The sequence below is a fragment of the Drosophila gunungcola genome, assembly GCF_025200985.1.
Source record: "Drosophila gunungcola strain Sukarami chromosome 3L unlocalized genomic scaffold, Dgunungcola_SK_2 000002F, whole genome shotgun sequence".
Taxonomy (NCBI): domain Eukaryota; kingdom Metazoa; phylum Arthropoda; class Insecta; order Diptera; family Drosophilidae; genus Drosophila; species Drosophila gunungcola.
In genome coordinates this window covers 7,229,287-7,444,052 of record NW_026453178.1, presented here as the reverse complement: position 1 = coordinate 7,444,052, position 214,766 = coordinate 7,229,287, and the positions used below count along the sequence as shown (strand labels likewise).

Genomic DNA, 214,766 nt, shown 5'->3' with positions numbered 1-214,766 from the left:
TGATTTTCTTGTATGTTTTAAAATGTTGAATGAATATTTTGTAACAATTTTGGAAGAAAAAATACGTTTTGTAAATCTTTTAACATTCATAATAGAATAATATGTTTTCTTAAAGCTATTAATGAATTAATAAATATATTTTGCTTTTGAATAACTCGCAGAAATATTGATAGTTCATTTTGAATTATCTTTAAATTATTTTATTTAAAATAAAGATTTAACATTTTTTCACTGTGCAAAACCCTTTCACATACACACACTTACACCCAAGTACAAAGGCAGGGCCTTATCGGCAGTTGCAAATACCGTTCGCGTTTTGCCTTCTTGTTGGACCTCGCTATGCAACGCTTAGCAATTCGACTATGCCATATTTCACAATCGCACCAACAGAGCAGTATTGGGTAGAAAGGTATTGAAAGGAATTAAAAAATTGCTTAGACGTTGGATTGGTTTCACTCTAGAAAAAAACAGATATATATATATATATTAAAGGAGGTTCTAATAATATATGTTTATTAAAAAAAAAATGTAATAAAATATATTAATTGGTTTAATTTATATTTTAAAACTTATGATCATATAAAAAAACTAACTACACTAAATAAGATGTTTCTTTATCTTTAAAATCTTCTTTGTTGTAAGAATATTCGATCTTTGTTTAATTTTGGGATAGTTTTCAAGAAACAAATTAGTAAATGGAACATTTTTAAAAATTGATATATATTATTTTAAATTGCTTTGTTCTCTGTACTGTACATTTGAATTGTTAAAATGCTCCTTTCGAATTTAAGTAAGAGGTTGTTATAACTGCTTACGCACTACTCCAAACAATTATGCCCGCGGCCCAGCAAAGAGTATGAAAAGGCAGAAAATTTCCGGGCTTAACCTCGATGCGAGATGCCAGGACACGACTTGGCATTTTTGCATAAAAAATTTGCAATGCGTTGCCGAGACGGAGGAGAAGGCGGATGCCTCGGCATTTCCCGCATCTTCTCGGCTGCAGCTCAGTTCGAGTTTGAGTTCCAGCTGCATCTCCAGCTTGTTTATGGCATTGGCATGTATGACAGTTGCATTCAATCAATATGCAGGCAGATAGAGGGCGAGGTGCATCCATCCACATCCACTCGATGGGAGAACGGGGTTGAATTGGGCCCGATTCTGAGGATCTGCGGGAATACTGACTCGGATGTCGGTCCAAGCGCCTCGGTTCTATGCATTTCGAACTCCAGACTTTTCTGCTGGCGGCTGAGACTCAGCCTGCCGGATTGTCATTCGCATTCACGTTTCGCATTGGAAATTGCATATTCAGTTTGACAGGGATGTGAAATTTGTCGTTTTGAGGTATAGACTTTGAAAGTTTTTCATCACAGCTGGTAAAATATTCAATATTCTTTAATGTTTCAAAGGAATCTGAATTTTTTATTTAGTAAAAAAACATAAATTTTGTTGGCTGCAAATGAATATTAGTTATATTGTAAAGAAACTAGATTTTTAAATTGTATGCGAATGATTATTATTCTGAATATTCTGTTCTATTTACTCTGCCATAAGTAAAATCAAAATTTATTTTATTTTGATATATTGGTAAATTTAAGAAATTCAAAATTAAAATAAATTGTTTAATTGCTGTTGTATATGGCTCTACGTTTGCCCCTTAGCCTTCAAATCAATGGAAGTTAGTATTTGGGCATCACTATTGCTCGAACCAGAGCAATACCTCGCATTGTATCTGGGCATTCCTTTCGATTCTTTGTGATGGAATTTATCAATATGCATTCCATCGTCGTTTGCCCAGCGACTTTGCATACTTGCGAGTTCCACCTTCCGCAGCGTTACGAATATTATTAATTTCTTTGGTCCTTTTTTGAAGAGTTTTCCGGTGCCATCCCTTTTCGTGTCGTATGGGGCGTGTCGGTGCTTAATGTTTGTCCAGCGCCACACGCTTGTAATGTCTCCTTTAGTCGCCATCGTTGTCTCTCCATTACTACTTTTTTTTTGTCATTTTTCGATCTGTTTTTTTCTCTTAGGTCACTTGACATTGTGTCCCGCATTAGCCCGCCCACGAAACACTTGACACTTCAAGTGTGAGTGGAGCAATGTTTGAAATACAATAAAAGTAAGACTTCAAATGCCAAGACTCTCAAGGTCAAGGTGAAGTGAACAGAGTTCTTTTTCAAATGGACACCAAGCGGGGAATGCGACCATGGACCAAGGGGCTGGGATTGTGGATATATTTGAGGTTGTAAAATAATTTTCCACAGAATTTAAGGATTTAATTGGAACTGGGAGTTCCCAAAGGCAAAGGAAAATGGCAAAAAGGAAAAAGACAAGACTTTATATTTTTTCTAAGGAACACTTATCATAACAATACAAAAAGGGAGGGAACTTAGTCCCGAAAAAACAAAGGTTCATATATGCCAAAATAGAAATGTCGGTCGATTTAAATTGCAGTTAATATTTATCCTTTAAATAATAGTAATAGTTGTGCGATTCAAGTAAGCCTAAACACACTTATGTATATTTATAAAATGTTTATAAGCTCCCAAATAATTGTCGGTTCTTCCACCGCAATCGAACCACTTAGGTTGGAACCTGCTGTAACGGCAAACAAAAAAATCAAAATCGTGTTTTTTAGAATTGCCTACACATTGACCATATTATCAAATACAGTTTGTAATCTTTTCTGTAATAAAAAAAATTAATCTATTTGTGATTTAATGAACCTAACTAATAGTTTAAGAGTATACTTACCCTACCCTCCACAGAATTTCCTGTTTCCCCTCCCCGTCTTAACCCTATTGTGCCGTCCTGTTTCTCATCTCTGGCTTTTCCTTTATTTGGCTGCGTTAAAAGCTTTTTTAAGCCGCTTTCATCAGATCTTTTATGGAGACCCACCTCATTTCTCGGGTTACGTATGGTACAACTCTTTTGTTTACTTAGGCATCCCTCTCATCTACCCCTATAACCCAAAGTCAAAGCCAAAGCAGCCCCTAGTGCCCGGCCCACTGCCTCGTACATGTCATTACAAACAAATGCCACATCCTCGGGCTGAGGCCATTTGAGGTCTATAAATAAACCCAACAATGGTCCCGTCTAACAGATTTCCACCTCCTTTTGCCACACCCCCCTTTTCCCAGCCCCCTTTTTCCCGGTAGAAAGCGTTAACGTAAAAGATTAAATTCGTTACATGAGCAAAGCCCACGACAAAAAAAAAACAACGCACAGAAAAGAAAATAATGGGTAAACATGATGTGCCACGCCCCCTTGGGCTGAGATTCCTGGAAATTTCTTTTTTCTTGGTTGGCGAAAAGTTTCCCACGTCTCTCAAATTTTTCTTCTTATTGTTTTTCCGCGTCAATTTCCTATTTGTATTTGTGACAATTTCTTTTCGCTTTGCGCCGTTTCCTTGGCTTTATTGCTTTTCTTTTACTTTCTATTACACTTGATTCTTCTCTCAGTTTTTTTCTTCAGTTTTTGTTTTCCTCATTTTCAATGAGCTTTTGTTTGACTTTCCGACTTGCCTTGACTTGTAGTTTTTTGTTGCCTTCTGTGTAGGAGTGTTTTTTTGGAAACAAAAGGTGAAAGTTTCAGATGCTATTTGCTTGGAATCTTTTTGCCATAATTTCTTATTTCTTATTTCTGTTTTTTTTTTGCTTTTTCGAGTTTGAGTTGAGATTTTGATTGGCATTAAAAGTGTTATATGAGCTACGCATAAGTTTTAATAGCCTTGTGGGACCCGTCAGCGCCATATGAAGACGCCGGCTCCGTGGCGTATAATTTGGGTTTTTACCTCCGCCGATTTCCCATTTCCATTTGACTGTCTCGTTCTTGTAATTGCTCGCTATCCCCCGATCTCCATCGCTCTGTCTGTGTGACAAAGTTTCGTTTTGATGCTCGGACTTTAGTGTCGGCAGTAAAATACTTAGTCCTAGTGGCTATGTGCAAGTGTGCATTGAGAGAAAATAATTAGAAACGTAAAAACAAATCAAAAACAAATCAGATATTCTAAATTTTTGAGTGAGTGATTTAACTTTTAACACTTATAATTTTATTTTTGTAATTTTTTTGATTTGTTGCCAATTTAACTAAAAAATACAAAAATCAAAAGGATAACCTCAGTGGGCTTTTACCACATATGAATATTCATTTAAAAAATAATTGAGAAATTGTAAGTTCAATATAAATTTATAACATTATGGCAATTCCATATAAGTTACTTAGGGATACCCATTTTTATATGAATATATGTATTTTTTCTGCTGGTTTGTTGTAGACAAATTTGATTAAATATTTAGAATGTTGCAGCACATAATGTTATTTCCAGAATAAATTGCATATACTAAAGCCAAGTAATTCCATTTAGAATGAAAGCAATACATTCATTAACATCCTTAAAATCATATCTTTTTGCCGAAAAATATAGCGTATTTTCTCCCAGTGTAGTGGTTGAGTCTGGTATGGAAACGCTTGTTTTTACACTCTTTGCTTCATGTTTATTGTTATGCCATCGCCATCAACCATCAGTCGTAGCTCCATCATCATCAGCGGAATTGTCATGGCCCTTGGCGGTATTCAATCAAAGCCCAAATGGCCTGGATTAGTGAGAGAATTCTGGTCGTGCACTTTGTGCACGGTTTCATGTCCTTTTAATTGCTTCAAAATAGCTGATTTCATGAGCTTTCTCAGTTAAAGTCAGGTGATAAAAGCGGATGGAAATGAAATTATATTAATTGATTAATCCAAGCGGTTGGAATGCCAGCAGCAATTGAATTGCTTCAAATAGTCTGAGAAGACAAAAAATATCATAACTTACTAATTTTTCATGTTCTTCGTCCTAATAATTTGTATCACACAAGTTTCGCAATTTATATAATTAAAAAACAAGCTTTTTAATTTAAGGTTTCCTTTTCCAAATAAACTCTATATGTATGCTAGTTAAAACGGCTAAGACTTTTTCAGGAGTACAAACTAAAAGGCTCTAAATCCAGATGATAAATGTGCATTTGACTTTTCATTTCACACAATCAACAAATTTAACTTTAAATGCTTTCTGCCAGGTAACATTTATCAAAAGTTTTATTTCGTTCTACCCAGACCCTTCGTCATGCTCAACTATCCCTTACAGACCTTAACCCAACTAAACAATGCACAATTTAAACGAGCAACAGCTTCGTGTTAAGCAAACAATTTGCTACTCATCGTTCTAGTTTCTTTGCGGTTCAAGCAAAACTTGTAAGTATTTTGAATACTCTTCAAAAAGTGGGCCTTACCGGTTTCTTCAACAATAATTTGCAAATTTTTAATTGCGTACCCCAAAACAATTAATTCTTTTAATTTTATTATAATTGGTTGTGTTCTGAAAAATTCCCAAAAATTTGGTCAATAGTTTAGGGTTTTCCATTTCATCTTTAAGTACAAACATTGAAAAAAAGGGTATTTTACTCTTCAACTTTTCCGTTCTGACGATTTTCAAGATTTCTTGCCTTGTTTGAAAATCTAGCCACAACAGAGCGAAAGTAACTGTAAATCTCACTTTGAATATTTCATGAGTTAAGTTTTCATTTTATTGTTTCCACAAAATATTCCTCGCCATTCTATTTTCGTTCCATTTTACTCAATACGCATCTTGCAATTGTTTTCGCTGCTTGTTTTCAGACAGCAGAAAAAATATTACTGCAAAATTTCAAATGCAATTTTCTGCACTTTAAAGTGTTCTTTTTTTTCTCTGACATTTCTGTATTTCTGGGCAAGGATCTTTGAGTAGTTTTTATTGTTTGTTTTGCCAGTGCAGACACGTACGACGAGGAGGAGCTCTCGAATGAAGTTGAGTCACATGACTGGCAAAAGTTTGCCATTTCTGCATTTTCATACTTTTTTGGTAGCTTCTTTTCTATGTGTTTTTCTTTTATTATATGATTGCCATAAGTTTTTGTCGCGCTTGATTTGCTTTGTGATGATGTGATTGCAAATATATAAACACGTTTAATGGCTGGAAATCTAATAATATTTGGCTTGAAGTTTTTCTCATTTTGTCCTGTGAGTTATAAGCTAGTTTATTATAATGATACCTATTATTTGTAATTTCCACTTCATACACTATATAAAATAGGAAATAATGATTATTTTATGTCACAATAAATTTTATAAAGATTTCTAGGACATACGAAGACTAGTAGTCGAATATCATTTTCTTCCACGATATAATATCAATTACATAATGGCTTAATGTGAACACAAAGTGTACACAAAAATTATATTTCGAAAAGAATTAAGAAAGAATTTTGTATTCAATTTTAGATTTAAAATATTCTGTTTCGCGGAACAAACACGGTTTCCCGAAACAAAAATGGCCCGAATGTTTCTTATTCGTTTATCAAGAAAGTGGGCTACAAAATGGTGTAAGTGCTACCTTACTAACTTACAAAAATCGTTTTAAGCAATTAATTAAAACAAGCAAAATGTTTTAAAAATTGTCTCGTACGAAGTGGAATGTCCTAGAAACCAATTTTAATAATTGATTGAAAGTGACCTGCCTTCTCATTCCTTATCTTAGATGCAAATTTCAAAGTCCGTCACACCGGAAATCCATCAAGAAATGTTACTAGGCCGCCCAGCGCTCCTCCGCCCACTCTAAGCTCACTTGCCAGCAAAAGGCACCCACAGCCTTACTTATACGTGTGGAGGAGTCCCCCCTTCTGAAAATGCATTTCCCTTAGACGTATCCTTTCATTAAGGGGATCCTGTGAGAGGACGAGTCGCCTTCGTTAGCTTTGACCGCAACAGGCAACAAATCAAGTTAATTGTGTGTGGAAACGTCAGAGGCCAAACCATGTGACACTTCCTCGGCTTTGAAAGTTTTTGGCCAGAATTTGCATACGAGCCGAGTGAGGAGATGATGGCCGGAAGAGCAAGATGGCTCTATATATTTTACATCATTTAAAAGCAGCTCAAATGGCAATATGCTTCTGCTCGTGCAGCTTCTTCTGAGAAAACAAACATCCGCCCCATGGGCATTTAATTAGTGTCACTTCTTCTTCGGGCTTCTTCCGATTGCTTTAGTTTGAAGGAAAGGTTTGGCGGAAGGGGGCGGAAGGAAGCGGAAGTATTGCCAGCAACAAGTACGTTTAATTACACACACGAAAGTTGATGTCGTTTTTTTCCACTCACTTCCTTTTTAGCGAAACTTCTCCTCTAACTCGAGTCAACTTTTTTATATTTCTTTGGCGCTGGCAAAAATTTTATTTGCCAATTTACTCTGCTCTTGATTCTGTACTTCCCATTTTTCATCCCCTTTCCCTTTCAGCCACTCTCGACATTTGGAATACGAAACAACACTCGCGTGACCCAGGGCAAATTTAATTTGAATGAAGCAGCAGCAATGTCAGCAGTGAGCACATTACGCATACGCCGCGTTGTTCGCTGGATAGTGGTAAAGTGGGAAAGTGGCGGCATCGCAGTTGTCTTCCAGCAGCTGCTGGCAGCTGTTACTCCACTCAACCAACTTGCTGGCGTTTTAGCCAAACACAAGCGAATAATAATAACAATATTATGCTTTGTCTGAGTCGCGCCTCTTGAAATTTTAATGACTAAATGTCACATTAACAGCCGAAATGGATTTCCACAATACGACAGTGCTGCGAAATGTTAGTCCCGCGAGCAAAGCGAGACAGAGCTGCTCTGTTACCTGCGTACACTGCGCGAAAAAACGATTAAGTCACAAGTCAATATAATGATAGTTGATTCCTAAGGTTTGGTTGTTTTTAATGTTTATTGGTTTACGCCCAAAGTAAAACTGTTAAAATTAATTCTGAGAAAAAGACTAGGTTCGCAAAAGAGGGTAGAAATAGAAATAATTGAATATATATATTTTTATCTAATATTATTTAATTAAAATTATGCCTTGATTAAAGTAGAATATTTTGAGAAACAATACAAATTATAAAGTAAGTGTTTTAATTTATAAAGGGCTCTTAAATATATTGTTTTTATAATCACATTTGGCTATCTTATTTATTTTATTTTTTAAGAAAGGCAGAAAACATCAAAATTTACAAATATAAATAAAAGAAATTTATATTATTTTCAATAAATAACTCAAGTTAAGCAATTACGTCAAATTTGTTCTTCCTGTATCAACCGTCATCAATCTGTTGCTGTTGTTGCTGGTAATGTTACCGCTGGCTGCTCCTCCGCATGTCATGTGGCATCATCTCCACCTGGCGGAGCCCTTCCTCCTCCATTTGTTCATTTACCTCAGTCCATCAGACAAAGCTTATTTCGCGCTCGACTGCTTGACGCGGCTTGGCCCAACAGAGTTACTGACTGACTGAACGAATGACTGGCTGAATGACTGACTGACTGACTGAAGAAATAACTGACTGACTGAAGGAATAACTGACTGACTGAAGGAATGTCTGACTGACTCTCGGATACACCTGCTCACACCAGGTCTACATACATACCTTTGTGCCTTCGTTATTATTTCTCCTCCATCGCCCTCGCCTCGCACTCACATGTATGAGCAATCAAATTGGCGTTGCACGTAGCAAGTTAAATCTGGAACATAACTGCGGGTAATATGAGGGGAAAAGATCCCTTCCAAAGGATGAGAGGACCGGAACAGAAGAGTCTACCTGCAGCATTTGATTTCATTTTGATTGATATTGCTTGCTCGCTGATATTTTAAGCTGATTATATTCAGAGCATGCCTTGTGCGATTTCACTGCTGACAAAACATCAATTAATTGAGATTACTGAGGAAAATAACTTTAATTTTATAATTTTATCACCCCATAAAACTCTTCCATATTCCATTTCCTAAGCAATTGACTTTCATTCTGCTAACAAATGCTCCAATACACTCCACACCTGAACAGAACATTCCTCACTTTACCACTTGCCCCTGAGCTCATTATCCTTAGGTGACTACTGATTGGAAAGCCAACCAACCGCAGTGCAGAAAAACCCCAGTGAGCTCCATTAGCAATCGTTATCTTCAGAGATGGCCAAGCGAATTCCCATTAACTGCATTTCAGTGGAATGTCAACTGGATTTTTCTCGTACCCGTTTTCCACATGGCTCGCTGCTGATGTGACTGCCTGGTTTTTTTTTTTGTTTTTCCTTTTCTTTTTTTTTGCCCGAGTGTATCCTTTTTGGATGAAAGGATTATCCAAGCTGCTGCTGCCGATGTCCTTCGCCCGCCATCGCATAAGTTGTGCAAATATATACACATGCAATGACTTACAACTGATTTAATATGATAATTGGAAAGTGAGTCAAAAGATAAAGAGAGCCCCCACGCACTCAACTTTGCCGCCCTAAGTGCCACCTTGGATGTCGCTTTAAATGCTGTGACTGGATCCTGAATGAATCACTCGCTGCCATTTAGCATTCATGCAGGAGAACTTGAAAGGATTCACAGCCAACGCCCCAACTCTCATCAACCGACTGGGGCGATGCGCTTTTTTTCCATTTTCAACTGCCTCAATTAGGCTGCTTCCCACACACACACAAACATGGCACACACCATAGCCCCAAGTCAAACTCAAATTTAACCCAACCAACTTAACATAACCAACAAACCAACTCGAGTCTAGCCAAAAAGTGCTAAAGAAAGAAAAAGTTTGTATAAAATGCTTGTTATAAAATTTAATGAAACCGCACACGAGCGGGGAGCGCGTATTTTTGAATACCTAACGTTCGAGGGTAAAGTTGGGTGTATTTGTTTTAGGAAACTGGGTGACTTATATTTTAGAATATTAAAACAACAACAGGTCATAAAAATCTCAACATACTTTCCGTGTCAAATTTTGTATACATTTACATACATATACATTTCATAATAAGTGCTTAATAAATCATATGTTCATTAAAAAATTTCAAATTTGTAAACTTGTTTGTATTATAGGTATTTATTTTATATAATTTTGTGACGAATTGTTTACCCACAAGTTGAAAAAATGTATGATTTTTTAAAGGTGTTTATCTATATTATGGAATATTTATAAAAATGTATAATTTTAAGTGTATAACTTGCGCTGCATAATCTTTAATTTAGCGATAAAACTTGACCTTGGATGCAGGTTAATAAATCAAATATTTTTAAACTTCGAGTAAAATTAGAGTAGAGTATTTGGTCAGTCTCCATATGGAATGGGATGGGAAAACCCTCCTTGTTGCTCTTTTGCTGACGCTGGCCCACTTTGTGGCTTTCATTTTTCGGCAAGCCAGCGCAACCATCTTAATGGTTTATGAATTTGCTTATCACGTATTTTTCTGGCAGGCCATATACGCGGTCGCTTTTCGCCAAATTAAATGGGTCGTACGTGTTTGCATAAAAGAGCTGAAATTTCGTTGAGTGAGTGGGTTGGCTTGCGTTCGCTTTCCTTCACAAACCCTGCAGCCCTACGTTATGGTGGTTCTTCATTAGCCAATCGGTCTATTCGGCCAAGGGGAACCAGATGGAGCTGGCAAACAAATATTCCCCACTTGGCTCCGTTTGTTTTAATATTCCTTGAGTGTTCGGTCGCCATGTAAAATTTATTCGCTGAAAAGAATCCCCCTTTCCCCTTCCCAAATAACAAGTACACAAAAAAGTTAAAGTTTAGAGCTAAAGTTTTCCATTTAACGCTTGCTTGACCAACAAATTCACTTTCATCCATGAATGTCGCCGCCATTTCGCTTTGATGATTCGAATGCGGGTGTGAACACAACCAAGAGATTTCTGATTAAAGTACCCCCATTATGTTTGGGTATCCCTGCTGGATTAGGCGAAAATAGTTGGTTAAACTGACAGAAAGTTATTTCAATGAGAAAGTCCCGAAGGGAGCACCTTTGGAAAATTAATTTACTACTGATTATTATGGTAACATACAAAAAGAAATATATTATTATTTGTTATTTTATTATTTTATATTATTTTAACTAATATTTCTTGGATTGACACAAGCACAATCTTATTTGTTTATGAACAAAAACCACAAATGTATTCTCGGATATTTTTGTGCTAAAAGTAAATAGGGTTGTTTTATTTCCAATGAGATTCTATTTCAGCAGCACTATAGGTCACTGTTTGCATGTTTTTTAAATAATTTAACGACTTTCGATTGAGTTTCTGGAACCTCCTCGTTCGACCCAAGCCAATCAATTACTAAATCCGATAAAAATAAAAAATGTCTTCTTATTTGTCTTAGCTTTTCCGGTTTTTCTTTGCATTTTTCTCCCCAAAGATTTGCCATCTTTTCTAATCAGTTTGATGCAAGCCAAGGAGCAAAAACCGAATCTGGCTCATTAGTAAGTCAACCAGACCGCCAACAAATTGTCTACTTTAGTTCGTCCCACAGCTTCCTGTGGATTGGTGGGTGGTATGGCCATTTTGCAATGGCACGTGCTCGGGAAAACGAGTGAAAATTTCTCAAATAGTTAGCAGTCTTTGCACTTGACTTTATGGAGCAGCTCCAACTGTTTGTGGGTGTGTCAAGCTGTCAGCCAGTCCATCTGTCAGCTGGTCATTTAGCCAATCTGTCAGTGGGTCAGTTGTTTCGTCTGCCAGTGGCTCGTCTTGCCCAATAATCAGATTGACTGGGGGGCGGAGGGGGGCCGAACTGTTTCAAATCCTAAGTCAACACAAAAACACAGAGTAAACCATTTTGGCATTTTCATTTGTGAATCGAAAATGCCCTAAAAAACTCGTCCTTAAGTGATATTCGGGTGTCACAAGCTGAAAGTATTATGATACATACATAAATGTATATCTGCTGACTCGTTTTGCAGCTTTTACTTTTCCATTAGTGCAGAAATTTTGTTGAATGCATCCCCAAGGTAACCTTTGACTCACATTTCCTGTACACCAGCCCCTGCTTTCATGCCCATCCCCCCTGGCTGGGATTTTAAAATCCATTTGAAGATATTTGCTCAATAGCTGCAGTGTATGGGAACATAGGAAAAACGAAAGATATATATGGAGAACCCAGAGAGAGAGCGTCGCATTATGAGACGACAAAAATTGAAAACTAAAGTGGCACTTGTGCGTCCTCCTCGGGGACCAAGGGTGAGGGCTTGATGGGGCGGACTCAGAGTGGTTGGGTTTCGGGAATGGTCGACCAAAATCCAACCAGAAAAGGCAAGCTCGTTAGCATTCACTTGACTTGGCCGGGACTTGGCTCCATTTCTTTCGGTCCTGGCAGTGTTTTGGTTTGCGCATTTCTCGAGTTTGTTGTTCATTATAAGTGCTAGTCATTGGCGGGTGCTGAAATGCAAGGCGTGGGAAAGTTTTCAGATTGACAATTTTTGGGAGCAAAGGTTTTTTCATACGTGGTGAAAATTGCGTTTCGACTTTGCTTACTTTCGGTTTTCATATATATATTTTAAAATGATTTAAGTTTGATAAGGGGTTTTAAATTTAAATCAAAACTAATTCATTTAGAGTAATTGATAGCGCTATGTTAATTAATGTCAATATTTTTAAATAGTGAGCCTTACATAAGAATTTTTCAAAGATTTAATTTGTATGTAATACATAATCTTAACACTTAAATTAAAGTCAAGATTTTTAACCGAGCCTAAATTTATACAGAATGTAACCTCAACTTATTAATTTATTTAAATATTTAATTAACAAAGTATTAACCTGCAGTTTTAAATTAAACTGCAGACTATTTGCAATCAATTTATTGATTTCTATATCAACACCTTGTGAGTATCATTTAAATATATTTTTTGTATTCTCCATTTACAAACATTTTTTAAAGTTCAACTACATAATTTTTGCTCATACTATAATCAAGCAATCAAGCCATCAACAAATCAATTAATTATTATGTTCAGTACCCACTGATTTCAACTTTTCAAAAGTTAATGCGTTGTCATTATTGCCCATTTCATTCAATGAATTTAATGGGTGCGTGGAAAAGAAAAGAAATTCCTAGTTGTTACATTTTTCCCTTTTTTGGTTTGGGTTTGGTGATACTCGAGTGGCTCTTGTAGCACGCACGCCATTTTTCAGAGCAAATAACGAGGCAAATTTGGATAAACGATAGGTTGGCTGGCAAAAAAAGGGGAAACATTTGTGCCCTTAGGCACAAAGAATTGTGGCAACCGTGGCTCCGATGGAAAATCCAAATCCATCTCAATAGGCAGCTGATGGAAGGATTTTCCGGCAACGGCAATGGCATTGGCAATAGCAACCGAAAATGTTCACGTTTTGAGCTTTTCCATACAGGGAAATGATGCACGCTGATTGATTGACAATAAGCGTAAAATGCCAGCTAAGACAAATGCGATGGATGGCTGAGTGGATGGCTCCTACCCACATATGAGATGATGCAGTCTGACAAATATGATTAAATCGTGCCGCGGAAATGCCAAAGGCATTGGTCTTTGATTTGCATTTTGTTCTATTTCGGATTGCTTTTTCAGCCAGTCAAATTGATTAATTGGAAGCGACACAATGACTCTTACACTTATTCCGTTGCGGGCTTTTGAATTTTTTTTTTTTTTAGAATCCGGATCCGAATTCAAATCGATGATAAATGAAGTGAAACGTGCCGAGACTGGCTGTCCGCAAAGCATTATGCAAAAGTTCTTGCCCACTGCCATTGGCCATTTCATTGTGGAAAATGATGCGTGAGCAATTTTCCAAAATGTTGAATTAAATGGAAAATGCCATCTCGTCATTGGGCAGACGACATTTTCTTGCGGTTTGGCCTTTTGTCTTTTCAGTTAAATCGAACAATGGCAATCGAAGCGTATTGCATAAATTTTGATTACGTGATTTTTTGGGGGCACAGAAATTAAACCAAACACATTTATGAAAAAGTGATGTAAGTGGAATTTTAGTGTGACACAAAAATTACGCAAATTGTATTTTAAGTATGCAATAGGAGGCTTAAAATTAGTTGTAAATTTCAATTGGCTTAAGGTTTTTCTTTTTTTCTTCCGTAATTATTTTTCTTATGTTTGCAAAATCTACCTTTGAATGAATTTCTGCAAAGTTAATTAAAAACTGTAGTTGTTTTTAAGGTCGAAATAGTGGAATAGTTGATAGTTAATTTTGCAACTCAAATCAATATTCCATTCTTTAAGCTTTACATTCTAAGCTTTAAAACCGAAAAACTATAATTTTCACTTCTTTTTGAAACTTAAAAAAATGTAATAAATATCATTAATTTAAATTATGAGTGAAATTAGTTACTTTGTGTTTAAGGGTAATTTATTTGCATAAAGTTTTTAATTTATTAAGTCCTATGCAAACATTGGTAGCAGCACAATCACATAACAAAGCTAGGCCAAATTTTTACAGAACTCCTAATCTGTCTTTGAGTATTTCGTTGAGTGCTTAGCCACCCACGGGGCGTATGCGTAATGCACTGTTGGCAGCGGCTAAGCTGCTTCGCTGCTTGCCGCACTAATTGCTTTAAGCACATAATTATACAGTCATCCAGCACATGACAACACACACACACACATAAACACAAACACAAGCAAACACCGAGATGCATACACGGCGTATGCGTAATATGCTAATTTATCATACTTTTTATGACACTCTCCCCTCTCTCACGAAAAACTTTATGGCAGGGCAAAACATGAAAAATGCAAAAATGTAAAACAGTCGCCGACCCCGGCACCTATGCGTGGCTATAAATTTGCCTGTTTCGCCCGAGACTCGGCACTCGAGTCCTTTTTCGGGACCCGCTTCTCATTCTTCTCCCACAGCTACACTGAAACAAAAGGCGCGGGGTGCGCCACACATACATGATGAAAAAAACATAAAAATTGCTGAAACGAAACCTCGTTTTGGACTCTTGAGTTGAAAATTTGAAAATTAAATGAAGTCAGTGACTGTGTCAGTGACGGAAATGAGTTTGCTCCTCACCAAGGACCACAGCTCCCCTCGAAAATACACACACAAAACAGTTAACGTTGCATGAAGTCGGCACTCGGAGTATTTATGACTTTAGAAGTTGTATGTTGAATGAATTCATTAGCATTTGGCATTTGCATGGACGGACAGATAGAGACGGAGCCCCAGGGACCTCCCCGAGCATCTCCTTCCCTCATCCCATCAATCATCAACTAAAATGTTGAGCGATAAATTCATCGAGTTCAATAGGCAGTCGGTCGGAGGAGAGCCGGTTATATGTGTTTGGCAGTAAACTAACTGCTCAAGTGTTGCACTTGATTGACCAAATTGAATTATGCTTTGTGGCTGCAACTCGGAGTTGTGCTCTTCGATTCTGATGGCTCCGAATCCCATAGTTTCCCATTCAAGGCGGTCCTGAGTGCAGATTCATATTAAAGTGCACATGCAGAATTATGGATTGTCTATGGAAAATAGTACTTTAAGTGAAAGTGTGCAATCTGCATACACTGAATCTTAAATGGGTTATTTATTTAAATTTAAACTAACAATCTGAAATACATTTTTAACAAAATTAAACAAACAAATTTATTTTTTGTGTTTTTTTTTTAGTAAAAGTTGATGTTGTTCTTTTTCTACAAGTTACTATTACTAGAATAAGCAACTTATATTACTGTGAGTTACAGTACATAACATTATATTTTCATGTTGTTTAAAATTTTGAATATCATATCGCAATTTTTTTAAAATACTATACATTATGTACCAAATAAGTTTATATTGTTAATTATATTTTTTAAGAATTTCATTTCATTTAATTTTTTATAATTTTTTTTTTCTGAAAAAGCTGATTATATAAATAGAGTCGCTTCTTGTAAAAGAAACGGGCAATTTAAATTTTTTTTATCATTTTCTGTTTTGGTTAAACGTTTTACGTTGTAAGTGCTTCCCCAATTTCAGCTTTTGTTTTAATTGTTTGAGTGGGGAAATCAATTTATTTTACATTAACCCTCTTTAACATAATTTATAAGTTAGCCCTTTGTAATGTTTTTCTTGTTTAATCGAATTAAAATTTTTAAAAAAATATCCAACGAAGTTTGACTAAAGATTCCTTTAAGAATCTTCAGACTTTTTGAGACATTTTAAGACACAAAGAAGGGCAAAAGGAAATTAATTCGCTTGAATGCTTGGCTAATAGACAAACAACATTTTCCGCAATTTTTGTCAGTTGAAAATTGGAACAAAATGTAGAAATTGTTTGATGTTATTTGCCTTTTTGAATCTGATTCTGTCCGAAGTTTTGCCGTCTCATTCGTTGGAAGCTATCCGTCTCTATCTGTCACTCTTTTTGCAGGGGTCTGTTTACTGGCGACTTTATTTTCGGTATTTACTTGCGCACAAGCAAACGCAATTTGCTTTTATTGAGTGCAAATATTTGTTTAAACTTTTGCAATTTAATTTACAGGCATTCACAGACCGGAGTCAGTTTAACTCACTTTGGTTAAATATTATATCATTTAATTTCAGTTTATTCCGCTTCGTTTGGCCATAGCTGGCATCGTCTCAAATCCATTTTAAATGCATATATGTTTTTCTGAGTGAGGAAAATAATTTGAGTTCGAACACTCGAATGGCTTTGATACATTTTTAATCAGGCGGCACTCGAAGTTTGTTGTGCTTTTGTAACTTGTCTTGCAACAAAGTGTTGACCGACTGGAAAATCGGAGGTACTTTCCTTACAAATAACTCAAACATTTTTAGAAATAAAAGCCTAAGTAAACTTTTAGGTGTTGGTTAATTTAAATGCGATTTTCGGAAACATCATCAGATTCTTGTATATTCCAGTTGAATTTGCACAAAATGCAAACGTTTGGCTTTCATATAAATTACCAAATTGTATGTCAGATAATATGCAAATATTTAACCTTTCATGTAAAGTTTTGTTTTTTTGTTTTTTTGTTTTCTCCCAAATTTCAGACTACTACCTGCATTTCAAAGTTAAATTTGAATAACATGAGCAGGGAAAAGTCTTGCCTACTTTTCGGGGAAATTAGTTAAGTACCTTTTGCGCATAATTAACCTCTCAAAAATTGAAAGTTTCATTATGCTACTCTTGCTTGAGTTATCAACACTTTTCAGGATCCTTCTCAACACTGCTTAGCTATTCAAGGGCACCTTTCAGCTGCTGCCGCCCATAATAAAACATTTCCGCATCCGCGGCCGTCGAGCAAGTTGCTAAGCCGATTCAACCGCAGCTGCTTCAGTTGCTATATAGTACTATACTGCCACTCCTCCGGCCCTTGATGCTGCCCCCACAGCTCACTTTGCTACTTGCTCCTTGCTCCTTGCTCCTTTAACTAAGCCCAAACTCAGCTTGAGTTGCTCAACAGCCGCGTCACATTTTGCTAATTGCCAAGCGGCAGCAGCGGCACAAACTTCGACAAGGGCACGACAACTTTGCGCCCTCTCTTTCTTCTGCTTTCGCCACTTCTTGTCCCCAAAACACTTAAAAATATTCACTATACTCCCAAAATAAAAATTTGGCAAGATTTTGCCCCCAAAAGTAAACAATATATGCTTAATTTTAAAAACCAAAAAAAAATGGTTTCAAAGGGCGACGAATATTTCATTTTGTTCAATTTTTTTCTTATTATGTAATTTTTTAAATCTTTGCTCACATTTTTAATTTTAAACATAAGTCGAGATTTCAAAATGTTTCTTTCAGTGCTTTACCTTTAAATTAATGAAATCATAACGTAGCCGGGGTGCTCTTGGCTGGGGTAAAACTGTTTCCAGGTTGCCCTTACAATTTAATTGCTAATTTTTTCTATTTTCGCTGTTGCTCCCCTCACCTTGAGCCGTGCTTGATTGCTGTTTTTGTGTTTGGCGGCAGCGGATGGCAGAAGGAGGATGCATATTTTTAAATTCCATTAGCCCGGGGCCCTGCTCGTGCTAGCTAAATTCAATTTGCATTAGCTGGCAGCGTCCAGAGCTGAGCTTGGCTCTTACCAGGCTCTGCCCGATATCCAGATAAAGTTGCATTAGCCTTGAAGAAACTGCCTCCGATGCGAAACATACCTCAAGTTGCATATGTGCAGGCTGTTGCAGTGGCACTTGCAGTTGCACTCGATTAGGCTCAACTGGGCACAAATCTAGCTAATTGCCAGGCCTCGTCTAAGCGCCATAATTGCTTATTACACGGAAAACTAACTCACAAATCCCAGCCAGCACTAGCCCCTCAACTTCATTGTCAATTTGCCTTCATGGTCAACAAAGGCATTGCTGCACTGGCAAAAATTGAACAGGACTGCGGTTTCAGTTTAAGTGTCGATTAATATCTAACGTTAACGGAAATATGCTTTTGTTAGTTATTGCGGCTATGGCTTACGTCCTTAGTTAACATATTATATCGATACATCAATCAACATCAATTTTAAACTACGTTGAGTCACACACAGGACTCATTGTAGGGTAAAAAAATTCAGAATTGAACACAGGTGAAATGGATTTTTTTCCTCTGCCCAAGATAGCAACAGTTTTTGTTGCAGTTACAGCAATGGCAGCAGCAATTGCCATTCGGGCACTCGCCCAGAGGCATTTTGATTGCATTAAGCGGGTGCCAGGGATAAAAGCAAAAAATACTGCCATGCAAAAGGGAGTGGATAACTAAGGGACTAGCTTGTTTATCACGGCACTCTATAAAAAGCCATTTATAGAAGCTAAGCCTTAGTTCCAAGGAGAGTAGCTTAGTTTGGTTTATTTAAGACTATTACAACAAATATTTTATTAGTTTAAATATTTACCTTTCGATACATATCCTAACAACAGACTATCTAAAGTTTTTTGAGAAATCATATTTAATCAATGTTATTCCTTTTTTTCCTAGAGTAAAACCACTAAAGATTACATTCTGTAAAATGTTTAAAGATATGAACTCTTTGAAAACCAAATAAAATTGTGAAGAAATGTAAATACGCTGTGAAAACGCATGCTGCGTGATTCGCTGTAAACGGTTATTTTTAAAATATTTCCCACAACCAAAAGAAATCATGCAAAGGGAAAAAATCAGTTAATTAATTAAGTATATTTACACACAACATACAAAAGGGAAACTGCCAGATATAAGGGGAGAGTGGGGAAAAGTAAGGCAGGGCCATTGGCATTGCCTTTTACACTTTTCCCTTTACGCTTTGTTGTTGTGCTCTCATCCTTTTTTTCAGCTTTTTTCGTTTTTTTTTTTGTATTTTTTATTCAGAAGCAACAATTGAGGTTAAGTGATTGTTGAGCGTGTAAGTGGCGCTCGTTAGCCGCTGACAAGACGTGTTCATCAGCATGTGGCCCACACCGACAGACACCCACACTCAACCAGTCAAACAGACTCGCACACAGACGCATTCGCCAAAGGATATTCCTGAAGTCGACTAACGACTGGCAGTTAGAGTTGGATAAAAAAACCAAAAATAATTCAAAAGAGCCACTGCGACCGCCATTTAAATCGGTAATTTTTCATTTGACATCCCGAAAAGCTGAACACTTTTTACCTCATTTTCCACTCTCTATCAAGCTCTCTCGGACCACAGGTAACATCTACCCGAACAATCGGCCAAAATGTTGTGCAATTAATTTGCAGCTGGGTGGTCCTCTCTTTTCCCTGAACGGCAAATTAATTTAAACGCCTCCTCGGTAGGTGCTGAAATCGGTGAATTTATAATTAAATTAAAATGGTATGGCAATATGGAAAAGGTTAAATGAAAGGCTGCGTACTCAATTTAATTTATTTGAATTTATTTAAAAAATAACGCTACTAGTATAAAACTTATAAAATTGAAGTAAGTCATTAGACTTTATGTTTTCTTACGTATTTTTATAAATTGTATTTTAATTTAAACTAATTGTCTTGTTTTATATAAAAATGTTAACAAATTAAAGTTTTCCTAAATTAAGTTTTAATTTCTATTAAAATGTATTTGCTTAAAAAATGTTTTTGCTTTTAGATTACAAATTATGTCAGTTGAGTCCCAAAAAAACATTTAAAGTTTTTAAAATTGTTTAAACCCAGTATGATAAAATTTACTTCGATTCTTAAATATTTTTACCGACTTTAGTATTGCCAATAGTGAGGCTCTTTATTTTCGTAACTACCACTTATGGAATAATAAAAACATCTTGATTAAAGTGTGCATTCTATTTATCGTAGCGTTTCTCCTTGCTCCCATTAAGTTTATCTCGTTTCGGTGCTTCAGTTGTAGATAATTCATCATACGAATTACTCAACCCATTTCGCAAACTGTCAATCTCGGCAGCACGAACACCTACAACTCGCCTGCTCCTCCTCCTCCTTCTTCCGCCCCCAGTAGCCACGCCCACAACCAAGGCTGCATGTGTGGCTGTGTTTACACCCGGTACTCGGATATTTATATGGGGATGTTGTATTTTGAAAATGCTTGACATAATATCACAAAAAATTTAAATTTGTTAACCTTTGCTACACTTACTTATATAAGTATCTACTTGTTAAGTTTTTAATGAAGTCTTTTGATTAAATTAAACCAAAGTTAATTAGTTCGATTGATTAATGAAATATTTTTAAAATCTTGAGCTAAATTTTTATTTTGTGACAGTGAACTGATTTTCATATTGATCAACTTACAAATTTGATACCACAATTTAAGTTTGATTTAACATTAATGTTTTTTCTTCTAAATATTAATAGTTAATATTGCCTTTTTTAAGATTTATAGAACAGGTATATCTAGTTCGACTTTAGTGTTCCCTTAAGTTTCCTTTTGCCAACAAGCTGTTCTCATTTTTATGGCCTGACATGTTTTTTTGCTCTTGTTGCTACTGGCAGCCACAATCCACACCCCTTTGGATTTTTCCCGCCATTTTTCTCTCTGGTTACCTACACAACGCCATGTGTCTTCGCATACCCCCTTTTCCGCTCCGTTTCTTTTATTATTTTTTGTACATTTTCAACTGTAATCACATCATTTTACATCATATTTCATACTTCATCTTGTTTCGAGTGGATGCAAAAAGAAAAGTGGGACGAAAAGGTAGTTCCAAAGGAAGGATCCCGTCAGATGCTGCCCCTTTTCCGGGTTTCCTGTGCCATATTTCTAACTCCCTTTAGGTGAATGCGAAGAACCCAACATCTCACATCCGCAGCTGAGGTTGGACGTAATCACAAATACTTGTTCAGGGCGAGCAGGAAATTACTTTAATCAGCGGCCCAGTGGAGCACAAAGTGGCGATAGGATACGAGGAAATGCCAGTAGTATTTTTGCAAATGAAAAATTAAAATGATTTCATCAAATTATAGGTATTTATATTAAAACTATGTTAAAAAAGCAAAGTAAATTTCTTAAACTTAATCGTATTAAAAAATTGTCTACTTTTATTCCCACACATTACTTAATTTTCCGAAAAATGGCTTTGTTTACAGACATCCAATTTTGAAGTAGAATAACTTTAAAGTCTTGTGGCTTTAGCCGTTACGAATCTGCGTAAAAAAATTGTTTGGTAATTTTGAGTTGATTTTTTGTTTATTTTAGGGGTTACATCACCCTTTCTAGATTTCCCAAAAATGGCTTTGCCGAAAGTCAACAAATAAATGCAGTTCTAATTCCATACATTTTTTTTTAGACATCCTATTTCGAAAGGGTATACCTTTATAGTCTTGTGGCTTACGCCTCTACCAATCTGCGCTAAAAAATTTGTTTGTACTTTCGGATCGATTTTTCGTAATTTTTATGATGTAACCCCTTTCTAAAAATGGCTTTGTCGAAAAGTCAACAAATAAATGCAGTTCTACTTCCATAACTTTTTTTTTAGACATCCGATTTTGAAAGGGTATACCTTTATAGTCTTGTGGCTTACGCCTCTACAAATCTGCGTTAAAAAATTGGTTTGTACTTTCGGATCGATTTTTCGTAATTTTTATGATGTAACCTCTTTCTAAAAATGGTTTTGTCGAAAAGTCAATAAATACCTGCAGTTCTAATTCCATAACTTTTTTTTTAGACATCCGATTCTGGAAGGGTATACCTTTATAGTCTTGTGGCTTAAGCATCTACAAATCTGCGTTAAAAAATTGGTTGGTACTTTCGGATCGATTTTTCGTAGTTTTTATGATGTAACCCCTTTCTATATATCCCAAAAATGGCTTTAGCGAAAAGTCAACAAATACCTGCAGTTCTATTTCCAAAACTTTTTTTTTAGACATCCGATTTTGAAAGGGTATACCTTTATAGTCTTGTGGCTTAAGCATCTACAAATCTGCGTTAAAAAATTGGTTGGTACTTTCGGATCGATTTTTCGTAGTTTTTATGATGTAACCCCTTTCTATATATCCCAAAAATGGCTTTAGCGAAAAGTCAACAAATACCTGCAGTTCTATTTCCAAAACTTTTTTTTTAGACATCCGATTTTGAAAGGGTATACCTTTATAGTCTTGTGGCTTAAGCATCTACAAATCTGCGTTAAAAAATTGGTTTGTACTTGCGGATCAAAATTTTGTAAATGGCTTGCCGAAAAGTCAAAAAAGTCAATTCCATAACTTTTTTTTCAGACATCCGATTTTGAAAGGGTATACCTTTAAGATCTTGTGGACTAAGTCTCTACAAATCTGCGTTAAATAGTTTGTTTGTACTTGTGGATCGATGTTTTGTATTTTTTATGATGTAACTCCTATTTGAAATTTTTAACCATTACTATGTTCAACAGAATTTAATTAGAGAAATTAAATTTTTTTCATTTATTTTTTAATATTTTAATAAGTACCTTTCATATGATATATCATATAATAACACTTTTTCATATGTATTATCCGATAAAAGGTATTTATCCGTAGATTAAAAGAGCGTTTTCCGATAATAAGAGTTATGTTACAACTGGTATAAAAAAAGCATACAATAATTCTTAATCATTATTAAAAATAAAAGTTAATTAAAGTAAAAGTAATTTAACAACTTTCATTTCTAAAATCAAAAGTTTAATCTTAAATCGTGATTTTTATTTTACGATCCCTGGTCGAAACTCTTAACTTTCTTAGCAGTTTGACAATATCCATTCAGTTCACTATAATTCCTTGTTAACTAGTCGCAAATACGTCAATCAATTAAATAAAATACTTTAATATGGCAGTCTATTAAAAGTCATAAAACCAATCAAAGGACAATGCGAAACAACATTTTGGCAGGCAATTTTATTAACAACAACCACCGGAGAAAGTTTTGGACTTGAACTTTTGCATAATTTCCACTTGAACGGTCACAAAAGAGCGGAACAAAACCTTCGAGGCCAAACATTTAACGACGCATAAAATTTATAAATATTGGAAAGGGATTGAGGCGTCCCCTAGATGGGTCAATCTGGCATAATTTTGCATAATTAATGCAAATTGCAATTTTTATGTATTTGTATTGGACGAATCCTCTGGATTTTCTCGGATTTCTGCTTTTATGACCCTTAAATCTGATTTTTTTTTGCTTTTTCGCTGAGTACACCAATTGGAAATTACAATGTAAATTAACTGGATGTAAAAGTTTTCCTGCATCTCAAGCTGTTTGCTGCATACTTGATCAGATGAATTAGGACTCGGTTCGCTCGACTTGAGTTCCCTTGAGTTTAACTCAGTTCGGTGGACTGGGACTCCGGACTGCCGACTTCGAATAGAAATTGATTTCTGGCCACGGCCCAAATCTCCACCCAACGACGGAAACTGGCAAGAGGCGGAAACATTCGCGTCAACATACACTCCTACACATTGGCAACAGTTTGGCACGCATATCGGATGCGAATCGGGTAAACCGGGAAATTTAGTTTCGAAATTGGGCCGACAGAATGACAGCCGGGAAAGCTGCGTGCCAGTCCCCTAAACACGACAGGCGGAGAAAAACAATGCAGCATTAAAAACTCATCATCCGGCCACGTTCACCATGAGGAAAAATGCCATGCAATGGGAAATCGTTCTACGGAAAAGCAAAGAAAAACTGTGGAAAATACAGCGAAAAATCTGCTGCCACCGCCGCTGCCGGCTATCGCAGGTTGACTGACATTTGGAATGCAGCAGTGGAGCTTCGTTTTCCTTGTCCTGCCGCCTCGGGGCCCACTTAAGTGGTAAGGATAACAGCCAACTGTTGTTGGCAGCCGGCGCTGGGACAATGAACTCTCCAGCCGCCACTTGAACCTAGGTAAACCGATCTAGACGACACCGGCCCGATTTTTCCGCTGCCGGGATAATTGAAGTTTGACGGCAGACCCACAATTGCATTGGCATTTTTAATGAGGAACAAATTGACTTGCAATTTTAAAATAACAGTTAAGCCTGATAGCCGTAAGATTCGCTAAAAAGACTTAACTAGATATTTGGAAATAACATTGTATATTTAAACGGATATATTTGTGTCTATATCTAATCTTCTTACTACTTTGGAGAGAATACTTAAACCAAAACGACTAGATGCATTTATTTTAATGGCATCTTATTTGTGTCGAGATTAAATCGAAATACTTTCTATTTAGTACCAGACTTTTTTTATAAATCTCGAATAAGTAACGTTATGATTATATAATTTCCCCCCTTTTAACACTATCTACTTAATATTCAGCAAATGTCAGCGAGCTTCCGAATTGATTTTAAATCACTTGAAAATCGTTGGTGGTGCTGTCAACCTTGGAAAATAAGAGTATCCGATAGTGCAACGACTAATTATCCCTTAATTAATTTCCGCATTTTTCCCAATATCCCATTTCAAGTGAAATCAGCCAATGCATTTAACATCCTTTCCGAGGGACTATCATGGTGTACTGATGATGGGTTCGGAAAGGGACATCGTCGAACAAATCAAACAGTTCGGGCACGCCATAGCATCATAATTCGCAGGACTATATGCAGCTGGCATGCCAACCAGTGATTACATATAGCCCTACGCCACTCATTAAGTTGGAATTGCCCCAAACCTTGGGGTAAATATATACATATATATAGATTTCCCCATAATCGTATGTGCGGCGGCTCTTCAGTTTCCATTCGAGTGCAGTCGGAAAATTAATTGCTTTGCACTCGAGTGTACAACTTTCGCTCGTGTTGACATTAATCAATGACAATTTGGCATGGCCAGGCGCGTCTTCGAGTTGGCAGGAGCAGAAAGCCGGACAACAGCCACTCGAAAGTGTCAATATCAAATGAATTGCAATTAAGCACAATCCATCAGGACACGAGTGAATGGGTGGAGGTGCGAAAAAAGTTTGTCACCCTCTGGTAATGCCAATTAATGATTACCCAGTTGCAATCGCACAATCTTGAGCCACTTAAACACTCTGGGCGTTGACAATTAAAATGTTCCCACATTTCGTCGTCCTCCTCTTTCATTATACAAAAAGTCCTGCACCGCTTGAAAGTGGGTCAAAAAACTCTGTAGGGGACTGTCCTAACATTTAAATACTTAGTAATTTTCTTTAAAGTAGTAAACGTTTTTAATTTGCTTTATTGTATTGTCAGTATTTATACTTGGATCCTTATAACTCTTCGTGCAAACAACTGGTCAAATGTATAGCGAAGTGTCCGAAAAAAAAATACTTTTATGAAGCTATGAATTTCGCAGGAATCCACATCCCTTCTCCGTTTACCTGCCTAAAATAGATCAGACTTTAATTGTAAAATCTTCATCTAGGTAATTGTTGTTTTAAATTAAGTAACTTATTTTGTAACATTTAAAAAAAAATAATTTTAGATAAATATTTTTTATTGGCATATAATTTGACTCCGATATACCCTTGAACACTAGTAGGTTCGAGTATGTATTTCATAATTTAATTTTCACCAGGACGTCAGAACACAATATACCTTTAAACTCCACCAATACCGTGTGTAAAGAGGACAGCGGACGTCATGGGGTTGTCCCGTTCTGCCTGCCGGAAACGGAAATGATAAGCTAGTGTCAACTTGCCAACTGCCTTTTCAGCTTCCTCTGCCCTGCGAATGTGTGTTGTGGTTTTATTTCTGTAGAATTTAATTAGAAAAGTTGGCTGAGCCTGGTCAGGTGCATGACCCACCCCACCCCCCTTCGCCACCCTTCACCTCACGAGCTGCTGAAGACGCCTCATTTACTCTTTTGGCAGAAAAGTCGAAGCCACTTTTGATAAGTGCGTGTTGAGAAAAAGTTGCTCAAATTTCCAGCGCCACCGAAAACGTGACAAAAACTTGTCAATGCATGTAAGAGTCGGGGTGTTGGGGAAAGTGAAGAGGAGGTCCACCAGTGGAGCTCCAACAGAGCGTGTCGAGTATGCAAAATAGGATGGGTTGCACGGACAGCGACAAATGTCCGACATTAGCTGGAGAGCCATTGCAAAAAAAGTTGGCATAATATCATAGTTTTGGGCCCGATAAGCGAAATACTCTTAAGGCTCTTATGTGTATTTCAAATCGTAATAACAGGTAAATTTGTACTCTATATGAGTTTTTAATGGTTTTTTATTTATCCTTTCAAAATAAAAAAGCTCAACTGCTTTAGAAAAAATTAACTCAATAAATCTAAGCCAAAATTGACGTAACAGATGGTAACAGCCTTAATTCATTAAAACAATTCATATTTATGCATAGAACACTTCTCCCTTTTTAGCATTCAGAGCATTTATGCATTTAAAAAGTCTTTTAATTAAAATGTAAAGCTTAAATAGTGTTAAAAAAATATTTGTATACGAAATCTAAAAATAAGATTTTGGTTTGTATTTAACATTTAACATTTACACAAATTAAATTTGAATATTATTAATTCTTATTTCTTTAAAACCTCATTACCTTTAATCAACAACAAAAATTAAGTTTGAACTGGTTTTCAGATACTTACTTCTAAATAAAATCACAGGACCCTCGAAAAGGGTATATTCTCGATGTGGAAGAGAAAACTTCGAGCAGGACAAAGTAGAGGAGCAAGTTCGCTGCTGGTAACCTCGTTTATTATGTCATCGGGACAGCGAGCGGTGAAACCATTTCGAGGGCGTCAGTGTTGCTCCCAACACAGGTGATTGGGCAGGTGTGCAAAAAAGGGGGCGGATGGGTGGATGGGCTGATGGGTCGATGGGTGTTTGGGTGGATGGGCGGATGAACAGAGATACGTGCCCGGGGCAGAGGCGTAAAAGTGTGGGCAGGACCAAACCGCGCGAGCGAAAAGTTTCCCATGTAGAATGTAGTTGGAGACCCACTGGAATGCAGCGGGCCGCAACGGGGTCTGCAACTTGCCGAGGATCGGGTGTGCCGGAATCGTAACTGTAAACTTATGCAACTGGGCAACTGAGCTTGTTTAGATTTATAAGCTGCCACTGTCCTTGGATGGACGGTGGGTGATGGGTGGTGCAAGGTAGCTGGTGAGTTTTCCCTGGTCGCTGGTAAAATACATTGAAGGTAAAAGTTGAGTACGGAGTTGATGTTTCCTATCAACGGGCAGCAGATACTGAAGTTTCGCTCTTTACAAGAGGTCCAAACGGAGAATTCGTTTTGTAAGAAAAAGCTAACACAAGATATAAATGTTTACATTAGTACATCTACTAATAGTGAAAGTATTTATAGACTGCAAACTACAAGCCAGGCGTTCGTAATACTGTCAAATTGTTATTTCATAAAATATATTTAGATACCAATCAGTGCCGAATTGCATATTATGACAATAAATAAGCTAGAGGATGTCTGATAAAAATCCAAACGGGTGATTTCTAATCAATTTATGAACAAAGAGATGCAAGCTATAACACATTTTAATCTCTTCCGGTATCTGACAGTTACAAAAACATTTTTCCTAAATTGTTAGTGAAGGTAAGAAAACTCATAGGCCTTCCCCTCCCAATCAAAAGATAGCTAAATCAAGAGCGACGAGAGTCCGAATGCTCGTTGCAAAGAGGTAGCACAATCATCTGAAGGAATGACGGTCTTGGATGACCATATCATTGATGAGTGCGTGGATTTGCCAGAAGGACGCTTGCCGCGTTGGTGGTTCGGCGGCTTCTCCTCCGTCTGTGTGGCCTTCGCGGTGGCCCCAATAGACATCGTGAAAACTCACATGCAGATACAGAAGAAAAAGTGTACTATTCTAGCAACAGTGACCAACATTTACAAGATGAGGGGTAAGTGGTTGGAAAAAGATTCCACATGGTAATTTAAACGATTCCAAAAGGTTCCCTAGTTTAAAACAACTTTTAGCATTAGCACCAGAAATATGGCAATTTGTTATTTCTATATCAAATTACACAAAGACCGATCCAAGCGAAGTACTATAGTCTCTAGTAAATAAAACAAGTTTATAAACCCAATAAAAACAATAATGTTATATCAGAAAGAAGTTTATATATATATATTTCCTTTCTTGAGATATCTATTTTTAAATCGGCTTTTGATGATCCTCAAGAACTCTTATACGGATCAGTACATTTATTTTTGCATTTACTTGAATTTCTCGATTGCAGGTTTCCTGGGCTTCTACGATGGCTTTTCGGCTGCCATTCTGCGACAGATGACCTGCATCAACATCCGCTTCGTTGTCTATGAGGCTGGCAAGAATATGCAACTTGTAGAGGATAATTCATATCTTGGTAAAATTATCCTGGGCTGCGCGGCTGGTGTTTGTGGATCGGTGTGTGGAATACCCACCGACCTGCTTAATGTCCGGATGCAGACCGATGTAAAGAGCCAGCCGGACGAGCGACGCAAGTATTTTTAACTGACTTCCGAACAATCGCCATCAATCTTAGGGTTTCTTTCACCTCGATTCCAGCTATAAGCACGTCTTTGATGGCCTCGTTCGCATACCCAAGGAGGAGGGCTGGATGGCTCTCTACAAAGGTGGATCGGTAGCAGTCCTAAAGGCAGCTCTGGGAACTTGCAGTCAAATTGCTTTATACGACATTGTAAGTCTTGATCTTGAATATCTCCTTTATTAATTCCGATCCAAAGTCAAGCAATATTTAAACAAATTTGTATCTCCTTTCTTTCAAGATCAAAACGGAAGTGCGAAGAAATACTTCTGTAAAAGACGGTATACCTCTGCATTTTCTGACTTCGCTGGCAACGTCGATCATTTCGTCTGCAATCACCCATCCCTTGGACGTGGTGAAGACCTTACTGATGAACTCTAGACCCGGCGAATTTCGCAGCACCTTCCACGCGACCAGGTACATGATGCGATTCGGCCTCATCGGACCCTACCGAGGATTAGTCCCAGCGATGGTGCGAAAGGCACCGGCCACCACTCTGCTATTTGTATTGTACGAACAGTTGAGGCTTCACTTCGGAATATGCTCCCTGGGAGGGGATAAAGTTAACGGGAATTAGGAATTAGGTAGGGTTTCGCTTATGCGGAGAGTACTGCGCACCCGGAAAACAAAAATAGCCCCGTGAAATGTTTAATAAGTTTTTTTTACTATAAACAAAAATATATAAAAAGTTGTTCTCACTTTAATATAAAGAAATGAAAATAAAAAATCAGCTTTCTAGAAACAGAGCTCTGTGAACATATTGTGTTCGCCAGATCATTGACCCAAAGAACCTTTTTCTTCCGATGAGCGAAACATCAACCACAACTGGTCGCATTATAAATTGATTACAACTCGCAACGTGACTAATGAACATTAATTTGTCCAACTCCTTGACAAGAAGGACGCAGTTGTGCCAGCAAAGTTGGGGCTAAATGCCAGCACGTGCTGTGTGTGTAGTTCTAGTTTGGATGCCGACGCCACGATGACAACTAGGCGTATGAGCAACAATGCCAGGACAGCGATGGCGGAGTCCACCATCGTGGCATACATCCTTCCAGCGCCATTTGTGTGGGTGTCGTGTCACGTAAAAGTCGGTAAATGTTGCACGTATGGACGGCGTTGTTGGGTGGGTTGTCGCTGAACATATGGAGGACACTCTGGCTATTACTACACACGCACACACTCTCGGCTACCCTTTAATCGTGATTGCAATCATTGTGGAAATTGAATTTGTAAGTAGGCAATTTTAGGACGACAGGAACGCGCAAAAATAAGAATAATGCGACGCAATGAAACTGAATTAGAGCTGAACAACCTTAGTATTTATGTATACCCCTCCTTTTCATTCCCCCTTCAGTAAAAAAAATGTTGCTTATTATTGTGATCTACTTAATAATCTTTCGTTATATACATCAACATCAAGGAATGTTATAAGGATAAGAAAATTTACTTTTGCGCATTTTCATTTGTAAATATTTTTCTTTTGTTTTTAAAAATTAAGGCACAATCTAAGTAAACATTTAATCTCTATTTTTACAAATTTTTCCGATAGTAACATCAAAAAGCTATAATCTATAAATTAAAAGGCTCTTCATAAATTTGCGTAAAAGGTAGCCAATTTTTTTGCGAGTGTTTAGCCATGACTCATCAGTTGGCCCAAATAAACACTTACAACGGGACTCTCACGATTTGCATAAATGCTTGGGGCTAGGTTTATGACTGAATTGCGATTGCATCGACGATGAGTTGTGCCCCACTGGCGGAAGACAAGGCTGAGGGGTCTAAGGTTGTGGATTCGTTGTTTTCCGTGTTGCTTGGCAGGTTATTAGTGGCTCGGGCTGCAAATTTTGTTTGCCATTAAAATCATTTGCATAGGTTGTATTTATGCAGCCGCTTTGTTAGTGGCAAGCTCGCATCGTATTGCATTATTAAATATAACGCATACGCACTGTTGACCCGTTTTTGGTGTAGGTTTTGCGGGGCGCTTCGTGTATGTGCAATCAATGTGGAATTGAATGCTTTATGGAATGCATGCACCGTTTATTTGAGCGATTTTGTTTTGCAAATAAACACTAGTACGAGGCCAGGAGTCAAGAAGTGACCAATTATTTGACCAGTGGACAGGATGCCATTGAGGTCAAAGGTTTGAGTATGTGGGTTGGGGTAAAATTGTTTGAGTTGTCTCTGGATCTCAGAGCTCAGTGATGTTGACACTTGGCTATGTTAAATTTTGATAACAAACTTGACTGGATAATTAAAGAAATACGACTTAACACTAAATCGTAATTACGTAAGCTGTTTGTTATTTTGCAATATTTTATAAAATTAAAGGGACAAAATTATGAAGTCGGTCTTTGATTATATGTATGAATTAGAAATTGAAAAATAAATGAAAAATTGGTCTGCCAAATAGTCTTGTTTTGCATCCCTTACTATACATTTAAAAAAATAATATAAAAACAGTCCGTTTAATACTTAATAATTTGTTCCTCATTTATGTTCCACAATTTTGCATCTAGATCTTAAAAACGAATGTACAACTTCTTCGTCGTACGTGCTAGCCTTTATTTTCTTCGATTTGATAGTATCCAAATTGAACACGAATTTGCTCGAAACTCAAAAACGTAATGATCGTATTGGGCACCATTCGCAGGAGGCAGGGCACCATGCCGCGAAAATATCCTCGTGGCCCGAAGCGCAACATATAGGCATAGATACTTAACAATCCTCTCGAGTTCACCATCTTGAGGGTCCTCAAGTTCTCTATGGGTTTGATGATTGGGACGCAGATACAAGCAGCCGTTGTGGAACTAATCAGGTGCAAAATGGTGTTGTCGTGCTTGAGTTTTAAAAATTCCATGTAGATTTCCTTGGCCTGTAAAAAGGGATTATTGATAAATAACTTAAATACATTAATTATTTTCCTTATTAAAGAAAACCAAACCAAATAGCTTTTAAGCCTTTAAAATAGTTCTACATTATTGACTGCCAAAAAGAAGGACACCATTTTTTTTGGCTCTATTTTTTAAAATAGAAAAATTATTTAAAAACCTTTATTTAAATGATTTTTACCTGATCGTAGGCTGCAACCTGGCCGATTGTAATGAAGCCCGACCGAACCAAAGAGAGGAAAGATCCCCTGTAGAGCGCCTTCCAGCCTTCGTCCCTGGTTACCCGGTACAGTCCGTGGAATACGTGTCGGTAGTTCCACCGCTTTTCACTGGGCAGAGCGCGGTTGACCTGCATCCGGGTGTTGACCAACTCCGTGGGTATGCCCACCACCCCCGCCACACATCCCGCCACTCCAGCGACGAGCACCTTGTCCAGCCAGTCGAATGGATCGTCCATCTGTTCCTTGCCCAATTCGTACAGGTGAAAACGAAGGGATGTGTATGTCAGCTGTCTGAGCAACTGGGCACATAGACCGTCGTACAGTGAAAAGAAACCTTAAAAGGAATTTGTCGTATTTAAAACAGGAAACAAATACTATAGTCGATGTTTAGATTTAAGATTTCAGATTCGTTGAGCCCCCTTATTACCATAAGTCTTGATGGCGTGTCGCAGACTGGAAGCCATACTCCTATCCTTTTTGATGCTCACCATTCGCGACTCGATCAAGTCCAAAGGTGCCGTAAAACACTGTGCGATAGCCGCCGCCACTCCGCCGCTCCACCAACGTGGAATTATCCTGGAATCGTAAAGTAGAACCTCGTTTAAAAGACCTCAATAAAACTCACTCCGGTTCGATCTTTGCGTCATTGGAGGCTCCGAATAGAATTGCCAGCTTGCTGATTGTTCTTCTATCTGCCACTTTTTCGAACGAATACCTCTCGCTGTTCTTATGTCCATTAATATTGTTTTTGGAACTTTTTCGAATCGCATTAATTTGACAGAAAAGTGAATGTATGTATACTTTTGAATATTTGGCCGAAAAAAGTACTGCGTTTTTTAATAACGGTGGTCATCTAACTGGCAAAACTACTTTAACTACGTTTATTTGACTTAAAAATAACAGTGTCGCGATGATTTGTACATCATTTTGTAATTTATTTAGTAACTTTAAATTTGATGCGGCTAAAACAAGAAAAGTATTTTTGGGTTTGAGAAACCACACAATTTAGGCTGGGGTAGGACAAAAAGTATCTTAGTTATCTTTGTGTTTCACTAAACTTGATTTTATTTGCCATAGAGAAAGCAAAGCACATATTTTTAAGAAATCTGTTTGATTTTGAATATTTATGTAAATTTGTTATCAATTTCTTGATTTATTCAATTGCAATAATAATGGCGAGGTTAATACCCAGAGCATTCACCAACTTCAGGAACTCCTCCTGTTGAATCCAGCTGCCATTAATATGAGTACTCACCATTTCCTAATTGCTGTCCGGAAGTCCGAACTAATTGAGCCAGCTCCTCCTTTTTCCTGCTGCCTGTGCTCCAAATTTCTACGCCGCGTTCAGTGAAGGAGTGACATTCACATCCACATCCACGCAGGTGATGCAACGTTGTTGAGTAATTTGGCATAGTTTGGTGGCTTCGAATTCGACACTCCCCCCATTTAAGACTGCAGAACTTTCTGAAATCCTCCGTTGCTCGCACAGTTGTCATGGCATTATCACGGCCATTAGGCATCAGCCAGCGATGTGAGTGAGTACCACCTTGCAGTTCGAAATTGGTTGCAACTTTCGGACATATTAGAGGCAGAGCCGCGGGGCGCTGCAGAAAGTTGTTTTTGGTGGGTCCGGAAGTTAGGAGACTCGTGGCAAGCATTACGGACAAGTTGAGTGGCTTTCAAATTGTAGATCAATCCTTAAATTTAAAAGTTGCCCACAATAGTTAGGTATTTCAAATCGTTTTATTTGTCAGCTTGACGAATTGTCACAGAAAGATGCTTAATATTAAAGATGTTTACTACGTATTCCATTTATGTTCATTAGAAGTAAAAATGTATAAAAATTAAATTATCATAACAGATTAAACTAAGCAAAGTTGTCAATAGAAAATAAAATTTAAAAGAAACATTACTTTTTACTTTCAAATAATGACAAATTTATATTAAATATTGATGTTTGGATATAATAATATACATATATTTAATTTGTACCTTTCGTTTCGACTAGTAAAATCATATTTTTGCTTTATAAAAAGCTATTTTCGAACGAAGTAAGAAGTCTGTGAATTGTCATTTAAATTTCATGAACTAATAAAAAAAATAGATTTTCACAGTAAATAAAGCGTGATTGACCGTGCGAAACACGCGTCAATATTCAACCAATGTAAATGTGATAAATTATTAACCAACTGTAATATTTATGGCACACTTTTCAGAGCAGAAAATGGTTTGCTCATTAGGCGTCGAAAACGCAGCGCCATCAATCAAGCGCTCAATCAATCAATTTGCCATTTATTTTACTGCCAGCAATTTCAGTGCACATCGCCAAATTGCATTAAAAAAAAACAACAACTACTACAAAAACTGCTTGCGCACAAATTTATTTATTTGAATTTTTATGAGCGCGCAATAAAAAATTGATTCATAAATTTCTACAGCGCAAATAAACTAACACAGTAACCCATTCAATATTCTATCCTTCCACAGATATATCTCAGTTTATAGTTAGTCGTTACTGTAGGGGATGGGCAGTGGGAGGGGCAGTTAAACTTACGCAGCCCCTACTCATTCACACACTTTTGCCTGTGCTGGCGAAATATTTCTCCTTCTTTATTTCACTTCGGAATTGTTCTTTTCTTGTTTTTATTTCATTGAGCTTTTCAATTTGCGCTTAATGTGAAATAATATATCACGTATGCACTTGCTCACTCTCCGACTAACTCGCTCTGCAAATTTACTTTTGCAAATTTAATGCTACTCTTTCCTTGAAAGTTTTTGAAATACGCGTCAATTTGATATGCCTCAACATCGACGGCATATTTGGCCCTGCTCCGACTTTTTGTTTTTACCCTACAATTTTTCTATTGGCACATATTATTCTGTAAGCCTCTCTCTGAACCCCGAAGTCGCCTCGGCTTTTCTGTTTGCAAGTATCTTAGGTTATTAGAAAAGTTTGCGGAGTGACTATGAGGCTACAAAAAGTTGCCAGTCGAAGAAAATTGCATATTCAAGTTGTTTAGGCCATTTCGGACAACCGATAAAGGCAAAGCTAGAGCCTGATCTTGGGCGGATCGTTTTGCACTTTAACAGAGCTTAAAATTTTAAAACAAATAATTGATTGGTCAAAGCTAGGCTGTGTTTGGTAATAATTGACTAACTAACTTTTAATGGAAATTGAAATTATTTATGTATATGTTGGTTTTTTAAAAGATAAGTACACACAAATAAAAGTATATTTTTTACGTATACATAAATATTTCCAATTGAGCACTTACTACTTTTTTATTAAAGAATATTATCAAATAAAATTCTTACTGTTTTATCATCGTTATAATTATTGTTTGGAAATACTTTTTTCTTGATAGCTTACCGTTATTTTGTAAGATTAATCAAAGAAAAATTAAAGTTGAAATGTTAAAGTACCAATGTCGATATTCATGTTAAAATGAATTTGTATTAGACATTCCTGTTTTGAAAACAAGTCGTAAGGGAGGATTTAATTATGCAACAAGGTTTTTTGCATTTTGCAGTTGCAGCGCATGCAACAGTCTGTAAAAGTGCGGCCCAGATATCCTGACCGCAAGTCCCTGCTAAGCCCCATCACTTACCGCCCTCATCTGCTGGCAAACTTTCGCCAAGTATAACAAACAAGAGCTTGCAACGGCTGTCGATGCCGCTCCGCACCGCTCCAACCACATGTAATGCAGCTGCAAGCCGACAAACTTGGCTAACTCAGTCGGGAAAGCAATGAAAGCAGGGAAAGCAGGGAAAAGTGTGACAAAGGCGGCGGGGATTGGGGAGTGTCGGAAGATTCTATCAAGTTTTACCCCCGTTTTTTTTGTCTGCTTTGCCTTTGGTGGCTTGTCTGGTCGCTTTACTCCTGCTGCATTTTTTTTTGGCCAATTTTCATGTTGAACTTTTTTGGGAAATGTTTTTGGCCAAAATATCAACATTGGAACAACTTCAGACAGGGATCACAGGTGGCAAGTGCAAATGACCCAGCCAAGTCCGGGGAAAGAGGTGCGGGTCAGGGGTTAAAGGGTTACAGGTCCTTGGTGGTACGACAATCAACTGGTCAAAGCTGTCGCAGGAGTCGCTCAAAGGATCAGACCCCAAACCAGTCACGAATTGAAGCAACCGGAGCTCTCGCAAAGTGCTACCAAAATTCTAAATTCCATTTTACGATAAAACAGCTTGGCAGAAAACCAAAAAGGAAAAAAATTACACAACAAACTAAAAAGCAATGAAAAACATGGCGAAAGATTGATAGTACCGGCAAGCCAAGTTGGCCCTTGGTCCGAAAAAGGCCAGCTTTTTAGCCTTCTCGAGCGTCTGGGCAACATGTGCCGAAATAATAATAACAATACAAACACCCAGTACAAACAGCTGCATATTCACTGCAGTTGTTGGCCAAACAAACTCTTCGATACCGAAATGAGATACCACTTATTCGAATATTCTGAAAGGGGCAATGTTTTTATGACTATAAAGTTTTAGGTTTTGACTTTACATATATGTTGTTTTACTTTTAAGAACATTTTATCATATTGTTTTCTACGTAAACATTTTAGAATACAACAAAAATACATTGTCAATGTAAATATGATATTTAGTTTAAAGTAGGAGACAGAATTTAATTTAATTGCTTTTAGTAAGCGATTAAAACCTAAATTGCTTAATATGATTTTCCTTATTAAAATACTTTACTTACTATGCTATTACTTTTTGGCAGTTCTCTAGCACTAACAAGCATAGAAAACAAAAGTTCAAATCTATTTAACATCGGCTTATTATAACCAAAATAATTTTTTTAAATAAAAATTTTAAATCAATTATCTAACGACCCTGGCATATTTTCAACCCAACCAACAGGCCTTTTTATGATATATTGAAAAATTTGTTCAGTACCCTAGACCTAAATCGGAATACCTCTCATAAATATTAACAATTAACTTCAGTTCCTTCCAGCCCCATACGATCAGGACATCCGCAAGCCCGAAAAAAAGCATACAAGCCCGGATATTCCAAAAAAGCCCAGACAAGCGCTCGAACCCCGTGGCTCTGGGCATTCAACGCCGACAACGTGGCGTATGCGCAATTATAAGGCCACCGCGGCAAGGCGAGACATGCAGAAAACTCGTGGCAGGAGTTAAGAATTCGAACCAGCTCTCCGGGCAAGTCGTGCCTTAAGTTCCGCTGGGTTATTTAAAGTTCGCGTTATTAATAAATGCCTCAGTGGGGCAGTCGCTTCGCCTTGCTTTGGCCCGATATGCAGAGCTTGATTAGTGCGGGGCCTGACTTATGGGTTCTCCATCGGTTTCTGCTACTGGGTAGGCCCCGACTTCCTGCAAATTACTGAGAGTTTTGCTGGGCGCAAAGTTTTGCGCGTTATCGTGGAAAGTTTAATGGAACTATGTCGTGCCGTGCAGCACCCCCAAAACAGTCGGTACAACCCAGACAGGCCAACCACCCACTTTGCCTCGAAACACTAACACCCGTGGGTGCAATGCATTTGCGATGGCGGAAAACGAGGAGTTAGGCGTCCGTGTTAAGCCTAGACGGTTTTCTCAGCAGGGTTTCCACTAATTGCCGAGGACACCCACACATTTGACAGATTTGTTAGCCAAAAATTAGAACGAAAATTGGGTAGTGCAGCTAATGAATTAATTATTGTGGGAGAGAATAGAACAAGAAAATTAAGCTGATGCGGAATTTCATTAGTAAGGAAATAGTTTAGAACTTTAAAAATTTTAATTAAATATTATTTCGATGTTTTTAAGCAGTTCAACCTTTGTATTAACAATCGAACCCCATTTTTAAAGAGGAGTATACTAATATTAGCAAATTTAATAAATATGATATATTTGTCAAAGAATTGGCGAATTGGTTTTTGGACTCTTGGCTTATGGTACTTTGTACTATTATTAGTAAATCACCTTACGAAATACAAATTTAAATACAAACATGAAAATTAAAATATTTTCAAGATCCTCAATTTAAACTTTGCAAGGTATTGTTTCAGCAGGAATTTGTATATGTTATCATAAAAGTTTAATATAAATAAATTTTTATAGAACGATTAGTTCCAAGTATTGTTACGGTCTGATGACCACTGACCAGCAATTACCCTAGGCTTATGCCAATAATGACGATGCCGCTCCGATTGTTGCCTGTCATCCGGGGTCACAGGGCCAAGAATCCCAGAACTCACTGTCCCATCAAAGCAATTTGACCCACAATCAATGGTTTATGGCTAGCCAGGGGGCGTGGCCAGTGGCGGGTCATGTCATCGGATGAAGAGCTCGATTGATGATTGACAGTGGGCGGGGGGAGTGGCAGGAAACTATTGACTCTCCACTGTCTGTTTGTAATTATCGGAATATCTGAAATGGTTTTCCGTTGCCTGCAGTTAATGCGCCTTAAATTGTTGCCCCAGGCTGTGAACAACTTCCTTAAAAAGCATTTAAAATGTTGAAAATGCTTATGCAGGGGAAGGCGTTTTTTTCGCCCCATTTTCTGTTTACAGACATTTAGCAAAGTTTTCCCTTTCAGTCCCTGATATGCAACTTAATTACTCTGTATTTTCCACATTTGTTTTCCTTTAGTTCCGCACAAACAGGGAAGCTTACTTACTGTACGTAAATAAAACTTCTATAATTAATGTTTGCCCCGCGTTCTCCGTGTTACATTCGTTGCCTTCATTAGTATCTTATATCCAAACGGTCGATGTATAATCTCACTTGATAGTTGATGGACAATCCGGGTAAGCCTGGCAAATAGGGTATACAACACAACACAAAAAAAAAAATTAATTGAGAATTTTAAAATCTATTTTTGTAAACGCCTATTTACAATTTCAATTAAATTTATCCCGTATCGTAACTTTGAAAGTGATATTATACGGAATCCCCTTTAATGCAGAGTCCCCTTTACTACTAATTTATTGCCAGAAAAAAAAGAGTACCTTAAAAGGAAGGACTCCCCTTTGGTTTACCTGCTCCACTATCGCTGCATATCGCATTGCCAGTTAATTTGATTGACATTTATCCGTTTTATTTTAGTGAGTGTGTTTTTATCCAAGACCCTACGACCATATCAATGGCGCGGTGGTGGCGTGTGTCTTTGGCCGGGCTCTTTCGCTTGGTCTACACTTGACACAGTGTTTGCACTTTGCGCTGATTTAATCTCTGCGTTGCCTTTGGCAGTGGGCTTGAGAATGGGCGGGTCCGGGACTGTCTGGGCCCGATTGTGGGATCTGGATAGCATGGCTAAATGCCCGCCCTTTCCCCGGAGCTCAATTGGGCGCGTGATAAAGAGCAGGAAAAGATGGAGCACAGTCTGGAAAAAATAAAATGGGTGAAATAAATCCAACTGTTTGCCTTTGGTCTCTAGGTGTCTTCATGGCAGTTTCCATTTGAAGAGTGCAGGCGGCAAGAAAAAAAGCAAGGGGAAAAATTATTGAACATCTGATGCAGTTATGATAATGTCAAAGCATTTCCACTCAAGTGACAGTTCGGCTAGATTTCGATTATGACAGGCAAATGGAAGAGTTATTGCAAATTAATGCAAACCCCTCGAGAGGGCTGACATCGATTTGGGTCAGTAGTTGTTGAAGGTGCAAAGCAAGTTTACGTCTTTAATGGGCAAACTTTCCGGCTTAGTTGAAATATTTAATGGCTCTTGTGGGTGCAAGAAAATATTTCAAGCATTGAAAAAATGCTCAAATAAACATGCTCACTAAATTATTTCTATTCAATACCATCTATTAAATCATAAAAGCACAATGGAATGATTTAGAGAATTCCTTTTTATTTTCACTAGGCAACACAGCTTACAACCCACGCAAACAATGTCTTTTTTATATTGTACACAAATGGTTATGTTTTATTTTCGGGGCTGACCAACTTGCGTGGTCCAAACAATATTTATAATAATTTACAGAATTTATGTGCAAACTTTTTTTATGTGTTTGTGCCACAGACGCAGTTAATTTGCCAAAGTTTTGCGGCTTGTTCGGCGGTCAATTGTGTAATTTGTGTAGAATTTAAATCTACAAGCTTAGGGGTGGCTGCTTGCTCCACCCAGTGCATTTTACACCTGAACACTTTAATATAAAGACCTGATAAGGACCTTATAATTATAGGTGTTAGAAATCCCGTACTTGCCTTTGTTATATTCTTAAAATATAAGCCGCACACAGTGTTTAATTTTCGGCTAAAAATTACACATAAATAGATGAATATATAAAAACACATAAATATGTGAATATATACAAAACTGTACTGTATTAGCTGCTAACAAAGCTGTGATAAAATATAAAAAGATAAATAAATTTAAATGTAACACAAGGATATAAAATTGATATTGATTGAAATGCAGAATATAAATTAATTTAACAAGATATTATAAATTTTAGCCCACACCCCTTAAAGTTTCAGAACCAATAAAAAACTGTGATACCTGGATGTATATGCAGCTTTGGATATGTGCCAGTCCAGGCAAATTGGAGTTTACGTATACTCTCAGTTTTAGGCGGGTGGACTTGGGGGCGTGGCTGTGGCCATAAAAGGCCTGGCCTATAATTTAAGCCGGCAACGTGTTATCAGACTTAATATGTAATACATTCTGGTGGTCAGTCGGGATTGGTATGGGTATTCGAAAGCGTCGAGTGCTGCACAAAGTTGGTCAAAACAATGCATCCCCGCGCCCCATTGTTTCGGATTTAACCCTATCCTACGCTCGAGTGTTTGTGTGCTCGCCCGATTTGGCCCTTTGTTTTGGCTTTTGTTTTTGAAATGCACATAAAATGCGTTTTGCTTTTGTCCTCTGTGTTCCAATGCAAGCGTTTGAGACTCATATTTTATTGATAGGCGGCAGGGTGTTCTCTGGACTTGGGTGAATAATTCCAGTACATTCCGCATTTTGTGGTTCAGCGAAACGACCAAATGAGCTCTATCAGGGAAACTCAATTTAATCCGCTTAGGTACATTTTATCCCTGAAGAACCACAACAATTCAGTAGTTTAGATAATTTTTGAAACTGTTAGTAGTAAAATAATGGTATTCATTTTGTTCCTATTAGGTTCTATAAGCTGTCCTTATCTAAGCGAAAAAAAGGCGAAAATCTGAACTTATGTCTGGAAGTGCGGTAGTATTACCTTCTTAGCAGTGTAATTATAATAACACAAACTGTAAAAACTTATCTGTCCAATTCGTTAAATGGTTGCTAAATATCTGCATTCAAATTAATTTAAAAAAATTTGAATTGATGCGATATTAAGAGCAAAGCTTTTAGGAAAAGTTTAAATATAACATTATTGTAAAGCACTATTATTTTGTAATAACAAAAGGCTGCATATGAAGTTTTCTGGTTTTGCTGTTCACCTATCAGGAAGTCATTCTAAAAAGTGATCTTTATGATGTTGCGTCGTACAGTGAAGCATAGTATGAGGGCCAGATCCCAGCTGGCTGCCTCTAGAAATTTAGAATCAACCTCATTCACTCATCAGCTTGATTCGGAATGGGAAACAGCAAAACCTATTTCGGAAATTCCCGGACCGACACGGTGAGAATTATTTCGTGGATACCAGAAGGGCGGACAATACCATCAATTTTAACAATTTTGAGCGACTTAAGGACGAGCTTCAACTAAGTAGCAACTAGTTCAAATAAGTTTGAACCTCACAAAATTATGATGAATGATGTTTAATGCTATTTAAACCATACAAAAATACCTACCATACCTACCCTAGTTTTTATTTAGAAAACATACATAAACAGATTAAACTGTAAGGTAACCTAAATGTTTTATATGTTTTTGGTTAACAGTGAACTTAAGAAGTAACGGTAAAATTTAAAAATTTAACAGCACAAATTTCAGCGCCTAACAGCACGAGATTCAGAGGGACAGCTGTTATGTGGGTAATCCCCACGCCTGGTCACACCAATTCTGACAAACCGAATGATTCACCAATAAAAACAACGTAAATTTATCAAATTCACCTGCTCAGGTTGCAAACCAACTGCCAGAAACTCTTTCGGTTCTTCATTCGCTATAATAAATCCATCAAGCTGGGTAACGACATGTCTACGAGTAATATGGAAAGTAAGTGGAGTAGAGCGATGACGCCAGACAAAGAATTAGCAATCACCCACACCTCTTTTTTTTTATTTCTTGCTTCCATAGAACATCTTTTCAATCTAAAGTTTGCTGTAAAAGAGCTGGAGCGCAACTCCAAGAAATGCGAGAAGGAGGAAAAGCTGGAGAAGGTGAAGGCCAAGAAGGCGATCCAGAAGGGCAACATGGACGTTGCCCGCATCCACGCAGAGAACGCCATTCGCCAGAAGAACCAGGCGGTTAACTACCTCCGGATGAGCGCCCGCGTGGATGCGGTGGCCAGCAGGGTCCAGTCCGCTCTCACCACCCGCAAGGTCACCGGCTCCATGGCCGGCGTGGTCAAGGCCATGGACGCGGCCATGAAGGGCATGAACCTGGAGAAGATCTCCTCTCTGATGGAGAAGTTCGAGTCGCAGTTCGAGGACCTTGACGTCCAGAGCTCCGTGATGGAGGGCACAATGTCCGACACTGTCACCACCTCTGTGCCCCAGGGCGATGTCGACAACCTGCTGCAGCAAGTGGCCGACGAGGCTGGCTTGGAGCTCAACATGGAGCTACCCAGCGGAGTGCAAAGCCAGACGGTTGGAGCCTCGACGGCCGTGTCCCAGGAGCAGGACGAGCTCACCCAGCGACTGGCTCGCCTTCGTCAGGCGGAATAGATCAAGCGAAGCCCTGCACGTTGAATTTCTCTGTTTTAGCAATTAAGTATACATCCAAAATATAATAAGTTTAAATCCAGTGAATCATAATTCTTCGATGTTGCATGCTTCACAATAAGGAGCTGATAGGTAACCTAGAAGGTTTTCACAAAAAATCTTTTGAAAACTGCCTAAGTGTAGTATTTCTTGTCAGCTCCGTTTAGCTATTAAACTACTGCTTAAAATATAAAGGGACTTTAACGAATCTCTCCAGGTTTTATATATCAGTTAGCTTACAATTGTAATGTGATTTTTTTCATTAAATGATTTCTTTGTTTCTACATTGATTGTTCTACAAATGCTAAGAACCAAAATAAAAAATAACACAGGACAAAATTGAAGTGTCATTAAAAGTCCTTATTTCAAGGAATTACTATAGATGTTTGATAACCATATTTTAAAGGCTAGATCCCAAATACATTTATTTAAAGTCGTTAAAGTTATTTTGCTTTGTTCGTTTACCAAAAATTTAATAAATATGACCATTTTTATAATGCCTACAAATTATCAAAGTAGAACATTTTAAATAATATTTTTGCTGTATATGTTTCAAGTTTTTTGTTTTTATTTTTCTTAGTAAAATAGTAAATGTATGTGCCTTGACTCTTAAAAATAGAAAAATAGAGAATCGCTAGATTTCAGGTCCCCAGTTGAGGTTGTGCATGTGGAGGCGGGATGATTGGATTGAGATTGGTCGGTGGCTGCTTGGCGCGTTGCTTTCGGGGTTTACGAGCCGTGGGAGGATTGGACCCAGGTGCTGATCCGGGGACTCCCGTTCCGTCCGTGTCCTGTTTGTTTTTGGGCTTGGGACCCCGGCGTTTCTGCTCCGTTTTTCCTTTGGGGTGAGGTGCCACCATTGGAACTGAGCGCCAATTGTCTCCGTGTTTGTCCAGTCGCCTTTTGAGCAGCTCTACATCGTGATTGCGCCGTCTAACTATCTTTTTGATTCCGTTTACCCTGAGAAATGAGTAATGCACATGTTTGTTTACCTTCCACAAAGCACAGATTTAACAACCCACCTCATTACACAACGCTCATTTTCCGCCTGGATTCTCTGGCATTTGTCGTACAGCTTTTCCACTAGCTGTTTGTACATGAGTGTTTTTTTATTAAGCAACATTTTATTTAAAAACTGGCTAATCTTAATTTATTTACGGACCCAAAGCCATGATTCAGTGTGACCAGATGGGGACACAGCGCAGTGAAGCCAGCGCTGCCACATTTTGCTTACCTGAAACAGAACTAGTTCCTTATTTCAAATTGGCAGCGGATAAAATTATAATAATAATTATTATAATAAAATATAATAATTATAATAAATTATAAATTGTTTGTGAGAGGATCGGTACCTTGAAGAGTTAGCTTATTTCAAATTATTATACATAATTGCATTGTGGAATTATTATCAAAAAGAAAAGTTATTAAGCTAATAGTTTTATAATCCATTATTGAAAGAAATTAAAGGGAATTTTGACATTTATACAAAACTTTTTACAAAAAATTGAAATCTAAGCTCTTTGGAACTAGTTTCCCCAGATGTTACCTCGCACCCATCTGGCAACTTTCAAATTTTGCAGACAGCCGTGTAGAATAAACAATTCCACAACTTTAACTTATTTCACCAACAACAACCGGCATGCCAAACAAATCTTCCAAAGCAGACGGGAAGTAACCACCTCATATTGCATTTGCACCAACTATTATGTCAGCGAATGCAAACGCAATCATCATGCCAACAACAACAACGCAGGGAGCCCAGGGATCGGGAAATCAGATTCCCACAACCAGCACTTCCATAGTAAACAACTTCCGGGAGCTGATCAAGGAGCCGAAGAATCTCGACGAGGCGGCCAACTACCTGTACCAAACACTGCTCGATGATGCCGTAGCCGGGATCTTCATCGAGACACATCACCTGCGCAAGTCGGGCAACCTGGCCGCCTTGGACGGAGTGCCGGAGGACTCGACGTACCGCATCTGCGAGATGCCCAACCTGGACATATTCGGCATCTCGACGGCCAAGAAGCCGATGGACTGCACCTGTCCCAACTGTGATCGCCTGGTGGCCGCCGCCCGCTTCGCTCCCCACCTCGAGAAGTGCATGGGCATGGGCCGGATTTCGTCGCGAATCGCCTCCCGCCGCCTGGCCACCAAAGAGGGTGCCACCTCCGCCCACCTGCACTCGGCCGGAAACGCCGGTGGCACCGACGACGAGGACGATGTGGACTGGTCGTCCGATAAGCGCCGGAAGAAATCGACCCAGAACTCCCGCAACAATGGCTCAAAAAAGAACAATGGCAAAACCTTTTAGCTCGTTGTAAAATATATAAGCGGAGTGTAATTTGCCATAAAATAAGACATCTAAGTCGGCCTGAATTGCATTTTATATATTGATCATTCGGCTATAGAAATTGGGCACTTATCGTTCTCTGCTGGGCATTCGTAGTCCACATTACCTACATCTATTTAGATTCTCTAAAAGAATGAAGCACTCATGATTTCTGAGTTTCTGTCAGAGCTTTATTCGCGATAAGATTCTGCCTGGCACATTTATATGAATACACTCTTATGTAAATTTAATCCATAGACCTATGGATTATCAGTTTGCGAAGACCCGTACGTAATCGATCTTCAGAGAGGGTTGCTTCCACGTTGGCAGCCACTGTTCTTGGGCCTGATGAAACTGGAGCTTCGCTTGGGGATGGTAATTGGCCCAAGGCTTTTCATAACTGGAGGTGCGCAGATTGTCCACAAAGTCGCCAAAACCGCCCACAGAGAGACCCAATGATATGTAGAACTATGTGGAGGGGATTTAAATAAAATTGGTTTATAATATATGTTCTTTTACTTACCATCCTGTCGAATGGGGCCATGGGACCGCCCTGCTTCCATCTGGGATTCAGTTCCAGTTCCGTAAATCCGTTTATCATCTCCCCATAGATCTGCCCGTCCACCGAGAACAGCAGTCTATTACTGCTCCAGTCCAAGCTGTAGGTGTGAAAGTCATCGCCAAAATGGGATTTCCTCCGCTGACTCAGCCACAAATCCTCCCGTTGATGAGAGTCCGTGGAGAGTACGGGTCCACCGTAAAGCGACCTACCATCCACCAGCTTTCCTCGGGGCATCCTGAGCACGGAGTTACCCCTGGCCAAGGCCACTCGCAGTTGCCCGGACTCGTAGCCCGATTGTCCATACCACTCTGTCAAGGGTTCCAGCAGCAGAAGAGGTACAATCCAATCTCCTTTCGGCACCTTGGCCCTTATCTCAATACGTCCGTATTGAAAGGCAAAGGTTTCCTTGGTGCTGACACGAGGTGTTACAATGGGTGGCATTATTCCACTGGGTCCACTGCCCGTCGAGTGCAGCACACACTCCTTGAGTCGGTTGTGGGTTCCCGTGCAGCGCTCCGAAAGGTCGAGTCTGGAGTTGGCTATGGACAAGTCAGGCCGATAGCTGGACCAAAGAAGAGGCTCTATCACAAGGGAGCCATCTTGAACTTTAGCTTTTCCATCATACAAGACGAATTCCGCATCCTTAGAATCCAGGGGCAAACGAACATCGTGAATCCATAAAGATTCATTTAGCTGATCGAAGGTCTCTTCAAACAGGAGTTTTCCCTTGCAGATTGGAACACCAATTTGTGGTGAAACCTGCGTTTCAGAAGGTTCACAGACGGAGGGAGCTGAAGATTCCGAAACACTCCGTTCGGTGCTCAGTTGGTTGTCATCGGAAAAGTCCTCATCATTGGGTGAGCATCCTCGGGGTCGATAGTTTCCAGCTAGATTGCAGACAGTCAGGGGCTGCACCAGAGACTGGTATACGGCCTTCTCGTGCTGCACACTCGTCCAAAGATATAGGATGTCTTGGGCCCTCAGAGGCCCCGAACTAAAGTTGCTAATCCATCGGCCGTTCTGGGGCTCTGTTAATCTCACGTTATACTGTCCCTCGTTGATGAAAGATGTGAAATTCCGATTGCGGTTTACATTAAATGCCACCACTCTAACGCCTTCCTCGTCTAAGTACATATACAAAAAGAAAAGAAACCACAATTATTAGACAAGTTTACGGTAAACAAAATAAAGCTTGACTTTTGAGCATTAATTGTTTTTTTTTTTCAGAACACACAAGCATAATAAGCTAGCACTTATTAACCTGGAATGGAAACGATGAATCCATTTTCTTGAAGCTCCACCTTTGGCTCCGGTATCTTGTAGGAATTGATGTATCCAAGACCAATTAGAAGGACTATTCCAAGGCACAATCCTGGCATTCTAAGTCCTCGATCTCAGCACTTGTCTCCAAGAATCCGAAGCTTCTGACTCAGCCTGTGTCTCTATCTCACTGGCAGACCGGTTTTTGTTTCTGTTTCTGCCGCTGGTGCTGGGCGATTATTATTTGTTTACTTTTAGTTGGCCCGGACAATCGCGTTTCGGCGAATGCAAATTCGTATTCATATCAGCTCCGGCTGCGATCTGGCTTCTCTGGAAATTAAACATTTTATAAGCTGCTAATAGACCCCGAAACCTTAGTTTTAACAACGCTCATCTCAGGGATCCCCCTTCGATTGAAAGCTTTTAACAGCTGATGCGATAACAAAAGCTCGTCTTACACTGTTAAACGCAATTGGTCCTGCATACTTATTAAAATCCATTTTTATTGAACGACACAAATGGTCTTTGTAATAAAATGTTACAAACAATAATGGTTTAGGCTAATACATATGTTTTTTCTAGATTTTCTTTAACACATTGAATAAACTGTTTATTTTATAAAATTATTCCTTACCTTTATCGGAATCTTTCATTTTTTAAAAGTGATTATGTAGTTTTATTACAGAAAATATTTTTTTAAGTACATTTAATAATTTGATATGAGCGTAGATGCGATCAAGGGGAGCTTCAATCGGGCAAGCTTTCAAGATCAAGATTTTCAATCGGATGCTGCAGTTTCACCGCAGAGCTTCTAAGAATAGAACGTTAATCGGATTCTAGTTAGTACATATATTAAGAGTAATTAAAACTGCGACATGAGCTGCAAAACGCTCTCTTGCTTGTTATTGCTTATTTCAAGCTATGCTATTTTGGGTTTTAAGATACCTAGCATTGATTTTGAAATGCTAGAAGAACAAGGATTCGAGGTGTCCATACCAGGTAAGGAATAAATCATATTTGTCTTTGAATTTCTAACACCTTAATTGGTATTATGTTTTAGTTAACTTAGTCATATGGAAAAAGCTCGTACGGGTAATTCCTTAAAACAAACGAGTTACATTTTTAAATAGCACTTTGGTTTTTTTTTAATTATACCTGATATTGACACGGACTGAATTAAATATTTTTGATAAAATTGAAACTTTTAAAACAAAATACAATTTTTAAATGATGGCAAAGCAATAAGATTTTTATGCAAATAATGGTTAAATCGGATTAATCTCTCATACAAATGATAGCCTCTCAAGATTAAAATGTATAAATACATTGGGATGAAAGACCACTTTTAAGAAACATAATGTGTAAGATCTTCTCTTCTTAACTTTCCAGATGAACCTGGCATTCAGAGGGTGTTCTACATGCTTCAAGTAGACGACACCTGTCCGGCCCTAATGGACTATATTACGGAGGCAGTTAATGGGAGCTGGGTTTCCAGGCAAAAGATGAGTCTCCAGAACAACGACAAGCTGCAGATCTCATTGCTGGTGCAGTTTAATGAGGAAATCTTCGAGAAGAGTGAAACTAAGGTGATCCTCAACAAGCGGTTACTGACCACCAGGGATTTCAGCTCGCGGAGCATTAGTTTTCCCTCGGGAGAGGGTGAGTGTCAGGCATTCCTGGCTCCCCAACAGCAAACCAAACGCTGCAAACCCGCCCAAACGATTGTGAGCAATGGCCGCCGAGCCTGCCAGGGTGAACTCATCTTCGAGGACAACTTTTCGGAGGCACAACTGAACAAGAGTACCTGGAAGCACGATATTCGGTATACAAAATCTGGCAAATTCATAGGTAATGTCTAATTAAAATGATTGCGTTTCTAGGCAGCGCATGTACCACGTGGAGGAGGAGCTTGTGGCCTTCGACGATGCCGTTAGAAACTCCTTTGTAAAAGAGGGCGAACTGCACATAGTTCCCATAGTAGCAAGTGAGGTAACCGAGGGCAGTTTCAAGCTGGGTGATCGCTGTACGGCCGTAGAAAGTCCGGATCAGGAGTGCAATATTGCCCAGGGCAGCTTCTATAGCATCAAGCCCCCAGTTTTCTCCGCTCAAATTCATACCAGAGACTCGTTTAGTTTTAAATTTGGCAAGATCGTGGTGCGAGCCAAGCTACCCAAGGGGGATTGGCTTTTTCCCTGTAAGTAGGTTTTAAATTTTTCCTAATACATGTATTTTTATGTGGGTTAATTTTGCTTCTTTGTTATTTTAAGATTTGATGCTCCAACCTGTTTCCACTTATGCGGAGACCCACTATGCCAAGCAGTTGCGTAAGTATCATTTGAAGTCTAAATTAATAAGAAAAGAATAAGTAAATTCTGGTATTGGAATACAGTTTTTCGTTAGAATTATAGTTAATAAAAGATTAACACATTGGCTCGTACATTGTTGATAGGTACTCTAATTAAAAAAATGTTTTTGTATCCCAACTCTATTTACAAATTTCAGGAATTGCCTACGCCCGAGGAAACGCTTTTTTGCGCACTAAAAAAGGAGAAGACATTTCAGGGAGTCATCTGTATGGCGGTGGAGTTGTTTGGCATCATGGAAACGCCGTTCAGTTTCTCAAGGATAAAGTGAGCAAGACCCATTATGGCGATGGTTTCCACAACTACACTATGATCTGGCAAAGGGATAAAATAACCCTGATGGTGGATGAGGAGGTTTATGGAGAGCTGTATGATGGATTGCCGTTCTTCAACGAGAAGTGCTTTATCATATTTGGAGTAACAGTGGGAGGATTTCTCAATTTTGATGATAGCATATTGGAAAAGGATGTAAAGCCCTATAAAAACAGGGAGCCCCGCGCCGCACTGTCTTTTTGGCAACACCGCGATGCTTGGGCACCCACTTGGGGCAGGCAGAGCGCCATGATTATAGACTATGTCAGGGTTTACGCAGAGTAATTTTGTATTTTGACACAGCAAATGTTTATTGCTGCTAAGTATATGAAGTAAATGTCAGTTAAGAAGATTAATTGTCTTTGATTCCTGAAACTGTTAAAAGGTATAAGTATATTTTCATTAACAACAAAAGCCAATTCAATGAAAGTGTAAAACAAACTGGTCTTTCATTTTGGAAACGTATTTTTTTTTTTAAATGTTATATCAGCTGAAATTATATTAGAAGATATTTTTGAGGCACTTCCGATTAACTATATACTTAAAGAATATATAAATATAATCATTCTTCAGTTTTTTAAAAATTGTTGGTCACTTTGATTTTTTGGAAATCGCTTTCCATCGACGATATTTTATTCGCGCGAGTCGCTTACCGCTATACAAGACAAATATCCAATTTTCTCGATTTTAGGTTTTGTATTATTTACAAAAAAAGAAAAATCCAATCACATTTTTTTTCAAATGTAATTTCTTAAGAAATGGTGGGTCCTTAAAAATTTGAATTTCCCGCCATCGTTCTTGAATATATCCCCGACTTTTCTTGCTAGTTTTGTGCTTACCCTTTTTGGTATCGATGTTATTGGTGGAAACTAGAGTATTTGAAATGAAATAAAAAATGTTCAACAAAACATTATCATCGATATTTTTTCTCCTTAATGGAGCTGTTTTTTCGGTTGACCACGGGTAAATATCGATAGTCTCTGCCAAATATCGATAGACCGATATTTTGACAAATCTATGTTGTATCGATGTTTCTCCACCTCCATTTTTTCCCCGAGACAAGCGAACTGAACGAAACAGAGCAGCGTTTAAACATCATTCCCCATTTCGAGCTAAAAACGTCGTTGAGCCAACCAGGAAGATCACAACGGCGCACCATGCCTTCGGCTGCCAATTCTGCTAATGCTACCACCACCGCTACCGCTGCCGCTGCGACTGCCCCCAACAACAACAGCAGCGCTAGCAAGGAGAAGCGCTCCTCAATCAGTTCGCTGGGCGGATCGGGAGCGGGGGCTGCTGGAGCCGCTATCAATGGCCAGAACAACAACAGCGGCAGCATCGGCGGCAATTTGAATGCGGCGGAGGGCAGCCAAACGGACCTGGCCAACAGCAACAACAACAATGCGAGCAATGGAAACGCTGCCAAGTCAAAGGCAACCGCTCCGGAGCTCTATAATCCGCTTAAGCAGATGCTGGTCACCATCGAGCACAAGATCCGGAATCTGGAGAAGCGCAAGGTCAGTATGGAAGAGGGAATCGCTGCGAAATAGGGCCATCTGAAACGCACAAAGGATCTCTTCTTCGGCAGCATGGCCCACCATTTTTATTTTCATTCTCTCCGTGTTGCTTTGTTTCGTTTTGCGCGCACCCCTCATCCCCCTGACTCTCCCCTTGCCATAAGTTTTCGGGGCTGGCAGATTTTTCGCGACGCCATGTTTTCTAGAGCACGGCGTTGCCGGATCGCAAACAGCGGCCGGCATGTCACATAGAACAAATTGCAAAAAAAAAAAATATATTAGCGTTTAGATTCTTTCGTTTGATTTTTTTAACCAGGCCCAGACTGAGTGATTAAATCAATTGCGTTTATTGACAATGTTGATTCTTGAAAGTTCTTGGCTTGAACAGCTGAGTGGGCAGTCAGTGTGGCAACTTCAGCGTCTGGTTCAAAATGATAAAGTTATTTTGTTGCCTTATACAATTTTTTTTGATTTGGTTTTATACTTCCGGAGTTCTCTTACCTCACAATTATGACTCAAGTACAATGTGTTCCAACTTATCAAAATACAGTTAAGTCCCAAAAGCAACAGTCATGGGAAAAATTGGGTTGAATTTAATTTGAACTTTTGCTCTTTCTATTGTTATTTATCTATTGAATTTCCTCATTTATTTAATTACTGTCAAGTAGTAAAACTTCGTAATCGAAGAACTCTAAACCGCATTGAGTTTATTTTTACTCTGCCTAATAATTTGGTCCCATAAATAGGCCTTAAACAAAAATACTGTAACCAGCCGTAATTTTTAAAAATTTGTGCATTCTCGAAAATTGGCTGAGAGATTTTGTCTGTACAAGTATTTATTTCCACAGATAAGCTTAAAAATTAATATGAATTTCCAAAAAAAAGGGTTTTGGTCCTGTGGAATTGACGGCAACAGTTTCAGGCATAAAAAAAGTTATTAAATGTATTAATGATTTACATTATAACCAAATTAATTCGTTAATCTCGCTAATATTAACAGACCAAGCTGGAGTCCTATCGCGCCATTCAGAGCGGCGGCAAGGAACTGAGTGGCGACCAGGCTTCGGCCGTGGCCAAATACGACGCGGTCTTGGCCAATCTGGAATTCGCACGCGAGATGTCCAAGCATATTCAGCAGCAGTCCAAGGAGGCCGAAAAAGAGCAGAAAAAGCAGGCGCGCAAGGTAAGCTCCTGACTTTATATCTTCTGCTGATACTAAAGCTATAAATTTCTATCAAAGGATAATTTGGCAAAAGCGATTGCTGAGACGATCAAGATTCGTGAAGTTCTGATTATGCAGAATGTGATCAACTGCTTCAACGACGAACAAGTGCGCAACGATTTTCTGGCCGGTGAGAACGGAGCGACAAAGTTGGACAGCAGCGATTTGGATGTGCTGGAGAAGTTGTAAGTTTCCCTTCCTCAAAGTATTTGATGCGTTCTATTAAAATATTATTTACTATTGTATTTTTTTAATGGCCCAACCATTGTTTAACAAAATTCAAGATTAACTGTAATGATTGATTTTTTGCAGCTGCATTGAGTCGCAAACCCGGCGCCCGGAAACCGCCGACGATGTTAGCTTCATTACCACTGCCCAAAAGTCTGCTGAACTGTTTTCGTCTACCATCAATGCGCGTCCCAAGTCTTTTGGCGAAATGACCTTCGAGAAGTTGCGTGCCCTCTTCCAGAAGATTCAGGACTGCGGCTACTTGGACAAGTACTACCTGGTGCCTCTGGCCGAGAACGCGGTGGCCAACAGCACGGACAGTGGCACCGGAAGCGGCGATGGCGAGGGCGGGGACTTGTTGAACGATGGCTCTGGCGAACTGGACACGGAACTGCCATCGGAGCCATCGGCTCGCAATTCGTTGGAGGAGGGGCTGGACAAGTTGCATCTGGGCGTGCAAACGGAACTGGAGCAGCATCAACAGCACCAGCAACAACAGGAGCGTCCGGGACATCATCTGTTGGAGCAGCAGCACCAACGTGCTCCTTCTCTGGATCATCAGCAGCAGACCTTAGTGGTGCAGCAACAACAGCAGCAGCAGCCGCCACCACCACCACAACAACAGGTGTACCAAGCACCTCCTCCGGCTAGAGGAACCACCACGCCAGTGCATGTTCTGTACGCTCCAGCGCCGCCTCCCCAGCAGCAGCCGCAACAGCCGCCGCCGCATCCTCACCAGCTGTTGAGTAGTCCCGTGAATCTCCAGGCCTTGCAGACGGGAGCCGCAGCTCCTCCACCGCAGCAGCAACAACAGCAGCAGCCGCATCCAACTCACTTCGCACCCAATGTGCGGGCCGTGGAGCAGAATTACTTTAAGCAGCCGCCGCCTCATCCGCAGGCTCCAGGACTGCAGGCACAACCAACGCCACAGCAGCAGCAATTTATGCAGCAGCTGCGTCCCTTGGCGGAGGTCTTGGGCACAGGAAGCTTCCACTTTCTGCAGGACAGCGAATTGGACAATCCTGAGGCCTTGGCCCCACCGCCTCCGACCAATCAGGGACTGGTATTCGAGCAACAGCCGCCGCAGCCCAACCATGTCGAAGAACCACCTCAGGCCATACAAACGCTGACGTTCACCAATCAATCGTTTCCATCGCAGCAGCCCAAACCCCAGCAGCAGGCTCCTGCACAGCAGCAGCTCTTCTCCCCGGTTCTGATCCACGAACAACGCCAGCAGCAGCCGCAACCCATGCTGATAATGCCGCGCTTGCCGACCCAACAGCCTCAGCAGCCAGCTCCTCAGGGCATTGGAATGCAGCCGGGCGATGTAACCTCAGTTTTTCCGTACGAAGTTGCTGCGGTTACCTATGAGCAGCAGATCCAGCAGCAGCTGAAGCAGCAACAACAACAGCAGCAGCAGCAACAACAGCAGCAGCAGCAACAACAACAGCAGCAGCAACAACAACAGCAGCAACAACAACACATCAGCAGCAGCAGCAGTTGGAGGAGCCTTCGCCTGTGAACACCTCTTCCAGTGTTGGTGCCGGTGGCGATGTGGAGAACAATGAATGGCATACCCGTAACAATGATACGAATGCTGCAGCCACAGCTGCGCTTACGAATGTGCTGAAGGGCGAGGCCACGCCCCCGGCACCGCCCACCAAGTGGAGCTCGGAGATGAATGCCATGAGCAGCGCTGCTTCGAATGGCAGTAGCAACACGAGCCACAAACAGGAGTGGGCGACGCCCAGGGACCACAGCGCTGGTGGCTATGCGGACAACGATGGCAACAACCACTGGAACAACTCTCAAGGGGAGGGCCGTCGCAACTCTGGCAACTACCAGCGACGCGGTGGAGATCGGGATAACCGGGACCGTGATCAGGGCGGGCGAGGCGATGAGCGGCGCAATGGCGGTGACAGAGGCAACTACCGGTCGCGCCAATACGGCAACTCCTCGAACCCGAACGGACGCAATTCAGGCAACAGCGGCGTGTACTTCCGGAACAATGAGTCCGGAAACGGTGGAGGCAACAGCTACTACCAGAATGGCGGTGGCGGCGGTGGCACGTACAACAAGGAGTCGCGCTACGAGAACTCTGGCGGTGGAGGAGGAAGCTATCGGGGCCAGCGCGGGGGTAACCAGCAGAGAAACGTTAATGGTTCGTACGGCGGCGGCAGGCCCATGGGCGATCGTGGGCGTGGCGGAGCGGGCAACCAGGGCGGTGGTGGCTATATAAACCGACAGAACCAGTCACAGCGCATGCCTCTTGGACTGGAGAATAAAAACTGAGAAAACAATACGTATTAACCGCAAACAAAAAACATACAATTCATGCAAACCATACACACACAAAACCAACCCATAAAGAAAACAAAAGGAAACCAATCATCCACATGCAAGTAATGGCCACGTAGACGTACAATTATCGTTACGTATAAAACTCTCAAGCAGAAGAAATGGAGATCTACCAACAAGAATCCTTTATAACGCAACTAGGGGAACGAAAATGAGCCAACAGCAAAACCGACTCGCGCGCATTTTTGAATACAGTTTATAATTGTTTCCCTTGATTTTGGTTTATTTGATAATGTATTAATAATAAAACAAAATAGTTGTTAGAAACAAAAAGGATTTACAACTATATACAGGAAAGTAAACGCTCTAAGGGTTTCTAAAACTCCCAGGCAGGATAAGAATTCGGCGAAAGAACACAAACGAAAGATGGGCTAAACGACAGAACTAGGATCAGCCAATCCTCGCCCGACTTAACTATATCCCTGTTTGGATGCGTTAATAAACACAGATGTCGAGAGAAAGAAAATAAAAAGTATTTATACGTCTTAGCAATTAAATAACGATTCTGAAATATACAAATTAATTACTATTACCTATATATATAAACGAAGGATAAATATATTTATAGTTTGTGCTCTTACTGTCATGCTCTATCCCATTTCAACACCTTTTCTTTTGTTTTGCCAAACTTTTACCCACAAACAAAGAAAGCAAAAATACAAAAACCACGCAAGAAAATAATAGTTGTAATTAATAATGCGTGAATGAAAAGGCGTGCACACTAACAGTGCATTATAAATGAAATGAAAACTATGTATTTGCAAAATAGTACATACATTAAACAAAATTATATAAACTACTTGTTTTCTTTAAATATTTTAAAGGGTAATTGGATAATTTTTGGAAAAATTGGAAAGATTAACAAGTATATAAATTCCACATTCTATCAATTTGAAATAAAATTAGATTTAGATCTGATTAAAAGGTATGCAAATAAAACCCAGACATCCCCTTATATAAAAATAAAGTTCTTTTTTTATTTAAAAGGTTTTTCTATTATTTGTCCTTCCCTGGATCCATTTTCTTGGACTCCATTGCTCCTCCATCGCAGAGAAACCAAAGGCCAGCAAGAATTAGTGTAATACCAATTCCAGATAATGCTGTAAGTGGTTCGTGGTATACAAGAGCTCCTAAAATAAACTATATAACACAAATTAATCATTGTTTATAACTGATTAACCAAACTAACCGATAAGACATAGTTAGAGGCGGCAGTTAAAACAACGCAGGTTAAAGTTTGATCAGTCATTTGAAGGGCTTTCAAAAAACATCGCAAGTTACTAACATTGCAGACTATCATAAGAAGTAGTGGTAGGCCATGCACTAATGCAATATCTACAACGATAAATAGTTAAAAACAGTTTTCTTTGTAAAACAAACAAACTTGCCCAAATAAGACGAGTTGGAAATAGTTCCAGAAGTGTTCAGTAATTTCTGAGCTCTGAGGTGGCTGGGAAGTTTTCCAAAAAAGCTCCCCCCAGCGGCAAAGGACCCAGCCACCAAGCTATAACGGTATTTTGCAAGCGACTCCATTTATTTTAAATTAAAAGAGATGTAAACAAATAAATTAACAACACAATTTTTGCGCTGTCAATAAACATTAGGCCAATAGATCAGCTGATATGTAAAATTACAAGCGTTGCCAGCTTGTGTATAGAAAATTATTATGTTCAGAAATAATCCACTAGATGGCGTTTACCCTTGGCGCCTACTCAAGTAAAACATTTTGTGTAGAATTTTTTCGTATTTCATTTGTTTATTTTACAAAACTCAGCTAATGCCTTGACATTTAAATCGAAAAAGTCTCATTTGCTAATTGCGCGTTGTGTTTTTGCATTTTATCTCTTAATCTTTTGGAATTGTGTATATATACAAACATAGTTGCTACATAAATAATACAAAATTTCTTGTATCTCTCAACAAAACAAAACTCACTTAATGCAGAGCAGAATAATTTCATTCAAAAATAGATCCAGTGAAACTGGGCCAAATCGTAATGCTGACTGGCTTAAACATCTTTTTAATTCAAACATTTAGACACTTATATGGGGAATTGCTCGAGTGCTTTGCATTTCGTTTCATTGCTTTGCTTTACTTTGCTGTCACGTTTTAACTACAATTTCGCTATCGTATATTTATTTAAATATTTCATACTTGTAGCATAATACTTTGCCTGTTTCGGTTTTAAGACTCACACACTGAACCACAATTATTCTCAATGCACTGCAAGCAAATCTATTAAGTTAATATAAATATTTTTTGATGTTTTTGTTTTATGGTTTTGATTTTTCTTTTACATATAAACTAAGGTAAACTGCTCACATTTACTATACGTATTTTTTTTTTATAATATTTAAAATGTATACATATGGTTGTATATTTGTATAAATTTGTATCGTATAATCTGTTTTGTGTGTGTAGTGTAGTGTAGTGTTTGCTAGGAAAATGCAACGACTTTGAGCCGTTCTGGGAGCTCACAGAATTGAACCCCATTCTTAAACCAACAAGCATTTGTGTTTTTAACATTGAACAATTCACTCACTGAATTCGGTTAATCTATAAAAAAAGACACTTTTTTCATTGCCATTCAAACAATGGTCTATCCCTCTGACAGATGTGGTTGCTTTGATACCCTGTTATTCTACAATAGTTGTTAGTAAATTATATTTAGCTTCTACATCAGGACGCAGCATTTGCGACTGGAACTGGTGCTATCGGTGACCACATCCCCGGTGATTCCGCTGAACTTGTTCAGCGAACTGCCCGCCGGCGATGATGCCTCGAAGTCGGATAGTATGCTGCCCGAACCCATGTGACCCATATGACCCATTGGTTGCGTCGAGATCGGTGCTGATCCATTGTTGTTGTTGTTGCTGGTGCTAAGGTTGTTGTTGTTGTTGTTGCTGCCAGTGCTGCTGCCGCCGGCTCCTAAAACAGAACCATTAGTTGTAGTTGCAGTAGCAGCTGCAATTTGATGGGCATTGCTAGTTGTTTGGGATGACAATTCGAAGTTATTGAGTACATTGGCGGTGCGTGAAAGCGAGCGTTGCTTCTTCAAATTAGCCAATGTGGCACTATAGCCATCTAATGCAACAAGCTGCTGCTGCTGCTGTTGATGCTGCTGGTGTTGCTGCAACAGCAATACATGTTGCTGCTGCTGCTGATGTTGCTGCTGCTGCTGCTGTTGATGTTGCTGATGGTGCGTGCCATTGGTGTCTGGATGTTGGTGTTTTTTGGCAAGGCGGTGGGTGTGTGTGTGTTTTTTTTTTTGTTTATTTGGGTGGTGCGATGGTGGTGTAATTGTTGTTTTTATTGTTGATGATGATGCGGGCAGGCAGACGACACAGAACGGGCGAAACGAGGCACAACAACAACAACAAAAAATAGAATGAAACAGAAACAAGCAAATGTTATTTTACTTTTCATCTCTTTTTCCCAGAGAGTTAAGTTTGCAAATACCCTTTGACCAGTTGGGTGTAATGGGTTATGTCAAATGGATGTTACATGCAAGTTTGTTACGATAGATGTCAACCATGCTTTCTGTCATTTTAGTACTTAAATAGACCTTAGTTACCTCACATGGACAGCTATCTACCAAAACAATACAAATCAATAACTTGTTAGAGGACAAAAGGCTTCAATACCATTATACATTTTCAAAGTGCTATACTATCAGGTTTTCTTTGAGTAAGAAATATTTAAGCCATTGAGAATATCAGGCTTTAAGTCCCATAACCTGTTATAATATTTTTAACTTATATTTCTCCGTTAAACGAAAAAGAACATATTTTTAGGTTTAACAATCATTAACATATTATGTTTAATCTAGTAAAATTTTAAAATAAATCAAACGCAAAATCAAGAGAACATTCAACAAATAAAGAAAATAAATTTTTGACGTATATACTGCTATCGGTTTCTGTACATAATAGAGGCATTTAAGAATATACAAATTGATGAAACTTTTTGATTCGAAGTGTTGCAGTATTACAAAATATTACAATCTAGAGTGAACAAATGTAAAGTTAATTATAATTAATAATTTTATTCCAATCGAACTATTTTTAAAACTTCTTCCCTAATTGCTTTCTAAAACACAAAACCATGCCCTGCAGGGCAAACCCCATTCGCTATTCTACTCATGCTGTAAGCTGTGTTTGCTTGTTGGAAGTATTTTCATTTCCATTTTAGTAGAGTCGTTAAATAAACATTAAACATTGACATTGACACGGGGACAGAATGGCGCTTAAGCAGGACTCTCCGTGATACGTTGACGCTCCTTGGGAGCCGCATTGTGTGGTCGGAGGTGGGTTGATGGGACCAATGAGTGAGTGGGTGGCTTTGGTGGCAGGGAGGAAGCGGAAGCAAGCCTAAACGTGGCCAGTGGTTGACTCACCCACGAGGACGGTGACCTGGACATTGATCTTGCCGTTGGCAGCCTCCTTGGACGATTGGATCTGGACGGCCTCGGCACTGGCCGCCGTTCCCTTCTCGGTGAGGATGACGGCCGCCGCCGAGGTGGCCCGCTGCATCTCACCGACGGCGCCGGCGGCTTTCAGGCGGAGCAGCTCGTCGTTTTCCCGGCCATCCGGAGGACGACGCGACTGGTAGGAATGTGTGGCGGTGGCCGCCAGTGCGGCGGAGGATGCCGTCATGGCATTGTCCAGCGCATCGGCGGACTTGGAGTGCGGCAGTAGCTGGCCATTCGAACTGCCCGTCGAGGGTCGCTTCTCGCCGTTGTTGTTCCCGTAACCATAGCCATTGGTCAGGGGATCGCCGCCCGAGGAGGGAGCCTCCGAATCCGTCGCCTCCTGGGCCTGCAGACGCAGTCGCGTCTCCTCGACGGCATCCTTTTTGGTTGTCAGCGTTTTGTCCCGCAAACTAGTACGTCGCACTGATTGGGCTCTATGGGATTTACTGGCTTGTTAGTGTTCCTTTGATGGCCCTTCAAGGACTATATATATATATACCTTGTGTTGTTGCTCTGTGAGCGTCGAACGCGCCGTCGTTGCGCCTCGGCCAGTCGTTTGCTCTCCTGCTCCGTCTTCAGCTGCTCGATGCGCTCCCTGATCTCGGGGTCTTCACAGATATCTACAAAAGTATGACCAGGATTATTCATAAATTATAACAATTATTTAAATATATTTAATTTATGAATTTTAGCCTATTAAAAACTGCACTTCTAAATCCATACCCCAAAACAACTGAATAAAAATGGCTTTATTTCAATAGTTCATTTTCCAAATATTTCCTTATGAAATAGGCCTTTTAATGTGATCCAAATTGAAAAACAGATTATAGAGGTGTTAATTAAAAGTTCGTACAGTTTTTACTGATTTTCAAATAGAAGAGCCCAATCAAACTACTAGCTTTTTATTATTGATGCTCATTTAAAAAATGTATACATTATTTTTCTACCAAATGTTTATTTCACTTTAAAGTTTTTTGAAAGAATACAAAGAGCGTGAAAATCTAGTTTTTTAATAAACTCACAAAATTGTTGAGCACTCCTAAACCTGTTTATCATGGTAGACGTAGTCTAGTTGCATTCCGGAAATTTAAATATTCAACAATTTATGGCCCAATTTCATATTCATGTGTATTTTTCTGCACAAGAATATCCGTTGCTTTAGTGCCGCAACCTGTTCGCTATTCTCACCTGAGGGCGTCTCATCGTCCTTGTTGCGAACATTTAAGTCAGCACCACATTGGGCCAGCATCTCCAGCACCTCCAGCTGGAAGAAGAGTAATATTGCAAATTATTTTTCCATTGCTCACATTTTATTTGACCTCACTTACATGTCCCCAGCAGGCGGCGGCATGAACCGGAGTCCACAGATCCTTGTCCATGGCATCCACGTTGACATGCTGTTCCAACAAAAACTCAACGACACGGACATATCCATTGGCAGCAGCTATGTGAAGCTGGACAATTGAAACAAATTAAAAGTTATGCACACGAAAAAGTTGCGAGTTCAGTGACATATATATATATATATATTTGAGAGCAAATAACAAATTCTTTGATAAAATATTGGCAATCCCATTTATTAATAAGAAATTATTAGCATAGAAATGATTTATTTTTAATTTATAAAGTAAAATTTCATAGAAAGCTGGAATCATGTGTCGAATCAACCTATTAAAACTTGAGAAAGTGTTTATTAATAAGTTTTTTTCCGTTACTCATGAAATATTTAAAAAATGACACAGCCAATTTTAATTTATATTTTCTAGGGAAAAGTTGACTTTTTACATGAAAAGTTTCAAAAATTGTTACTCATGAAATATTTAAAAAATGACACAGCCAATTTTAATTTATATTTTCTAGGGAAAAGTTGACTTTTTACATTAAAAGTTTCAAAAATTGTTACTAGCATGGTTTGTTATTTCATAAGCTTGTATTATGAAATAAAGTTTTTTGAATATTTGACGTTTAACTAGTTAAATAACTTTAAAAACGTTAAGTTTTTTTTTTGTATTAAATTTGACACATTTTAGATTTTATTACAATTTCTTTGCAATGCAGACTCATAATAATGTACAAAATGAGGTAACTTACGGGTGTGGCGCACTGGTAGTCCGGCTCCTCCAAATCCCCTCCGGTGCGGACCAGTTCCATGAGGTCGCGCAGCATTATGCGCTCCGTGGAGGAGCGCGTCTCGTCGATCAGCTCCTGGGTAACGCCCCGTTGCGCCATCTCGCCCTCGATGAAGTCCAGCGTGTTCTCATCGTCGCACAGGTCGTAGGGCATGTTGCCGTCGGTGTTGACGGCCAGCAGATTGGCGCCGTTCCGGATGAGGATGCGCACCAGCTCGAGGTGGCCGCAGGTGGCAGCCGCATGCAGCGGCGTCCACTTATCACTGTCCTGCGCATCCACATTCGCACCGTACTCCAGCAGTAGCTGCAGCATCTCCACGTTGTTGTCAATGCACGCCTGATGCATCGCCGTCAGTCCGTCCTCGTTGGCCGCATCCGGCGTGATTCCGTGCTGCAGCAGGGCCGCCACCTCGGGCATGTCGTTCCGGGAGGCAGCCTCGAGGAGCACCACGCTGTTCTCGAAGGATATGTGCCGCCTGCCGCTCAGCGTACCCGAACCGTTGGCGTGCCGGAAGTGGTGCGTCGTATCCCCGTTGCCGTTCATCAGCGCGTTGCCCAGCGACCCGCTTCCGGTTCCGCTGCCACCGCTCGCCGTGTTGCCTTTCGACCGCTGCAACTTGGCCCACTCCTTGTCCTTCTGCCGGGACAGCTTCAGCTGCTGGGCACGACGTCTAGTCAACGGGCAAAGATTGAGGCAGAGATTTTGGGATTAGTTGCGGAAATTCGATAGCACAAAAGCGGAGGAGTGGAGAATTACAGGAAGTTGGGGGATTTACTTAAACAATTATTTCTGTTCGGTTTATCGTCTTAAATGTTGTGCACAGTTATGTTTTTTTAATTAAAGCTTTCTTCTAAGTCAGATATACGTATCAAGCTAAAGGATACATTCTTATTGTTTCTTTTAGAAGATTTCTTACCTACATAACTCAAAGGCAACTAAAAAATCATCTTAAATGTTGTTTTTTCATTTTCGTATAATTTTCCTTTTTCTAATTTGAAAAATACACAGAGAAATTAGGGCTCTAAAACCGACTTTTATGTGCTTAGTTTTTAAATAGTAGAAGAAAACATTTTAGTAACAATGAGTAAAAAAAGTTTGTAAAAACAACTTCTTCAAAACAGATCGAGCCTCTGTATGCAAACACAATTTAAAATTATAAGTTATATATTTCTGCAACTTTATTTAATTTTGCGTTCTTTTTCTAATATTTTTTTGTTGATATTTATTTAAGTTTTAATTGGGATGCTTGCCCACAAATTTAGTAGAAGTTTTAACAGTTTTTGTCTTTAAATGTGTTCAAATATACACAGAAAACAACATAATTGTTTTTTGAGATAGTTATTATCAGGCCTATGTTTTTTTGTGTCTATGTCTATCAGTTAATAAATTTAGATAACTCACAATCTGGCCAGCTGGAGCCGCTCGTGGGTGGGCAGACTCTCCACCGTCTGCATCTCGGCCACCAGATCGGCGTGCTCCATCTTGAGCTGCTTGGCGTAGCTGGCATCCTCTTGGCTCTTGCGCTGTATCAAAATGCCCTTGATCATGGTGGTTTGGGGATTTGAACCTTACACCCGCTCAATGATATGTTTGCAAGTGTGCTTTAGAATAATTCTGTGCAATTTTGTGGCATTTGACAACAATTTGCGAGGCTTTTGTTATTTGTGCTGCAGTTTCGTCTGGTCCGCATGCATTTGTATGCAAATTGTAATTTGCATCTTTGAATTTGATTTGATTGCAACTGCTCGCTCTGGCGGTTTTTATTGTTGCCCTCGTTGTTGCTCGTTGCTCGGTAGATGTTGCAGCTGTTTCGATTGCTGTTGCAGATGTTGCTGCTGTTGCTGCTCCTTTTGTCTTCTTCCCCTGGACCCTTTCACTCCTGGTCAACACCCGAGGCTGCTCTCATGGCAACTACCACGTTTATCCTTCGTCCTGTGCGGTTCTCTGGTCGTCCTGTCCTCTGTGTTTACTTATGATTTGCTTTCCCCAGCTGTTGATATTTGCCGAAGCTCGCTTCTCAGCAACTTTTCGTTGTAAACTCTGAAGGGAGATAGAGAGTAGAAAAAACCATATAAAATACACATAATATTCTATAAAATTGTAAAGTTTCATAGTTTACCCCATCTGGTCAAAATTAAAACAAAGCACAAGTCTTAAATCTAACTGCCTGATAAATTTCAGCATGATAAATGAATCCTAAAGGAGGGGGGCCATGGCAATTGAGTAAATGGATCCAAAGTTGAAGAAGCACAAACTATTATTCGCTTATACTTTATTTTATAACTTGAACACGTTGGCTATGCTCAAAATATAAGAAGAGTTATTAAAATATATTATTTAATAATTAGTTAAATACTAAAATTTTTTATAAAGACATCTTTAACATTTATCAACAAATGTTGCTTTAAATAAATTGAAAATAAGTTAGTATTCCATTAGCTAATAGCTATTATCAAAACATTCAATTCAATTTAAATTCCGTTTGACAAATTCATTGGTAAATTACGATTTAAATTAAAATGATGTTTAATCCGAACTTTGCTGTTCCCTTAGAGGGTATTCCAACTTTGATGTGGCCAAGGAAATTTTCCCTTCGTAATGGTTTTTTTTGGGTGCGTTGAAGCATAAGGATAATGCTGATGACGCATGAGTCCTTGGATCCCCTGCCTTAACCCTCTGATGCCCCTGTTTACCTCTCTCCACTCGACCTGTCATCGATAGCCGGGCCAATGCCTTGAATAAGTATTAGCCACTGCTTCGTGGAAATTGCATGCCAAGAAGCCATCATCGAGTTAAGTTTACTTTACTCGGTTCAAGCCACAAGCCCAATCTCATGTGCAGCCAGCTTGATCCTGCGAATGTGTCTTATCCTAGGACGGTCAACAAAGGGAATTACTAAGTGGACTTGCAACAAAAATTCAGAAAAAACACCCAGCTTTTTAACGACCTTGCCGAGTTGGCTCTGTAAAATGAACGAAGACGTTAAGTCGCTAATTTACTATGCTCTCAGTGCAAAAACATTTAAGCGCAAGATAAAGATAAACGGGAACAGGATTTCTTTGAATAAAAAAATTGCATAATTATATATTTAGTCATATAAAAAATAAAATAATTTTGTATGGTTTGTATTCAGCCAAGTAATGTTTTAAGATTTGTGCTTAAAATGTCCTTTAACCAATAAATAAACATGTCGTGCCGCAAATGTAATACAGTAATTAAGGCCACCATTTGTTTATTTTAGGCCCTTACAAGAAAACAAACAAACAAACAAACAGACTTAATTATAAAACAAGGCTATTGATTACTTCCATTCATCAATTATTTACCTGTTTTCCTACACAACATTAAGCCATTAAACAAGCCCAATTTAATTAATTTGGCATCCTTCCGTAAGAACATTGCCAAGCTCAATTTCACAGCAGAACAAACTGAAACATGTATTAAACTAACAATCAATCATCCTTCTGTTTCGCATAACATTTTCCCTTAAAAAAGACTTAATCTTATTTGAGTATCTCAGCAATCTGTATCAGTTCCTATTTGATGTGAAAACAAAGTTCATTATCATAAATTGAAAATTGTAATTACTGTTTGCCTTGAAATATTGCATTCGCGATAGTAGAGTGTGTATATCCACATTTTCCTCTTCCATATTGCAGCAGTAATAGTCATTAAATGAACAATTTAAATCGAATATCGATTTTGGCTGTGTGTTACACACTTTTCGGCATCCTGTTGCAGCATATGAATATCCTTGAAGTGGATAGATGGGAAATTGCAGCCATTAAGGAAATGTTCATTTATGAGTTTTGTCAGATGCAATACAAAAGGAATTTCCATCCTACGTGACAATGTAAATGTGTGAGTGTGTCCCAAAAATTGTCGATAACAGGAGTTGCAAAAACAACTACCACACTACGCACTACTGAAATAACGTACACCATGGCGTATGCGTGCTATCTCTGCGGTCAGTCAAACCCAAGCGCTCATTTTCTCTCTCTCACTCTCGCACTTTATGTGTGCGTGCTGGAAACTCCGTGTTATTAATTTCGCACGCCTCGTTTTAAGCTAAATATTTATGCAACCATATAATGGCAAAAAAGCAAATAATTTATGGCTTAAAGGCAAACGTTAAAAGATAATGATAAGAAAAGCTCAGTACAAAGGCCCGAACAAATCTCAAAATGCAGAGAAGTCCATTAAAAAGCTGGCTTTTATCTATATTGCAAGAATAAAGTTTGGTTTCGCACATTATATTAATTAAACGTTCTTTCTTAAATTTTAAAAATCTACTGATCTATACAATTTTGTATCTTTATGTATTTTACCCTACTATAAAGCAACTTAGTTTATTAAAGTAACTGGTTTCTGTTTAATGAAAGATATTTTTATTTATATGATATATATTATTGAACAGCTCCGATAATAATTCGCCGGAAACCGAAAAGCAAATGCTTTTGTGGAATTTGAATCAAAAACTATGAATACCTATCGAATCTTATACAAAGAAACATAAATGCACATAATAAATATACTACTTAAAGGTGGATATCAACCGATAAGATAAAGAAAGCTCAGCACAAATACCAATGGCCAAACGAAACTCAAATACACTTAAAGAAATTTAATTTGTCTTTTTTTTCTAGCCAAGTGCTTCCAAACATCAAGGCAAGTGACGGAAGCCACGATGACCTCAAGCAGCTGATGAAAGGACGTCGTTTAGGCGGGGGTTAGAAAATGAATGGCACTCGACAGGCGCAATGTGCAACATAAGACAAAAGCAACAAAAGGATGGGGAGAAAAAAAAAACACCTTTCAGGCATTATCCTTCGGATAGGTCAGGGGATCTAAATGGCGACGAAAACTGCCGACGGCCAGCGGCCAAGAAATCCCCTCTTTCTTCCTAATGAGTGCCAGCACCACAGCGGTTGCATCTGTAGCAGCTGCACATGCCTGTGCTAGATTGCTACAGTTGTAATTGCCTAATTGCCTTTCTTGACCTCTTAATTACACTTGAAAATGTATTTTATTTAATTTTCATTAAAATATTATATTAAAAGCTCATTAGAAGTATTGTTCTCAATCAATTAAAAAACCTATAACAAAATTAAATATAAACTTAAATAAAGCAGTAAATTAAATTCCTTGTTGACTCGTTCTTATTTTCATATTTCAATTTATTGCGAAGGCAATAATAAACCCAATCCAAGAAAAGTTTGCTTATTGAAAACAACATTGATTGTTTACTCTTTTTATATTATTGATGAAATTACCTTTTAAACAAAACTTATAAAGATTGTAATACCATGTGTTTGCTGATACTTAGCATTAATGAAAGTCTCAATAACACTTATCTCAGAACTTCAAACTCTTTATCCAGCATTAATTAAGCCCTCCAGCCAGAGGTTAGTTTATGTTACCTCATTCTCGTTATTTTAATTTTTCCTCATCAATAACAATTTTTAATTAAAACATATTCAGCCCCACGCGTTGCTCATTATTTTCTTCTTATAGTATATGGTCATCGAAGCGTTAGAGTTCCGCTTAATTAGCAGCCACTGTAAGCGGGGCGAAAAGGGGGAGCTGAGGGGTTGGGGGTGGCAGGTGGCAAGTGGGTGCGGAGTGGGTGGTCAATGGAGAGGGTGTTGGGTCGTACTGTACTTGTGGTGCCTCTCGAGTGTCGGCTGCTCTCGCATGTGTGCTCGAGGGCAGCGAATTATGTGCTTGCAGTGAGTGCAAGTGCATTAGCACCCACCAAGAGGGTTGGGTTGGCCAAAAAGGGGGTGGCGGCTCACGGGGAGACAGGATGTTTGCCTTAACTGGTGCCCAAGTGCTTCCTTGCGAGGCCATTGCAATGTCTGCCTCCATTGCAATGGGCCCGGTTCGACTCGACTCGACCCGGCCCGATGTTTCGGCCAAAAAGTGTGCCACAACAAACACACAGATTTACAAGCCCAGCACGGCAGGGTAATGAAAATAATAGTTACTGCGATCGTTGTTGGGCCCTTAACGGGGGGTTGTATTTATAATTTCAGGCAATCTATGCGTACTTTTATATGTCATAACCTGACCTTTTTATGTTTTCAACCAAATACCAACCAAATACACATTTTGAGGTAAAACTTAAGTTAACCAAGACACATCAATAAGTATCAAATTAAACGAATGTTCATTTGAGAAAAGTTTACTTAACCATAACTATTAAAATCCCAACAGGGAAAACATAAAAAAAACCCAAATGGAAGGAACTCAATTTAAAATTTATAAACAACCAGAAATTAATATAACAAAATTGATTGAGTATCTTATCTTAGCATTTACAACATTAAAGTGATTTAAAGGTTTATATTCAGCTTTATATACCTTTCTTCCTGAGAGCTTTACTGTTAAACTTTCAGGAAAAAAAGATAGCCACGTGGCACTTTAGTTGATGGACATAAGTATACATAATCTTAAGATACTGACCCTAAATCACTTAAACAACATACAAATAATCCAACAAACAAACATTTCCCTTCAGAAAAATCAACGAAGCATAACTTTTTACTTATCTTGAGTATTCTTAGATATTTTTGATAAATTTGATTATATCATCGTTATGAGATAAATTTAATGATTTAAATGAAAATATATTTGTTTCCACAGAGGCAGTCGTTTATTTGCTTTTCTAAACAGTAGGTACTTAACCTTTGTTGAGTCGAATAATAACACAATTTTAAGGAAAAGAGTATTTGCAGCAGCGGTTATATGTCTCTTCAAAGGTTTTTGGCTTTGGTGTTGGCAGCGGCACTGCCATGTTGCTTCTGTTGCCGTTGTGTTTGGCCCCAAAAATGAAAATCAAATAAAGCGATTGCACGTGAGCCAAGTCTCGAGTCAGGTTGGGATGAGTTGGGTTGGCACATGTATACGAGAAGTTCGGGGCTGAGCTGAGCTGAGCCTCCGCCGAGACTGTGGAAAATGCGAATTGGGTTTCCAACTTTGTTGTTTCCGCTTTGTTGACTTTGCCCGGCCGGTCCGACGCCCATTCTGGCCAAGAGTGGAGAAGGACGTGGCTCATGCAAATTAAATTTCGGTGCTGATTTGTCTGCAGTGCCTGCTGCGTCTGGCAAACGGGGTCACAGGTGTATTTTGTGCCCGTTAAAGTTCGTTTCGTTTGTCGATTTTTTAGGACTTTGACTCTCTGGCACAGGTCCCCAAGGACCCAAGGAACATCCAGGGACTGGGTCAAATGGAGAGGGCCATGTCACTCTTTGGTCGGTTGCTAAGGCTGAGCAGCTTTACCATAAGCGACACAAAAATAATGCTTACGAGCCAAAACAGAAAATATGAGGGGGCTTCACATGAGATTTCAACGAGTTGAAATGAATTGCTCTAAAGGAATGGTATTCCTTGGCAACGAAATGTTTGCGGACTTGAGTTTCAACTGGCAAAATTTGGCTACACAACAATTGTCACAGAAAGAGCTCTAGGAGGTTTTGTAGAGCTATGCGGAATTCTGTGGAATTTCAACTTAGTTTTAACCTCATTCAGGGAATGTGCCTGCAGCTATAACGACGAGTAAAATAAATGTTTTCTCTAAAAGCTTCTGTAGTTCTGAACATTCTGCAACTGCTTTTATATTATTTAAACTTTTGCTTCATTAATTTAAACTTGGTGCATATATGTATTTTAATTAAAACTTAGTTTGCACCAGTCATTCGTTTTCATGCAGGTAAACAACATTTTTTAATGAAATTAAATAAAAAAAAAATGGAAAATTATTAAAATCGTTTTATAATTTAAATAAAAATAACAACTTTTGAAGAAAATAATATGGTAACTTAAATGTGTATTTATTTTGATTTGTTATTGGGAAATGGAATTTACGAAGATATTTAAATCTGTACCCACAAAGCTAAAATGGTGCTTTACCAACTGGAACTTCCTGTTAGTGCTACATAATTTCCAGCAGAATATGCATAAGCAGTGAGTAAATATAACCATCTAAAACGGCCGGACTAACTTCTCTAAACGGGTTGTACGTACTTCCCTTTTACATCTCCCCTCCTTCCAATTTCCCAGACTCACATACTCGTTCAGAGGAAAAGTGTCCACAACTGATTATCATGGAGTGCTGTATTTCCCATTTGGTCCCAGTGATGTGTTCATTTCGTTGGCACTGTCCAACCCCAAATTCCTGCCCCTTTCCGTCTCGTAATAAACTGAGAGAAAAACAATGTTTAATGATAAAAAAAGGTTTTGTAGTTGAGCTCTATTCACTGAAAAAACGTAGTTAATACTAAGATAAGATCAACCGAGAATTTTACAATTAACATTAGTTTAAAGACCTCTGAGAAGAGTGTTATAAAAGAATGTTTAAAGGTTTCTTTATAAGTAATTAGTTTGTTTGTTTCGGTCTCTATTGCCGGCCTACTTTTTCTGAGTGCAATTCGTTGTGAAGCAGTCAACTGGCCAACTGGCGTGCACACTTTAACAGAAGCCTTGGTCGTCTCTCAAAATTTAGCACGTCGTCGCGCTAAGACCCTCGCTGCCCACCACCCACGCCACGCCCCCTGCCAAACCGCCCTGCTTCCACTCTTTACTCAATCAAGTTTACTGATGACACATGTATATATAGCGGACGATGCCGCCCACTGTCAGCATGACGTGGCATGTCCTTGCTCTGATCCCACTTCCTCTTTTTGGACCACCAACCTCTCGCATTTCATACATTTCATTTTTGTTTAAGCCCAACCCCAGAGACAGCCAGTATTTTTGTAATTTTTCTTCACCAGCTTATGGACGCGTCAGTGTTGTTTTTGTCGTCTCAAATAAGCGGTTCTTGTGGGAGTCGAATGATATGTGGCTCGGTGCAAAACTATGAAATGAACAATTTATGGACTGTTAATTTTATAAACGAAGTTGATCAAAGCTTGCAGTTTAATCTTATCATCGTCACGCTATATATTGTTAGGTAAATTGATAAGGTACAAAATAATAATAAAGGTTGTTATGAAGTTAGTGAAGTAGAGACACAAATCTTGTCGGTTAGGGACATAAGTAACAAACTATCTGTATATCATTTTGCATCATTGTATTTAGCATTACTTTAAAATGACTTTAACTCTTAAATATGCTATGATCCCAGCGATTGTTTTTCCTTAAGCAATTAAACCCTTAAAAAATGGTTTAAAAGCGGGATTGTGTTTTTATAAATGCATTTTGTTATGAACCCTATAACTATCGCTAGAAAAAAAATATAAAATCTAAAGATATGGTGATTTAATACAGACTTCTATTAAACAAGATTTCTAGAAATGCGTAAAAAATGTTATCTCCATTTAGATATTTATCCTTCTACCTAGCTCTCAAGTTTATATGTTATTACTAAAATTAAAAATAATTAAAATACTGTGTAGATTATTTTTAAGTCGAAACACATGACTTTTTCACTGATTAATATTAAAGTTTGCTCTTTAAAACCCATTCTGTACACCTGACGCCCACCTTTCTGACCTTTTTTTTTCTTGTTTATCGTTGCTGTCATTGCGGTCTCGATGACCTTAAAGCGACGTCCGCGTAGTTCAATTGTTTGCGTATCGGTTTAATTATTACCTTTCGCCTCCTATCATTTAGCGCGCTGATGCTGTCTCCTTTTCTCCTGCTGCCGAAGGCGGGCTCTCCCTTTTACCGCTTGTCGCCTGGCCCGTTCATTTATTTATATTTACGCCCGCGGCTTATTTTCATTTCGCTGACCCACTGCTGGTATCCCGCCCACTTTTCCACCCCCACTTTTCCTTGTTCTGCCGCCCCTTTGCCCATTTGGCACGTGTCTTTGTTGTTAAATTGCTCTTTGCCTTGCTCGTGTTCTTGGTTCTGTTCAAAGTGTTGTTGGTGTAGTTTTACACAAAAAAAAAAAAAAAAATCATTTAAAATTTTGGATTTTAATTTGGTACTAGCAAACCATACATAGGACTCTTTCAAACATATTTTGAGATTACTCGAAAGTCTGTTGTATTTTATAATTAAGTATCAAGTTATTAAAAGTTGTTATATAAGGTAATTAAAAAGGTGTATAAAAAGCCTACCATTATTATTTATTTACGAAAGCTTGTCGATTGACTTATCAAATTTATCAAACATATTAAATTTGGAAAAATTTTGTATTCTTATTTTTATTCTTCATTTACTTTGAAAATTTTCTATCTCTCATTGGTGTTTTAAGTCTGAGTCGTTTAAAAAAGAAAGCAAAAAACAATTCAGTTTATTTATATTGAACTGCTTTTAGTGTAAAAGATTAATTTTATAAACCAATTTTACTGGCGTTTATCAATACGAATTAGCATACTTTCTGTGTAGGTATATATGTTGGTGTTGTAAAAGGTGTTATTCGTGGTGTCTTTGTTGTTGTGCTCTGTTGGTGTTCTTTGTTGATATTGTTGTTGGTGTCGTTGTGCTTGTGCGTGGTTGCATTTATTTATGCGAGCGCAAAGAGGAAAATTGTGTCGACGCTTTTCGTGTTTTTTGCCTCTTTTTTTCTACTTTTCAGGTGAAATATTTTTAATTAAAAAATCTTTTATTTAAGCGACTGTCAAGCGCTTTGGTCGTCATCATCACCTCATCCCCCTCGCCTTGACTTTTCCCCCTATTCAACTAATGTTTTTGGCATATGCGCAAACAAAATTCTTGTTAGCCAACTCTTTTCGGTATTTTACAGTCCTGGTGTTGGCTATTAACAATATTAGTTGGTAATTTAACATTCGTGGTAAAATTGAAAAGCCGAAAAAGAGGAATGTGGATAAAAGTTATAGGAATTTATAACAACCAGGTGAGTAAGAATAAAAAAATGAATTTTTAAATATAAAAACGGGAGAAAGCTGAAAATTATCTAATACGGTATAAAACTTGTTATTTAATATTTGTAGGTAAATATATAGTATATAATTTTTTAGTTGGTCATCGTTTTGTGGGAAAAATCTTACTTTACATTCTATCAAAGAGGCCATCATTCATTGTTTGCACCTGTATCTCGTCAAATATAGCAAGCAAACATGAGCTTGCCCCCATTTTTTTATATCCCATATGTGCCTGCATACATTTTTTCCATTTTTTGTTGAATGTTGAAGCTCTAATGCAGTTTACTTGTCGTTCTTGAAAACCACAAGCAAAAATATGTGAAATCCCTTTAAGTGCAGTGTATATATCCCTTGAGGCAAGTGCACTGTAAAAAACAGTCTTTATTCATTAATATATTCAATTTTTGTATATTTATGATGAGGTGTCAATACTCCTAATTTAACACAGTTGGTATTTTCTGTTATTGCAAGTGGAATATTTATTTTGATGTAAGGTATACAATTGTGATCAACAATTTCCAAAATACTGTTTGTCTGTATAGTAGCCGAAAAGTTGTTGTCCTACTTCACCTTTATTGTTGGTGCTACTTTCGATGCCTTCGCATGCCACCTCCTTTATATCTATGCGTCCCAGATTTTAAACAAGGTTAGCATAGACGTGCACACAGTCACACAGCACATGACCAAAGTTTTCCCATTTTCCATTTCCCATACATTCTGTTACCGTTTCACTCACTCTCACCCAATTTTTGTTTTTTTTTCGGTCATTTGCAATGTGTACGCCATTTTGTAGAGCCCCGTTAGTCACCCCTTACACCTGGTAATATACAACCCCCGCCCGCTATACTATTCCCTTTATAGGGGGATCCAAAGTGCGGAAGGGTGAGTTAGCCGCTTTTGCGAAACGGTGTCAAACGGATATGCATGTTGATTTAATTTGCACCTTCGTTTAAACGCTCCAAGTCCCATCCCCCAAAAATAAACCATTGTCACCCCCCCTTGAAAAGTAAATTATTTTTGCACCCTGCTCGTAAATTAGACCTACATAGGATCGCTTCAGCACTGTTCTAGTTCCATATATACTTTTATAAAAGTATAAGTGTTTCTGTGCAGGTCTACGTCCTGTGTGCGAAAATCAACGCCGGCTAATTGCGCGATTTTTATCAACCCAATATAAACGAGGTCGCAACACCTTGGGGGGAATAAATTATGGCAAAAAACTGCACACAAAACCACCAGGGATTATAATGCCATTGTATTCCTCTGACGCAAGCTATGGTAATAAAAAATTAGTGGGCAAGTCACTGGAGGACTGAGTAAAGTACACCTTTTGTTTAAACGACCAGCAAATGGAACAAAATGTTAAATCTTTTTTAAATTATATAAGTAGACGATATTAATTGAAAATTTAGTGAGTAATAAAACCAAAACTAAACACAAATTACGACGTTATAATTAAAGTTTAGGGACTTTAAGTTTTTGGAAGGTTTTCTTTATATAATATCAAGAACTTAGTGACCAGATTATTAAATAAAATTCTTTATGACCCCATCAGCTTAAATTAACTACTGAGGTCCCTCTAATAATCTCTCTTTGTCCATTACATCACGTTATTAGCTATCCCTGTGATTAATTAAACTGCGGAAGCCACAAAACGTTGCCGTTATTGAGGGAACTGGCCAACGCCGCGTATGAGTAATGAGCTCATGAATGAAATTCCTTTTTTTATATTTTGTGTGCCTGTGTGAGGAAAGTTTATTATACGGACGGACGAAAAGAAGGCAGGCCGTATAAGTGTCAGGGTATGAGACTGATTTCAGTTGATGCGGCACGTGTCGGTAGACCGCTATTTATTTATTTAGTGGCTTAATAATTGAGCACGTGATCTTCCAAATGTTATGACCAGTTCGGGTCCTATTGCCTGCCTGCTCGGTCTTCATTTGAGGCACGTAATTGGCTTTTGAGAGTACACAGATCAGGGCAAATTTGTATTAAAAGCGACTCCGTCCACTGAAAGGGTTTAGGAGCAGCTTAAATGGGCTTATAGCGGACAGAGTACAGAGGAGCCGCACCTGACGGAAGCACGTAGCAATAGGTGGGTGGTGTCTTATTTGGGTGGGTCAGATGGCTGTGTACGGATAGTTGGGTATGCACCTTGTCCACTTGCCTGTGGTCGGCAGTTCTTCCTGCTATCATTTCAAACTGTTGTTTTCCTCATAATGACGATGATGAGGCCATGACAATGGAAACAATTGAAGGCTTAAACTGGCGTTTACAGGATCACAGAGGGTAAGGTAAGCCTGAGCAAGCTTTTTGAGGATTAATTTAAAATCAACATCAAGTTTTAACATTTGGGCTTTGCTAGTAAGAAAAAATACATAAGGCTTAAAAGTTATATTACCTTATTGTCTAACCAAAACGCTTAAAATTGTTTGTTTAACGAATATTTACATAAATAATAAACTATTTATCCATATTTATATTTTTACATACAACAACATTATTTAATTTACCCAGCTCAACCAAAAAAAAACAAACAATTCTGAACGAAATACAGAATTTTTTGAAAGCTATAAATAATATAAATCATTTTTACTTGCAGTTTTAATTTATATTTTATTGTTGGCATTTACACCAATAAACTAATTTAAAAGAAAGCCATATAATATATTTTACTTTTTCATCTTTATTAAATCAATCATGCATATTTTTTTCCTTTTCAGCATTTTATAATTTTACAAATTCGAGCCTTATTTTTACATAAATTATGCAAATTTCAATGGAATTTTTCGCCTCTGTGGAAATGTCGTGAATTATTGTGGAAATTTCTTCTACCCACTCACACAGCCGCTTAGCATTGTGGCACGAAAAATACTTGAAAATACTTCCAAGGCCGCATGCGGTCCTTTACACACTGAAGATAATTATTAAAAATAATATTGCCTGGCCTGCAGTTTATGACCATTGCGCGGTTATCGGCATTTTAATTCGAAAGTTCATTAAAGTAATCGTCGATTTGCTATTTAATTTGTTTACAAATATAAATTATTCGGTTTACCACATGCAACGAATTTTTTTCCGAAATATAATAATTGCCGAGCAATGGAAATTTCTCGCCCAGCAACAAATTGGTCGCGGTTGAAGGGAGGTGAAAGTTGGCAGCAATTGAATCGAATTATTGAGTTTAACAAGGGCTTCGCACATTTCCAGACTCAACTGCCAATATTTGACGTGATAGCACATTATGTAAACATTTTGGATTATTTCTATCTGAGAGATAAAATGCCATTGAATTGATAGAAGGTTTAACGAAAAGTACAATCAATCACTTTATCTAAATTTACCTGGCATTGCATTCTACCGCCTATCACTTATCTAACTATAGTACATTATCTAACTTTGATATCAGCAGTCTGTTCTTTTATCTCCACTTTCAATACGTAACGAATCTAAAATGTTATACCAGCTCTTAGCGCGTCCTGAAAAAAAAAAATTCCATTCGATTATCTTCTTACTTTCTGTTTAACTTAACGAGCTCTTTGCTTGTCCCTTTAAAGCAGGTATCTTAACTTTGAGGAAGAGTTGAGCACAAATATGTTAATGTGCTCAAATGTATTTGTTTTTGTAAAACCTCGTTGATATTATTATTCTATTTGTTGCAAAAAAAGAGGATATAACAGCTAGACAAAATAAGATTTATGAACTTTTTGTATAACATATGCTAATGAACAAATGGAAGTTTATATTAAGAAACTATTTCTTTTTTTATTTTACAAGTTAAAAGAGTACTTTAAATTGCGGTCTTGTCCCCTTTCTACCTTGGATTTCCCATTTTGTAAATGTTGGAGTGTCTAAAAAAAGTTGTGAAAAAAGCCCGCCATCGAGCCAAATTACTGTGATGCACATGGCGCCCAGATATCAACGTAAGGACTAGCATATGGACTCCAGTCTGTGGAAAAGGGCAGGAAAAGTGAAGAGAAGAAAAAATCTGAAGCGGCAACCATGTGTGTGCTTCTTTCGAGGATTCTTTTTGCCACTTTTTGCCATTGAATAAGATTGTCATTGCCTCTACTTCATGTCCTTTTTCCATTTCTCCAACTTTTTCTTATTTCCCCATACTTATTTCTGTTTGACAATTCCTTCTGCTTCGTTCGCTGAGATTTTCTTGCTATTATTGTTGTTGCCTAATATTTCTTTCCTTTTGAACTGGAAATTTACCTTGAAAGATATGTGGCCTGCACATAACATTTGGCTATATGCAAAACCCTGATGTAAGAAAAGTGATGTGTGGCTACGACGTTGTGTACACTGAAAAATACTATTTGATTTTCTATAATTTAAATTCATAAATTGTTAAAAAATATGTTCTTTTTGATTTCCAATCAATTAAATTCTTTTCAATTTAATGTCAAATTGAGGATTTTGAATTACAAAATATTTTTGCCGGCTTGTTTCCGGTGATTAGAATCCGCTCCCTAGTACTTGCTTGATTTTCACTTCCGACGGCCACACAATGCACTGTAATAAATGTAAATAAAAAATTTGAAAGAGTATGTGTGAAAGACCGCAAAACACACACGTAAAACCAACACATGCACACCAAACGCCGATAAATATGAACTCGACCATACATACAAACATATGCTGCGGGTTCATTGTGTAGGCGTGCCAGACAGAGAGGGGCAGAAAAAAAGGACGGGGCTACCAGAATGACTGTGGGGTGAACGTGAATGCATGTGTGGATGGGTCTATAAAAACTGCAAGGATGCAGCAATAAAATGTCGGCACTATAACTTTTAAGCAGCAACAAAAACAACATGTGCAACTGGAACTTCACACCAGAATACCCAGTATTCGAGCTTAGCACATATTTTCTCAAGAATTTCAATTGGAATCAATATTTTTCTTTAAATTGAATATTCAATTCAAATATATCAAATGGTTTTGAAGATAAAAAAACTGTTTTACATTAATAAATTAAGTGAATGCCAAAGGATAAAGAATGATCTTCAATTATTAGTCAGGATTACCTCAAAAATCTTGTAATTTTAAACATGGTGTAAAGTTCCCGAAAGTGTGCAACTAAATATGATATATACCATATATGCCAAAAAAAATTGTTTTTTGTTAAAAATGTTTTTTATTTTTGTTTATTTTAATGCTCGTTTAACAACATTATAACCGGGCATCCTTCCATTAAGGGGCACAGAAATCAGGAGCCACAAAAACCCCGCAGAGACGATAACGTCGCTTTAAAGCCTGTGACAGGGTTGCCGACTCCTGCAACGAAGTCCAGCAAATGCAGGGCCCGATCGTTTTTATTGCCGCTTCTGGTGACGGCGCCTTGGCCAAAAGCGGGTCGGCTTGGGGTCGTAACGTTGACAACCTACACACCTTTCTTTCGGGCCCCCTATTTTCCGCCTGCCCTCCAACCAACAACAACTGCGTTATAGTGTGCGAGTGTGGTTTGACCCACATTTGGGGGTGTGCCGCCGCCCTTAGCCGCCTTAGCATGCCGCCAGGCTTTATATTGAAATTGCAAAAATATTTTTTCCTGCGGCTTCCTTTTTCAATATGTCACGTCCTCAATCCCACTTATTTGTGGGCAATATTCTTTGAGGCAAAGAGACGTTTTAGTTTAACAGAATGGAATGTTTTAACATTCAAGAGAAATAACTTGCAACGAGAACTTCAATTTAAATCTAATAGAATCAAATGTCAATTTCAGTTTGAAGTTACTTCAATATTGAAGAACATAACTAAAATACATACTCAAAAAAAAAAAAACTAAAAGATTAGTTTAAACAAGTTTGCGTTGAAAATAAACGACAGTCAGAATAAAAGTATAAAATTAATTCAATACAACTAAGAAATATCTATCACTAAGGTTATAAAAAAATTATTATTAGCTGCTTAGCTAAAGAGTGTTATTATTAAATTAGAAGATTTCTAAGAAATCCCAAAAAGCCTTAGTATGCATTATGCCAAGGAGTTCATTAAAAATATCTCTCTGAAAACTGTGTAAATCAGGACTTATGGCAAAGGGATTGATTCATCTTTTTTGCACTTCACCAGTTGGCACTCACAAAATACATTTATACATATAATATTCACCCGGAATCACCTTTAAAGTGAACATCCATCCCACTTAAGTCAATATGCCATTGAATGCTTTCACAATTTTTCAATATTACTGCCTTTCTTTGCATTTATTTCATGCCATTCCCTGGCGTGCAGAAGTCCACTCAGCTCCCTGCGTTTGACATTTTACACTTATCCACAGATAATTCCAACATGAACAGGGATATATATGAATTTATATGTATGTGAGAGCGTGGGAATATATAGCATACATTTTTCGTCATTTTCGTTTAAGTGGCCTTAAGTGGATTAATTTAAATCATTTGTTTCTTGTTATTGTTGCTTGTTTGGCGTCAAATTGTGCGATGCGTTTGCGGTTTTCTTTGGACGTCGTTTTGATAAATGGATTTTCCATTTGACGAACTTCACCCCATTTTTCCAGGCACCCAAGGCCTTTGGTCGCAATTTTCGTGTGGCCCGCTTTTGTGGGTAAGGCATCCATTAAGCCAATGTCTCTACTTGCCTGCCATTTTTACACACGAATGATTTTTAAAATTTTCATCTTTACCATTTGTTGGTTACGTAAGCATTCGTCGTAAAAAATATTCCTCCCTAAAGAGATGCAAGCATGGGAGGAAAAATCCAGGTTTGGTGAAGGACCTGTCAATTGGCTGCTAGGGATTGACTTTATTGATCATCTCCTGAGAGATATCAGAGAAATGAGCTGTCAATTTAATGTCTCGCCCGCAAATCCCCATGAAAGTATAAGAAGCCCACAACAATGGGCTGGCTTAACTTTAATAACCCAGACAGTAGAAACATTAGCACTTAAGTGTCTTGGCTGGCAGCCAATCGGCCATCAAAACGCCAATTTTTATAAGGCACAAAGAATTGGTTTTATTATAGAAACGTATCAAAATCGTTCACTTTCATTTATTAATCATATATCAATGAAATATTCAGTTATTTTTTAATAGATTGCTTAAAAAATACATTTTTATTGTATACATATACAAAGGGCTTGTTAAGAAATATTGGCTTTTTTTTATGTATACAATTTAAGTTTATTGCTCTATATTACGTTTTAGTAAGACCATTTCATTAAATTAGTAAACAAAAAAAAGCTTAGGTATTCAATTTCTTATTAAAGTTATTTTCGCTTAGTTTTCCATAGCTAATAAGCAATGCTTGCATATGAAAACAGAATCAAGGAAGCTTAAATATTTGGACCTTCAGCTGCACGCACTCTCATCTCCTCCACTTATTTTCGCCGTATGCTTTTCATATCTGCTTATAAGAAAAAACAAGAAAGAAAGCAAACTTCGGCAAGCCGAAGTTCATATACCCTTGCAGCTATTGCAAGAATTAAACATTTTTGGAAACATTAAAATTATGATTTACTTTCGTATATGTTTAAAAACATTGAAGCTATGATGATTTGCAGCTCAATTATATGATAGTTATTTTATATATTTTTATTATATCTAAGGGAGCTATATGATATAGACGTCCGATTTTGATAAAATTTAAACCATAATTCTGAAATATTTAACCATTGCTATATGTCGAAGAACTAAACAAAAAATTAAAAAACAGAAAAGTTATAATTTTTTTCATTTATTTTTCCGATTGTTCTTATGAGAGCTATATGATATAGTCGTCCGACTTTGATGAAATTTAAACCGTAAATCGGAAATATTTAACCATTACTAAATGTCGAAGAACTAAACAAAAAAATAAAAAACAGAAAAGTTATAATTTTTTTTCATTTATTTTTCCGATTGTTCCTATGGGAGCTATATGATATAGTCGTCCGACTTTGATGAAATTTAAACCGTAAATCGGAAATATGTAACTATTACTAAATGTCGAAGAACTAAACAAAAAATTGAAAAACAGCAAAGTTATAATTTTTTTCATTTATTTTTCCGATTGTTCCTATGGGAGCTATATGCTATAGTCGTCCGATTTTGATGAAATTTAAACCGTAAATCGGAAATATTTAACCATTACTAAATGTCGAAGAACTAAACAAAAAATTGAAAAACAGCAAAGTTATAATTTTTTTTCATTTATTTTTCCGATTGTTCCTATGGGAGCTATATGCTATAGTCGTCCGATCCGGCTCGTTCCGACTTATATACTACCTGCAATAGAAAGACAACTTTTGGGAAAGTTTCATGCAGATAGCTTTAAAACTGAGAGACTAGTTTGCATATAAACGGACGGACAGACGGACAGACGGACAGACGGACAGACGGACATGGCTAGATCAACTCGCCTAGTGATGCTGATCAAGAATATATATACTTTATAGGGTCGGAGATGTCTCCTTCACTGCGTTGCAAACTTCTGACTGAAATTATAATACCCTCTGCAAGGGTATAAAAACATTCACAAAGAAAATAAGCTTAAGTTGAATGTTACCCCATCATCAATCCCAAAATTTAAGCGGATTCTCAAAAATAAATGCCAAAAAGTAAAAAAACAACATTTCGTGCTTACTAACAGGAAGAGAATGAGATAAAATAATTTGGCCAAGAATTCTGCTTAAATGCTAGAAGTGAATATTGGCCACACAAAACTTTAACACAGAAATCTTGTATTAATTAAACAAAAAAAAAAAAATAATGAAGCAACTTTAATGCCTTTTCTTTTCTCTTATCCTTTCCCTTGAGATCTGACTTTATCTGCAATAAGCCCGCTTCTAATTAGCGAAATCCAACAACAAATGAGGGATGTACGCAAATCTGTATAAAAATAAAAATATTAAAAAAAAAAATAAAATCTCCCTTTGAATAATTCTGAAAGCAGCCTTCGGCTCTTACAATTAGCATAATACCACTCTCTATACGAAAGTAAAATAAAGTTCAGGCAATGGAAAATATGCAAATCTCATTTTCAACGTTCGCCCTCACAGCAGGAAAAACCTTTAAAAATATTGGTGAAAAGCACTTTAAGCTATTGCATAACGACAAAACCAAAATTGGCGGTCAAAAGAGGCAACAAATTGGCAACAGATTAGCCCCGAAAACAGTTGGCCGTTTTGTGGTGGCAACGAAATTGCAAACAATTGCAACAAAACATTCAGATCCTTTTCCTCCAGCCGAAAGCGAAAAAATGTCGTTCAGAATTTTGGCCAACAAGCGGAAAACGGAAACGGCTGGAAGCTGCTGCCAGAGTGAGACAGCAACAGCTGAACGCAGCACTCGTTTCCGCTTGGCCAGCAGTCCGAACTAAAATACAGTCCACCCTGTATAGCTCCAACTCTTTCCTGGAATTTGAAAAACATTTTTTGGTCTTAGCAGTATATGGGAATATATATAGGTATTTGGAAATGTCGCCATTCAAATGAAGGTTTACGTTTTTAGGAGTTATAAAGTCACTATAGAATTTAGTTATTAAAACCATTTGTATATATTTTTATTGATTCCGATAACTACAATTTGTTTAAGCCATTGCTTGTTCATTTTTTGAAATGTTGGTTTCATACTTCCAAAAAGTAATGTCTAAAACTCAAAACATTTAAAAATTTTAATTTTATTGAAAGGTCGCCATAATACTGTTAGATTCTGCTTAAACTAAAAATGAATCTAACACGAAATTTTAAAATAATAATTCTTTCCTATAAATTAAAATTTTAAATGTAGTATATTTATTATTTTGTTGCAGAATATTTGTTATAGGGAACAAATCTCTTTATTATATACAACAGGAATAAATTCTAGCTTTGAATTTCCACTGTCAAATTTTCCGAGAGCACTTTAAGCCAGCGAGTTATGACCGCAACCGCGGAAGAGCAGTTAAACAGCAAACGAATGAAAAACTGACGTGGAAAAGAGTAGCAAATCTATTGCCCAGTTCGATATCAATCTTTTAAAGTCGAAAATGATTTTTACCTTTGAGCGATTCTGGCGTAATCAATAAGTGGGCTACCATAAATAATGGGACCTGTCAGCACAAATTGGTGGCGTAAATAAAAAAAAAGGCAAGGAATGCCAACGGAAACTCACTTACGCACACACACTCAATGATCCATGTGAATGAATGATTCGATCTAATCCCACACACCCATCCACACACATATCTATATATGGATAAATCTTGTAAGAGCGGAAGCCAATTGAAAAAGTTATTCCTGCTGCTTGTTATTGTTTTTCTTATTTTTCTTTATTGTTGGTGGTCTTGCAAGGGTATGGTAAAAGTAGTAAAAGTCATTCCACTTTCTAGGAAATTCAAATAATATGAGAACCAATCCCAATTTGAAATAAAATCCTTTATATAACCAAGTTGATACACATAGCTTAGTGGTTAGATTGTTTGAACATCAAGGTTCAAAAAAAAGTTCGTTTCAAGATTTTTTTTATTCTTGAACAAGCTTGGGAATAACGTTAAAAAAAATGTTGTCATTAAAAAAAATACTATTTTATTATATTTTATAAACGTATACGTAATAATTCGTGTTTGAAAGGGTATTTCGACACTCCATACTTCACATTCTAACGTTCTTCATCTGTTTCCTCCTACATTTCTGGCAACTGAGCTTTCATTGAGGCCAATTTGGTGTCTAAGGACAAGTTGTTTTTGGCACTCGAATTTTTTATGGTTTGGCATTCATTTTGAAAGTTTTCCCCCATGAAATTAAAGTATTTAAAGTTGTGTGTTCGTTGCGCTAAAGCCTGAAAACTGTTAAGGAACTGTATTCTGTTTTGGGTAATAAATAATTATTTTAATGAAAAGTTTGAAGTTAAAAGCTGAAGAAATTTAGTGACCATGACAAAGCATTGAATTTTTGGGCAGCTAAAGGAAACATTTCCCAATTGCTAACCAGGCTATTTTAGTTAGTCATTTAAACTTAATAAACACTAAAGCACATGAAAAACAAAAACAATATATATAAGTCATTAAAATAATTGAAACCTAATATGTAGTTCAATCATTTTATGATTTATTTATAAATTTGTAATCAGATGAAAGCTAAATTCAATAATCAATTTATTATGTTTATTAAATATTATTTATTTCTAAGCATTTATAGGTTCATTTATTTTGCATGTTCAACATAATTTCCTTGCAACTTATTTTGTTAACCATGAAACCAACATTCATATTTATTCTACAAAAAGCTTAAAGCTGTCATCGGCAGCCATCAATTGGCAAACATATAGTCCAATAATTGACCAGAAAATAGCATCTGACACAGCCCCCAAATGGGGAAAGTTAAATTATTCTCGAAATTATTTGTTGACAAATAGGCAAAAATGTAAAGTATGTGAAACTTGAAATGCTTAATGGAACACGTACAGAATTTTAATTGGGTTTCATGTTATTTTAAAATGTATCGTTGCTGAACCTTCTTTGTTATTTAAATTCCCTGGAAAACGGTTGACTGAATAAAACTCCAAATTATTTTCCCATTTGTCCAATTAAATATGTTTGACAAAAAATTATATTAAAAATTAAAAAATTATATCCTCATTTTATTTGGCTTACTATAATATTTTATAAATTTAAATAAGCAAACGCCACAAGTTAGTTATACAACTTTATTATATTTCTAAAGAAGTTTTCTTATTTTTCATAATTTCACTATCAGAAGATTGAAATTAATACGTTTGTTGTGTTATGGCATTGCTTATATTTATGTTGCAATGTCCGTGCAATTAAATGCGCAGGAATAGAGATACGGAATGTAAGGAAACTCTATTGCGCTTGATTTTTTTGGTTGTTTGCATTTGTTCGTCTGGCACTCACATTAAATCTAAATCGAAAGTGATGTGTGTGATATGTCCCCACCTTAAACAACCATGCATACAATATATATCTCTAAAGTCTTTAACCATATTCTTATCACGTGAATGGAAAAAATACTTGAGTGGAAAAAATTATAATTTATTTTTTTGGGTTTGATTTTGTTGTTTCCTTTTTATATATTTTTCTTTGGTTTTTGGCTGTTTTTCCGTTTATTTGTTTGCATTTTCTTTTTATTTACCTTTTTTTTTTTTGCTTTGTATTTTTTTTTAGATTTTTGAGTTTGGTTTAATTTACTTCTGCTCTTTTTTTTTGGAAAATAGCATTACTTATTGTATAACCTTTTTTAGTATAACTTTAAACTTAATTTACTTTTATTTATTTGATTTTTTTAGATTTCTGTAAATTTTAATTAAAAAAGATAGGAATTTTCACATTTATGTTGGCCGTGTTAGTTTTTGTTCAAGTGTTTTGCCGCCTTATCGTCATTGATTTCGACCAACTATTGTTGTTGTTTGTCCTATTGTTATCTTTGTTTTGCTTTTTCGCCTCGCCCGCTCATTTTCATTTACATTTTGACTTCATATTTGCCTTGTGCCTTGTGACACTCGTGGAAAACAATAAAATTCGCCAAGCGGCGGCACGCGGTGCGTATACGTAATAAACGGCTTGGGGCTCTACTGCAAACGACGTATCCGAATCCGTGACCGTACGTATTCGTATTTAAGGCTGCGACTACGGCACTCAACTGGTTACGAGTCCGCTACGAAAATTTGTGACTGGCTTCGCGGCAGCAGAGCGACGACTGCGGAGCAGAAGCCGTTTCAGAAACATGGCCAACATTCCAAGCGCCAAAATGCCGCAGCGTCGTTCTACAGTCGGCGTCCCTGCCTTCGTTCTCCCATTAGTTCGTCGGTGCTGTGTCAGTGCGTGTGTTTGGCGCACAGTTGTGACCAATATAGTAGAATATAGCAAAAAAATACTTAAATTATTTAAGCTATTTTAATTGCTTTTTAACAATATTGAATTGAAAGTAACCTCAAGAGAATCAATCATTTTTTAATCTTTGAAATCCATAGGATTCTTTCGCTAACAAAATTTTGACAAAACTCAACCAAAAAATTTTTATTAGTTACCAGCTCCTCTCAGATTATTAATCGTAGAATAAACTTAGAATTTTAAAACCTTGTCTTTGAAAAATTTATTTCTTACAACAGTCAATTTTTTATTTCAAATCGAAATCTACTAATTTTAATACAGTAAGATCAAAATACAATTTATTTATTCAACAGCTTCTGCTAGCTTTGTGTCTAGAAATTGATTAATTTTTCTTTTCATTTAAAAACAACGAGTCCGTGTTATTATTTTGACCAGAACTGTAATTATTGGATTTGCCAATAGGTGCAGCTGAGGAAGGAAAAGGGGAGAGGTCCAACAGTCTGGCCATGAATGAGTGAGTGCCGTATGATAAGTGGGCGGTGAGCAATTGCAAGCGAAAGAGTGATAAAGTGAGAGAGAGCCAGGAAGAGCGAGAGAAAAGCTGGCAAATGAGAGCGGGTGGTGCTTACAAAGGAGGCGGAAATATTGAGAAAACTGAATGTTCTTCCTTGATCAATAATTATAACTTTAATTATTACAATTCAGAAGTTTAATTTACTTGACACTAATTTTTACTTTTACTACACAGATAGCTAAAATTTTTCTAGATTTTTGTTGTACGTTTAAATTATGCATAATTCTAAAATCGTTCAGTGCTGTAATAACAGAAACTTTAAATCTTTTTTATATTTCATAATTTTTTAAAATTATTTAAGTAAAAAATAACATCCATTGATACTTACAATCATACAACATACCATTGTAGGAAACACGTTATATTTTTCGAGCGCTTACTGTAGCCGGCAGAGAGATGTAAAAAAGGCAAACAATTGTTATTTTTTTTCTCCCGCCAACGTACTCTCTCTGGCTTTCAATCTTACTCTCAATTTCTCTTTTCTCTTGGCGCTCTCTTTCTCTCTCTTTAGGCGGCGCCAAAAACAGCTGCTTGATGTTTATTTGTTTGTTTTTGTCGACTTTTGCCGACTTGTTCTCTGCCGGAGTTTGCTGCTCTGACTTTGCCGTATTTGTATCTGAATTTTCCGTATTCCGTACTGTCCGCATCTGCCGCATCTTAAGTACCGTCGCAGTTTTCACCTAACTTCTGAGAAATCGGAGGTCGGAAAATGGGGGTAGAATCTGTGCCTGGTGTCGCCTCTTTTATGACAGCCGCCACATCAAGTTTTATGGCCTTCAAATTGTTTCCGAAACGTTGCTCTATTGGCAATGTCTGTGCCGGTGGGAAAAGAGGCATGGTAATCGGGCCGGGGGAAAATGCGCCACTGTGTGTTTTTCCACCCTTTTTCCCCAACCTCTTTTTATTGCTGTTCTATCTGGCGCAGTTTATCAATGGCCGCCCGCTCGACATTTGCTTAAAGATTTGCTCCATTTCACTTGTTTACCATTTCCCGTTTTTTGTATCCAAAGCTTTTTTTTTAATTTTTTTTTTTTGACATTTCAAATTGCTTTTTGAATTTCAACGTTAATGCACAAATAAATCCGATTTATTAAAATACGAAGTACATATACGTAATTTTTAAAGAGTTACTGAATTTAGTTTTTCAGTATTGATTTATTTTAAATATATTTTTTTTTGGTATCCCTTCAGCACGTACAAAGTATTAACATCGAAACTACACTTCATATTTGTTACATTTATTCGCTATTATGGGTATCTACACTGTGGCTGAAAATGGTTGTAAAAAAAAAATAATCAAAATATATAGACAGGTTATATGGCAATATATTTTATTGTTCTTTTTTTTTGCAAATTAAAGTTATTGTCAGGCCCATAAGAATCAAATTTTTATTTTAAACAAATTTGCAAAACTTAACAAAATAAATACATCAAATTTAAACTGAATAAAAACGTGTTAATATTCAAATAAAATGGTTTAAATTAAAAAAAAAATTATTGCAGACTGACAAGCAGATTATAAAAAGCCACAAGCTAACCATGTGTTGACATGCAATAAAGGTAAATTACAATTTATAGTGGATATTAATATGTCTATGAATATCTGAGTAATTATCTGTTTTGCATATTGTGATTTCTGGGCTTAAACACAGTTATACGTACATTTAATTTTTACTGGTGCGCCAAAATTTGTTTCCCTTGTGTTGTTTCTGAAAATTTTTAAGGATTTGCCATTTGACTAAACCCCATAAATTAAGCAATCTTCATTTTGTTTATCCCATCTACACTACGCTCGGTTTGCTCCTTCTCTTCAGCTTATCTCGTTCATTAGGAGTGAATGTAGATATTTTTCCCCTCTTTTCCACTTCATTTTCCAACTGTCTGCCACTTGGTCTACTCTTCTTGAGTGCAAATTTTAGCATAGCACAAGAACAAAAAATAGAATGAAAAACCTTGCTAGGAAAATTAAACTTGAACCGCTTCATTTGCCATTTTGCATTTTCCTCTTTTCATCTTTTCATCTGCTACTATTTCTTCTTGTTCATCTGCTGTGCATCTTTGGCCTGCATTGTTTACTTTTCTCTCAACGGTTATTTATTTGCCTTTTACTTTTACGTGCGGAAACAACGGGAAATTCGCCTGGGCTTATATTTTTTTTTACTTTTTATTTTTTTAGCTTTTGTTACTGTTGCCTTTGCTTTGTTTTTTTTTCCTCTCCTTCGAATTTTTCTGTTGCTTTTTGCAACTGTTTTTTATTGGGTGTTGAAAACCACTTTGTTAAACAAACTTGTAGCTGTTCTTCCTGTACACATAACAAAAATATTAATTTCAATTGTCAAAAATTCGTCGTTAAACTTAAAAAGTTGGCAATCTATTTTAAAATAAACAATCATGTATTTCAAGTGAACAAAATAACATTACATAGATTATTTAAATTTCAGTTGATTATAACTTATACGTTATTTTCTGTGTAGCAAACTCTTTTATCTTGTTTTCCTTCTGTCTTTTTTTTTGTTGTTATTGTTAAAAGGAAACCTTAAAGACCGCAAAAGGGCAAGTCCCGTAATTTGTATTGGCATTGTGGGGTTTCGCCCTGTTTTGCCCTGTTTCACCTGCTTCACCTTTTCTAATTATTTGATTGTCGATAAGCGGGGTAAATTGCGTAATATAAATAACAATAAGTGGATGACGTCGATTGTTAATGTGTATGGTTGGGAAAAGCATTTTGTGGCTCCCGATTCCTCCAATCGGGATGTGCCTAAGTGCTCCAAATACGAGTTTGTTTGGCCTGCTAATCTTATTTCAGTGTTTGCTCTGTTTTGTATAGTTTTTATAAAATGAACAGCTGCTGGAGATTAGTCATGAAACTAAAAATTTGCGTTAAAACTTTAAAGATTAAAGTGTGACTAAACAACAATTTATTCGAGCGGAGTTCCTAAAATTTGTATTTGCTCATTCAATTAGAGATAGTCACACACATAATATAAATTGTTTACATACTCTAGACAGCTATCTTATCAATCTAAGTCTTTTTATTAATGTTTATCTAATTTTTCATGCTAATGAACCTTCAATAAAAATTCTTTAAAAACAACGTAATAATAAGATTTTTCACCAAAGTAAAAGGCTTAAAGCTTACAAATTTATTATTAATACTTAATAAATATTTGTGATCAAAATAAATGAAATTAAAATTCAAAAGAAATTTCGAGAACAAATAAATAGTGAAATATTTTGTAATTTGGGTATTAAGTTTCCTACAACAATGAGGAAATTCCTAACACTCAAAATAAATAAAATAAATATTGGTTTGATACAAAAAAAATTTGAGGAACTAATTCATGGTGAAACATTTTGTAATTTGGGTATTAAGTTTCCTACAACAATGAGAAATTCTTTCAATTATAGCAAACCAATTTATACATACAAGAAAATATTAAAATTTTATTTTAGTTATTTAAAAAAAGATTTAGAAATAAAAAGGTTTTATTAATTAGTTATATTATATTTCTACAATCACATACAAACCTTCTGGTTCTTGTTTTATATACTATTTAGTTGGTGTCAAGCCATTTCAAATTAAACTTTCAAGCAAATCCTATTCAAAGCAACCGCCAACTAACTTTAACCAAACACGGACTGGCACCCAAACGAATTCTGTCCGACTTGAAATTCCGAAACAAACAAGAATATACAAAGTTAGAATATTTAAGCTGACTCCGGATTCCGGTTCAGACAACCGCATCCAGCTCTCACCTCCCCCCAAAACCAGGACATCCCGGATTCAACATTGGTATCCATTCCGACACCACGTGCTCTCGGTGAAGGTCAAGCTTGCGTATCAGTGTAAGTGGGGGAATGCGATGGATGGAGGATAACCCCAACCTAAGAACCTTTCAGGCGCAACATGTCGCTCTGTTTCCACTTTGCTCTCTATTCTCCCGCAAATGCTGTTTTCTTCTGTTGAAGCCGTAGCAATATCTATCTTCTTCTCCCTTTTCTTCCACACAGAAAATATTCCAAATAAATATTTATAGAATAAATGAATAGGCATATATTATCGAAGGACAATTCGAAAGCAACTTATTTCGTTTTAAACAGCATATACATTCAATTTGAATATGTATTAATATTATTTTTTTGAGTTTGCCGGAGTACTACACAATCCTTGATTACATTACAAATATGGATTAAGAAATCCTAAATACAAGAATCTATCGTTTATGGCATAAAAAAATTGTGAGCACCTAGAGATTTCTTTGGAATTTTTTATGTTGATTTTTGTATGAATCATAAGAATTTAATCAAATGTGTTTGTCTACTTTTTCCCAGTACAAAAACAGTGTTTGTGACTCCTAACGCAGCTTTTGCCCTCCGCCCCTTAGCCTTAGACCCCGCCCATTTTCCGGGCGTCTGTGGTCTGCCCCAACATTGTTGTTTTCGTTGTACGTGGTCGCTGCTGCTGGCATTACATTGTTTGCTTTTGTTTAGCAGTGTAGACCACCTCTTTCACTGGCAGCCTTTGTCTCCGACTCTTTCTCCTTTTCCAGCGAATGCAGCTGCAGAGAAAACTTTTTAACCAAATTACCCTTGAGGGAATAGGGCACTACAGTTAAACAATAAACCAAAACAGACACCTTCGGCATTGCCGAAGTATAAAAAATAAAAGAAAAAAAATTTAGTGATTACTTGCTGAATTATGTGAAAAAGTAATGTTCAAATTTTCAATAGATTTTAAGCTCTGATGTTCACAAACTTAAAAAAAAGTGTTTTTGGGAAAATTTAAAGTTTTTCATACGTGAACAATCTAATTGCACTATTGGTCGTTTGAAAGGCTTTAACTCCGTTAATCTTATTCTGATTGAAAAAAAAAACTGAAACCTGAGATGTTGAGTTGTATTTGCATTTTTTATATAATTTTTTCATCTTAATTTTATAGTCTTTCAAATGATTGAAAATCGAAAAAGATTTTATTTTTTATTTTTTTTGTGCCTTTTAATTTAACAATTTTGTATCAATATTTTCTATTTATATGTACGTTTCGCATTATAACGTTCATTTTAATTTTGAAGTGTCAAAGAAGGCACCCATCATTCGCATATTTAAATAGACTCCTCGCAAATTCGATTTTTTGTTTATTTTTGGCCAGAAAGTTAGCTGGCAACATTGTTTGGCCCGCTATGTGGGCCCTACTGTTGTTGTTGCTAGCGTTGTTACTATTACTAACTGTTACTGTCAGGGAGAAGCGGAATGCACCTAGGAAAAACTCCGGGGAAGCTGTTACATGGGAAATATTTGTACGACAGGAAATGCGCAAATATTGCAGCACTGGGCGGAAAGAGATGAATTTGCCAAAGTTTTGTTTTTGTGTGTAGTTGGCAGATGTAGGAGGGAGATAGTTTGGAAATTGTTTTACCGGCACGCGTTTCTGTGAGGGAAATGTCTTAAGTTTTAGTTTCAGTTTTGCCTTTGCTTATGCTTTTTTGTTTCTTTTTTGCCAGCTGCAGGTGCGCCAAGGTAGAGTAGTTAACTGGGTTAAAATGCTGGCTTAGCTGGTCTAACAGATGCTTCTTAAATTTCGGTTTAGTTTTTTTTAATTGCATATGGCCCCCTAAAGGGACACTGCCCCCCTTGACCACTAATTAATATGAAATTCTGCGGTTATCGGGAAGTTGAGTTTATTTAGCGGACAGCGATCATTAAAATGGCCAACAAAGTAAATAGAACGAGGAAAAAAATAGAATAAAAAGTTATCCAGTAGCTTTACAATGTTGACATTGTTTTTTCTCTCGTTGTTTTCATTCGTGTTGGTTTGCGTTTTGCTTTTGACAATGGTTTTCGTCTGGTTTCATGCAAAATTTTGTTTTAATTGAATTTTTCTCACCGATTTTATTGAAATTACATTTTTAATGGGATTAATAATTCAGACGATTTTTTCTGGTTATTTGTTTTTATTGTCTTGCCAAGTGTCGCTCAGCGAATTGTTAATGGCACATAAATATTTGATTGTTTTCTCCTGGAAATAATTTTTTGGAAACAGTTCAATATAATATCAATAAAATTTATTTATCCTTACGAACTTATTAAATTTTACTGCTTCCATGATTTCCTTCAATTTATTTTTCACATTAGTGACATATTGATTTGCATTTCGTTAACGTTTTCCCATTGCAATATTAATAAAATGCAATTGAAATATTGTCTTCAACGTTAATAATTTTTACCTCTGTGTATTTTACGCAAACATTTATGATTTATTGGCAGCAAATTAATTTCGAGGAGAATGGAATTATCAGCATGGTCAGCATTTTATATCAGCTTTTGACTTATCAAAAGAGTTCGCAGACAAGAATATAAGAAAAAAAATTGAATAAATAACGTAAGAAATACGCTAGGAAATATTAAACAAAATGGGGTAACAATAATAATAATTTATATTTTCTGTTTAAATATTATGCAGATTGTATTTTCGTATACCCTGACATTTTAACTTATTGTTAAAATTTTTGCATTTTATAAACAAGAATTTTTGTATATGTCTAAATTGTGTAAATAATTTTTTTATAACTTTCAATTTACATTATCAACTGAAAAATTCAGCTGATAACATACATACACACTCCAATGATTTAAAAAGTATCACGAATGTTGACAGCACCACATTTAAGGTGACTAATTGGCCACGAAAGTGGGAAAAACCGGCACATGAAATTTATACAATTTTATGGCCAATTAGTGGTTTTTCATAAACTGTTTCTTGTGCTTCAAAAATATGCCAAAAATACGGCCGACGCACACGAAAAACCACACACAAACAAACTCACAAAAATATAGAAGAAAAACGCATTTCGGAGCACATACCAATGAAATCTCTTTGAAATGCGTTTCGATTTCAAATTGAAACCAATTACGGCCATAACAAAAAGTGGAAAATAAGAAAATAGTCCTCAAAGCAAGTTAAGTTGAGCGAAATTGCTTTTTGTTAAATGACCAACAATTTTTTCCCAGCTTTGCAAAGAATTTGCTTCCTTTGCAACTGAGATTTCTAGTTCTCTCGTTCTCTCTCGTTTAATGCCATTAACAGCTTGTCAAAGCCATGGCCAAAGTCGTGAGTTATTAAAAAAATCAGTGAATGGTCTTAAGCACCTGGTCGAGTAGCCAGGTAAGAAGGTTGAGAGGCTAGGAGAGGTAAAACTTTTGCCGCGGTTATTAAAAAAAACTGAATGAAATCCTTTCTTTTTTATGCAGTTACAAAATTATTTGATTCTTTAAGAATATTTTTAAATTTTTTATTTTCTCAAAATACGATAAATATTGTTAATTTTAACAAAAATATTACAAAACATATATATCTTATTATAACAGTATACAAAATAAATAAAGTTAGAATTAAATATTTTTAAAAGATAAAATTGGAATTAAAAACAACTTTTTTCCTGAAAATACAAAAGACTCATTATGTAATTTTTTTTTTTTGGAAAAACATGCATATCGTTTTGAAGATCGATTTAGAATTTTTAATTCGAAAATATTAAACTGTAAGTTTATATTAATATAAATGTTGCATCCAAGTTAAGTAAAATAAATAAATAAAGTAAATGAAATTTCTCTCAGTGTAGGCCAAAAAGTTTTACTGCCTGTCTTTTGGCCGGCTTTTTTTTTTAGCCCTCTTTCTTCCTCACCCAATCTTTCTCTTCTTTTTAGGCTTTTTTGCTTTTATAGCTTTCAGCGCGGTACTTCTTCTTGACATTTTTAACTAGCCCACTTTTGCAGTTTTACCATAAGTGTGATTGCAACTCAAGTGCTTAACGACACCCACACGCCAACAGAAATAAAAACATACATCCACCTATGTGTAGAAATACAGTGCGTTCCAGTACCTTCAAAGTTTTTATTCAAGAACGAAAATAGTTTACTAGTTTATATATATTCCCAATTATTTATTGTCTAATTCAACTTTGTAAAACTAAGTATAAATTTATTAATTAAATTATTCCATAAAAATATATATTCCTAAACAAATCTAACCTTAATCATTGTTCGTAAACAAGCAAATCTAATTACCTTTATGAACTTTCAAATGGAATGAAGCGATTCTTGTGTTTTAAAGCCCATATTACCCTCATACAGCTTAAAAACCCACTGTTCGCACATATAGAATTTATTTATGTATAGCTATGTAGAATGTCTTGTGGCTGGCTGACTGACAGTCACGGGTCTATTTCAGTTAATTATCGCACCCAAGCAGCAGGTTAAACTGAGGGGGACGAAAACCGCACCGCACTTTCCCCTCTTTTCCAACCTTTGTTGACTGACATTTCGCCTCGAATGATCTAATCAAAAACAAGTTGAATTTGAATTGTTGTTGCTGGTATTGTTATTGTTTTTGTTGGCTTGTCACTGGAACAGAACCGCTTTATAAGGTAGAAAGGTAAAGGGAGGGGCTTTTTGGGGTATACTGTTATGACAGCCGACTATATATAGACTAATGTAGTCCCAATTCGGATCGTGTGCGCCTCTAGATATTGCATTTTCGGTCTATCTGCCTGACGCCCATGGATAATAAATTTTTTATAATATTTTGTTTTCGGTTGACATCGAATTGCTTGGATATTTTTAGATGGGTACACTAAAGGTGTTGTTGATTTATTTAATGATTGTGAACTAAATGTTCTAAAATATACTCAAAAATTATAGTGCACTAATTAACTAGCCTCATGTAATGTTTACTTATATATTTCGGTTTAAAATTATTGATTATTATTATTTAAAACAAATGTGAACTGTTTTCTTAAGTCATACAAAAACATATAACATTTATAAGTTCTTAAAAGGATAGTTTTAAGTTTTTTTTTTATTAACCATTTCTTCTCATTTATATATGTTTTTACAATGAAAAGACATAAGTGTTCGTCAAGTTTTAAATTCTTTACCTTGATAACAATACTATCTCACTTTTATTTCTTACTTCCTTATTTAGAAGTCAATTTTCTAACACTTTAATAGACCAATAAAAAAATGTATTGATAGCTTGACACTCAGATATCAATATCAGTTAACTAAACTCGAACAAGAAAAACCCCATGACCACATAAAATTATATATGAATACGAATGTGATTGAATTCCAGCTAAATGAATTTTCAATTCGGTTTTTGTTTGCTCATTTTTTTCTAGCTGGCACTAATCATATCTAGAACATATGACCGAAGTTGAATGACAAGCCTTTGTTTTAGCATGCCACAGCTGCTATGAAAAAACAGTTAAATAATCACAACAATGGCAAAAAAAAAATCTACTCAATTTTTTTATCTTCAGTTTGCGTTGACAGTTTTTGTTTCTCTATCTCAAATCAGCTGAAAAAGAACGATGAATTATAAAGAAAAAGTTGTTTGGTAATTAGAAAAAGCGTGAAATACTTACGGGAAAGAAAAAGAAATACGGCTAGCGAAAGAGAGGTAAAATCGCGTGCGGGGTCATCAACTGGCTGAGAGCCCAAGGGCAATATTCCCCTTTAAAGAAAAAACTTTATACCCGCAACAATAATAAATAACAAAAAAAAAGGCCGTAGGAAAACAAGCAAAAGAAGCAACAAAAATTATAGAGACACATAAAATAGAAGAGATTGAACAAAGACTAGAAGTTTGATTAATGGATATTACGCAGGAAAAAGAGGAGGCAATTTAGAGCTTGGCTCGGGCAAAACTTGGTCAAAAGAAAAATTATGAAAAGAAATGAAAAAGTTTCCTCAAAACAAGGAAATTGCTCTAAAGTACTAGCGAACTGCCAACAGGCTAATTGCCGGCCTTGACTGATAAAATGGCCAACGAGGAGAGAGCTCAGGCAGATGAAAGGTAACTTATATCCCCAGGGGGGCAAGAGCAACAGGTAAAGGGCAAACGTCGGATTCTTGAGCCGAAGCTAGAGAAGTATTGAATTACGGAAATTAATTGTATCTGCATTACCAATATCTGCATACCCATAAAAATAAATATTGTAATAAAGCGCTCCAAATTAGATTTATACTTATTCTGCAGTCGGTTTACTTAGAAGTACCTTTTCAGTTGTATATCTATTTTGTTCTTTAAATATATAACACGTTATTTTCGAATTTAAACATAATTTTAAATTTCATAAAATGAATTGTAAACAAAATATATTCGTTTTTTAAATTCTTCTACAAATGCACTCTCACTTTTAAAACCCCTTTTGGTACTGCTTAAAAAACCACATAAATAAACTTTCAAAAATAACTATAAAATTGCCAGAAGGCCAACAAATGTCAAAATAATTCCAATTTAGCTAGCCAGTGTCAGAAGTCAGGCACTTCACTTTGATCCCACTCTCTCTTTCCTAATTTTAGTATCCCCCAGCAGCTTGTCCGCATAACTTTTGCCATTCACCCACAGAAATAAACAAAATAAAAGGCGAAAAAAAACGCGAAGCAAAACAAAAAGGGTAATAAAATGAAAATACGAGTAACTTTCGCGCTATTAGCTGGCAATTAAAACGGCAAATGAACTTTCAACTCGGCAGACGAGAAGCAAATAGCCAAAAACTAAACCAAGCCAAAGAAAGTAAACAAAACAGGCGATAAAGTCAAAGCCAAAAAACTTCTGCTACTGGCAACAAAAACAGATACAGCCGCAAATTAGTAAACAAAAGCACAATTGTTTGCTAAGTTAAAGGGTGTGGATCGCGGTGCGGTATGTGGGCGTGGTCGTAATCGTGGGCGTGGGACTTTTGCACTAACAAAACCAAAACAACGTTGACACCCACCATAAAAGTTGTATCAATGTTGTTCTTGTTGTGCAATTGTCGGGCTTCTAAAACTCTGGGATAATAAAAGAATACAGAAGAGTAGCCGGCAAACAATGCCGAATAAAACTGGAACAAAAGTTTGGTTTTCTCCTAGTAGCCCCTCGCCTCTCCTATGATTATAATAAGCCGGACTAGGCCAAAACAAGCCTACTTGGCCAATTCGCCTCGAATTTCTAGATGGTTAAATTAAAGGCCTCAGATGGGGCAGCAAGTGGAAACAAGGTCAACGTAGATTCTTGAATTTGATAACAATAATTTGTGGGCCCAGATAAGCTGATACTCAATTTTAAGCCAAACTTAAACAAAGTTTTGCAAGTCAAACTTAAGACTGTGCTTACAATTTTTTTTTTTTTTGATTTAAAAACCTAAGTTTTTTTATTTATCTTGTGAGTTCCCATCGAAAGACACAGCTTATTTTGTATAAGAAATGAGCATCTAGACTTTCGGTTTTATAGGACTTTTTCAGTTGACTCAATGTAAAGCCAAAACTTAAACAACATTTTTTTTCGTTTTGAGAACTTAAAATTCAAGTAAAGTAACTGTTTTACTGTTTTACGTTTCAGAAATGTTTATATGGTTTATATGATTAATACTAAAAGATTGATATCTTAAGGTAATTATTTTAGTTGAAAAAAAAACATGATTATTAATAATAATTAGACTTTTATATTGTTTAATTAATTATAACTCATATCGTATATATTTCAAACCTTTAATTACCAGATTCTTTTAATTTGGTTTCCTGTTTTGCTTGCACATATACTAGACTCGTTTTCTTTGCAATAAGAAATGTAGGTACTCATATCGTTCCCAACAAAAGGCTATATTCAGAACCTTATCTAATCAAATTGTTCGGTGGAGGGTTCCGAGAAATTTCCACCTCTGAGTTCCCTTTTCGCCCTGGGTCTGTTTGGGTTCCCTCTGTTCCCCTCAAGTAATCATCTCGACAGCAGACACAATGGGATAACAAAAGTTTTGTCTCGTCTCTGTCCAGTTTATTCCCTGCCTTTATTCCCTACCCCTCTGTTCAGTTGGCCCATTTGCCCTGACTTTTCGGACGGGTAATTCACGTGGCACTAATTGAATTAGTTAACCGACTTTTGAGTCGGATTCGTCTTTATCCGTGCACTTGGAAACGATACCGTTAAACATGATGAACTTGCAATAGAATGCAAAGTGCGCAATTAACAAGTTGCTTGAATATACGTAACCTCTTTAAGAAAATGTAAAATATCAGTTTAATAAGTACACCCAGACCAACTCAAGGGCCTGTTGAAAGGTCGGTGTGGTGCGTTGGAATTTTGGATTTCTGTCTGAACTCAACAGCTGCTGCCTTGCACACTAACTAAACAGATGTGAGCAAACAATAAGGGAAAAGTGCGGGGGTAGGGACTTCCTCAATGTCAAATTTCAATTTAAGGCATCAAATTTCAGAACAATTTTTGGAATACACACAGGAGTCGCCCAAATAATACACACAAAATTTTGATTAGCTAGTATTAAAGGGGAATATTATTATATAATAACTTTTTATTTGGATGTATTAAGCACATATATTTTTGTTGGACAATTACCAAATTGGGAGTATAATTTAGATATTAGATACAACAGCTAAATGACACAGTAAATTAGTTGTTTTTTCAACCGGAAAGTATTCTTAAACCCAATCACACCTTTTTAATCGCCTATTATATTGTTTCAGCAGAACAATGTGGACCAACTTAGTTTCATTTATTGGAGCAGTTTTACTTTTTAGATTCGTATTAAATGTGAGCAGAGTAAAAAAAAAACAAAAAAGATGGACATGTGACTAAAAATTGATTCGTTTTCACAGGAAGCAGTTGTCTTTAAGTTTACAAATTTTGAATGTAAAAGTTACAATTTGTCGTGGTTCGTTTTTCACAATTACCGTCTGAAGGCCGTCAGTCGTGATCGGGTGCTGCTCAATATGAATGGAACTGTTCTCCACCCGGTCAATAACATTCAGCTTCATGCCAAAATCTTAAAAAAGGCCAACGGTTTTAAGCCTTGGATACTTGAGTCCACTGTAGACGCCTGCAGATTTATGCGAAAGCGTTACGATCCATTCACGATCATCGTCTACAATATTTTCAAAGAATTCACCAACATCAATCACACCTGTCCGTATGTGGTAAGTTACTCAAAGTCCGTCTCTACCCTAAATTTGGTCATAATAATTCTCTTACAGGGTCCGCAAATTGTGAAAGATTTCTATCTGAAATCGGAACTATTGATTCTGCCCTTTCCATCTGGAGAGTATATGTTAACGATGCAGTGGCACTTCCATTCGAAACGGCAATTCGATACAAATGTCAGTTTTATTTATATGGAGGATCTGCTAAAGAGGAATTAGTATTGAATTACAATTAAAATACACTACAAACCCTTTTAAAATTTCTTAAAAATAAATTGCCTTTTGCGAAGCCGATTCAGTAAATAAAAATGAGATCCATTTGACTAAAAAGTAAACAGAACAACTTCTTCTTGCATCTCGGGTAAATAAGTTGGAAAATATCTATTTAAAATGAATTTGTATTAAGCCAATTAATACCCACATAAAAATTAGATTAAAAATCCAAAAGTTCATGGCAATTTTGTGTTATGAGCTGCGTTAATTACCTGGATCAAATATTAAAATTCAAGGAAAACAACGCTAATTGAAGCAAACTTATGCTCTTAATTAATTTAAATTTTTGTACCTGGTAGCTTTATGAAAATGAAGAAACAGCCGAGGAAAGACTGAGAATGGGAGTGTGAGGTAGAGTCCTTGATGCTTGAAACGCTCGAAAAAGCCCTCAGCAATAAATTAAAGTCAACAAATGCTAGCGCTGATTAGTTAGCTATCGATGTCAGCCAGGTAAATAACAAAGTTTAACAAATTACGTCAGGCTCGAATCGAAACGGCTAATAAAAAAATTTGCAAATCAATGCAAATGACGGGGCAAACAATGAAGGGCGAAGGGGAGTTGGGAACCGGGGGACTTTGATAGGTGGCCGCACACAAAACCGAAAGCAGAATTAATTAAGCAAAGTGCGAGGGGCAAGAGAAAGGGGGCGGGCCCGAGATTAGCAAAAGATGTCAGTGTGTCACAAGGATGCCGATAAACGAGTTTTTCCCTCTTTCGATTTTGAATATTAGACAAATCAAATTAGTTTTTTTTTTGCCATCGAAACAGGAAAAACGGGAAAATAAGGCCAAGTGCTGATATCGAAGTCTAGATGCTCTGCAAATCACTACAAGCATTCAGTCGATCTTTAGTTGCTGTTGATATTAGTAACGTTTATATTAAGAAATAAAATGCGGTAAAATACATTTATTTTCGTATTTTATCATTCTTAAATATAGTTGATTTATTAGACATAAACAAATAAAAAAAAAACATCTTAATATTTTTATATGTAATATTAATTTAAACCAAGTTAATACATTAGATTATTTTGTATAAAATATTTAATATGTGTTATGATTATAAATAACTTTTTTTATAATAACACACATTTTCTATTAATTACAGACCATTTATACCTGAAATCTTTCAAACATAGATCTTGTTAAATTAGATTTTAAAAATTGAATTTTATTTAATTCTTTGTGAAACTCTCTTTTGGCCTTGATCTAAAAACTAAATATTTTTATTAGTCTTTGCTTCATTGTCTTGAGTCAGAATTTTTTCGGCACGCATATCGGTTTTTGATACCTGTTCTTAAGAAAATCATCAATCAGTGCATGGCATCTGCACTGCGCCACAAAACTAGTTACTTATTAATCCAACTCTTGGTTTTTGATGGACCTGTTGCTCACACTTTCCTTCAAATCATATATTTGCCGATGCCGTACGGAATATCCGTTGAACGAAAGTGCCCCTACAGCGGCAACATCACGGCAGCAACATGCAACACGCGGCCGCAGTAGCAGCAGCAGCAGCAACAGTTGCTGCAACAAGTTGCACTTGCATGCGGCGCAGTGCACTGAGGCATGCAGGTGGAAGCAAGATGGGGCGAGGTGCGACAGGGATGGCGACACACAGATGCCGAGGCACACAGACAATATGCTTTAGAATTTTAGTTTAATGATTTGTAACCGGTTTTCGAGGCGGCAACTCCCGTGAGACGGCTGTTTCTGTTGCAGTTGCTTCAGGGCAGACCTTTCCCCCCACCCCACCTCTCGCCGCCTCTGTTTAATTACACTTCTTCCTACGAACTACTAAAAAAATAATAACAATAGCGGAAGTTATACAAAAGCCGCACAACCGGCCGCATAACAAAAAAAAAAAAAAAAAAGAGTGGGTACAATAAAACAACAAGGGTTGAGAGATAAGGCAAAGAACTCGTCGACGGAAGGGCGAAAAAGTGTGGAGTTGCGGCGACTGCGAGCGTATAACATGTGACGAAAGCAGTCGGCTGGATTCGAGTTTAACAACATTTAACTGTTGTTTACACTCTTGATTGCCCTATTCCGTTCTAACTAGTGCAGAAAAAGCTCACACACACGTGTTCCCCGTCTTTTGCAACAATAAAGCCTTTAAAATCTACCCAAAGACTCAAATCAGAAGCTATTGCAAGCGTTTGAATATTAGAAATCTTTGGGAAATTAATTCATTAAAGACGTGGGCTATGTGAGATCAATTAAAATCGTACAGCAGAAACATGAGTTTTGCTTTTTATAAATTAATACGTCCGGTATCGAACCCAAACCTTCAATATAATGCAAATATATCCTAAACTGCTGAGATTACGTTTATAGTTTTAATGAACACCTTAAACACACGACATCCACAAAAGTGAAAAACGTGTTTTTGCATACGACTCCCAAATGATTTGTCGCCTGCCTTAAACGCGAAATCCGCGTGAAAATTAAAAAATTGTCCCTCGTTAAACAGGCTTACCTCGAATCCGGACGCAAAAAAAGGCCGTCAGCCATTCAAGTCCAATTGCAAGGCGAGACTTTCCGTTTTTGTTAGTTTTAAATGTATTTTTTTTTTCTTTTCGCAAAGTTGCTTTCAATCAAATCGATTCGAAACGCGCAAAAAGTACGACTGCAAATTGTAAAAAATGGTGTTTATTATAGACATTGACTTGGCGCACACTTTCACGGCACAATTAATTGGCTAGATTTTTCCCCATCTTGGCCATCCCCCCACTTTATCTTCCTCTTCTGGGCAAACAGCTGGCCAACTTGTTTGCACACATTTCGCACAGTGGACGACGGGCGGGCGCAAAAAAAAACTTTCGCTCAAAACGGATGCAGTCAGAGAGAAGTAGGTGGGGAGTTCGGAACTGGTTTCTTGTAACAGGAATTCTTTTTATTTTTTTGTTTTTTTTTTTTTTTGTTTTGCTACTTTTTTCCTCTTTTAATTTTCCATCAATTTGCACATTTCCGCTCGGCTGTGTTTGCGATTTATATAGATTTCTTTTCCTATTGGCCTTCTGGCGCCCGACTTATTCACGAGTTGTTCTAATTTATCTCTTTTGGCCCACAAACAAATATATTTATTTTTTATTTATCTCGCTCCGCACTTTCTTTCGGCATTTTAAATTGGCCCAAAACGCGATCGGCTTTTTCCTCTGCTCTTTCGCTATTTATAACAGAACTCACGCACACACACACTCCCGCGCAACCAGGTGAAAATGAGTGCAGATATCTTCGCTGATCGTACAAATAATTTCGGTTAAATTGAATTCTTTGATTAACAAGCTTCCGTTGAAGCCGCGTATACGTTTTTGGAAACCCTCACACAAATTGAAAACCGCAACTTGGCGCGCCGTAATATAAATACAATAAAATATATTCAAATATCAGAAACTCGATTCTTTCCCAAAACAAACAATTAACGTTTTGTTGATGTTTCTTACAAACGCCGACCGTACTTCTCTATAGTCTATTTATTTATTTATGTATATTTCTTCAAAGCCGAAATTTCACGTCGAGCTAATTTTCAAAAACTATTTGTTCGCAGTTTTTTGTCGAATTTATAAATTTTTAGACGAATTTTGTCCGCGTTTGCAACCGTCGTTTGAAAAAATCGTTCGTTTAAACCGTTTTCAGCGACTTGATGTGTTATTCTCTTTCTTCCTCTTTACTTTCTTCTTCTCTAGAGGTGGACAAACTTCGATGCCAGCATCGATTGTTTAAAATATCGGTTCTATCGATGTTTGGCGGGGACTATCGATGTTTATCCATCCCTAACAAAGAAGATCTCTTTCTCCTTCTTATTTATTCTGTTCCACGTTTCGCTTACATTGAGGTGGATTTTATAATATTATTCTCCTTCTATTCTTCTGTAAGTTCTACGTTTGGCTAACATTTCGCTGTTAGTTCGACGTTTTCTTACATTTCTCTGTTAGTTCTATGTTTTTCTTACATTGATCTCGATGTTAGTGCCAATATCGGTTTGAGGCCATGCTAAAATGGTTCGAGTCGGAACTAAAGCTAAATTTAATTACAACTAATTGTTTTTAATGTATATACAGGTTAAGAAAATTTTATAAACATTATTATTAGATTTAGTTATTAATAATTGATCAACATTTTCCGATAAGCCAACTCACCGTTATTGAAACTTTTTTTTCTAAATTACTCTTTCATAACATATATTTTTATTCTCATACAATTTTAATAAGAACATTCTTTGTGTTATCAAGCCAAGCAATAAATTACTTAATTCATATTTGTTTTTTTTTTTGAACAGTTAAAAATTTGCATCTTAATTAATATTGTGGCATATTTTTAATATATTTTATATTATAAATATTTTAATATTTAAAAAAAGTCAAAATAAATATGAATAACTAAAAGTGTTCATTCCTTTCTATAGTTTTAGTTGACATACACAGCCTGAGTAATGTCAGCTCTTTTTATAAACAGTGAAATCCTACGAAATAAAGTTATTTCTTAAAACATTAGGTCTATCCTTGACCTTTTTTAAAAAAAACGTTTATCAATCTAAAAGGCCAGTCGTAGCAGGAAGATTGTTGTGAATTATTGTTTAAGTAAATAAAACTCCTTGTACATTTATTATACGTAATATGGCATCGAAGATTTATTTATTGAACTCGCTAAACAAAACAATGACAATGAATTAAGTTAATGAATGACAGAAACGCGCGGCTTACTTGACTATTTGGCAATTTTACTAAGAACACACAGAACACGAATACAAAATATATATGCGGTGGGTTTACATTGCAGTTGGAACACAAGTCACGAGTCTTCCTCTCTTTAGCCTGAAAAAAGCAGTTATTGCATTAATTAGCCTACGAACTAGGAGTGCGGAGTGCGGAGTGCGGATTGCAGGGGTCAAGAGCGGGTGGAGGGTGTGGAGCAGCAGGCCATGGACACGTCCAGGGGCAAGTCCTGCGAGAAGGCGAAGGTCGAGGTGCTCGAGGTCTCGTTGAAGCCACTGTCCGTGCGATAGAGCGGAATCCTGGGTCCTTGCTGTGGCAATGCACTCAGGGGTAGACCCGCTTGCTGCAATGCTCCTGCAGCCGCATCCTGATCCTGATCCTGATCCTCCTCCAAATTGGCACTGAACGACTGCGAAAGATTCTTGCGTTGGGCGGAACGATGTCGTTTGTGGCCACGCGGAGTGTCCGAATTGGACGAGCTGCAATTGAAACTCAGGGTGGACAGTTGCATGGCCTCGCCCTCCGCTTCCGCCTCCGTCTCCTCGTCCTCCTCCGATTCAGCGCCCTCCTCCTCCTCATCCTCTTCGGTTTCCTCGAACAGCGGCTGGTCCCCGGCCTCAGTCGCCAGCTGTCGCGTGCTGTTCACCCGCAGTCGCCTGACCCGCTGATTAATGCTGCAGTCCGAGTGCTCCAAAGCGCCCATCGGCGAGGAGCTCCGGTCCGGCGTGAACTGCAGGGCCGTGCGCTCCGACAGCGTGTCCTGGTGCTCTGCTGTGACGCTGACCTCCGCCTTGGAGTACACCAGTCTCCGGCTGAGATGCTCGGACGGAGCAATGGGCGACGGCAGTCCCAGCTCCTGCATCAGCAGTTTCCGCTTCCCCGAGCAGTTGCCATCGTCCGGCGTTCCTGGCGGCAGACCGCACAGGTTTCTAATGGGCGAAAGGCAGCCAAAGCTGCCCTCGCCGGAGGCGGAATCCGATAGCCTGCCCGCGAACATGGTCTGCTTGCCCTGCGGACTGGAGCCAGCGATGGGCGATGACTGCTCGCCGGGCTCCTGCTCGCCCAACACGATGACGTTGTGCAGATCGAACAGTTTCCGGCGCATGGAGCTGTTGAAGATGTCGTGGCCGCCACTCGACTTGCTCCGGCCGGACAGGCGGCCGGCCAGATGGGGCTGAAAGTAGGGACGCAGCGCATCCTCCAGGGCCTTGGGCAGGATCGGCGGCAGCGTGAGTTCCGTCTGCACCTCGCAGTCCCGCTTGCGCCGCGACTTGTTCGATATGGGCGTGTTGTCCTCGTTGTGGTTGAGTATGATGCGCTGCTTCCGCAGCGGACAGTCCACGGGACTGGGCACAATGTGCGACTCCTTAAAGAAGGCACTGATGGCCAGCTGGGCCCGGGATTCCTGCTCGGGATCGGGGGAGTCGTGGAACTGGGTTTCGTGCGGCTCCATCTCGGCGGGTTTCAGCTGCGAGACTTCGTCAATGTTCCACTCGAACTGCGTGGACGAAAGTTGGGGGGTTCGCGATCGGAAAAGCGACGGACTGCAAGGGAAAATCAAAGGGGGGGGTTGGGGGGGATGAGTAAGGAGTTTTTCTCCTCGAAACAAAACTCACCTGGCAATCGTCGGCAGGTGCAAGCGATCCGCCATCGCGCCCTCGAAGGGATTGCGCACCTTGTGCAGCCTCTTTGGTGGTGGGGTGCACACATTTCCACCTCCACCTCCATTTCCAATTCCAATTCCATTTCCATTTCCACTGCCCGGCATTAGGGGACTGCGTTTTCCATTTTCCTTGCCGCCATTCGTTGGCGTTGCCGCCGACGCCGTCGAATTGTTGCTGTTTGAGTGGCTATTTCTGCGCGCCCGGCACTTCAGTCCGCTGAGATTAGTGAAATATCGATTCTTGAGGGCTTGCGGCGTTCGCACCTCGTCGTTGTACATATTTTCAAATCTTGCGATTCGCCTAAATTCGACTTAAATTAAATTATTTTAATGAGCCTGCTGCGATCGCAGGAGGATGTCAGTATTTTCAAATGCTGCAGTGTTGGTCAGCGTCGCAGCGGAGTTATCGAATCGTTGGCGATTCGAAAAGGAGGATGCAAAACTAAAGTGTTTCTATAGGCAATCGTTAGTTTTAGCTTTAATTATTATTAAATGTTCGTTATATTATTTATTTGCCATGCTTGCAAAAGCCTTTAGGCGATTATACAACTTTCGGTATTTTTTGATTGCGCGCCATTCGCTGTCTGATATCGATAGTATCGATCATCCGTTATCTGTGGAGTAAATCCTGGCTAAATACTAACTTCTCTGGTTTTTGTCTCGTCTGACTGTGGATCAAGTCCTCGCTTAATATACTAAACTCGGTATTTTATCACGCTCCCGCCACCGGTCACACTGCCAGCTGTCTTCGCCGTTCTGCTCCTCCACAAACACATACACGTCGGCTAGATGCGTGTTGTGTGTGTGTGTGCAGTGCGAAACAGAACAGAACAGAAACCGAAACAAGAACCCAGAAAAGCAGGCGAAAAATCACACAAAAATCTAACAAATTCGCTGCAGAACCAACTGCAGAATTCTATACGGCCGGGCGAACCGCTAAAGTGGCCAAAATTCGGCGAAAACAGCGCAAGTGTGACAAAGCATTCGTGCCAGTGCAGCCGACGGCGAAACGGGCGAAAACAAAAGAGAACAGTGTTGATAGTAATTCGAGCGTATTTAGCAGCAGCAGCCATAGCAGCGGCGTCAGCGCAGCAAGCGACGCGGGCAGCGGCAGAGGCAGCGAAAAGCAACGGCAGGGGGTGGTGGGTGCGGAAACGGGCCGGGGAACGGCCGAGAACGAAACAGTGACAGCGACAGCATCTACAACAACAACAAATGCCGGTCGGTTTATCACATCCGATCTAATCAAAACTGTTAATAGCAGGCAAAAAAAGGGCCAAAGCCCCCTAGATGCCACAACTAGTTTACGTTTATCCGACTGCTTGCATACCGTGCAAAAACTTGCTATTGAACTTGAGAGCTGCGACGCCAACGCCAGCAGCGACGCCGACGCCAGCAGCGCTGTCATGTCAGAGACGGGCTGTCGGCATTATCAGAGCTACGTGAAGGAGCACAGCTACGATACATTCCGGGTCATCGACGCCTACTTCGCTGCCTGCGTCAACAGAGATGCGCGCGAGAAGAAGGTGAGTGGGAGTGGGAAAGGGCAAGAAAGTGCGAGAGGTGATGCAGAGGTGAGAAAGTGCGAAAGACAGAACGCAATCAGAGATGCGTCATTATTTGCATAACCGTGAATTGTTTGCGGGACACTAATGATTGTAGATAATGCCGCGAAGCAACAGCTCTAATTTTTTTTATAGATGTGCAACATTTAATATACAGCAATATAATGATAGTATTTTTTTTAAACTATAAATTGTATTTAATAATTTGTTTATGGTAATATATACATAGGTATATTCCCAGCAGTGATTGATTCAGTTTTAAAGTAGTATGGATCTAGAATAGTACCATAAAAACGATGTGTTAGTATCTTCGTAATTGCCTCATTGCTTTAAGCAATTTTTTTCCTAATATTTTTTAAAAATCGGATCTTTGTTTTAATCTAAACATTTCTTAAAAAGGTCGTTTTATTTTACGGAACGACGATAAGTTAAACTAATTTCCCAGATTGTAATTCTTTATCAAATATGTGTAACTACCTGCTACATATGTACTTTTCATATACCCGTAAAATATGTGAGGTAGAAACATTAAGTGTCTGACTCAGTCAGAAAGGAAGCAAAATTCGGAAATTATTATTATAATTATTTAAAAAAAGCTATATGGCAATTTGTATGCCTCGACAACAGTGAAAATATGATGATATCCCGCTGAACTATTCATATATATCATATTGTGGTTCGATTTGAATTCTTATTAGAATACTAAAATTAAATTCAAAAACTGCGAAGTCATTATTTGTTTTCATAAATTGCCTATATGGGAGCTATATGATAAAGTCGTCCAATTCGGCTCATTCTGGCTACCTGCAACTAAAAAGTCAACTTTTAAGAAAATTTTATGCAGACAGCTCTTAAAATGCGTCCTTTACTGCGTTGCAAACTTTTCACTGAAATTATTATACCCTTGCAAGGGTATACAAAGAAAAGAAAAATGTAGGAAACTATCAGTGGTGTCGGCAGATTTTGATTAATGTTAAAGATGTCAGGCAGCTGCACCGGGGATGATAATTTCTGTGTGAACCAACCCTCCTTAAAACAGATATTTACTCTTCCAGGGGATATTATGCTTAAGTCAGTAGTTTGAAAAGCATTATATGTCTTATTTATTATTAGGCAATATTTATATTATTTGACTGCATTTTTGGGGCTTTTATTTAAAGTTTATATACCAGACTTTAAAATGTCGAATTTAATTACATTTTTAATCATAAATTGTAAATTGTAAATATTATTATTCCATTATTTTATGCACAAAGTGTGTGCCACTTTAGGTTTTTTTGAAAAGTCCTCAAAGGCGTTTAAGGTGCTTTAAATCAAAGAGAGACTTCCCCAGATCCCTACAAATGTTGCTGGAAGATAAATTAAATTATAAGATAGCTCCGTTAAAAAATGTGTTGAAATTAAACTTTTAATTTATTTGTCATAAATGTCGAATAGTTTTTTTTCCACCTGTCCAATTATTTTTTGGGTGTTGTATTTTTTAAAACCCCTTTTAATCCTCAGGCGATCCACTGCAACTGCTTCGAGTGCGGCAGCTATGGCATCCAGTTGTACGCATGCCTGCACTGCATATACTTTGGATGTCGAGGGGCCCACATCACGAGTCACCTGCGATCCAAGAAGCACAATGTGGCCCTGGAGCTGTCGCACGGAACGCTCTACTGCTACGCCTGCAGAGATTTCATTTACGATGCGAGGAGCAGGGAATATGCGCTGATCAACCGCAAGCTGGAGGCCAAGGATCTGCAGAAGAGCATTGGTTGGCAGCCGTGGATTCCGACGGCCAAGGAGACGAATCTTCTGCTGGCCAACGCAAGGCGCAGGATGGTTAGGCCCAATCAAACCATCGGACTGAGAGGACTGCTCAATCTGGGGGCCACCTGCTTTATGAACTGCATTGTTCAGGTGGGTTTAGTTTCATTAATCCTCTAATTTCTTAAAATAATCCACTTCATTGCCTCCAGGCTTTGGTTCATACTCCCCTGCTGAGCGACTACTTTATGTCAGATCGCCACGACTGCGGCAGCAAGTCCGCGCACAAATGTCTCGTCTGCGAAGTTTCGCGTCTCTTCCAGGTGAGGCAATGATACTATTGCTAAAGCCTCCTTTACGATCAAAGAATCTTTCGAAATGCAGCTAAAATTATTGGTTGAGCTTTTCTTAAAGGTCAAGATTAAGATGATTTTAATAGAGTATAAAATTGTCAATGGGTATTATAAAATTTTTTCATATATTTTAGTGCAATACAATATGGATCTAAGAGCACAATAGAGCCACTATATATTGTTTGCTTACCCAGATTATTTAAACCTGAAACAAAAATGAATTTAAATATATTATAAATGTTCTTTTTGTTTTTTTTTTTTAAGGAGTTCTATTCGGGCTCCCGTTCGCCGCTGTCGTTGCACCGGCTACTGCATTTAATTTGGAACCATGCGAAGCACTTGGCCGGCTACGAGCAGCAGGATGCGCACGAGTTCTTCATCGCCACTCTGGATGTGCTGCATCGGCACTGTGTGAAGGCTAAATCGGAGCACGAGAGCAAGAGCAACAGCTCCGGCTCGGGCAGTGGAACCAATTCCAGCAGCTCGAGCAGCTCGCATTGCTACGGTCAGTGTAATTGCATCATCGATCAGATCTTCACGGGCATGCTGCAGAGCGACGTGGTGTGTCAGGCCTGCAACGGAGTAGTCCACCACCTATGATCCGTTCTGGGACATTTCGCTGGATCTGGGAGAGACGACAACGCACGGGGGAGTTACGCCCAAGACGCTGATCGACTGTCTGGAGCGGTATACCCGCGCCGAGCACCTCGGATCAGCGGCCAAAATCAAGTGCTCCACCTGCAAGTCCTACCAGGAGTCGACCAAACAGTTCAGTTTGCGCACTCTGCCCAGCGTGGTGTCCTTCCACCTTAAACGCTTCGAGCACTCGGCTTTGATCGATCGCAAGATCTCCTCTTTCATTCAATTCCCCGTGGAGTTCGATATGACGCCCTTTATGTCGGAGAAGAAGAACGCCTATGGGGATTTTCGGTTCTCTTTGTATGCCGTGGTCAACCATGTGGGCACCATCGACACCGGCCACTACACCGCTTATGTGCGGCACCAGAAGGACACGTGGGTCAAGTGCGATGATCATGTGATAACGATGGCATCGCTCAAGCAGGTGCTGGACAGCGAGGGGTAAGGATACTTATGGATTTGTTTTAAATTAGTTTTTATATTGAGAGTAAACAAAGCTTTTTAACTTTTAAAATTATTTAAAAATTTGCTGAAATTTGTGAATTTATTCATATTTAAGATAAACTTAGGAAAATTAATATAATAGCAACATTTGAGCAAATCAAATTCAATGGAATTGCCATTTTCAACTGAATAAAACTTGGGAACTTAAAAACAAAAAAAAATCCAGTAAAGCCATTTTTGACAGTCTGCTAAATTATTTAGAAATCATTATTAATGCATTTTGTTTCTTACTTATTTCAGTTATTTATTGTTCTACCATAAAAACGTGCTGGAATACGAATAGGGGACATCCGTTAGGATCCATTGAAGCAACTGTAACCCTAAATAACACAAGCAAATCGAAAACCATGCATTACGAATAAACACACAAACAACAGACAAGACCGCGGCAGCGCTTACGAATTAAGTAATCTTAACGCATAAAGAAAGAAATCCTATACTGGGCGTTCCCTCGATTGAGGTTAATTAAGTTCACATACTCAAAACATTAGAACAATCGAAAACAAAAAAGAAATTATTGAAAATTGTAATCTGATCAATCGATATGTGGGGATACCCGTTTTGTTTTAAGTATATCAAATCCATAATACTAAAACTAAAAAATGATATAAACTAAACAGTTGGCTTATACATTTATATATACACATTAAACCAGGGATATAAAACAAACACACAATTAACTTAATATTGCAGACGAACTCAGTGTTATCAGTTGGGCTGCTATGAAATGTGACACATTTATTTACACTGATGAACAAAAACAAACATTTTATTTTATTTTTAATTTTTGATCTCTACCTAATCAGAATCATAGAAACTATTGTGAAGTCAATATTATTATAAATATTGTTTGACACTGTGATTAAGGAGTTCATACTATTTTTTCGTGCGGATAATCATCACAATGCTTAATCATTGGCCACAATACGCTGAGTTAAAAAGAAGAAGAGGTAAACACTTTTATTACTAAAAATTAAAAAAAAAATTTATTTCGACATCACTTGGGCTCGTCCGGGAATTGAACCCGGGACCTCTCGCACCCGAAGCGAGAATCATACCTCTAGACCAACGAGCCGTCGGTATGCTGAGCGTTCAGAATGTCGGTTTTCAACATGCGGTGCATCTCACTCCACTCCATAAGCCAACTGCTCTTAGGAAAGACGTGTATGCGGGAAAGGGACATCTGTAGTGTGCGCGGTGGTTCGAAAACGTGCTGGTTTATCCGATACACAAACCACATGCTTTTATATGTTCAAGACTTTTCAATATAAAAGTTGCCATTTTTTTTGCCCTTTTAGTATTGTTCTACGAATCAAAGACAATTTAAAAATACTGAGGAAATCCTATGATAATAAGATAATATAATAATAGTTTCTGGAGGTTTCCATAAACGAACAGGACATCTCTCAAAATTTTTAGCCAAATCAAAATCAATATTAATTAACATTTCACGAATAAGTATTATTATTATTTAAATTACAATTTTTATCAAAATCAATATTAATTAACATTTCACGAAAAAGTATTATTATTATTTAAATTACAATTTTTAAATCCATTTTAAGGTCAAATTAATTACGTCGCTAAAACTCTCATCGACATCAATTTCAAGCATTTCCAAAATATTATAAGCCTCAACGCATCTACATATCTCGGAATTTGGTATTTCAGCCAACTGGGAAAATTAATATCTTATTAAAGAAGAAAATTATTTACGTAACACTTACCATACGTTGTATATTCAGAAATTCATTATGCGAAATAGTAATTTCAAATGGATTTTTTGATGTGACACCATTTTCTCTTAGTATGTTAACTAACGAGTTCATAAACTCAAAGGAAATTGTTTTATCTGAAATTTCAAGTTTGTGTATTTTGTTGCACTTTGATAAAAATTCAAGAAGTTTATTTTCTTCAAATAATTCTTCTCTCAACTTCAAGCTTTGCAAATTGTTTGAGTGCCTAAGGATCCACTTGTAAAAGTAATCCATTGAGCGACATTTAGCATATTCCAAACTCAAAGACACAAGGTTTGGACAATATGGTAAATCGTAAGAGATTGTGTTAAAAGTAATATTCAAATCCTTCAAGGCAGGTAGTATCCATGTTTGAGATTGAATTTTTGAAAGTTTAGTTAGGCGACATTTTTCTTTAAATAATTCAAAGCTTATGCTTAATTTTTGTAAGGTAGTTCCGTGCTTTGAAATCCATTTAAAAAAGAAGTTCATGGAGAAAAAGGTCGTCGAACTGAATTCCAACGATATTAGCTTAGGACAAAATGGTAGGGGGAACCATATTTTAGAATTTCGAATAACAAGATGTTTTATTTCAGGAAATTTCCATTCCCCAAACGAATTTGATGAAAATATACTAAACAAAACGTTTTTTTTGAATACCCCACTATCGGACTCAAATGATTCTAAAGTATTTATATGGTTTACCATCCATTTAACAAAAAAATTACTTGAAGAGTATTGTAAATTAAATACTCTGAGAGAACAAAGTTTTGGACAATATGGCAACTCAACATCAATATGTGAATCACTTATGGAGAGCTCTTCTAAAGCGGGGAAATTTAACTCCATATTTTCAGGAGCTGAACCAAATTTTACTCCAGATAAATTTAACTTGCGAAGCATTTTTAAATGGGATGAAAGTTCCTCAATTTTGATTGCCGAGTGACCAAAAGTCGATCTAATAGTTAAATCTTCCAAATTGATTAATTTGTGTATGTGAGCTGAAATGAATATACAAAATATAGTCATAAATACAAAAAATCCTATAGAACAAAACTTACCTTTTTCTAAGCTTGATGGTTGTTTCAATACTCCCGACTCATCTGAAAGAAGAAAACTTATCAACGAAACAATCGGTTATATTATTGTTTTCTTACCATATGTTTCTCCTAAAAATTGGATACTTAATATTTTTAAATTTGGAACTTCTTGCAAGATATGAATTACTTCCGCTGTGTTATCGTTAGTTATGGTTATTTCCATAGACGTAAGACTTTTTAATGCGCTAATCAAACTTTTGGCCGCAGTGCATTTGTGATCTTTTAAGTAGAACCCGCTTATGATCTTTAGGTTGCAACAATGTTGCTCGATTAATTTTAAATATTGAACGTCTAAGCTATCAACATTTATTTCATCAACGTTTGGGCCATAAACCATCAAGAAGTCCGACCAATTCTCCAGCGATAAAGTCCGAGATGAAATTTTTTTATATTCATTGCGGCAGTGATAGGCAAAAGCCGATTGCAAATCCTGATCAGCTTGGGCTAGTTTTAGCTTATCTTTAAAACTTAGCTCATCCAAAATTCGGTCCAAAATCTCCAATGGCAAATCTAATATGTTAGTGGGATTCCCCATTTTTAACTGGAATGAAAATAAATCAAAACTTGTTTAAACTATCAAAGTGAAATTTCAGGGCTGGTCACTCACCGAACTGTTGTGGAATTGGAGCACCTTGTGAATCACCTGGAGCCAGCTGTTGTGGTCTCCAACTACTGCAAATATCGTCAAAGTTTTTGACAAATTACTATAGTTCTTGCTCTGCTGGTCCACTGTTGGCTACTTAATTTTTTTAAAACCAGAATAATTCGGAACAATTAAAAAAAACGCACGGGAAGCGAAACCCACGACGGCTGAACAGAAAATAAACAAAACTAGAAGTGACGATCGTCAGCTGATCGGAACCGGAACCAGAGCGAATTGCACTTAGCTTAAAGCTTTGTCTTGTTGCTGCCTTCAATAAAATTAGCTTACTTTGAAAAAAAATGTTTGCATATGGCTGGGCGTGTAGATAACAGTGAAAACTAAGAACGCGCATAAAAATATAATGGTGCGAAACCCAGGCTTTAAAAAGTAGTTCCGCGTTTCGATCGTTATCGGCAGTGCAAACAATTTTTTAGGAATATAAGGGCCATGGTAGGTACGCCATATTTATAAGTGTTCAGTAAAATCTTACCTAAAAGAAAATTATTTATTTATCCTACTTGAGCTGCGGATCAAAGAAGATTGATAAAGAACCAGTAAAATGCTCCATCCCTGACCTAACAAGCCGATTTCAACTAGTCAGTAAATCGGAAACTTTACAGCACTGCTACAGAAAGGAAAAACTTTTTGTTCAATCAGATCGCACAGGTGGATAATGGAATTCCAGAAACAGTACAATTCCAATTACAATTTAGGAACTGCACCTGACCGTGTAAAATTTTGCATATGCGAGCGTAGTCGTGAAAATGTGATTGTCTGCAGCCGCTGCAAACAGTCATTTGTGGGCCGCATTTCGCAACGTTGTCCAAAACACCCCGAAGTAAGTAATTAACTAGTAAAAAACGGTAAATAATCTATCATTTATAAAATTGCTATGTAGGTGACATTTCTTATGGACGCCCGTCAATGCGCTTTCTGCGGTGCCCATGCTAATTTTTTGCAAGTATCCGAGACCAAGCGCTGAAATGGGATATTCTCAAAAACAGAGACTTCGTTGACGAATCTGCTATTACATAAACATTATTATGTATACAAAAGTGCCAATAAGTAAATAAACCGAAAATTGTTGTTAAACTGAGTTTTTATTTTGATATTTTAATGTAAGATTTAAAACAATATTTAAAATTAAAAAGGTTGTTAAAAATTTTGTTCATTTAAGTTTATGATTTCTAGCGAATACTGTAGCGTAAGCAAAGCAAAATGATTTAATTTAAATTATTTATTTATTAGCAAACTAATTGTAATAGTTTAAAAATGTATGTATGTATTTCATTGACCTCGGTTAATATGTTCTTTCCTTCCAGGGGTCACTGTAATGCAGACCTCTCTCTGTCACCTCTCGCGTTTCACAACACTGCCAAGCGCCGTTACTCAAAGTTGGCTTCACCAAACATATTTTGACATCCAATTAGATTAAAAAATGCTCGAGTTACTAATATAAGCACTCATATTCTGGAAAAGCTGGCTTTTAAATATTTGCCCCGGTGTTCAAGACTTTGACTTTTGTGCTTACAACGAAGCTTTTGTGTTTACAACGAAGCGATAACGATAAATCATAAAAAAAAGATGCCATCTTCCAGAAAATTCGGTAATTTTAGCTTTGTTTTGGAGTGGAATTCACCTAAGCTGTTTATATTGCAGCCAACAATGGCACCGATCCGGATTCCATAGCCGCTCGACTTCGGCAGCGCTACGGGAATCTCTCGGCCCCATCGGTAAAGCAAGTCACCATTATCAGGAAGCCGATGGCACTTTCGATCAACGACATGCCGCTCACGGAACTGGAGGCCGAGCAACTGGATTACCTCGAGTTCGAGAGGGATCTGAGCAACATCCGGAACCGCAATCCTCAGATCCAGTCGGAGGAGCAGCCGAAGCTCAAGTACGATCTGCCCGAGGACTACAAGAGCACCAGGCTCTGCATCTGCATGCGTCCGCACACCGCTTACGAGTGCGATCGTTGCCATCAGTACATCTACGGGCGCATAGCGGAGGTTTGTGAGAAGCATCCCCATGTAAGTGTGCCTCCGGTTAGATAATATAAATAATAATGTACCAGTAAGCTCGTATTATTATAAATGCGCTTAATATTATAGAATTTTTGACTATATGGGTGCCCAGATTCAGTTTCAAAGCTATTAAAAGTGTATCTTTTCCAAATGCTTTATTTTTTAAATAAGTAGATCAAGTTTTGCCCACTGCAATAGATAATAATATATATACAGCAATCGGATTCCTTAGTATTCTTTATTGACTTCACAAAAAAAAGGGTTTTAAAGGTCAAACAAGGGATATATTTGTGATATATTTTTTTTTAATTCGAACAATGTTGTGCAACTTATTTTGTGTACATGTTGCGGTGAACATCTTAGGGCATCACAGGATCATCTCAAAAATATACATACATAGATCATATTGCGTTTGAAAAGTTATAGAATTCTGTAGTTTTTGCGCTAGGACGTTCATCTCTGCATAAATGGCATTAATGAAAAAACCTGCTTAAAGTTTTTTTTAAACCCAATATAAAAACGTGGTCGAGTGCATATATAAATCAAAACTTCAATCTCTGTAAGCTCGGTATGGTGATGCATAATTTTCTTTCCTTCACTTTGCCAAGTCAAGCGCTTGAATTAAAATATTTTATTTGTTGTACGTATATTATTTTTAGGAATTTATTACAAAATATACGATAATGCGTAATTTTCTGTACCTTTGCTATTTAGCTAAATGTTATTTTTTTCGTATAAACTTAATAGGAATTTTTTCTTATGGATCTCCGATCCTGTCCATATTGTATTGCCCCGAGCGATATGTTAAAAACGGCGTCTATTAGCTGGGAGGATATACGTAAAATTGAGGACGCTGAACTTCCCGCTGATGAGGACCTATAAATTAGAGTTTGAGACTCAAGTGCATGTTACATGTTATATTATTTAATGTATAACTAACAATAAAATATATATTTATATATATATATATATATATATATATGTATTCGGAAAAACAATAGAGTTTTTCAACTGATAAGAGGGCTATGTCTTGGGAGTTGTCTTAATGCTCAAGGGCATTTTTAGGTTTAGCCCGTGGCCCACATGCCACGACTCTCATTTTCAGCGCGACATTTATGGAGTGCACACATGAGCTGTCATAAGGGAACTGCGGCACGGACATGAGTGCCATAAGCCCTTATAGCGTTGTCTCTGCAGATTGACACTGCGGCAGTCACTCGACGCAAAGTGCATAGAAAAGAAGAGCCTGCCCTTACCGCTGGTTTCAAAATTATAGTGCCTTTAGTAAGTTGTATTAAATCAATAGAATTTTTACTCTTACATTTAAGGATTTTATGTAAAATTGGTTTTATAAATAGTACTTTTCTAGAGTCCAAATGATGAAAATCACCCATTTTATTAGGTTCCATTTTATACAGCATTTTCACATTTGCTGTGAGGTATTATTTTTTTCCACACACACATTCCTGTTTTGTTAGCAGTAAGAAATTTCTTGTGCTTGCGTCACCTTTTTATGGATGTTAACTGCAAAATTGCGTTCCCCCGATATCAGGTTAGTATATAATATTTCTATTTTGTAGTCTTGCGTTAACTTATCAGCCATCTATCCATTGCAGTGCTGATTCCCAGGGACGCCCCATTCAAATCAGCGGACAAATTCATGTCACCGATAACAATTCAATCACTTAAGAGTTCAGCACATTTTGAAATCGCTTTACAATGCCCCAAGCCAAGTCCCCCTGGACACATTGTGGTGTCATCCTAAGTTCTTCGTCCTGCGATTCTCTGGATAACTCCTGCTGGTAAGTGGAGAAGCTTTAGATAGCGTTTGCCTCTACTTATTTTCTATTTTTCTCACTTCTCACTTTACAGAGTCCCTGCGCTGCAGTTTTCTTAACAACTTGGCAAGCCATTCAATGGATTCACTTGTTCTTGGACTTCCACTTGCAGTTTTTGTGCATCCGCATTCTGGTGCTTCAACAGGCGGACATGCTAAATCATTGCGGCAGTGGATTGTCGGAACTTCTGGCTTAGTCATTGCTGCTTTCGACTTCGCTTCTTCGTCGATTTGAATGGGACAATATCCGCAGTTTGGTTTGCTGTCAGTTTCGGACCTTATTTTCCATGCTCTTATGATAAGTTGTAATGATCTGGAGCGGTAAGTTCTAAAGTTATAAGTATTTCTTGAATTTTTTGTAAAATTATGTAAACTGATGGTGGTAATATGATGTACCCATCTGCAGACAATGCTAGGGATTTATCAGACTTAAAATTTTATGATTATTAAATTTTTTGAAAGCCATTGTTGATTTGCAACATTTAACTATTAACTATTCAGTTTCATTTAATTGGAGTAATCAATTAACAGTTTTCCTCAATTTTAGATTTGTTCTTTCAAACTACAAGAAAACTTGTAACCTGTCGCCTTAAAGAAAACTAACTATTATCCCATCAAACTTTGTTAGAGGTCTGGCCTCGTTCTTTTTAGCGGCTTTTGCACTGCTTTGGTCAACAGCTGCAGCTCTTAGTTAACTTGTTAATGCTTAACTACGGATCGCCTTTTCAATGGCTACATAAACAACATCACCGGCACTTCCCTTCTGTGTCTGCGAGGCCTTCATCCGGCAATGCCCCTTCCCCCTTAACCCTTTTCAAAAACAGCTCCGACTTGGTTGACGGCAACAGCAAGAGGATTCGGTCCCGGTCGGTCTCAGCTTCCATTTCAGCCAGTTGTCCTGCCAGTTTTCCTGCCTGAAAATGCGAGTGTCTTTTGCCTGCTGGCACTTTGGAATAACTTGGACAATTGCTTTCATGCTGATTTCGTTTCGCTTTGGCCCCTCACCAAACCTAGTTTAAACCTTTAAACTCATTTAAAGTTCCAGATCAACTTTGCTGTGCATTAGTAGCTCAGTTTAGGGATGCCTCTCCAAAAATATTCCAATTAGTGTAACAGGCTTTAAGCGTTTGCACTTGCCCTCTTATAAGTGAGTTTTGCTACTGTTTGAAAAATGCAATTTCCATTTTTTAGATTACGTTAATCTACTTCGATATTGCACATATGGTGTGTTTTTATTATCTCTGGATAAAGTCATAACTAAGGTCTTTATTTCGTTTAGCTTTCATTTAAAAGCTATTTAGTTTATAAAATAGGCCAGCAAGTCTTAGAAGTAAACACTTCGGAACTTTTGAAAGATATGTTTTCCAACAATTTTTCAAAGTTTAACTTTTAAAACGATCTGGGTCACCGGTCCTTCGCATTCCCGTTTTAAAATATTCATAAAAGTCTGTCCTTTGCCTCTTTAAATCACATGGTTGCACCCTTTATTTGACTCCTGGATGCAAGATAGACAAAGTTGGCGCTAGTACGTCGGCCTGGCTATTGTCCTTCGTGCCCTGCTTGACTGCTGCAGTTGCCCTCTTTCCATTATTGAAGTGTGCACTTCCGCAAAATGCTATTTGGAGCAAGCACATAAGCTTAACCCCCCCTTGGAGGCTCCCCTGCCAATAGTAGAACTGAATTTAGTGGCACTTGCAATTTTTACGGCAAACAATGAAAGGGACACCGTGGTGAAAGAGCTGTGTTCGTCCCTCAGGCGATTGCTATTTATTTATATGCCTTACTAATGGCGGCAATAATACAGTTTTATATTCGCATATTAGGCTAAACAAGGTTTCTTAAATACTTGCTGGCGTTCATGTATCCATTTGGATATCGCTGTAAAGGGAAAGAAATATAATAATTATCTAATAGTTTTACGTACAGAGTATTATTTGAAACTTACTCCATCTGGAACCCATTACGACAGGACAAACAGAGTGCTCAGTTAGCGGATTAGGATCCCCAGCATGATTCAAGTTAAACCAAATCAAAGCATTACCCTTTTTGGGTTCTATGGATAACTTTAGTTTTGTAAATACAGTAGTTCCACCCAAGGGAACATCGGTTGCCTAGATACAAGGAAAGTAAACTATTTTTATAAAACAAATCTAGGCTTTTTTAACGTATCTAACTTGGTAAGCAAAAGTCTAAGATTTGGTTGGTCTTATTGTTTTTCTACATGTGTTCATGATGCTATTACCTTAAGTATTGTTTAGGGAAAATAAAATATGTAAGTAACGCACTTACATAGAGTAAAGCTGTAGCTATTCGATCGCCTCCATACTCAGAAAAAAAGCCTGGCTGCAAAAATGTTAATATAAATATATTAAATTAATTTCATTAATTAATTAAAACACTTACGGGACGGTCGGCCAACTCCACGTAGTCCACATGCTTACCAAAATGACCTCCCAGACCGTAATTGGTCAGATAGAGGGCCATGTTCTCGAGCATTTCCAGGCCACTCATATCTGCAATCCTTCGATTGATACTCAGGGTAAAAGGAGCAGTGGTGCCCTGAAAGGTAACCATTTTAACCACAGAATCTTGGGGTTCTGGCTTTCCGTTTTTGTCAAAGTTAACATATGTCCAGCCATCTTGCATGGTGGCATTAAATATGGCAATGTCCCTCATTTGTTTGAATTCCTGCTCGTAGAGCACCTCGTGGTAAAGAAGTACCAGAGGTTGCAGGCTTAGAAACTCCAATTTGAGTGGCGCTATCTTAAGAAATGGAGATGTCTCCTTGTTATAGCGACACGTTAGTTGGGACGAGGTAATCTTCGGCCATTCTCCGCGACAGCCGCGCTCTAGTTTAGTTGGCTTACGCTTTCGTTTGGCGGCTTCCTCTTGAAATATCTTCTCGTCTCCTGTTAGGTATTCATCAATTAACTTTTTAACGTTGTCATAATTGTCTTCCCGAGTGACCTCTTTGGCCATGCTATCCCATTCTGATTTCTCTGTGGAAGTGATCTTAACTTTATCCAAGGTTAGAGCTACAAAAGAGATTTAATATATTTTAGTTTTTAAATAAATTAGCTCATCGTTCTCTTCATCCAAAACTCTTAAGTGAAATTGAGTGAAATAAAGAGAAACATTGAAATTTTTCGATAACAAAATGTTATTAACTGGTATAATAATGACAAATAAATTTGTGATTTTATATAAGTTCATTAGAGATATTTCGGTTAGTAAGCTTAAATAACAAAAATGTATTAAAAAAGGAATTTAAGAATTTAATTATTAAAATTTTGCATGATTGCAGCCCGGAAATAAACTTACATTCTTTGAGCAATGCCTTGGCATATTTTTTGTAGATTTTTTTCCTCTTCAAACCCAAAACTTTTTCGTAGAGTTCGCCTTGGGGAAACTCATGAAGTCTTAAAGCCATGCGATACCAGTGAGTGGATTCGGAGAATCGAGATTGATTGTAGTGAAAATTAGCCAAGGCGTTACAATCAGGAGCAGTCAAATGAGAGCTTAAATAAATTGTCTAGATATGTTATTTAATAAAAAAAAGACACAATATTGACTTACTTAAATTTCCTGCCAAGCAGGAAACCCTTTGACAAATCCTCTGCATGTTGATTATAAAATTTTTCGATTCGCGTCATTCCTTTAAGGGCAACATTAAGGTCATCATCAATTGGAGCAGACTTCAATTGCAATTCCATTTCTTTGGTGTTCTTGGTTGCTATCGCCAGTTTCAGATATCTTAGCCACTTGGGCCAATCTTGGTTGAGGCGTCTTACCAAAGGAAAGGCATTTAAAGGATTGGCCATATACTCTTCCTTCTCGGCCAGCGTGTTGAAGCTTTCCCTCTTTAACGACTCCTGATATCTACGAATATCACGTATTCCAAATGCAAATAACTTTATTTACTATTTTAAGACTTACAATTTAATCTTATCCACCTTAGACTGCATAGCTTGTACGTATGCCTCAAGGTTAGCTTTTAAAGACTCTTCCATTTCTAAAAGTTTTACCATGCTCATCACAGAAGTACTGTATATCATTTTTTCCTCTGAGCTATTTTCATCAATGCCAAAGTTTTTCGGAACAAAAATTAATAACAGGCTAAGCTGAAACACAAACGACTTCATCTTAGCTTAGGTCTTCTAATGCTATCGTTTTCTGTTTAAATTAGCAGGTAAAGCAACGATTTCATGGTCTATTGGTTATGGTTGTTAAATTTTGTGGTTTCGGAAAAACATGTTTAAGGAAAATAAACTGTAAACTTGTCTAAATACAATACATTAATATCTGATGCAAAAAATAGGTTTTGATATAACAAAGATAGCATGAAAAGGACTCACTATATCTGTAACCGATAAGTTTTCAAAATTTGTATATTTAACTGCGTTAAAATTATTTCTCTAATACATGTTTTGTTAGTTAAATTCGGGTCCCTTTTAAAAAAGGTGGGGAATTGAATTTATACCTTAAGACTTAAATTTGTGAACTGCAGATATTAGTTGCCTTTTATGATTTGCATGGCAAGATAAACATTTGAGGAAACAAGGGCACCCATTTCGTAAGAGCTGAAATATATAGTATTACTTAGATGTAGTAAAAATCTGCCAAACGTGTGCAACCTACTCCATCTATCTCCATTAATGACAGGACATACTGAGTGCTGGCTTCTTATATCAGGGGTTCCGTCATCAAACAAATTGAACCAAAACAAACTGCTCCCTTTTCGTGGGAGGACAGAGACTTTTATTTGTGGAAAAACTGTGGCACCACCCTGCGGAACATCGCTAGCCTGCAAAATTAGGCAACCAAATGAATGTCGTTAAAAATTATAACTTTGTATCAACTAACTAATACATCTCTTGAACTCACATAAAAAATAATGCTGGCCAAACGACCTCCCAATGCCGAAGCATCCGGAGTTTCAATTCCGTCGGAGGTGTAGTCAAAGTGAGGTTTGAAAAATGTCCCCACCCCATAATTTGCAACCTGCAATCTCTCGGATTTCGAAATATCGAATCCTGTCATGTCAATAATGCGCCGATTGATACGCTCCCGGGCATGTCGAGCCACTGCATCTCTGGTTTCTGATCCATTTCTTGTGACCGCATAGCCATTGGCCAAATTCGGCCATTGCATTTTGAGTCCCTCAATCTCCGAATCGTAAAGCACGTTGTGATACATTCCAATATATGGATTTAAGTTGATCTCCTCAAATTTCAGAGGTGCCAATCGCAGGAAAGGAGTCGTGGTAAACTTGTAGCGACACACGAGTTTTGGTTTCCGGCGGTACAGTCCTCGGCAGCCGATTTCAAATTTCGATGGTCTTCTTTTTGTGTGATAGAGCTCTCGTTCTATTTGCACATCGTTTTCGGGGCTGTTCAGCTTTGCCATTAATCTATTCAAATCCTCTTGCTTTATGTCTGCCATAGAATTCTCCACTGCAATGAAAGCTTCTTCAGCTGTGTGCGAAGGGTCTGATTTACAACTTTCTTAAATTTGAACCATTAGAATAAAAGGAAATCATTAGAAATATATGATTTACCATATATGAACAACGATTTGATGTATTGGCGATGGAGGTATTCAGATGGATTGCCCAGAATTGAATAAAACAACGCATCACTGTCTTCCAGCTCGCTTTTGCAAGCCATACGATACCATTTTGCAGCTGCTTGGTAGTCGTGTTGTTGGAACATCAGATTTCCCATAGCTATAAGGTCGCGATAGGTGAGTCGAATGCTGCAGGAGAAGAATTTTATTTACAAATTTAATAACATTAGTTTTCTTGGGATTTAAGTATACTCGTATTGCTTGTCGTCAAGGAGACCATGTGCCATATCATCGATCCTTAAATCATAAAATCTTTCTAGTCCTTGAATTCCATGCATTGCCGACATCAAATCCATAGTGTTTGGGACCTTTTCTACAAGGTTGTCCAGAACAGTGAGGTCTGCGGCTTTTTAATTCGGAATTAAAATGGCTAGAAGTTTCAGTTTATTAGTACAAACCTCTAAACTTAATACGCACCCCTTCCCATTTCCTTCTTAAAAAAGGTGAGCCACTTTGGCAAATCCTCATGGGTGCGTCTCAAAAGTGAAAATGCGTTCAACGGATTAGAAACATATTCGAATCTTTCATTGAAGCTGCGATTTAATATATAATCCACTGCAGATAAGTAACTAAGATCGAATTTTTGTTTGACTAACAATCGAAATTAATTTAAATTTATGTAATTACTTTTGAAGCTTAGGGATTTTTTTTGCTTGTTTTCCTGCGAAATTTAAGAGGTTTTCAGCAAAATCTTGTTCCACATTCAGCAGCTTCAAAAGACCCACAGTTGATGAGCTGTATCGTTCTTTGCTTTCATCGTAGAGTTGATTTTTGGCACCCTTAACAAAAATTTGTACTGAGAAGGGGAGAACTATGAGCAAACTTAGGCACTGTGTCATTTTGACTAAGGAGAATTCCAATTTGAAAAATCAAGAGAAAATATTGTCTGATCATAATGCATTTTCTAAGGTCGCAGTTGACCTAATTGATTCGTTGTGTTGCATAATTTTCTTGCAGATAAATCCTAACTAAATAATAAACTAATAACTAAGATGGTTTTATTAAATTGGTTATAAAACATATTTTTAATTTCATTACATCAAAAATGAGCGTCAATTTATTTTATGTTGCATTTTGGTCGGAAAATCAGTGTACAACATCCACTCTTTTGGTAAGAACTAAGCACATAAAGAAAGCATATATTTAATAAATGTTTGATACTCAAATAATGGTTTCCAGTTACCCCATTTATTTCCTTGAAGAACTGGACAATCGCGCTGTTCATTGTTATGCCAAAACAAACAGCTGCCTTTTTGGGGCAAGACAGATATTTTTAATTTTGGAAAGACCGTCGCGCCACCTTGCTCCACATCGTTAGCCTGTTGATGGGATTTAATAACAACATTTAAGATTTTAATTATATTGAACCTGCCTTTTTTTACCCTAAAGTTGTTGTTGTTTGGAGATTATACTCACATAACACAGTAATCTTCCTGTTGAGTGAGCCTCCAAATGCGCAGATGGTCTATAGTCTGACAATTTAAGCTCATCTGTGAGAGGAAAACTAAACCCTGTCATGTCGGTGATGCGTCGAACGATGCGATTCTTGATAAAATTGACATTTAGAGCAGTGTTGTTCTTCGAAAGCTGATTGAGTTTTGCGGTCTCGTCGTCATAAAGAACGTTGTGGTAAATTACAACATAAGGATCCATGCTCAACAATTCCTGTTTCAGAGGTGCTAGCCTCAAAAATTGAGTTGTGGTGAAGTTGTAGCTGCAAACGAGATTCTTCCGCCTGGGAAACAGTCCACGGCATCCCAATTCGTAGTCGGTTGGGGCTGTCTTATTTAAATTCATTTCCCAAACTATTTCCTCATCGCTCTGGCTTAGCAATTTTGATACCAGAGATTTTACGTCAGCTAGGCTGGCTTTTTGAAGTGCTATGTAGTTTATTGCACGAACTTCTTTAACAGTCAGTAAGGGATTTGACTTAATTATGCCTAAATGTTGGAATATAATAGCTAAATAGGGTGGATATGTACAAACGACTTACCAAACATAAGCATTGATTTGGCATATTGCATATACAATTTATCCCTGGGATCTCCAAGAATTATATTGATTATATCGGCGTTTTTTTCGGGTTCATGTTTGATGGCCATGCGAAACCACATGGAAGCTCTATGATAGTCCTCCTTTTCTAATTTGTGTTCCCCTAAAACATGGCAATCTCGTAAGGAAAGTTTAATGCTGCAAGGCATTATTATTGAGGTAACAATTTTTGAGAAGTAAGTTTGGTATTTACTCGTATTGTTTATCCTGCAGACGACCTCTTGCTAAATCTGTGGCCTCAAGATCGTATGTCTTTTCAAGCCGCTGCATTTCTCGTAAAGAATATTCCATGTCGTTTTGATCAGGGGCCTTGGCCATGATTTCTTCTAACGCATACAGTTCCTCTGAATAAAATTATGTTTAATTTAAATGGTTCCTATAAAGAAGTCGACTTATATTGGGTATATTCTTACCCAATCCCACACTTTGCTGTGAGTAATTGTGCCATTTTGGTAGATCTTGATGTGTTCGTCTCACTAAACTAAACGCATTCAATGGATTACTAACATATTTCTCTCGATCTTCTAAGCTTTGCCTGACCACATAATCAATTGAGTCAATATATCTGTGAGAAACCGATTTAGCTTTAAAGATTGTATTTACTTTACCAAATCTTTCTTACGCTTGCAGATTCTTAACCTTCTCGGCCATTTTATTGGTGTAAGCCTTTATATTCTCTATAAAGCGTTGCTCCATTTCCAACAGTTTTAAACGTCCCGTGATGGAAGTACCAAATAATTCATTGTTTATAGAATTTGTTGCATAATGGGCAATAGTTTGCCTCCAGAAGAGTATTAGTAGTAGCAAACTGTGACAGCTTTTCATTTTGACTGACTTGGATAACGAAGATATGCAATAAACAACTAAATTCGATATGGTAATAGCGTCACTGATGAATTCGTTTTACTTGTGAAAACCAAACTTTATTTTAAGTCAAAGAACACGTCACTTTTTAAGACCTTTTTTTTGAAACCTTGGGCTGCAGGGCTTTACAAATACTTGTGGGTCGTGGTGTATCCATTTCGTAATTGCTGAGGAGGAGATAATAAGGTTAAAAGTTAATAAGATCCATCTCTAGTACTTACTCCATCTGGAACCGACTATCACAGGACACACAGAATGCAAGGATCGCGGATCTGGCGATGAGTCATCGAAGTCATTGAGCCAAAAAAGAGCGTTGCCTTTTTGGGGCTCCACCGCCACTTTTATATCTGGGAAAACGGTTTGACCTCCTTGCGAAACATCTCCAGCCTGTCAAGGTCATAAAATCTATTTAATATATATTCGATGTATTCGGTATACGTACATAAAAGATTAAGCTTGCGATTCTATCTCCCAAAGTATTGTTGGCATCCACTTCTTTTAGACGTTCTGTGTAATAATCGTGATGTGCCCTGAAGTATCCACCCACACCAAAATTAGCCAGCTGTAAAGCAGGAAACTCCTCCAATTTAAAACCTGTTATGTCAGCAATGCGTTGATTGATTCTATCAATGAACGGGGATTGTTCCCTTATCCAATGGATGCGCGCCACAATCTCCTTGGAATCGTCTGTTTCAGTCCATCCATTGCCCATTTGCTTTATATATTCTAAATTCCCTCTCATTTTTTCGATTTCCTTAACCGATATAGCTCCGTGGATCATTATAATGTAAGGGTCTCGGCTTATTTCTTCCACTTTAAGAGGGGCCAATTTTAAAAAGGAGTTTGTAGTAAAGTTGTAACGGCAGACGAGATTGGTTCTCTTGGGAAAGAGCCCTTGACATCCAATATTCATGGCATTTGGAGCTGTTCTGGAATTACCAGATGCATTCATACTTTCCGTAGCCCATTGGCTTAGTTTTGACTTAACAATGTGCTCCAAGTCTTTTGTTTTGGCGTCTTGCAATTGGTTGTTTATTGATTTGTGAATGGTGGTTTGATTCGACATAAAACTGCCTGCACAGGAAGAATATATCATAAATATTGAAACTCTAAAACTATATCATGATTTTTTAAAAACCATATTCTAAACCTTGTAAAGGGTTTTTGTAATGAATGCATTTACTTACTACGCTTAATTATGGATGTGGCAAAGGCTTTAAGTTCAAGGCTCAGTAATTTACTGAAAATGTCCTGACTCGGCTCTGTGTTTATATCTGAAGCTTCCCCAAACCATAAGAGTGATCGGCTAAAATCTCCAACATCAAAATTATGGTGAGCTAATGCTAAACAGTCCCGTACGTTAAGTTTATAGCTGGTAAAAAATATAATAGGAAAAATATCTATGAAATTTGCAAAATTAATTGTTTTTTATTTTATATGTAATAAAAAATAAGGTGAGTGCATAACACTCACTTGAATTGTTTGCTTTGCAGCAGGCCCTTTGCTATATCTTTCGCTTGAAGATCATAAGTTGTCTCGATACGATGCATTGCTTTTAGTGTTTCGTTCATGTCGAAGGAAACAGGCGCTTTATTTAGGATTTCCTCCATCGCGTTTAGTTGTAAAAGGCCCAAAGGTTCACGGGTGTAATTTTGCAATTTGGGCCAATCCTGATTTAGTCTTCTGATCAATCCAAAAGCATTTAGAGGATTGGAAACAAACTTTTCTCTTTCTTTATGGGTCGTATGATTAGGCCGCTTCAAGTTGTCTAGGTAACTAAATCATATTCCAATTGTAGAATATACAAAATATATGAATTTATAACTCACATATTTAGATTGTCCACTTTATCCTGCAAGACATTGGCATAGATCGTAAAATTCTCCATAAACTCTTGCTCCAGCTTTAAGAGGTTTACCAGTCCTAGAACTGAGGAACTATAATAATCCTTATTATGAAATGAAACTAAATTCTCATCTTTTTCCGAGCTTGTAGACAAATTCTGCTCGACTAGGATGAGCAGAAAAATGAATACCAAAATATTATGCATTGTTTGGTAGTTTTCAAGAGATTGTAGTAAAAAACAACACTTCTTTGAGTAAAGCTTAAATTTTCATGAAATTATTTATTTAACGCTTTTAATTTCACGCTTAATTCAAGTGTCTCGTTCAAGTGAAATTCATATGTTGAATTCTTTATACTCTTTTTTACAAGGTCTGGAAAATATTTGAGGATTTTGGTGTAACCATTTGACGAGGGCTAAAAATAGAATGTTATAAATATTATTTTCTATGTTGAATTTACATATAACTTACTCCATTTAGAGCCCACAATAACCGGGCATGACATGTGGAAAGTATCTTCGTTAGGTTGCATGGCATGATTCAGATTTCGCCACACCACGGCACTGCCTTTTTGGGGCCAGATTGTGATATTTGCATAAGGAAAAACAGTGGCACCACCTTGGGCCACGTCGCTTAACTGAAATTGTCAGGGAAAAAATAATTTAAATATAGATAAAGAAAAAGGTAATAATTTAAAAGATCGAAAGAAATCAATACAAGAAAGATATAATAATCTTGAATATGCTTCATAGAAAGTTTTTTATACTTACAAAAAACATTATACTTGTAAGGCGGTCGCCTAGTTCTGCCTAAAAGATCAATACCATAACTTAAATTCCAATACTTCTGTTCATATTTCAAGCTTACCGTTTGATCCTCTAGTTCTAAGTTGTCAACATGGGAGTCTCTAAACCCACAAATACCATAGTTGTATATCACAAAGTCGCTAGTCTCTTTTTCATTCTCTCCAGTGATGTCCGTTACGCGCTGATTTAGCGCACTTTGATGCTCCTCATTGAGCCTAGCAAACTTGAGGTTATAATCATCACTGTATATGAATCGCAAAGGACCATTTAGTAAAGGGAGTGAAATATTTTTCATCCTTGAGATCTCACTGTCGTAGATTACATCATGATAGATTGCAATGTTGGGATCTAAGCTGAGAATCTCGACCTTAAGTGGGGCAATCCTTAAAAACGCTGTCCTTCCGCTTTCATAGAAACAACTAAAATATTTTCTGCGCTCCCATAATCCTTGACAACCAGTGTGGCCGACCCATGGTTCAGTGACAAACTTTCATAGAAATATATTTAGTTTAAATTTAACTTACATGCTAATACGTACGAAAGGATCCGGAATATCAGCTTTAGAATATTCATAGATTTTTCTTTGAAGTGACCAGAGATCAGCATCCAAATCAGATACGTTTCGAAGAATATTCAAGGCGGCAAAAATGAAACCTTCACAGTGGTTAGTTAAAGAAATGTAAAAAATTGAAGCCGCTTAAACTAACTTACCCTTAGCTACCAAAGTTTCCGTGTAATTTGTGTATAAATCAGACAGCGTAAAGTTGAATACCTCCCTGTAGACTTGTCCATCTCGCTCTTCATCGTAGTGCTCTATCGCAGTTTTATACCAATCTAAAGCAACCCTATCCCCATTTGAGTTAACTAAGGAGTTAGCCAAAACCTGGCAGTCAAGGGTACTCATTTTGGCACTACAAATAAAAATATAAAGGAAGATTGGGGCCAACCAAAAGGGCAATAGTTTTGATAAGTACAGGTGAATGTAAAAACCTTGGTAAATTTATTTTAAAAATTCGTTACTCACTTATACTTTTGTCCCCCCAGAACTCCATTGGCTATGTCAACTGGTTGCAGATTATAAAATCGGTGCAGTAAGAGGACTCCCATGATGGCATCATCCAGATCTTGATCGGTGGGTTGTGCTTCGTCCAAACCTTTTTTAATGGCTTCTAGGTTGCTCAAACCCACTTTTTTGGACATTAATAACTCTGTGTCAGTCCAATCTTCATGCAATCGTCGAATGAGGGAAAATCCGTTGAGTGGATGAGCAACGAACTTCTGTGGGTTTTTTCGAGAAATTTCTCGTTTGGATTTTACTTTTTGTAGAAAACTAAACAGATAGATAAGTAAAATACAACGTACTTATAAACAACACTTAATCACCTTTCTATGGTATCGATTTTGTCCTTAAGGGCGTTTGCATAGTTTGTTAACTCGCTTATGAATAAACCCTCCATATCTACGAGACTTTTCATTCCAGCTACAGACATGGCTTGATCAGTCAAAATTTCAAAAAGAGCCCCTGGAAGTATCAGTAAAACTAGGCAAATTTTTAAAATTAAGCACATGGTTTGTTTTCTATTGGTAGTTAAAAATTAACTGACTAAATGTTTTTCTACCACACAAGCCATAAAATTGTGTATTAAGGCATACCAAATGCAAATGAATTGCAATTTTAATTGTCTGGTGCTATATGGTGTTATACATTTTTCAATTCAATAATCTAAATATACAAAAATGATACTGTTTATTTGAAGAACGGTTAAGTAAAACCGATACAATTTTCAAACATTTTTATAGAAGTACTTGGTCTCTATTAGTAATATTGATAAATACTTTAAAAGCCGTACATGGTTACCTTTTTTAATGCATAAGTATGCCTAAGTTTGTATTTTTGTAATCCTTTTAAGCCTAACTAACAACTTTTGACAAGGTTGTTTAAAATGTTTTTCAATCATAATATTTTTTATCTAACATTTAGTATAAGTAAGCTGCTGTCATGCTTCGCATTTGTGTTTTCATATTTTTGGTAAATGGAATTGGTTTGAGCTTTGAAGAACCAATAGAACCATCGAATTTATCGCATGGGTATGCATTATCCCATTCTCACATGTTACCATTGCTGTCACTGAGGGAAAAGGCTACTGAAAATCTGCAGAACTATGCAATGGTTTTAACAAAGCAACTATCAAATATCAAACTGTAAGACAACAAAATTTTTAGATTATTTATTTATTTAAATAAAACACTCCTTTAGGGCCATAAACAAGTTGGAGAACCTTCTTAACCGCCAACACTCGTCAAATCCCTACGACACTTTTAAGTTAGCACGTCTTTTGCATTTTGACTGGCCAAATTGGTTACATTATCTAAAGAGGAAACACGGCATTGAGGAAATTGCCAATTTACAAGACTTGCGACATAAAATGCCTACAAAAATAGACTATAAAGAAGCTCTTTACGCCATACATCGCCTGCAGTCAACATACAGACTCGATCCCGCTGAAATGTCTATTGGTTTGCTGAGAGGAAAAAAGTACAGGTATGCAGTAAATTCTGTAAATTTTTGTAAGGACGAAAAATTAAATTAATTTTATATTTTTTTATTTTCAAAGATTTAAGAAATTGAGTGCTTTGGAGTACTTAGTGCTAGGCTCTGTTTATTATTTGGACGAGAAATTCCAGAGGGCTGAACAATGGTTTCAATTAGCCCTGGAAAACTACTATAAAGACCAAAATTCAAAAAAGTTTGATATTTTTGGATGCTCCAATGATTTTATTTTGAAACTGCTCATGAAGGCGGCTCAGAGTTCAGGCCGATATAAAGCCGCTTTGGGATATGCCGAGAAAGCATTGATCTTGGACCAAAGCCACTCTTTTTGGCAGCAACAGATTCCCAGACTGAAAAATTTGAGTTCAATACCCGAGGTTCTTAAACCGGAGCATCCAAATAGATATTTATTTAAGCCGGCTTGTCTCATGGAATACCCCGCTAAGAAACATTTGCGTTGTCATCTTTTACACTCCTCGCCCTTTCTTTTGTTGGCTCCGATAAAAGTGGAGGAGTTGAACCACGATCCACCTATAAAAATGTACCACAATCTCATCAATAATGAGGAAATCCTTTTGCTCAAGACTCTATCAAATCCACACTTAAAGCGCAGCATGTTTTACACCTCTGCTGATAAGATAATTGAAGACTTCTCCAATTTGCGCACATGCAAAACAATGCGCTTAAAGGATAATGTTGATCATACGTTAATGAATAATTTAAATGAACGTATTATGGATGCCACGGGCTTAAGTGTAAAAGAGTCTGAGGAGTTGCAGATTACTAACTACGGTATCGCTGGACATTTATTTGAGCACGAGGACGCTTCGGAATCAACTGATAGTACATTTTGGACATCCGGCAATCGTATTATAACGGCCTTGTATTATGTAAGATATAATGATAAAATTTTGGTATAAGTTTTAACAGGTTCTTTTCAGATGAGCGATGTGGAGCAAGGTGGTGAAACAGTTTTTCCTTATCTTGATCTAAGAGTTCGTACTCAAAAAGGATCCTTGTTGGTATGGTACAATCTGTTATTGAATGGAACCATCGATTGGAGAGTCACACATGTATCTTGCCCCATTATAATGGGTGACAAGTGGAGTAAGTTTTTGGGCATTTAACAATTTAATATTTCATTGCCCCTTTTTTCAGTTGCCACCAAGTGGTTACGAGAAAAACCACAAATGTTTATACGTCCTTGTCCATTAAAGATGAAGCCACCGCCTGAATATAGTGCTAAAATGGTCGAGGACAAGTTTTTCAAGGAAAATAGTAAACAACATTTTGTATAATATAAAGTTTATAAAAATTTACAGAGAAACACAATTTATGTCATTTTGAATGACCTTTAAATAATTATTCAATTTCGTTAAACAACATTTAAATTATCTTGTTTTTTTATTTGTTTTTTATTCTTACCTACTTTTTTTTGTAAGTGGATATTAAACGATGTTGAATGTTTAATTTCTTGCAAGATGGAGCGTGATGCATAACGAATTTATCATAATTAAAAACAACTTAAAATGCTTAGTTTTCCTCATGTTTTCAGTTTTGTTTAAATAGTTGAAATGTTGCTACTCTTCATAGTTTTAACTACTGGTGTTGTTCTTCAAGTTAAGGGCCAGGTTATGTCAACACCTATGTCCGATGACTTTACAATATCCTTAGAATCTCAATTGTCGTTGCTTAAATTGAAAGAAGCCCAAGCAAACAATCTTCTGACCTATAGGGAAGCATTGGACGCGCAATTGAAAGAAATTAAGCTGTAATTAAAAAAATACTTACTAAATCAGAAAATATATTAACGTTTAATTTTTCTGTACAAAAAGGGCCATTTATCACTCAGAAAATCTGTTGAGATCAGCTTCACAATTCCAGCATAATATTTTTTTTGAATTTAAAGTTTTGAGGCACATTTACAAGGATTGGCCCCAATACTTCAAATTATTGAAAAAAGAATTGGGCACCGCAGAGATATCATTATCTCAGGAGCTGTTAACAAGGCAACCAAGCTCTGTGGACTTTACAGAATCTCTGCGTGCCATTTATAGACTCCAAACTGTGTATAACTTAGACTCTTCCGACATGGCAGAAGGAATATTAGATGGCTTCGATTACAAGTAAGAATTATGTATATTTTGCAAAAGCAGTTAGGTATGAAATATTTAACATATTTTCAGTGTCCAAAAATGGGGTATTGATGAGTGTTTGGTACTGGGCCTAATGTATCAATACTTAAAAAATTACAACCTATCGGAATATTGGTTGAAATTGGCTCTTTATCAATACGAGGAACATCCCAACCCCGATGTGTTGAAAATAAAACTTTGGAAATATGAGAACTTGTTGGAATTTCTAATGGAGGCCAACAAAGGACTTGGTAAGTGAATATTAAGGTAATGTATAGTGTATAATATAGACGAGAGTAGTTTACTATCTTATTATTTTGAGTAAGCCTTAAATATAAATATTTTATTATTTTTAATGTACGTTAAATATAAATAATATAGTCATCTATTTACTATCAAATTATGATGAGTTGCTATTCGATTTAGTATTAAGTGGAATGTATGTGTGTTAACCACCAATATTTATTTTAATTAAAGGTCGCTATGTGGCAGCTAAGGAATTTGCGAACGAGTTAATTTCGATATTTCCAAATCAGATGTATGCTATAAAGCAACTGTCTAAGTTGGAATATCTGCAAGCAAATCCATTCAATCTCACGGAAACAAAGAAGGATTATCAGGTCCAGAAAGCAATTTGCTCAAAGTCTTATCCAAAAAAAGTATCAGTTAATCTTATTTGCCGTTATGTAAATTGGACGCCATTCCTGAAATTGGCGCCTTTAAAACTTGAGGAGTTGGCCATTAATCCATCCTTAGTCATTATATCTGATTTCATCGGAGAAAAGGACATAGAAATATTAAAAAATGTGGCTCGACCAAAACTTAAACGCAACGAACACTTATCATGGAATTGCAGTTGTAAAATTTCGACACTATCCAGCTCATCACATAGTATTGTTCGAAAAATAAATCATCAAATTATTGATATCATAGGATTTCCAAGGAACGGAAATCAAGTGCTAGAAGTCATCAATTATGGTATTGCTGGTAACTACAATCCCCATGATACTTTAAGGTCCCCGAGCAACAGCATAGCGAACGCTTTGATATATGTAAGTATAATCTTCAATAATCAGATTAGTTATCATAATATTGCCCTTAAAACACTTTAGTTGAGCAACGCCGAAAAGGGCGGTGAAATTGTTTTCCCTTCAGTCGAAGTAAAAATAAAACCTCAAAAGGGTACATTGCTAGTTTGGGTTAATCCCAAGGAGAGTATTTTTTATCATCAGTGCCCTCTCTTAAAGGGAAATATGTGGTGTAAGTGCATGCGATTTATTTTTTATTTCTTAACGATATGTTCATCTTCTTTTAGTGGCCAACAAAATGCTGAACTGAGCTTTTGATTGCATTATTTATGTACTTTTTCTAACATCTTTGACATATGTTTATTTCAATTTGAACTCTTGGCACTGAGTTATTACAAAAGTCTACACAGGTCTACAAATATTTAAAATCGAAATAAATTGTACTCCGAAAAATGCACACTCTTCAAGATTACATATCAGATAATTCATAGAAATAAACTTTTCTATTCACATTCTTTAAATTTAAATAAAATCAACTATAAAGTATCGAGTTTCATAGAAAAGCGTGCGAATTTTTCATGTCATTTTTATTAGCTTTATCAAGGGCATTACTTTATATTTTTGTTATTTTGTCTTGATTGCCTTTCGGGTGATATAGATCTCTAAGGCAAACATGTGGTGCTTGCTTACTTCGAACAAACTTTTAATGTGTCTACCATAAACAATTCGAATGGCTCGAGTGTTATACACGTTCGATTGAATTATAATGACGCGACACTTAAACCATAAAAATCGCAAGTTTACACTTGTGAGGGTGGGAGTGTGCCCGATGGATGTATGGTATTTATATAACCTCAGTGTCTGGTTGGGTGCCTGATTCTGATTCTGACTCGGATTCAGATTTGGATTCTTGGGCCACAGCTGGCTGCGTTTGTCTTTGTCTGCCTCGGTTTTCGTTGCAATCAATTCCTCTTGAATAAACAAATCACTCAGGGGTCGTCCTGTCTGAGCCAAGATGTTCTGAAGTATGACTGCCAGACCATGGAAAATCAAATGTACAAGTATGTGATAATCGTATGCGGATTAAAATGCTTGTGCCGAAACAATCTTTGGCATTAAAAAGCAATTTATGCTAATAACATCCATTTGAGAAGTCCTCAATTTGGCATTTGTTTGCTGTGTAATTTACGCGATATTCCATTCTGTCAGACATTCTTTTTATATACGTTGTAATCCCAGGGTTAATCATAGCTAAGGCCTGACCGAAATTAATTTTCATCTCTTCCTTTTGATTGCCTGTTGTGTTCTGTGGGCCGCAGCCTTTGGATTTTATTTTTGTTATTTTTATTCATACATACTCGTATTAAAATTTGCACACTCCTATGAATGCCATACTCTATCCCATTCGTCTATTTGCGTCACTGCACGCAATCTGTGTTCATGGAACTGATTCTGAAGGATTTCCTTGGTTGGATGGGTGCATTGTCTATTTGGTTTTTTGTGAAAAACCAGAAAGCTTATATTTTTGTAGCCAGAAACCAGAGTATTAAAATTTACCGAAGAGAGTAATCAGGAAAATGGACGATATCGTATGTTAAAAAAAAAGACTGCTGTTTTTTTATGAAAGCAAATGTTTTTAAATCAACAAAAACTATACTAGTAACTTTTGGTAACAAAAAAAAACTAAGCATATATAAATATTATTAAAAACAACTTCATAATAATACTAGATTGAACATATGAAAAATATTTTATATTTCATATATTTAATCTAGTGTTATTAATTTAACGCCAAAATGTATAAAATAACTCAAAATGCTTGTGTGACTTCCAAAAAAACAAGTACAAAAAGTCTTGTAATAAATCTTTTTATTCGAGTCAATGTAGGTGAAATCAATGTGCGCTAAGCTTGTTCATTGAAAATTCACTTATTGAAACACAAAACCGTGCACACTTGGCATGTCATACATCCCCTATAAGCCCGACATAATAACCATTTTGAATTCGAGCATTTCAAGGTTAAGCATTGCCAAAGTCTGTCAAGTCGCGATTGATGGTAAGCCAGTCATACGATTCACATACGATTCGTCCACAGTCGTCCATTGTTCCAGAAAAGCCTGGTAGATTGGGTCCTGACATCTTGCTTAAATGATTATTTTTATGTTAAAGCAGGAGCAGCTTTTTCGTTTGGGAATCAACACTAAGAAAAAGTGCAAGCTAAGTGTTTTTTCTTTTTTTATTTTCTTAAAATATTTATTGGTACACTTTCCAAATCCAATTTAATTTAATCATTTTGCATAAAATTTTTGTTAGTTAGTTAGTTCCTTTAATGTTATAAGCGTAAAGCCTTGCATAAAGAAGTAATGATGAGTTCTTGTTTTTGAGTTAACAATAAATCTTGAATTTGTTTTCTAAGTTTTTTTAAATTTCTAAAATATTACAAAAGAAATTTGTAAGTTGTCTTTCAAAATATATTATTAGAGTGTAGAGTGCTGCGAGTATCTCAATGTGTGCGGTAAGCATTTATTGTGTAGGAAAACTGTTTTCATTGTGTGTTACAATTGATTTCGATTTTGACTGTGGCTCTGCCTTTTCCTTTGAATGGCAACTGAGTTACGGGAATGTGCAAATGGAAATAGAATGAAATACTCGTCACATCGTCTGGGAGTTGAAACTACTCATCTGAAGTCTCCATTTTGTGTGGCGCTTCATTTACTTTATGTCTTTTGTCTGCTCCTTATGTGTACATGGCTACAATTTGAATGAGCTGGTGTAGTCTTTTTTGCTTATTTTTGGGTGTGCTGCATTTTTATGGTTCTCCATCAAATGTTTCTGACTGTTCTATTATTTATTGTATGGCTACTTGATGAGCATTTTGCCGAAAACGTTTTATGGGCTCATGTCTTCCGATTCAGAGAAGGCTTTTGTACCCCCTTTCTCCCATGACTATCAATCATTCTGCTGTACACTGAAAATAATAGCAGACTTGAAATTGCTAAAAAATACTACAAAAAACCTGATAGCATTACAAAATTGGTTCATATAGTAAAGTCATTTTTTAAATTTTAGAACAAGACTGCGAAATGATTAAATTTACATAACATTAACTCATAAGTATATTGTAATTCCAGAAAAATTACTGGTCATAAAGTCATTTTTGAAATGTTGGAATAAAACTATAATGCTAATTAATTCCAAAAATTCGACAAAAAAAAAAACAAAATGGTCATGAAACCTAAATTAAATTCCATTTGGGTGGTAAAAAGTCTTTACTTTCTTTAAAATTAATATGTATCAGTTTAAGAAAACTGTAATTTTTTTTTGGTGTGTCCCACTGCTATTGAAATACTAAATTTAATAACTCTCCGACATTTATGAAGTGTTTACAAATAGTAAAAGCCTCTGGTCTCGACCAAATCCACTTGTCACAACCTGTTGGCCCATCGTTTATTGTACACTGGCTGCTCAAAATGGCGGAACTAATGTGCCGCCGTATTTGAATTATTATTACAACGCTTTGGGATTAGGGCGTGACGGCTATAATGAGTCTCACGCAGAGTGCAAAAAATGGCCAAGCGAAAATTGCACACGATTTATTAAGCGCAGGCGATTTTGACGAGGGACGACATGTCATTTCGCTTTGTAATTTATAACCAAAACATAGCCGAGAAAGAGAAATCGATTTGCGATATGCGATCTGACAGGCTCGGGCTTTTTGAGAAATGGCTTTAAAGTTAAAGCCCTAAGTCTATGGAGGGCTATATTCTGCACTTGCTGTCCTTGCGATTGCCGTCTGGGCAATCAAAACCAAAACAATGACCAATGTCTAGCCGAAACTCGGTTTGAATGGTTTTTATGAGTTCTACATGATTCTGATTGTTCCCATATCTTGGGGATATAGTTGCTGGTAGAAAGCATATACTACTGGGAAGTATCTTATTTATGTAATATATTTTAAAGGTTTTTGACAACGTTTCTTCTGACTAAAATATATTATGTAGAAGCATTTCCTTTTATGTAAAATAGAATTATTTTTGTGGTGTCAAAAGATTTTTAAGAATTTTTAAACGCCTATATATAAGAAAAAAAATATATCTTCTCTAATAAATTGCTAGTGAATAAATCTATTGACTAAAAGGGATACATTTAAACATTTTCAAAATCAATTCAAAGCTGTACACAACGTGATTAAAGTTCAAGACAAGTGGCGGGCTTTCTGTTCAGTAGTTTGTTAAACGTGATAAATTAATTTGTGAAGTTTTCATAGTTTTCTTAGAAATTAAGTTACTATTGGGGGCTGAAAGTGAAATTTTTTTGAGATCTTAATTTTATAAATCCTGCTGTGACGTTAATCGGATCATTGCGTCTTTAATCCTTCGAACGATTTAAAACAATTAAATGAACAAAACTGTAGGCAATCCATATCAGCATCAATCCATTGCACAAATCCAAGGACTCCAGACGACAATTTACTTGTTCAGGCTGTTGTCCAACTCTCCCACCTGCTGGCTGCTCACTGAATTATGGATGGCTCTTAAAGCGCATTCCTAGGCTGCTTCGTCCAGGACTTCTGGCTCCTTGTTGAATTTTAAATGGGCCAGCATTCCTAGAATGCTTGTTTTGTGCCTCGTTGGTTGCCCAATCGACATTGGTCGTCGTCTTGGAGTACTTCCAGTCCAATTTGCCGCATCCCTCGTCTGCCATTGTGCCTTGTGTACACACGCGCCGCTCTAATAATCCCATTTCCACGTGTTGACTTACGTGTTGTGACACTTGAGTTCGTCCCTGAGGGAATTGTGGTCTGTTCTGTTGCTGCACTGACTATAAAATAATTTTTGAAACTCGGATTTCATTATTTTCACAGCTGAAGAAAATATAAGTTGTACAGAAACATCTCAACATTTTAAAGCCTTCTTTGTATATCAGAGGTTATTGGGTATATTTTAATAATGCTGAAACAATATAAGTTGATTTAAATCTAAACTCTAAATGAAATCGAAGGCATTCAACAAGCAGAGAGAGCTTCCAGTAAATTTCGAAGTTTTTAACTTTAAGGTAGTAAGAATTATTCTTATGAGAACGAAAAAAAATGCAGTTGCAACAAATATTTTATTTTTTAATTTGTCCATGCTAAACCATTGAGTCTCAAATTTGTTTTTAATATCATTTTAGCTGGAATATTTAGAATATTTTTATGAGAATGGAAGATAATAATAAAATTGTATTTTTTAATTTAAACGTGTCTACGTTTATGAACACCTAATTTTTTGTATCTTTATTGACAATAAAGTTTTGAAAAACTCGAATGACATATCCGATTCCTAAAACTCATAAAATGCTTGTGATTTTTCATAATATTTATGTTTTCAATATTTTTTTATTATGCAAAAACTTCTTATTGCAGATTTTATTCATTAACCACTGAAAAATCAAAGGAAAATTTACAGTAATAATAAATGAAAAGTTTTTTTACCCGTTTTTCCTTCCTCCATTAAAACCGCTGACTAATTAGCAGTTGGCCAAGAGAGGAATTTGCCGTTAGCTTGGACATTTCCATCTATCTTTTTTTCTGCTTTTTTAGCTCTCTGCCACGCGAATTAAACTGCAATAAATGGCTTGTGGTGCGATGTGTGGGTGATTCGCTAAAAACACTTTTATTTGACTTTGTTGTTTGCATTTTTAACGTTTCTCTTTAGTATCATGTTCCAATGTTTAATAAAAGGACTGAATATTCCCATTTTATCTTTAAATTTTATGGAAGCTTTCTTAAACTATGGGTGTTGGATTCATCTTAGATTTTTTATGATTGCTCAACTGATTTTGGGTTTAAAAGAATTTTTAAAACACGGCCAAATTTTATTTGTAAGCAAATATATTCTGAATTGTCTTTAAATACACGCAGTAGCTGACATTTTTTATTATAACAAAGATTAATATAAGATTATATTTGAAAAAAAATTATAACTTTGCTGTTTTTTAATTTTTTGTTTAGTTCTTCGACATATAGTAATGGTAAAATATTCCGATTTACGGTTTAAATTTCATCAAATCGGAACGACTATAGCATATAGCTCCCATAGGAACAATCGGAAAAATAAATGAAAAAAAATTATAACTTTGCTGTTTTTTAATTTTTTGTTTAGTTCTTCGAGATATAGTAATGGTTTAATATTTCAGAATTACGGTTTCAATTTCATCAAAATCGGACGACTATAGCATATAGCTCCCATAGGAACAATCGGAAAAATAAATGAAAAAAAATTATAACTTTTCTGTTTTTTAATTTTTTGTTTAGTTCTTCGACATATAGCAATGTTTAATTATTTCAGAATTATGGTATAAATTTTATCAAAATCGGACGTCTATAGCATATAGCTCCCATAGAAATAATAAAAATATATAAAATAACTATCTAATAATTGAGCTGCAAATAATCATAGTTTCAATGTTTTTATTATACTTTGTTATAATAAAAAATTTTAAATAATTTTTTAATATTTTGACTTTTGAAGAAGACAGCTTCTGTAAAACCAACTGAGTTCGGGTTTCAATATCTAAAAGTATTGCAAGTGTATATGACTGAAAATCGTCATGTATAGCAAAAGTAAATTCTCTCAAATTGAATTAAAAGGATAAGTGCTAATGGTGATTTTTCCTACTCAAGCTTACCTAAAAACTTTTATGATCGCGCAGCTGCTATGGATCCCGATAATTACACCCTAAAGTGTCATAAATAGATCAGGGATTAGGTAAATGGAATATCCCACAGGCAGATGTAATTCCACCTGCAGATGTTATCCCACCCTAAGGATGCATGATACCTGCAACAGGTAAAAGCTCCAACTACCTGATACCCTACACTCCATCTTTAGTTTGTATAAAAGCCCGCCCGATGAGGTGAAAAGTATCAGTCAGCAACTAAATCTTGTCCTAGACACATCTCAGTATTCCTGAAACAATTGTGAAGAGTAATATAGTGTTATTCATCAGCAAACCAAAATAGTGAAAAAAGATAATAAATTTTAGTTTCCCTTGACTTTTGAGAATTACAACTTCCATACCACAATCATGTACGACGACGAGCCAATCTCTAGCTTTGTGTTCTCCAACGACGAGACGACGCAGACCTTCCACCACCAGTGGTTCGCCCAGGGCCAGATGCACGAGTGCACCACCTGCTACAGCTCCATCCACGCCGATGAGCCGCCATCCCAGCACTGGCTACGTGGCGGAGAGGCCTCCCAGGGACTGCAGCTCACCAAGCAGCAGCAGGCCGTCCTGGACATCATCGAGGCCCGCCAGATCGAGACCTTCTTTTTCTGCGACGAGAGCTCCAAGGACAAACTGGACCACTTCATGGGAGAGACCTGTGCCCGGGGAGTGCCCGAACTGCTCCGCTGGATGTTCCAGAACAACACGGTGGCCGTGGAGTTCAGCCTGGCCTGCTATGTGAACTCCATGGACCAGGTTCTGATCTTCCAGAGCGGATCCCTCAGAGTGGACCACCACTACGACGTGGACGAGAGTGTGGGAGTGGTCTACGAGTTGCTGATGCAGCGCATCGAGAACTACCTGCACTGCAGCAGTGAGTATGGGATGGCCGAGTGCAGCATCACCAGGCTGAGGGTGCAGGTGAAGCGGATTCGGGTGGATGCGGAGAGCCAGCCCGCGGAGTCGGTCCACTTCCCGCTGCCCCTGCAGCTGAAGCAGGAGGAGGGTCTGTCCACCACCACCACCAGCGAATCGGAGCTGGCCAGTCTGCGCTCCGCCTACCTGAAGCACTTCCGCGAATGCAACGGCTACTTCCCGCCCAACATGCGGGTCAATCTCTACGGGCTGCAGCAGTGCAAGACCACCAAGGAGCTGTATGTGGTGCCCTACCACGTCAGCGAAACCCTCCAGCAGCTGCCCAACAAGAACTTCCTCATCCTGAACAACATAATGGGGCAGTTCCAGCGGCTGCACGAGCTCTCCACCCCCGTCAAATCCATCGAAAGGGACCCCCTCGGCTCGCCCATGAAGGACCTCCACTGCCGCAGGTGTCGCACCCAGTTCTCGAGAAGCAGCAAGCTGCACATCCACCAGAAGCTGCGCTGCGGCCAGGACTTTTCCGTAGACAGCATGCACGCGGACATCGTGGAAATCTACGAGCAGTGCCTGCCCATCTCGAGGAGCGTCTTCCAGTACGCCTGCTACGGCATCACCAAGCCCAAGACCGTCATGCGGAAGGGCCAGTTCGTGCCCATCGAGTGCGACTGGCGCAGCGAGTGCTCCGTGAAGGTCCAGCACGGCCCCTGTGTCGTCATCAGCAACGCCCAGCACAGCAGTCCCTGTAAATTCTATTAAGTAAATAAATACATTTTAAACACCAACACCATTTCTTTTTAACATGGGCGGTAAACAATTTGTTTGAGATGAGCTGTCCGAGCTATATTTCTTAACAAATAACTAAAGAACTTTAGAAAAACTAGATGTTACTAATGCATTTTATTTCTCAAGAAAAAAACGGTTTTAAAAATTACTTTTTAAAATAATTTTCCAAAAATTGTAAAGCAAAAAATTGTTGGTGAACATTTTTAGTTCACTTTGAAATTACTTTCCTATAGAAAAAAAATCTCATTCAAAGTAAAAAAAAACTTAAAAAAAAAACAATTAGAAATGTTTTCAAAATTTTTAAAGTTTGCCAATTTAGTAATTATTTTTTTAATAACAAAATTTTTAATACGGATCGAAAAAAAATGAATCAAATAATAATAGTGAAGTAAATGTTTCTTAATTCATCAATATAGCAAGTTTCATTCTTTAGAATGTGCACTTGTAAATTACACAAACTCTAAGCGTAACTTACAACTTAAACAAATATACATAAGTCTTCTAAATAAATCTTTGTATAATTTTCTTTAAATTCTAAAGCTGCAATTGATGCAAGCTTTTTAATGTCGCTTTTTAAAAATACCCTTAATATTCAGCTTACTTAAGTGACCAAAGGCAAAAAGATCAGCCAATAGAGAGAATAAACAAAATGCGCCAACACCGCCAGCAAATTGCAGCACTCAAACGAGGGGCGGACTGTACAGTGGAGTCCGCGGAAGCCGCCTCCATTCCTCCCTTTGAGTTTTCCTTGCCTCCGCGGAAAACCAAGTGCACAATAGTGGGCCAGTGGAGAATGGACACTGGACAATGACCACCGCGTGGCAAGTGACGTGGCAATGGCGACGGCGATGTCCTGCCACAGGAGCTGGAGCTCTGAAATCGGTCCCACTGCAGTCGCTTAATTTCCGTTTCCGCTTTTTACGCTTCATTGTCCGCTTTGGCTTTGGTTTTGGTTGTGGTTCTGGTTACCTCCACACAGAGTTTTCCCCACTCTGGGCAATTTAAAGCTACTTTTCAGTGAAATATGCTCGTTAATTAACAATGGCAATTAGAAGGTGCTTAAAGCAAAAGTAGACAATAATTATTTAACCGAGTTTGTCCCGGTCGCTGTTTATTCGTCTAGCTTTCGTTACACTGAATTTTTAATACGAATTAGTTTTCTCTACCCTTTGTTATTGTGATGTAAATAATGTATAAATAATTGAAAAATTATTTTATATAGTTTTTCACTTACAAAGTTTTCTTTTTGATAACCAAACGTTATTTTAACACATTTAAACACCCAAGATCCTTCACAATCCGACACCCTTTAAATTGTGTGCCTTACTTTGTTGCACATTTTCAACTGTTCAGCATTTATTTAGTTTTATATTTATGTTTTTTTTTTTTACTCGGCTTGAGCATTTGGCTGGAATGTAAACAATGCCACAGAGCCACCGAGCAGCAACATCGGCATCAGCTGGACCGGGACAAAAACTTAATTAAGTCTGATGCAGGACGAGGGAACGGAAGCCATGGCGTTGGCCAAAATGTAGGGAATCCCCAGGAAGTATGGCAAAAAAGATTGCCACTGGTAAACAAATATGCCGCAAAGTTGCAACCAAAGTGGTGACTTCGAAGCGACACCGGTGTACACATTGTCGTGGGGCAATGATCAATGCGCATCCATCAGGTTTGCACTCAAAATCAAATCAAAGAGCGACTGTAAAAATGTTATTTGCCCTGTACAGCGTTAAAGCGAAGCTGACGAGCAATCAACCGGACACCCGGATGCCTAACGGAAATGGATGGATGACGGAGACTTCTATATATCGACCCAGACTGACTCACACCATGCGTAACCGGGTCACACAAATTTTACACTTTCCCCTTCCGAGTAAGCTCCGCCCAGGCATGCTGCTTGAAAGGTCAGTAAAGGGTTGTCCAATGGGTGAGGCAGGATACCTGTCCAAGTTTGAGGTCCTCGCGCTCCGGTAAATCCTGCAAAATTGAGCTGGATGAAATCTGTGCACTCGGCTTTACCCTTCCACCTCCCCTGCCATCTCAGAGTGTTGACATTTTGCGAGTTTTACCCATATTTTTTCGGTCCTCTGCAACTTCGATTTAGAGCTGTCTAAGGACAGGATCTGAAACAAGTGTCTTGTACACATATTGAGCTTTTGATAGTTTGCTTTCTTTTGGTACATTTTCACACATTGCCAGGAGAGAAAAACGATGGCAAAAGGGGATAGACCGATTCGTGTGGCAACAGCATGAATAATGCTAATTGGGTCATAAACTTTTGAAATGAATTCCAGTTGCATGCTAAATTTCTAATTGGCGATTTCTTGGAACCAAAACATTTCAATATTCTTTCTAGGAAAGGATTTTCGTAGCTTATACACAGCTTAAATTTAAATTAAATGATTTTTCCAATTGAATAGGCTGTTCAGAATTTGTTTTTATCATTATTAAAAAAAAAATAACCCTTTTGTACTTGTTTTTGTTTAGTTAATCAAATTGGTTTGCAAAATCATTGTAATTTTTAAATTTTGGTTCACCATATTTTCTTAAATTAATTTCTTGGAACACCCAACATAAGTTTGCCCTTAAAACACCCTAAACAATGTTCTGGTCTTGTTTTGTAAATGTAATTATTCTTGCGTTAAACTGTATTCCACAGTACATATTTTAAGCTGTGCCATTTTATTTTCATATTATTTTTTTAATACGGTGAAAACTTTTCCACTTTATTCAGGCCAAGCCTATGAGAGAAATGCGAATGAAAGAAAAAGTGTAACTTGGTTGCAATTTATGTTAAAATTTCCATATTCATGCAACTAGCAACAACAAGGATGGAGACCCACTTCAAGTGTCTGCCTCTGATGAAAATTGCCATAAAAACTTTGGCTGTCTCAATGGCAAAAGTCGTCAACACAGCGTCGTCGCCAACATTGTCGTCGTCCTCTTAGCCTTCTCAGTCCTTTTAGTCTCCTTCGTCCTTTTCAGCCAGAAATCCCCACAGACGCCGCACAGACGGAGGTAAAGTGCGAGAGGCAACTTCGGAATATGGCTAAAACTGTGGGTGGGTCTGGGATTTGAGGTGTTGACTGGGCCACAATTTGTCGCTAACAACTAAATTCCATGCTTGGTTTGGGTGCAATTGCATCGCATCGCATCCCCGCTGCATGCAAATTATGCAAATTTGCTTTTCAGCCGGCAAACCCCCTCCCACTCACACCCTTTCACTTTCACTTTCTAACTGACTGAGTGCAAGGTCAACATATTTATGCCCTTTCATTCCGCATGCATCGGGCAAAAAGCTTAAGCTTAAACTACGACTAAAGCTGAGCCAGCAGCGCCAGTTGAGACAGCAATTAAAATGCTTTAGATTTCAGTTGGCTGTCAGTCAAAGATTGAGTCACTCGTAGTCATCATCCTTGTTTGGCAGCTGCTAGCTGGATGTCATTAGATGGATACCAATGAGACGCCACTTGTGGGTTCGTATTCATGTATTCGCTTGGCAGAGGGGCAAAAATGCCGTTCACAACTCTTTAGCGCACTCAAGAGCTTTGTAAGCAAACCGCGTGGGTGGCTTTAGAGGGTGTCAGATGGGCTTGTTGAAATGGGTAGAGTTTTCAAATCCAAATTTTTTTGCGAAAAAAATTAAAATTACACTGTGAAGGCGAATTTGTATTTCTACACAATGTGACTTTAACAAGCCTTACAGTTTATATATTTTCATTTTAATCCATAGCTAAATAGCTTTTTATTGAGAAGAAATTTTCATTCTTTGTTTATCTTAAAATTCATATTGGTTTTTTGCTGACAGATAACAACCAAGAATCCTAGCGTATAATATAAGACTGTAGTCGGTTTACAGACTTTTGTATAGTCTTATACTCGAAGCTGTAAGAACTCTGTTAACTCTAACAAGACTGCAAAAAAATGTATATTTTTTACATTATAATTCTAATTACTAAGAAGTAATTTTCATTCTTTGTTAATCTGACAGTTAACTTCATAATACAACTCTGCAGGATTTCAGTTAACTAATTTTATAGTTAATTGATTTTTAAGGTATTTGCAAACCGACCCTCATTAACAAAATACTGTTTCCACTTAAGTTCCCATCTTATTTGCTGCATAATTTGCAGTCTTTGTAAACGAAATGAATTCTAGTGTTGACCTTGTTCTCTCGCCACATGCTTTGCTAATTAATTATGCAACATTTCTGGGGGTCATGCTACAGAGGCATATGGTTAGATAGTCTGTGCTGGATTTATATTTAATTTATTGCATTTAATTGAAATGCATTACATATGAGTGGCTGACCATCTGCCGAAGTGTTTTCATTGTTATATGTTTGTTGCTCTGCTGATAAAGTTGTCTGCACTTATGGTTGGTTGTTTCAATATTTGGCAGATGGTTGTTTTCATGCAAATCCCTGATGCATACATGATGCAGAGATTCTGCATCATTTTTATACATCCTCAAAGAAATATGCTTGATTTGTTATCAAGCAAAGTTCTCATTTCTTTAAAAGACATGGTTTTAAATATCCCTTTGAAATTTCCATAAACTTTTGTCAGATACTTTTTCAACATCTTCTTTCCTCTATTTTAAACTGCAGCGAAATTTAATCATTAATTTTTAGACTCCTTGAACATCTTGTTCCACTTTTTCCCTCCATCTGTCTTGTCTTTATCATCATTTTTTAGCTCATCTAAAATCAGTTTAGCTGCTCGTTTGACTTTTTTTCTATAAAAAAGTCATTGATTACTTTATCTTGACTTGCTTTGCATTTGCTTAACTATTTGAGCAACGTAGCTTTTTATCCAGTTTCCGGCTTCCTCTTTTGCCAGCCTTCAGTGAAATACATTTCTTAATAAACTCTTAATCCTTCTAAGACTCGGATTTCAATTTTACCTGCGTTGCCGTTCATTAATAAAACTCTCGTATATTTCGTTCTTTTTTTTATGTTTTATTCTATCATTAAATTGGAAAATTCGATCAATCGTAAAATTCATTTACGATTCGCACGTTCAGCAGCTTGAAAGTTGATGGTAAAATCAAATTGAAATTGTTTGAATTTAATTTCCATTGATGTGATGGTGCTCTCCTTCAATAAAGGTTGCTTGCTTAAAGTAATTAAAATCTGCGATGCACATACACTTTTAAATTAACCAAATCAAAAATAATACATATATAGAGTTTCGATTAATTGATACATTTTTACACAGTTTGAGCTAACCCAGACTTACTTTGATTCGTGAGTTTTAAACACACCCCCTCATTAGTTAACTTCAGCAAACTTCTTCGTATACGCAATCAATTAAATTTCTCCTGGTCATGACGCGTTTAACTCAGCCGTAAGTTACTTAATGACTTTTGACCGGCTTACAGCCATCGTAACCGGCTGACAGGTGCTTATTCCACCTACCCAGAAATGCCATCACCCCCAATCGGAATCAAGATTAACTCTCCCACGCAGCCATCACTCAAAATCACAGTTCAAATTGCAAAATGCAGCAAATTAAAACAAAGGCACATAAATGGCTTAATAATTCTTTTCTTTGGCCCTGCAAGGACCCCTGTTGGTAGTGATGCCGAATTCTGTTTAAACAAATTACCCAAAAATGGAATAAAATGGTCAAATAAACAAATTTTAAATTTTTTTTTAAACAAAAAAGTTATCGCTCAGGTTTATTAATGTATTAATTTACTAATTAGGGTCTTAAATTTTATTGCTTGTTTTGTTCTGATAGTAAATCATTATAATAAGGTTGGTATTTATCCACAAACAAAAAGTAGGTTGTATCCAAAAATATCTTTCTAATTATGTGTTTAATTTGTTTACTTCTATGACCGATTTTGAAGGGTGAACAAAAATATGAAAGTATTTGACGTTGGGACTTAAAAAAGTTCTTGAAAATTAAAAGAGGGCCAAGTTGGCATCACTGCCTGTGGGTGCATCATGGAAATCGGCCTAGACAAGGATCGAGTCTGCCGACACGGCATTAAATTGGGTGGCAGTTCGCTTTTATTTATTTTCTGCGTAAATTCATAATTTATGCAATGTAAAATGGGAGTTGCGGGCGCCCCTTCAGTCCCACTGCACCGGAAGTCGTCTGTCCCACCTCCCGATGTCGCCTTCCGCCACCTTGTTGGCTGCCATCCAACTGACATTTTTCATAACTGCTGTGGGTGGGCTGGGGCTTAAATTTTTCTGGCATTTTTTCCAGCGCCCCTCTTTTCTGTCCCGCTTTGCTTTTTACTAATTTAACATTTCAGCGTCCAATTAACATTTTAAGCCAAAAAGCTTTGGGGAGTTGCACGCAGGAAAAGAGCCAGCGGAAAAGTGTATGTGCATGTGCCTTTCTAGGGTAGAAAAATGTTGATTATGAAATTGTTGAGCTTCCTGAATTAAGTTTGGGCAACAAATGCCGTGTGGGCTAGATTGATTGGATTGGAATTTCATTTCATTGAAAGTTTCAATATATATAACAAATTTGGTCGTGTTGTTTACTTTAAGAAAATATTAAATGAGCAAAGTCTTGCTGATATACAAAGTAAAGCCAAATAATTTTTACACTTAATTTTTCTCATCTGTTAAAAAAGGTCATTTTCAAAAATGTTAACTATTTAATAATTTTGATTAAAGAACAATTAGCAAGATATACAAGTTTTAAATTGGTTTCACATTTTGAGAGCTTTTAATAGTTCCTACTGGGTTTTCGACATCTTCAAACGATTTGCTTTTAGCTATTCAATGCCGATCCGTTTAGCTAAAGCATTAAGAGCTAAATGAAAATGGGGAGATCTGGTTCCTTTACGAAATGGGAGCCTTTCGATATAACCAAGTGGTAAATAGAAAATTATGAATGCTGAAATACGGGTGAATTTATGGAGGCCTCAAACCAGACTGGATCCCGCTACTACTGCCATTTTCCGTATATATCATCGTTATTTCCCATTTCATTGGCATTAGCATGCAGTTAGGACTCCGGCTTTAATGCAAATGCATTCCAGTGGCTCTGGCACATATGCAACGTGATGTGGAAATCCATTCACTGGGGAATGTATGCTCCTTCTGCTGCATTCCAAGGAATAATAGAAATTCATTTTTATGCTACGCAATATTTCCGAATAATTTCCCAACTGCTGCTTTTGCTGCTGCTGGTGCTCATTAAAATTGAAATTATGTTTTTTGTTTTCATTCATCCGCTCTTCAGTCGGTCTGTGTGTTTTGCATCCCTTTGCCGTTTGAGTTTCGCAGTCACCCTGCTTTTTAAAAAGTTCCAGTTGCCAGCGTGTTAATTTGTGCGTAAACGTTGCACTAACGAAGCGGAAGCTTTTGGCTCCGCGAATAATAGAGGGTTAAGAGAGGGGTAAGGGGTTATTCGGGTTGCGCAAATTCTGTTGGGATAGACCGCGTCATTGAAATGGCATTTAAATGTTTCGGGGGACCTGTGTGACGATGCTCAGAGCGCATTTCCATGCAAGGGAATGTCATACAAAATTATGGCGGTTGATTAAAGGTGGAGCGGGGGTGAAGGGTCTTCATGCAGGAGTCAAAGGTCACAGGCGGTCTGAAGTCATTAAAACATGTCTAAGCAATTACTGGTAAGCTTTTCGGATTAATAAAAAGGTATTATGACCTTATAAGTTCGTCACAAATTTAAAAAAATATTCAAACATATATGCATAAATAAAAACTTAGTTAAAAATTTAAAATAATTTAAGTTGCTAAAAGTTTTGCCGTTTCAAAAGAATTAATAATATTTTAGTAGACTCTATAGGCTTTTATTTGGTTTTAAATATATATATTTTTTTTTAATATTAAGTGCAGATGTCTAATTTTTATTTAACAAAACTGTACAAAAATTGAACTTGTACTCACGATATTTTTGCTCTTGGGCCGATTTACTAAATAAGCTTCTCCGCAAATTATAACAAGATTTCCATCTTGTGCGTACTTTTTATATGAATTTCTCGAAAAACCGATTAGTTACTTTAGTAATTGCCAACTCGTGTTGCGTTTAACCATCGGATTTCATCTGCAAGCATGGCATCCACCACAAAACCAATTACAATCTAGTGGGCAAATTGTGTCGAACTGTACCCTTCGATCTTGGGACACGTGTCGAGCATGGCGACCCCAATTTTCCAGAGACCGCAAACTTTTTGGCACTGTCCAATGAGATCCTGAAGGAGCTCCTTTAGAAAGTTGCCAACGCCAACACACATATCAATTACACAAGTTTTCCTTAGTCGCCAACGCCTTGGTTTTTGGTCCTGGCATCGTTCTGTAATTGCATGGAAAACGGCAACCGCAGCTCCGTGGACTCGCCAGAGTTTTCTCCCAAAGTTGTTAGCCAGCGTCTTTGGTGCGTTCAAGTTAAATTGAAATTTGCATTTCGCCGGACAGCGGAGCCATAACTTGACTGACTGTCTGACACAATACATTTCCGTTTGAAGCCCGGAATCTATTCATTTCGTTTTCATTTCCTTCAAGTTCCCTTCTTTTATACCCTAACAGAGTACGTTGTGATTTTAGAATTGAAATAAACGCGCTTTTCATATTTTAAGGAAATTAAATTTTTTAGATGTTTGAATCTAAAATGTCTTGGCTAGAAATCATTATTTCGTTTTCTTTCGTAAGCGATTTTTTCACACTTTCAGAATACTTTTGAAGAAGCTAGTGAAATATACTAATTTTTCTATTTCATCTGTTTTTATAAAAAACGGAAATATAACTATAACTATAACTATAACAACTATTTTTGATTATTATTTTGGGAAAAATTGGTTTATTTTTAAAGTATCAAATTTGTTTATTTTTCTGTAAGAGTATTTAAAAAGTGAACTAAATAAGCTTACTACGATTGTTTACTTGGATTTTTCTTATTTTGACATTTTATTGTTTAAGTAGCATCAACAATTGCACTTTTTCTTATTCCCCTCCCAGTTGGAAATAAGTTTCCTGTGTTGTGTTGCATTCTGAGTTTAATGTGTGAATATTGTTATGCTTATACCACCAAAAGTAGCCAAAGGCCAATGAGCAATAGTATTTTATAAAATAACCATAACAAAATTGGATATTTCTGACATGAAGAGGTAAGCAAACCATTATCAAAGGTTTTTTTGTTTCGTTTTTGGTATTTCTATAGTCGATATTAAATGTAACTGAAAAACCTTTGAATTCGTGTTTGTTGCTGGTGATGTGGTTTTATTTTGTTCAGGTTTTAAAAGTTTTTGTGTTTGCTTATATATCCAAAACTTTTGCAGAGAGAAGCAAAAGGTTTCAAAAACATTTTTCGCATGTGGGAAAACATTGAAACTCAGAACATTGACTGCTCCATTGGGGATTGTTGTTGAAGTCTTTCCCAGGTGTAATATGAATATGTTTTATGATAGTTTGCAAGAATCTGCATAAATTTGACGTATATCAAAAAATAAATATAAATCTGGAAGTGATGGTGGCAAAAGCTATAAATACAAATGAAACAAAAGGTTTGTTAAAGTAAAATATATAAAATTACAATAAATAAATAATAAAATTATTCTCCATAAAAACTAGCACTGTTTTATGTTAGGCTTTCCCCAATTACTTTTTAAGAATTTCGCCAGGTTGGTTAAATACAATAAATAGAATCTAAATTTGTTTTTTGTATTTTTTAAAAAACATAAAGTGTCCTTGGTAAATGTTAATTATATGGACATAAATGTGGTATCGGCTAAAAATCAGTAAAATTGAGAGTCATTGAAAGTTAAAGCTCTAATTCTCCATTAATTGACTTTATGCCACGTAAAGTAACAGCTCTAAATCGCCATAAATTGACTTTAAGCCAATTTTTTGCAATTATCGCTAAATTACAAAGTCGGAATTTGAGAGGCAAGCCGATTATTTTGGCCTGTGCATCGCCACTAGTTAATAACAATCTGAGCTAAGTAGCTTAGGCAGGATATAAGGACCTGAATTTAGGTCATACATTCGAACGCCGTTGCGATCTGGTACTATTTTAAGGCGATAACCATTTTGCCCTCAGGAGAAGTTCCAGGCGAGGACCTTAAGGATATAGCTGTATACGGCCAGCTTCGACGACAACAGCGAAATGCATTTACGGCGTAATCCAATCACGGCAGTAATGAAATGGTAAGTGCCAGACACACGAACCGGAGGTGAAGCGCCAAAGTGGAACCCAATGTGGGCTGGGCCATTCCCAGTTGCATTCAGCCACCGGAAGCAGCCAGCTGGCCAGACAAAGCTCCTTTGGACGCAATCTGTGCGCCGGCCAAAAATGCAACAGATCCTGCTCTTGTTCCTCTTTTTCTGGGTCACGTTTTGTATTTTGCGAGGATTTTTTTTCGGCCTGGGACTTGGTCTTTGTGCGCCATGGCACTTAGAAAAAATTTCTGTAGTTTTATTTCTTAGCTTACTGACTGCTAATACCTAACGAAAGCTTAATAAGGAACAATTTCTTATTGACAGGATAAGTTTTTAGCTTGTAATCAATCAATTAAAGTTAACAAAAATATGAAATTGACCAAAACATAACTTCGTTTTCTCAAATCTTACCAGTTATTGATAAATTACATTTTTCCGAAACACCAATTTAATATGACGTTCAGTTAAAACTAAATGTAAGAATAAGATAATCGGCTTTTTACTTATAACTATTTTAGTTTTTTTAGGAATTTTTTTTCAGTGACGTTAAGTGAGATTTTTAATAGCTCACGTTTCAGATTGCAAGCCGTAGCGGAGTTCCAATCGTTTTGACCAACAATCCCCGTCGTTAACGCTGATGACAATGATGGCCCCCAGTGGTTCTTGAACCTCTGTCCTGTTTCGACTTTTCTGAAGACTTTCGAACTGCCCCTGACATTGACATCTTTGCAAGTATCCAGGTTGCTTTACCTGGAAAATCGATTAATGGAAACGCTTACCAATCAATGAGTTAACTGCAAACCGCAATTTGCACAGTTCTAATTCAATTGCCTTCCAGGTGACCGCAGAAATGTGATGGACAAGCGCACAAACTAATCAACTAATTAAAACCAAGTTTCAGCGCTACGCAATTTGTCACGTTTTACCACATAAATCAAAGGACTTCTACTTCAAGTAACACAACTTGTTGGGACTTAAAGGCCAGATGAGGCGGAGCTTTGAAAAGTCAAGAGTGATAATGATACAGATGCCAAGGAGGTAAGTAAAATAAACCAAGCCAAATCAAACCAAACAGGGAAAATTCTCACAAATTTGCACTCGCAAAAGTTGCTAAGCTGTCGTTGCTTTTTCCCCATCTCTTGGTTTACGCAAATCCCCCCCAACAAACAGCTCAAAGCTCAAACGTTCTTGCCATTTATTTATTTTTTCCTTTCAATGAATTGCTTTCCCATATTTGAGTTAACATTTTCACTCCTCACCTTTCGCCTGCAGTCTGCAGGTGGGCGCACGTATATTTGAAAAACTGAGGAAACTGGAAAACCATTTCAAAGCCAACTCTTTATGCTAGCGCGCTGAAACGCATAAATCAATGGGGGGAAAGCAAGCCGGGAAAGTGGCAGAAAGCCAAGTTCCTAAACTTGATTTAATGCCGGTGCAGCTAGCAGAATACAATATATTGGCAGGTTGTTCTCCAAAGTACGCTGGCTTAAGAGCTCTTAACTTGACTACAGTTCAATCGTATCCAAATAAATCAACAACAGCAGCAGCAACGAAAAAATACTCCCGAGGCTCACAATGAGTCTTAGAATTTGCTCTCTGACAAATGAATGGTGGGTCACAAAGTTGTCAAGTTTTGTAGCCCTTCAAAATGGTTTCAATTGAATTAAAGGTTTAATATATTTACAATACTGCATTTTCCCAATCGACCATGAAACTTAAACAGTGCATCATTTTATAGGAAGCGATTAAAAAAAGGGGCCAAAAATATTGAAAACTAATGCTTAAATTTTGTAATTGTAATTTTCTTAAAATTCCATTTTAATAGTCAATAGTACAAGACATATATTTTTTTACAAACATTGCTTTATTCACACTTTTTCAAGCACATTAACATAATTTAATTAAATTGCTTAGCCTAAATTACAGAATACTCAACTCGTTCCGAAAGATACTGTTGGTTAAACAAGCCTTAACCTCCATTTCCAAAAAATCAGTATTCACACAATCACATTTAAATAATTTTATATTTCTGAGCGACACTTAGTTGTTGCACATATCTGTATGTATATACAATTAAAACAAAATTACATTCATTTAAAAGTATCTTTTTTGCTTTATCAATTAAAATTCTGGCCAAGACTCCCGCAGACTTTAATAGTGGCATTTACTCAGCTAGTTTCATACTTCGCCGACCGCCCGTAAAAAGTTTTTTATTTCACATTTTACGAGTGTCTTGGCTGACTTAGTTGGCTTTTGGCTAATCAGCTTATTTTGTGCAATCTCGTCTTATTCGTTTTTAACTGCATAAATCTGTGTAATTACCTAATTGGTTAATTATGAAATCTGTTCTGCAAATGTTAATATTTTCTTAAAAAACAAAAATCAATTAAGTTGGAGGTATTAAAACGTTTAAGTGTCCCTTGTTTAATAAGTACTGGTTTGAGAACTTAATTGTAGCTAATGGTAGTAGTGTTACTGGCAGTAAAATATTCAAATAAAATATATTTCAGTTTAAGATTAAATTTATATTTATATAGTTTTTTAAATATTTGAATTTATTTTTGTGGATCTTAAACATATCAAATCAAAATTTGTTTTACCCCATCAACTATTGTATATTGCTAGTATATCGTTGTGCGGTTACAATCTTATAAGAATCTTTCTCTTTATATGCCTATAATATTATATATTAGTTATTTGTGTAGACATGTATTAATACTGCTTAGTCTCAAATTCTTAATGATGTTTACATGATTTTAGGTAGATAATGAGTACAACATAATTTAAATGCAGGGTTTTTCATTATCTATACTATAGTTAAATCGGTGTTTTATTTTAAAGACAGTTTTTATTTAAACTGGGTTACAAATCTGTTTGCTGCACTGTACCGGATCCTCTCCTTGTGGTGGTGCAAAAGGCTTCCTGCTGTTCGCTCAAACAAATAATCAAATTCTCCGGCGGAGCTGTCACTTTGCCATTGGAATTGCATGATTTTTGTGTCCCCGTGGTTCCGGTTTTCTCCGCTGTCGTTGTCGAGGATGTGGTGGTCGATGAATTATTGTTACCAGTATTCAATGGCAACAGGGGAGGCGTCTGTGGATTGCTGGTCAGCAGGCGCTTGGAGCCACCCCTCTTTCTGCTGCCCTGTTTGGTGAAAACACTGGGCTCCACCTGCAATTGGGCGTTGATATCCTGCTTATTCATACAGGTGAAGGCCTTGAAAAAGCTCTTGCGGAAGTTCTCACTCAAGAAGGCATACAGTATGGGATTTATCGCCGAATTGGAGTAAACCAGAGCTCCCAAAAGCAGAAATATGAGTATCTCCAGTCGGGAGAGATCCCTCTGAGCGGGATTCGAGTGGATCAAGGCCACCTGTGAGATCCAGTGTGGTAGCCAACAGCAAATATACACACTTATTACCTGTGAATTGATAAAAAACAGAAAAATCCAAAAGTGCAAACAAATATTTTTAATATTCTTTACCGTCAGTACCAGTCGAGTGACTTTGCGATGAGCCCTCCTCTTCTCCTTGGACTTGGTGGTATGCTTTGGACCCACTGACTGCAGTTTCCGAATAACCAGATAGTAAAAAGTCAGAATAAAACACAGTGGAGTGGCAAAGCCCAGGAAAAATGTATACAGTATAAAGGTAGTGCCCGAGTGCTTTTTGTACGCATCCGGCCACATTATGTTGCAGGAGTAATTAATGCCATCCTCTTGTTCCACAGTGCTGGCATATAGAATCACCGGCAGCATGAGAACCGCCGAAGTTGTCCAGGCAATGGCCGAAACTATCTTGGCTATGTGCAGAGTGCGGTATCGGGGTGAGGAAATGGGATGACACACAGCTATATACCGATCCGCAGACATGATGAGCAGAAAAATCGACGAGGTGAAGGAGGTAATTGAAGTGCTCACCATATAGGCTTTGCACATAAACTCCCCGAATCGCCAGCTACAAATTCTCATTGTATATAGCAGAAAGGGTATTCCAATCAGGAAGCACTCATCGGCCACCGCTAGATTCAGTATATAAATATTCGTTACCGTTTGCATCTTGGAGAACCGCAGCACCACATAAATCACCAAGGTATTCCCGAATAATCCAATTAGGCAAACGAATCCATAAAGCACCACAGTGAACAAGTCCGCAAAGGAATTCCGGGTGGCTATGCAATGTTGATACGTGGGCAATTCGGTGCCATATATCGTGTCCTCTGGCTGAATTGTGGAACTACCACTAATCCATCTATGGTTCAGTTCAGTGGTAAACCAGCTCTCGTTTGTATTATACCAATTTGTGGTGTTCACATATGAAGCGGGTGTTAGATCGCCACTAACAAACTGCAGGATGGCCATCATCAGACAGGTAAACATGATTCCACCTCCACGCTTTCCGGTCTAAATTTAATTATTTTAATCAAATTCTCCTGCTTGTTCGTCTCCTCTCGTTATGGTTTCGCATGTTGGTAGTCCTGCAAAACAATTTTCGTTATTACACAAAATGTTTTCCTACGTGTTTGTTTGTTTGCTTAATTATTCTAAATATTAAAATTGCAACTGGCAAATTTTACTGGCAAAATTTGAATCGCTACTAATTGAAATGTTTTTTGGACGAACATAAAAATTTTGTTTAAGTTGCTGGAAAGGCCATCGGTTAAATTAATAAAGTTAATTGAGTTTTTTGCAATGTGCCTAATTCATGCTGGATATTTAGTTGTAGTTTAGTTTAGTCAACAAGTTTTAAGGAATTTTGAACTTAAAATAACACATAATTTGTAAGTAAGTCAATTTCTGTTTAAGGCATAAATGTTTTATTTGTCCATACAATTTCTACCGTCCTAATGCCTATATGTAAACAATTATTGTATTATTGCAAATCTTACTTTAAATGCGGCTTCACATCTAGAAACTTGGGACCCTTTCCAAATACTTTTATTGCCTTATTTTAAAATATAAACTTGCTTGAACAGCTTGTAGATAAAAGTAAGCTCAAGAGAAAAATATTTTAAAGTATGAACAAAATCATCTGTTAAATGTTTTGCACCTCTAAAGGTCCAATTCATTTGCACAAAAAGTTGAAGACTTTTAAAAACTTTACCGTAAATTGGTTTTTCTAGGAGGCGGAAATTAACATTTAAATTGAAATTAAATTGCGCTCAATTTGTCAAATCAAACAAACAAGAACCAACAATTTTCTGTGAATAAATTAGGCATAAGGAAAACAGCGTTGTTGCAAATATATTCCCCCTTTAATATTCGGAAAATTACAGGCATTACAGGTGAGCACGTGGTCTTTATTGGAATTTATCAAGAGATTTCAGAAATTTGAGCCGCTTAGTTTATGCTTGCGTCCACATCAAAATATTGTTGACTAAGCCAAAACACTTGTGGGGATTAATTTTCATTAAAATGTCCTTGTCTTTGTTAAGCTAATTTAAAATCGTCGTTCATATAAGTCATCTTATTTCAAAGCCATTAATCAAAATTTGGCTTAAGCTTTGCTGACGAGACTTTCGAAAACTAATCTTGCCTGAAAATGACGCATTTTAATAGGCTGTACATTTATTTTTTTTTATATTTAAATAGCTTTTGATGTTTGTTTTGATTTAAAATTTTCCTAATAATATCATTTTAAAGAAAATAATGAACTTCTTATGTCATCCTAAGAAATATTACGTTATTGAATTTTTGACACCTCCATGAATATTGCATATTAATGTGCATTGATTGACCTAGAACAAAATAATTACTTAAATACTTGCTGTTAAATTTAATTGAACGAATTTTCAATTTTATGTGCCATTAGATATGTAGTAGTTTTATCACTTTCTTGTAATTTTAATAATCATTAAACTTACAAATGTGTTATTTTAGTTAATTGCCGGGGGTATTCAATTGTTCATATTGAATGCCACAAAATTTGTGGGCCACAAATCGTTGCTAAGTGCAATTAAACGTGGTTCATTGCACACAAATGGTTGCAGGTTGCAATGTTCTGGTGGGAAGGATTTCTGTTGGGCAGTCAATTAGAGTTATATTTGGCATGAATTTCATGTAGGTAAAAGTTACTTAGAAATTGGGTTCCAGAAAGAGAAGGGAAATTCTTGATAGTTGTTAAAATTTTGGTTGGAGAATGAGTTTTTGTAAGACGGTTTTCCTTTAATGCAAAGATTTGGCAAATTGCAATTATAGCAACCACTTTCACCATACAGTATTTTAGAACCTGTTGCTTATGTTGAAATTAAAGTATTTTGAGTTGAGTAATTGGTCCAATTTAAATTACTTCCATTTGTGAAAATGTAGCGTTCCATTTGTGAAAATGTAGCTAACAGCTTTTTTGTCTTTATGAACAATTTCATCAGCGACTGATTAAAATATTATTCAAAGATACCCACAATAAGAAATATTGTTTTTATGTCAATGCATCATTTTTTACAAGAGTAGAGGGTTAAATTTAATTTCGAACTCCGATTTCTCCATGTTAGGTTAAGGCTTTAAATTGTAATTTGTTACATTAAGTCAACAATAAGTTTTTCAAAAACAGCAAATTAACTCAATGTCAAAATTACTTATGACATGAAGAAACCGGGCCAAAGATTTATATATTTATTTTTATGTTTTTATTTTCTAACGCATTTATTTGAGATTTTGGCCCAGTGCCACGTGCTCTTGTTTGTTTGTATAAGGAATTAAGTCCCAAACTTACGACAGGTGTAAATTCCCCCGAGAATTTCGAGCCAACGCTATCATCATCGTTGGCTCCTGAACTGTTGTTCGCCATTTATTTTTGCTGTTGCTGTTTGGTGTTTATTGTTGGTGTTATCGGTAAGCCGCAATAGAGGCACAGATTGCTGATTGCCTGGGTTCCAACTCCCTTAGGAAAGGGGAAAAGGAGCGCAGCCACTGGTACTGCAGTTGTGTGTCTCCAATTCACTTGATGGCAGGCAGCAGGCTGCTAAGACTTCTTCAAAGGAAAGCTGCTGACTTAGTTTTGTTCAATGTTCTTCCAAAAATCACCATGGCTTAAGCAATAAAAATGTAGCTATATTATAAAATTTGATTCCAAAATAGATTTTAACAGATTTACAAGAGTGTTTTTAAACCGAAATTCATACCCAATTTTAATAATTCAAAATGTCTTTTCAAAATTTTAAACAACAAAAGTTTATTAACATTTTCTTTAATTTTTTATTTGATTACAATTTTTTTGTTAAAGCTTAGATGCATTTTTATAGTGCGGATAATAGTTTTCTGGAAGTCCAGCTGAGCTTGAGGATAAAAGGCACCAAAGGAAGGTGATGACCACATTTTGTCAGCTTTCCTCTACTTTCTACCCTACTTTCTCCTTTACACTGTATCTCTGGGACTTTCCCTGGGTATGCTTGTTTGTGTCTTGTGTGTGCTGCGGCATTTATTAAAAATTTATGCATTTTATGAGACCCTCAAGACGAAGGTCTTAAATGCATTTCCCCCAACAGATTTTCTTGATGGGCATGTGCTGGGACCTCTTGACGATGTGACGACAGGTTATAAAAATCAGATTTTTTAGCTTAGAAAGCTTATTTTGATAAGAAGTTCGATCGTAAAAAAAACAGCAGGCAGTAAATCGAAAGACTGACGTCGTTTTAAAGGGTTTTAAATAATTTTTTTTTTTTACTGATACTAGTATTGGAGAATATTATAATTTTTAAATAAAATTTTTAATTTATAGACTGATTAAACTATGAATATTAATAATCAGGATTATGATTTCTTTAAGATTTTCTGAATTTCTAGTGAGTTTTAAAAATGTTCGAATTTTAAAGGCTTAGATAACTCTTAAACAAAGTTTATATATGATTAAAACTTATAAAAAACGAGCTGGCTTTAAGCCTGTTTTACTTTCAAAATCTTATTGGAAATGGGAACAGGGTTAAACTACTTATTTATTAATTTTCCTCTGTATCTTTACTGATTGTTAAAGTTTCTTCATTTAAGATTATTATGCCCTATCCTGACAACAATAATTAATTATTTTGCCATTCAACAAATGTATAACTATTACGCCCATATAGTTTAATGTTTTCCACTTATTGATCGTTATCTTCGCTAATAAAAGCTCAGCGTTTTTCGTAATTTACAAGAACATAGCCCCAAGCGTTCGAACGTGTTTTTAATTAATTAAAACTTTATCAAAAGTTTACACAAGCCACATTTGCTGAAAACTGGGAAAGTGTGGAGGGTGTTCATGAGTTTGGATTATGTTACCACAGAAACAAGGCACGGCACAATATATTTGCCTGAGAGAAAATCGGGTAAAGGATCCACCAGGAAGAAGGAGTCGTCAGGCAGCCAACAGCTTGGCAAAGGTTTAGTCGCTCGCTTTGTTTTCAAGCAGCAACACAAAACACATTCAAAGTAATTCATGGGCGGCGGCTTGGGAAACTGAGATGGGTAAACCGGAAGGGGACAGGAGTGCGGACGACCCAGAGGCATGCGAAAAGCATAATTTTTGGGATAAACACCAAGTACAACATGCATACAAGCCAGCTCTGAACAGATGTTGGCACTGAAAAAAAGAAATGGCTTACATTTACCACAAATTATTTTGGGTTAAATAAAATGTAAATATAAGAATTACTTAAAATAAGCTTTGTATTTATGCAGTTTTTAAAGTTTTTATAGAATTTTTAAAAAAAAATTGTTGTTTCCAATTTGTATTCATATATTGGTTCAAATATGTTATGAACATTTCAAATACTCGGTACGTAAGTTTATAGATGTACCACAGTGCGTATAAGTAATTTGTAGGATATTTATTGTACTAAAATTACCCATACGCCCAGTAATTTTTTCATCTCGTTTGACCAATTTTTGGCGAAATCAAATATTTTTTTGTTATTAAACTCATTGTGCTCTTTTTCCCCTTTTTCGCTTGGGCCTATAAGCTAATAGTTTTCTAGTTCTCATTTAGTTTTTTTATAAACAGGCAATTAAATATTATTTTTATATTTGATGACTTTATTAACCTATTCAAATATAATGAAATTTAAATAACGTTGTGCCAAAAGCCTTACAAGAAATAATCAAGGCATAAAAATAATATGGTTAAAAACCAGCTTTAAGTGGCACTATCTTTGATCTTGGTTGTATATATCTCCCTCAGTGTACAAAAACAAGCCCGCATGTGGTTGTATGCAAATATGACTAGCAAATTTGCATGTATACACAACGCAAACCAAACACACTCACAAGCAGCCATTGGCTCGTGACAAGTGCACTTGGTGTGGGCAGAGGTCCTTGTTTTTGGATTGGTCTTGGGCCTGCTATGGGTTGTGATGGGTGCTTTTGTTTATGGAGCCAGTACCGAGTATAAAGTGTAACATAAACAAAACTCACTCACCTCAGTGGCCTCTAACTCTGCCTCTGCCTCAGCCTCAGCCTCTTGCCGCCCAGTTAAATCCACCCAACTCACTTACACGATAACTCGGTTTTTCGGTGGCGTCGCACTTAATCTTTGGGACACATTTTTGGCTTTTGGCCACAGGTTGCCACTTACCTGACCTTTGGCACAGAATGAAAGCACTAAAACATGTGTTGCATAACAAACAAGAAAGCAATAAGAGCCGCCGGAAACCGACAACAGCGGCTGTTTGCAGCTTTTCCTATTTGTTGCACCTGTTGGTTTTAGTTTGAGTAGCACCCACTCGAAATTACACAGTTTGTGGGATGATTGTCCTTTGCTGCATTTGTTTTATGGAGTCCTTTTCCTAATCCTTTGTTTTGTAATTATTTTGTGTATTAAACACTTAAACTTTTAACGGATAATTATAGACTTCAAAATTTGGACTATCAAGTAAATTAAAACAAAAAGTAGGTTGAAGTTAAGATAAGTTTTTATTCACCTACAGCTAAGATAAAAGATATTACTTTATAACACAAATAAATACCTCACCATCAACTTGACAAAACTTTATACAATAAAAACATAAACTATGAATTTAATAGTTAAATTGTGAACTTGGCTCTTAAATAATTATTATGTATAATTAATACGTAACCTTTTAATTTTTATTTTCCAAAAATATTTATCTGTTTTTATTAAACGGTTTTTATTGCAAGAAATGGTCCAGCCTATGATAAAATGTTCTTCTAATCTGTGTGCTATTTCCGTCCACCCAATAACTGCCTGGTGAATCTCCTTTTGTGGTCAGTTGTCCCTCGAGTGTCCACACATTCGGATCCGGAACTAAAACCACCTGAATGCGGTGGAACGATGCTCACATTTTGGGCTCAATTGTGCCTGGTGACCATTGTTAACCCATCTGGGGAAATAATGGCACCCAGTCTCACTCCCATGTGGTTATGTCCCGTGATTCTCCATTCGCTTCATTTTTATTTACGTCTTCAATGGCGCTCCAGGCCTCTATATTTGCTCTATTCCCTTCATTTGCCAAAAGTGGAGGATGAAAGCCAACACTGGCTCTCCATTGGCACACATATTTGCACCTATGCAGGGGGAAAAAGCCAGGTTGTGGAGCCTCCCGGCTTGTGTTGCCTTTGATGTGGTCCCCTGTTGTTGTTTTCTGATCCTCCTGCTCCTGTTGCCTTTGCTTTTTGTGGCCTCAACTGCAGGCGGCTTGCCAAAAATGAAATCCGCCAACGCATTTCCACTCTGTTTCTCATCCCATTTAGCTTTGTTCATTGTTCAGCCACACCCTCTTTCGAATTTTTTTATCCGCACATTCTTTTTTTTTCGCTCGTTCGATTCAATGGAGCTTTGAAAAATGTTTGTCAATTGCATGCTAAACGTTTTTACTGATTTGTCACAGGATATGGTAGTGGCGAAAAAAAAAGGGTTAGAAGGCTTCAAAAATCAGTAAAAATGTTGTGAAAATATTTGCCAAATATCATGCAATCTGTTACCAACTTCTGGTCTTGTCACTAAAACGAATGAAAGTGCCTATTTTAAACTCCAGTTTTTTAAGGGATCATTTTTGTTTGAAAATAAATTATTATTGTTCTTTATTTCTCTTTCTTAGACTAAATATCCGCAAAAATATTTTTAGAATGGTAGTTTCATGTTTGATTAAAAGTTAATTTTTTTTCTGTCTGTAGGCTAAGCAGAACACATAGCCCTAAGCTCTTTTTTAAATAAATTGTAAAAGACAAATTAAGTCTTTTCGTTTCCTTTTTCATTTCCATGGACAGTCTTTTCGTAAGCGGTTTAGTTTTAAGCCGCCTACATTTGCCTCAAGTGTGGGCCAGCATATAAAGCTCTTAGGAAAGGGCCGATTTGTGGCGAAAATCGGTTTATCAAATATGGGTTTTCATAGCTTCCGGGGGTAATGGTAATCCTTTCGCTAACCAATTTACTGGAGTCCCCGCAAACAATTTGGTTAAAGTTCAGACCTCATTGAATGGCTTAGAGCGCTTAACACTCGCGCAGCCTTCCGATGTGTAATTTATGGAGCATTCCTCCCCCCCAAACATACTCACCAATTTGCATAAATTAGCACCAAAACATTGCACCCCCACCTTTTGATTTGGTGTGTTTATTGTTCGCTGCTGGATGCACTCATTACAAATGTGTTTGCATGGGATCGCTTCGATAGTTCCGCGGGCACATTTAACATAATTTTGAAGAGACCATTGACAATAAATGAGCTAAATTTGGGGGGAGGCATGAAAGCACGGATTATGTTGCATATGTTGTGGGCTAACGAATCTATGCCATGCAACCATGCTCCCAGGATTTTCACTAATTGGGTGGCAATAGAAAATCCGTTACTGGCAGTGCGGCGGAGCCTTTTCGGGTAAAATATCGACGCCGGTTTTAGGTGTTCCAGCCACGGATTGCGGCATATATGCGCAACGAAAAATTTGTTAGAAATGTGTTTTGGTTATTACAGTTTTTGAAGTTTAACCTTTAAAAGCTTAATAAATATAATTTAAATTACTCCAGTTACTTCAAATTTACTTATTTTTATAAAAAGAACACTTTTCCATCGGTTAATAATAACATATCAAGTACTACCTTCGTAATATTGTTTTGATTCACCATGAACAGGAAATACAACAATTATTTGCAAATAAGTTAATTATGGAAACTTTTATTGAGACCATGTTTCATTAAAAAAAAGCAATGAAATAAAAAGCAAGGTCGACATGCGTCACGAATATTGTTATTTTAATTTTATGGCTGAAAATATAAATGCTGGATACCCTATAAACAGCAATTTATTTAGTCTGAAATATCAGGCGAGTTAACTAGTAAATAGTAGGAGGTTTTTTTAAGTAACAGGCAATTAGGTCAAAAAAAAAATACCCTCGTTTTTAAGATAAATTTCCCCTGCCAACAAATCTAAACAATCAACTTCATTCGTACACCCTGTTTGCCCTCCAATCGAATATTCCGACTGGAACTCTCTTTCTGGGCTATTTGCTTTGCACTCGAGTGCGACAGCACTGACCTTTGACTTCATTCGAAGTTCTTCCTTCATTTAATCGCACAAACAGCGTTGTCATCATCAGCAAATGCCATTACCTAGGTAAATAATATCAACGGAGATGGGTCAAATATTCCTGGGAGAAAAAAAGAGCAAACTGAAAGGGATTTCCTGAGGCACTTGCCACTTTTGATGTGCCTGACGTGTTGATTGCCGTCAACTCGCTGACCAACGATAAAAATAAATAAATAATTCGACAGAAAGAAATAGGAGAAATGGAGAAATCTGTTTTGAAAAGGAAAAAAACTGGAGTAAGTGGCAAAAAGGCAAATGTCCAATAGACCCATTCGTATTATTTGAGTTTCAGCTCGATTCAAAGTGCAATTCGCAACTTGAATGGCCAATTAATTGAAATATTTCTTATTGCTCGCCGTTTTTGTTTTTATTTGCTTTTCTGATTGTGATTGCTTTTGTAGCTGCTATGACATCTCGTCGTCCACAATTTCAATGCACTTGTTCAAAAATCCTTCTTATTTCATTATTTTATTATTTTGATAGTTTGGCAATTTAATGATAAGGAGAAGAAACAAGTTATACGTGACAGTTTCCAACGAATTGTTTGTTATTGAAAGCTTTTATTATTATTTTTTATTATGAATTCGTAAGTCTTGCAGGATTTATTATAAAAAACTTGTCAAAAATGAAAGTTTTAATACAAAGCTTGCTCTTTTATCCTTTTAAAAAAGATAAATATTCGTCTATAAGTTTAAAGAAAGCAATTATAGTTTACAGCATTGTACTTAATAAAAAATTTAATTAAAAGCACTCCAAATGCAAATAAAATTAAAATCAATTAAATTTTTGTCAGGGTATCAGGTGGTCGAGATTTTCTGTTCTATGTTTCTCCTCCATTTTCAATTTGTTTACAAAATTTGCCAATTCTGCATTTTAGTGCGTCTTGTTCTGGCTGCTTTTGTTTTTGTTTTTCTGCCATTTTTCCTTTTTAGCTCGTTTTGCTCAAAATTCTTCTGGCTTTTGCTCATTGAAGTGTTTGCAATGCTCTTTTTTCGTAGCCACGGCCAACAGAATTGCCGTTTCTGTTGTTGATTCTCAATTTTATTAGTTCAATTAACCAGAAGCCATGAAAATAATAAAAATGATGAACTTTTGCCAATTTCAATTGATTGCTTTGTAACCGTTTGGCTTTAGAGTGGGTGGGAATTTAACACCCAGCAGATGGGTGACCATGGATCTATATATCTATATATCTAGCGCGCTCTGTTGACTCCCCAATTAACACTAAATCATGGGCTTTATTAATTATATTCTCGATTATGCTAGCAACGACGGCACAATCATATCAGTTTTGGGTGGAAATTCAATCAATAAGGCCAGATATTGATTGGGGGCCGGTGGACCAAGGGTGTGATGAAGGATGTACTGGTGTCAATTGGGCAATCATTCATTTCGTCATTGCCATCAACGCCGCTAATTGAATTGCGAAATCGAAACGGATGCGTAACGAAATCGATCGTTGCTGGCTAACATGCGAAATGATTACTCAAATGGAGTCAAAACTCCAACCAATTTGTTGACTAGGCATTTCTCTGTTTAATCCAGGAGTTTACAGACTATTGGATTTTGATTGATTGGGTGACTTGCTTTTTTAGATAAACAAAATACTTGATACTTTTGTTGATGAAATGTGCCAAAACACCAAGGTTGCCAGAAATAATTCATTTGTAAGGATTTCCGTATGTTCATTCTTGAATTTTATGCTATTATTTTGTTTAAATAATATAGCACCATTTTATTATTTAAATACAACCTAGTTCTGGTTTATTCTCAGCTTCCTTCTTGATTTGAACTCCCATTACATTAATAGGCAATTCCCCTGTGACAACATTTTTATATGGCCCTACATTTGATAACTTTATGCACCAGCTGCGACATTGAGTGAAGCCATAGACTAATCATTTCTGTATATACTATACTTCCTCATCATTATCTACCATGGGGCATTGTTGTTTTTGTCTCGGGTGTGACTAACACTTTTGTTTTAGTTGTGTTTTCCTGCCACTGGTGGCATTGTTATCGTCGCTGCTCTTTTGTCGTCATTAACGTCAGTGCGGCCTTGTTTAATTTAAACATTAATCATGGTCTGACGTTGATAGGGAGGCAAAACTGTGGGTCCCACAGAGAAAACGGTTGCAATATTGCACCCTGAAAAAGTTGCACCTTTAATGAAGACAGGCAGATTCTTCTATTATTAGTTTTCCGTCCAGACTAAAGTTGCACATGCGCAGCAAAACTTCCGGTGACCAAAGGGAGCAGGGCAAAATGGTTACTTGCAATTTTTGTGGTGCCAGCTACTGTTTCCAAACGTTCTAATGTCTTGGAAAACTTTAGCGCTTCTCATCATCATATTTTTGCTCAGCTTTATTTCTTAGCTGATGGTACTTTTAACTAAATGTATACGTACGTATACGTATATGTACGTACTGTTTAACTATATGTATACGTATAATTTAAGATACTTGTTTTGACGTTGTTATACCAAAAATGAAAATTAATTCTTAATTCTTGCTCTGGATTTTAGGTACTAAAAATAAGTAATATGTGCTCTTAAAGAAACTTTCCTGGTGCTCTAAATTAACAATTAACAATGGCGCCAAATTAGGACAGTAGTTGTTTTCGGCTTTTTTTTGTCCTTTCTATACCCATCATATCCAATCATCAGCAACTGCTGTCTGACATTAATTGATAGTTTCGCCACCAGTTGGCATAGATGGAACCCTGGCTAAGTTATCATTAACTCATCTATCATGATGTGGATGTTTAGACAGTGTCTTCCCCATTTTGCTCGCACTCTCATTAGTTCCTTTAAGTAGGCCATTCCATTCGGCGAAGGGAGAAGCATCACAGTTGAATATGATATCTGAAACCCGCCCCTAAATCCACATTGAATGCATTTCAATTTCCCTTTTACCTCTCTAATTGCAGCAGATCTCTCTTGCATAGAGCTCTTCTTATCAGGTTCACTTCTATTATTTTAATTTTTATTTTTTATGGGATAAGTTGAACGTGACCCAGCCCGTTTTCACCCCTTCTCAGTTTAGGGCTCTTGTCCGTAATTAATTGCAAAAGTTTTGTTCGTTTTCTGCCGTCTGATGCTGCACAAAAAGTTCAAAGTTGATGGTGCTGGGAAGTGGCTTCTGTACGCAAGTGATGAGTAGTTAAAAACTGAATTGTCAATTATGATGAATAATTATTGGAAAATTCTCTAATTAGCTGCAGAAAACTTTCACCAAAGGGTTGATCCTAGCGGAAACAGTGGTTTATTCCATTAAATTAATTATATGTAAACTGCTATGGAAAACTTTTACTTAGTCTGGGGACTATGATTAAATATAAGTTCGCAGAAGTGTGAATTGCGAAAGTTTGAAAACTTAAAAAAAAGGGGTGTGCCATGAAGGCTGATTAAGTTTTATAAAAGAATTTCGCGAAATTTTTTTTTTTTGGCAACACACTGCTAACATATTTTTAATTATAATTTACTGTGTAAAACATTGCATATAATATAAAAAAAAGTTACTTTAAAAGTTGTGCAAAAATGTTCGTTTGTAAATAAAAAATGTACCTTATTTTTTCTGTGAAACCAAGCAAGTTGCTAGAGTTTCACAATGAAACCATAATATTTAAACATTAATTCATAATTATTCTTTTTTCATGAAGAGAGCTTGGGGAAATCCGGTACATTACAATTTGTAATGGCTTGAAGTGATTTAACTTCAGAAACAGGAAAAATTGCTAATGATTTGAAATAAAAATTCAAGTTTTACCAAGAACAGCAGTAATATACTATTTGCCCGAAAGGTTTTACTTTTTAAAGCTCCTGGAAATTTTGTAGTGCTTTGACTAATTTCCGAGAAATTCCTGTGCATCCTTGGCCATTAATTCGCAGACTGCAGTTGCGGAGGAGCCACATCAGCATCTCTATTACTTGTTCCGCCATTTAAATCCGGTGCTCTTCCCTTGCCAGTTTGCCCAGCGCATCTAGTAGCTGCTAGTGTCCTTGTTCTTGGTTAACTCGGATCCTTTGAGTCGAGAGGAAATGCTATCATTTGATGGCTGTCATCGTTGTTTTCGTTGTTGCTGCTGTCTGTTTGCCTGACGCCGACGAAAGGTTAAGGCATGCATCGCTTCCATCAAATTAGACGCATTTTCGACGCGCTTTGTCTGTCTGACCCTCTTTCTCTCTCTGGCTCAGTCCAACTGTCTCTTTCTGCCTGTCTATGTCTATCTCTCTCCTGTCCCTCTCCCTTTCCACTTCGCATTCACCATTTCCCCACCTTGTCGCCACACTTCCTTTTTCGCTTTGGCAATTTTCGAGCTGACGCCGCTTTGCCTTTACGTTTATCACTTCATTTGCACTGAAATGTCAATGTCTGGCGCACTCCTCCCCTTTCTTTTTTCTATACCTTTCTCTCGGACGTGTCCCGTTTCAACTTTTTCAATGGGTGCTAACAAAATGTAAGTACTTTTTTTGTTACTTAATTTCTTAAAATATTTTTTTTGGCAGAAATAAACATTTTCTTGTTATTTAAAATAGTTGTTATATTTTTGTACACGCATAAATATTATTATATAATCAAATCGAAGCCAGTTAGGTGCTCAGAAATTAAGTTGATCTTTCAAATAAAAATCTTATTTCATTATGCAAAAAAATAAGGTTTTGGATTTGGAAATTGTTAAAAAAAATTATTTTCAAATAAGTACCAAGTATGTATACTTATTTAAATTTTTAACTTATTGCTCATATATATGTTTCTACAAATTTAAAATTATTTCATTTCAAACTATTTTCGGCATTTTAGTTTTTGGGAAGCTTAAAATATAGCTTCTATAAAAAAAAGATTGTTGTATTTCGAAGTACAAAATAATAAAGTAAACCAAAATAACATCAACTGAATAAATCAAATATGCAATGAAATATTTATTTATTTCAAAAGGTTCGATTTTGTTATGCATTCAAAATTTACTATAGTAAAAGTTTGGAAAGTAAGAGTACCCAGAACTTCGGCTGACAATTTCTAACCAAATGGCCAAATGGCAGGAAGGAAGCAGTTTTGTTGCAATGACGTGGGCGGTATTTTTTCAGTTTGGTGGATGGGAGGTTGAATTGTGTTTGGATTGGAGGGGTTGTGTCCTGGTGCTAAAAGAAATCTGTCTGACAAATTACATGCCCCGAGTTGCGGAGTCGCAGCAGCAGCAACAGCAGCAGCTGCTGAAATGCTTCGTTTGCTCCTCCTCCTCGACTTGCTGCTTTCTTTTTGCCCGCTGTTTGCGTTGTCTTCTCATGCTGCTTCTTGCTCCACATTCGGACTCAAGCCATCAAACCGATTGACTGAAGGATTGGACCAGCGCACGTCATTCACTCAGTTAGTCCGTTAGTCAACGAGTGCAACGGCCTTTTGATTGGGCTACATGGCATGGTCATGGGATGGAGGTGGAGGTGGATTTCTCCTGCCTTTTAGCCGGATGGGTTCGGTTTTAGTGGACTTTACTTAGTTGCATGAGCTCATCCGTGGGGCTATCTCCTTTTTAGTGGTGTGAAAAGGGAAAAGGCTGAAGAAACTCGAGTTTCCTAACTGCCATATTTCTTTGTATATATTTGCAAAGTACTGAAATCGAATCCAAATTTTTATCCAATTTTAATATAGCATTTTTGATTTGTTTCATTATTTTAAGAATTCTTAAATAAAATATTGTATTAAACAAAGAAAGGAGACTTAAGTTAACAACATATTTTGTGACAAAATATTTTCCATTTAGAAAGAAACATTTATCAGATCTCTTAAATTTGTATTATTATGCTGCACATCTCGCAAAATCAATTTATCAACTTGTCTCTATTTAAATTTTGGCATTTATTCCCAGCGTAGCATTTCTCTGAATAATTTTCCCCACCATTCCAACCGAGCCTTACCTAATTTGTCAAATTTTGTTTCATTTCCCGAAAATCCTTGCTCGGTTTTCTGTGACTGCCACTGATGATGGTCAGCCCTTCTCAGTTTCCACATCATTGGGCAAACCAATTCCTTGTTCCTCACCCCCAACCATCTCATTTCAAAAACACCAACCCCAAACCCCTTTCCTTCAACGCAAAACATTCAACAGTTACAAATTGCCATTCGCACAAAATTTCAGTTATCTGATAAATTTCATCGCACACAAATACAAACATTTGAGCATGGGAATGGAAGAATGCAGAGAAAAAAAAATTAAATAGTAGTTTTGGTTTTTAAAAAATATCAGCAGTTACTTTTTGTACGACTGCCAAAACTAAAAAGCATATGTGTTTATAAAATATTTTTGCAAGTATTTTTTAATTCCTATTTCGGTCCTTTTGATATCTGAGATAATGTTTTCTCTGAATATATGAACTTATTTTTAAATATTTTTTTAGAACGTGACTCAACTTTGTATGCAAACAATTTTGTTTTTTAATTTTCTCTATTATAATATACTTGTTAGTATTATTGTTATTTTATATTTATAAGCTGAGGCTCAATTTTTTAGCATTAAGTTGAAACATATTACAGACCAAACAAATAGTGTCCAATTTTTTTTTTTTATGCAGGCAGAGAAACCTTTTTCCGATTAAGTGGGTTTCCCACGCCACATTTTGCTTACCGTTTCAATATATTGTGACATCTAGCCACTCATCCTCTCGATTCCTATAAAATAGCACAGCACGCACTTTTCGGGGTTCTCAAAATATTTCGCAAACGTTTGTGCAAATTCTCTGATTGCCCGCTAGTGTTATTTTTCACTCTCTAGAATTATTTGTTTATTTTCCTTGCGTCTTGGTTGCTAATTTGTATTAGATGCAGGCAGCCGTAAAAACCCCCGGGGTTATCTTTTCCCGCCGCCCAACTTTTCCACCTCTTTTTGCCGCTTCGAATTTGTTTCCCGCGGCACGTTTATCAAATTTTAGTTTTTGGCGCTAGCGAAGTTCTTTTGGTCGTAGGTTTTATTTTTGTTTCAGATTCTGTGGCTGAACTGCACGTTCCGGCATTGTTTTGCATACTGTGAGCCGCATTAGCCGGCGAATTTTGTTGTGGTGCATGCGAGTTTTCCGATGCGAGTTTTCCGACTGCAAAATCGCTCGTTCTTACAGTTGCGCTCGGTGCTCGGGTTTCAGGTTCGTCGCCCGATTGGCCTGATGCGTGTTGCGGTCTGCTGCCGTTTTCCCTGCTGCAATTTCCCACAATTAACAGTTGGTCGATAGAGAGAGAGCGGGAAAACTCTCTAGCCGAAACTTTCTCTCTTATACGAACTCTCACTTTCGTTTGCAATTGGCGGCTAACAGCCGACTGTAAGCCGTTTGCAGCACTGTTACCATTTTTGGTAGAAGCTTGTTGGTTCTCCCTTTTCAAACTACGAATTTTAATTTTCATAGTTATTATAGACTAATTTATTTTGCTACTATCGTTTAGTTATTTGAAGTAAACTTTACATTGAAAATTCTATAAAAATGTCATTAAAAATAAAATATTATAATATATCATTGGATTGGTCATTGACGTTAAAGGAACGTTTTATGTTCGCAGTTTACAAATTCTAAGTGCTTTAGTAGGAACTCGTTCATTTTTGTTATATGTTTGTATTCTCCACATAGAGCAAAATCACCCACACGCTTAATTGACATACCTTATATTTAGTAAGGTTTTAAGGTAATTAACTTAATAAATTATTGTATAATTTTAATATGTAGATCGTTGGTTAATTTTTGTATACGTAATGAAGTATTCGAAAATAAATGCCAACAGAAAAAAAATTTCGACATTAAGTGGATTTTAATGTTACATCCTTATTAGGAATGCCAATGAAATAATTAGAATTGCATGTGTACTCGTATTAGCTTGGATTTGCAAAGGCTTTGATTGCTGATTGATTAGTCTGTGCTTAATTGCATGCATTTAACAGGTAATTGATTCATAATAATTGAAAACTTAACTCACATAAGCGAGAGAGGAGAAAGAGGACGAGGAATCTGTGTACAAAATACATTTGGAAATCACAGGATTCAAAAAAGGGATATTAATCAATCAACGCTTGTATTTTGGTTATTAACAAACATTTTTTGTTCTGCAATTAGTTATTGTTATTCTGTTAGTAAATCATCTTTTTTTTATGTCTTTAAATCTAAGCCTATAAATGACCTCAAGTTGGTTAGCCTCTCAATTCCTTACCGTAAATTTGGCATTGGCTAGACTGTTATCAAATTTTTCTGAAATGTAATTTAAACTAAGAAAATATTTGCATTTCAGATACAGATCTTAATTTCTTCTTCAATTTATAGAGTAAGTAAATCATTTCTCAGCACTTTCACCATTTGTCTTCGTTCCCATCTATGAGCTGGAACTTAAGACGCCTCTGGCATTGAAATCTAATTGCTCTGCACTTGGGTAACTATCCACCTGGCTCAAGCCAGGATTTAGCTCCATACCTCTGCTAGTCATTAGGAGAATATCAAATTTTCTGTTTTTGTTCGCACTCAACTTGCTAAGAAATTGCTGAAATAATTTCCATGTGGAGGCCAGTTAAAGTTTTTTTTGGCAAAAAGTTCGACTTGGTTAGAGGAAAGTGAGAAAAAAAACACTGGCAAACCAATTGAGGCAAATCAAAAAAGATGGGGATAATTTACAAAAAAAAAAACCCGAGAAAGAGTGCCACAGAAAATATGGCAACTGTCGACGTTCTTTGCAGAAGAGCTTAAGTTTGGTCTTTTGAGAAAAACTTTTAATCCTTCTGGTTGAACATCCGACAGAGTGCTTAAAGCCTTTTCCGTTGACACTGAAAATTCGACCATAACTGCGAGATGTTTATTGTTTGCCACTCAGCAAATCCTAAAAGTTTTACGCACAACGTTGTCCCCACTGTACAGTACTGAAAACTTTAAATTAAATGCTCAACCATAGAAAAGTTTATATGTTTTGAAAACCCCCCTTAGAGCGTTTTACTATCTATACACCACCAGATCAAAAACAGATCTTATCGTTTTTGTTTTATTTTTAAAAGTACGATGAAAGCCGTTTTAAGTTTCACTAAAACTACGAAAAAAACAAAAAACACTTTTCAGTTACTACTTATGTTATTACGTTTAGATGTATTTACTTTTAATAAAATTTGCAGTTTGCAGTATCAAATATTTAAACGTCAGGCATCTAAGATAAAATAATAATTCTATCCCAATTGATTTTCCCATAAATTTTACGTCTTTTTTGTTACTTAAGAAAGTTTTCTAGATCGTGGGTATTTAAAATATCCATTTAATTGAATTTTAACAAGTAACGTCCAGAGTAATTACTGCTGCTAAAAATCAGCTTATTAATGTTTGCTTTGAAATGCTTCCCACAAGAATATTAAATCAGTTTCCACTTTAAAGCAATTTTCGGTTGATTGAATTAAGTTAACCAAAACACAGACGACGTGGCTGGGAAAGTTTTGGGTGGTTTCTGTTGGGGCGTCTGGGAATGCAGACGCATAGGGATGGCATTCTGTTCTCGGTGCGGGTCAGTTTATCATTTTAAAGCCCATTCCCTGGACCTAGTTGTGGTTGCTGTTGTTGTGCAAAACTTTTCGGTGGCAGGCAAAACTTTTCTTATAAATTCTCTTAATTTTTGCTCCATTATATTTTCCCGCACGGTTGAATTTCCATATAAATACCAGCACTTTTCCGAAATTGATTTTCAACAAGCTTGGCAAAATATTTAAGTGAGTTGGCAAAGTCGCGAGCCCCAATGAATTTTTAATGAACTGTGTTTTTGCCAATGCATGCAAATATATAGAGCTCCCTGTACGGCGTTTAGTTTGTTGTAATTTCTGTATTTCATTACCCAGTTCAGTTTCAGAGAACAAATAGTAGATTTCGCTTAATTTAAGCGCGCTCAATGATATCTAAAAAAATTATGCAAATTTATTGGTTTTCAAATGATTAAACGAATTTTTAGATACGGGTATATTCCGCTGGTATAAAACGTAATTAATTAGTTTGCAATCGACTAGAGTACGCCAATGAATGAAAATACCCATGTTGTTAAGTTAATTTAGTGTTATGTGAGCAGTGAGATTAAACGATGCTTTTACCCATAAATTTAAGCCAATTTTCTCGTTAATAATTATTCTGTATTAAACTTTGTCATTCTTATCCTCCTCTACGGAAAATATAATGTGTTTTTATAGAATAATCCCCCCTGTCGTACTCCCCATTTGACATTCAAAATTATATTCACATTAAATGTGCACCATTCTTGTGCCAATGCAATTTGTGTCGGATGCAAATGATCAGAGCGTAAAGTAAATGCCGCACATTAAAAATAATAATTATGCACAGAACATTAATTAATAGCTTGGACAGGAATTGCGTGTTTTCATTAGAGGGTGTGATGAAATATGAATTTAGCATATTTAGTAGGTGTTTAGCTGGTATTTCTATAGTTTTATGACGCCAATTAATAATTGAGTCATATACTTAGCGTGCGTATCTGTTTCTGTTTCTATTTCCACCTGAACTAAATTTAATTAGCCATTAATAAATGAGAGCTTTGGTGAATTTAATTACTAGAAATATAGGCAAGCGCTGTGGGCTTGCTGCAACCGTTTTGGCCTGTCAATCAAATGTGGGAATGTTGTCTCATCGTCGCATCGTTGGCAGCCAGATGAGGATGGATTGTGGCCGGGCTAGATGGATGGAAGGATGGATGGCTGTGGTCGGGGAGGTGTGTGCGAATGTGTTCTATATGGTGTATGTGGTGTATGCTATATGCCTCCTATACGCCTGCTGTCAGAATGTGATTGACATGCACAAGTGAATCCCCCTCCACGCACTCGGTGACCGAAATACGAGTCCGCACTCGCATTTGAGTGCGAGTATCTGACGAAAAGTAAAACCGTTGCGGGGCAAATCTGAGGCTAAAGCACCGTGCCATCCAACCCACCCACTCATTTGCATTTTGGCAGTCTCACTGCAGTCGCAGAAAAACCATTGATTGAATAGAAATTCAATGAAAGACAGAAAGTGTTGAAAATATTATAAGACTTTATAGCTTTGCATTTTTTTTACACGTTAATATTTATACGATTATACGAACAAAGTCGAGCGCCTAAATATACTCAAGAAAGTCACAACAAAAATATTACTACAGTCTTAACATCGGTTTTATTATTTTCTTAAACTTGATGCACAAGAACTGTATTTTACTGCGAATCAAGATACAATTAGTAATTGTATCGTAAATTTAAGTAAAGAAAGTCTGTTTTATGGAAACACAAGACAAGAGAAAATTATTGTTAAAGTTATTAACCAAAATTGTTTCTTACATTTTTCGACTTAATTAGCTTAAGGATTAATTAACAAATTTAATTAAACCCCTTTTTGAACCATTAGATGACAAATTGGACATTTAATTGTTGTTTTTAATAATATAATAAAATTCAAACAGTTTGGGTAATTTGAATATTTTTCGCAATGTATGGCATGCATTTCACTTTTTCACAAGGGTTCAACGTACTCTAGGGCACTTTCCTTACATTATATGTGCCAAGTGCCTGCAGAATATTGGCATGTTTGCTGGCCCACTCCGCTTGACTTTTCTGCATCACCAGATCGGGAACCACCCATCAGCCCACTCCGTTGAAATGTCATTTCATACATAAGTTTTCAATTTTTCCTTGGTTTTTGTTTGCCATCGTGTCTGGGAATTGTCGGGCTGTGTTGAACGGACGGACGAACGGACGGACAGATTGGTCAGCTAAATAGCACCGCATAAATCTAGACCGCCTTCAGTTTCAGTTACACTGTTTCGCCCATGAGTCATGCCACATAAATCACCCAATCCGAACTCTTCTGCAGAAACTCAACTCACCCGTCAATATTTATTTTATTTCACATTTTTCGCCAGAGATGTCCCAGAAGTGAAATGCGAAAGTGGATGGGGCTGATTTTGGGAACGCACAGGGGAAAGTGCGAATTTGTCTTTGTTTTAAATGGTGACCAGTGGGAAGAGTGATGGGATTTATTTTCCATCAGCTTGTTGATCTTGTTTATCGCATTCCTTTATTTCAAATTTTCTTTTCAGTAAATTTAAGGCCTTTAATAATAAATACACTTTATGTTGTGCATATGTTATCATGATCGAAATACATTTGTTCCATAAATGGTTGCAGATTTTCTTTGATGATAACTTAAAATTAATTATGTACACATGTTTAAGTACTTATTTCATAAGAAAAGTTTTATTAAACGAGAAAAACTGTATAGTCGCGTTTTTCATCTAGGATTTCAAAAATTCTTTCTTTGTTGATATATTATTATAAAGCAGGGGAAACCATTTTTTGTATTATACCAAATTTCTTTAGTATTGAAATTTCTTTAGTATTTTAATATTGAGAAGATTTGCTGTCATTTGAACTTTGATGGTACATCAAAGAGTCGATAACAATTTTATGGCACATTAATACCAGTTTTCGTAGGTTGTTTAAAACCAGAAAAGCAGCTTTCTCACATCTACTTGCACTTGTCCGCAAAACAAACTATTTTGATGACTCCCCTTGGATCTTGAAAGTTGGCTTATGTTATGCCGTGTCAAGATGTTGCTACTTTCCAACTTTCTTCCCTTCTAGTCGGTAAATTCCTCCTTTGTCTGTGGGACTCTTCCACCGACTGCAAGTGACATAAACTGCAGGGAAACAAAAGTGCCAAGCCATGCAGATATGAGTTACTAGCGAGCTGAATTTTGCTCCTGCAGCGCCATAAAAAATTCATTTCCAAAAGTTGTCGTCGAGATAGAATGCATGGTAAGAAAGTTTTCGTTACATCATTTTGAGACGGAGTACTTTGGAGGTGGATTTTCCTTCTGCAGCTGATTACTGAAAATTGTGCTTTCCCAGAATGCGAATGCTATTTTCATGCCTCGTATATCACTGATAAAAGCTTTTCCCTCGCAGATTTGTGCTAGCATACTTTTCGGATTGCGAATGGAAATCACGGACAGATCTTTGAACCCTGAACTTGATGATATTTCTAGGTTTTTCGATCCCTCAAGGATAAACAAAAAGACAGAAAAAATTTATAATTGCTCCCAATGGTGGGATGGTGAAAATTCACCTCCCGCAGCAGACTACTGTCGCATGTCAAATATTTTAGATAATGACTTTCTGCGGCCTTGTCCAAGTCGCAATAATTGAGCGGTTTAAGGCCAGTGTTCAGTTCATTTGCCGGCTTTTGGCCCGACTTTTGTGCTTTTGCGGCTGTTTTAGTCGTTATTACCAAATTATGGCCATTAAAAACATTTCACTTTGCTTGGCTGTTTTGCCTGAATTTGTTTCTGACATTTCCAGTTTGTGGTTTTCTGGCAGACAGGAGACGGTTGGCTGACGCTTTATTTATGCCTTTTTATTACGCAATTTATAGAGTGCATAACTGTCAACAGCCTAGAGCTGCTTAAATTATTCAGTTTGTTTTACAATCTGTTTATTAATCTCCAAAATATTTATTTTTGAGGTTCCTTTTATGGATTTGGGTTGATTGATTTTTTTCAATAATTCAACAATTTAAAGAGCGTTTTTAACATAACTTTTAAAAACCAAAACAAAGTTATCTAAATTGGTTGTAAAATCTAATAGTTTTACTTCTCCTTCGTAATTTATTGTTTTGTAAAAATATATACTTAAGTCCAACATTTACAAATACACCAATCTTTAATACTAAGCTCTTATTAACTTGTATTTGTTATCAATTGTTAATCGAATAAATATATGTAAAATATTTAATTTGTAAAAATGTCTATACTTTCTTATCGCCAATTAAATTACTTGGAAACCTTGTGCAACATATTGACCTAGGTCTTATGCTTGTAAAATCATGACTAGAGAAAATCGGGGAGCAATTCGGAATGTCCAGGCTATTAAATGGCAAAGAGCAGCGTCAATCAAATGGCTGCAATGAATGCAGAGCCCTTCCTCAATGACCAAAGTTCAAAGGCATTTAATAAGGGGCATGGCACAGGTTGATAGCGGTTGGTTATGCCCGCGGGAGGGGGGTTAATGTAGCTCCAACTGTGCTGCATAATAAAAACGATGCTCAGCATACTGCGCTTTCCCCGTTCCCCTTTTCCCCTTCTCCCCACGACTGGCTGTCAGGTAACAGATGTGTATAAATTTCGTGTAATACGGGGGCAATCCTAGAACTCCCTGGTATAACGCGGACCAAACATGCGAAAATTGCTACACTAAAAATAAATCTCAGAGAGTAGATTTTAATGGAACTTATATAATAAATTTGTATTTCAAGGTACACATTTTTTTTCCTTTATGTCGAAAATGCAATTAATTTAAAACACAATACTTTTTAGAATTTTTTAGTACACAACTTTAAAATAATTTGTTTTCCTTTTTATGTGACACGTGATTTTTCAAAGAAAATAATCCGACTGTATATAAAATGGAATAATTGAATTGAATTTTTAGCTGTATGACAAAGGATTTTAATGAGGTCAAGCTTTAGTCTGAAGAAAGGTAAACAAAAGGTATCACAAAAAAGCCAAATCTAATTTTATATTACACAAAAATGTACATATAAAAACGTGGACACCATACCCACCGCATAAATCATAAAAAAATTCGGCTTTGACAGTCAATTTTTTAATAAAAAGTTATTAGACGCATCTTTTTTTTTTGATAGCTTTATTGGACGGTATGAATAAAATATGTGTTTTTTTATTCCAGTTGTCAAGGGATACGCCAATTTTTAAGTATGACTAAAATGATTTGAAAAGATTATTTTTTGTGTGCATGGAGATGTGTTATGGAGATGGCGCGTATGAGGTTGCGTGAGCTTAGAACGCCCTGGGCGCGGACGACATTGACAAATGATGTCCTGACTGTGGCACACACATCCTAGCTCGAACACACACGAAATGGGCTCCGAACAATGTGCTGACTTGGGTGAGTTCGTTGGGGTTTGGGCAGGTTGAATATTTGTAGACCCACTGGGTCACTGGGAGACCGCCACTCTAAAATACTGGCAAAAGGGCAACGCCCTGAACTGACCAATGCCAGGAGCTGCCATATAACAATGCCACCGAAAGTCCTTTGTTGCAATCCAGCCGGGAAAGGAAACTGCAAAAAGTTGCAGCTGCATTTTATGGCCACCAAAAATAGTCATAGCTGTGTAAACTTCTTCCTTGATCCAAGATTTCTTGAACGGGTGTTTCAAAAAGGATTTCGTAATGTGTTTTATATGGTGTTGATGATACGAGAAGTATGAAATTGTTTTTCTGCTAATAGTTATTTAAAAAACAAGAATTACAAGGTACGAAAATCTCAATACAGAAAGGCTTAAAATTTGTTCGATATCTATTATGCTAAAACAAAAACCAAAATAGAGTAGTTCTTAATAAAATACAAAAATTGTACAGTTTCTGAAGGAATATATTGCAAATTGCCAACTGGGATTATACTTAAAGAAGTATCTTATCTGTCACATTGCTAAAATCTGTTCGATAGTTTTAACCAAACTTTATTTGCTTTGGTAAGCAAACATAATAATTCTTATATCTGACGGAGCAAGTAATCAAATCACTATAAAGTATCTATCAATAAAATATATACATTACTTAAAGATTCATCCGTTGCCTTATATTATTTTGTTAATAATTAATTAAATAATAAATATTCAATTTTTTAATGGATCTTATTTTGTAAGAATTATTTCTTGAATCTTAGCAAATAACCCTGTACGAAGCCAAGATATATGTACATTCTTTGGCTCTTTTTGAACGGCGGCAGTTTAGAGAGCAAAAAAAATATTGACAAAGTGGCCAACGACGTGACACAGCAAATTCAATTTGCAATAAAAATGTGCAAGAATCGTTTGAAAGGAAATAATAGCTGGGCAAAAAGGGGACAAGGGAACAAAGTGAAAACTGCAAACAACGATCAAGTGAAGTCGTGCCAAATGTAGGTGGCAGTCTGTCGATAACTGGCCGCCTGTGGAAAAGTCAACCTAATCTGGAGACCGACTCTGCGGACAAGCCCATTACACATGTGAGACACGAGTTTATCTCCCGACTTTTCCAGCTGAAGTTGGAGTTCAAGTTGCAGCCCGTGCCCGCGATAATTTGTCAGGGAAAAGTTTATTTTATTTTGGGCAACTTCTTTCCTTGGCGGTTGGCAAGCGTAATCCCTGCTGTCTGCAGCTGACAAACTTGGCAGTCTGCTCGGAAATCCCGCCAGCAAGCTGCGCTTTATGCAAATGCAAATTTGCCAAAACAGCATTTAAGTGCCACAAAAGTGAAATCTTTGAGCCCTGAAAGTGTCATTTGAAAACATTCTAAATGCCAGGGTGAACGAATTATAGATAAGATGAAAAATTTATTCTGGGCTTAAGAAGTTATTGGGTAAAAAACTTTAAAAATGTTAAATGTGGTTGTAAAACTATACAAGTGAAATGGTTATTTAAAAAATGTGATAAATAAATAACGGGTGGAGAAATACTAACAGAAACCGTAATTACTCAAAAAGAAACTCAAACTAATGTTCGTAAACATTGTTTTTCCTTTTTTTAATTTTAGTAGTTAAAGAAAAAGAAGTAGTTGAAGAACTAAATCAAAAATATTATTGAAAAAAACGATAGGAACAAGATAAACGTAAAATTTGCATCCAAGGTCAGTGGCAGGGAGAAATCGGAAAAAAGACACGACCTTGACCATGGAACAGCCTCACCCGAGCGGTTGTGCAAAAGTTTCCCTAAATATTCATGAAACGCGAGTGCTGCGCAGTCCATCATCTCAATTGCAGAGCAGCCGTCATCATCAGGAGAAACTGCTGTTGACGATGGGGTAAAGGTAGCAGCCTTTGCCCTGCTTTCCCAACCCTTTTCCATCACATTCCCATCCCTTCATGTCCTGCAGGCAGCTCAAATCACTTCCGCTGTGCGCACGGGAAATGAGCAGCCATATTGCCTGGCTAGACTGACAAATGCAAGGACTCGGGACCCGCCCATCCTTGTTACGCCTCCTATGCTTAGATCTGACGTTTTGGCTTTTTGGGATCTTTTAATGACCTAAATATATGTTGTGAAAATTAACTTTAAATTAAAGACATATGAAATATTTTATAACATATTTTCTGTAAAATTATTAAAAATTTAACTAGAAATTTTCTCTATCATTTAAGAACATGTATAATCACTATTGAATATATATATTTATATATATTTTATATATATTTTTATATATATTTATTACGTGTTCTCATTTATGGAAGTGAATAATTTTTCGCTACCCAAATGTTTCTCTTAACATTCAGTACATTACTGTCAATGTAAAAAAAAAATGACTTTGAGACAATTGTTCTTTTGTCTTGTTAGGTTGCATTTAAACTAACATTTCGATCTTTCTTTCCTATTAATAATTTTAAGCAGACTAAAGACTTCTTATATAAAGATATTCCTTGAGAAACAAAATGCACAACAATAGAGCTTATTTATTTCGCTTTTGTGCTCTGGTAGCCGTAACAGTGTGATCCTATTTATGGAATACACAGTGGGCATCTCTGATACGCACACGTGCTGCTAGTGTTTTTATTGGCTTTCTTTGTTGTAGTCGGATGTTGGCAATTTCGCTGCAACTTCCGTGAGACGTCGACAAGAACACAGCGGAAGAGTTAAGTTTCTTTTAATTTTCAGCGTAAGTGAAACGCGTCCGCAGGCAACAATATAAAAAAAAAGAGGAAACCGCGATATAAAGTGGTTTATGTATGGTATGAGAGTGGGGTCATGGGCAGAAAAAAGGAGAAAAGGCATAAGAGACAGCTACACATGCACATACACACGGATCCTTTGCTCACTTCCGTTCAATAATAAATGGCGTATGCCTGAAGACTCCGAGTCAATGCCAGCTACGGATATGAAGGAACACATATGCTAAATGCAACCAATAGGATTAAGAAAAATTTACACACAGTAAACCTACGATAACGTAAGTTTTAAATATTAAAAGATTTCTTAATGTTATTATACTTGGTGAAAAACTTAATTTTTTTGACTAAAATAAACTAAATCAAGTTTGTATACTTGGATTTTCCCAAACCATTTTTTTAAGTCCAATAATTAGAGATTAGGCTACATTAAAACTATATCTTTTAAATTATATTATTTTTATTTGAGTTTAATTTAAGAGTATGCACAATTGAGTTCGCTGCCGAAAGATTTCATTATCTTGTTGCGTATTTAAACTGCAGAATTGATTGGCTGCTATGGGAATCCGTGTACCAAGACAGAACCTCCTGGCTCCTTCGAACATGTGTTGCCACAAACTGGTTCCAGATTCTTCAATCTTCGGCTTTCGCTTGCTTGTGCGCGGAAATGAAACGAAATTAAAATGAAAATTTAACATATATACATATCAATATGGGCGCGAGTGTGGGTTCACATCCGCCAGAGTTGCCGCGTTGCCGTCATGTTGCAAGCGCAATTAAACGAAAAGGAAACGCGAGTTGCCTGCCCTCGTAAGCCTCGAGGATAAGTGCAATTTTGTTTGTACTCCGCATATTGTATCTGCTTTTGTACACACAAACAAAAAATTGTACACAAAACAATTTTATTATACTTACTTGCATATATTTTAGGTTAATTAAAGTCACAAGAAATATTTCTGACACTCTTAAAAATTTTAATCTTTAAAAGTTTTAATAAATCATTTTGAAATTGTCTATATTAAATTTTCATTTTTTTTTAATACCTATCCTTATTTTTAATATATTTTAATGTTTATTATTTAATTTGGATGTGAATTTTATAAATTACAATTTTTTTACATTTTTGACTAAAATTTTAATTTAATGTTATTGTGAGGTGATTTATATTAGTTAAATAAGAGATTCAATTTTAGGCTTATTGAAAGGATTGTCTTTATTATTTAAAAATCTGCAGACCGTATATTAAACTTAAAATATTAGTAACAACTTTTGTGCAGTGTAAGCACTTATTTGCGTCGGGGTCTCCGCGGAAATGCCTTTTGTATGTGTACCAGTTTTTGTATCTGTAGCTGAACTTGTATCTGTATCTGTTTCTGGTGTCCTCACACGTGCATGTGCAGCTTATATTTACAGATAAACAGTTCGCTACAACCTGCTGAGTGCCTGCGTGTGGGTGGTTTTGTGCGTTGGGTCAGGTCACCAACGACTTGATTGTTTTTCCGCGTGCGGTTTTCCTCGCCTCGGGCTTTGTACCTCCCACTATCCACACACACGCCCCCGTCTCCGTGCCTTCTGTGTGCACCTGAAAGAGGCTCAATAAGTGGGCGTGGTTGAATTGGCCTTGGGGGCAAAAGCGAAACGAAGTTGAAAGCAAACACGTGCCATTGTCTCTGTTGATTTTAATTATAGAAAAATGTTGATTCTAACAATTATATAAATATATTTTTGCTTCAAGTGCAGACCGTTGTTATTTGAATATTTGAAGGCTCTTTATTTCTTTAAATGAATTGTGGATGCTATGCGTTCTTAACTTGTTTTAAAAATAACGTATTTCATTTTTGGCAACCAACACATAAATACATACTTATGTATTATGTAACATCAACATGATCTTTTTAGTCCAACGATATTTATGGTCGAACCAAACTATGTGTTTTTATGAATAATTCTGACAACTTTAAATATTATTTAAGTTTCGCATGTTGTAGTAAAGTACATTGACCTAATTTCATAACCAAATATGTCATGGCATTGATTATGTATTTTCTAGTTAACAATAATTAACAATAACCAGTTTTCAACAATAATTATTATGATTAGGTACCTTTTCTAAGAAAATTCAAATGTGAGCCTGAACAATAAACATTATTGATTTGGAAAGGCAAGTGAATGGCTTAGCTTTGCCATGATAAATATTATTGTTATTGCCAAACAATGCCTGTGTCCCTGACCGGACATTCGAGGAGGTCCTTGGGGAACCGGACCCTGAAAAAACATACTCGTTTTGTGGTTAACCGGAGTCCAACATGCGGTAAAAAAAAGTGTCAACTGAATGGCTCCTAAATTACTGTCAATTGTTGACTGTGATATTTTTTTGTTGTTTCTATTTCACATTTGAGTGCATTTAATTGGTTTTCGCTTCTGTACGAGTTGCAGCCGCATCAGCAGCAATTTCAAATCGATTTAATAAATAGGGTTTTTTCGATGTTTGCGGCAACCGCAAAAGTGCTGCCAACAAACAGGCAAAAAATTATATGAAGCCAATTAAGGGAATTGTGCAACGTTCAAAGAAAATAGTTTGCAACATTTTATTCTCCAGCACTTTTAAATCACATGGAACGTTTGCGATTTCGGGGCGGATCTATGTAAATCAATGAAAATTTACGTCTTTATTGCGATTCGCAGACAATGGGCTAGTCAAATGAGTGGAATTTCTTTGATAAACACCATTTCCCGCTCTGCCTGTTAGCTGCTCCTTCTAAGGACGTTAAGCGAGTGTATTGTGCAAATTTTTCACATTGGGGCACACACGAAAAAAAGCAATATCTCGCTACCAAGGCCAGGGCGTTCTACATAAGCCGCTTTTCCTGTGATGATGTGAACGCTCGCACGTCTTTTGCAAGGGACATGGCTCGGGTCTCGGGTCTTCATGGAAAAGCGGGAAACGGAAAGATGGGCCCATATACGAAAGGATATGAGCGGAAGCTGTCATGGCAGCCACCACAAGAGTAAAAAAAAGGGGCAGGAAGGATAACTCAACTGACTGACTTCGGAGGTGAAACTTTTTCAAAGGATCCACGTTGGTGCATTTTTAAAAGCAATGCAAATAACTTCATGCCCAACTTAAGATTAAATTAAATTCAAGGCGCTGCTTTTTTGGTTTATTTATTTCTCAAAATTGTGATTTATGTCCTAGAAATTTATAAATGTGGTTCTTTAAAGACTTTAACCAATCAATTCAGTTAGTTTTAATTGAGTTGAATTGAAATATAATGAAATAACAGCATGATTATAGCCACAGATGCCATTAAATATTTTTTTATCCATTTATTTTAAATACCACAAAAAAAGTTGATAAGTTTGGAAATCCTTCCTTGACGGAAATTATTTATTTAAATGATATTATATTAACAAATGCACTTTGCTCTTAAACTTTATGCTGCATGCATAATACGAATGCGTCGAAGAATGTTATTTGTGATTTTCCTTTGATTGTGCTAGCTTAATTAACCAACACCCAATCAAAAGTAATTCCCGATTGAGTGGCACTCCAATTGGACTCCATTCACTTCAATTACTTGCTTCTGAGAGTGTTTCTTTTTTGTTGACCCTGCCTTGAAACGGGCTTACATTGATGGACATTAGGCAATTACGGACGAAAATGGTGAAAAGCCCAACAGAGCAATTAACTGAACGGAATCAAAATGTTGGGGGACCAAGGAGCAAAAAGATGAAGGTGGCTTGGCTCACTTCAGGGAATCAGTCGACTGAACGATGCTCCTAAGGGCAGATGGCCCAGATTGACATGTTACTGATTTGGTTCAAAAGTTTTTATTTCTCTTGGAACTTTAGGTTTTTTTTGAACGACGGAAAATGGGTAAGATTCCGGGTTTTACGCCTTTCTAATATAAAAACACAATAACTTACTTATATTTTTAATTATTAATTATTTGTAATTTTGTGTATTTACTTTTTATTTTTTTTTAACAAATTATTCACTCGACACGTAAGCCAGCTCGAATTTTGTGAAAACAAATTTTTTTTCCATCTCTATCATTTTGTCAACTTGTTGATCTTGCTTAAATAGATAAAGAAAATATTGGCTTAAAATGCATCAATAAAGCACTATTTTTTGAAAACCAATAAACTAATAAACTTTTTTTCATATTGCTAGTTTCTAATTATTTACTTGCTTATTAGTTTTTCTCAATACACGCGAGTTTCGATTTCTAATTACATTACGTAATCAGCGCATGGATATGTGTAACTTTGACTTCAATGGAATCTCCCGTCTAATCAAATGTCATTTGATTTTCAATTCAATTCGGTGCTTTTGAGGAGGAAACACGCGCTTTGAGTTCCCTGCTCTCCACATGAGCTCATAAACCCATGTCCCAAATCCTTGGCCTTTCACATGTCAGAATTTGAATGCGACCACGCCCCCGCCAAGAAACTAAACCCAAATTTTTGGGCAGGCTCCTAATGAATCTCTTCAGAATTGTTTCGCTCTATGTTCGCCTGACCGCCGCCGGCTCGTTGAACCGTATCGGAGATAGAGACGGGGATATGGGCGGAGAAAGAGATGGGGATATGGGCGGAGACAGAGACGGAGTCTGGGCAGATGAAGACACGAGCAGACGTCGACGGCGCCTGGAGAATCCCCCAAAGCTGAGGGAAGCCGCCGGAGCAAACAACTCAAGTGGTAACGGATCAGACGAGGTCGCTATTTCTGCCACTCCCCTCAAAAGCCCGTAAACCCACTTCCATTATGTCTACGCTGCTCTACTCATTTAAGGTTAATTCTGCTTTCACTGAAAAAAATCGTGCTTAGTTTTATAATTCTAAAATAAAAATGTTATCAAGGTTTTAGATTTTTTTGTTGTTCTAAGAACAAATTATTTACACTTTTTATCACGAATGGAATAACGTTTTCTACCAATTTAATATTTTGATGGTAAACGATATCTTAGGTTTAATTTATTTAAAATGAAAACATTCACTTAATTAGTTGTGTGTGTTTAATATCGATAAGTATGAGTATTTTGTTTAATAAAACTGATATTGGCCTAAAATATTTTTGGTGTGTCCCGATTCCTTTGTGCTTTACACACTGAACACACACATGGCCCGAAAATGCGTTTGTTTTGATTAATTAGCAAACAATAGGGGGCTTGCGTTAGTTGAGGTTGGGGCTGTGAGTGGTTTGATTTGAGTGCGATTAGTACAGGCCTTTCAATTTGTTTTTTCCCTCCATTACCCATTAAAACCACTAAGGAACGACTGTTGATTCTTAGGAATGTTGTGATTTTTGTGGCTTAAGCTTTATCAATTTAATGGCACCAAAAACTAACTTTAACGATTGTGGTTAGCTTTAATTAAATTCCAAACTTAATAGCGAACCCAAAATAATTTGGAAAAACGATTTTCTTGATTTAACTACCATGTTAATTGATTTTAGATTTATCTGCGTTTTATTAAAATATATTGTGTGGAACTAATATGAGCCTTTAAATTCTCCTTTTGTGTTCAAATGGTCTTCAAGTAACAATATGTTTAAATTTACTCTTTAATCATATCCGGAGCTTAGATCCCCTGAGACTGAAACTAAATACCAGATGTAACCGACACCATAATTAGATAACCATTATAAATTATTTCGCACACGTGCGTGTTTCTGGCCTAGAAACAATTCACTGCCTTAACTTGAGTTTATCTTTTTGCCTCTGAATATTCGAGCAAATTTTCCGCTTCCGTTGGGTCAGAGGCATCGCAAAAAATGAATACCACAAAGTAAGTTGGGAATGAGGGGTACGAAGACCATGAATGAAAAGCTCAAAAAAGGAATGCTTCGGCATACAATTGGGAACATCCAATGCACGTGCGGCGAGCTTGAAGACCCTGGGATCCCGACACTTGAGTTTGGGCCTTAAGATTCCAACAAAAAAGGACCGTTTCGAATTCGGAACTCCCAGCCAGGTCTTGTTATCATAATCGAGTTAATGTAGCTGGCATTGTTGCTGGATTGTTGCTTTCCCTGTTTGCCAGTTCCCATTCAAGTGTAAACATTTTAATATTTGCAATAAAAGCAAAAATTTGTCTTCGTCTTGTTCGTTGATTTTTCAACACGCGCTGTGCCAAGAAACAAGGAAAACGGCAGGGGAATGGGTCTTATCTTCTGTTTGAATAGAGCTCGATTTCCTTTCCACTTAAATAATTTTAAGGAATTTTTGTTGCTTTGCAAAAGCAATAGGATGGGATGGGGCAATTAACCTGAATGCGCAATTTGATTCAAGGGTAATTGAAAATTATTACATTTGTTAACTGGTCTGTGAAAATGGCGCATTACATTTGGACGGAAAATCATAGGAAAAATCGAATAAGTATTTCCAAAGTGTTAAGTATTAATGATTTCTATAATTGGGGAAAATATAAATTAATTTTACAACAACACTGGAACTGAAAAAAGTAGAAAAGTAAAGTCTTTTTTATTTGTTCAAAATTAACAATAAATTATTAATTTGTAAGCTCTTTGTTATATATTAACGAAAGTGAAAGGCACTTCCCATGTTATAAAAATGAAAACAAATCAAATTTATTCCCCATTCTTTTCCATTTCATGTGGAAATCAGTATCGAAGGTTTCCAAATCACTTAACTTGCCTGGAAAAAAGGACAAATCACGGTCGAATGTGAAATCTCTCCGCATCTAATTGCCAATTCATTCATCAAAATTCGGAACTTTTCTGCCACGCACTCAAACTGAGGAAACTCACCCGAGGAGACATTTCACACCTGTTACACATGACAAGGATACCCAAACCCGAAGCGAAAGAAACAACCTTTCTCTGGTTAATTAGCAGAGCGTCGTCTGGTTGTCGAGGACTTTTTGCCAGTTCAGTGAACCCGAATTTGAAAATCCGTCGAGGTTCATCGACGTGACAGGAGGAGATATGGTATTAGAGACAGAGACAGGGACAGAGACAGAGACCCGCTAACGAAGTGCCCATTTCGTCAGTTTATTGATCTTGAAGTGCGAATCTGACCACTGGCCATCAATCAGGGGCAGGTAAACACCTGCCGGGAACAACACGTGGAATCCCGAAGCGTGAAGGTCGCTTCTCAACTGAGGCATCAATCAAAGGCTTTGACAATGTCGCCGTCGCCTCCTCGAGTGCCCCGCGTGTTGGAATTCAATCAATGTGATACGGGCAATTTTGAAAATTCATATGTGCGAAATCCATGACGGAATTGGAATTTCCAACTGTTGTTTGTCTCCAGCTAGGCGGTGGAAATTTCACCGATAAATTGGAAATTCATCTCAAATGATATGCAAAATAAACAGTGAAGTGGGCGACGGACCACTCATCCGTGGATTTTCCATTGAGGCGTTGGCAAACTGAATACAAACGATCCAAGAGTACGGGGGAAAAGTTGGCAAAAAGCCTCTTTTGTGTCGAACTTGATTAAGTTTTATTATGCCTCGGCTTTCGAGGGACCAAGTGAAACGGGCAACTAGTTGACAATCGCTTTTGTGGCTCCTTTTTAGCCATGTCAAATGGAAATATGTTGGGTGTTCAGGATTGATTTTGGTTGAGTGAGTGGGATTTGCTGAAAAGGAAAACTCAATTTCATACAATGGATTATTTTCAAATTTAAAAGAAGTGTATTGCTCTTTAAATCATTTGAAAGATTATGTTTAAAGTAATTAAAGCATGCTAATAGAAAATTTTAATGTATAATCCAATTTGCTACTAGTAATATATATATCTAAAACTTATAGTGTTTGTTAATATTTTGAAATATATATTATGAAATATGGTTCCGCATGAAAGCCACATAATTGTTTCCTTATTAATTTCCGCTTTATAAATAATCCCCTTAGTCGTTTCCCATTGCAACTTTCGTGTCCTTTGGTCCCTTCTATTTTCACCAAGAAACACTGACTGACTGCCACTCAACATGAGTGTCACGCAAATGCATTTAGCTTATTTTAGTGGCCAATTTTCATTTACACACTTGGCTCGGCGCTTTGGGCGATAAGCAGTTGACCAGAAAAACTCATCTAAATGTTGATTTAAGCAAATTGAAGTGACAACACGCACCTCCTAATTGCAGGGACACATTGAAAGGATATGGAGTCGTGGGCATAAGGACTTATGAACTTTTGTGAGCATAAGATTTCATATTCCCAACACGTTTCACGCTCGTCCTTCGGGGCGATGAAATTTTTTCGGATGAACAGGGCTGGGATGAACCGATGCAGATTAAGTTTGCAATTTGCAACCCGAAAGGCGCTGATTTATGGCCATTTGCGGGCCAAGGCCAATTGCCAGTCTGCGGTCATTGGCGCTCATCTCGTCTCGCGGTGAAAACGTGGCCAACACAATGCCACAATTTGGGCCAATACAATGGCCATGGTCAAGTGTCTGCTGGGCGTCTCCTTCTAAACGCCGTTTATCTAAGGCTAACTACTCCTTTGGGTGTCTGCCTGGAATTAGCGCCTGCCACGCCCCCTCTTCAGCCCTTCCGTCTTATTCTAAAGCAGATATTAAAAAAGCACTCCTTATTTGTAAGACCGATGCTTGAATGCTTTAATAAAAGGATTGAATGTATAACGACTTTTCTTTTCTTAAATATAATTTGTTGACAAAAAATGACCATAAATACTTTTGACTACAAAAATGGATAAGATAAACTTCAATCAATGATGACTTTCAGTTAAAGCAATAACTATATATATAAACATGAAATTTTCCTACCAAATAGTTAAAAGTGTTTAGAGTTTTGAGCCTAATGAGTTTTATAAGTGATTTTACCTATTTTAAGAAATTTATTTTGTCAAAAAAAGATGCTATATCTTTAATTTAATTCAAGGCCACTTTATACCGTCTGAAGTTTAATATGGTACACACAAACATCAAGGCATTAAAAGAAATTTGACATGCAGACCTAATTAAAAACTCATATGACACAAAGTTGTTGTTTTTGGTTTCCATTTGTACACCTGTAGTAATAATAATTTAATATTAAATTATTCTGATAAGGACACATATTTAAGAATGTTAAGCTTGTAAAATAATTCTTAAATATTTTTTGTTTTAAAACTTCCTCCTAAATTCCGACATCAGAAGCTCAGCAAGGGTACCAAAGGGAAGCCAAGTGAAGAGAGGGAAAGGTCCTACCGTACAAAAGGACAAGACGTCGCATAAAAAATTCATTCATAAAGTGGGTTTATCTTTTTCATTTATATCCATTCCCAGTACACCCTCTCATCGGGTGGGAAAAGGGATTTTTCACCATCTATCGCTCATGAAATTTAAGTTGCTGTTTCTCGGCTCTCGCTGCTGTGACATTTTTCTTTCGGATTTGAAGACAACTTTCAGCGCCCTCAAGGCTGTCGTTTAATATTTGCCGAGATTTTTTGTTGCTGCTGTGCGTGCTTTTGGTATATGATCTTTATTCTTCTCTTTTTTTTGGCTGCTTGACTTTATGTTTTTTTGCTTCTAGCTAAGACTGCATTATGACATCTTGGTTGCTTTGGCCGTTCATGTTATATAATTAAATAATGAGAAATTTTGGACTTTCGAAATTCTTATTTTAATGTTATAGACAAGCGCGAAATGCTGCTTTTAATTGAGCATTCAAATTGATTAGCCCTGCTATCAAAAATTCGTTTAAACTTAATTTAAGATTAATAAAACTATTATATTGTATATAATTTCTACAAATAATATATATTCCGAAAATATGTTAAATAAATGTTTATCTTGATTTTTTATATAAATTATTAAATGGTTTAGAATTGGTAATTAAATTAAAGCTGCAGAAATTTTGCTTGTAAGGTAAAACTTTAAAGGAAAATGTGACTAACCAGATCGCCGGCTGATAAAGTTCCAGAGCTTTGAACTAATAAAAAAATAACTTTCGTCAAAAAATCATTTTGTCCATCCAACCGATAGCCACAAATTCGATCCACATAAATTGTCTGCCCAATCCTGTCGCAAATTGTTCGCTAATTTTACGCACATAGTATGGGGGCTGTATTAGAAATTGCGATTGGAGGGGGCTGACCAAAGAAATGCAACCAATATGCTGACAATTCTGGCTTTTGGCAATGTTTTGGCGCAAAGTGACCGAATCTGTGCCAAATAGCTGGTGAACTCGGCCGGCTTTCACTTGGCAATTAAAACGTGACACACACAAATGGAAAAACAATGTTCTCTGGACTGCGGGGCATTAAGCGGTGGTGATACATATGGATATACATGTGGCTGGTATATATGAGAGTGGAAGGATAGTAGTGTCGGCAGCAAGCCGCAAGCATTTTCATTTGCATTCGAAATGAATTGTCGGACATGGAATGAAACTGCTTCGGAAAAAAGGAATGCAAAAGGCCAAAAAACAGAAGACCGGAACTTAAACAATAAAAATTAATAACAGAAGTTGTCGGGCTCTGTGGGAACAATTAGATGGGGCCAACTGGGAAATGCCTCGAAAAATGGCTCAGGGGGAAATGGGAATTCTCAGATCAAAAATGACTATTTTAGCTTGTTAGTTCACTTCGGGAGTATTGTCCTTAAGCTTTTTATGAATTATTTAATTTCCTCTGGGACGTGATAAAATTATTCGACATTTTTTACCTTAATAAAGGTGGAATAAATTAATAAATGTAAGGTATTTACCTTTATTTTTAATATGTGTTTTAATAGTTGTACAAAACTACAACATAGTTTTAAAACATTACCTATTTATAGGAAATATTAAAAATAATCTTGTATAAAAACTTTAAGAAATAAAAATCAATTCAAAAAAAATTTGAAATTTGAAATAACTAAATCATTTAAAAATATACTAAATGCAACTTGATCCATGTTGCGTGGAATATTTCTGAAATATTCCTATTAAAAGAATATTTTCATGTTAATGTCAAAGCATTTTCTCATTCCCCTTAATTTTCGGATATCTTTTAATCTACTTTCAATTAAAACTTCAACGCAAAAACCATAAGCAAATAACGGCAGTAAAAACTACTCTTCGTAAATCAACTTCTTGTGGTGAACAGGCGGAAAAAACTTGATATGAAGAAACATTTTTGTTGGCAACTTTTTGTACACCTTGCCAAGAAGTCAGATTTTATGCATGCCAAGGACAAATTATGATAATATGCCTCCCCCTATCCAGTTTTCCAATATATTTCCTTTCTTTAGGCAGAACAAAACATATTGAAATTCTCAGACAAACCAATTGTCAAATTAGTTGTTCTTGTATTTTTCTGTCTGCCAAAGTTAAATTTATGTCATATTTGTATTGGTTCCCAAAAGAGAAGACTGATAAGAGTAGATAAGTAACAAAAAAAATTGAAGGCAAGGAATTCGTGCAGATAAATTGTTTAGGTTTTTGCCAAGGGGCAAGTGTTTTAATTGCGCATACGCCATGTGGGCTAGCCCAGAACCTAAATCATTTTGAGTGTGTGGGTGATTCTTGGGGGCTATGGTCGTCGCCATTAAGCAAAAGTGTCAAAGGCTGTGGCAGCGATAAAACCGTTTTCCCAGCAATTTATTTATGTCGATTTCCATTTCCATTTTGTTTTATTTCATTTTGCGTTTTATTTACTCAGCTAGCCGAGCCTTGCCCTCGAAAATGCGATTTGGACACGCACCATTTGCAGGACTCTATGGCCTCCCTTCCCCAAGAGAAACCCCCCTTTTGGGGACTTATCGCCATATGGATGCGGAGACGTTCCAGTCGGACTTCAGTTTGGCCCATAAATTAAACACAATTAAATTGGTTAAAGCGACATCGGACGCGATAAACGTCAACGAGAATGGTAGGGAAATATTTGTTATGGCTGCTCGTGCCTCCATCCACAAAGATATTTTAGCAATTTGAGGCAAATGCTCGAATAAGCCGCAAAAACAGCTGATTTTTTGGCGGCTTTTCCAGCGAGAGAGACTGGAAAGCGTAACGGTATCGTCGAGAGAGGAACTGTTACATTTTCGGAGTAAGAGCGCAGCAGGGCAATGTTACATTGAAAATAACTATTAAATAAATAACACAAGGATTATTATAATAGTTTGGTTTTTACTATTTTTAGCCAATAATTTAAATTAATGTGTAACTTTTTAAAATTTTATGAATTCCTTTGTTTTTTTAAAAGTAACTTAATAATTTTATCGCTTGAGAATAAATGAAAACCATTATGATAACAGAACTGCTAAATGACAAAGCGGGCTTGCCGATTAATTGTTTCTTGGTTTAAAGAGCAATATTCGTTTATAAACTGAGTGATATTTAAATGTGCCTAATCAAAAAAGATATAATTAACTATGTGTACCTTGCTTGTCTCTGCTGGCAAATTATTTCCTATTTGAAGTAGGTCCTTTTTCCCATGTTTTATGTTAAAATTGGGCTTTCAATTTTATTTTTTATGTATCCTTGGCAAAAGTGAAATGTTTGACAGTCTGTCTTGGTGTTGAAAAGGTTTCGAATACGGACAAGCCAGTTTTCCCCTTTTTAAAAGTATGGGTTAATGGGATTCTGGATAGACAAAACAAATCTGAAAGTTTGAATCAGCAGCTGTTTTCTTGTGGGGTTTTGGATATTAATTTTTAATTAGTAAGTTTTCCAACCTGTGTAATTTGTACTATAACGTTGGCAAATTAATTAAAAGATTATAGGTTGTATGTTGCGGTATACGAGGGTTTCCCTTTGAGAGCTGTTAATTAGTTTACTTAGAGTATTTATAAAACAAATACATAAAATTTAATAGACGTAACTATGTATTTAAGACTGATAGTCTCTACCCATCTATGGGAAACTGTTAAAACCAAGCTAAGATTTTATTTAATAAGAAGTTTAGTTACGATAATCTCCTTATGCCAAATCAAGTTTTTTTTCGACGTCTCGCCATCTATTGTGTTTTTGTAACAATAAGATTACCTTCAGTTTTAATTAGTAAAGCAAATTGCAAACAAGAAGTTTATTTATATCTTAGTCCACATGATTGGCTTTTTATTCTTTGAATCAGAACACAATTCGCATTTATTAAATGTGTTAATAATCTAAGCGCACATAAGGCCCTCAGCAATTTCCCAGTCCTTTGAGTGGATACTTGACAATTAGGCGGCGAGGATAACCAGAACACTTGTGCAGCATAATCCTGCTCACTCATTATGATCTCAACTGGGACCTCGGCGTTGGGACACGTGTCTGGCCCCGACTATATTGCTATAATTACGCATAGAGCCCCTTGACTCCTCTGCTCTTCCATCTGTGTGCATAACCAAAAAGTTTATTTTAAACCTAAGATGACGCTGACGATGCTGCGTCTTTGTCAGGTGCCCTCGTCCACTGTCACTTTCATAAAACTGTTGAACAAAATTAGGAAACCTTTGTCGGATCAAATAGTTCGGTTTATTATCTGTGTTTAAAATAAAATAAACTTTCGGGAATAATTTATTTATTTGAAAATGAGCAAGCGTTAAAATCACCTTGAAACGTATCTATAAAGTGTTTAAATAAATAAAAATACGTATTCACATTTATTTAATTGGTATGCATAATCAGATTGGAAATAAACCAATTTGTATACCTAATTTATAAGATACAAAAAACATTTAAGCAGATTCTTTAAATTAAAATTGCATATTATGGTTGATAAATACTGATTGGTCAAAGTGCAATTATACCGAAATGAGGATAAAAGAATAATTGCAGATTAAATGGTAATTAAATGTAATTTAAGTACCTGCAAATGGAGCAAATTTATGAAATTTTTTGTGACAGCGATTTTAAAGAATACAAGAGTACAATTATCATGACCATAAAATCTTGATAAAATCTATATTAAATCGTTATTATAAATTGTCTGTTGTTGTTCAGTGTAATCTTGTTGCAAAGGTGTAGCGGAATGACGATATTGGCCCGGCCTGGATTTCCTTACACAAGTAGGAGATGCGACAAGTATAAATAGCCGACAATAGAATTTTCATTTCCCGGGCGATGTCTGTCAGTCTGCCAGTCTGTCGCCAAGCTGGGAAAAGTGTGTTATTCATTTCAGTGAGACACGACGCTAACAATCCAAGTATAAATGCGAGGATAAAGATAAATATTTGAGGCCAGCAAATTGTATCCGGGATGCAATTGTCACTTTCGGCAATTGAGTCAGAGTCAGATTAAATGAATGAAATGAAATTCGCTGTCAAATGAAACAGAAATTCAGGTTCGCCTCGTCCCATGGAAACCGATTTAATTGTTCATTCCCTCGACTCAACTTTGGCAATTTTTTTCCAGCCACAATTCGACAGTCAAAGGCAGGGAAAAGGCAAATTTTTTATGACAGGCGCAATTTAAAGGGTTCGTTGTTTTCATTATTATTGTGGGGCCATCATTTATTTGATTACGCGTGGTCAAGTCAAGTTGCCATCTCGATTTATTTATGTAGGCATATTTATTTTTTTTCCTGAACGGCTTGTCGAATGCTGAAATGGAATACATAATTTAAAAAAGTCCTCGCATAACGGTATAAATATTCAGCTCGAACCGAATTGAGTGGGAGTAAAAATTGCGAGGCCCTGAAGTGGGAATCACGCATCAATTGCTCGCTGCCAATGCAATTTAAGAGATCCCAGCATAGCCACTCGTTTTTAGCACCATTTTCGTGTGAAATTAAATTTGCAATTTGCTGCAAAAACTTGTAATGTCCTTGGCCAATTTTCGACGCAGCATAGCTAATGGGGCAACAGCTGCAGTGTACTGGCTGCTTTTCTAACTGAACAAAAGGGCATTATGTTGGCCGGGAAGCGAAGGGAAGGGAAGGAAGGGAAGGGAGAGGAAGTTGGCTGGGGATTTCACTCAGGAACTGAAAGAATCCCCATCCACATCACCTCCGTCGGCCAACTTGTGCATTGTGCCATGATTCAGGCCATAAAGTTGAGCCTAACCAGGCCGAAACTAATCGCGTTTTGCGGCACGGCAGACTTGACTGACTGCTAAATTAATTTATAACAAGCGCACCTTGATGCCTGATTAAATTGCTGGTAAAGCTTGTACCATTGTACACAGGATTAACCTTCCGGTGAAGTTTGTCTTTATTGAGTGAAAAATGTACTTGTAAGTCCTTTAATAATGAAATTAATAATAAGACATGATTTGTTTTTAGTGTTTCAAAGTTTAAACATAGCAGAACATTGCCATTCAACTGTTCATTAAATATTTATAATAATTATTATTGTAACGACTTACTGGCAAAACATTTAGTTAGAGTTTTTGTTTATTTCATCGTAAGCCAAAGAATTCAATTCAAGTTATACCAAAATGTTATTTATTTTTTACATGGTTTGATAAAATCTAATTTTATTTACAGCAGAATTGGTGCTCTACTCAAAATCTAATTCATCTTTTTAATAGTGCTATAAGTTTCAAAGCTCACTTTGATACAAATACTGTTTTACTTTACTTAATTATTAATAAATAATTTATTTATCCCAAAGCATATGTTTAATTTATTAAGAGCTTATAAAATAATAAGTTCGAAGCTTAAGTAAATATTTAAATTTGCAATCTAATTTACCTGACCAATTATTATGTCGTCAAACTGGATAATGACCTCGGCGACATAGCCCCAAGTCCAAACGCCCGATAATTGTCGTCTCATTCCGAAATAAATATATCTGTACGCATATATAAACATATCATGAATCCCCCAGCATATTCACAATTTGCTATGAGTTGGCAAAAATTTATCGCTTATGGCATCAACAACTGTTGCCCATATATAAATTTTTGGTGTGCTATATATATCAGACGACGCAGCATGACGCTCATTATTTTTCAGTCCACGCTCCGAAGGTTTGCCTACTCCCCCTACAGTACCAACAACCAGTTTCCTTTTCCTCCCAACACAACCCTTCGAAGCCCTTGGGCCAGGCACCATTTTGTGCTGAAATATAATGAAAATGGGAGACATTACAAAAACATTTCGTGTTAAATATTTTACATGTAGATTGCTGAAAAACTTGCCCAACATCCTTTGTCTTGTAGCACGTGAAAACTGTGATTTTTTTCCTCCTTTGGAGAATTGTTTGCATATATATCTCTTGCTTGCACTGGCAAAAATATTAATTAATATTATTGTTTTTGGTTTTATAATTTTATTATTACATTCTAAATATAAATTTTTATGAATCAGGCGTTTTTTTTTTGTTTTGCCTTGTGGCAACAAACGATAATATTTAATGCTACATTTTTGGGTGTTTTCCTTATAATGGAATTAAGTTAATTCTTATTCCACATCATGATGTTTTATTTCTCAGTGTAATTTTCATTTTAAGGCCCATCTGGCTGTGATTGCTAAAATTCAAATTGTCAACAGTTTTCAAGCGTTTGGCCGACTTGTGCCTTTTTTGGGTCTTAGGCCTCAAAGACAAGGTCAAAACGTAAGATTTAAAGGATATTGAGGAGGTGGGACATTTTCGGCAGAAGTGGCAAAGTCATATATGGATCAGCTGCTTGTTTTTTGGGCACTTGGCAGCCTTGAGCCATTTTTTTGTGTCTTGAATTCATGTTAAGACATTTACAAATTACGCCCTGCCCCGAGGTTCACACTTGTTGGTCTGCCACGGTAGCCTTAAATCCCACTCCTACTCTTGGCCAAATCGATGGCTGCAGTTTTTCTCTTGTTGGCCAAAATGTCTGGCCCACACAGAAGGTTCAAACAGTTCAAATGTCAGACCAACAAATTGAGTGACAATGATGCGGTCGATGTCTGAACTGGAGTTTGTTATTCTTTATTTGTGTCCATTACTTTTGGGTCAAAAGTGCTTTTGGCGTTGATTTCATTTTACCTTTCAGTCGCAAACACATTTAAGATTTATTTTGGTCAAATTTAAGCAGGATTTCGTTAAAGAACTTTTTTTTGAAACGGCATTTATTTATTTAGTGTTTGGCAGTAGAGCTCGTTTTAAAAACTTACAAAACATTTAATAAATTAATAATCCTTTTTTTTGCCGCATCATCTATATGCCAAGATAGAGATAAGATCCAATTAAAAGCCCTGGAACGCACAGTAGCTAAATTAAAATTGAGTTCCTGATTATTTTAAATTTTAATTTTCATTTATTCCGCTGAAATTTGTCCAGGTATTACATTCAAAGAACTTCCCATGTCATGTGCCAGCTAAGACTTGTTTCCTGTGCAATCACCCTGTGCAAAGTGCTCTTTAGAAGCTCGTAATCTGCCAATTGCATGGTTAACATATGCAGAAACTACATCAGCGCTACAATGCCAGCCCATCGACCCTACTTAAAGTCAGTCAACAATCGGGGCCAAGTGGCTGTGGCTCCTCCATACAAATTGCAATTGGGGGCGAGATCCTCTGCCCACGAACGCATGATGGCAATTTGCTTGACATAACAGGGCGGGATTTCCCCAACTTCAGGGACTTTTCAAAGGTGGTTGGGGGGTTGGGTAACTAGTCGCTTATTACCCCGTTCATTAATTTTCATTGCAAATGTTTTGCCCGACTGGGCCAAAACGCCATCAAGCCATCATCGTCGTAGGCAACATTAACACCGCCAGCCAAATTGGGTTAATTACCTTTGTGTAGGACATTAAGCCATTTTGTGCAATGACCGCACTGCAACCTTTAACCCCTGCCCTTCGCTTTTCGGGGTGATGCGGGACATATAAATATAGCACACCATCAAACGCAGTAATTTGCATAAACTTTATCCACGCATCGTCGTCTGGAGCTGTAAAAACAAATGCCACGGCAAATTGGTAAATTTATATCAAAAAGCGCTCGCCAAAAAAAATGCAAAAAAAATGCAAAAGAGAGGAAAAGAGTTAAGGGAGGTGAAATCCAGTCGAGTTATGGCATTTTTATGAAGACGTCTTCATGTCTTACCCAGACGGAGTTTGAGTTTTATTGGAGCTCAATTCTGAGACAGGCTCATCTTTCATACGGGGCTGATTCATAGCCATAGTTAGCATGTCTGTCTGTATGTTTGGCCAACCCCCGACCACCGACCCCTTACATTTAGCCCTATAAGCCCAACGCTAAGTGCCTGTCTATGATGTCTGCTCGCGTCCGCCAATATGTTTGTCTAAACAAAGAGATAGGAAAACCGGCAAGTTAATGTCTCGGGATCAATGATGCGTTGGACAGGCTGAGAAATTTTCCCTCGAGCCCATATATATACAAGAATGTGTTTTTGTAGGAATGCCTCGAATGACCATGAAGTCGGTGGGATTTTCCTCATGCAGTCTGGGAAAGTTTAGTTGGGGACGCAGTCTGGAAGCCCTTATTCGATTTATTGATATGTATATTTAATTCAAAGGTTTTGTTTTATACATAAGTAATATATAAAATTAAATATAAATAAAATAATTAAATAAATATATAAAAGTAAACCAGTAAATGTATAAATGTATAAAATTATAAGTAGTTTTAAAAATATAAATTTATAAACTTAATCTACTCCACGAGTTTAAGACCTCTAGCAGCTATAGATCAAACCACCTTTTTAAGCTTTTAGTTTAAAGCATAAGTTACTATTTTATAAATTCCTGTCCAATTATTGTATTAAATGGAGCCTGCTTAAATATCAACTAAAACTTTAACCACTCTCTAATAAGGTACAACAAATATTAGACCTGGGTGCTAATGAAAGCGTTCTTAATTGAAAAAAGACATTTCTGTAATTTCGTTTACCTGTTCATTTTGTAACTTACCATGTTTTCATAGTATTGCAAAGTAATTAAACAAAAAGAAACATATGCTGGAATCGAGCTACTGTTGACTGATAAAGTATTTGATCAACATTCAGTGCTGGATATATCCTCTATTGACATTTTTCGTACAAACACGCGTAATGCCATCTTCGTAACACTTGCCAATAATTCACGCTTGACAAACACAACTTTCTTATAAATACTCGTACATTTGGGTTGACTGGCAGCAGAATATCGCGGAGGAGCACACGTATTTTGTCGCTGCAGGCGACAAATCTGTTTATACAGAACATTTCCCATTTAATTTAAATCTTTTTCTGTTTGCCTTTCGAGTAAAACATGCCCTTGGGCAATCTCAAATGCTTTGTTGACCTATATAGCTTTCTGTTTTACTTTATTCTGAACCTCGTTCAGTTGTTGATACTAAGCTCCATAAAGTGGCCCCATGTTTGTGCACTTTTTGCCCAGTATCCTTTGACTGATTTGCTTACATTTTTGATGCCTGGCGTAAAAAGCATCAGAATCAAATCCCGTTATGCATGTCATACAGCTCGACTGCAGGAATAGCAGGACAACATTGTACCCCGACAGCAACAAGCCAGGGTACTACAATAGACAATTCCATAAGGGTATATATGGACTCGCTGTACGAAGTACACATGTGACAGCATCCGCTCTATATCATGCCGGGGGCCCGACATTCTGTTGTTGATTTAAACCAATGTCGGTCTGGCGTTCGAATAGTTAAATCCCGTCGTCCCTCTCTGCCCTGAACTCCTTGACTTGTTTGGTTTTATTCAGACGCAGGCACAAAGCTGATTTTATTTCAACATTTTCATAGATTAATTTCAGCTCTTTGGGTGGAACAACCCGAAGGGAAATTGTTGCCATGACACTCAGCTGTCATGCGTGTATGCATTTTACCTTTGGAATTATTTGTGTAATTTGCCCTTTACTCGACTCGTAATAAATCATTTTTATATGACATATATGCACACAAATTTGCTTTCAAATTAGACTTGTTGTTCAACAATTTCTTATAATTAGGCAAATTAATTGGAAATGCAAGAAAATGAAATAAGAAAGGTTTACATTTATCTTGAATTATTTGATAGGATAACAAGTTTCTTAATTGTGCAAATTACTTAAAAAAATTATTTAATAGTAATATAATACAATATATGTTTTACTATTTTGTATACTGTATTTACAAAGTTGATAAACCAACTTGCAAATTACAAACCACAACTCAGTTGAAGCGTTTGAAAATAAATTTAAATTGAGAGCAACTTCAAGAATGTATGACATTGACTCTATAAATAAACAAAAGTTAATATTATGCCTGTTGCTAAGATAATATATATATTGTCTAACCTTTAAGCCTTAGCCCTTCTCAACCTCCGGCTTCATTTTCCACGGCAGCATCCCCAAAATACGGTGCTCATTAAGTATGCCTGCCTGACTGCCAAAAAGAAGTCAGGACAAGTGGGTGAAAGCCCGAAAAGGAATTCACATCCTTGGGTGAGATCCACCCTGGCTTCCTTTTATCGTTTTAATTTTTCCTTCGACCCATCAGGAATTTCTATAAAATACTTGAAGCACCCTCAAAATCCCTCTGCCCTTATCTTTATTTGCTTGGCTTCCTCTTCAGATAATGTAATTTGTTGACTCTTTTAAAGGGAGACTGTGCACAAATTGATTTGTGAGTAAGTTGATTTCTATTGATTTTAATCAATGAGCAGTGCAAACTTGAATTGCAAATCAGTTCAAGAAACCTGCAAGAGGTCCTGTCCTAGCACTTGGAAAATTATTTGACTATTGTACAAGTCAATCCCGGACACTTGGCCACCAATTCAAATTAAAGTTTGTCCCCCAATGCCCACTCAAAGAAGACGGCCAAATAGAGCGTATCATTTGAATGTTTTGATGGTGGGTCTTCCTACCAGCTCTGCTACTTCTGTGGGTGTCACCAAAGAAAAAATAGTACGCATTGAAATTTGGAATGTATCTTTTTTTACTATCCTATTATTCGAATTTGTTCATGAAAGTTAATTTAACTTAAAATACAATTTTAAATATTTAGAGACAGCTTACCTTTGATAAAAAATGTCTTACGTTTTTTGCAATTATCGTTTTGAAAGTTAAACTGTATGATTTGCTTTTATTGAGTATAAAAAAATGTGTTTAAAGTTTTTTTTAGTAATTTCTTAAGTAGAACGACATAAATATAATATCCGCAAAAAATAGTTTTCCATTTCAATTTTTTATACCTCCTCTTTTTTTTATTTATAAACAATAACCAAGCAGTGCTTTTTATCCCAACTTTTGTAAAGGTATTTAGCAGCCCTTCTTTATCTGTAAGGGCATCAAGTCACCGCCTTGATTCATAGTAATTTCCGGTGGCCGGAAAAGCAAAATCAACAAAATCACCATAAAAAAGGGCATAACGGCAAAAATGGGAAACAAATGGAAGGGGAAATTCTGCTACGAAGCTACAAAAGGGAAGCCAACTGAATATGGCTAGAAATGGGGGAAAAACAGCCGAATTTGAAATGCAAAAAGCAACGAAAACAAAACGTTTAGATAACCGCAAAGAGCAACAATGATTCAAACAAAAAGAAAATGGTGGAGAGGCGACAAAAATGGCGTACAAACCGGAAATAGATAAGTGAAATCCTCACTCCAACTCCCTCTTTTGGCCCTTTTTTGTTAGCCATAAAGGCGGCTTAAATGCGACATGTGTGTAGTTTTCCAGGAGGAAAGTTCATTGCATATAAAAGCAAATATATTTTTACTTTATTTTATTTTATTTGATTATTTGCTACTGCTTCTTTGCCTTCGTCTCACAATTTATGCAAAAGCCAATGACCAAAAATATATATAGTGAGTCTGCAAACTGTAACTTTGATTATTGTGCTGAGCTGGGATTTTTCTGGTTGCCCTGCTTCCATTCAGGGTTCATGCATCTGTGGCAAATTTAATGCAAAGTGATATGTGAAGACGCCCTCCAGCTTGCTCCCCGGCAACATTTGCGTAATTCAAATGGCATTTTAATGCAGGCAAAGCAGAGTAAACGGAAAAGAAAAAACAACTCCATGTGAACTGTGGCATCGACAGGGATTTGATTTCAAACCAAACAAAAGAATCTTTTTTTACACGACAAAGATTTTCTCTGAAGGCTTGACAAAGGAAAGTTTTATTTGAGTTCCATAAAAGGTTAATTTAAAAATAATACTAATAAAATTTGATAATAGTAGTAATAGAAGTATTTTCAAGACAATACATAGTATTGCTTAACTAAATATTGTTCTTTCCTATTCACTCAAATTGTTGAACTGCATGTGCTTAAACTGCAAGCAAGCCAATCACTTGAGCAATTGTTGAGCAAAGAAAGAAACCATCGCCACCAAAATGTATTGATTGACAGCAGAACGAAATATCATAAAAATCCACAATGCTTAAACATGTATTGCGATATTCCCATTCAAACCCATTCAAAGGTTGCTCAGTTTTAGAATCGGAATCTGGTAAATTAAGCATTTTATTAGCGCCACTTGGTCGGCGAATATGTATTTTATATATCTATTCTCTAGTTCCCCTAGAACCCCAAATTCCCCTCTCTGGACGTTCAATGTTGGCCAGCATGTGTGAAATATCAGCAGCCAATTTATGACGCTTGTGTGGCGCTGACTTTGTTTACTAAACACCCTGCCATACCCCTTTTCTCCCTTGCATCAAATGAAATTAAATTTAATGAGTTAAGCGATGCCACAGCAGCAGTCACTTGGCCAAGAAAAAAGGTTCGTTCAGCAATGTGACTAAATCAAATAACGTTGAAAGATGGAAGGGGAGCAACACAAGAATGTATAAATTCGCATAAAGTCTTGTAATTCTTACAGACGATAAAAGCGTTGTCCAGTATTTCGCTAAGAAAAAAAACTAAAATAAAACAAAATAGAAATTCTTAACAATCCTAATTATAATTAACTAAATACACATTTAGTTAAGCTTGATTTTTATTAAAAGTAGGTGCAAAGAAACTCGTAGAAAAAAAACTTTAAATGGTATTCAAAGCTTAAACATTAAACCTGTTGGAAAATCAATATAAGGGTTGACATAAATATTGAAAAAAGATAACTGGCTTAGGCATAACTATGATACTGTATTTCGTAAGAAAGGCGCCCATTTAGAAACAAACAAAACGCTTTGACCGTCTATTAACCCGGAGAAACATTTGTTACCCACCGAACCTATCAATTTCTAAGGCAGCGGGGTGGCAAAGCGGTAACAAAACTATAAATAATATGTACAAAATATGCTGAGCCGTAAGTAAATACCGACCACGCCCAGTTTTTTTTTCTTATTTCCCGCCCTAATATCTCAGTTGAGGGAAACTCAAGCGAAAATCATAAATCAAAGCTAATGGAGAGCGATTAATTTGTGCCTTGTTCTGACAAAGAATGAAAGTTATACTTCCATACAGTAGCGCGCTGTGGTATTCATTAGGGAGGAGGGTTTGATATCACGCGCCCCAAAAAATTTTTCTATTTTAGGCAGCAAATGAGTCAAATGATGCTTAAAACCCACATGCCGTAGAGTAAAAAAATAAAAAAAAATTATGAAAGACTGTATTCTTTTAATTTTTAAATTTTAAATATTTATTTTTTATTTTTCTTAAAGTTATAAGATCTTATTCGTGATAGAAAACAATGTATTTGAAAATGTGTTCTTTAAAATCTACTCGTTTAATATTTTCAGTGTATAAACTTCGCGGAACGTGGGAAAACAAACTCGTATATCACGCACGCCTGGTCAAAGATCAGGGGAATGCCCTGAGTGACAGGTGGCTCAGGCGTAAAGAGGAACTTACCAGGTGAGAAAAGCGACAAAGAAGTGTCAGTGAGCCATTTACGAGAAGTAAGCAACACTTTTACACATTGCCATCCCAATGATGATGATTGATGAGTTCTCGCTTACATGAATATTTTTGGTGGGGGATCAATTTCGGCTGAGCTCACTGTAATTCATATTTTGAGCATGTGTTGTGAAGACATTTTCAAAAAAAAAAAAAAGTTGAAAGCATTTAGCCTGAGACACAAATTACTTGACTCCCAAAGCTAAGAATTAATTATGCTAAGCTGTTTTATGGCAGGGGAATCCAAAAATAACCGAAGGCCCTTTAAGTCTGGCAAAGTAGTCTGAGCTTGATCGATGCAAAGTTTGCTTTAAATAATAGTTGCAATTAATTATCTTAATAAGAAATCAGAAAGATTAAGCTATAATATTTGCTACAAGAGAAACGTTTCAAACAAAACAGATTTACATCTTTCTTTTATTTGTTCAATTCATCTTTTGGCTAATAATTAATTTGAATACTTATCATTAAATCATTTGTTAAGCTTTATTGCTGTTCTAATAAGTATTAATAATTTCAAAGAAGCACTTGATTTACTATACACCCATGCATTATGTTATTTATTTTAGGATATATCAAAAGTGGATCAAAATAGGTGTGCGTGCCGATTGTGCTAAGTAAATGGAAAACAAATTCCACATGCCACACGTTAAACAAACAAACTAAAAATAAGCTAAAGCCATGCAGCTATTAAACTTTGTTTATTAATTTTTAATTTGGAGCAGAATTCAAGGATGGACAGTGGATTTACAATCATTATTTGCAGCATGTTAATATGCTTTGCACAGCCACTCGATATCAAATATATTTTTGTTTACTGGTAATGCTAATTAGGCGAAAAGGAAATATTTTTTAGCCTAAATATTTTGTTTAAAACTTTAGCAGTTTTTAATTTTGAGCAGCCTACGATTTTAAATTATATATTAGTATATTTTTTTTCAAAAAAACTAAGAACAAATTTTGAATATAGAAATCTTTCTGCAAATTTACCGTTAAAATAGGTAAGAGGCACTTAGCAACATCCCTGCTTTTTTAAACTTTTTTTTACACTTGTTTGTGTGTAACAGGAATTTAATAAGAGCGATGAATATGCAGGAGTCCAATTGTGAAAAATGATCTGAATTGCTTCAATAAAGTTTCTGTTTGACAAGTGGCCAATAAATGCAATCAAATGAGGCCAATTGCTCTGGCACTTCTTCCGTCTCTTTCTAAGTACTTGCCCACTCTCCACTTCAGTTTTATTCCTTCTCTATCTTACTTTGAGCTTGCCTCTCTGTCTAACATTTCTTTTGTTTTACCTTGGCATTATTTGCACTTAAGTGCGACCATAAAAATTCGATGCGATTTGGGACAACTCTTAAGAAGGAGTCGGCAAGAGGCGTACGAAAGAGATGGATGGAGGGGAGCAAAAGAGATAGAGGAGAATACTCTTCTTCCTAGGGGGTAATTGCAATTTTGTTGTTCGCTCACGTTCGCCTTTTTGCCATGGCTTTATTTACACTTGAACTTAAAATTGTGGCACGCGCACAATGGTCACACCCACACAGACACGCACTCACTTTGAGGCACACCCACACAGACACGCACTCACTTTGAGGCACACCCACACATGCACACACCACATCAGACGTGGGAGAAAGCAGGAAGGTAAGAGTTTTAATGATTGTACGTAAGTAAAATTAATGATCATCAAAAATTATACTAATAATATGAAAAATTAAATCAGAATTGGTTTTTTTAATATATAGTGATTATAGAAGAATTAAACATCATAACTAATTTGCCAACTAAAGAGAACTTTGTTGAAATTGAGATTTCAGGATCACTAAAACTTACTAAAATCTTACTACGACAATGCTCTTTAAATTGTCTAACAACTTTTTGACGGAACTAAAAACATCAGAAAAAAAACATCGTATAGTCCAACTTCAGTGTTTTCCACTCAGGGTTAAAACTTTGGTATTGAATAATGTTACATGTTAGTCATAGGAATTTTTAATATAACATTTACTTTCTTTAACATTGCTAAAAACTGAGCTACAGAATGAAGATCTTGCTAAATCAAACTAAAATATTAATTTCAGCTTTAACACTTTTAAAAACTTGTATAAATTTTGCGATATTATTAGAAGTTGGATTTTTGCCAGAACCCAACAAGACTTTCTAAACTTATTTATTGGCATGCCTTTTTGACGATATATCGACACCGTAGCGATGATCAATTGATTTCGGAATCGGGAGTAAACACTACACAAAAACCAATACGGTACATTTTTTTGGGGAAACGGCAGCCCTTCAGCTGCGTTTGCATCAATTACTTTGAGAGTTTTTTAGTTGATGGGTAGTCGGCGGTTTGGGGAGGAAAATGGGGAGGGACTTTTGGAGAGGAGTTGAATTGCTGTTTTGCCTTTTCAGCGGTCGCCAGCGCAACGCTTTTCAATTTAACAAATACAAATTCGAGTGCCGACCAGAAAATAAAATTGAAAACCCTTAAGGAGCGTCGATATAGTTCAATAGTCTGACACAAATATACCCTATACAACTATTTAAAAGACATAAAAAAGACATTTGGATTCAAGTAATTGATATATGTGTTTATGTCAGGATACAACAAAAATCCAAAAATGTTGTTTACACTTCCAAATATTTTTCCTTGATGTCCCTAATATTCACAAAATTGTGGTTAATAAGTTTTAAAATAAACGATTCATATATTCTTCGACAAAATAAAATAGGGTACAAAAAGTTTTGTGAACGAACAAGGTCGGTTAAACAAATTTATGGCATGTGGGGGGATGTTGGCAATATGGGTGGGAAAAACCTGCGGTTGCGTGGTTTTTTTCCCCACGGAGTCAGAGGGAATTCGCTGTATTTTTTGTTCACGCCACGTTGCCACGTCAAAAAGAGTCGGCCAAGCATATAAATTAAATGATGGTCGGCGTTGGGCGATTGAAATTAGGCAGTCAACAGAGCGATGGATGTAAAAGTTGCGCGAATCAAATTTAAACAAGTTTTTTTTTCGATAGTTTGAAACAGGTCAATGCATTTCCGCCTTTCTTGAGAATAATATTGGTTACCTTTTTTTGGAATGAATTTTTCGGCCACATAAATAAAATTGCAGAAAGGCAAGCCCTGAGAGCAGCTAGAGAAGCATCTAAGAAACCGACTAGACCATTTATCTTCTGGGGAAATGCAGCTGAAGCCATTAGGAGAGAGTGCACTCGGTCCCGGAATTATGGCATCCAAGGTCCATGTGTCAATGCTCAATGGAATTCCGCACAAGGACTCGTAGGGAAAAGGGGCAGAGAAATGGGGAAATATTGACACGAATGAAATATGCCGGAAGAATGTGGTGCACACAACCATGATTATGTGGCAAAGGAACAATCCATTTAAGTAATCATAGACTGAATAATGGATGCAGCCAGCCACGTGGGGATTTTATTGATGCGAATGTTTAAGTACAGTTTTTTGGGGTAATATAATTATTTATTTTATTGCTAAGTTAAGGTAGATTTTAAAATATTGGGTGATTTTACTGAAAGTATTTAAGGTACAAAACTAAAATAAAGAAACAATATTTCGTATTTCTCTTACAAAATCTACCTAAGATTTATTGTTTCGCCAACAGTTCTAAGAAATTTATACATCAGTATAACTTAAAATCACGAAGTTGCAACTGAATAATCTTTTTATTATAACACTATTATTTTATCTGTCACGTTTCGCCCTTATTAACTTAATAGTTTTTTATAACATTTGATGGTTGATCATTTAATCTGCGGTACTTTAAACTAAAGTTCTTCGTTTATCCAAAGAATCAAAGTAAAATAAAGTGCCGACAGAATTGAATTACAAAAGTTTGCAATTCTTTGCCATCAAAAAGTTGGCTTTCAATGACTCGTAAAGATGTCCCCCGAGACCCATTGCGCTCTTTAAGGCCATTAAAAACATTAAGAATTAATTATCAGTCACTTTTAAATATGTGATGAGTGGGAGCAATGGTAGTGGAACTATATAAAATCAAGTGGCTTGATTTTTTCCGGACCCTTTGGTCACGTCAATTTTTAGGGTGCTGTGAGCCAAAAGCTGGTGACCCAGGCACGTGCACTCCTACAATAGTGGAAGGGAAATCGGAAAATTTCGCATACGCCATGTTGACCTGGGTAACGTGCCAGGTGCTGTGCCAATCTTTGGAATTTCAGCCCAGCAACCCAACAAGCAAGCGGCGCCCAAATGTCAACAACTAGAGTGTGGCATTTTCAAATTGGAGCTGAGGTCGCAGCACTCGCATCTCTCACAGTTTTTGCAGTTTCGTAAGTGTGGATGCTTCTGAAGTTAAGTATGGAACTGAAGCTTCTAAAAGCTCCTTTAGATAATAAATAATACTAGATTTTTGTAATTTAATTTTAAACATAGTTGCGTTTGAACATTACATTGAACATTTTATTTAATCCAGCATAAATTTAATAACTTAGCGGTTTAACAGAATATTTTCCATATGTGTTGGCGACGTGTTATTTTTTTATAGCATGGGAAATGTAGGAGAACATCGCTAGTCTATCCTACACTTTGGTTCTGTAAAAAGGCAAAAAGAAATCCAAACATCAACCGTGCTAACGGAAATTGCTGAACAATACCAGGAAATGTAGCACGCACACACTCAATTACGTTCCACACACGAGCAAACACACCAGTCCAACCGGCACCCACACACTCGCAGGCCAGACAGGCGGTATAAGTGTTGGTAGCACAATCCACATTACGTATACGCAGCGAATGCTCGAGTTGAGTTGACTTGCGGCATGTTGACAACACTTCGCAATTGGGTTAATTGTACATCGACGCGCTTTTCGACGAGTCCCCTTTCTACCAAGTTTAAAGTGTGTTTAGCCCACTGCCCTTTAGATATGGGTCATTGCATTGGTATAAACTGGGAATCGGGTGGTTTTGAGCCCTGCGTTTGGTTGAGTTTTGGCGTTTGTTTAGCTAAGTTTTTCGTCTCCTTTTATTATTCTCATAAATATTCATTTTAGAAAAAATCTTTTATTATTAATTTGTATCTTTATAAGACCAGTCTAAAACGCTGGAAGGTTAAAGTAAGCTTAAAAGTTAAAAAGTTAAATGTAAAAAGTTATAAAAAAAAATGTTTTGAAAATTTTTCAACGTTTTTAGACATTTAACATCTTGATTTTTTTTTAATAGTGTTCGAAAAGTTAGTAAAAGTTATTACTAGTGATCAATAAAAACCCTAATATTTTTATTTGGGACATTTAATTTAAAACTAACAACCCTTTTTCTGAGTATATATAATATCGTATAAATAAAAATGATCTAGATTTTCTTTCGATGACTTATTATACATATAAAGCCACTCAACCAATCAAAAAGGTTCCATCCAGTCAGTAGTTCGACCTTATTTTTTCCACACGTGATGCTTGTTTGGGTTAGCTCAAGTGCCATAAAAATGCAAATCTACTACGTGATTTCCTTTACAGATTTTATGATCGTAAAGCAAGACAGCCAAAAATAACCTCCAGCGGTTTTGCGAAAAATGGCATTACTAGTTGCAATAATATAAACGCTAAGCCTGAAGAAAATTTAAATTCACTTTGCGTCGTTAAGAGGAGTATTTTAAATAAAACAAAACCCGAAAAATAATTTAATTAACCACGCAGAATTAATGAATTGAATTAATTGAATTCAAATGAATAGAGAATAAAATATTTCCGTGCAAGAAAAAGTTCAAGCAACTTCACGGAAAACTCAATTTATTAATCAATTATGTGATATTAAACATTTACTTAACCCATTTTATGCTGATTACACCCGCTAATTAAATGTTAATTATCATGTTGTACTTTCTGTTGACTTTTTGTTTGCGTTGCCAGGGAAATAATAAATTAAAATTCATTTAATAAGGTTGCAAATTTGCATAGTTAATGCATTCACCCATGCCCTCTGGCCTAAATCTGCGTGGCAATAATTGGCGCCCGCTTTTGTCGCCAAAATGTACCTTATAAAGAGGCGGAACTTATTTAAAACACATTAAAATTGCTGAATTTGCAAAAGCTTACGATGAGTGGAAAGAAAGGGTGAATTTAAAAGGGGGGTTCTGAAAGCAAAGGCATACGCCGCATGTAATTTGCATTCGGCTCGTGCATGTAATTTAAAATGAATTAATGAACCGTGAACATTAACAAAGGAAACATACCAAGGGATGGAGAAAATCCGAGGTGCTGAAGGAACATTTATATTTGACACATAAATTACAGGAAGGAAGTAGCACTACACATCAATTCAACTTTAAAAGTGCAAATATTATGCATGGGGTTTAATTATTTTCATATAATTTACAGACTTTTAAAATAGTTTTTATTAAAACAAATCGATAAATGTAGTTAGCTGTATTACATAAGTTAGCAATTTTTTTTTTTTAATTTCCGTAAATTAAATCCTACTGGCTGATTTTCCACGGTCTCCATTTTCCTTAAGCCAGCTTACAAATATAGTCCTTAAATGGTCTTTTGGATACCATTATCCGGTCACATAATTGTCGGTTCACTCCTCAGCAGCTGACCAACATTAAAAGTTTTTAGTGTCCAGCTCTAATGGCTGTAAAAAAAGATGAGCGTCATGAAAAAAGGAACAAGAAGAAAGGGCAAGCCACCATTTATGACAGCATTTTCATGCTCATATGAACAATCCTTGCCAGATCTGAGAAATTTTTTTAGCCTTTCAAATTTTATGGCCTGGCATTAAATTGACGCCAAATGGCGGAGACAGCCAGTGGAAGTGGAAGAGAGGGAAATATTAATTTGCTTCTGGGTTGAGGGGCAGATCCTTCTGCCCCAACTCCTTCTGCCACATCAATTTAATGTGCCCCAGCTAATTTGCTTTTTATTAAGAGATGCCCGAGCACTCGCCGCCAAACAGACTCAACAGCTGGAAGGAGGCGTTAAGTGCGGAGGAGGGCGTGGCAGGGAGGCAGAAGGGGGAGGGATGGCAGATTGCATGTCCTGTGAAGATCCTTGCTCGCCTACCGTAGACAAACAGCGTGCACAGCATTTACAGCTCACGGTTTATTATGCTGTAAATAATGTAAATAAAATGAAAAACAAACAGGTAACCAGAAACTACGTGGCTTTACCCTGGAATTGAGTGTCGATTGGAACGAAAGCAAATTAAAATACATTTTTAAGTTCATATAAAAATAATAAAATAAACTTTTTTTACCTTTAATGTTTGCCAATTAAAAAAAATTTAATTTTTATCCAATTAAGCAAAGTGTTATACATTTACAAGGTATCAAATTCCACCAGATCTGCAAAATCAAAGGGAAAACAGCATTCCTCGGCATTCTCCATTTTATACCCTCTTTCCTTCATTTTTTAATGCAGTTTCCGCTGCTGCAGCAATCGCCGTGTTCTGCAGTTAAAACATTTAAAACGTGTACAAATCGGGAATTTATGGGAGGAGCCAAAGCCAAAGTGGCTTTAAAAATTAACAGCGTTAATAAACTGGGTAAGCCATTTTAAAAGGAATAATAAATAAAGACAAACAAAATGACCGCAATGGTTAATTAATAACATTAGCGGGATTAATGGGTAAACTTCGTTGAAAGAATTGCGAATGATTAAAAATTCATGCACAAAGAGAAAAACAACAGAGATAGTATTTAAGCTCATTTAAAAGGTTTCGAAACTTAAAAACGTTGATTCTCAATGTTTTTGATGCTCTCAATATTAAATCGGTTTTTACACTTTTATGTTTGTCACAATTAGTTGGTGTATATAAGGTTCATAAATTAATTTTTAAATCAGATTTTAATTTGGTATGTCTTTAAGTAAAAATTAATAATTTTTAACTGAAATTGAAATATTTAATTTTAATTTTGCATTAATAGTTAACACATTTCTATTTAACCTTTTTGCATTTTAAATGTCTGCATAAATAAAATAAAATAATTTATTTTTAATTTTACATTTACATACATTAATTTTGTAGATAAACAATACTTAGAACTTACCCATAGTTTCTGGTTTATTGAAGAGAATAGATCTTTAAATTTAATTTCTTTAATCAAGGCAACCCATTTCCATCCTCTTGCAAACAGGCGAAAATAAAGACGCAGCCAAATGGCTTATGGCTAATTATTTATTTTGAAAACAAATGCATGGGCGAGCATTTCAAAGCGCTGACGTCACAGAACTCGAACACAGCTAAAAATATTGTATTGACAC

General features: G+C 36.9%; 25 protein-coding genes, 1 long non-coding RNA gene and 1 other non-coding gene across 44 annotated transcripts; 12 read left to right on the top strand and 15 right to left on the bottom strand.

The window, feature by feature from the left end:
• Nucleotides 1-27,430: 27,430 nt before the first annotated feature.
• LOC128257266 (mitochondrial dicarboxylate carrier) lies at nucleotides 27,431-29,345 on the top strand. Of its 3 annotated transcripts, XM_052988212.1 has the most exons (5): nucleotides 27,431-27,567; nucleotides 27,641-27,982; nucleotides 28,322-28,565; nucleotides 28,630-28,762; nucleotides 28,851-29,344. In XM_052988212.1, exons 2-5 carry the CDS (start codon nucleotides 27,781-27,783, stop codon nucleotides 29,184-29,186), a joined length of 915 nt encoding a protein of 304 aa, XP_052844172.1. In that variant the 5' UTR covers nucleotides 27,431-27,567; nucleotides 27,641-27,780; the 3' UTR covers nucleotides 29,187-29,344. The 3 variants fall into 3 exon arrangements, 2 of the variants coding, with proteins under 2 accessions (XP_052844172.1, XP_052844171.1); XR_008267848.1 differs by having other exon boundaries at nucleotides 27,437-27,982; nucleotides 28,322-28,561; nucleotides 28,851-28,992; XM_052988211.1 differs by having other exon boundaries at nucleotides 27,438-27,982; nucleotides 28,851-29,345.
• Nucleotides 29,346-31,166: 1,821 nt separating this feature from the next.
• LOC128257312 (mitochondrial dicarboxylate carrier) lies at nucleotides 31,167-32,356 on the bottom strand. The gene is made up of 4 exons (XM_052988270.1): nucleotides 32,347-32,356; nucleotides 32,210-32,297; nucleotides 31,682-32,055; nucleotides 31,167-31,484 (listed from the first exon to the last, which is right to left on the bottom strand). The coding sequence occupies exons 3-4, from the start codon at nucleotides 31,955-31,957 to the stop codon at nucleotides 31,167-31,169; spliced, it is 594 nt and encodes a 197-aa protein (XP_052844230.1). The 5' UTR covers nucleotides 31,958-32,055; nucleotides 32,210-32,297; nucleotides 32,347-32,356.
• Nucleotides 32,357-32,425: 69 nt separating this feature from the next.
• On the bottom strand, nucleotides 32,426-33,454 carry LOC128257313 (uncharacterized). The gene is made up of 2 exons (XM_052988272.1): nucleotides 32,977-33,454; nucleotides 32,426-32,731 (listed from the first exon to the last, which is right to left on the bottom strand). The coding sequence occupies exons 1-2, from the start codon at nucleotides 33,377-33,379 to the stop codon at nucleotides 32,727-32,729; spliced, it is 408 nt and encodes a 135-aa protein (XP_052844232.1). The 5' UTR covers nucleotides 33,380-33,454; the 3' UTR covers nucleotides 32,426-32,726.
• Nucleotides 33,455-41,650: 8,196 nt separating this feature from the next.
• Nucleotides 41,651-42,586, top strand: LOC128257614 (charged multivesicular body protein 1b). The gene is made up of 2 exons (XM_052988688.1): nucleotides 41,651-41,825; nucleotides 41,907-42,586. The coding sequence occupies exons 1-2, from the start codon at nucleotides 41,804-41,806 to the stop codon at nucleotides 42,494-42,496; spliced, it is 612 nt and encodes a 203-aa protein (XP_052844648.1). The 5' UTR covers nucleotides 41,651-41,803; the 3' UTR covers nucleotides 42,497-42,586.
• Nucleotides 42,587-43,078: 492 nt separating this feature from the next.
• LOC128257615 (TCF3 fusion partner homolog) lies at nucleotides 43,079-43,722 on the bottom strand. The gene is made up of 2 exons (XM_052988689.1): nucleotides 43,555-43,722; nucleotides 43,079-43,492 (listed from the first exon to the last, which is right to left on the bottom strand). Exons 1-2 carry the CDS (start codon nucleotides 43,653-43,655, stop codon nucleotides 43,174-43,176), a joined length of 420 nt encoding a protein of 139 aa, XP_052844649.1. The 5' UTR covers nucleotides 43,656-43,722; the 3' UTR covers nucleotides 43,079-43,173.
• Nucleotides 43,723-44,056: 334 nt separating this feature from the next.
• LOC128257265 (SAGA-associated factor 11 homolog) lies at nucleotides 44,057-44,916 on the top strand. Its single transcript, XM_052988210.1, is given in 2 exon segments — nucleotides 44,057-44,214; nucleotides 44,216-44,916. Coding segments are annotated over 2 exon segments (774 nt in total). The 5' UTR covers nucleotides 44,057-44,071; the 3' UTR covers nucleotides 44,847-44,916.
• Nucleotides 44,917-45,000: 84 nt separating this feature from the next.
• LOC128257262 (gram-negative bacteria-binding protein 1) lies at nucleotides 45,001-47,078 on the bottom strand. The gene is made up of 3 exons (XM_052988208.1): nucleotides 46,688-47,078; nucleotides 45,388-46,550; nucleotides 45,001-45,332 (listed from the first exon to the last, which is right to left on the bottom strand). Exons 1-3 carry the CDS (start codon nucleotides 46,803-46,805, stop codon nucleotides 45,135-45,137), a joined length of 1,479 nt encoding a protein of 492 aa, XP_052844168.1. The 5' UTR covers nucleotides 46,806-47,078; the 3' UTR covers nucleotides 45,001-45,134.
• A 390-nt stretch (nucleotides 47,079-47,468) lies between these two features.
• LOC128257264 (gram-negative bacteria-binding protein 2) lies at nucleotides 47,469-49,713 on the top strand. Its single transcript, XM_052988209.1, has 5 exons — nucleotides 47,469-47,685; nucleotides 48,076-48,508; nucleotides 48,567-48,880; nucleotides 48,954-49,010; nucleotides 49,189-49,713. The coding sequence occupies exons 1-5, from the start codon at nucleotides 47,562-47,564 to the stop codon at nucleotides 49,644-49,646; spliced, it is 1,386 nt and encodes a 461-aa protein (XP_052844169.1). The 5' UTR covers nucleotides 47,469-47,561; the 3' UTR covers nucleotides 49,647-49,713.
• Nucleotides 49,714-50,388: 675 nt separating this feature from the next.
• On the top strand, nucleotides 50,389-55,247 carry LOC128257340 (caprin homolog). Its single transcript, XM_052988315.1, has 5 exons — nucleotides 50,389-50,878; nucleotides 51,879-52,061; nucleotides 52,119-52,285; nucleotides 52,413-53,754; nucleotides 53,814-55,247. Exons 1-5 carry the CDS (start codon nucleotides 50,390-50,392, stop codon nucleotides 54,618-54,620), a joined length of 2,988 nt encoding a protein of 995 aa, XP_052844275.1. The 5' UTR covers nucleotide 50,389; the 3' UTR covers nucleotides 54,621-55,247.
• Nucleotides 55,248-55,567: 320 nt separating this feature from the next.
• Nucleotides 55,568-56,297, bottom strand: LOC128257339 (uncharacterized). Its single transcript, XM_052988314.1, has 3 exons — nucleotides 56,075-56,297; nucleotides 55,876-56,021; nucleotides 55,568-55,826 (listed from the first exon to the last, which is right to left on the bottom strand). Exons 1-3 carry the CDS (start codon nucleotides 56,217-56,219, stop codon nucleotides 55,683-55,685), a joined length of 435 nt encoding a protein of 144 aa, XP_052844274.1. The 5' UTR covers nucleotides 56,220-56,297; the 3' UTR covers nucleotides 55,568-55,682.
• A 694-nt stretch (nucleotides 56,298-56,991) lies between these two features.
• Nucleotides 56,992-102,377, bottom strand: LOC128257001 (protein phosphatase 1 regulatory subunit 16A). Of its 11 annotated transcripts, none has more exons than XM_052987787.1 (9): nucleotides 102,359-102,377; nucleotides 101,195-101,344; nucleotides 62,689-63,327; nucleotides 61,249-61,957; nucleotides 60,486-60,611; nucleotides 60,346-60,421; nucleotides 59,657-59,777; nucleotides 59,083-59,591; nucleotides 56,992-57,902 (listed from the first exon to the last, which is right to left on the bottom strand). In XM_052987787.1, exons 3-9 carry the CDS (start codon nucleotides 62,832-62,834, stop codon nucleotides 57,361-57,363), a joined length of 2,229 nt encoding a protein of 742 aa, XP_052843747.1. In that variant the 5' UTR covers nucleotides 62,835-63,327; nucleotides 101,195-101,344; nucleotides 102,359-102,377; the 3' UTR covers nucleotides 56,992-57,360. The 11 variants fall into 11 exon arrangements, with proteins under 11 accessions (XP_052843747.1, XP_052843745.1, XP_052843741.1 ...); XM_052987785.1 differs by having other exon boundaries at nucleotides 102,346-102,376; XM_052987781.1 differs by lacking the exon at nucleotides 102,359-102,377 and adding an exon at nucleotides 101,905-102,352.
• LOC128257003 (uncharacterized) lies at nucleotides 97,039-99,639 on the top strand. Of its 2 annotated transcripts, XM_052987793.1 has the most exons (4): nucleotides 97,039-97,642; nucleotides 97,993-98,056; nucleotides 98,122-98,439; nucleotides 98,497-99,639. In XM_052987793.1, exons 2-4 carry the CDS (start codon nucleotides 97,997-97,999, stop codon nucleotides 98,659-98,661), a joined length of 543 nt encoding a protein of 180 aa, XP_052843753.1. In that variant the 5' UTR covers nucleotides 97,039-97,642; nucleotides 97,993-97,996; the 3' UTR covers nucleotides 98,662-99,639. The 2 variants fall into 2 exon arrangements, with proteins under 2 accessions (XP_052843753.1, XP_052843752.1); XM_052987792.1 differs by lacking the exon at nucleotides 97,039-97,642 and having other exon boundaries at nucleotides 97,649-98,056; nucleotides 98,122-99,639.
• Nucleotides 102,378-103,319: 942 nt separating the features above from the next.
• LOC128257591 (protein aurora borealis) lies at nucleotides 103,320-105,494 on the bottom strand. Its single transcript, XM_052988662.1, has 2 exons — nucleotides 105,050-105,494; nucleotides 103,320-104,977 (listed from the first exon to the last, which is right to left on the bottom strand). The coding sequence occupies exons 1-2, from the start codon at nucleotides 105,373-105,375 to the stop codon at nucleotides 103,606-103,608; spliced, it is 1,698 nt and encodes a 565-aa protein (XP_052844622.1). The 5' UTR covers nucleotides 105,376-105,494; the 3' UTR covers nucleotides 103,320-103,605.
• LOC128257174 (ubiquitin carboxyl-terminal hydrolase nonstop) lies at nucleotides 105,427-110,526 on the top strand. Its single transcript, XM_052988044.1, is given in 7 exon segments — nucleotides 105,427-105,453; nucleotides 105,777-106,622; nucleotides 108,165-108,566; nucleotides 108,626-108,736; nucleotides 109,031-109,351; nucleotides 109,353-109,846; nucleotides 110,150-110,526. Coding segments are annotated over 7 exon segments (2,244 nt in total). The 3' UTR covers nucleotides 110,193-110,526.
• A 386-nt stretch (nucleotides 110,527-110,912) lies between these two features.
• On the bottom strand, nucleotides 110,913-110,984 carry Trnap-cgg (transfer RNA proline (anticodon CGG)). Its single transcript has one exon. It is a non-coding gene; the product is annotated as a tRNA-Pro (tRNA).
• A 470-nt stretch (nucleotides 110,985-111,454) lies between these two features.
• Nucleotides 111,455-113,564, bottom strand: LOC128257307 (uncharacterized). Of its 2 annotated transcripts, none has more exons than XM_052988265.1 (5): nucleotides 113,353-113,564; nucleotides 112,803-113,286; nucleotides 112,707-112,748; nucleotides 111,637-112,646; nucleotides 111,455-111,584 (listed from the first exon to the last, which is right to left on the bottom strand). In XM_052988265.1, exons 2-5 carry the CDS (start codon nucleotides 113,278-113,280, stop codon nucleotides 111,459-111,461), a joined length of 1,656 nt encoding a protein of 551 aa, XP_052844225.1. In that variant the 5' UTR covers nucleotides 113,281-113,286; nucleotides 113,353-113,564; the 3' UTR covers nucleotides 111,455-111,458. The 2 variants fall into 2 exon arrangements, with proteins under 2 accessions (XP_052844225.1, XP_052844226.1); XM_052988266.1 differs by having other exon boundaries at nucleotides 111,642-112,646.
• Nucleotides 113,565-113,958: 394 nt separating this feature from the next.
• LOC128257433 (uncharacterized) lies at nucleotides 113,959-114,480 on the top strand. The gene is made up of 2 exons (XR_008267866.1): nucleotides 113,959-114,226; nucleotides 114,287-114,480. It is a non-coding gene; the product is annotated as an uncharacterized LOC128257433 (long non-coding RNA).
• A 270-nt stretch (nucleotides 114,481-114,750) lies between these two features.
• On the top strand, nucleotides 114,751-116,352 carry LOC128257341 (uncharacterized protein CG13380). The gene is made up of 3 exons (XM_052988316.1): nucleotides 114,751-114,994; nucleotides 115,048-115,421; nucleotides 116,163-116,352. Exons 1-3 carry the CDS (start codon nucleotides 114,973-114,975, stop codon nucleotides 116,295-116,297), a joined length of 531 nt encoding a protein of 176 aa, XP_052844276.1. The 5' UTR covers nucleotides 114,751-114,972; the 3' UTR covers nucleotides 116,298-116,352.
• Nucleotides 116,353-116,820: 468 nt separating this feature from the next.
• LOC128257527 (prolyl 4-hydroxylase subunit alpha-2) lies at nucleotides 116,821-132,377 on the top strand. Its single transcript, XM_052988577.1, has 8 exons — nucleotides 116,821-116,967; nucleotides 117,032-117,217; nucleotides 117,288-117,573; nucleotides 130,425-130,645; nucleotides 130,701-130,985; nucleotides 131,059-131,884; nucleotides 131,936-132,101; nucleotides 132,153-132,377. Exons 4-8 carry the CDS (start codon nucleotides 130,443-130,445, stop codon nucleotides 132,290-132,292), a joined length of 1,620 nt encoding a protein of 539 aa, XP_052844537.1. The 5' UTR covers nucleotides 116,821-116,967; nucleotides 117,032-117,217; nucleotides 117,288-117,573; nucleotides 130,425-130,442; the 3' UTR covers nucleotides 132,293-132,377.
• LOC128257528 (prolyl 4-hydroxylase subunit alpha-1) lies at nucleotides 118,971-121,424 on the bottom strand. Its single transcript, XM_052988578.1, has 7 exons — nucleotides 121,189-121,424; nucleotides 120,829-121,131; nucleotides 120,574-120,770; nucleotides 119,656-120,287; nucleotides 119,542-119,595; nucleotides 119,198-119,363; nucleotides 118,971-119,130 (listed from the first exon to the last, which is right to left on the bottom strand). Exons 1-7 carry the CDS (start codon nucleotides 121,392-121,394, stop codon nucleotides 119,072-119,074), a joined length of 1,617 nt encoding a protein of 538 aa, XP_052844538.1. The 5' UTR covers nucleotides 121,395-121,424; the 3' UTR covers nucleotides 118,971-119,071.
• On the bottom strand, nucleotides 121,553-123,435 carry LOC128257534 (prolyl 4-hydroxylase subunit alpha-1). 2 transcript variants are annotated; one of them, XM_052988584.1, is made up of 6 exons: nucleotides 123,276-123,435; nucleotides 123,070-123,223; nucleotides 122,810-123,006; nucleotides 122,137-122,756; nucleotides 121,891-122,056; nucleotides 121,553-121,832 (listed from the first exon to the last, which is right to left on the bottom strand). In XM_052988584.1, the coding sequence occupies exons 1-6, from the start codon at nucleotides 123,343-123,345 to the stop codon at nucleotides 121,774-121,776; spliced, it is 1,266 nt and encodes a 421-aa protein (XP_052844544.1). In that variant the 5' UTR covers nucleotides 123,346-123,435; the 3' UTR covers nucleotides 121,553-121,773. The 2 variants fall into 2 exon arrangements, with proteins under 2 accessions (XP_052844544.1, XP_052844545.1); XM_052988585.1 differs by having other exon boundaries at nucleotides 123,070-123,217; nucleotides 123,295-123,429.
• LOC128257533 (prolyl 4-hydroxylase subunit alpha-2) lies at nucleotides 123,869-125,779 on the bottom strand. Its single transcript, XM_052988583.1, has 7 exons — nucleotides 125,552-125,779; nucleotides 125,343-125,494; nucleotides 125,123-125,273; nucleotides 124,871-125,067; nucleotides 124,294-124,817; nucleotides 124,061-124,196; nucleotides 123,869-123,995 (listed from the first exon to the last, which is right to left on the bottom strand). Exons 1-7 carry the CDS (start codon nucleotides 125,752-125,754, stop codon nucleotides 123,964-123,966), a joined length of 1,395 nt encoding a protein of 464 aa, XP_052844543.1. The 5' UTR covers nucleotides 125,755-125,779; the 3' UTR covers nucleotides 123,869-123,963.
• LOC128257529 (prolyl 4-hydroxylase subunit alpha-1) lies at nucleotides 125,827-127,885 on the bottom strand. Of its 2 annotated transcripts, none has more exons than XM_052988580.1 (6): nucleotides 127,623-127,885; nucleotides 127,267-127,569; nucleotides 126,977-127,165; nucleotides 126,236-126,863; nucleotides 126,015-126,180; nucleotides 125,827-125,960 (listed from the first exon to the last, which is right to left on the bottom strand). In XM_052988580.1, exons 1-6 carry the CDS (start codon nucleotides 127,841-127,843, stop codon nucleotides 125,875-125,877), a joined length of 1,593 nt encoding a protein of 530 aa, XP_052844540.1. In that variant the 5' UTR covers nucleotides 127,844-127,885; the 3' UTR covers nucleotides 125,827-125,874. The 2 variants fall into 2 exon arrangements, with proteins under 2 accessions (XP_052844540.1, XP_052844539.1); XM_052988579.1 differs by having other exon boundaries at nucleotides 126,236-126,867; nucleotides 126,981-127,165.
• On the bottom strand, nucleotides 127,893-130,017 carry LOC128257530 (prolyl 4-hydroxylase subunit alpha-1). The gene is made up of 8 exons (XM_052988581.1): nucleotides 129,827-130,017; nucleotides 129,468-129,773; nucleotides 129,155-129,354; nucleotides 128,982-129,097; nucleotides 128,505-128,930; nucleotides 128,408-128,446; nucleotides 128,109-128,274; nucleotides 127,893-128,052 (listed from the first exon to the last, which is right to left on the bottom strand). The coding sequence occupies exons 1-8, from the start codon at nucleotides 130,009-130,011 to the stop codon at nucleotides 127,973-127,975; spliced, it is 1,518 nt and encodes a 505-aa protein (XP_052844541.1). The 5' UTR covers nucleotides 130,012-130,017; the 3' UTR covers nucleotides 127,893-127,972.
• A 161-nt stretch (nucleotides 132,378-132,538) lies between the features above and the next one.
• On the top strand, nucleotides 132,539-134,652 carry LOC128257531 (prolyl 4-hydroxylase subunit alpha-1-like). The gene is made up of 6 exons (XM_052988582.1): nucleotides 132,539-132,765; nucleotides 132,830-133,120; nucleotides 133,181-133,380; nucleotides 133,607-134,181; nucleotides 134,242-134,389; nucleotides 134,445-134,652. Exons 1-6 carry the CDS (start codon nucleotides 132,569-132,571, stop codon nucleotides 134,465-134,467), a joined length of 1,434 nt encoding a protein of 477 aa, XP_052844542.1. The 5' UTR covers nucleotides 132,539-132,568; the 3' UTR covers nucleotides 134,468-134,652.
• Nucleotides 134,653-140,918: 6,266 nt separating this feature from the next.
• LOC128257130 (protein terminus) lies at nucleotides 140,919-142,522 on the top strand. Its single transcript, XM_052987970.1, has one exon. The coding sequence runs from the start codon at nucleotides 141,226-141,228 to the stop codon at nucleotides 142,501-142,503; it is 1,278 nt and encodes a 425-aa protein (XP_052843930.1). The 5' UTR covers nucleotides 140,919-141,225; the 3' UTR covers nucleotides 142,504-142,522.
• A 12,733-nt stretch (nucleotides 142,523-155,255) lies between these two features.
• On the bottom strand, nucleotides 155,256-172,248 carry LOC128257128 (somatostatin receptor type 5). 2 transcript variants are annotated; one of them, XM_052987968.1, is made up of 3 exons: nucleotides 171,808-172,248; nucleotides 156,164-157,155; nucleotides 155,256-156,100 (listed from the first exon to the last, which is right to left on the bottom strand). In XM_052987968.1, exons 2-3 carry the CDS (start codon nucleotides 157,055-157,057, stop codon nucleotides 155,543-155,545), a joined length of 1,452 nt encoding a protein of 483 aa, XP_052843928.1. In that variant the 5' UTR covers nucleotides 157,058-157,155; nucleotides 171,808-172,248; the 3' UTR covers nucleotides 155,256-155,542. The 2 variants fall into 2 exon arrangements, with proteins under 2 accessions (XP_052843928.1, XP_052843929.1); XM_052987969.1 differs by lacking the exon at nucleotides 171,808-172,248 and adding an exon at nucleotides 159,390-159,682.
• Between the last annotated feature and the right edge of the window lie 42,518 nt (nucleotides 172,249-214,766).

Bases quoted from the DNA above. Each gene is read 5' to 3' on its own strand.
- LOC128257130 (XM_052987970.1), top strand. From the start codon at position 141,226: ATGTACGACGACGAGCCAATCTCTAGCTTTGTGTTCTCCAACGACGAG.
- LOC128257530 (XM_052988581.1), bottom strand. From the start codon at position 130,011: ATGTGCTTAATTTTAAAAATTTGCCTAGTTTTACTGATACTTCCAGGG. The intron at 129,774-129,826 runs GTGATTAAGTGT...CTATCTGTTTAG, and splicing joins AAAATCGATACCATAGAAAG to TTTTCTACAAAAAGTAAAAT. The intron at 128,931-128,981 runs GTACGTATTAGC...TTTCTATGAAAG, and splicing joins CTGATATTCCGGATCCTTTC to TTTGTCACTGAACCATGGGT.
- LOC128257339 (XM_052988314.1), bottom strand. From the start codon at position 56,219: ATGGAGTCGCTTGCAAAATACCGTTATAGCTTGGTGGCTGGGTCCTTT. The intron at 56,022-56,074 runs GCAAGTTTGTTT...TTATCGTTGTAG, and splicing joins TTCCAACTCGTCTTATTTGG to ATATTGCATTAGTGCATGGC. The intron at 55,827-55,875 runs GTTAGTTTGGTT...TGTGTTATATAG, and splicing joins CCTCTAACTATGTCTTATCG to TTTATTTTAGGAGCTCTTGT.
- LOC128257614 (XM_052988688.1), top strand. From the start codon at position 41,804: ATGTCTACGAGTAATATGGAAA. The intron at 41,826-41,906 runs GTAAGTGGAGTA...TTGCTTCCATAG, and splicing joins GTCTACGAGTAATATGGAAA to AACATCTTTTCAATCTAAAG.
- LOC128257266 (XM_052988211.1), top strand. From the start codon at position 27,781: ATGACGGTCTTGGATGACCATATCATTGATGAGTGCGTGGATTTGCCA. The intron at 27,983-28,321 runs GTAAGTGGTTGG...TCTCGATTGCAG, and splicing joins CAACATTTACAAGATGAGGG to GTTTCCTGGGCTTCTACGAT. The intron at 28,763-28,850 runs GTAAGTCTTGAT...CTTTCTTTCAAG, and splicing joins AAATTGCTTTATACGACATT to ATCAAAACGGAAGTGCGAAG.
- LOC128257534 (XM_052988584.1), bottom strand. From the start codon at position 123,345: ATGAGGATTTGCCAAAGTGGCTCACCTTTTTTAAGAAGGAAATGGGAA. The intron at 123,007-123,069 runs GTATACTTAAAT...CTTCTCCTGCAG, and splicing joins CTTGACGACAAGCAATACGA to CATTCGACTCACCTATCGCG. The intron at 122,057-122,136 runs GTGAGTTCAAGA...CTAATTTTGCAG, and splicing joins TGGCCAGCATTATTTTTTAT to GCTAGCGATGTTCCGCAGGG.
- LOC128257527 (XM_052988577.1), top strand. From the start codon at position 130,443: ATGCTTCGCATTTGTGTTTTCATATTTTTGGTAAATGGAATTGGTTTG. The intron at 130,986-131,058 runs GTATGCAGTAAA...TTATTTTCAAAG, and splicing joins CTGAGAGGAAAAAAGTACAG to ATTTAAGAAATTGAGTGCTT. The intron at 132,102-132,152 runs GTAAGTTTTTGG...CCCTTTTTTCAG, and splicing joins TATAATGGGTGACAAGTGGA to TTGCCACCAAGTGGTTACGA.
- LOC128257307 (XM_052988265.1), bottom strand. From the start codon at position 113,280: ATGGGGAATCCCACTAACATATTAGATTTGCCATTGGAGATTTTGGAC. The intron at 112,647-112,706 runs GTAAGTTTTGTT...TATTCATTTCAG, and splicing joins ACCATCAAGCTTAGAAAAAG to CTCACATACACAAATTAATC. The intron at 111,585-111,636 runs GTAAGTGTTACG...TAATTTTCCCAG, and splicing joins TTCTGAATATACAACGTATG to TTGGCTGAAATACCAAATTC.
- LOC128257262 (XM_052988208.1), bottom strand. From the start codon at position 46,805: ATGCCAGGATTGTGCCTTGGAATAGTCCTTCTAATTGGTCTTGGATAC. The intron at 46,551-46,687 runs GTTAATAAGTGC...ATATGTACTTAG, and splicing joins ATTCATCGTTTCCATTCCAG to ACGAGGAAGGCGTTAGAGTG. The intron at 45,333-45,387 runs GTAAGTAAAAGA...CCCTCCACATAG, and splicing joins TGGCCCCATTCGACAGGATG to TTCTACATATCATTGGGTCT.
- LOC128257001 (XM_052987787.1), bottom strand. From the start codon at position 62,834: ATGATCAAGGGCATTTTGATACAGCGCAAGAGCCAAGAGGATGCCAGC. The intron at 61,958-62,688 runs GTGAGTTATCTA...CCCGTTGACTAG, and splicing joins CGGCTCCAGCTGGCCAGATT to ACGTCGTGCCCAGCAGCTGA. The intron at 57,903-59,082 runs GTGAGTCAACCA...ACCAACATCCAG, and splicing joins CCAGGTCACCGTCCTCGTGG to ACACCAATGGCACGCACCAT.
- LOC128257615 (XM_052988689.1), bottom strand. From the start codon at position 43,655: ATGTTGCTTAATAAAAAAACACTCATGTACAAACAGCTAGTGGAAAAG. The intron at 43,493-43,554 runs GTGGGTTGTTAA...CTCATTTCTCAG, and splicing joins AATGAGCGTTGTGTAATGAG to GGTAAACGGAATCAAAAAGA.
- LOC128257528 (XM_052988578.1), bottom strand. From the start codon at position 121,394: ATGAAGTCGTTTGTGTTTCAGCTTAGCCTGTTATTAATTTTTGTTCCG. The intron at 121,132-121,188 runs GTAAGTCTTAAA...TGATATTCGTAG, and splicing joins AAGGTGGATAAGATTAAATT to ATATCAGGAGTCGTTAAAGA. The intron at 119,131-119,197 runs GTAAGTTTCAAA...TTCCCTTTACAG, and splicing joins CGTAATGGGTTCCAGATGGA to CGATATCCAAATGGATACAT.
- LOC128257529 (XM_052988580.1), bottom strand. From the start codon at position 127,843: ATGCATAATATTTTGGTATTCATTTTTCTGCTCATCCTAGTCGAGCAG. The intron at 127,570-127,622 runs GTGAGTTATAAA...AATATGATTTAG, and splicing joins AAAGTGGACAATCTAAATAT to TTACCTAGACAACTTGAAGC. The intron at 126,864-126,976 runs GTAAATGCATTC...CTGTGCAGGCAG, and splicing joins TCCATAATTAAGCGTAGTAA to TTTTATGTCGAATCAAACCA.
- LOC128257128 (XM_052987968.1), bottom strand. From the start codon at position 157,057: ATGTTTACCTGTCTGATGATGGCCATCCTGCAGTTTGTTAGTGGCGAT. The intron at 156,101-156,163 runs GTAAAGAATATT...ATCAATTCACAG, and splicing joins TCACTCGACTGGTACTGACG to GTAATAAGTGTGTATATTTG.
- LOC128257591 (XM_052988662.1), bottom strand. From the start codon at position 105,375: ATGTACAACGACGAGGTGCGAACGCCGCAAGCCCTCAAGAATCGATAT. The intron at 104,978-105,049 runs GTGAGTTTTGTT...TTTCCCTTGCAG, and splicing joins CACCTGCCGACGATTGCCAG to TCCGTCGCTTTTCCGATCGC.
- LOC128257313 (XM_052988272.1), bottom strand. From the start codon at position 33,379: ATGCTTGCCACGAGTCTCCTAACTTCCGGACCCACCAAAAACAACTTT.
- LOC128257533 (XM_052988583.1), bottom strand. From the start codon at position 125,754: ATGAAAAGCTGTCACAGTTTGCTACTACTAATACTCTTCTGGAGGCAA. The intron at 124,197-124,293 runs GTGAGTATAATC...TCCCATCAACAG, and splicing joins CAGGAAGATTACTGTGTTAT to GCTAACGATGTGGAGCAAGG. The intron at 123,996-124,060 runs GTAACTGGAAAC...TTATGTGCTTAG, and splicing joins TCTTCAAGGAAATAAATGGG to TTCTTACCAAAAGAGTGGAT.
- LOC128257003 (XM_052987792.1), top strand. From the start codon at position 97,997: ATGTGGACCAACTTAGTTTCATTTATTGGAGCAGTTTTACTTTTTAGA. The intron at 98,057-98,121 runs GTGAGCAGAGTA...TCGTTTTCACAG, and splicing joins TTTTTAGATTCGTATTAAAT to GAAGCAGTTGTCTTTAAGTT.
- LOC128257264 (XM_052988209.1), top strand. From the start codon at position 47,562: ATGAGCTGCAAAACGCTCTCTTGCTTGTTATTGCTTATTTCAAGCTAT. The intron at 47,686-48,075 runs GTAAGGAATAAA...TTAACTTTCCAG, and splicing joins ATTCGAGGTGTCCATACCAG to ATGAACCTGGCATTCAGAGG. The intron at 49,011-49,188 runs GTAAGTATCATT...TACAAATTTCAG, and splicing joins CCACTATGCCAAGCAGTTGC to GAATTGCCTACGCCCGAGGA.
- LOC128257531 (XM_052988582.1), top strand. From the start codon at position 132,569: ATGTTGCTACTCTTCATAGTTTTAACTACTGGTGTTGTTCTTCAAGTT. The intron at 134,182-134,241 runs GTAAGTATAATC...AAAACACTTTAG, and splicing joins TAGCGAACGCTTTGATATAT to TTGAGCAACGCCGAAAAGGG. The intron at 134,390-134,444 runs GTAAGTGCATGC...ATCTTCTTTTAG, and splicing joins CTTAAAGGGAAATATGTGGT to TGGCCAACAAAATGCTGAAC.
- LOC128257312 (XM_052988270.1), bottom strand. From the start codon at position 31,957: ATGGACGATCCATTCGACTGGCTGGACAAGGTGCTCGTCGCTGGAGTG. The intron at 31,485-31,681 runs GTAAAAATCATT...CCCTTTTTACAG, and splicing joins AGGTTGCAGCCTACGATCAG to GCCAAGGAAATCTACATGGA.
- LOC128257340 (XM_052988315.1), top strand. From the start codon at position 50,390: ATGTTTCTCCACCTCCATTTTTTCCCCGAGACAAGCGAACTGAACGAA. The intron at 52,286-52,412 runs GTAAGTTTCCCT...GATTTTTTGCAG, and splicing joins TTGGATGTGCTGGAGAAGTT to CTGCATTGAGTCGCAAACCC. The intron at 53,755-53,813 runs CAGCAGCAGCAG...ACAACAACACAT, and splicing joins AACAGCAGCAGCAGCAACAA to CAGCAGCAGCAGCAGTTGGA.
- LOC128257341 (XM_052988316.1), top strand. From the start codon at position 114,973: ATGCCATCTTCCAGAAAATTCG. The intron at 114,995-115,047 runs GTAATTTTAGCT...TTTATATTGCAG, and splicing joins GCCATCTTCCAGAAAATTCG to CCAACAATGGCACCGATCCG. The intron at 115,422-116,162 runs GTAAGTGTGCCT...TAAACTTAATAG, and splicing joins TTTGTGAGAAGCATCCCCAT to GAATTTTTTCTTATGGATCT.